General features: G+C 42.4%; 2 protein-coding genes, 2 long non-coding RNA genes, 1 other non-coding gene and 1 pseudogene across 17 annotated transcripts in view; 2 read left to right on the top strand and 4 right to left on the bottom strand.

The window, feature by feature from the left end:
* The first annotated feature begins 4,447 nt into the window (after positions 1-4,447).
* LOC103665418 lies at positions 4,448-5,254 on the top strand (annotated as a pseudogene).
* Positions 5,255-9,153: 3,899 nt separating this feature from the next.
* Positions 9,154-149,807, bottom strand: SCD5 (stearoyl-CoA desaturase 5). Its single transcript, XM_040625307.1, has 5 exons — positions 149,279-149,807; positions 66,176-66,306; positions 46,710-46,915; positions 16,405-16,637; positions 9,154-12,477 (listed from the first exon to the last, which is right to left on the bottom strand). Exons 1-5 carry the CDS (start codon positions 149,508-149,510, stop codon positions 12,287-12,289), a joined length of 993 nt encoding a protein of 330 aa, XP_040481241.1. The 5' UTR covers positions 149,511-149,807; the 3' UTR covers positions 9,154-12,286.
* A 94-nt stretch (positions 149,808-149,901) lies between these two features.
* LOC103665360 lies at positions 149,902-150,876 on the top strand. The gene is made up of 2 exons (XR_569273.2): positions 149,902-150,227; positions 150,580-150,876. It is a non-coding gene; the product is annotated as an uncharacterized LOC103665360 (long non-coding RNA).
* Positions 150,877-164,597: 13,721 nt separating this feature from the next.
* SEC31A (SEC31 homolog A, COPII coat complex component) lies at positions 164,598-238,232 on the bottom strand. 12 transcript variants are annotated; one of them, XM_040625187.1, is made up of 28 exons: positions 238,100-238,232; positions 227,435-227,517; positions 226,422-226,545; positions 224,806-225,004; positions 223,476-223,571; positions 222,200-222,340; positions 220,508-220,650; positions 217,710-217,809; positions 214,561-214,722; positions 214,211-214,363; positions 208,211-208,444; positions 207,139-207,213; positions 205,777-205,815; positions 205,208-205,285; positions 202,529-202,604; positions 201,924-202,102; positions 195,678-195,804; positions 194,394-194,539; positions 192,959-193,132; positions 190,191-190,364; positions 186,818-186,944; positions 184,404-184,745; positions 177,108-177,146; positions 175,421-175,479; positions 174,116-174,379; positions 171,318-171,437; positions 166,290-166,361; positions 164,598-165,187 (listed from the first exon to the last, which is right to left on the bottom strand). In XM_040625187.1, exons 2-28 carry the CDS (start codon positions 227,511-227,513, stop codon positions 165,008-165,010), a joined length of 3,702 nt encoding a protein of 1,233 aa, XP_040481121.1. In that variant the 5' UTR covers positions 227,514-227,517; positions 238,100-238,232; the 3' UTR covers positions 164,598-165,007. The 12 variants fall into 12 exon arrangements, with proteins under 12 accessions (XP_040481121.1, XP_040481124.1, XP_008691510.2 ...); XM_040625190.1 differs by having other exon boundaries at positions 184,449-184,745; XM_008693288.2 differs by having other exon boundaries at positions 227,435-227,514; positions 238,100-238,200.
* Positions 167,909-168,015, bottom strand: LOC121101570. Its single transcript, XR_005833562.1, has one exon. It is a non-coding gene; the product is annotated as a U6 spliceosomal RNA (small nuclear RNA).
* Positions 238,233-242,236: 4,004 nt separating the features above from the next.
* Positions 242,237-245,900, bottom strand: part of LOC103665365 — a 6,770-nt gene continuing 3,106 nt past the window's right edge. The window contains exons 4-6 of one of the 2 annotated variants that reach the window (XR_005833469.1): positions 244,472-244,660; positions 242,938-243,009; positions 242,237-242,290 (exon numbers count right to left, since the gene is read on the bottom strand). This is a non-coding gene — a long non-coding RNA (uncharacterized LOC103665365). Of the gene's footprint in view, positions 242,291-242,937; positions 243,010-244,467; positions 244,661-245,900 lie in introns of both variants that reach the window. The other variant, XR_569277.2, reaches the window with a different exon arrangement.

Below are 245,900 nucleotides of genomic sequence, written 5' to 3'. Positions count from 1 at the left end.
GGACTGGCCAACTAAACGCGCTGAGCATCCTAGGGCAGCCACAGAGGAGAAACAATGTCTTTAAGGGAGAGAGAATCAAGCCTTGGAAAAGGCAGGATCAGGGGAAGGGGTTGCCTTGCCGGCTTCTCCCAGCCGTCTGCCCCCCGAAGTCACGGGAACTTCCCCGAGCTCGCTCCCCACCCCCTCAGCCCCCCCTCAGCCGCTCCACTTGCGAAGCAAGCGCCTTAGAACAAGTGATACAGAGTAATTTATCGGAGAGTCGGAGGGGAGGAGAGAGAGGAAAGGGAGAGGGAGAGGGAAGAGGGAGAAAGGGGAAGGGGGGTGGAAGGAGAGGGAGGGAAAGGGAAATAGGAGGAAAAGGAGGAGAAGGATGAAGAGGAGAAGGAGGAGGGAGAGAGATTGAGAGAGGAGGGGAGGGGGGAGGGGGAGGGAAGAGAGGAGAGACAGATTGAGAGAGAGAGATTGAGGGAGAGAGGAGGGGAGGGACCAGAATCTGAAACCAGGGACACTCCAGGACTACTTATAAACCTGTCTATGCCGTCCAAATTCCCCAGTTCTGCCCACCTTTCCGAGGGCGTGGTGGTCTGCAGAGTGGCCCATGGCCGGGCCCCTAGGTCTTTCTTACCACTTCCTGCCAGCTAAGTGGTCTGCTCACTTTCCCGGCTGCCTGCCGGCATTTATCTTGTGATGTTATTTCAGAGACACTCACGGCCACAGGAAATATTACTTCTGCTTCCAAGGAGTGGACAATGCTGGGCAAATTACTTTTGGCAGCGAGCAGTTAAGATAATTTTTTAATGATACAAGGCCTCAGCCAATGGTGTGTTGGAGACAGGCCTGCTGGAGTGTACCGGCAGCTGACAGATGGTTTCTCTCCTAACTTAGTTTGACTGAGTGCGACATTTGATTTGAGCTTCTATTAAAGGGAAATAATGTATTTAATTGTTTGATGATGCTTGGCTTATTTTCAGGGAAAGAATGTAACTCCTTTTGTCTATAACACTAACCCCCGCCCATGTAATATGTCCAAATTCTTAGGTGCAGGCTTAGGATTTACTAAGTTACTTATTTGTCTACAATATTTAGAAAAGTAATTATGGGGAAAATGTCCAAATGATGTTTGGAGTCAGAGGCAATATCCCTTTATCTCCCTGCAATACTCCATCCTCTGCCTTCCCCATAGTGGGAGCTAAGTAAATTCCTGCTGATTGTCAAGAAGAAAGGCAAAGTGGTCTTTGGTGCTGTTTCCTGTCAGCAAGGTGATGTGATGTGATGCTTTGATGTGATGGTTTGAAGGCAACTGTCTCCATGGAATCACTTAGAGTGCGGAATGAAGAGAAAGACGTAGTTGGGAAGAGCCTTAACTCAATCACCCCTTTAAAGATTCTCTCTCCAAAGGGCCATATGCACCCCAATGTTCATAGCAGCATTGTCCACAATAGCTAAATCGTGGAAGGAGCCGAGATGCCCTTCAACAGATGCCTGGATTAAGAAGTTGTGGTCCATATATACAATGGAATATTACTCAGCCATCAGAAAGAACGATTTCTCAACATTTGCTGCAACATGGACGGCACTGGAGGAGATTATGCTAAGTGAAATAAGTCAAGCAGAGAAAGACAATTATCATATGATTTCTCTCATCTATGGAACATAAGAACTAGGATGATCAGTAGGGGAAGAAAGGGATAAAGAAAGGGGGGCAATCAGAAGGGGGAATGAAACATGAGAGACTATGGACTCTGAGAAACAAACTGAGGGCCTCAGAAGGGAGGGGGGTGGGGGAATGGGATAGGCCGATGATGGGTAGTAAGGAGGGCACGTATTGCAGGGCGCACTGGGTGTTATATGCAAGTAATGAATCATCAAACTTTACATCAGAAACCGGGGATGTACTGTATGGTGACTAAAGTAATATAATAAAAAAACATTAAAAAATAAAAAAATAAATAAATAAATGTTTGGTAAAATTCAAAAAAAATAAAGATTCTTTCTCCATATACAGTCAGGTTCTAAGGTGTTGGGGTTCAGGACTTCAATGGATGGATTTGAGGGGACACAATTCAGCCCCTAATACCATCTTTGCCTGTTTCACTTCTTAGCATGATCTTGTTCTTGTGGCTTAGGGGCGACCCCTCAGAAGGAACATGCAGCTTTCTCAGAGTGGCTCTGTGATTGGACAGTCCTCACAAATTTAGGGGTACCTTGTACCCACCACCACATGTGCTTCTTAGAAGTTAGGGAAGACATTTTTTAAAAAAGATTTATTTGTTTATTTATTTATTTGAGAGGGAGAGAGAGAGAACAAGTGAGTGTGGGGGGAGGGGCAGAGGGAGAGGAAGACTCCCAAGCGGACTCCCCACTGAGTGTGGAGCCCTGTGCCAGGACCCTGAGATCAGGACCTGAGCAAGAATCAGGGGTTGGATGCTTAAATGACTGAGCCACCCAGGCACCCCAAATTTGGGGGAAGACTTTTAAAAGTTGGGGCATGTTTTCTTTTCCTTTTTTAGGATTTTATTTATTTATTTATTTATTTATTTATTTATTTATTTGAGAGAGAGAGCAGGAAAGGGTAGAGGGGGAGGGAGAGGGAGAGACTCTCAAGCAGACAGCACGAAGCTTAATCCCATGACCCTGAGATCATGACCTGAGCTGAAATCAAGAGTCAGACGCTTAACCAACTGAGTCGCCCAGGCACCCCTAAAGACAGAGGCATGATTTCAAAGCCTGTTTATGAAAGGAGACCTGTGCGAAATACTTTTTTTTTAATAAAGATTTTATTTATTTATTTGACAGAGAGAGAGACAGCCAGCAACAGAGGGAACACAAGCAGGAGGAGTGGGAGAGGAAGAAGCAGGCTCCCAGCAGAGGACCCTGCTGTGGGGCTCGAACCCAGGACTCCGGGATCACGCCCTGAGCCAAAGGCAGATACTTAAGGACTGAGTCACCCAGGCGCCCCTGTACCAAACACTTTTGTAAAATTTAGAATTGTCTTCTAATTTTTTTACTTTTGTAAGTTTGGATTTCTGAATCAACTGTTGCTAAAATTAGGGCTTACCTGTATTCATAAACAATGACAGCTCAGCAAACATTTTCGAGGTCTTGCTTCCATGGAAAGCTCTCTGCTGGGAGTTCACGGTACAACTGTGCCCAAGACAGGCATGGAGTGTCACATTTAACAGGACAAACAAAGGAATGGGTTACAAAGATGAGACACGGCAATGCTAAATAGGGTTTCTTTCTGGAATGCACTGCGTTGTAGCCAACCATCCATCCACCCATCCATCCATCTTTCCATTTATTCATTCAGTAATACTTACGGAGCACCTCTCATCTCTCAGGCCCTGTGGGTTGGGACAACACTTGGCGATTAAGACCAGCATGGCTTGCATGACTCTTAAATGTGAGCTGTGAATTCATTGTGCATGGTTTTTAGAGGCAGTTATAATAGATTTATAAAATTGAGCCAAGTATAGCCCAAACTAGGTGTAGTTTGGGAAAATACCTTTCTGATGAAGATTTTTTTGTCTTTTTTTTGGTCTTTCTTTTTTTCTAAAGGTGGTGTGTTGAGCAAAATTTCAGTGACTCGAGGTGTTCTTTGCAAACTGGTTTGCTGAGGTTCTATGGTATTGCCTGCAGTCTTCCAAGTCCGATGTGCTTTTGTTTGATTTCTTTTTTGATGCACTACAATCAATGGCCTAGAAATCGTAATAAAGGATCTTCTTCTCAATTAAAATAACCCATAAGTGCTATATATATGAGCCAGGAGCATTCATCTATTTAGAGCGGGAAAACCAAGTGAAATGGGGATAGGAAAAAAATAGATAAATATGCATACTTTCAAAAGAGTAATTATATTTTTACACTTCTTCAAGCTGTCCCATTTTCTCTTTTTCTCTTCTGTGGCAGTGCTGAATTTAAAGCAAATGGAAAAACAACAGACTGAATGTTACAATAAAATACATTATATCAATCAGATGAACAAGACAAGCTTGTTGGGAAGGTTTAAATGATCTCTCTGTGCACACTCAGCCTACTGCTAACAAGGGAGTGTGGAAATTTGGCAGCCAAATTATGATGGCATGTGATGGTTAGTGACCTTATTTTGAAGCATGTTATCGTTTCCAAGGTTGATAATGCTGGAATTTCCTGGACACAGCAAAACTCGATTTAAGGACATCTCTCAAATGGAAACTTAAAAACAAAACAATACAAAGCAAAAAACCAAACCAAAACAAAAAAACCCTTGTGGTTGTTGAGAAATATTTAGCCATTGCAATGGCATTCCAGGAATATCAACTACCCGCCGTGTCATCGGCCACCCTAACACTCAGGATTCTGCTTTCCCACCTATAAATATTTACTTTGCTTCAACAGAGGCAATTTTTTAAGTTATACTGTGGCCTGCAGTCTCTTCCTTTTTTTTTTTTTTTTCCTTTCTTGCTTTTATAGGGATACAACATTGGGATGGCTTGCAGCCACATGTTTTGCTTGGGTAGAGCAGAATCTAGCTTTTTCTAAGCTTGCTTGCTATTGTCTTGGATCGAAGAAGGGACCTAAGCAATCATTTGTTCCAGGTGTGACATATTGTAGATGAAGAGGAGGAAGTTTTGCACATTTTTCCTTAGGCTGTTTGTCTACCAACAAAGTAACAATCTAACCATCCCTGGGTTGTGTAGATGTAGGCCAAGGAGCTAAATAATGTACACAAAACCACATCAAATGGCCTGTCTAGAGAGCCGCCCTTGCCGCCACTAGGTACAAGATGGAGACTTTGTACCTAGTCCCGTTCTTAGTGCTCAAATGCCCAACCTGACGCAGAAGAAGCTGCCTGGGGGCACATGGCATCCGCCATGATGGCGTATGCGCTGGTGGTGGGGCCTTGTGTCCTCATCACTGGAGGAATAATTTAGGATGTTATTGTTGAACCTCCATGTGTTGGCTTTAATGAATATGGACATTAGAGACCAGCAGCTTTCTTGGCCCACAGAGTAGCTGGACAATATATTAGGGAAGGATCCGCATCCGGCTTCCTATTTACAATGGGAGGTTTAGGTTTCAGAATCCTGGACCAATCAAATGTACCAAACATTCCAAAACTCAATAGATTTCTTCTTCTATTCATTGGATTTGTCTGTGTCCTGTGGAGTATTTCATGGCTAGAGTATTCATGAGAATGGAACTGCCGGGCAGTCTGATGGGTTCAAATGCTTTTTCAGAAGAAATCAGTGGATATTGGATTTGGTCCTGTTAATGGAGTTTTAAAGGCTGCCCCAAGCCTGTGATGTGAAATACGGAAAAGCATAAAAGCAGCAGAAAAGAAGCATCTAGAGAAAACATAGGGGCATGTTGATGCTTGAACCAGAATGTCTTCCTGATATCAAAGAGACAAGCTTATCACTATTTTTTCCTGCTGGCCTAAGCTGATGTACCAACGATGTTAAGTGGCATTTTCGTCTTAGTTTTTCATGTCTTAGAGAATATGTACTCAATTTCTACAACTATAATATTAAAAAAGTGATTATTTTTTACAGCTTCCTTAACATTTCTTGGAGATGACATTTCTGACTTTGAAAAATTAATGTAAAATCAGGAAGTGAGATCCTGTAAGCTGAGAACTCTGGACAGATGATCAGCTCTACTGATGGTGCTTTGCCTTTAAAGAGAATGTGTGACAGTACATTATCTCAGATAGATATGCAAGACTGTTTCCTGCACAAGATGTATGAAAGAAGCAGAAATAAATAGCTTTTTTAATTAAAAAAAAATAGCCTGCCCGTTTCAGTGTCTTGAAACTGATCCAGGCCCCTTCAAATAGACTATAAAGGTGATTGGAAAGAGTCCAATGTATCATTGCTTAAAAATTTCCCACATAGGTCTTCACTTTTAAAATAGTGATCTGAGGGGCGCCTGGGTGGCTTAGTCGGTTAAGCATCTGCCTTCGGCTCAGGTCATGATCTCAGGGTCCTGGGATTGAGCCCCACATTGTAGGGCTCCCTGCTCAGTGGGGAGTCTGCTTGTCCCTCTCCCTCTGCCCTTCCCCCTGCTCATGCTCTCTCTTTCTTTCGCTCAAATAAATAAATAAAATCTTAAAAATAAAATATAAAATAAAATAAAATAGTGATCTGAAACCATAAAGGGCAAAAGATGCACTTTGAGATCGTTTTTCACCTTGGTCGGCTGTGGTGTAACCATGTACGTGTTCTTCCTAATGAGCTGATTTGCGTGCGTTGCAAACAGCTCAGTCCAGCAGGACCTGTAGAGAACAGTGCAAATACAGGCACATCTAAATTCAGAGAACGGACTTGCTGCATTCCCCGGGCAGCAACTGCGGGACCAGGAGAGAAGTCAAGTGGGTCTTCCGGATCCCTCCACCTCCGGTGTGAGAAGCCTGTGCGCTGGCCCTGGACAGGCATCATCTACACTGGTAAGTCGCTCTTCCTTTGAGACGCTGCATATCCCAGTTAGCCAGTTCATCCTCACTCAAAGATCGATCGCAGTGATCACAACGGGTATGAGATAGGGGGTCCCCAGCCCCCACCCCCAAACATGACCTTGTCATACAGCCTGGGAAAAGGAGTCCCCTCTACAATCGGCCCTGCTGCTCTATGGTCTGTACACTGTGAGCACCGGCATTTAAGAAATCTGCTAAGAAACAGACCACCTGCCCCGCTCCAGCGGGACCCAGCTACGTTGTCCGTCGACGGCACAGAGTTTGGCGGCTCTACCCAAGCAGCTGGGGCTCCTATCAGAAAAGCGACTTTGGAGATTTCTCTCAGTGATATGAAAGGTAGCCTTGCAGAGGACTGAAAATGGGAAGGATGGGGACATGGATTTCGTAAATTCTGAGTTGCAGGGATTTGAACCGGTGGTCAAAGGCCAACTCATCTTTTTTGCTTAGTAACTGTAGATTTAGGAGCTGTAAGGAAGGGTACTTTCTCAGGGCAGACGTTCCCCCGCCATAGCCAGCTGGGGCTGCTGTCTGCGGGTCTCTTCCTCTAGAATTCCTGGGAAGTCGAGGCAGCCTGGGGCTGGTTGCTCTTCCAGGTGCCCAGGCAATGGTGTCCTAAGGGGACAAAAGCAAGGGAGAAGGCTGTCACAGAGCCACAGCAGCTGCTGGAACAGGGGCTTGCTGCCTGGCTGGCCTGCGGAGGGGGTGGGGGTGGGCAGAGGCAACACTTTCCTTCCTCTTGCTTCTGACCTGCAAATTTAGAAGCCAGGAACATTCCAGGGTGGGGGGGAGGGGATGGTTTTGAACTCTGCCACCCTTGGGGAGAACAGGAGAGGAGTTTCCCGGTCATTTATAGCACTTCCTTGACGTCGAGGAAAGGGAAGGAAAGGATTGTGATGAATACTGTAAACTAAAAATGGGGGGGGGGAAGGATTATAAAGGTTAGGATACTTCTTTCCTTCCTTGTTTTTCACCTGAGCGGCCGCTGAGAACTCAGCCGGCTTCGTGTCTTGTGTAATTGAGGACAGGAGTGAAACGGATAAATGAACATCACAGATAATCCCCGAAGCTCATTCTCATCCATGAGCTTCAGCCTTGTCCCTCTCCCAGTCTTGTCTCCCGGCTTCTGAGGAGACAAATGAACTGTGGGAGGCATGGGGACTCTGCCAGTGGGGCCAAGGTTCAGAGGAATGCTCAGGGGGCTGGACAAAGGCTCTGCCAGGGTGTGGGGCTTCTCCACACAGGGGGGAACGACTCCTACCGGGAGACCTGGGCAGGACAACCCAATCCAGTTGGGGTCCTTTACGGAAGGGCTCGCTGAGGCTTCAGGAAATAGAGCCATTGTAGGGGAGAAGGAACTTTCCCTTCAGCCTCTGAGGGTCAGGCTGGGCCTGAGAATTCCTCTGGCAGAAGACAGATTAGCTGGGGAGACGTATACAGAGTTTATTATTATATGCTCATGGGAGCCTTCACGGGAAAGTGAAGCCCCCAAAAGTGGTTGGGCCCAAGTACTTATATACCAGATTGGACGAAGAGTATTAATTGTGAAAAAGTACCATCAACATCGGGGAAGCTAAAGGGAGATAAGGGTTACTTGCAAACCCTTGTTAGCACTGATTCTCCTGCTGCCTTCTCCCTGTCTCTCGTAATAAGGATGTTTCTTTCCCCCGGTTCACAGAGGGTAGCTCTCGCATGGGAGTTTCATCTCCTGCTTTTATGAAGAAAAATGGAGGTCAGAGGGTCCTTCTTGGATCTGCGGTTTTCAAGTGCCTTTCTTTCTTTCTTCCTCCCTCCTCCCCCCTCCTTCCTTCCTTCCTTTCTTTCTTTCTTTTTTTCTTTTTCTTTCTTTCCTTTCTTTCAGTAACCTCTGTACCCAACATGGGGCTCAAACTCACAACCCTGAGATCAAGAGTCATGTGCTTTACCGACTGAGCCAGCCAGGTGCTCCTCAAGTGCCTTTAACTGGAAATAATCTTATGTCAAACTGGCATTTTGGGCATATTCTGCTACCCTTCACCATCCAGCTAGTTACTCACAAAACCGAAACTAGAAGTTGGTCCTCTTCACTTCCAGTCTGTGGTTATTTGACTACATCTCAGTCACTGTCTTGTGTCTGGGACTTGCTACTCACCCTCAACTAATGTCTCGTGGGGATCTACGATGTACCAGGCCTGTTCTCGAGGCCTCCAGATTTATCTGAGCACATAAGCGTTACTGTTCCTACTTTGTGGGTGAGGACGTGGAGGAGCAGGGAGGATCAGTAGATTAATAAATGGCACTTTCACAGGTCAGCCTACAAATACGTGCTAGGTAACACAGCAAAGTTAGATCACGGGTTCGAGTTCGAAATCTTGCCATTTGTGACAACATGGATGGACCTAGAAGGTATTATGCTAAGTAAGTCAGACAGAGAAAGACAAATACCATATGATCTCTCTTACATGTACAATCTTAAAAAAACCCATGAACTCATACATACAGAGAACAGACTGGTGGGCTGTGGGCATGGGCGAAACGGTGAAGTCGGTCAAAGGATACAGACTTCCAGTTATAAAATAAATGTCGTGGGGATGTAATGTCCAGCATCGTGACTATAGTTAGTAATACTGGTTAATAATACTGTATTTCATATTTGAAAGTCACTAAGAGAGTATACCTTAAAAGTTCTGATCATAAGAAAACAAATTTCTCACTGCATATGGTGACAGATGTTAACAAGACTTTTTATTGCGGTAATCATCTTACTGTATATACAGACTGAGCCAGCCAGGTGCCCCTTTTTTGCAATATATGCAAATATCAAATCATTATATTGTACACCTGAAACTAATATAATGTATGTCAATTATACCTCAACTTTAAAAAGGGAGGAGAATTCAACCTCAGGTCTTGAACTCAAGTTCAAGTCCAGTGCTGTTTCTACTACTCCACTAGGCCAGAGCTTTTGCAGTACTTCCTTTCATTAAACTGTTTTCCATGGATTATGTTTATTTTTATTGTTTCATTATAGTTTGGGAATGAATGAAACAGATGCTTTTTTTTTTTTTTACCAAGAACATTCCTTTCAGCCTCACTGTGTTGTCCCACTCAGACTCAATTATTTCCCCTCAATTTTGACCTCCCAGATCCCAGAAAGGATGGGCACGAACTTGAGAGGTGTTTCAAATCTGCAGTCGGCCATGTTCCTGTCCCTGTTTTTGCTGGTGACTATTAGGGCTCCATGGGACCTTAGCCAGAGTCTGGTTTTATCCTCTCTCTTTGCAGATGAGAAACCAGATCCAGAAAGACTGGTTTTCCCAAGGCCACACAACCAGCCGGGAGCACACTTGGGTTGGCTCTGGCGTATCTGGCCAGCTCCCTAACACGCATAGGAGATGCTCTGGGAGCCACTTCCCCTTGGCTCCCCTCACCTGGATGCAAGGTGGATGTGTCTGAAATAAGCCTTGTAGGACACAGGAGATTAAGGACAGGGCATCCCCTTACTTTAAACTGATCCTCTCAAAAAAATGTAGCAACCTCTCCAGGGCCACTTTGGATAGTCTTGGGAGATACGTCCCAGGGTTACTTTCTTCCCTTAGATGCTGCTGAGACTGCGGGGAATGTTAACATGGAAGACTCTAGAGTGATCTAACCTCTTTCCACTCCTTCAACAAAATCATCCCAATTCTCATTCATGGGCACTGCTGCAGATAAATACATGGCTCTTGGATTCAGAAGAGTGAGGTTCTGGATTTATTTGGACTAGATGCGGAATATCCTCCTTTCGTGAGAAGGCTTCAAATAGTTTTTTCCGAATATAGCCTTTCCTATTAATGGGAAAGCAATAAGATTGGTACATTTAAGGGTCAAAGAGTCATGGAAATATTCCCAATTGGAAATATTCCCAATCATTTTAGGTCATGTTGATACAAACTCAACTCGGAATACAGTTACACCCCACCAATACTCCATCAAGGTCTCAGCAACGCATGGCCACAGTATGAAGCAGCTGGTAGATGCCGCAGTCATACCCAGAGGGTCCAATGGCTGGAATCCCACTCAATGGCAGGCAGGCCAAGAAGTCTGTATCTAATGGCAGGGGCACAGGTGCTTCGAGACAAAGGCAGGGCAGAGAGGGAGGCAGCACAAGGGAGAAGTTGAAAGGCAGGACTGGAGGGGGAGCTGAGCCCATCTCCTGTGCCTCTGTCTCTCCTAGTGGGGCCCGCTGGGGCTCGGGGAAGGAAGGTGTCCTTCATGCTCTTTTGGGTGACAGGTAGGAGTAGAGGTGCCCATTCGTCAGCTGAAAGCAGCACAGGTGACCATATTGGTGAGTGAGAAGTGGGGAATGACACCGCTGGGGGTTCTGCATTCCACATAAAACTAGCCAGTTTTCCCTCTGGCCTAGGGCTGATGGGATACAGGAGGTCTGGTCTTAGGGGCATTGTTAGTCCAGCGAGTCAATCAAATGGAAATCATATGGTCGTCATGGAGCATCACGTGCCCTTGAGAGAACATCCTCCGAACAACATTTAAGTACCTGGTCAAGAACACCAACGAATTCATAATCATTTATTGTAAATCACTCATAGTTTATACATTATTAATGGCAAAATAACACTGTTAAACACCTGCCGGATGAAGAACTTCATTATGACGATTTCCTACTGGTATCACTTCTTTTTTCAAAAATTTTCAATTCCTACTTCTTTCCTGAAAAGATCTGTCTTCGAAGTGCTCCAACATCTTTCTTTTGCTCTAACAGCTAACACAAAGGGCACGCTGTCCCATTAATTCAACATGCTCTTTACAAGGCAACTTAACACACGAAAATTTTTTTAATCCAGAAGCTACATAATGATCACTTTCTATTTTGCTGCAAAGTCAATGAAGGCTGCATGCAGGGGCAACATTAGCAGACACTGAGTTCTAGATAACTCGGTTATTAAGATCTGATGGCCTGGTGTGGAAAATTAATATGCTTATTTAGCAGGAGTCACGAAAGTACATGCATCAGTGGCTGGGATCAATTAGAATATAAATTAGGTGTCTAAACATTTAAATGAGAGCTTAATTGGAGCTTAATTTTATGCTTGGCACATCTGAGTTACACACCTTTAAAATGACAATAGCGAAGACACAAAATCAAGCACCTCGATAGGCACTGATTTATAGGGTGGGCTGGGCGTCATCGGACCACAAACGAGCTGGGGAGCGGACAGATCTCTTCTGAAGCAAAGACAGTGGAGCATTAATAAGCTGTAAATAGGGCCAAAAAAAAAAAAAAGAGAGAGAGAGAGAGCCATTTCCTGTATTGTCATTTTTTTAAAGTGTTCAATTCTCTGTTTTAAACAACAACACAACATGCACACAGGCGTGCACACGCAGTAATTACAAAGCAGAAACATTCTTTAGTTACTTAGACCCTCTCTTTTGTCTTCTACCCTGTCTCTCTGCTCCTTCAGATAATGGGTTTAAAGACAGTGCTGGGTTAACCGGTAGAAAAAGAAGACCAATACTCTCCTGAATCACACCGAGAGAATATTAAGCTTCCTTCATCCTGTCAGGGTCAACATCACGTACAAGCACGTAACCATATGTGTTTCACGGACTGTAGCTACAGCGACTAAATCACGTGTTCACACCCTAATGTTAAATCATAGTTATGTTGACGTTAAAAATTTTTTTTCGTTGATAGCTGACGTTATTTTGAGACAAACAGAAAGTTCCCAAACCACACAGATTCTGTTCCCTCCCTACCCTCTACCCCCTCCCACATCCAATGAACAAGAGAACTATAGTAATGAGAACCATGAACTAAGGTGTCAATGGCAGACATGTTGGATGGTGGTTCCACGTTCAAGTGCTGCCATCTCCAGTCTTGGCTTTCCGGGCCTCGATCATCAGCTTGGTTGCCCGTTTGCGGTCAGTGGCCAGCCCCAGCCAACACATGAGGTCAATGAACCAAGTGGTTGGGTTGAAATTTAAGCCAAATTCACTTGCGGAGTAGTCAAAGGGAAAGGTGTGGTGGTAGTTGTGGAAGCCTTCACCTGGAAGACAAAGTGGGCATTGAAAGAACCCATCTCCACCTCTCTGCACAGATTTATTCCACCACCCCCCCTCATTTATTGAGGGTCTACCATGTGCAAGACACTATGTCAGGCTCTGTGGGGAGCAGAAGACTTGGTGTCTGCCCTTAGGAAGAATTTACTTAGTCGACTAGAGTAACTAGGAACAGAAAAATAACAAGAAAGTTAATCAGCATAGAGTCACGAGATTAATCTCTCCATATGAATTGTAGATATGCTACCATGATTTCAGAGCTGTACTTTGTAAATGAAATGCTAAATGGCTGATAACAGGTCCTCATTTTGGTGTTTGTTGATAAAAGGAAAATAGCCTCTGTGGGCTGGGGAATTAAAGGAAGGCTCTTCGGGAGAGCCGGGAAGACTCAAACGGGCATCGCTGAGATGGGTAAGCAAATGGAGGAGGGGAGCTTTACATGTTCCAAATCAGCCTGCATATTATTCCATCCCTCCCGGTGAACAGCTTTTCCTCCCTTACTTTTTTTTTTTTTTAATTAAAGTGTTTGAGGAGGGATCTCAGGGCTTCTTTCATTTGACTTTTTAAAATAGCTTTATTGAGATATAATTCACCATATAATTCATCCATTTGAAGTGCAATTCAATGGCTTTTAGTATTCTCACAGAGTTATGCATCCATCACCACAGTGAATTTTATAACTTTTTTTTAAAAAAGATTTTATTTATTTATTCGACAGAGATAGAGGCAGCCAGCGAGAGAGGGAACACAAGCAGGGGGAGTGGGAGAGGAAGAAGCAGGCTCATAGAGGAGGAGCCTGATGTGGGGCTCGATCCCAGAACGCCGGGATCACGCCCTGAGCCGAAGGCAGACGCTTAACCGCTGTGCCACGCAGGCGCCCCAACATTTTCATTACCTAAAAGAAAGCGCCACACTCCCGAGCTGCCATCCCCCAGCCGTTCCCCCATGCCTCCAGCCCTGCTCTCCTTCTCTGTCATGGTTCATTTTACGTGTTGACCTGCCTGGCCAGAGCTTGCCAGATGAAACATTGCTACGAGGCGTGTCTGTGCGCGTGTCTCCAGCGGAGATGAGCATTTGAACCAGTGACTCAGTAAAGCAGATTACCCTCCCCGGTGGGGGAGGGCATCACTCAGTCTGTGAAGAGCCTGAACAGAACAAACGGTGGAGGGAGAGGAATTCGCCCCTTTTTTTCTGACTCATTGACTGAACTGGAACATCTCTCTCATCTTCTCCGGCCCTCAGACTGGGATTTACATCATCTGTTCCCCTGGTTCCCAGGCCTCCGGACTCTGATTTAATTATACCGCTGGCTTTCCTGGGTCTCCAGCTTGCAGAGAGCAGACTGTGGGATTTCTCAGCTCCCATAATCCTGTGAGCCAGCTCCTCATAATAAATCTCCCCGCTTCCCTGACCCTTCCCCTTCCCCCTCTCTCTATATCTACACACATGTGTATATACGGATATCTACATATATACACACACAGAAATAGGATTATCTATTTATAGCCTACAAATATATACATATGTATATTTTTTTATTTCTATAGATATCCTACTGTTTAGGATATATATCCCCCATATATATGGGGATTTATTATGAGGAACATATAATATGTATATATTACAGTATATACAACAACCGTATGGTGTATGTATGTAATAGCGTTACATACGTAAAGGTAGATATATGTGTATATATATGCGTAGTGTGTATGTGTGTGTATACATATATACGTGTGTGTATATATATGTATGTGTATATATATACTGATTCCATTTCCTAGAGAACCTAATGCAATCTCTATAGACTTGTCTATTCTGAACATTTCATATAAATGAAATCATACAATATGTGACTTTGTGACTGGCATCTTTCACTTAACATAATGTTTTCAAGTTTGTAGCAGGTATCAGTACTTCATTTATTTTTATTGCCAAATACTATTTCATTGTATGGACGTACCCTTTGTATTTATCCATTCATCAACTGATGGACATTTGGATGATTTCCACTTTTTGGCTATTATGAATGATATTGCTATGAATGGTCATATACAAGTTTTTGTGTGGACATATGTTTTTATTTCTCTTCTGTATAAATCTGGGAGTGGAGTTGCTGGATCATATGGTAACTCTTTTTAACCATTTGAGGAATTGCCAGATTCCTCCTTTACTTCTTTTTTTTTTAAGATTTATTTATTTATTTGGGAAAGAGAGAGAGAGCACGGGCAGGGAGGGAGAGAGAACCCTGGATGTACTCCCCATCTACCACACGGTCAGATGTAACAGGAGCCTTCCCAGGACCTTAATGAAGAAAACTAACTAGGAGCCCACTGTTGACCTGGGCGGACTGAAAACTGATACCCCACTCTTCAGGGCCTGTGCCATGGCCACAGTCCTTGGGTTTTCTGGCCCACTGTTCCTACGTAAGATGTAAGTCCATCTTGTCCCCCCTTTATCTTCTGAAGAGCTGCAGTGGGGGAGCCACATCCAGTGTTGACTCTGAGAGCAGACAGGAGAGGGCACATGGGTCACTCAGTCTGTTAAGCGCAACTCTTGATTTGGGGTCAGCTCATGATCTCAGGGTCATGGGATCGAGCACTGCATTGGGCTTGGTGCTCAGCACGGAGTCTGCTGGAGATTCTCTCTCTTCCTCTCCCTCTGTTCCTCCCCCAGCTCACTCTCTTTCTCTTCCTCTCTCTCTCTCAAAATAAATAGAAAAAAAAAAAGGTGAAGGGTGTGGAGGAGGAAGTAGTAGAAGCATCAGAAACTCTTTTCAAGACACTTTTCTCTCTGCTTAGCCAGTGTTCCCATAGCTGAATTTGGTGTTTATTCCACCTTGGATTGCTCTTGTCCACACAAGATCCCTGGGGTCTTAGTAAGCACGTGACCTAACAATGTGGTGGCCGAAACTCCTTGCTAGGGGTGCAGAGGCCGTGTTACTTAACTGTAGGACCTTCCTTTGCTGGTGTGATCTCCATGCTCAAGGCTCAGCTTACCAAGAAGCCCTGGTTGCCTCCATAAGCCTATGGCTAAGGTTTATTATTACTTACTGCGTGCCAGCCACAGTGACGGCTTTAATGGGTATTAACACCTATAATCCCCACATCTCTGAGCTAGGTGCTATAATTATCCCCATTTTAAAATCAAGGATGTCAATGTAGAGAAGGGACAAGCAACTTGCTTAAGATCACAAAGCTAGGAATAAAAACAACATTACTGAGGCTTCTTTCATGCTAAGCACTGCTGCAAAGACTATGAATTAGCTCACCTAACCCTCCCATGACCCCAGGAGCAGTAAATGCTACTATCATCTTCGCTTGACAGAGGAAGACGCAAGGTGTGGAGGAACCAGATAACCTGCCCGGAGAGTAAGTGGAGGAACCAAAATTCAACCAGACTCGTCAGAATCCAGAGGCCTTGCTCTTAACCATCTTGTGGCACCGTGAGATGCCACACTCTTGTTTCTTCCCATCTCTCTGTTTGAAGGCCTTTTTTCTTATGGTCAGTCAAATGATTGGACAGCCGAGGCTAGAATGGTCAAGGCAGTTTGAAAGAAAAGTCAGCTGCTATGCCTCCTTTAGGAACATTTCCATAGTAAAAATAAATAGCTACTAATTATTGATCACTTACTGTATGACAGACATTGTCCTAAGCCACGTACATATAGTAGCTTACTTAATCTCCATGACATCTCTATGAAGTAGGCATCACGATTCCCATTTCACAGATGAGAAAACTCTAAATCGGAGAGATTAGGTGACTTGTCCAAGAGCCAGGATTCTAACACCAAAGCCCAAGTTCATCCCACCTGACTCCCTTCCACTCCCTCTCGTTACAGATTCCAGGAAACCATTGGAAAGCCAAGAAAGTCCGAGCTGCTGTACTTCCCGTTGGCTCTCCCCACTACTCACCGATGGCACCCAGAGTGACGAGTGGGTTCTGCCGAGGGCTGATGTGCTTGTCGTAGGGCCGGTTTCCGTACATGTGGGCAGCACTGTTGACCAGCCAGGTGATGTTGAGGGAGATGGTATAGCGGAGGATGGAAGCCAAGAAGTAGGAATTCCAGAGACTCTCCCCCCAGACGCACCAGGGCACCAGCGTGGGGATCGTGAAGCACATGAGCAGCACGGTGACCTTATAGTACCTGGAAGGCAGGACAGCAGCTAGCGTGGGCCCCTGTTGACAGTGCAGGGACAGGCTGAGCAAGCTACAGGAAAAGGCGGGAAACGTGCCAGTCGGCTCCTTCAATTCTTTCTGTAGAGGGAACACCCTGTTGCATGTCACTCTGAGCAGGGGTCACAAACCCATGTACCTACAAGGGCTAGGCAGAGAATCCAAAGTGGATTTAGGTTGGGTAGAATGTTCTGGGAGGTGGTAGGGCCTGTAGCATACTTCCAAAAAATTTCAATAGCCAACAATCCATGTAGTGCTGGTGAGACCCATGTATCTCGGAGCTACATTTCTCCTACAGGTCACCAGTTTGACAGTTCATCCCTACTTCTTTCACCTGTCAATCAACTGGATAATCAGATTTCCTCCAATGATTTCAAGAAACATGCATTTCTTGAATAATTTCCAGACACACAATTCCTTGCTAGCTTAGCTTGGTACAAAGGTAAACAATCCAATCCCCTCTCAAAAATGTTCTCTGTTCATTGGAGATTCCATTCCAAGCCAGCATAAACAAATAAACAATAAGGCTAGTCACAAGCATGGCCACGTAAAAAGTCATCTTTACAAAGAAACCATCAGTAGTTTGACTGTATCCCAGTGACTTGAAAATGGGTGCTGATGGGTTCACCTGTTGCCCAATAAAAAACAAATTTTATGGGAACTGACACTATGTGCAGCTAGCAATCTGCAAAACACACTTACATACATGATTTGCACATGGAATCATGTAAGTGGAAAGAGGGTGCTTGGGAGGCCAGATGAGTGGGCTGTAGCTAGAGGGGCAAAGACAACAGACAATGAAGGGACTGGTGCTCTTACATTGGGCTCCCTGGAGTCACATGCAGAAGGCTTTTGGAGACGCTTTAAAAAAAAAAAAAGATTTTATTTATTTATTTGAGAGAGAGAGCATGGGTGGGGGCAGAGGGATAAACAGACTCCCTGCTGAGTGGGGAGCCCAGTGCGGGGCTCCATCCCAGGATCTCGAGATCATGACCTGAGCCGAAGGAGACGCTTAACCGGCTGAGCCACCCTGGAGCCCCAAGACTGCTCTTGAGAGATACTTGAAGGAAGGGAGGCAGGTTGGCCCGAGGCAGAAGCTCACCTACAATGGGTTTTGGCTGATCCAAAGGGAACCTGTGGGGCTGGATGTCCCTTTAAAGTTGTCCCAAACTGATAGGTGTCCCCGCATCATCGAGCCTTTGGCCTCGAGGTGCACCCTGGGAGGGGTGAACCCTGGGACAGAGCAGTTCCATGTGGGCAAGAACAGCAGCTGCAGGCCGGGAGCATCAGCTGAGGAGGGGATCTGGGAGAAGCACGCAGGTACTGGCCAAGGCGCTGGGAATTGGTGGCGAATGTGTGAAGGGGGGGGGTTCTGAAGGGAAAATGGAAGAGGTGCCCAGAGCCGTGGGTCTGCTGCTGCTCCTTGTGTGCCCCTAGGAGGTGGAAATGAGGCAGCTGTACATTGCCAACAGAAGGCGTTTTGCAACTTAAGAAGTTTCTTCCCTTCCTCCACTCTCTGGGTCACAGTCCAGTACCTTTGACAAGAGCCTGTCCTGGGACACCTGGGTGGCTCAGTTGGTCAAGCGTCTGCCTTCAGCTTAGGTTATGATCTTGGGGTCCTGGAATTGAGCCCCCGTTCGGGCTCCTGACTCCCCCTCTCCCACTCATGGTCTCTCTCTCTCTCTCTCAAAATAAGGAAATAAATAAAATCTTAAAAAAAAAAGAAAAGAAAAGAGCCTCTCCTAGTTCTGATCTGAGCCATTGTCTTGGCCCCTCATTTTGCTCCTGGAAAGAAGAAGGAGAAAGAAAACACACGTTGAGGGGTTCCTCTACGATGGGCACCAGGCTAAGCATCTCACAGGCCTTCTCTCACTTACTCCTCCCAGCAGTCTTGGGATAGACAGTGAGGACCCCAGGGCTTAGGGAGGTGCCATGGTTCCCTCAGGAAGAGGCCAGGCCCTTGCTCTGGCTCTCGGCTCTGTCCCAAACCTCCGGAATTTGCAGCTCACAAGACTCCGCTTCCACTCACGCCCTGCCCCTGCCTATTTCATCCAAACTTCTTAGGGAAGCCACCTGCCAGCCTGGGCTCTGGCTCTAATGGCTCTGCTGTGGAGGGAGAGCCCCAGCAAAGGAGCTTCCCAAGTGGGAGGAGAAAAAAGGCTGGGCTTCACCCCCTAGCATCACCCCTGTCTGGCCAAATGTCCTCTTCCTCAAAGAAAGACACTCTTTAGAAATCACTGCAATAAAGCATTAGCATATTTAATTATAGGGCTATTCTCTGATTGCTCTTCCTGTATTCTGCTAGGATTCCTCGTTGTGTGTTCATTGGAATGAATGGAAGAGGAAGAGATTTTTAGGGGCCACAGAGGGTCTGTATGGGGCTGCCAGTGGCATGGGCCGTGATGCTGATTTCTGCGTCCAAAATTCTCCCCAGCCATCAAACGGACTCGACATATCCTCCCGTTTGCTGAGGACCCTTCCTCTTCTGCCTATTCGCTTCCAGCAGCTTAACAACAGTCACTGGCCTTTTTGCTTCGGAGCAAGTGTGGAGATGGCTCCCTGGCTTCCTTGCTTAATGACACTCAAATCTGAACCCCTAGCCAAAGGCCCACCAGCAAGTCCATGAGGCCTCCAGCTCCTAGTCCTTCCTCATCTGAGGGATTTCCTTTCTTTAGCTGCGGTAGGGAGGAGGTGCAGAGGGGCCACTGACCTCGCTCTGTGTTGTCGCTAAATGGTTTTTTTATGTTGTAAAGCGTCATAGAACAGTAAACTACCCAACTCCGCCACTTCCTAGCTGTGTTATCTTGAGTGAATGGTTTAATCGCACTGAGTCCCAGGTTTCTCTTCTGTAAAATGTGGTATTAACAAATTTATTGGGTCCCTACTATGTATATGCCAGTAGTATCATGTTACTAGAGATACAAAGCGAACAAATCAGACAAAAATCCCTGCTCTTGGGGAACAGGGGTATTCTGGTAGGAAGATTTGATAAATATGAATATCATGTATATACTACACAAAAATTTATATATATGTATATTCTAGTAGGAAGAAAGCTAATAAACAATATAGAGAGCATGTTAGTGGTAAATAGTAAGATGATTATAATAAAGCAGAAAAAGAGAATATGAAGTCAAGGGCAGGTGCTGAAATTTAAAATACGGTGTCTAAGGAAGGACTTAGTGATATTATAGCTTTTGAGTAAAGACATGAAAGAAGTGAGAAGTTAGTCGTGTGGCTAAATGGGGCAGAAGTTACCAGGCAGAGCAAACCACAAGCACAAAGACCCCACAGCAGGAGTGTTCCCGGCATATCCAGGGACGAGCAGGGCAGTTGAGGCTGAAGCAGGTGAACAAAGGGAGAATGTAGGAGATGAGAGAAAAATGATGGGTCGAGTCACAGAACATCTGGTGGGTCATCATAAGGGTTTCAACTTTACTCTGAGTGAGATGGAGCCTTGGGCATGTTTGCCTCAAAGGAGTGGGGTGATCTGACTTACATCTTAGCAGGGTCGCCCTGAGTGTTGTGTGGAGAATGGACTGTGGGGGAAGGGGTAGAAGCAGGGGGAGCAATTAGGACACTGCTACAAAATCTGGGCACGAGAGGACGTTGGCTTGGACCAGGACGGGGGTGGTGGGTGTGAGAAAGGGTCAAGTTCTGAATAGATTTTGGAAAATAGAGTGACAGGACTTGTTACCACACCAGCTTGTGGAGAGAAAGGAGTCAAGGATGACACTAAGGATAGAGACGTCATTCGCTGACATGAAGAAGGCTGGAGGGGGAGCTGTTTCGAGCAGCACATGAGGAACTCAAACTTAGACATGTCAGGGGGGAAATGCCCACTACACATTCAAGGGGCAATGTCAAGGCCTTGACGTACAGGTCTAGAAATTAGAGGTGCTCTAGAGAGAAGTTTGATGGGAACAGAAATTTGGAACTCATCAACATATTACTGTACGACACTCACATACGTACATTTTTTCATCTGAGTTCCATAATAGTCCTATGAGGTACTTACTATAACCTCACTTTGTGGGACCTTTCTGGAGTTCCAGAGAGGTCATGGGACTTCCTCAAGGCCATATTGGTTGTACAAAGCATAGGCAGGCTTAAAATACAGTGCATATAACCTGCTACTTCCTTGGCTTACCAAGAACAGGGCACAGGGGGTAGGCGAACTTACCCAGAAGTAAACCAGGCTGGGGCGTGTGACCTAGCCATTGCTCTAAGAGTTGCACATATCCGAATAAAAATATTCTCACCTCAAGGTCGGAATGCTACACTCCAGCTGGACTGAACTTCCCATTCCTCAGGCATCACCTTCTGTCTCCTGTGTCTATGTCCTTGGCCTGGCTTACTTGACGTTTCCAAATATCAGTCTACATATCACCTCCTCCGGGGGGATTGCCTCTGTCCAGCAGGGCAGGCCCTGTCCAGTGTTCCTGCTGCACGTTGTACTGCTCAGCTCTCATACTTGTTGGCTTAGTGGGTGGCCTCAACCCTGACTGCACATTCGAATCAACTAGGTGAACAGTTAAAAATGACTGATGTGGGGAACCCACTGAAGACTGGCTCAATCGAATCGGAACTTCTGTTCTGGGCGCTGATATTTTTAAAGCCTCTCCATGGCAGACATTGAAGGTAGCCTCCCTATAATCCTCCCCCATCCTCTCTTTCTTGCTGGGATGCTCTGAGTTTGTTCAGATATCCAGCTGTTCTCTCTGCAAACACATCTTTCAGGGAATGTGGACTCTATCCATGATGTGAGTCCTGTTTGGTTTGAAGCAATCAACGGTGATCTCATTCACTTTCCCAATAATTAATTAAGGAATTGGTCAATAGTGGTCAATAAGATATGAAGGGAAAATGGGTATAATTTTTAAAAAGGGAAAGAACAAATTTTGGTAAAGATGTAGAGAAATTGGAACCTTCATGCATTGCTGCTGGGAATGTCAAATGGTGCTGCTGTTACCAAAAACAGTTTCTTAAAAGGTTAAACATCAAATTATCATATGACCCGGCAATTCAACTCCTAGGCATATGTTCAGAAGAATGGAAAGCAGGGACTTGAACATATATTTGTATGCCAATGTTAATAGAAGCGTTATCCACAGTAGCCCTTGGGTGGAAACAGCCCAAGTGCCCATTAACAGATGAATGGATAAACAATATTGTGTGTGCATGTGTATATATATACATATATATAATATGTATATGTGTGTCTATATGTGTGTGTGTGTATATAATGGAATATTATTCTACCATAAGAAGGAGCACAATTTTTATATATGCTATAACATGCATGGATGGACCTTGGAAACATGCTTAATGAAATAAAGCAGACGCAGAGGGCAAATATTGTTTATAATTCCACTTACATGAGGTACCTAGAATAGGCAAATTCATGAAGACAGAAGGTAGGACAGTTGTTCCTAGGAGCTGGAGGGAAACCCCTGTTTAATGGGTATAGAGCTTTTGTTGGGAATGATGAAAAAGGTTTAGGTATAGATATTGGTGATAGTTATACAACATTGTGATGTACTTAAAGCCGCAGAATTGCACACTTACGGTTAAAGTGATAAATACTCTGTGGTGTATATTTTGCCACAATAAAAAAGAGTGAGATAAGGGAATGTTTTCTCGACCACAGAAAGTCCACACGGGCAGAGGTGGCTTCTCTTTTTTCACAGTGACCCCAGGACCTGCTATGGCCATCTGTGACCGTGAAGGAAGAAGACTGAGAAACAAAACGGACTCCTTAGGTTGACAGAGCAGAAAGATGAAAGTGTCCTTGAATGAGCTACAGAGCGAACCAACCCCAGAGCGGCTTTATCACTGGCATCTTACTCTGGGATGAGCCAGTTGCGTCAGGACCTTCTGGGGAGGAGCTGAGCGCTATCTAGTACACTGTGCTGGATGCTGACGTGCCATCCGGACCCCCTCTCAGGGGACAGTCACTGACGGTGCTGCTTCCGCTGGAGGGAGCTGCCCTGTGCTAGGTCATTCCCTCTCTTAACAGCCCCATCCAGGGACTAACCTTACGTAAGGGAAGTAGTCCATTGCCCAGGCCTGGTCCCACTGCCTCATCCCTCAATGACTCTGAAGAGTCACCCCAACTTCAGAACCCACCGTATGATGGGGCTGAGGCCTTTGATGGGACCGATGAGGACCCAGCTTCTTCCCTCGCCCACTCCTGTTTCCATCACTTCTTCCGTAGGCGTTGACCCTAAGGACCCTCTCTGGTCCACTTCTTACAACATAGTATCAGCCTTAGAGCCAGCTTCCAGGGTAACCTGTCCTGTGACATGGATATATTGCTGGGCCGAAAGGGTCCAGCGGAAAGCCACTCTCCAGAGCCTAGCACAGGGGCTCGCACAGAGCAGGCACTCCTACTTATTTGTGGAACAATTAAGTGAATGATTCTTTGGTTAATAAATGACAAGCTCTGGGCTTCTCAGGAAAATAAAAACACTACAGTGACTCAGTAGGGCACAGAGCATGAGAGATAAAATGCCAACGTTTCCAAAAAACACAAACCACACAATAAATGTGCCGCCTGCTTTTAGGTTCCTCATGAGATGCTTATCTCTTGGATTGGTGCCAACACAGGATTGTGAATGTGAAACCAACAACTTGATTAAAGACATTTGTGTGCATCAGGCCCCAAACTCCAGCTTCCAACAAATTTCACTGTGAGGCTTCATAGCTCTGGTTCAGAAGAATAATTTCTGAGCATGATCTTCTAGGTCATTCTCTGAGCTGCCAAATATGGCAAAACGTTGGCAATATTTAACAGCCACTCTAACAGGTTTGGTCTTGGTTTGGAATGTGAGTGCCTCCCTCTCTGTCTTCCTGTGGATACTCAGACCCTGAGATAGGAGAAGACTCCTAGAATCATCAAGGGAGAAAAAGAAAAGGGTTGGTATGAATCCAAGAATGACCCAAGGAACAGTAGTTCTCCTCCACAGATTTGAAACCAGAGACCCACAGTTTGATCTGAAACCCGAGAGCCAAAGCACTCAAGCTCTGGAACAGCCTTCTATTGCTCTAAAGTGACAGCTTACAAGAAAAGACCTGCCCCAGATATTGGAAATCTTCCCATTCCCACCACCAGTTCCACAGTGGGAAGATGTTTTTCAGCATTTAGCTCAAGAGAAGAGGTCCATTTACACAATCAAATGCCATCACACACCATGATGCCCCAATCCAAGCAAGTTTCAGTGATAGAAAATGATCAAAGAGATGGGCCCTCATCTTGCAACTTTGTCAACGTTTCGAAGACTAACTTTATTCCAGTAAACTGGATCACAATAAAGAGAACTAAAACATTAAAAAGAGACTCGAGACTTGGGGGCACCCAGGTGGCTCAGTTGGTTGGGCGTCTGACTCTTGGTTTCGACTCAGGTCATGATCTCATGGGTCGTGGGATGGAGCCCACATAGGGCTCCGTGCTGGGTGGGGAGTCTGCTTGAGGATGCTTTCCCTCTGCCCCTCCCTCCACTCTCATGCACATGGGAGCACTCTCTCTGTCTCAAAATAAATAATACATTAAAAAAAAAAATAGACTCGAGACCAGAAATTTGCTCTATGGAGAAGAAAGGATTCAGGATTTCTTCCTTTTTTCTCTCCCTACCTCCCAAATCTAAGTGTGCTAAGCATCTTCAAACTCTTTTTTTCTTCAGATGAACAAGAAATTGCTGTTCTCTGCCTACAAGCATTTCCTATTGCTTGACTAACCCTAAGCACAGCAGTCCAGAGCCAGTGGTGTGTGAGCTCTCCAGAGGGAGAACTATGAAAGCGTGAAGGACGGGGAAATAATCTGCCCACTGCTGACTTCGGAGGGGGCTAACCTGAGGATGTGAAAAGAAGTAAACACCACTGTGGGTGAGAGAGAAATTGCAGCCCCACAAATGGATCCTAATGACGAGCGATGAGCTGTCACTGGCATCTTGATTAAACACGTTTGGTTTTGTGATTTCACTTAACGCCTAGCCAGAAATTTGCATCTTGTAGAGAACCAGGCAAAATCAACTGGATGCTTACTAAACATTCATTTAGAGGACAGATAATATGGTCTGGCAGTTTGTAAATGGAATGGAAGGAACTCTCTCTCCCAGCTCCTATGTCCCCTCTGGCATCGCCCAGGAGGTGAAAGATGTGATTCCTCTGGATGCAGATCTGACGATGGAGGCCCCCTGATGGGGAAGCTCTTTGGAATGCTTCAGAAAATCTTCCAGACTCTTCGAATTGTTTGAAAATGGGCTCTGCTGCTGTGCTCTCGATTTTGCCTCTCTGGTGTTGCAGTGGCTTTAAGTGAGAGAGCTCATGATTACCGCATTTGAAGTGTACCCTAAAAGTCTTGATCATTGCAGATTTGGCTTTGACCCTCAATTAGTCTTGACATCACTTCCCCTGTGCTACTTCATGATAAGCATTCCTGTAGAAGAAAATCTTTTAATTGGACTAACTAGTTGCATAATCGTCATCTTCTTATGCCTCTCCTCCCCAAAGGAGGAAGCAGAGATGGGGAACGACCACTCCACGAAAACATCTTTGGAAATTTGCGAGGCAGTGGGGGAAAGACATATTTTTATCTTCTGTCTGCCTTCAGCTGTATTTGCTTTGAGGTCTGCATGTGGAGGTTAGCTGCATTCATCCCCTTGAATTTAATGTGTCTTCATACAAACAGCTTGCATCCATTCACCGAGCAGCAGTTTAAAAGATAAACACAATCATTTCAGAATTTCAACACAAAGAATTATTTGTACCTCACCAACAATGAAGTGCTTAAGGAGAAGACCCAGGCGTGCTGATTGCTAAGACTGAGTAAGGAGGGTTAAAAGGCTTTTTTGCCTTTTTCAAAGCTTTATACTTAGATGGCAAGTTTTTTGTGGGCAGGATTTGCCTTGATCCAAGTCCCATCACCCGCAGGTCCTTGAACACAAAGCACTCGTTAACACAGGAGGTGCCCAGTACGCAGCTCGACTGTTGACCTGTGCCACAAGGAGCGAGGGCCACGATCCATCTGTCTTTGGCAAAAGCAATGGAATCAGTTCACTCTCCTAGTGGTTGGATCCTGAGAGCTTCTCTAGTTGCCTCAACACAAGTTTGAGTTGATTAGACCGCTGTTCTCTTCTCTCTCTGGGGCTCTTTGTCTCTGCCTTTGTCTTTCTCTGTCCTTCCTCCCTCCCACTCACCTCGCTCCCTTCCTGATTAGTTATCATCAATTGCTCTTGATAAGAAATAGGAACACAGACTAATTCCTGATGGTATATAGAATAGGATGACTAATATGAAGAATTAAAACCACTTACAAAACAATTTTTTAAACAAAGTTGCTGCATTTCCAGTTTCTCTCACCCTTAAAACTACATTCCATTTTCATCCTTGCTACCTGAGATTAAGTGAGCATTGCACGAAAACACATGACCACTTTTTAAAATCTGGGACCTATGAAATTGTATGCCAACTCTTTTGTGTATTTCCATTTTTTGGGGTTCAAAGTCCACAGCTTTCGTCAAATTCTCAAAGAGATTTTCGATTCCCAAGGCCCCAAACATTTGATGTTGTTGTGGAACTTTGATTTTCTTTGTTTGCTTTAGGATTTGGCCTAGGATTTAGGTAAGAAAATGTAATCAATTTAAGGAAGGGTCAATTTAAAGAACTTAAAGGGGTGCCTGGGTGGCTAAGCTTCTGTGGCTCAGGTCATGATCTCAGGGTCCTGGGATCAGCTCCGTGTCGGACCTGCGTCACCCCATGATGGGCCCCCACGTGGGCTGAGAGTCTGCTTGTCCTTCTCCTCCCTCACCTGTCCCCCCGCTTGTGCCCGTGCCCTCTCTCTCTCTCTCAAATAAATATCTTTAAAAAAATAAAATAAAATAAAGAATTTAAAGAATAGTACTTTTAAAAATGGGATTGCCCTATCTTTTTTGGCAGTAAAATGTTAAGAAGGATTACAGTGATACTAGATATAAGTAAGTGTGTGTGTGTGTGTGTGTGTGTGTGTGCACTCCCCTGATCATTCTAGCTTATGTATATGTGGACCTTTTGCAGAAAGGACAGTCACCAGCTGACAGAGTTCAACTCTCCACCCCACCCAAGGGAGCAAGTTTAATACCAAACTCCAATCAATGATAAGCTGGTCACAGGCAGCCAGTGTCTGTGCAGGAAAGGAACCAACGGAGTCGCTTCAGCCCCCTTCATGCCCAATATCACCAGCTGCAGCTGAATTGATGAGGTAGGCCAACCATTTTGTTGAGAATGAATAGGCTGATAAAAACACGGCTTCTTCATATCATACATGAAAGCCATGACCCTTGAGCACAACACAAGCTTTCTAGCACATTTCCTAAACTCAAGCTGCACCATCCTTCCAAACTTCCTCAGGCCTTCAAAACTTGGCTCAAATTGATTTCTGCTAGAAAGCCTATCCTGATAAACCCCCTTTCAACTATGGTTATTGCATTATTCAACATCCCATCAGTACAACTGTGCTATAAAGACTCAAGAAGACAATCATTTTAGATAGTTGAGTTGTCTGACTAGCTGACAGTATAATGTTCAATTACACCAACTTAAAAAAAATTGTATGTGGAAATCATTACCCATTTTTCTGCCTTCTTAATCAGTTTATGGAACAAAACTTGACCTTCCTTGATGGTGATGTCTTATCCTGGGTTCCCCAGAAGGCAGGGCTTAAGACAAAGGCTTATATGCTACTATTTTATAAAAGGAGTTCCGTCCAAGAGAAACAGAATGTGGGAGGCAGGGAGGGTGGGGGAGCTGACAGGAGTGTGTGTCACTGAGCCGGCCGCTGCTTGGTATGTCAGCCTGCTGGGACCATCTTCCAAAAGACCATATGGATGACTGAGCCTCAGAACAGTCCCTCTGGGAGGAGGATGCGGGAAGAATGTGTCTATCAGAAACCCGCTCCCATTGCTGCCCCCCCCCCCACAAACTTCTGGATTATGAACGTGGCTGGAAACCACATTTCAGGCATGCTTAGTTAGCATTTGACAAACTCTAGTGAGTTCATAAACCAGAGGTCCATTACAGGCTTCAACTATTTTTATCTCTAATCACCCCCAAAGAGTTTGTAATTAAGATGAGAGAAATGAATTTTCACTGGTAAAATCAGTGGTTGAAATACGTGCATTGGCTAGAAATACCCTAGGTACTTCTCAGCAGCCTATATTCCTCAGAGCGAAAGCTTTGCTCCGTCCTGCGCCCAACCACTGACAGAATCATGTTGCTGGATTCTGACAAGAAGGTGATACTACTGCTCGGTGCCTTCCCTGCGAGGAGCTCACTGACAGGTCCCAAAGGGCAGGAGGCGACATTTCATCAAGCTTCCAGAGCTTCCTGTGGCTGTTTTTGTCCCTAACTGATAACTGCAGCAGAATCTGGTCTGAGGCAGGATTCTGCTGCAGGGAGAGCCATTTCCTTCCTCCTCCTCTCACACCCGGGGTGGCCAAGGTCAGTGCCCACAGACACGGCCGGAAGTGGTCTGTTGCACGATCTACGTTTCTGTAGTCCTCTCGCCATACCTTTAAGGGTCAGAGGCACCACGAGTCCTGGATAAGATCACGGCTGGTGTGAGGAGACACTGCACGAGTGGGCAGTGTGCTCACGGAGCTTCCTTGCCTCGCGCTGGGAGGCTGCTGAGCCCTACTGTGAATGGAGCTACGCCACGGCTGGTGGGCGTGTCCAGGAGCCGCTCACTTAAGCACCTGAGGGTGTGACAGCCTCATACACAAATTAGCACCCCAAAAGCTGGTTCTCTGCTGTGGGTTGTCCAGCACTCCCCATAAACTGGATAGTAAACACACTCCTCAGTCTGAAAGATATCTTTGGGGGTCCTAGGTGTTCCGTTAGTCTCAGGAAATAGAAAGATGAATGGGACATAGTCACAGTCCTCAAGGAACTTATGGTCTAATGAGAGAGAGATACAAGTGGATCATTTTAATACAACGTGATAAGCAGCAACGTGAGATATGCCCACGAGTCTATGGACCTGATGAGAAGGGGCGCTTCACTCACTCTAGGACAACGAATCTCCAACTCTGGTCTCGGGACGTTTTTATGTATTTTAAATATTATTGAGAGCTCCAAAGAACTTTTGTTTATGTGGGGTACATTTATCAATGTTTATTTTAGGGGAAATTAAAACTGAGAAATGTTTCATCAATTTGTTAAATGTTCAATGTTAATGATATAAAATTACATATAATATAAAACAGTATCTATAATATACAAATGCATTTGTTAATATTATAAAAGATGTGGAATTGATTGATTCATTAAAATAATAATAAACCTATTACATGTTAACATAAATAACATTTTTTTGGGAAAAATAACTATATTTTCCAAAACAAAAAAAAGTTTTAGTGTGAAGATGGTGTCATTTACCATAATTGCACATCTCTAATGTCTGGCTTAATAGAAGCAGCTGGATTGACACATCTGCTTCTGCAGTGATTCTGTTGCAATATATTGTTTTGGTGGAAGTCTATGAAGACTGTGCCTCATGCAGATGTGCAGTTAGAAAAGGGAGGACCTCACAGACCTCCTGAAAGGGGCTTAGGGCACCCCCACCCAGAGAGTCCTTGAACTGATGATCTCAGCTTCCTGGATGTGAGTCTTGAAGAATGAGGAAGAGCTGTCTAGGTGAACAAGAAAATTCTAGATCAGGGCTTCTTCAACTGTGCATCCGAATCACTTGGGGTCTGGGGTGGGGCTTGAATCTTGCATTTCTGATAAGCTTCCAGGTGATACTGACCGGCTGGTCCCAGAACCACACTTTGAGTAGCAAGGACCTAGGCCAGAGAAGAGGAGCAGCAAAGGCGGTGTCACAGGGCGGCCTGAAGTGTGAGGGGAATGGCATGGCTTCTAGAGAGTGAAGTACAAGGCGGGAAGTACCAGGACAGAAGGTAAGCAAGCCAGGGAGATAACAGACAGCCGTCACTTTTTGCAAGGGGAAGTCATGAAAAGGTTTTAAGCAGGAGGCGACTCTGGCCCACACGTAAGTAAGCATCATTTCTTATTCTGAATAACTCAGAACTGCAATAAATATGAAACATACACGCAAAGGAAGTGGGCAATAGGATGAAGTGGAGGAAGAAGAAAGATAATATTCCCGATACAACATAGCTTACTAGAAAAAGCACGTGTCTTGTTTGGACTTGGACAGAGCTTGCTTAAACTCCTGCTTTGCCATTTACAAAATGTTACTGAGTCAGCTTCTCGAAGGCTGAGATTCCATCACGTGTAAAGATCAGAGAGATCCGAGTTGCACGCACAGAGAATGGTCTGCTACCTTGTGAGTACTCACTGTACTGAAATCCATACGATAAAGGATGTTATAGAGATAATAAAAAATAACAACTAGAAGCGATTATTGTTATTCTAAGACTAGATACAGGCTTGAAACAAGACACCCAAGCTTATTAGAATTTTGTATTTTCAAGAGCAAAAAGATTCTGAGTGAGAACATGAGGGGAATCACCTAAACGTAAATGGTTTGCCTATTTGCACGCCGGGTAGCGTGAGCTCAGGCTATGCACAGCGATGGAGGGGGCAGGCCGGCAACTGCGGGAGAAGGACCTCAGGTCCCATGATTGTCATCCTTTCTGGCAAGACAACTGGGACCCAAATTTTCAATACGAAATTTGAATGGCTTAAGTTGTAGTCTCCCCGCCCCCCTTTCTCTTGACCTGGTAGTACTTGGTTCAGATAATAATGAGCACGAGCACAAAGAGCACAGAGAAAAAGAGTCATGTTTGCATTTTAAACAGAGCCATCCCAGTTTCAAAAATCTGTGTGTGAGCACCCGCATGAGAAGGACTTCCTTCATTTCTATTCCTCTTTTTCTCTGGAAGCCTTTGGCCTTGAAGATCCAGAAATCCCCTCGTCACCACCTGTGATTCTGAGACTCTCCATAGCTCATTCTTGCCCTGAAACATCAGTTATTAAGTTCCAGGTGGTGCATTGCTTTCTCAATCCCCTGAAACAGATATTGGCTCTCCGATTGTAAATGAACGTTTTCATTATCCTAAACATCAGGTTCTTAGTTGGACAGAATTTGAAAGGCTGTTCATTTATCTTGAAATACATGTAGATATATGGGGTTTGTCTAAATCTCTTGATAGTTAGGACATCTGAGTAATTGTTTTTCTTTATTTTAAAATGATAGACAAGATAAGAGTAGGTTTATAAGAGAACGCCAAGTGTCAGAAGAGATAGCACACTTCAGCTGAGTCAATGAGCGTGTTTTGACAAATCACATTATCTCAGCACTAAGAGGCTTTGTATCTGTGTGACAGAATTGTTTTGTTTTATATGAAAATAGGCAGTGTGAGGAGAGATAAAAGTGACTTGGACAGGGAGACAGTTCAAAGCTGATTTCTGACAAGGATTTCCTCAGCCAGTGCACTGACCGTAATTTCTTTGATTTTTCTTTAACCAGGAATTCATCCTTTTTAATCTTCGTAATTTCAGTATTTTAGACTAAGAATTTGACTCTTAGAACATCCTTTGCATCAAGGTATGCTCCCCAGGAAGGGAGTATTCACCTATGCTCCTGTTTGTTCATTCATTCATTTATTTTTTAATTTTCTGAACCCGTGGAAGCATTTCTTTGAGAAAATCAAGGAGGGAGGAAGGTGAGTCTTTAATCTCTAAGGCTGATTAAGTCAGCTGTCTTGCTGGGGCTTCTCCGTTGGAGCCCTCTGCCTCTGGGCAACCACTTCCATGACATCCTTTCCAGGTGTGGTGTCCCGTGGTGCCTGCGAAAATTCTGGGCACCTTGACAGTTCCTGCTGTTCACCTGGGGTATCTAGGGAGGGGAGATGAGGTGTCTGCGTATCTACTCCCTGTCCCTCTCACTGGGATAAAAACTCGGCGATGCCTGTCAACAATAACCACAAAAATTGCAGAATGTCAAGGAATAAACTGAACACAAAACATCTGAGATCTGTATTTAGAAAACTAGGAGCACTGACTGAAGGATGTAAAAGAAGTTGTAACAAAGGGATAGACTCTATCCCGGGGGAGAATGAGAGTGTCAGAGAAGGCCGTGAACCATCACTTCATGTGGACCTCAAGGACCTCCTTCTACCCTTCTCTCTTTTACTGTGCTTTCCCTCAACTGCTTTCAGGTACGGATTTGGAGGCCTCTGGCTATTTTGTAAGTATGTGTTTTTCTTACCTGTTTTTTTTTTTTCTTTTTAGAGAGAGAGCACGAGCAAGGGTGGAAGAGGGCGAGAGGCAGAGGAAGAGGGAGAGTGGGAGGGAGAGAATCTTTTTTTTTTTTTTAAGATTTTATTTATTTGAGAGAGGGAAAGCGTGTGCAAGCGGGGTGGAGAGGCAGAGGGAGAAGCAGACTCTCCACTGAGCAGGGAGCCCTACGCAGGGCTCAATCCCAAGACCCTGGGATCATGACCTGAGCCGAAGGCAGATGCTTAACCCACTGAGCCACCCAGGTGCCCCGAGAGAGAGAGAGAGAGTTTCTTAAGCAGACTCTGTGCTAAGCGTGGAGCCTGACTCAGGGCTCAGTCTCACGACCTTGAGATCATGACCTGAATCGAAATCAAGAGTCAGACGCTTAACTGACTGGGACACTCAGGCACCCCTCTTTTCTTTCTTTTTTTTTTTTAAAGATTTTTTAAAATTTATTTACTTGACAGAGAGAGAGAGACAGCCAGCGAGAGAGGGAACACAAGCAGGGGGAGTGGGAGAGGAAGAAGCAGGCTCCTAGCGGAGGAGCCTGATGCGGGGCTCAATCCCAGGACTCTGGGATCACGCCCAGAGCAGAAGGCAGACGCTTAACGACTGAGCCACCTGGGCGCCCTGGCACCCCTCTTTTCTTTCCAATTAAATGATATGATTAATAAAAGCCAGGACTATCCCTTTCCGTCCTTTATATCTTCCTATCGCTTAATACAGAAATGCCTCTGCTTACAACTTTTCCATTTAAGGAAGTTCGCAGTACAAACAAAGCAGGGTGGAAAAGGGCATCAACTCTGCCCGCCACCAGCACGGTATTAGCAGCCACAAGCAATCATTGTGCCGCATTGTTCCTTAGTCAGGGGGATGTCAGCTGGATTTGTGCTCAGTTCTGAGCTCTCTTATGAACATCAGTAACATCATCAGTCTGAAAAGTGTAAAGGCAGTGAGTATATTTAAAATGCTGCAAAAAAGACACACGATTATGATGGAAACAAAAGTAGAAATAATTTTTCAAAACTCGAAGTGGTGAGCGAGTGCCTACTGTTGCAGGCTTCTCCTGGCAAGCTGAAAGAATCCTCAAGGCCAAAGACCAAATCACGATCAAAAAGGAAGGAAGGGGGATTGGTGAAATGAAAAAGGCAACTTTGGGGGGTTATGGCTGCATGTTAGCAGCAATGAACGGTATCCCTTGGCCTAAACTCTGTTAATCCTGCTGAAGTCCAGGAGTTATGGGTGCACTTAAGCCTAAGCCTGGTGAAGAGGTAGGTAAGGGTGGCTCCCCAGGGTCAAAGTTGCTGGGGTCAGGGCCCATCCAAATCAGCAAATCTCATCTGGTGGCCAATGAGTGTGCTGTAGCCACAGGAGGTCCACACTTGGGGGGAAAGGTTGAATAGAATGTAAGGAAGAGAAGAGTACTCCTGGTTTAAAGCTCTGAAGGGCCCACTTTATGTAGATGCATCTGGAAACTGGTAACTTAAACTTCTCTTAGTCACTTTGAACTTAGGAAAAAAATGGACACATGAGCAGGGTTTTAGAACTCAGGTCTTCATAAATGAGATAGCTTCCATATAGAGCTTTACGTGTGGTTAATTACACAAATATTTATTGCACATCTCCTCTGTGATGGACACTTTTACACACATGAACTAATTTATTCACTCAATAATTCTGTAAGATAGATATCACCACTATCACCATTTTATGGCTATGGAAATGAAATCTGGAGAATGCCAAAGTAGTCTCTTTGGATTCCAAGATGCTGTTTCACCTCTCCATACATAGCTGCCTCTTTGTATCAGCCAAATGAATAAATGAATAAATAACCCGATGCTAATATGGATTATAATTCTACCTACGCTTCACACAGTTAAAAAAAAAAAAGGCTTGATTTTTGGGGCGCCTGGGTAGCACAGTCGTTAATCGTCTGCCTTTGGCTCAGGGCATGATCCGGGTGTTTCGGGATCGAGTCCCACATCGGGCTTCTCCGCTGGGAGCCTGCTTCTTCCTCTCCCACTACCCTGCTGTGTTTCCTCTCTTGCTGGCTGTCTCTCTGTCACAGAAATAAATAAAATCTTAAAAAAAAAAGGCTTGATTTTTGAATGCACAACTATTACTTTATATAATGTCACCAATACATATGTAGTGTGTGTGTGTGTGTGTGTGTATGTGTGTGTGTATAATGCCACCAGTGTTACTTGATATAATACCACCAAGTCCACTGCTGTGGTTCTCTCTTCTGACCTTTAAAATATGTCCAGGGGCACAGAAGGGGCATTCAGCAAGCGGTTTCAGTGAGTACATAACAAAGTCAAACAGGACTCCCAGGAAGGGTTACTCTTCAATATGTATCTTCGATGCAATTTACAAAACATCTTGTAACACAGCCTCCTTGTTGAGGGCCCTTCCTTGTCTCTGGAAATCCTTTGTACTGATACAGAGTAGAGAAAACGGCTGAGAATCCGAAACACGGTTGTTTGGCAAGGGTGTAATTTCTCCAGGGCTCCCGTGCAAATTGTGGCTCTAACAAAACCTCATCTCTCTCAACCTAATTATTCCGTGACACATTCAGGATGATATAACATGGTGAAATGAAGACTGAGGAATTAGAATAAATTGTATCCAAGGAAAATCTCCCTCAGAGCTCTGACATGACAACCTGCACATGAATAATCTAAATACTCATTTTGGGTAATAGAACAGCCATCAACAAATTTGTTACTTAAGACAATATTTTCACTTCAGCTGTCAACTGACAAGGGGTCCCCATAATATATTGCCATTTGCATTTTGCATCAGTAACAAAGAAAATGTACTTGAATTTCACAAATATGTATGAATCATACTTTCAATTTTAAAAAGGGACTCAGCCTCATCAAAAATTTTCACAAAATAGCTGTCACAAGGATTTTAACGTCGTAAATCATTTCATGGCAAGAACTACAAGTTGGACAGTAAGTAATGGATTTGTTTCCAGTTAACCAATTTATTCCATACTTTAAATATATGCATTTGTGCCTTCAGATGCCTGTCGTTTAAACAACTCCTCCCATATTACTCTCTTTCCAGCTTAGCAGTAGCTGGATTCTTTAGAAAGAGCCTTCCGTGAAGCAAACCAGCACTAAAATGACTATTACTACTTATCGAGTAGTATATCCCAGCTCAGAGCACCAGGGAGACTAGGAACAAGAAATATGTAAATGCTCCATGTATTAATTTGCTTGTCTAGACACCAGATTCATTTGTGGCTGTTCTACCTTCCTATTCCATGAGAGGTAGGAAAGTGGGCTTTGGCATCTCACTTTGTTAGATCTTTTTCTTCAACAAAAATGGAGGAAGGAGATGAAGAGTTGGTATCTTTGTCCTTGGCTAGTGGGGGTTTTGGAGTTGTGAGGAAAATAACTGTATGTCCCTTTTAAAACGCAAATGGCAAAAAAAAAAAACAAAAAAAAAACCCATATGAACACATATTTAGCCTCGCTAATAAGCAAAGATCTACAAATTCATTATGCTATGAGTATCACAAGTTGAGAAATTTGCATATTATTTGACTCAGCTATTCTCATTTTAGCCAAAGGAAAATATCATAGCTATGATCAAAAATTTATGTATACAGTTATTCATCTTGGCATTGTTTTAATGATAAAAAAAGGTGAAAATCCTTCATTATTCATCAGAAATAATGATCCATCCTCACAATGAAATATTAAGCAGGGACTAAAACTGGAAAGATTCCACAGGATTCCATTGGGCAAAAACTGCAGGTCCTATGAAATAGGATGTAGAGTTCTGCTTCCACTTGGGATGTAAAAAGTTACAAGAGAACATCGTTTCCATCAGGACAATGAGAAAAGATGGGCAATATACAAAATAATTACTTCTCTTTAGCCCGCCAGAGACATGAGGTCACAAGGCAACTAAGTGATTGAATTCCAAAGAGTGGTAGGCCATTCATGAACTGCTTCACTTGACAGACCATAAGGGAAAGATGTGGCCACAATATTAGTAGATGGGAAGAAATCAGCTAAAAATTTAATGAATCCTTAAAGGCCAAGTGTGGCTAATACATCCGTTTGGAAGAGCTTAGAGCCTCAGACACAAGGGAGTTTGCACTCACCCTCCAGTTCTTTACTACAGACATGCACTGGGTGTTCACAAGAAAGTCAGAGGCAAAGGAGGAGATTGGAGAGAGCCCCCCTCCACCACATAGACATGCAGGTGGTGACCAGCTGCCACCAAAAGGCAAACACAAAGCCTTGACTTCTTCCCCAGAGACTTCTCTTGCAGAGCCAAAGTCTTAAGCCACTGGGGGAGGGCAGAAAACCTTCTGCCTCTAGGACCAGGCAAAAGTCCAATGCTTCTGTGAGAATAAGAGAAAAAAAACCTGCTCATCTCTGAGGAGGGAGTAGGAAACTCTCATCCCACCCACAGACATAGGCAGAGCCACTGTTACTGAGGGAGAGGTGGAAGCAAAACCCTTCTGTGCCCTGGTTTGTGCCCAGTATTCAGCACTGCTCCATAGCAGAGATCTCCTACTGTTGGGGGAGAGGCAAGATGCTCCAGAAGCCTTAACCCCAAGGTTCAGGCACACAGGGCTTGCCTCAGACTGATACAGAGCCAGGACAACAAAGAAATCCCAAACCCCTACTACAAGACATGCATAGAGAAGCAAGTAATAGAAGTCCCCCCTACTTGGGATATGGGCCAGAGCATAGAGAGAGATGTCCTCTGTGGTATAGGTATACAGGGACAGCTGAAAGCTGAGTGTAAAGCATTAATACTTAGAAATCCTCTTTGTACTCAAGGGTCTACTCCAAGCATATGATAACAACAGCTATGTACTGAAGTCTGTGGTACACTAAACCCAAATCTAATTTAACTCCTGATTGACTGACTCAACCTTCACCCTCTACCACCCTCCCCACTGCCCCACTAATGTCCTGAAAGAAGAATAGGTGTGGCCATTGACAAGCACGAATTATATTTACCTTAGTTTTTCTGTTCTTCTAGACATGTCCTGCATATGTTAAAAATTACAAAGCACATAAAAATGTAAGAAAAAACACATTGTCAAGAGATAAACCAATTAATAGAACCAGACTCAAAGATAATTCAGCTGTTGCAACTATCAGGGACTTTACTATAATTAACATGTTAAAGAGATCTAATGGAAAAGGTGGGCAATATGCATGAACAGATGAGAGATATCATCAGAGAGATAGAAGGTATAAAAGTGTCAAATGCAAACGCTGTACTTAAAAAATAGCGTCAGAGATATAGAATTCCTTTGATGGGTTCATGGGCAGATAAAACATAAGGAAAGAATTAGTGAACTTGAAGATATGTTAATGAAATTATTCAAATGGAAATATAAGTTAAAAAGGAGTGATTTAAATAGAACAGCACCTCCAAGAGCTGTGGGAAAATATCAAATGGTATAACACAGGTGTCATTGAAGTTCCTGAAGAAGAGAGAAGGAAAACAAGGCCAAAAATAGTTTGAAGAGCCAATGACCAAGAATTTCCCAAAATTAATGAAAGACAACAAGTCTTGGTTCCAAGAAGCCCAAAGAATCTCGAGCAGGATAACTGCTTCCTCACAAGACAAACAAACAAAAACTAAACAAAACAAAAATCGCTAGACACATCCAGAGTCAAACTGCTGAAAAGCAAAGATAAAGAAGAAATCTTGAAGGTAGTGAGAAAAAAGAAACATTACATGCAGAGGAATAATAAGAAGAATCACAGAAGACTTCTCAGAGACTACATAGAGCCTAAGACAAGCGATTTACATCTTTTAAATCTGTAAGAAAAAGACTTGTCAATCCAGAATTTTATGTCCAGTAAAAATACCTTTCAATAATGAAGATAAAAAAAGACCTTCAGACAAACAAAAGCTGAGACTTTATTGTCAAAAGGCCTGTGATACAAGAACTGTTAAAGGCAGTTCTTCAGGCAGAAAGATGGTATCAAATGGAAATTGGTACATACACACATAGAAAACAAAGCGAAATAAAGAAGACAATATTAAATATAGTTCTTCTTATTTTAATCACTTTTATTTATTTTTTTTAAAGATTTTATTTATTTGAGAGAGACCATGAGTTGGGGGGGTGGAATAGCAGAGGGAGAGGACAAGCAGACTCCACTCTGAGTGTGGAGCCTGATGCAGGGATCAATCCCAGGACCCTGAAATCATGACCTGAGCCAAAATCAAGAGTTGGACGCTTAACCGACTGAGCCACCTAGGTGCCCCTGTTATTTTAATTAGTCTTAAATAGTATGCAGGGTATGAATAAAGTTTGGTAAAAAGAAAGCAGAGCACGATTCATTAAATATAGAAGGATATACAACCAAATTTTAACTTATTTTTTTTCTAAGTGGAAGGATTACAGATTATTTTATCCTTTATAAAGTTTATTTGCATTTGCTAAATTTTCTGCAATGAACTTTTATTACATTTTGTACTAAAAGTAGAATTTTATTTGTATGTTCTGTCTTACATATTTTTTAAAGATGATGTGTGGATCCCAAGAGCTGTGAGGTTAGAAAAATTTTATAAGGTAATTGTTGGAGGAAATAACTAGAAAATAAATTTTCTGTTACGAAAAGTTTTCTCCACTTTTCTGCCCTTCTGGGAAAAAAAGAGACAATGAAAAGGCAAAAAAGGGTTTCTTCTTTGATGGCATAAGCCACTGGTAATACATCTAACTTTTAAGAGCATAAATATTAAATAAAAACATTTTATAGGAATTATTGCTGCTCTCTCTACTGGATGAAGCCTTGGAACTGGAGCCACATGCATGACTGAAGGGCTCTTTATTCCAAGAAAATATTAGAAGATAAATCTCTATGTGGTCTAGAAAGACAGCCAGGAATTGATAATATCTCAGTATTATTGAAAATTTATACTTGTACCAAAATGTCTTTTATAAAATTTAATCTTGCTTTGACTTCTATATAATTATTTAATTTTTACTTTAAATTTAGCTAAGATTTATTAAATTTTACATTAAAATTTAGCTAAGATTTCTCTCAGCTTTGGTAGTAAAGTAGTATTTTGCTAGAGAAAGAACAATTTAGTGCAAACATCTGCTATTCTTTTTTGATGGTTAATTGAGGCCACAGGGAGTCAGAATAGTTAGAATTCAAACCCAGAATCCAGATACCATCATCTACGTGATAGTTATTGAAAAGATCAGAGATAATGAGTGAAAAGACACAAAGTAAGTATATAATAGGCAGCTAACAAACAGCAGCTATTATTGGCTACTGAAGTGTATTGAAGCTATATGAAGAGGCCTTCACTGCCATCAACAATGAAGCTAAGATAACATTTACAAAGAGCAGTTCCAGAATCCATTGACACCTGTTAATTAATATGTCTGACATGCTAGTCAGTGAAGTATTGAGATTCTAGACATTTGAGAAACTGTCTCCTCATCTTGCCAGGGGAATTTCACATAGAAATGAAATGGTCAATGTGGGGAAAGAAAAAGGACTGTTAATGCTGTTGATACACTTTTATGCACCCAGAGGGGGGTGGTGAGAGGGAGGAAGAGAGAGAGAGAGTCAAACTGGCAAAGGCTTACAAAGTTCTCATAGGAAAAGTACCTCTTACAGAGGCAAACAAATAACATTTTGACTTGGAAATTTTTAAAAAGTCAAAACGAGCTATTGAGTTATATCCAACACTGGTTTCTCCCTTGCCCGAATTTTTAACCACTAAAATAGGGAAATGCTGGTGTCGATGCTGCAAACTCAATATTGAATCATCTCTTTCTTGTATTCCAGAGTACAAGTCAGCTCTCTGGTTATGGCAATCAGTCGCTTTAGAAAGGCCAAATGTTTAAGAAGAGTAAAGGGTGTTCTACCTCTTCCACTAGCTTTTAACAAAAGAAATCTAATTAAACATAGTTCACACTTCTTTTGCTAATTTCATCAGATCCTTGGAACTTAAAGATTCAGAATTTTAACTTCTGATAAGTAGAGCTGGATGCAGGGATCACTATTCAAAGAAAAATTTCATCCTCAAAACTTTTACAGCGCCAGGATAAGATGCAAAGATTTGATGTGAGGGCAGAATGGGAGAGAAGACTCCAGGGCTCAGGCTGTTAACCAAAGATAGACTGCCCCTCAGAAATGGAAGACAAGATTCAAGGAGAGGGAATATTTACATACACAGGGAACATATGGGAAAACTAAATCAGAGCAAGATGGTGACATGAGGACAAAAAAATCCTCATTCCCCCCGCCCCTGGAAAAGAAGAAAAAGTCTGCCTGAGCAGTTGGCTAAATGGCTTTTATTCTCTAATAAAACTGTGCAAAAGGAGGAACATCATAGCTTGGACAACACGGTGTGACTAATGAGGGAGTATATCCCCATGCAGAGAAGGGCACAAAGGAAGGAACAAAGCCCCCTGGCAGGTAAAGATACAATGACCGTGGGAACAGAAAGAGGCAAATAGACAAGAGGGAGTGAACCCAAACTGATTCATGGCACAGGGACTGAGTAAGAAGAGAGATGGAAAGGGGAGCAGAAAATGTCTGTCTGTGGAGAGAGAGGCCCAGTCAGGCAGAGAGCAGATGCATGGTGGGGCTCCCTCTCTCACATTCCCAAACCTAAATAGAGAGATCTCTAGAAAGAGGGAGCAAGCGTCCTCCAGAATCTGGTTCTCCTGTTGACTGTCCCATCCCCAGTACCCAGAACAATTCCTGGTATGTAGTGAGTGCTCAAAATACAGTCACTGGATGAAAAGTGACATATGCAGAAAAGGGAAGGAAGCGGAATCCGCTGAGAAATGCCACATGCGCCTGGCTTGCATTATTAAGGCGTGAGTTGGCAGGCAGTATATCAAAGAGCTGGGCTCTGCATGTAGCCTAAACAAGTGATGCCTACCCTGGGGCCAGTTTGGTTTTGCTGTTGCAGGACCATCAAGGACCCAAGTGAATCAGGCAAAGGTTAAACCAAGGGTAATTGATGAGCAAGGAAGTAGCAGAGGGTGGTTGTTCTTAAAAGGCACTGTCGCCTCGTCTGTCCCCAGATCTCACCCACAAGTCTAGATGTTTGAATATCTCATCAACCAGGGTCTCTCATTTGGGGATTATTTCCGTAGAGTTTTCCACAAAATACAACTAACCAACCAAGGCCTTGAATGTACTTAGCCACTCAAAGTTACTATTATCTAGACAAGAATTGTTCTATTAACTTAGCAACAAATAGGGTAGGTCTCCAAGGAAAATGGACTCAGAATAGAGAGGACTTCCTGGAAGCCCCACATGGAACCCTAATCAAACAGTGATGGATTTGTTCAGCAGAGGTGGGGTCACGTTAGTTGTAAATTCCCAGATGATTCATCCCACTCCCTAGGGGATCCCCTACATGGAAGATGAGGGGGCGAGATGGAGAAATGAGGATGAGTCAATTGTAGACCTGTCTGACTGCTCGCCCTGGCTATTTGATGTCACCAACACAGAAATACATGTGGGGTTTAGACATAGGATTGACATAAAGTCATAAAAAAGAGGGTATTGCTGAGACATATGATGTTCAACATTGAAGAAAAAAATAGACTAATGATAACAGACCAGGAGAAAAACAGAAGTGAAGTAGGCCTCAAATAGATTCTAGCCATTCAAGTGTCAATCTTATTGGAATGGCAAAATTTATACATTTTCATACCTTCCCAGGGCACTAAAACAGAAGTGTTTCACTCTTCTAGATCATCCCATCCATTTTCTTTCAGCTTATCTCATCACCATGGCAATGAGGCAAGGACCTTGTCTTCATATGTTTGGACTAGACTAGCATCCTTGTTAATTACTTCAAAAATGCACATGGCAGTGTCTGCATGCTATTTCTAAGGAAATTTCTTGTCTAATAAGGGAATCAATGGGATAAGCCAAGCATTAGGAGGAACAACCTCTGGATTTTATCCTCACTCTGCCATCTCAGAAAAATGAGGTGAGATTTCAGTTTCTGCTCACAAAATGGTGGCAGAAAGGCTACTCACTTGCTTTATAATGAAAACATCAGACTGAGTAACTTGTGATGGCCAGTCATTTTGTTTACGTAATTAACTATGAGAGAGACTGCTAATTGCTTACCCCATATCAATTCACACTTTCTTTCATAGGAACAAAACCGGGATTTTATGCAAGGGTGGAATGCATCAACCAAGAGACTACATTTTCCAGTTTCCCTTGAATGCAGACACAGTTAATGAGAAGTGTGTGGATAAGCCGTGTGTGTCTCCTGGGAAAGCTCTTTATAGGTGACTGACTCAAGTGAGCAGTGTTAGCCCCCACCCTCACCCCCAACTTCCTTTTGGTTGGAGCTCTAGTGATCACCTTGGACCTTAAAATGAAAGAATGAAAGTCATACGCTAAGGTTGATGGAGAAGAAGATAAAAGAATCCAGTGACCCTTGTGATGCTGTCATAACCTGGGCCTTCACAATACTTTTATATGTAAGGGAAAGAAACTTCTATTCTGCTTAAGCCAAAGGCAACTCTTAACTGACAGACCCACTGCCAACCTTATGAGTGGTCCCCTTCTAGGCTCACCCAAACATTTGCAGGACTCAGACCAAGAGCAGAGATGGAGGCCCCTACCCTGTGATCTGCCCATTTCTCTTTCCACCCCTAGGTCTGTCCTCTCTCTGTGCACAGCCACGCTCATGCTTCCAAGCTCATCGTCAGGCTAACAGTGCGTCTTGACCACTCTTCAGGAGGACAGAGCCCTGGAGAGGCTGGTGTAGGTTCTAGAAGTAGGCTCAGAGTCATCTGGGCAGGAATTCCAGGTTCCCAGGACCCCAAGGCATGGTCTACAAGTGAGAGAAGATTCCAGGTGGTATGTGCCTTTGCCCTGTGATCTCCTTACCCCATGGGGTAAAGCATAGCCCTTGTAGGATAGGACCTAGGGAAGGGCTCAGCCACCAAAGTCTAAATATGATACTATTAGCTTCTCTCCCTCTTGCCTCCTACCACCTTCCTTTTTGTCATTCACAACTTGACAGTAGAGTAAAACTTGAAGTAGTCCAGTTAACTAACTTGTTATAACAGACTTGGTAAAATTATCTTTTAGAGGAAAAATCTAGAACTATAGCTTGAATTGTGTTGTTTTCCTGTTATCTTTAATGCCACTGTCTTCTCTCTTTTATTATACTGTATAGTGGAAATTTGATCAAGTCTGGATCTCTGGCAAGCCACACCCAGCATGGAGCCCAACATGGGGCCCGAACTCATGACCCAGAGATCAAGACCTGAGCTGAGATCAAGAGTCAGACACTTAACTGACTGAACCACCCAGGAACCCCTGGCAAGTTTTTCTTTGGTAAGTTGTCATGAGGAAGGCTAAGCCCAAGTTTATCAACCCGCTGCAATATTCATGCTGGATCAGCACTAACATTAGTGGATCAGCTGCAAACCTAGGGCACCGAAACTGGAACAGGGCCTGACGCCCTCAGAGAACCACACAGCAGCAGGTGGAGATTCCGGCTAGGAGAGGAGCTCTATAAGGTGTGCCACTGAAGTGACCAGGACTGGGTCCCTATTACTCTTAGAGTACCCCACTCAGCTGAGGGTGACAAGGACTGAGACCTCATGTGGCAGTGCTGCCAATGACAGGGTCCACCCCTACCTCAAATCACACCCCAAGGGCAAGGACTCAATCTTTAAGGAATCTGTGGCCTCCACATGGCCTGACTGGCAGGACCAGTAAAGCTGGTTTCATGAACATGAAAATACCCAAACTGTTGCACTATGTCTGTGTATTCGGGAAGCTCTCCCCTTTAGTGATTCCTGCAGTGATTTTAAGCCTTATTTTCGATTATGGATCTCTATGTTCTCTAGGCTGGGTAATTACCAAAGAACATGAGTACTCACCCACACTTCAGAGAACTGCTGTAACCCTTTCAAACAGCAAGGTATAATCAAAAGAACATGGAGCAAAGAATTTGAGATGTAGGTGGGCGCCACAGAGTAAATGTTTGTGTCCCCCCAAAATTCGTATGTTGAAACCTAATCCCCAATGCAATGGTATTAGGAGGTGGGGCCTTTGGGAGGTGATTAGGCTATGAAGGTGGAGGCCTCACAAATGGGATTAGTGCCCTTACAAAGGAGACCCCAGAGAGCTCCTTTCTCTTTTCTTCCCTGTTTAGGAACAGCAAGAAGATGGCTGTTTATGAACCAGGGAGAAAGCTCTCACCAGACACCAAATCTGTGGCACCTTGATCTTGGACTTCCCAGCCTCCAAAACTGTGAGAAATAAATGTTTGCTGTCTATGCTACCTAGTCTATGGTATTTTTGTGATAGTGCCCCGAAAGACCAAGACAGTGCTTCTATCTCCAACTTTCTATCTACATTTTGTTTATTCATTTTCCCATAGGAAAAATGGAAGACATGCTCTAAAGTTCAATGGCTCTACGTAGTTCTATGTAGTGACAGATATATTAAATACCCTTTCCCTCATCTTCATCTCCTTGTCATCTTTCAGGTCTTGGCTTAGAAGTCAGCTCCTTCCATAGGCCTTCCCTCACCGTCACCAGCCTGCATTGTGTCCCCATGGTGCCCTGTACTACACCATTATAGCACTACTCTCACTAGGGTATAATTGTTTATAAATTTATCTGTGGGTTCCCTGCTGGTCTGCAAATCGGGGGTGGGGGTGGCGGTACAGAAACCAATCTTTAAGGTTGTATCTTCAGCACCAATTCTTAGCAGGAGCTTAATAATATATAAGGAATGATGATGTGAGTGGATGGTTTATGATAGCTACAACCCCTTTTGGTCGCTGGGCTGGTGATGAACGATGTTCTCAGGTAACTATTCAGGGAACATGCTGAAATTGTCTTTGTTCTTCTGCCTGCATTTAGAAATAGTCTTCAGACATGTGTACCACCAGTATACACCTAATGAATCAGATTTTTTTTTTTAAGGAAGAAGATGAAAAAAAAGTCTTCTACTTTTATGATGAGAGAAACCCAGACTATTATACTCAGCTCAGTTCTCATTAATAAAATAGAAGATCTTTTGCCTTCTCATCTGAGCTCTTCAAATTAATCTAAGGCCTGATTGTCCCAAAGCATTACTAATTATATAGCAACATCATTTATCTCACAGAATTGGAAATGACATACATATTCAGTTGCAGAGAGATGGTTAAATAGAGTGTGACGCTAACTAGTGAACTCACACAGCCTTCAACAATGGTGCCTCCAAGATAATCTGAAGTTAAAAGACAAGACATAAAATTACATATGCAGTATGACTGTCATCATGCAAAATGTATCAAATATATGGATAAAACGTGGAAAGATATGTTACAGATTACAAATAATGGCTGTGTTTTTGTGTCAGGACTATGAATTAGTTTCACCCTACTTTTCTGAATTTTGCAGATTTTCTTTAATGACTTAATATTTTATGCTCATGGTGAAAAATCAAAATGAACAAATCATTTAATTGTTAATCGAAAACACCTTGTTATTTTCTGCTATAAAACTACTGGTGTGTCCACCTGAAAGAGCTGTGTTGAGACCCTCAAGGACCCTCGGGAGAAACCAACAGAAGCAGGGGATGGAAACATACTGAATCCTCTGGCCTGTGTTATAATAATAATAATCGCTGATCTAAGCTCTTAACTATGTGCCAAGCATTTCCCACACATTTTCCTTCATTATGTCCTCATAAGAACTGTAGGAGACAGTGATCAAGAGTGGTCAGATCTTTTTCTAGCACAAGGAGGAGTCACAGAGTTTGATCCTAGGCGGTCTGTCTCCACGTCCGCCATTTTGTCACTATGCGCTGCTGCCCACTCCAATGTAAGGAGAGAGGTCGAGGGGAACGCGAGCACAATTCTAAGCCATACTTTCTTTCATGAAAGAATCATTTGTGTCACACAAAGGTGCAACCTCCATTTCTATATTCAGGAGTTTCTATTCAGATAAGTCCTCAAATGACTCCTGCTTGTCAGTGGAGATGGTCTCTGGTAACCACTTTTTTACCATATTATCTCGAGGCTCTAACCAGAGTGCATTCCATAAATTATCTCTCTTTGCACATAAATCCATTACTTTGGAGCAAAAAGCCCATTTATAAATGTTCTCGTAGTGGCCCACTTTGCAGATCCAGACCAACATGGATACAGTCTATGCCAGGTTCCTGGTGAAAAGGTGAAAAACAGCCAGTTTCTATTTGCCAGCACAATTACAGGCAATTTTCTCCATGTGCCTACTGAAAGCAGATCTACCCTGCAAATGCTGACTGACTGACTATGCTCAGTTGACACCGTTAGTGAGCACAAGCATTTTGGGGCTCTCTGTTAACATTTACATGGTCACATTTTCTCTGCACAGAAACCTACTGGTGTAACCTTTCAGGAGGCAGGGGAAGGGAGCCGTCACTGCAAGAGAATTCCAGAACAGAGCAGGATACCTGGAAAGAGTCCAAAGCTGTCAGAGTCAAGTTTCGCTAAAATAAAGCAAGTCCTCCCTGCCCTCCCCGCCACCACAGGGAAACATGGGTGGGGGATGGGGAACTACAGAAACAGATACCATGAATTCAGTCATGCGGATTATTCTGAGGGAAATGACAATAGGCTTAAAGGAAATCCATTTCAATTTAAAATTACAATTCAACACAAATGTGTAAACAGGGAGGACTTAATGAGCAAAAGGAAATGAATAAACAGAGGTAAATCCTAACACGAAGGGTAAGTGTTATGAGGAGAACTACTTGGGGGTATTATTGCACCCCATTGCGCTCAGTCTCTCGATCCTGTCCTGCAAGGGACAACTCTGCGGTGTCTCTTCACTTACTTTCTCTGGAATCGGACCACAGGATCAGCCAGCAGGTCAGTGAAGTCAAGCTTGCTCCCCTTCTCGATGACATCTCTATGTTTGCGAACAAACAGCCACCCGATATGGGAGAAGAAGAAACCCCGGCGGGCATTGTGAGGGTCAGCATCGGTCTCTGAGTACTTGTGGTGGACTCGGTGGTCCCTGGCCCACTCAAAGATGTCATTCTGCAGAGAGAACACAGATCCCGAGTGAAGAGACAAAGCACCCTTCTTGAAAGCTTCTCAGGCTCCCCCTGGACCACACCCCTCACCATCCTCACCACTGACTTCCGCTTTGCTCCCACAATCAACCCACAATGTCTTCATCTCAAGTTCGATCCCTGGGGTTGGTCTGGGGTGGTTTCCATGAAAACAAGAGGAAATCCTTCCTTAGAAGGAATCTTAGCTTGTGTTTGGGATGTGCCCGCTGCGGGAGGTTCAGGCGTATTGAATGAACGAGAGGGGGAACCTGAAAGTTCTGGTGGAGGCTACGGAAGTCTCCTGGGAGATCATTCATGTCAAGAAAAGAAGGATCCAGTCTCAAGATGAAGTCTTGGTTGTCAGAGGAGAGGGGCAACCTTGAGTATGAAAGAAGAATATGAAAGAAGAGTATGGTGCTTGGCCTGAATCTCTCTGGCCTCTCTCTCATTCTTCAATGGCCTTCATGTCCCACTTACAGAGAGCAGGAAGCCAGTTAAGTAAAAACCCAAAGAGTTACTTCACCAAATCTCTGCAAAATATCAAGACACAAATAACACTGTTTGAGGACTGCTCTAACAGTGTGTCACAGGGAGGGAGGGGAGGTCACTTTGGCTCCCTGAGGAATCCAATGTACTTGGCCTGGCCCTAGAAGCAGAAATGCCTCACAGACAGGCGGTGCTTACTGGAATCCCAAGAGAGACTCTGGTGCCCGAGGAAGGAGAAGCATTGTCTAGCAGATTCTGCCAAACCCACAAACGTAGTGGGGCTCAGGTACACAGGGAGGATGCATCCTATTGACCCTTTCATGTTCGGAGACAAAGGGAGGGTGTCAAGGAACTGGAGGTCCTGGATGAGCTATATCAAGGACAAGAACCTATGGCATTTAGGCCGATAGTATTACTGAAACCTTATCTACAGTCATGGGCCAGTGAGATCTCTAGACTTTCAGTTTAGACTCAGTTTTGTTTTTCTCTGATAATGCTTTCAAAACCTTGAACAGGCAAACTACACTGGGAAGTAGTGCTTTTGATAGGAGAAGTCGTCTGAAAATAGAAATAAATTTATATAGTGCATAAGCCCTTTTTTAAAAAAAGGTCATAATGTTTTATACTATACTCTTTAGGCCTTGGTCATGTTTTCACTAGCAATCTGCCAGTTCCCAGATATTGGCTTCATCCTGCTGATGAGAAGAGAGGGAATAGTTTTATTCTCAAGATTCTAACCATTTCTTTAATCAAAAGGGAGTTCATTGAGTCTTTGGTTTCTCGGGCTCATCCAATGCACCCGGAAGCCTTGTTTCTCCAAGAGCGCCTCTGAAAACTTCTCAATTTGCTTCACCCTTGATATAATAGGACAGAGAGAGGGGAGGTAGACAAACCTTCAGAGTTATGTGCTCAGCTTTGAATACAAAAAGAGAAAAGAGGTTCTTAGGAGTCTGTGCAAGGCAAAAATTATAGCCTGGCTTACTGAGATAAGAAAGAGGTCTTTAGATTTTACCAGAGTATTTAAACACAGTGGTTGGAAAGAGCGAAAGTATTTATTACTTATAATCACAGAATCTGGAGTTAGAAAGGAATTTCAAGCATCAGTCAAGACCACTGCAGCCCAAGGAATAATTTATTCCTTCTGCATTTGCGTGCTGCCATGTCCGCATGAACACAGGAAGAAAGGGGGCTACTCTGTTCCCAGTTCACAGATGGCAAAACTAAGGCTTAGCAGACTTTTATTCGAGTTCGTCGGGCGGGTCACAACAGTAATGGAAAACAGACAGCCCTCCTCCAGTTCTTAGTTCACTCGCTTTTCAACAACATATTGCCCTCCGTCTCCAAATTTAAAGTCCGAGGGTCTTTACAGAGAACTCTCATTTTCCTTGTTGAAAGGTTATATTGGTTCTTTATCACAAGCAGTTTTATAAAAACTCTAAGCAGAGCAGCATTGTTCTCACGTAATTCAGCACACGACAACCACAACAAAAGCATGATGATGGAGACAGGTCGGGACAGAGATGTTTGTTTGCTTTAATCCCTCTTACCTGGATACCTTCCCAAGAGAAGCCGCTCGGACTGCAACAGTGGGTTGAAGTGAGAGTTTGGGCCACTTTCCAAATAATCGAGCATGTAATCGAGCCCCAGATACTTTAAGATAAATTTTTAAAAATCTTCCGTTATTGTTCTGTTTTTGTTTTTAACACTACAGCTGAGTCCAATGAAAAAGTGACACAAAGAATGAGATATAAGCCAAGAAAAGGGCAGAAGAGAGCGAGATTCACACGCTCACCCAAGGGCCTTTTCCTTCCTACTTATCTGCATTTTGCGTCTATCCTGGAGTGATTGAGAGCGGGAGCCAACCGGCGAAAGGCATTTGTCTTTGATGAAAAGCTGTGTGTACCTAGGGTGTGTCTGGTACAGTCAATACGTGTGCAAGGACGAGTGGAGGGCTGATGAAGAGGGCGAGGTGGCTTAGCAAACCTCAGGAGGTGGGGAGTGAGAGGAAACAGCCCCAGTGATCTCCAGCTAATCTCTTTCCCCCCCAGTGTTTACAAAGTACTGACTCCTGCTGTCTGGAACTGTGTGCACCACTCCATCATCCTCGCTTCATGGGAAAGTAAAACAAAATTGAGGCACAGAGAGATGGCAAACTTCCATCAATGAACGGACTCTCATGAATGTGTATTCTGTCTGTTCTGTGCCCTGTGTGCACGGTTTGGAAGGGGCATGATATTAAACTCAGCAGCAATTTCTGAAACCTAAATACTTACACGCTCTCACAAATCAGTTGACAAATGATTCCATTTGCGACTCAGAGTTTATACCTAACAGTTCTGGGAGATCACAATCATAACACACAACCCCATTACCTTCAAAAGTGGACACTCATTTTTATTGAGTTTATTGATCATTCCTGGAAAAGAATTTTTTTCAAGATTTTATTTATTTATTTAAGATAGCGAGAGAGAGAACAGGGGAGCAGAGGGAGAGGGAGAAGCAGACTCCCTGTGAAGTAGGGAATCCGATGTGGGGCTCAATCCTGGGAGCCCGGGATTATGACTTGAACCAAAGGCAGATGCTTAACCGACTGAGCCCCCCAGGTGCTCCCCTGGCAAAGAACTGAAGTGATGAAAAGTACTACATTATTTCTAAGAGCCCGGAGTATAACTGAGGCACAGGCGGCTTGGGGGTGCGTCACAGGAGAGGAACAGACAGAGGAAGAGACCAAATCAGGAGTATATAGCTCACGTGGTAGGTTTTATTATCTGAGGAGCCAGACTGTGCCCTACTCTGTGCTGTCCAAGAGCAATATAACGCAAGCGCATATGTAATGAAAACTTTCCTGGTAGCCACATTAAAAAAAAGTGAGAAGAAATAAGTAAAATTAATTTTAATCATATATTTTACTTAGTATACCCAAAATATCATTTCAATATATTATTAGCATAAAATTATTCATGAGATTTTTTTTTAGAGATTTTATTTATTTATTCGACAGAGATAGAGACAGACAGCGAGAGAGGGAACACAAGCAGGGGGAGTTGGGAGAGGAAGAAGCAGGCTCATAGCAGAGGAGCCTGATGTGGGGCTCGATCCCAGAGCACCGGGATCACGCCCTGAGCCGAAGGCAGACGCTTAACGACTGAGCCACCCAGGTGCCCCAATTCATGAGATATTTTATGTTATTTTTGGTACCAAGTCTTTGAAAGTGTGTGTGTCTTTGACACTTCTAGCAGACATCAATTCAGACTAGCCACGTTTCAAGTGCTCAGTAGCCACGTGTGATTAGTGGCTACCATATTGAACAGTGCAGGTCCAGCTCATGGCTTGTCCGCTTTTCTATATTGTGTTATTAAAAGTTTAAAAAACCTCAGTGTTAAAAAAATAATGAAAAATTTACAAAAAATTCAGCTTTGCTTACTGGTGAGAGTGTGAAATTGTCACAAACCATGTGAAGGGCAATGGCTTGGTTGCAAATATCAAAAGCATTAAAATTGTGCCTATCTTTCAATGTAGTGATCCCTTTTCTAGAATTTATCTTAAGGAAATCATCATGGTTGTGTGCGAAGATATAACCACAAAGATGCTCACTGAAGTGAAAACTGGAAAAACCCTGAATTTCCACATAACAGGATTTCATGGAGTATTTTGTGATATATTAATTGAATACTATTCGTGTGTGTGTGTGTGTGTGTGTGACAGAAAGTTGCTGGAGAGAAATAGTAAGAAAAAAGTCTTAGGGTTACCTCAGGGGAGTGAGACTGGGAGGTAGGAGATGAGGAGAACTACTTTTACATTTTACCTTATACTCGGAAGCTTTTCACAAAAGCATCTGTTGGTTTTGAATTAAAAACCAATTAACAAAAGGATATTGTAGTATAGACATGGAGAGATGAAAGGGAAAGCAGTTCAGTGAAAAGTGGTTTTCAAAAATAATTATAATTTTAATAAAAATGTGTGTGTACGCCTAGGAAAAATATAGGAAGTATGTAAGCCAACCTGTTTAGAGTGGGTCTTTCCAGGAAGTAGGATGGTGAGTGATTTTTAAAATTTTTTCATTTGCTAAATTTTTATAACAAACAAGTTCGTCTTTTGTCGTATGGGGCAAACAGATTTTTTAAAACATTTCTATCCTCCTGAGTCAAAACCACGCAGCTTCTGCCATCCACCCCATGTCCCGCGTGGCAGCAGAAACTCCACGGAAGTGTACGATTTGCCTAGTACTCCAGTCAGTTCCACATCTTTCCATCGCTCTTCTTCATTCTTATTAGCCCCCGTCAACCAATCACACCGCGATCAGTGCGACAGTGCCCTTGCCGAAAGGCACCCTGTGTCTTGTACGTTTAATACTTCACTCTGCATCATAGATCACATCCCCAAACAGGGTCCCTGCTGAGACTGTGGAAATTGAAATTGATCGTGCGGTGATTTTTCTCCATAAGCACAGCCTTTGAGTATTATCTGGGACTTGAGCGAAGGTAATCAATCGCAGAAGCTCCACTGAAACGGATCATGAGGCAACCCTTCATCAGAACTGCTTCTCCCCAACTTCCTTTTATGTTCCAAATAAATTCCTGAACCCCGTCCTCTAAGCTGGCAATAGGGGAACCTGTCTTTTGAGGCCCACATCATTTCCACTGCTTAGCAAGATAAAGGCTAAATGTAAACAGCATTTAGCTTGTCCTACTCAACAGATCTGAGGCCAGAGCCATTGCTGGGCTTTCCCCAGCCTGGCTGCATGCACTTCTGTGCACCTCTGACCAGACACCACTGTGGTCGTACTGTCCCCTAGTTCAGCTGCTTAACGTTCCCAAAGGGGCAATCTATCCGGTGGCCTCAAAACATAGCCAAAGGGGATTCCACTGGTGTTCATAATACATCTTTGTTTCCAGTCAGGAGTGAAAAACAAACTGGGACCACATGTCAGCTCCAACAGGCAGGTTTTAGAGTAGAATGTGTGTGTGTGTGTGTGTGTGTGTGTGTGTGTGTGTGTGTGTGAATGAATGGCATCTTGTCTGGAAAAAGAGTCATTCTATCAAGGGGGTCAAAGAAGAGAAGACACTGCTGCCTCTACTCTTTAGGGACCATAAAGCTCATTTGAAACAGACTTTATCTCAGTCTCTGGGGTCTGAATTTAATCTCCTCCAGTGCAGATGCCAACATTGTACTTTTTAAACAGTGAAGAACATTCAGTGCTTTCCCCATTGTTGATACTGGGTCAGCACTGATATCCCTCCAGATAACACTGACAATCTGCTAGAAAAGCCAAGAAAGTCCCAAGAAGGGCCTGGCAGAAGTCTATAGCACCTGGTAAATTGTAGCTTCCAGAAGACAAGTTCCCACTTGCTGCCTAGCCTTCCTGTGGCCCTCAGCCTGGGGAGGTGTTATAAGCTGGGCGATCGTTAAAAGCCAACTTTAGTGATTTAAAAAGTACTGACAAAACTTAAAGATTGCAAAGAAGGAAAGGGGCGTTCTATATTTTCTTTTATAACTGCATTGTTTAGATCTCTTACAACGAGGAACACATTTTAAAAATGGCTTTGGTAGTCTTCTTGGTAGACAAGTTGGCCTCCTGTGAATCTTTTCAATTTGGCTTTTGGAGGTATTTTCAGTCGGTGATGTCTAGTCTCCTGAGCTGTATCTCCTTCACTCAGTGAGCCAAGATTTCAGGGAAGAAAAGGCCTAGAAAAGCATGACAGCCCAGCAGCGAAGGGCACACCTTGTTCCCAGATCTTTCTTTTTAAATATCACTCCCCTTGAAAAGGAGTCAAGACTGATGAAATGGCAGATGTCGAGACCAGGGCAGGAAAAGAACAAAAGGAATGTGGGATATTTTGTTGTACCAGAAAGTAAAGAATTGCTCAAAGAATGATGGGGATGTGTCAGAAAGGACGTGGGAGCCCATCTGTAGTGCCTCTCACTGAACAAACTGGGGTAATTCGATAATAATTTGGGGCATTAAGATGAGTAACAGTAATGGATTAAAAATGATGTAATAAATAAGAGTCATTGAGTCCATAATAAATAAATAAATAAATAAATAAATAAATAAATAAATAAATAGAAGAAATGATGGAATGAGAAAATAACTGTTTCGCAGGTGCCATGGCAATAATTGATTCCAGCAAGAGTCGCCTGTGTATGCTGAAACTATTGGGTAAAAGGTTGATGAAGGAAAAATATTTACATAGGCTCATAAGACCTCAGTATAAATTAGTTATTAATTACAAAAGGAAAAGTGGTCATCTTACAGGAGAAACTGGGTAAACACCACCTTAACTAAGTGATCAAAGTTCATACCACCCATAATGGTATAATGACAAAGTGATATCATGTGCCTCTTAGTTGATGTTCAGGACACAAGATCATTAATGTAGCATTCGCAACAAAAATGCACAGAATATAGGTGGGAGAAAACATGAGCAAAGCAAAATGGGGAGCATTCCACAAAATAACTGGCCTGTGCATTTCAAAAATGTCAAAGTCATAAAACCAAGGGAAGACCGAGGAACTATTCCAGATGGAAGGAGACCAAAGGGGCATCACAACCCATTTTAAGGCAGGATCCTGAATTGGTTCTTGGGCTAGGATCCTGGATATAGCATTTAGTCAGCATTAAATCCCCTAACTTTGGTCCATGTTCTATGTTGTTACAACATGTCTTTGCTATTAGGAACTACATAGTGAAGTATTTAGGGATGAAAAGGCGTGATGTTTTTTAACTTACTCTCAAATGATTCAGAAAAACACACATATGGGAAGAGAAAGAATAATAAAGCAAATGAGGCCATATGTCAACAATTAGTGCATCTGGATGAAGGGAATATGGGATTCCTCATGGTATTTTTTTTTTAAGATTTTATTTATTTATTTGACAGAGATAGAGACAGCCAGTGAGAGAGGGAACACAAGCAGGGGGAGTGGGAGAGGAAGAAGCAGGCTCATAGCAGAGGAGCCTGATGGGGGCTCGATCCCATAACGCCGGCATCACACCCTGAGCCGAAGGCAGACGCTTAACGACTGAGCCACCCAGGCGCCCCTCCTCATGGTATTTTTGCAAGTGTTTTGTAAGTTCAAAATTATTTCAAAATAAAGAGTTAAAATTAAAAAGAAAAATGTCAAGGGCATCTTTTTTAAAAAATCTCAGATTTTCTCCTTCTACTCCATTTCTACCCCACCACTCTTGCTCAGGCTTTCGTCAGTCTACCTGACTCCTTTCCCCCGTGCAATACATTTGATACACTGCAACCCTCCTCCCCGTATTCATACTCCCCAAATACCTATCCTCTTACTTATTATCCAACAACCTCCCCATACTACTTTTCTCATCAAGTCTAAACATTTCCTCTTCTTGACAATCAAAGAGCTTCAACTGGTCTGACCATCCTTATCTTTCCCACTTTGTTTATTCTTTAATTTGACAATAATTTACTGACTGTTGGTATGCGCCAGGCGATAAGGAACAGGACAACCAAGGCTCTGTCCTCAAGGAATATATATTGTATAGAGAAGACAAACATAGAGTTAATAGAGTCAACATAAATAAAATCATTCCAGGCTGAGATTAGTGCTATGAAGCAAATACACATGGGGGATAATAAGGGGACAGTGAGCAAAGACTTTCCAATCAGGTAATCCACTGTCTGGAAAGAAGGGTGGGGGAGATGGCGCGGAGGAGGGAGGTGGGGAGAAGGGAGCTATGTGGAGCAGAGGGAAGGACTGGGTACAGTCCAGGAACTAGTAGACCAGTGTGTTGGGTATGTGGAGGTAGGCAAGAGTTAAGTCTGAGAAATACTGTGGTGTAATAAAGAATGTATCTGGGGACATGTGGGGGGCTCAGTCGGTTAAGCATCTGCCTTCAGCTAGGGTCTTGGTCCCAGGGTCCTGGGATTGAGTCCCACATCGGACTCCTTACTCAGTGGGGAGCCTGCTTCTCCCTCTGCCTGCCACTCCCCCTGCTTGTGCTCTCTCTCTGACAAATGGATAAATACAAATCTTTTTAAAAAAATAAAATAAAAAGGAATGTATCTGGTCTTTGTCCCTTGTGGTTCCTGGCAGAGAGCTTCAAAAACCCTTGGAATTTCCTGAGTGATGAAGAGTTTCTTTATTATGCTAGTGGTGTAACTGTGGTAGGCCCCCAGATAGCTTCAGGATTAGGCTGGTCACCAAAAAGAACCATCACGTGACTAGAGGGTTGGCACTTTGCGAGGGGATGGGACCTGGAGGCTGAGTTCGGTCCTGGGGCCAGGGATTCAATCAACCACGCCCATGTAATGAAACTCCAGTATGAACTCTGGACACAGGCTTGGAGGAACTTTTTGGCTGACCAAGGCGCTGATATGCAGGGCAGGTAGCACACCTTGCTTCCACCGGGAGAGGGTACAGCCGCTCTGCCTGAGGGATCCTCAAGCCTCGCCCTAGGTGTCTCTTCTGTTTGGTTGGTCCAGATATCCTTCATAATTAAAACTCTAATAGTAAGTACACTTCCTTGAGTTCTGAATTGTTCTAGTGAATTCTCGAACCTGAGGGAATTGTGGGAATTTGTAGCCAGTCGGTCAGAGGTAAGAGGGGCCTGGAGACCCTACTTGCAGCTGGTACCTGAAGTGGAGGCAGTCATGTGGAAGGCTGAGGCTCAACCTTGTGGGATGTGACGCCAGCTCAGGTGGTGAGTGTCACAACTCTAGTGAAGGGTGCTGGGGTGCAAGCAGAGCGTTTCCCTGATCACTCAGGGCCTTTGAGGCCATAATAACGGGGCTGGATTTCATTCCAAATGCAATGCTAAGCCACAGAAAGATTCTTTTTTTCTCGCTAGAGAGTGGTTTAATTTTCTTTTTTTTTTATTATAATGATTTTTTATTATATTATGTTAGTCACCAGAGAGTGGTTTAATTTTCAATAAGTTCTGTCAGGCTGCAGTAGGGTGAGGGGCGGGTGTTGAAGGAGGAAGACCAGTTGATGAGGCAAGAAATGGTGGCTTGGACCGCAGGGTAGCACAGATGAGAAGCGAGCAGATGCAAGACACTATCTAGCAAGTGGAACTTGAAGAGGTTGGCTAAGAGACTGGAGTGAGGGATGATTAGGGAAATGGAGAAATCCTGAATGATGCCCAGATTTCTGGCCTCATGAGGGGGAGATGGTAGAGTCACCACTTTGGTTTTGGGCACATTGATTCCGGGAGGCCTGAGAGACATCCAGTGAGAGATGCCATGCAGGTCGCTGGGTTTACAACATGCACCAGCATTTTACAGTCAGTTTCCTTCCTTAATCAGAACTATTTTGGACGATGCAGGGACCCCAGACAATATGCCATGAGTATTCCTCTCTCTCCACCTTCGCTCATGTGTTTCCCCTACTTTCCCCCTTCTTCCTGGCCTTCACAAATCCTTCTCACCTTTCAAGGCCTGGCTCAAATCTCCCCTTCTGCATTAGGTTTCATCCTAGTACCACAGCCCATATTCATATTTCTGCAGCCTTAAGAGTCAGTATAAAGCTCTTGAGCAATTTAACCTCCCATTGTCTAGTAAGAGTTTCCCTTTATTATACAGACGTCTAGCCAGCCCTATCAGGTTGTAAACTCCTTATGACAAGGGCCATTTCTGATATATCTCTTATATTCCTCACAAGCACATAGAGGTTTACGCACCTTTAAATTAAAAAGGAATTAACTAGATATTTATACAAACAGCCATAGAAGAGTCAACAGAAAAAGACGAAGATAATCAAATGTGTCTGCCTTCTAAAAGAGTTTTTATTTTTATTTTTATTTATTTATTTTTTTAAGATTTTATTTTATTTATTCGACAGGATAGAGACAACCAGCAAGAGAGGGAACACAAGCAGGGGGAGTGGGAGAGGAAGAAGCAGGCTCATAGCAGAAGAGCCTGATGTGGGGCTCGATCCCATAACGCCGGGATCACGCCCTGAGCTGAAGGCAGACGCTTAACCGCTGTGCCACCCAGGCGCCCCTCTAAAAGAGTTTTTAAAGGCAAGGCTAGAAATTTCCTCTAGCATATGAAACTATAAATTTCACTATTAATTAAAATTGTTGATTCAATGGCTCTTGTAGCATTGTATCTTTGGAGCTTTAATAAAGCATGTAACACAGCATCCCTGAAACACTCCTGTGACAAGAGCTCTGACTGGTGCTAGTAGGAACTATGACAGGATGATTGAAAGCCTGAACTTTGATAAACAAGGACCAGAGATGAAAAACAGCTCCATATCTAATGAAAGGAAGGGGGCAGGGACGAGAGCTAATGGAAGGCCCCAGTGGATCTGTGAGCTCTAGTTTTATTTAGCACCTTCGTTAATGACTGGGAGCAAGGCATACACATTATGTTAATAACGTTTTTTGGTTGTTACCAAATTAGGAGGTGCTGCAGACATCATTGAGGACAGAGAAATAACACAGATGGATCTAAAGAGGTTGGAAATATGAATAGAAATTATCACAATGAGATTTGATTTAGGAAAAATGCAAATGAAGGCAGCTGGGAGAGAAATCATCCAAAATGCAAAATAATCAGTGGGCTGGGAAACCTAGAAAGCAACAACGTGGAGTGTCTGGCAGGAGAGCAGTGAGAATGAAGAGTAAAGAGTGACAACTCAGTGCTCACTCAGCCCAAACTGAGCTAGGTCACGGGTCCAGGAAGAAATAGCTCGTCAAGGACTTGCACTGCGACTTGGACACCTCTACACAGTTTTGGAGACAATGTGGGGAAATAAACAAAAATCAGCTCAGACATTTGAGTCTTAGTTTCTTCAGTTATTAGACAAGGGATTAGACTCTGCTTCCGAGGGTCCCTGGCGCCAACCCTCTGGCGGGTTCTAAGAGAGGAAGCGAGCGCTGGCAGAGAAGGGGCGTGGCTACCGAGGGGCCCGGGCTGAGTGCCCCCTCCTGAGATCTTCCCTGTGAAAAGCAGGCAGAATGAGACACTTAGCTTGAAGACGTATTTCTGAAGAGATTCCGTTTTGACAGGCCTGAATGTGGAATTCATCATAAAGAAGTGTTGGGGCGCCTGGGTGGCTCAGTCGGTTAAGCGGCTGCCTTCGGCTCAAGTCATGACCTCAGGGTCCTGGGATGGAGCCCTCATCCGGCTCCCCGCTCAATGGGGAGCCTGCTTCCCCCTCTCCCTCTGCCCTTCATCCAACTTGTGCTCAGGATCGCACTCTCTCTCTCAAATGAATACATAAAATCTTCAAAAAAAAAAAAGTGTTAAGTTCTTCCAATAGAGATGTGGAGCCAAATGACCATATAAAATCTGATAGCTCCACGTTTACAAAAATACCCTCTACTTTACCAAGTTCTTCTTTGAAGAAAAATTCTCTGTGTGCCTTTAAAATACTTGTTTGTAAAGACTGGATCACCTTGCAGTGCTTAGGAAGACCCCGTGGTAGAGGGCGAGGTCTGCATGAAGTCTCTGCTCTGTTGGGGTTCGGGTACCCCTAGAGGCAGACGGGGCCCCTGGATTGGCGCTCGTCCATAGGAGGATGCCCTTTGCTCAGGCCAGCTCAGGCGAGCACATTTTCATTCCCTCGAGGTGCGTTTCCGCGGGTGGTTCCACTCATCTCCCCAGCTGTCACTGACCTAGAGCCCCAACAAGGAAGGAAGGGAGGCGTCTTAGCAGAGGAGCCATTTTCACCTCCACCTTGCAAGGTCCATTTTGACTGCTAGGAAATCCTGCCAGGTGAGCACGAAAGCGCCGAGCCTCCTGTGGCCGCCTCAGGAGTTTCTGTCTCTCCCCTCCCCGTCGGGCCCTCGGAGGGTGGGAGCACCTGCCACTAGCGAGGAGTGACAGAGCAGCCGGTATACGCCACGAAGGCTCTGAAGACTCCGTAAATCACCGTCATCGTGAACACAGAAGTTGCCCAAAGACCACAGAGCTTTCGTCCTTCCCACGTGACTTCCAGACCTGCCCGTGAAGGAGCCGACTTGAGGCACGGTGTGCGAGCATCTTCCAAACGCACGCCCAGAAGCTTCTCAGGGCCTCGGGGAGAGGATGGCTCTCGCGACCGCCTGTTTACACTGGAAGGAATCCAAGAACAGCTACCCAACTTGAAAGGAGGAAGGCGAACCTGTTTCTCAGGAGCAGAAGGAAGGCTGTACATCGGAAGCTTCGGCTGGCGGTGAGGAAAGGTGGCAAACACCGCGACGGGGTCTCTGCAGAGAGCCGCCTGGGGCTGAGGATGCTCCAGGCTGCACTAAGTGTTCCGAGCTTGCTTCTCCTATCCAATCGCCACCAGTTCCGCGGCCGAGGCCCTGAGCTGCCGGCAAGACGTGCAAGGCTCTCTCCTTGACACGCGCACCCACACACACCCAGCCTTGGGGGCTGGGCTGCGATCCTGAGTTGGGCCCATCTCCAGGGTCTCGGGACTGTGTCAGTGAGACCTAGGAGGCCAGGTTGCTCCCCCGCCTGAAATTCCGCAGTGCTTTGCCAGGGCGTAGAGAACAATACCAAACTCCTGCTGCCCCTGACAGTGCCCTGCACCGAGTGGCTAATCTCTTCTATTGCCATCCCCCACACCCACGTGGACCACCGCACAGGCCACCTTTCTCTTCCTTGAACGCACCATACTTGTTCCCGTCTTTACTTCGGCTCCTCCTTCCATCTGGATTGCTCTTCCCCTACCAGTTCTCTCCCTCAGCTCTCAGCTCTCAGGTCAGCTCCTGGGGGAGGGCGTCTCTCACCAGCCTGTCTAAAGCAGCCACCTCCCTCCCCGCTGTCCCATGACTGGGTTAAATGCTTCATTCTTTTCTCTCTCTGAATAACTTTGTTTATTCATTTGCTTACTTGTTGATTTGCTTTTTCTGCCGCTGAAATACAGACTTTATGAAGACAGGGACCTGTCTGTCGTGTTTTTCAGTGCCTGCAACAGTGCTTAGCCCCTCTATTTGCTGAATGAAAGGGTAAATAGACACTTTGATCCTGGGAGAGGGATCGGAGCATCGCAGTAAGAGGGTGACCTCTGGAGTCAAGCTGCCTGTACCTAAATTCCCCTTCTGTCACTTCTGTCTGTATGTCCTTGGACAGGTTACAGAGCCTCTTTTCTTTCCACTGTCTCAACTATCAAATGAGGAAGATAACAGTCTCTACCTTTTAGGGGTAGTGTCAGAAGACTAAAAGCCCTATTTCCTCAGCTCCTTTTACCCAGTACATCATGTCCAGCTCTCAACAAAAAATTACAAAGTATGCTAAAAGGCAAAAAATACCACCTAAAAAAGAAAAAGCAAGCATCAGAACTCGATGCAGATACGGCAGAGATGTTGGAATTATCAGACTGAAATTCTAGAACAACTATGATTAATACACTAAGAGCCTTAAAAGAAAAAGTGGACGATAACAGATGGACAATATAAACAGAAATGGAAACTCTAAGAAAAGATGAAAGAAAAATGCTGGAAGTCAGAAAAGTGGTAGCAAATGAATAATGCCTTTGGTGGGCTTGCCAGTAGACTGGACGTGGCTAAGGAAAGAATCAGTGAGCCTGAAGATATATAAACAGCAACTTCCCAAACCGAAATGCAGAAGAAAAGACGGAATGGAGGGGCGCCTTGGTGGCTCAGTCGTTCAGCGTCTGCCTTCGGCTCAGGTCATGATCCTAGCGTTCTGGGATCGAGCCCTGCATCGGGCTCCCTGCTCAGCAGGAAGCCTGCTTCTCACTCTCCCACTCCCCCTGCTTGTGTTCCCTCTCTCGCTGCCTCTCTCTCTGTCGAATAAATAAATAAAATCTTAAAAAAAAAAAAAGATGGAACAGAATATGTAGGAACCATAGGACAGTTATAACAGGTGTAACAAATGTGTAATTCAAATACCAGAAGGAGAAGAAATAAAGAGAGAGAGAGAGAAAAGAAGGAACAAACAGCAGCAGAAATATTTGAAGTAATGAGGGCTGAAAATTTTCCAAAATTAATGACAGACACCAAACCATAGATCCTGAAAGCTTAGAGAGAACCAAGTAGGATAAATAGCAAAAAAATCTCTACTTAGGCATATCTTATTCAAACTGCAGAGAATCAAAGGCAAAGAGAAAATAATGAAAGAAGCCAAAGGGGGAAAAACACCTTCTCGATAGAGGAACAAGGATAAGAATCACACTAGATGTCTCTTAAGAAACACAAAAAGTAAGAAGAAAGTGAAGTAAATTATTTAATATGTTGAAAGAAAACCCTTGAAACCTAGAATTCTATACCCAACAAAGTTATTTACCAAAAGTAAAAGAGAAATAAAGACTTTCTCAGACAGGGGCCCCTGGGTGGCTCAGTCGGTTAATCATCTGCGTTCAGCTTGGGTCATCATGATCCCAGTCATGATCCCAGAGGCCTGGGATCGAGCCCTGCATGGGGCTTTCTGTCCAGCGGGGAGCCTGCTTCTCTCTCTCCCTCTGCCCTTCCTCCCCTCTCACGCTCTCTCTCACTCAAATAAATAAATAAAATCTTTAAAAAAACACTTTCTCAGACAAACGGAAATTGAGGGAATTTGTCACCAGTAGAGCTGCCTTGCAAGAAATGATAGCACTTCTTTAGAGAGAAGGGAAATGGGAATGGTTAGAGACCAGGTCTACATAAAGAAAGAGCATTAGAGAATGAATAAATGAAAGTAAAATAAAATCTTCAATTTTTAAAATACTTTTTAAAAAAAGACTTTATTTATTTTAGGGAGAGAGTGCAGGCACAGGCAGGCAGGGGGTGGGGGTGAGGGGCAGAGGCAGAGAATCTCAAGCAGACTTTGCATGGAGCAGGGAGCCCAAGGCAGGGCTCCATCTCACGACCCTGAGATCATGACCTGAGCCAAGACTAGAATTGGACACTTAACTGATTGAGCCACCCAGGTGCCCCCTTCAATTTTTCTTATTCTTAATCGATCTAACAGATAGCAGTTTGTTCAAAATCACAATAGCAATAATGTATTTGGTGATTATAGCTTAATGACAGCAATGAAATAGGGGACAGGAAGGAGGAATTGGGAATGCTCTGTTATAAGGTTGCTGCACTAACGGGTGCTATAATGTCATTTGAAAGTGGATTTGGATTAGTTCTAAATGTATACTGCAAACTCTAGGGCAACCACTACACAACTGTAAAAAGAAGTATAGTTGATATGCTAAAAGGGAAGAGAAAATAGAACTGTGTGAAATGTGCAGTTAAAACCAGGGAAGATGAAAAAAAGGTACAAAGGGCAATGAATAGCAAACAAACAGGGTAGGTGGTAATCCAACTATATCAGTAATCACTTTGAGTATGAATAGTTCAAATACACCAATTAAAAGACAGGATGTCACAGTGGATTAAAAAAACAAGAGCCAACTATAAGTTGTTCACAGATCACACAAGAACATCCATGGGTGAGTCGAAAGGATCCCCACGGCCTGAGAGTCAGGAGACAGGTTTCAGTCTGGTCTGTCCACTGAGTAGCCGTGTGACCTTTCACAGGTCACTGACATTCTCTGCGCCTCTCTTTACCCTTCTCTTTACCTTTTATTGCAAAATAAGAGGATTTAGACTAAATCCCTTCACCTCCCTTCAGTTCAAAATCCAAAGCCTCTGTACCAGGATCTGATGAGAAATGTGGGCAGGCAGACAGGAGGCTGCAGCATCTAACAGCTGCTTTGGCCTGAGTTCGTGAGAGACCCAGCTGCAGCCAGAAGGGGTATGAGTGTGAGAGCACAAATCCAAAGTCCGGCTACCTCTTGTGAGAACTGAACTCCTGGAGACCACTGGATGGCAGGAATAGCTCACCAAGGTCCATATTTGGCTAGGAGAAAATTGTTTGCAAGCCACACTTAGGTTGACTTGTTTCGTACTGATCAGGAAGGAGAATGCGCCAGAGAGGAACTCAGGGGGTCTCTGATGAATGTAAGGGACAGAGGATTATCATAGGTCCTTGTCTAGCATTCCTGGCCATCTTCATCTTTTCAGACTGAAAAGCCTCCACCTTTCCCACTATTACCCCTGCCCCATGTACACACACCCTCTGCAGAAGAAAGAGAAGAGGGAATTTCAAATGTTTAAGCCCCAATGTTAAGAAAAAGATTGTTCGTGAAGGTCTCATTTGCAGCTTCTAGCAAAATCCCTGCTCATCTCTAAATACAGACAACCATAGCATGACTTGTCCATTCTGGCCAAAGGCATGGCCATTCTGACCAAGGAAAGCACAGGAGAACCCTTGAAATGATCTTTAAAAACCCATGAGGCCATCAAAGGGAAACTAAGTTAATGACTCTGCATTAAATCGGGGTTACAGGTCTGTACTCTAGATGGACAGATCACAGCACATTTTTACTTTCCCAGGTTGTTCTCTCCCCGGGGTTAAGTGGTGTAGATTGACTGTATTCTTTCCCACTGACACAGTTATGCACGTGTGGAAGCTGGCCGGATGCTGATTTAACAGATACCTCCCACCTAGGTCTAAGTGACATTGTTATAAACCCCAGACCCACGCAGTACTGACATTTCCACTGGGAAACTGTAAGAATTCTAATATTCCACTAGATGGAAGGCTGGATGAAGGCAAGGATCATGATTGTGTTTGATAATCATTATACCCACTGTAGCTAGCTCAGTGCCTGGCATATAGTAGGTGCTCAATAAACATTTGTTAAATAAGTGAAAAAAATATCCACCACAAATGTGGGCCTGAAAGAAGTAGGCATCGTTCAAATTTGATGATTTCTAAAAATACTTTCTGAAACTATTCATTCATTTCTCATTTCTTTAACAAGCTATCATTGAGTGCCTTTGACATGACAGGCCCTAAAACACAGAAATGAATGTGACAGTATGCCAATTCTCATAAAGACAATGGGGAACAATTTTCACTGAGTACAACTATAAGCTGGGCACTTTTTATTCGTTATTTCATCCTTCCAACAACCCTGTGAGGGAAATATCATTTATTTCCCCCGCCTTTGCATATAAGGGAAGAGAGACTTGCACAAGGACCTGTATCTAGCCAATGGCAGAGCCAAGAATTTATTCTAGAACCTGGGTACTTCCCTCTGCAATGTACTTTCTCCCCAAAGGAAAGTTAAAATCACGATATGATGTTCTGTTATGTGATGTTAGGCTAAGGAAACTTAGGTTGTCAAAAATTGAGTTGTAAATAAATAGTTTCCTTGGGAAAAGAGAAATAAGAATTTTATGTTCTCAATTTCAGTTATTTATGTTGGAAAAAAAATTTTAATAATAGAGGTGCTTTGTAACCACATCATGAGAGTGTAATTGAAGGCTAGAAATAATAAATTGCTCAAACAAAACAAATGAAAATTACCAACGTAAGTCCTAAATAGCATCTAAGACCCAAGTCAGTGAGTTTCTAAATTATCATTATCATAACTGATTGTTATGATAAACAAAGCACAACACTGAACTAAGATGATTGAAGTCAAAATAAAGTGTGGTTCAGGTTCAGTTCCCATTGCCAATGGTGAAGAAAAGAACATAAAACCGAGAAGCTGCCAATTACTCCTTTATGCACAATAGCTTTTCCCCTAGGACCCTGGTACTAATTCCCAGCTGTGCTTGAATTATAACCAGTAGATATCCATAATATGAATTGTGTTCCCTGACTGATCTATTGTGTTATATCCTACATGCTTTATGAAGGCTTGAACTGTGGGAGGGAAATGGGGAAATGAATCCTTACACATGAGAGTGACTTGGAGAAATGCTCAGGGTCAGATTGTCTTGTAGGGATGGGAGGCCCACTGTGGAGGTGGCCACATGGCTTGCACGTTTGAGGGGCACAGATAGGCTCCTGGGTTGCCTGTTTCCCTGGACTCTACAGCAGTTTGGGGAATCACCATCTCTTCCCGATGGGTGAAAATGCATGGGGCCTGGAATCATCTGCATTCATGTATTGGCAGAAGCGTCGAAAGCACATTGTTCCCTACCTGGATCAGATGAGAAAATGGGGAAACAGAAATCCATATCAACTCCAAATCCAGCAGCTCCGAAAGTGCCCAAGCTGGTGGGGAGAGTTCTACTACTAGAATTGTCCTAAAGGATATGGGCCAATCCTAGTGCAGTGATGACCCTCTGTTACATTTTTATAGTTCCCCGCAATTTAAACGATTTCGTAACAACTATGGGAGTGAGGTCATATTTGGATTTTCACAGATGAAGAAACTGGAGATGAGTAAGTGATTCACAGCCAGCAACCATCGGAGTAAGCCTCACATCCTGTCTGCCAGCACCATCTTCAGTAGACCTCTACCACAAACTTAGGGTGAGCCCAGGGATATGGTTTCTAGGAGCAATGGCTTTAGAGTCAGACTGACTTGCATTTGCCTTTCCTGGATGCTCCATATGATTTTAGCCATATAATTTGTCAAGTTGTTTCACTTCATTAAACCTTAGGTCCTCATCTGGAAAAGGAGGACACACACAACACCTAGCTCATGGGGTTACTGTGAGGGTCAAATGCAATATGCAGAGAGCATGTTCAGCACAGAACTTGGCCCTGATTAGAGCCGGACAGATGTTGAGGGTTCTTGGGCATGGGCTGTGGGTGGAGGTATCTCTTTCCTCCTCTGTGGTTTAGTGTTCTTAGGGGTACAAAGCCCCTGGAGGACATTTCTACCATATCTAAAGCTACAAGGAGATACAAACTTGGGTCAGACAGGGAATGCTTGGCGACCTGAGCCCTGAGGCTGAAATGGGGGCAGAGGAATAAACGCTCCACAGGGAGTAGGCCTGTGCCTTCTCCCACAGTGCCGTCTGTGCTGGGTCCCTAAGGCAGAGAGAACCCTCCATCCCCACCTGGAAAGCCATGGAGTTGGCAGCAGCCAGAAATATCCTCAGAGGCAGCTTGGCCTTGTAGGACCTGTGGCTCCACAAGCGATGGGCCCCAGCTGTCACGCCCAGAGCAGTCAGGAGGAAGCAGAAGTAGGCTGCAAGACACAAGCAGGGAGAATGTCAGCAAACGTCACCAAGCTTCTACACATCCCCCAGGCTTTTTTCTCTTCTGCATGGGGACCCACGGGAAATGGCGTGAGGAGGAGAATCTGCAGTGTGAAGGAAGAATTGATAACTTGGGGAAATGCAGCCTTTTTATTGATTTGTAGCTTTCCAGTACCAGGCAGATGGTGGAGAGAACGTTCCTCAAGGAACTTTGACCTCTGAACATCATTTTTTCTCTATCAAACAAATCTTTTATTTGCTAATGTTCCTTGACAGTCTTGATGCAAAATCATAATCACATTAGTGTGTATTTGTAATTCAGTCTTACATGCCCACTCTCCGCAGAGCTGAGATTGATCTCTGTGTTGCCTTGAAACTTCCATGCCAGGAAGGGTGTTATATGAAGACCATATTTCTAATGGCAGTGCCATTATCATGGTGCCACAGGCCTTGGTTTGAATGAAATCAGGCCAGACCTAAAAGCAGTGAAGTCTGACTCAGGACCAGTAAGAATGAGAACAAAACTGACGGCAGGGACAGCTGAGATTTGCCTTCCAAAGATCTCCACTTATACCACCACTGTGACCTGGAATGGCAAAGATGGCCAGATGGGGAATTGTTTGAAAGCCAGCCTAAGTGGAGTTTATTATCTGCCACCCACTTAAATATATTATCTTTAAGCCTCACAACACATAGTATTGTCTCGCTTTACAGTTGAGAAACTGGATCTCTGAGAGTTAAATCCTGCATATAAACCCAAGTTGGCCTAGTTCCACAGTCTCTGCCAAGGGACCCTGTGCTGCCCCCACGTGGTGGCAGTGGATTGCTCTTTGTATGGAGACTTGGGAGAGGTTCTAAAAGCATGGTGTAAAGGAGACACACAAGACCCCCCAAAAATCACAATTCCTGAGATTATTACAACCACTCTAGTGCCTTTATAGCAGAATGCCCACACAATGCTAAATGTCTTCCTTGGATTCCCTTGTTAAAAACACATCAAACAATCCTGTAGGGTTTATGTTATTACTAGCCCCATTTTATAGATGAGAAAACCAAGGCTTAAAGAAGTTAACTAATTTCCCAATGTCACAAAGCTAGGCAGTGACTTTGCTAAGAGTCAAACCCTAGTCTGTCTGAACCAAGAACTGAGCTCCGAACCTCTACACCCCACTATGCCTCTGGGAGACACCAGGTAAGTTTTATCTTTACTTCTCTACACCCCACCGTCATCCTTAATATTGGACCCTAATCTAAATTTAAAAGTGAGACACTTCCTTACTTGGGGGGAGAACTCTAAACCAAGCTATAAGTGGGGAGGATCAGGCAGGTTATCCTGCACAATTGCTTCCAGCACTTGGCACATACGGGGCCCTTCATAAAGAGCTGGCAAAGAATAAGTGATCAGCTGTGAGTACATCCCTGAACAATTGTGAATGGTACCAGGACAGGATGAGTTTTTAGAGAGTTCTTTAGAAGAGTTACTAGGGTAACTCCAGTGTCAATATATATATTTAAAGGTAGAACCATATTCCAGCTCCCAAAAGTCAAGTCTGACTGATCTTGATCTCAATCCATATTTATATGGGTCTAAAAGCAAGACTTGCCCTTGGCACTAAGATTAATGAGTCTCTGAATACATGTGGTTTTCATGAACTTGACAAATCATTCCTTACTTGAAAGGTTAAAAACAAAAAAACAATTTGCCCGTAAATCACAGAAAGTAACAGTATATAAAAAGCTTTGGTCTCCTTTGTTATTATAATTTAACCTTGGTCATGAATCTATGAAATGGACAGCTATTTTTCATATCATCCCTGGCCTTCATGTCTCTACCTATAATTTTTCCCCAAGCGTCAGGCAGTTGGGGAACAAGTAAAATCTGTAATGGAAAAATTCAGTGCGACCCTATTTCTCCAGTGCATTAAGACATTGGACCTTGGCTGCAATAACGTGAATTCCAAGACTCCATGAAAAACATTGCGCAAAAAAGAATCTGTTCAGTGTACGGTTCCCAGACAGGGCTTTATCACAGACGATGGCATTGTCTTGTCCTATTTGGGATCTCCAGTATTTCAGGGATCACTTACGTGGTTGGTCTGCCCTGGGCAGTAGTGGCCATTGGTTTTGCATGGTCCTTCTTCTGGCAACAGGAATGTGGCCATGTAACCTAGGCCTGGCCTAACATAGTACCCCTGGGAGTAAACACCTGACCCAACCTTTCTCTCCCTTCTGGCTCAAAGACTAAAGGTCACATACCAAAGTGTGATTGCAATAGTAAAGAATGAGGCCAAGAAAGTGAGACATGAAGATGGTGGAGATGATAACAAGAGCTAGGAGGAGAGCTGCCTGCCCTGGTCCACTGGTTGCAGCCCCCCGAATTCTACAGTTCTTTTGATCCTGTGAGCCTCCCAGTATTTCTCCTAGTTATGTGAGCCAACAAATCCCCTTTTCTTGCTGAAGCTAGTTTGCTCTGGATTTCTGATACTAAAATTCTGCAGAACCTCTAAGGAAGGAAGCAACCTTCTGGCCATAGCCCAAATGAGGACAAACTACAAAAACCCTGGCCTGAATATGAGGCTGTTCTATTAATAGGACTCAGTTTTCCAATTTTGATAGGGCTAATTTAAGAGGCTTTTAACCTCTCTTCTATGATCTTTGTGGAGATTAATATCCAAACTGATTTTCAGATGGATGTTGGCTAGTTGGCTCTGAATAGTGAACTATTCAGATACAGAATTGATACCTTTGGGGGAAGAAGGAGGAAAAAGCAGTGTTAATAACTTTATCAAATAGCTTATACTTTACAGAGAAGGGAGCTAGATCAATAGAAATCAGAATCATAAAATTGCAGAATAGTAAGCAACAAACACATATATTGGTCTAGCCACAAATAAGAGTCACCAATTACAGTTAGCTCAACCCCAAAAGAAAGGCATTAGAAAGGTGCTAAATAGCCTACATATCTCATGGAAGGATTGCAGGACAGTTTTGGTACAGAGCCTCCAAGATGGCCCCAGTGCTCCTTGCCTCCTGGTATTCATGGCCTTGTGTAATTTCTTCCCCTTTAGTAACTTGCTTCTAGTCAAAGAATATAGTGATGTTGAGGGAATGCCAGTTTCACGAATAGGTTACAAAAGATTATGACTTCTGTTTTGCTGGCAGATTCTCTCTTGTGTTGGCTTTGATGAAGTACGCTGCCATATTGAGATGGCCCGTGTAGTAGGAAAGCGAGGGTGGCCTCTAGCCAACAGCTACTGAAGAAATAAGACTTCAGTCCAATAATCCTCAAGCAACTGAGTCCTGCCAACAACAGTGTAACTGAGCTTGGAAACAGATCCTTCCCCAGTTAAGCTTTCAGATAAGACAGCAGCCTGGGCCAACACACTGTTGCCTTGTGAGAGATCCTGGAGCAGAGGACCCAGCTCCAGCACTACCTGGATTCCTGCTTCACAAAAACTGTGAGGAAATAAATGTATGTTGCCTTAAGCTGCTAAATGTTGGGTTAATTTGTTCTGCGGCAATGGTTAACAAATGCAAGACTTCAGAAGGAACTTTACCTCAAGGGAAGGAAGGTATAGTTTAAATCTGGTTTCAGAACAGTTTGCTAGGGGCTGGCAGGGCAGAGAGGGGAGTAGGAAATGACTGCTAGTGGGTACAGGGATTTGGTGTGAAGGGTGATAAAAATGTTCTGAAACTTATTTTGGCAATGGTTGCACAATTCCATGAATATACTAAAAACCAATGAATTATATACTTCAAATAGATGAATTGTATGTTATGAGTTTATAACTCAATAAAGCAATCATTAAAAAAACTATTACTGAATTCCTTTTAGACTTTGTTATTATGTATATTTTCTCAATGTAAAATAAAATAGACATGTCACAAAACAGAATAGAACAAAACAAACAAAAAGCAACCATTTGCCTAGGATGCCACCAAAGGCATCATCACCCCTGGACACTTGGCACCACCAGACACTCATGTCATACTGTGGTTCCTTAAATCCTCCACAGCTGCCAAGAAGAGTCTCTATTTAACCCTTCACCTATGCCTGAATCTATCAAGACTCAAGATTCCAAGGCAAAAGCACCTGTTTGTCCGTGCATGGATCACAAGCCCAGCTCTAGCTGCCAGCAACAAAAGAGGAAGAATCCACAGTCCCTTTAATTTTCATGATGGAAGACAGAGCTTCCCTCTATCCTGAGTCCTCAATCGGAGCAATGTTTAGAGAATTATTGTAGTGACCCCCTCTGGACCACACAACCAGAGAACAGTCCCGGAGAGATGTTAAGAACCAAACATTAAAACTCCCTTAATTCTGGACCTGATCAGAGAGAGAGATGGACAGCTCCCTTTGAGACCCAACTGTGAGCACTAGACAGAAGAAGCAATTGGCAGAATTCTTTAACTGTGGGTACTAGCTATTTCCCTCTATCACTAGAGTGAAAGCTACTAAATAATAATAATAGCTACTATTGACCAAGAGCTCTCTATGTGCCAGGCCCTGTTCTAAACAATTTATACAGGAGTGCCTGGGTGGCTCAGTAGGTTAAGCATCTGACTCATGATTTTGGCTCAGGTCATGATCGCACAGGTCATGATCTCTTGAGTCATGGGATTGAGCCCTGCGTACAGTTCCACGCTCAGCGGAAAGTCTGCCTGAGATTCTCTCTCTCCCTCTTCCCCTCCCCCTGTTCATGTTCTCTCTCTCTCTTAAATAAATAAATAAATCTTAAAAAATAAACAATTTATACATAGTAACTCTTTGAATACTCACCTCGAGTCTAGGGGTAGGTAATATGATCTCCATTTTATAGACAAAGGCAATTAGAAATTGACGCAGCCAGGTTGCAGTCTAAGCCAGGAAGAGCTCACATTCAACACCTCTGCGGGCTGCTTGACCTCTCAGGGTTGCCTTAATTGTAATGAGAGGAGAGGAGCCTGAATGTCCTTTTAGTCAGCTTAAAACATAAACTGAAAGTCAAGACCCTTGTTTTGTGTTTTGCCTTCATCAACTGGCAAGTTCACTCCCAAAAATGCCCTCACCATCATTCTGCATCCTATTCTGCCTCAGCTTGCCTTGGGAGCACCAGACAACCCAAGGATTCATGAGACAGTTTATTGAGCTCCTATTATAGACCATGCACTGAGCTTGGAACTGGGTCCACAAGGTGACCACACAAACATGGGCCTCTGACTCCTTAAGTTGATAGGAGTTTGAAACATAAATTATTAACCACCTAATTATAAATTACAGCAAGTGCTGCAGAGGAGACAAACAGCATAATATACGAGAGATTAAAAAGGGGATAATTTAGGGGCATCTGGCTGGCTCAGTTGGAAGAGCATGCAACTCTTGATCTCAGGGTCATGAGTTCAAACCCCACACTTGATGTAGAAATTATTTAAAAATAAATAAATAAAAGGGGAATAATTTAGTTTGGGGGACTGGAGAAGAGTTTGCAGCAGAGTGAGAATTAAGCTAACCCCTAAAGGATGAGGAGGAGGCCAGATTCAGGCAGAGCGACCCACATGTGCAAAGACCTGGGCTAGAGAAGGGGATCTGATAAGAAGTCTGTCTCTGACCACCTCACACCCACTCAGAGGGCTACTAGAACAAAACAAAAATAAAAGGAAAATAAAAAGTGTTGGCATAGATGTGGAGAAATTGGAGCCCTTGTGCATTGCTAGTGGGAATGAAAAATGATGCAGTCACCATGGCAATGTCGGGTGCTTCCTCAAAAAGTTAAACACAGAATTACCATGTGATCCAGCAATTCCGCTTCTGGGTATAGCCCCAAAGAACTGAAAGCAGGGACTCAAGCAGATACTCGTTCACCCATGTTCATAGCAGCATTATTCACAATAGCCAAAGGGTGAAAACACCCCAATGTCCACGAACACATGGATGGATAAACAAAATGTGGTGTACATATAATGGAGTCTTATTTGACCATAAGTGAAATAGAATTCTGACCCACGCTACAGAACATGGATGAACTTTGAAAACATTATGCTAGGTGAAATCAACCAGACACAAAAGGACAAATATTGCATAATACCACTCGCATGAGGTACCTAGAAGAAGCAAATTCAGAGAGACAGGAAGTAGAATAGCAGTTACCAGAAGTTGGAGGTAAGGGGGAATGAGGAGTTGTTCAATGGGTACAGAGTTTCACTTTGGGATGGTGAAAAAGTTCTGGAGATGGATAGTGGTGGCAGTTGCACAACATTGGGAATGTAGGTGAACCCACACAACTGCACACTTAAAAATGGTTAAAATAATAGATTTTGGGGGCGCCTGGGTGGCACAGCGGTTGGGCATCTGCCTTCGGCTCAGGGCGTGATCCTGGCGTTCTGGGATCGGGCCCCACATCAGGCTCCTCCGCTGGGAGCCTACTTCTTCCTCTCCCACTCCCCCTGCTTGTGTTCCCTCTCTTGCTGCTGTCTCTGTCTCTGTCGAATAAATAAATAGAATCTTTAAAAAAAATAAATTTTGTTATGTATATTTTACCACAATTTTTAAAAAGTGTGTGTTTTAAGCCCAGGGTGAGAAGGGAAAGGGAGGTCAAAAAGAGGTTCAAGAGGCTTAAACGTAGGGCCAAACAGGTGTTGGAGGTGCACGGAGGTGACTGGATGCTGTGCTGAGGGCCAAGGGAAGCTATTAAAGGGCTTGAAGCATGGAAGTATTTAGAAAATGCATGGAAAGTAGAGAGGCAAAAACGGTCACCATCCCAGATCAATCCCTGTTAATATTTTGCTATATAATTCCTTCTACTACTTCTTAAAACAATCTTCCTTTGGCCACCTTCAAATATTTTGCATACAGAAGATCATTACAACCCCTATTATAGCAGTGATCAGATGAAAAGATCGATATTTGGGCACAGAGTGCAAAAGGAAGTTCATTCCCTTGATTTCTTAAACCAATCCATGATAAAATTCCTCTTTAAAAAACAAATGGGATGCCTGGCTGGCTCAGTCGCTTAAGCATCTGTCTTCAGCTCAGGTCATGATTCCAGGGTCCTGGGATCGAGCCCTTTGTAGGGAGAGCAGGGAGCCCTCTCCCTCTCCCTCTCCCTCTCCCTCTCCCTCGGTCTCTCCCCCTGCTTGTGAGCTCCCTCTCTGTCAAATAAATTTAAAAAATATTTTTAAATAAATAAACAGGGGCGCCTGGGTGGCACAGCGGTTAAGCTTCTGCCTTCGGCTCAGGGCGTGATCCCGGTAAATAAATAAATAAATAAACAAACAAACAAATGCACAGCCCTGCCTAACAGAGTGTCAGAGGGGGCTGGAGAAGGGCGTCTACTCACGCAGAATGTCTGCCATGGACCATCACTTCACCAGTATACCCAATGCTATTGTTTTACTCCTATGAGGTTCCCGTCATAACCCCAGTTTTACAGAGGTACAAAACTGAGGTCCAGAGCATTAAGTAAATGTCTTGGGATCTCAGGACAGAGCTAGCACCCAAACACTACATCAGTCCAGCCCCAGGCCCTTTCTCCTGATGCAGCGGTTCTCAGCCCTGCCTGTGCATTGCAGTCAGATGCTGGGGCCCACAGAACCGAATGAATCTCAGATGAGGGCCAGGAAAGCTGGCATCTCCCTCCACAGGTGATTCTGATGCACAACCAGGGCTGAGAAACCCCTGCCCTATGAGGCATCCCTTCTCTAAGAGACCATCTGGTCCCATCCCCTCAATTTACAAATGGAGCAAGCGAGATCCAGAGAGCGTTATGCACGCTCTCCAACCCACCCAGGGCCTGACCATCTCTGGAGCCCCTGGCTCCTGAGGGGCCGGGGGGCCTTCTGGGTCTCAAAAATGCTAAGTAACTCTCTCAGGGGTGGGAGAGACCAGGCTGCCCTTTCATGTGAACTCCCCTCCCATGTCATGTGCACATTCCCCTCCCAGAGGCTCCATTTGATGGTGCGAGCTGTCCCCCCAGGCCCTGGACAGTGCAGACTTTGGTATTTAGGCACTCGGCTGGGAGTCAGGGTGAGTAGCAGGGCTCCTGCCGCAGAAACCTGCTGGGAGATGGGATAAGCACCCACAAACTCGTCTTTCACCATGGGGAGGAGAGAGGTTGCAATCAGAGCAAACAAGCAGGGTAAGGGCTCCTGGGGACAGGGCAAACTGGGGGAGGGGCGGGAGCTGCAACGTGAGAAGATGCTGCGCTCTCTCCTGCGTTGCCCGCCAGCGAGACTGCTTTGAAAGTCAGTTGGGGGCTCTGGCCTGCAAAGGACTTTCTCCTCTCCAGTCCTTCCTAGAGGCAGAAGACAGTTAAGGAAAGGCCAACAGACCCATAGATAGAGAGACACAGATGGAGATACATATACACGTATTTGTATATGGTTGGCAACACAGCATGATGGTTAGAGGGAACCTGGGATTGAATCCCTGGTCTGTCACTTCTTTGTGTGACAATGTCTAAACCTTGGTTTCTCCATCCATAAAGTGGGGGAAATAATACCTGCTTTACAGCAAACATGTTATAAAGATTGAAAGAGGAAAGCACGCAAAATGCAACTGTGCCCAGGGAGCACTGAGCACTGGTTCATATTATTGCCCTGTTAGGAAGGCCACTCCCCTGCCTCTGACAATGTTCCCTTCCCTGATAACCCCCTCTGAAGACACCTACCTTTCTCATGGCTCTACTGTGGTTCTCCAGGGGGTAGGTGATTTTGTGTCCTCCTCACTCTCAAGGGACATTTAGCAAAGTCTTTAGACATTATTAGTTGTCACAACCCAAAACTGGAAGGGTGCCCGTGGCATCTAGTGGGTAGAGCCAGAGGGGCTGCTAAGCTTCCTAAGTGCCAGGCTCTCCCTCCAACAAAAATTGTCATTAGCAAAATGTCAAGCGCCCCAAAGTAGAGAATCCTGCTCTATTCTGAGCAGAGTTCTCAAAAGCTTTCTTTTCATTCTCCCAATGTGACTACACCTGTCCTTGCTTCTTTACACCTGTCTGGTTTCGTTGGAAGCTGTAGGAGCAATTTATCTCTGAAACTATTTAATAAATAGGCTGAACACAAAGGACTAGGATGAAAGATCAATAGTATTTTAGGTCACTGCTTCTCCAACTTTAATGAGCTCTTCCCATCCCCAGGGGATCACATTTAAATGCAGATGCTAGGCCCCACTGCCAGAGATCCTGGTTCATGAGTCTGGGAAGGGTTTGTGGGTGGTGCTGATGCTGCTGGTCTAGGTCCCGGAGTGTTTAGCTGACCAGCCCTGGGAGAGACGCCCTGATACAGGGCTGCCCGTGACAGGGCAAGGCCCTCCATGGCCACTCATCTCATGAAATGATGTTACAAAGAATTTCAACTAGACTTTATTTCCTCCCTTTAAAGGTTTGGGTTTACACGGTTCGAGATTCTGAGGCAATTTCCTCCCAGGTAGTATTTCAAACAATTCCCTTGAAAACGAATACTTTTACAGGGTCTTGCAGGCTGAAAAGCAATCTTACAACCTGCTAACTTCTATTATACTTACAACCACCACCAGCCCCTCTCTGCAAACCCCACCTCCCTCCACTCAACCAGCTTCTCTCGTGCTGCACATGGGCTGCGAGAAGATATGTTCTCTCTTCCCATGTTATGAATCTTTAAGCAACTGCCGGCACTTCGAGGAAGGTTTACAGAAAGGAATGGAATAAGAGAGAGAAAATATATTTCATGCATTTTACTGTACTGCCTATTTTCCTCAAGTGTCCTTCCTGCCTCCGGCAAGGTCACCGCAAGTACTCTAAAGTTCTGAGCCAATGCTAAATTTTCCTGGTTGGTTTACAGCTCCTATGAAAGAATGACAAAGCAGATCACAAAGAAAGAAAATTATAATGTAACTCATGACTACTCTACTCCTGCACCACACTATGTGTAATATTTTTAAAAAAGAAGCAAGAATTCAGGTCTTTTCTAGAACTTCATTCCATAGATACAGGGCTCACTTGAGGCCCTCAGGCTGGGCCAGGCATCCGTGTTGGATGCTCTCTTGCCCTGTGTTTTTCAATATGGCAACCATCACATTGTAATATATAAGGAATTATTGACCCAGTGCCATCTTCTCTTCTAAAACATCCTCTCCAGGAGAGAGGAAATCATGTCCATCTTTGCCTGTGTTCCCGCTGGTAACTGTGCAACTAACTTAGCCAGAGGAAAATACACAACCATGCTGATTGGTCTCACTTTAAAATGCATGACCACAAGCTTCATCTGGATGTCCTACTACCCAGCAAGCATTATATTTCCCTGGTCCACAAGTGCTCTCTCTCCCCTAGACGTCAGTTTCATACCTACTTCAATCCCCTCACCCCCTTATCTCCCTGCCCCCTCATCTGATAACTTTGTTTCTGGTTTCACTGAGAACGGCAGGCTCAAGCTCTGCCACCCCTACACACCCTCCAGCATCCGGGCCCGTGTGCCCCAGATTTCTCCATCACTGCAGAGGCCAGTGCACGCTCCCCTTAAGGCTGGCCCTCCCTATGCATCTTATCCACCCATCCTACGCCACTGTTCTACAACTCCCCCTCCTCTCTGTGTCCTCAGTACCCACCAGCCTATAACCACACCGTTATGTCTCTCATGTGAAAAACATTAAAAAACAGCGCGTCTGGATGGCTCAGTCAGTTAAGCGTCTGCCTTCAACTCAGGTCATGATCCCAGGGTCCTGGGATGGAGCCCCAAGTCAGGCTCCCTGCTCAGCGGGGAGTCTGCTTCTCCCTCTGCACCCCCCCCCACTTCGTGTGCACGAGTGGGCATGCTCCCACTCTTCTTCACCACCCCCTGCAAAAATAAATAAATAAATAAATAAGGCTTTAAAAACAAATTTAAAAACTTCTCTCGAGCCCACTTTTCCACCTAGATCCTAACCATTTCCCTGTCCCCCTCACAGCAAAGCTTTCTGAATGCATTGTCTCTTAATAGCAGGTTCTGGTTCTTCACTTCCCATTCTCTCTTCAGCCCACTCGGTTTTTGTCCTTCACTCGTCCCCACCCCCAGCCCAAACTGCTCTTACCCCGGTCCAGACAAGACAGACTGGGTCCTTTGACTTGTGGGCAGTCTCTAGACACACGCTAAACACCCCAGCACGTGGGTGATGGGCGCACTGACGGAGCCGCTCCAGGGCTGTGGGAGCACCTGAAGGCCAGGAGGCATGGCGGGAGGGGACGCGTGGGGGCGTGAAGGCTTTGTGTATGCGAGCAGTAGCCAGTGATTTGGTTTGGCTCCTGGCTGGAAGAGGGGGGTAGGGGAGTAAAATGAGATGAGAACATCAGACAGGAGTCCGACCAGAAAGGGACTTAAGTATGATGCCGAGAGATAGGATATATTTGATCGTGATGATGGTAGGGGACCCAGAAAGAATTTCGTTCACATAACCAGATGGAGAATAGCAGACGTGAAAGTTTTGTAGAAGACAGTCTAGTGGGTGAAAGTGAAAAGGCCGTGCTGGGTATTCTCCACTTGCCACAGCAGACACCCGTCCCCTCTCCTGCTGCCCTGTGTCCTGGGAGGCTGGCCACTGATACCGCACGGGTGGGCTTTTGGGCCGGGCCAGCTGCGGCAGATGACCCGAGGGGCTTTATTTATTTATTTATTTTGAGATTTTATTTATTTACTTGACAGAGAGAGTGCGCGAGAGAGCACAAGCAGGGGGAGCACCAGAGGGAGAGGGAGAAGCAGACTCCCTGCTGAGCAAGAAGCCGGCTTGATCCAGGACCCTGAGATCATGACCTGAGCTGAAGGCAGATGCTTAACCATCAGAGCCACCCAGGCGCCCCTGCGTGAGGAGCCTTAACCTCTATACACATATCTTAGGGCCTTACACTGACAAGGCAACTGTGGGGACCCCAGGCGGTCCTGTTACACAGCCTGCTATGGGAGTGGTGGACAAAGACAGTGCCCCTCAAACAAACGTGCCCACAAATCACCTGGGGATCCTGTAAAACTGCAGATACAACTCGGGTAGGTCTGGGTGGGGCCAGAGAGTCTGCGTGTCCAACAAGCCCCAGGGCACACCCCTGCCGCTGTCCTGCGGACCATACTTTGAGTTTGCAAGGCCGAGGCAATCCCTACAGAGACTCATTTCAGACCAAGGAAACCTAGGTTCTTTCTTGGCCTAGTGATTCAGGCGAGAGGTTTTTTTCGTGACAGAAGCCCAGGATGGAAGTCTTGTCTCCCTACCCCCTGCCCTACGCTCATTCTTCCTTCCTTTCCTGCTTTCTTTCTTTTTTCAGGTACAGAGTGGGAAAAGTGTACTTAAGGCAGATTTTTAAAATTTAGAAGCTGAGACAAGGATTGCCTTCAGAGCATCGCAAAAACAGTTCTATAATATAAAAACACAAGAACCGAGCTGCTGAAAGAACCAAGGCCGAATTGAAGATCATTTGTGCCTTGTGGTCCCATCTTCACACTTCAATGTGGGAAGAGGTCTCATTAAAACAAAAATGTCCCTTGATAGGAATAAGAATTTGTTAAACAGATGGGGCACCTGGGTGGCTCAGTGGGTTAAGCATCCAGCTCTTGGTCTCAGCTCAGGTCTTGATCTCAGGCTCATGAGTTCAAGCCCTGTGTTGGGCTCCTTGCTGGGTGTGGAGCCTACTTACAAAAAAAAAAAAAAAGAATTTGTTAAACAGCATGTTAAGGGCTCTTAATCATCACAGAACGGTCCTGACCACCTTTCTCCTGAAAGAAAGTACCTAAAACAAGCTGACCGAAGTGAAAGACTGGGGGAAGGGAAAGGAAGAGTTACTTTCTTCTGTTCTTAAGAAAATGTTAAAGAGTAGTACTCTTCGGTCTCCAGTCCACTTTTGAGAATGTTTGGCATCTAGTAGGAGTGGCCACGCAGGAGTCAGAAGAGCTATATTTGGAGTTGTCAATTGCTTAACATTTTACTAAAAATGCAACAAACAAAAAACTCGAAGTTATTTTGTCTTATTATCTATCAGTATTTGTTCAGTATGACACCATAGTAAATCCTTGAGAGACTACTGCTCGAGAACACTACACAAGCTAGTGTAGACTTGGATCTTTCCACTATTCTGTGTGGCTTCCTACTTCCTTTATGTCTTCTCACTCTCTTCTTCAAAGTCTCTTCCTCTCCCTCACATGACACAAAGCTTCTTTCAGGGGAGGGGGAAATCATTTATGAGGTGTGGGAATCAGAGCCTGCTGGAACAAGTCATGGAAGATGCAGGCTCTTTTCACAAAGTGAGGGCGCACACAGGTAACTGAATTGCCCACCTGCCATTTCCTAGCTGGGGGCGTGGGGGGCATGGGCAGGGGCAGGATTCCATCCTACTCTTTCTTAGTCTCAGTTCTTTTATCTGTGAAGCAAACAAACCAACAAAATAAAACACTATCTCAAACAGCTGTGAGACAAATAAAAATGTATATAAAGCAGTTAGCAAATAGTAATATTTCAATAAACATTACTGAAAACCCCATTATTCTTCTCACTAGGCAACCCTTGCAAGGCTGAGGCTGGATGACCAGGAAACAGGGTCTTCAGGGGAAAGGAGGCCCCGCGTCCCAGCAGAGATGATTTTTCCTACCCTGGTCCTCAGCCCTCCCAAATTCTCTGAGATGAATTTAAGAAGAGCAAACTCACTCAGAGTTTATGACTCAGGATAACTCCCATCATCCATCTCTCTCCGTTGACCAATCAAAATCAAACACAACTATTGAAATTAGAATTGGCTATAATTGAGCACAACGAGAATAATTTACTATGCTATGGGTATACTGAATTTACTTTTTCATTAAATATTTGGTTCTGATTTTCTCTTGGGCAGTAAGTGTGTGTGAGAGAGAGAGGGAGGGAGGAAGGTGTGCATACATACATTTTACTATAGCTATGTACACGCTCATTAATGTCTCTGACCACAAATGAGAAACTATAATGTCAAAAATGTTCTTTCGGGACGCCTGGGTGGCTCAGTTGGTTAAGCATCCAAGTCTTCATTTCAGCTCAGGTCCTGATCTCAGGGTGGTGAGATCAAGCCCCGAGTTGAACTCTGCATTGGGCGTGGAGTCTGCTTAAGATTCTCTCTCCCGGGGGCGCCTGGGTGGCACAGCGGTTGGGCGTCTGCCTTCAGCTCAGGGCGTGATCCCGGCGTTATGGGATCGAGCCCCACATCAGGCTCCTCCGCTGGGAGCCTGCTTCTTCCTCTCCCACTCCCCCTGCTTGTGTTCCCTCTCTCGCTGGCTGTCTCTATCTCTGTCGAATGAATAAATAAATAAAATCTTTAAAAAAAAAAAAAAGATTCTCTCTCCCCTCTCCCTCTGCCCCTTCCCCTGCTCATGCTCTCTCTCTCTCTAAAAATAAATACATAAATCTTTTGATCTTTTTAAAAAAAATATTGGTCCCTTGAAGGAAGACTAAGATTAAAATCATGACCCAAACTGATCAGTCTGGGGGAAGTGGCAAAAAAAAAAAAAAAAAAAGGATCATTTCTGCCCTGATTGTCTGAATTATCTGGGTAATTATGGGTCATCCTCTCTCTTTTTTCTAACAAGCAATTTCTCTAAGGAAATCAAGACAGCTAGTGGTTGGAGCCTGAGCCGCAGAATTTAGGCCGGAGTTAGCAGGCGCCTTCTCAGCAATGAAGCATGAAGACTGGGAGATCCGGACCCTCAGAGGGCTGAGCCCTGGAGGAGCATGTTGGGGAAAAGTTCTGGCAAGAGAAGCCCAGGGCACCACCGCTGCCTTTATGTCTGAGCCAAAAGAGCTGGTTATTGAAGTGTTAAGTCGATGGAAAGCCCCCTGGGCTGCGCTGCTTTCTGTCCCCATTTCTCCTTAAAGATCACCTCATTCTCCTCACACTCTCTTCTGACCAGAGAAAGGTCCTCCCTGGGGCTTGGCGTGAATACAGTGGATTCTGACCCAGCTTCTGCATCTAGCAACCACAGGCCAAAGACACAGATGAAAAACGCTTGGTGGTGAGGTTTACTCGGTGACCCTAAAGGGAAAAATGACAAGACCCAGTCTTTGCAAGGTTCTTTTTACCACAATAATGTGTCTGCCTTAAGTAGGAAAAAAAAAATTAAAAATTTAATAATGCAGCGTTCTATCAAGATACCAAGAAATCCCCTTTGATTGTCTGGTTAGTGACTGCACCATTGAGACAGCCTGACCTAGTTCATGAACCTTGGTTTCAAGGGTTTTCTTCACACATTTTTATTCCTGCCAAGTCACTGTAAGTTGCTGTGGATAACCCAAAGCAGATTTTTTTTTTAAGATTTATTTATTTTGGAAAGAGAGAGAGAGAGAGAGAGAGAGAAGCAGACTCCCAGCTGACAGTGCAGGGAGTCCAATGTGGGGCTCGCTCTCATGACCCTGAGATCATGACCTAAGTTGAAGGCAGACGCTTAACCAACTGAGCCCCCAGGTGCCCCCCCAGGGCAGATTTTTTTTTCTTTGCAGCACAATCCATGGCCTGGTTTTCTGATCTTCCCTGGTTTTGATGCATAAAATCCAACCTAATTTTAATAGGTTGTCTTAGCAAAATGTAATTATCCATTCATTCGTTTCTCAGGAAACATGGAGAAGCACCCTCCATGTACCACGTTTTCAGCAAGGTACTGAGTATGGTCAGGGTCAGCACCTCTCCCCCAGGAGGCTCATGTCTAAACAACTCCTCCAAATGACAGCCCTCCAGCCACAATCAGCCCACAGATTTTTAAAAAAACTGAGACAACAATTAAAAATAAACAATTTCAAAAATAAAAATCTCTATTTCTGGCTTCTCTAGAAAAATGGAAAGATGTAATGACACCAGGCCACCTCACTTTCCTGCACGGCTACTTTCTACTGGAGCCAAAGGCCCCTTCTCTCCTTAGACAGTCACCCCCACTCACCCCATGCACGTTAATGCACTCCGAATCAACCTTCTTCATTTATTGCCTGCCTGACCCCTGATCTGGATGGAGCATAACCCAGACTGACTTATCCGTGAGGTACAGTAGACACAGTGCTGAAAGCCCACAGCGCATTTCCTTCAGAAGGAAAGCAAATGAGTATAACACTGAATATGAGATCACGGGTGCCGCCTAGGTTATACTCATCTTTACACCAACGCTGTTGTAAAATGTAATTTCTAATGTTTTTACGGCAGCAGGGGCCCACATTGGCAGAAGTCATCATGCAACTCGAGACTATAGCTGGATTATATCAACCCCTTACTTGGAAAATTGGTGATCAAAGGGAAAAATCCAAGCATTTAAGATTTTCCCTGTCTTTTTAGAAAGAACTCTATAATTCATTTCTGGTTGAGGAGGGAAAGCTCTTCTTTTTGGAAAAGTGCCAGGTAACAAATGGGGCTTTGGGGGAAAATCACCCTCTGCCATCTCCCATTGTCCAGTTCCTGGGTGCCTGTCTCCACCCTCCCCTTAGGGCCTGGGCGCTCACTCCTCCACCTGCCGGCACTGCTGGTGTCTGAAAGCTCATAGCTGAGTCTCTCCCCGGCACTGTCATCATGGAAGGAAGCTGCCTGGCCCACGGTGTCGCCCCTTCCTGGTGGCAGCCTGTGTCCAATGCTTGGGTCACAAAGGAACACAAAGGCCTAGCCTTTTGCCTCAATTTGTGATCTCCTCGAAGAGCCGTGCAGGTCCAGAGTCGCCTGCAGTGGCGGCTGAGGCCTCCGTTGCAGCAGCGGTGCAGCTCGGTTTCTCTCTCCTCCCGGTCCTGAGGCTCCTAGTCTCTCGCGGGTGTTACCAAGCACGGTCCCTGACTAGCCAGCGCACAAATCTGCCTCCCAGAATCCGCTTCCCAGAGAACACAAATGAAGAGCCCGATGAACAATGGATTCCAGCAAGAATCATCGATGGATGCTGCTGTGGGTTGAACTGTCCCCCCAAATTCTTATGTTGAAGTCCTGACCCCCCCCCACCAGCACCCCAGAATGTGACTTTTTGAAGATAGGATCTTTATAGACAGAATCAACTTAAAAGGAATTCAGTAGGGTGGGCCCTAATCCTATAAGAAGAGGAGATTTGCACAGGCACACATAGAGGGGAGAAGATGTGAAGCGCTATGGGGAGACAGCCATCTACAAGCCAAGGCGAGAGCGGCCTGGAACAGAGCCTGCCCTTACTGCCCTGCCAACACCCTGATTTCAGGCTGCTACCATCCAGAGCTGTGAGACTAACACATTCCTGCTAGCTAAGCCCCCAGTCTGCGTTTGCAGCCCCTGCGAACTAATACAGATTCTGGAATCATTCGGTCAAAGGATTGCTGGGAAACAAGATATCCCCATGGTGTCAAAGCAGTACCCTCCAGATTGCTTACGAACTGTGAAGGGGAAAATCGCATCTTATCACGGAGGAATCTGGCACTTTACCAAGAGATGAAACTTGGCGTCGGGAGCCGTGGAAGAACTTGCCACCAGGTGCTTTCTGATGTGATGAATGTGAAGCACACACAGCATCACCCTTGAGGCCTTCTCAGCAAATACGCTGACCTTGAAATATGCTCTGAGAACCAACTCCCAGTTTACAAGAAACAGGAGAGAAAGGGAAACAATCAGACCATCCAAAATGTGAAACATTCTATCAAAAGCAGAACTGGTCTCTTCAAAAAGTCAGTGTCAAAGGTGGAGGGTCTGTTCTGAAGACAGTGAGCACAGGCAACATTCAACTGCAAGGAGCTCGACTGGATCCTGGTCCCCAAAAAATCTATTATAAAAGACATTTTAAGGAAAACTGGAGAAATTTGAATATAAACCAGATAACAGATTATTACTAAATTATGATCATGTCCTTATTTTTAGGGGATGGGTATGGAATTATTTAGGGATAAAGGACCATAACATCTGCAACTTACTTTTAAATGGCTGAGAAAAAAATTACAGCTAGATTAAACAAATATGGTAAAATGTTAATAACCGCTGAGTCGAGCAGTAGACATGCAGGTGTTCACTGTAGTATTCTTTAAAATCTGGGAGCCCTGGGTGGCTCAGTTGGTTGGGTGTCTGCTTTCAGCTCGGTCCATGATTTCAGGGTCCTGGGATCGAGCCCCACGTCGGGCTCCCTTCTCCCTGGGGAGTCTGCTTCTTCCTCCCCCTCTGTCCTTCCCTGCCCACCTCCTTGGCTCAGGGTCTCTCTCTCTCTCAAATAATAAATACAATCATTTAAAAAAAAATCCTCTGTGTTTGGGCATGTTCATATTAAGCGTTTGGGGAAAACAAATGTCACTGAGAGTCAATACACAAGTGCTAAATCTCATCTTCTTCTACATCACATGTTAATACACCGACCAAACTTCAGAATCAGAATGCAGAGGACAAGCACGAGAATACGTGGGTGAACGCTTGTTTTGTGCTGGCTTTATGATACTAAAGTAATTATGGTTAAATATGCATGTACTTCTCCTCGCTGCCTACAAAATGTAGGCCCTACAATAAGTGGGAAAGATAAAGTCAGACCGAAAAAACAGTATAAAAAAATATACACGTGGCTATGTTTAGCTCTTCTCTGATCCTTTCTGCATATGTCTCCTCATCCGTAAAATGGAGAGAACGAAACAAATCTGGAAGGACTGTTTCTGGGGTTAAAGATGAGGAATGTCAAGTGCCTGACACACGGTACACAGGGGATCAATATCCTTCCAACACGGTCACTGTGTCCCGGAGGCAACAGGAAGAGAAGCCAGACTTTCTGGCTCTGGAGGCTGCCTCCAGCCTGGCCCGAGCTGACCACCTCTGGGAGAAATCATACAGGGCATTTTTTTTTAAGATTTTATTTATTTATTTGACAGAGAGAGAGAGAGCACGCACAAGTGGGGGGCGGAAGAGAGAGGGACAGAGGGAGAAGCAGGCTCCCCACTGAGCAAGGAGCCCAATGTGGGATTTGATCCCAGGATCGCGGGATCATGACCCAAGCTGAAGGCAGACGCTTAACCGACTGAGCCACCCAGGCGCCCCCATACAGGGCATGTTTATCTAGTGAGCACAATAAAGGTAACCACTTTCCCACACAGAGAAAACAGCGGACACATCTCGTTTCATATTTCAGACGTTGCCTCCGTATTTAGGATAATAATCAGGAAGAATTCAAGAGCCGTTTCTTGAAGGCCTAACACAACAAGTCAGAGCAGCTCCACACTAAGAAGGCCAAAGTTTTCCTGTAACCTGTGTCAAGACCTTGGAATATTTTATTGCTTGAAATAAATAACTCCCCTGAGCTTTACAAATAAATAGATGTTTCTATTTCACATGCAGGGTAGACGATGTTAGGAGGCTTTCCTCAGAGCTGAAGGGGCTCAAGGGGCAAAGGCTTTTGACGTTTAGAATAAAACCCTATATGTGAATTCAGTTCAAACCCCAGGAAGGCTATCACTCCTGTCAGCCAGCATAAACTTTCTGAGGTAAATTCTGAGTTTTATTTTCATTTCGTCATCAACTCCTCCCTGTACCTCAACGGCACCTCTTTGTCTCTCCAAACAAACAGAAATGACAGCTTGGCATGGTGGCATAGGCACATTTTCCCCCCATTTGTTACTGTGACAGCTTTAGCTCATCCATGAAAATTCTACGACACGATATTAATGGAAAGAAAGCCCTGGAAAAAGGCATTTGATTTTGGCCCAAACCTAAGGGGAGTAGCAGTTCAAGTGACAAGGAGAGTCACAGAAAAGAAGTGAAGAAAAGCTTCTGAGGCCTCTAAGCTTCTGAGGCCCCGGAGGCCCCACATCAGTAAAGTGGAGACAGACTCCTTCCGGAAGGCTCTTCAGAGACACGAGCAACTACTTTCTGCTACCAGCACGTTTGTTACGAAAAAAACAAAACAAACTAACTTGGATTTTTATCGCAAGGCTAAGAGGTTTTCTCAACTGGGCAAACAAGTTACCTGGACCCCAAGATTGAAAGACAAGTCACTGGGGCGCCTGGGGGGCTCAGTCAAGCGTCCAACTCTTGATTTCGGCTCAGGTCACGATCTCAGAGTCATGAGATCCAGCCTCGCATTGGGCTTCGCGCTCAGTGGGGAGTCTGCTTGAGATTCTCTCCCTCCCCCCCCCTCTTTCCTTCCCCCCAGCTTGTGCTAGTTCTCGCTCTCTTTCTCTCAAATAAATAAATAAATCTTTAAAAAAAAGAAAAAGAAAGAAAAGATGAGTTAGTACTTGGCTTGTTAAGGAGGCAGCTTTTTGGTTGTTTTTAATAGAGACTTGCAGTAAGATACCTTACACACTGTAACCTAGAAAATACACAAATAGAACACATACAATTTTCATAAAACCATCCTTAATCCCTACTCTGTGCAGTGCACTGATACTTTCTATTTTATTACTACTTAATGTCAGTCACAATCCAGACTAAAGTGTTTCACACCCACTAAGAGTCCGCAGTCTGAAACAGGCTGGGTTGAACGAAGCCCAGGCTTCTCAGCACATTCCCGTCACACACACAACCCTCCTCATCCTGTTCCTTTCCCCAGGAGCTGCTGCAAATCAAGCCTGACCGGCCAGGAAAAAGGGGCAGCTTTTCTTTTCCCTCCGTGTTTGTAAGGTTCTGAAGGGCACCCAGCATTGCTACAGGGTGGAGGCTATCCCTTCTCTTATGGAGCGGGGTCGATTTTTCTTCACAGTCATCACAGGATAACACAGGGGTGTGTTAGGGTCACCCCAGCTCACATCTGGAGGCTCTCGGGTTCACATCCAAGGGGAGAGATTTCCCCATCAGACAGACCCCTCAGATTCTGAACTCCTCATCCTTGGATTCAAGCGAAGCCCCAAGCTCCACTATGAGGCGTGGGGATTCGAGTACAACAATGGCATGCAGTGGACAAGGCCAAGTGCTGCCCCATTGTCAAAGGTACAGCCTACAATATTCTGGAATATTCCACAAAGGGATGCCCTCCACGTAGAGCACTGTGAGAATGGCACCCTTGGAGCTGCGTACCCTGACCCACTGGCCCAAGGTTTGAATATATTTCAAATGCTCTGAGGCATTCGTCCTCACTGTCTTTCAGGGCACAGGCCTCACCCCTGGGTTATGGTCTCTCCCAAATCAGGAGTTATGGACGACCCATGCACCCCCAGCCTCTGTGAACAGTTTTCCTTTCATCTCCCAGAGACAGGGGCTGCTCCAGGCTTTGGTTCCCTTTTGATTCTTTTGAGAAGTAGTGTTTTTTTCCTGTCTGCCCCTTGGACATCCCCAGGGACAGCCAATCGAAACCATTCTGGTTTTACAGGTAAATCCCTTACCAACCAGTGTTTCCCTGTGTCTGGGAAGGTCCCGCTTCCCTGACTCCCCTCTTAAGCTTTGCAGTGAGCCAAACTATCTATGTCCTTTGTCTCCTCTGCATCTTTCCCATCTTCAGCTAGTCCAGTAGAATAGGGCAGGTAAGAATCATCATCCCAGGGGCACCTGGCTGGCTCGGTGGGTAGAGCATGGGACTCTTGATCTCTGGGTCATAAGTCCAAGCCCCACGTTGGGCATAGAGATTAAAAAAAAAAAAAAAAAAGAATCCTCATTCTGATTTTACTTATACAGGTCTTGTTTTGCCGACCTGTCCTCCCCTCCTTTAATGAACATATTTAATTCCCAACAATTCTTCCCTGGCATTGCAGGTCCCCCCAACCCCCAAGACACTAATTAAGGGTCTCCTCTTCCTGCAGATAATCATCAGGCGGCCTGGCTGAGCAGCTGTTCTCAAGCTAGGCGGCACATCTGAATCACCTAGAGAGCTTTCAAAAGTCCCTGGAGCCCAGGCTACACCCAGACCAGTTAAATCAGAACCTAGGGGTGGGGACCAGCTGTGATAGTTTTATTTATTTATTTTTTAAAGATTTATTTACTTTAGAGAGAGAGAGAAGGAGAGAGAGGGAGAGTACATGCGTGGGGGGAGGGGCAGAGGGAGAGAATCTTCAGGCAGACTCCCCACTGAGCAGGGCGCCATCCCACCACCCATGAGATCACGACCTGAGCCAAAACCAAGAGTCAGACACTCAACTGACCGAGCTACCCAGGCGCCCCCCAGCTGTGATATTTTTAAAGCTCCCCAAGTGATTACAAAGTGTAGGCAAGGTTGGAACCACTGTTTGTTTTTCCTACTTAGAATGCATGTTTCCATATTCAACACACTTCTCTAACCAGTTGAACAGAAGGTCCAGCTTCCAGAGGGAAGGTTATTTCCGTCCCTATTGTCCAAAAAGGTCACTTGCAAAGGTCACATCTCTAGCCAAGACAACACATTTTTGAGAAACAGTCTTTTAAATCAAAATAAAGCCAATTATTTCCTAGCACAACACAAATGTGAGGGTGCCAAAGGGGACCTAGCTTGCCCACCAGTGCTGGAAGCTCTGGCCCAGGCAAGAAATACTGAGAGGTATTTCATCCCTGCGAGTGAGACCCTTAGGGTCCCAGGCTTAAACAGAAAGGGAGATGAAGAGCGACTAGCGGTAGTGAGTCCCTCTGTCTGGAGGAGTCAGGAGGCTGCAGAGAGGATGTGGTTTCTGACCTGGGTTTTTGAAAATGAATGGGAATTTCCCAGACAGAGGGGAGGGAAAAAGGCATAGACGTGCTTGAAGAAGGGCCAACGGAGCCCTAGCTCTGTCGCCCAGACCTCACCAATCCACCCTGTAAGTGGAAAAACCAGCTCTGAGCTTCCAAAAGCTGAAACTGCAACACTGAAATTAAAGAACCCAAGCCACCAATGGCTATCCATCCCAAAGGAGGGACAAGTGGCCGAGTCTGTGATGATGAACAGGTTGCTGCTCAGAAGCCAGAGGGATTCGCTTGAGGCTGGAAGGGTGAGACTGGGTTTCCTGGAAGAGAGGAGGAGCTGTACTTCAGGGGGAGGGGAGAATTAAGAAGGCCATTTTGGGGAGCACAGAGGTTTGGCGGAGTTGGAGGTTGGGCAGGTGGCTATTGAACCCCAGGCTAGGATTACAGAGGGTCTGGGGCAGGCACCTTTCCCTGTATCTACGCCCCGTCGGAGGATAACCTGCCCTGTGAGCTCCCAGAGAGCAGCTGTCGGCTCTGATGTCCCCCCACCTCCATAGCACCAGCACACAGCTGTGCAGCTGAGTAAAGAAAACCTCGTCAATGGAATCATAAACATTCTTGGAATCAGTGCAAGTGAGAAGGGCGGAAGGGATATGTTTAAGAGAGAGAATTTTAAATATACCACCATCTTCTTCTACATGAAGAGCTAAGGCTCTGGAAATACTTCTTCTAAGGAAGTTTCCCCAAAGCAATGCTCACCCTATCCAGATGGTTCACCGCTTTCCAAGCCTTTCATTTCATTTTCATTTTCAGCTCTGTGATTGCTATGCAGGGGATCCGCCAAGCCTGCCATTCGTGAGTGCGAACCCTGGGACCAGGTGTGGAGGACACCGCAGTGTTCTCCTGGGACACGTCTCTGGCTGACCAGCTGCTTGTAGCTGCCGGCAGCAATTCTTTTGCCTCCGTTAGGAATCCAAGGTGCAGGACACAGCTGCTGGGCCGAGGCCTGGCGTGGCTCCAGCCTGGCTAGGACACCTCTGAGGAACCTGCAGGGCCTGACAGCCCAGAGCAGTCTCCAGCTCCCCCCTCCTTCCCCGTGCTAATCCAGAGGTAGCTTTCTCAAAGGCTTTGGGCCTCAGGGCCATGGGACCTGCAGGGAGCCGCTCCAGGACAGGGCTTGGAGCTGCGAGGCCCGAGCAGCTGTCAGCACAGCTGCAGCCACTGAAAGCACAGAACGCGTCGGGGGGCACAGGGTCCTGGGCCCGCAGTCACATCCCAGCTCTGGCCTTGCGGCCGAGAAGTGGAAACCTTATTTTCAGAGCTCATCTGCTTCCCATGCAGAGCTTTCCGGGTGCTTGAGGGCAGCTCAGTTCCATGAGGGCTGGACTCCAGGGCGTGGAGCCCCGGAAGGGGGGGGGGGCTGCACTCTCTATCCACTGAGACAGAGTGAGCTGGAGAGACCTCTCATCTCACAGATAGAAGGCCCCCAAGCAAGCCAACCTACTTCTCACCCCCTTCCCTCCCCTCCCCTGGTAGCAAAATGGCTGCAATCCCCACCTTCTCCTCGTGTATACCGGGCCACCTTTGACTTTGGAAAAGGCATCTGTCCTCACCCTGGATCAGACCGAAGTGCCCCCAGCTTTTGCTTCTTACAAACTCTACAGTTCCAACCATAAATGCTGTCAATTAGGGTCTCTCTCCCTCCTCTCCTCGCTTACCTTCCTCATCTCCATCTTGGCTCAAAGGAACTCTTCTCAGGAGGAAGATTCTTTTCCCTCCTTTCCTATTACTTCCCAAGACACCTGCTGATTGAATTTGTGGAGCCACTCGTCCACATGGATTTCTGTGCCTCCTACATGTTCGACATTGATGGCCCAGCCTGCCCGCTGGCTTGAGTCCCCACCCGGCTGAAACTTCATGGTCAGACCCTGCAGAAACTGAAGCCCCTGGCTCGGTTCTGGGGCAGCATCTTCCACAGGTTACTGCTAGCCCTGCAAGCTGGCCCACAGGCCCTGGGTGTCCCCACTCCAGGCCAAGTCAGCAAGTGCAAGGACCCCAGGGACAGAGCTCAGAGAGAGGAATGGAACTCTAGTCGCTGGGAAAGGGCGAACTTCCGGATCCTCTTCCTCAGCGGCTCTCAGTGTGGTTCCTGAATAAGAAGCAGGGGCTGCAGCCTCCAGGACTTATTAGAAATGCTGTATTCATCACCACCAGTCTAGGAAAGAGATGGGGCAGTGATTCCCATACATCCGCATGAACGACGATGACGATGATGGTGATGACAATGGCCAACATGGGTTAAGCACAGTAGTGCACCAGCCACTGTTCTAAGGATTTTAGTAAAACACTTAATCATCACAGGACCCCTCTGAGGAGTTAAGGACTACGAATATTCTTGCAATTTTACTAATGAGAAAACTGAGAACATAGGATTGTGCGACTTGGAGCAATCACAGAGTAAATGACAGAATGACAGGTCAGGCTCTACACACACACACACACGCACACACCCTTCACCTCACTCCTCACTTGGCTTTGGTGTCCTCCTTCCAGAGCATGGGCAAGCTTGGCCTGGCTGCCTGTCACGAGGCAGTACAGCTCAGTGGCCGAGAACCTGCACTTAGGCCAGTCACTGGGGTCTGAAGCTTGAGCCTACCATTCCGTGAGCTTGGACAAGTAACAGGCTTTCCGTGACTGTTTCCTCGGCTGTAGAATGCAGACATCTGCACCCACCTACCACCTGCGGCGGTTGTAAAGATTAAATAAGTTACTCTACCTAAGCCTGACCATAGCACACACCCCATAAAGGTCACCCTATTATTTTGAAGGCCTCTCATTTGTAGAGGGAGGAAAAAAGGAAGAAAAACATAAGAAGGAGAAGAGAGGGGGGGAAAGAATTTGGGAAGAGCAGCCTGAGGATCCCGTGACAACTCAGGTCAAACCTCATCCGGGTCCCTGCCCCTTCTCCCCGCTGCAGGAGCAGCACGCGCTACTGAGCACTTTGCGCGCACCCGCGGGAGGAAATGTGAGCCTGCATTCTGGAAATCAGATGGTGCTGACCCAGGCCCATCACCTGTGACTTAGAGAACTGGCTGACCTAAGCAGAATTCCGTGTCAAAGCACAGCGAGTCTCCGATGTTCGCTGCAGCACAGCAGGAAGCACGGAGCGACGGCGACACTCAGTGCCCGGCCTGCACAGGCGAAGGACAACAGCCAACAAGGCCGCGAGTCCACAAAATGACCAGTCTGTGTCTAAACCCTTAAAAACATGGAGCTACTTAGAGGAAATGCACGACTCTGTTTTATTAGGATTATTGTCACTCTTAGAGGTGGATAAGATCTCAAAAATAACCACCAGAGGATGCCAAGCTCGTGGGGCCAGAGGGATGGGGCCCGGAGGTAAAGGAAGCCTGTGAGGCTGAAATGTACGGACTTAATTAAGGGGGGAGATTCTTCCGAGTGGAGAAAGGAGCCAACGCTTTGCCTCCTTCCTCTCTCCCGTACTGGCCTCCTTCTCTTCCAGAAATGCCCACCTGATCCAAGCACCAGGTCCAAGTAGAGAAAGCTCTGGCGTCCGATGAGCCTAGAAGCTAGCTAATCTGACGTGATTTTCTCCTACAGTCACTCAAGGCTCCTGGCGATGATCACACATTCCCTCTGCATAGCCGGCGGGGAATCTGTGCAGCAAGGAGATGCAGCTTCTATGCTATTCCAGCCCATGTTTAAGATCCAAGCAGCGTCAGGGGCGCCTGGGTGGCTCAGTCGGTTAAGCGTCTGCCTTCGGCTCAGGGTGTGATCCCAGCGTTCTGGGATCGAGCCCCACATCAGGCTCCCTGCTCAGCGGGGAGCCTGCTTCTCCCTTTGCCTGCTGCTCCCCCTGCTTGTGTGCTCTCTCTCTCTGTGTGACAAATAAAGAAATAAAATCTTTATTTATTTATTTATTTATTTATTTATTTAAACGCTGGGATCACACCCTGAGCCGAAGGCAGACGCTTAATGCCTGCGCCACCCAGGCGCCCCAATAAATATAATATTTTTTTTTAAAAATCTGGGCAGCTATGAGAAACCACATGATGAAGAACTAAGAGTTTATCATGTTTCTGTCCTTGATAAGTTATATATTAAATTACATATTTATATTAAACGTTAATTATATAGAAAGCAGCCTTTACAATTGTGTTTTGAGAAAGACAAACATACGCGTCAAAGCAACAGAAAAATCAAATTCACGTCCCACCCTGCCATGTAGCAAAAGTGAATAATCTCTTTTTAATTTTATTGTTGCTCGGGCTTTTTTTTTATACACAATTAGAGCTTAGCTATTTTTCAGTTAGCATTATTTTACATCCACATTTCTATTTGTTTTCATAATACACAAAAGTAACATTCTTAATAATAATACTGTATTTCCTTTTATACCGTAGTATGCTCTTATTTCACCAGTTTTGGGTATTTTTTCCCTATTTTTCTTTTTGTCTGCTTCCTTCCCCCCCCCCAACTATTTTTCTTCTTTTGAGTTATTTATTCAGAATACAGTCCCAAGCATATGTTTACCAGGCCCAAGGATGTGATATTTCATGGCTCATTACACTTTGCCATGTTGCTTTCCAGAAATATTGTACTAATTTATGTTACTATGAGAATACAGCTTTCTCAAAAGCCTTGCCAGATTTTGATTTTGTAATTATAATTTGCTTTTACCAGTTTAACTGGCATTGCATGACTTTGTGCTTTAAGTTCCTGTAATTACTACGGAGGCTGAATCCTTTTCCACGGGTTTGTTTTCTATTTGCATTGTCTCTTGTGTGAAGGACATGCTCAGATTTTTTTGACCGTGAATGCAGTAGAAATAGAATTGCCCTTGTGGATTTGGTTTCATTTGCTAGAGATTCTGGATGTTCATTTTTTCCATCCATCCTATTTATCACAAACAAGTGCCCCCCTAAGTCACTTTGATTCAAGAAAGTTTTGCTCAGTCCACGCAGGTCCCAGTCAGGCAGAAGATCATCAATTCAGCCCAGGTTCCTGGCGCCCTATTTACTGCTAGCTGCACACCGTAATCCCCTCATAAATTTTCCTGAAGGCAGCCTGATTTTTAAGTCCCCAGCTCCCTAACGAACTCGGTTCCCGATTTGTCAAATATACCCAGCAATTATTCAATGTTGTATCATATACTACTAGAGAAAAAAATCAGGGAAACTGGGGCATCTGGGTGCCTTAGTCGGTTGAGCGGCTGCCTTTGGCTGGGGTCGTGGGATCAAGCCCCGCATGGAGCCCTGTACTGGGCTTCCTGCTCAGCAGGGATCCTGCTCCTGCCGCTCCCCCTGCTTGTGCTCTCTCATGCACTCTCTCTCTCTCTCAAATAAATAAATAAAATCTTTTTTTAAAAATCAGGGAAACTATTTTCCTGTTTGCCTTTCTGGGCATCTCTGATTGATATGGTGCCTTCATGGTAGGGTATCATTTACATATTGTGACCGTGAAGCATTTTATGACACGGGATCAGATTCTGGAAAGAGAAGGAAGAACCTAAGTCAAGATGGTATCTATGGCATCCTGGAGTAGGATGGCAAGGGAGGAAAACCAGGTCATGGACAAGAAAAGATTAAATTAAATCAAAACAAACTTAAGTATTTGAAATATGTTATAGAATGGACATTAGGCCAATTTAATTGGTTCAAAGGATATCTGCTATTTAGAAATATATTTACCTTTGGCGGGCATCACACAAAATTGCAAAACAACAACATTTAAGAACTGTACAAGAAATGCTAAACATTGCACAAATTATTTGATAAAAAGTGTCCAAAGATATTTATTTATCTTTTAAAAAAGTTACTGTTGCCCATCACTTGGCTTTTTTTTTTTTTTTTTTTTTTTGCCTATAAGTCTAAGAAGGATCCCAAGTTGGGAAAGAAGGCATCCCAGCACATCTCCTCCCTCATTCAATTCTTTCTCACCACAAGTTTACATTATGTAGCCACTCACTCATGCCTTCTGCCACTCCCTACCCTCTTCCCACTCCCTCAACCTGGCTAACTCCTGGCTACAACTCCGGGTCTCTGGAGAGGAACCTGGAAGATGGTAGAGAAGCTACTCCTTAGAGCTACATAGCTAACTAGTGGGGAGAAGGGGCATTTCTCCCTTGTAGTAGACACAACTACATTGTAGTGCCCAGTTGTAAGTGCCAAAGAGTTGCCATCATCATCGTCATCATCATCATTATTATTATTGTTTATTGAGCACTTAGAATACACCATGACCTAAGATAAGCACTTAAATGCCTTATTTCATTTAATCTTCACCCACACTATTATCCCATTTTACCGATGAGGCAAAGTGACGTTTAAAAACCCGGCCAAGATCACCCAGCTGGTGATAACAGACAAGACTGACACTATAACATCTGGCTTCTCACCAGATGGGTGAATGTTTTGATGATTTGTAATAAATTGTAACTTTTGCAAAAAGTGTACTATTTTTAACTATTAAAAAAAAAAAAGACCCACACAGTTTAATTTCATCCCTTCTGGTTAAGATTTGGCTATTCCTAGGAGGCCAAATGCAAAAAGCCCCAAACTATGCTTTCCCAGGCAAACAGCAGCAAGCACCTTACCATCTTCTGTTCTTTTCTAATAGTCCCACATGCGAGTCATGTTCCTCTCAATACCGGTAAGATAACTGAGACCAAGCAAGGGCCTGAGGTGGGGGATGTGCCCAGGAGGAGGGGGAGGCAGGGAGGGGAATGGGAGGGGGAGGAAGAGGAGGAAGGTAGCGACATCAGCCTGGAAATCAAGAGGCGTGGGTTTTGGCCCAACATCTACCACTAACTCATCTCCCTGGACCAGAAGTTCCTCACGGGCAAAGGAAGCCCACTGGTGACATGGGCTCTAACGGCCCCTTCAGCTTTAAATGTCTAACAACTTAAGAAGCCTGGTGGTGTCAGCACACTGGGGCCACAGGTGTAGACACAACACCCCCTACTGGCAGCCTCTCAGCAGTGAGGCCGCGGTCACTGGCTCAGCGCTCCTTCCTGCGGGCCCTCTGCTGGGGAGCCCAACTGTGGGACTGTGCCTGGAAGGCAGCAAAGGGGGCAGCAATGCAGGCACGCTCCCAATTAGCCCAGCTCTGCTCTGAAGTGTCTATGGTCACGTGTTTGCTGAAAGAAATGTGCTTCAGATTCAGAAGGGCAAAGGTTTTAAAGAGGACAGGAGGATTACAGAATAATTTAGGAGGGACTCAGATGGTAGGGATCAAGGGCAGCAGTCAGAGCTCAAGCTTAGCCTTTTTGGTAATGAAAAGCCACGATTTAAAAAGTGCTTTTTTTTTTAAGCATGGAATATTCTCCTAAAGGCAGGCATATATCTATTCTCTGAAAGTGAAAAGTAAATTGTATAGATTTTGTGTGTTTGTTTAAAATATAAGGCCAGTAAACATTCTGTGCTCCCCCCAAGGGTGCTTAGCAGCTTCGACAATCTGCTGTGTGAGTCAGCTCACCTCTGCGGCTGAACACCAGCCCCGAGCACTTCATTGCTCAGCAAAGTGACCTGTCCTTCCAAAGTCATCAGCCTCTGCTCCCTTCCTCCTGGGGCATCTGATGGGAAACACAGGCCCTTTCAACTTAGACTCTAGATAAACATACATCAAGCATTCACATTGCAAGGCTTTAGAAATGGTTTTAAAAATGAAAATCCTGAGCTTTGAATCTGCGTCCCATAGCAGAGCGATGGAGCTGACAGTCACCTGGGTCCCCCGGCTTCTCCCACTCACCTCTCCCAGAAACCTCACCCCCGAGGATGGACTTGTCTGCCAGTATCCCACACCTCTCCCAGGACTCATCTTCCCTGTGAGCACATCATACGAAAGGAAGGATGTGGGTGGGAAGTGTGTCCAGGGGGCAGGTGGGGGAAGAGGAATCCAATCTATGGTAAAGTCTCTTCACAATAAGCTCCAGAAGGTCTCACCCCCCAATTCACACAGAGATATTGTCTGCTCCTATCTTCATGAATGGAAGAACCAGTCTGGCTTGCTCTCTACTATAAGGGCTCCTAGTTGCCAGCCTGTAGTCCATCCCACCCCCCAATACCCCCCCAAAGCTCCCCTTGGTTGGCTCTGCTTTCTTCCCCTGGCTCTTATCTTCTGGATCTTTTCTCTTCCCTTTCGTTCTACCCTTCCAGATATAAGCCCATCAAACCAACACGGACTCATTTTAATCCCCCCCCTAACCCTCCACTCCACACCTGCTCGAGTTAGCAGAGGCAGAAATCCCTGTAGTGAACTGGGGAGAACCAAAGGTGTAACTGTTTAATGGCAGAGTCTCTTTTTCCCCCACCTGTTCAGTCTCGGCTGGTCTTGTGGTTTTGCTCTGGCCAACAAAATGTAGGACAGTGATTCTGTGTGATTTCCAGAGCCAAGGCTCAAGAGGCCTTATAGCTTCTGCTTCGGTCTCTTGAAATGTTGCCCAGATCACCATAAAAGGAAGCTGGTTTAGCCTTCCAGACAAGGAGAAGCCATGAGAACAAGGACTGAGGCACCCAGCCCACAGTCAGCACTAAGTGCCAGCCATGCGAGTGATGGCTGACCTCCAGCCCAGGGCAGCCGCAGGAGCATGCCCCAGTGAGACCAGCAGAGGAGTGACGCAGCCCACCCACAGAACCACGGGAGATGATCTGTCAGTGTTGTTTTAAGCCACTCGGTTTCACGGTGTTAAATAGCACCAGACAACTGAAATGCACACTTTAACCTTTGTCTCTATTGTTTATGGAGATTCCTTCTGCTTCTATTTTGGCTCAGGCACCAATATGATAGATATCAGATACCCACATGAATCTGGAACAAGCCTCCTTCTACAGAATTCACAAAGGAAATATTGAGACCTGGCTCCTTCCCTCTTGGATGCCTCGTCCAGATTAAAGATATGAAAAGGGGTCAGAGGGTGGTGTGGTGGGGAGAGACAGGTAAAGCGCTTCTTTTGAGAAGAGCTGTTAATGAGCTGTGAATGTTCCCTGAACACCCCAAGGAAAGAGGGGTTATCACTGTACCTCCTTCATCTCAAGCCCAGAGAAGCAGGCTTATGGGGGCCACTTAGAATATTTTGAAATACGTTCAGGAAACAGCACCCATTATGGGTCCCAGCTTTGCACTTTGACATCCACAGTGGGCTGTGACCGTAGGGTGGAGGGGTACGGGGGACTGGTCTGCTTTTGTGGGGTTTCTCAGTCAAGCTGTGTCCTGTGGACCAAATGTGGTCACTCAGAAGAGAGAGCTGGCACGTGGTCAGCGTAGGTGCTATCTCGTAGGCCCACCTAGAGGAGCAGAGAGACCCCAGCAGCAAGAAGCTGGAAGTGGGCATTGGATTGCTAGGGTCTTAGGAAGAAATGCGGAGGGACCTCCTCGAATAAAGATGCATCTTCATATGCCCCCGGGAAGTGTAGGAGAGGGATGGCCAATAATGCGAGCTTCTGAAGAACCCATCACAACACTCAACAAGGGAAAGGGTCCACATGAAACACTAGCCAGGCTCAGAGGGTGGTAAACCCACCTTGCTGACTCCCTTGTCCCTAACTTGCTTCCTTGCCACCCTGTCCTTGGCGCTCAGAAACTAGCCAGCAAACTGAGAGCAGCGGACAGGAGAAAATATAAGGCAGAGACGCCAGAGAGGCCACCAGCTACCCACCAATCCTTCCCACGGCAGCCCCTCAGCCCGATGCACACTTCAGATGGGGAAGGTAGGGGGACTGACGATAAATCAGGTTCAAAGGTTTGGTCCTCATCTTGGGCTGGACATTCTGGTTTCTGACTTGAGACAGAGTTCAACTTAGAACAACACAACGTACTATTTCCTAAGAATGAAAAGTCAGAAGCCTGCTGAGCTTTCACATCAACCTTCCCCCATTAAATAAAATTTAACAGGGCAATGGAGGGGAGGGGAAAAGTAATATTCTGATCACATCGCTAATTGTATTCATCAGACATGCTAATTATACTTATTTTGTTTATTTGCCATTTCTAGGGAATACAGTTTCCAAGAGACAAAAAAGTTCTCTTTGTGCAGTTCTCTTTGCCCCAGTTACCCATATTTCTCTTGGCTCACATTATCCTTCTCATACAAACTAGGTGGGCTTATAACTTATCTCATGATGTGATCTATTTATCCAGGTCCACAAAGTCCCCAGTGGCTCCTTGGTTAGGACCAAGCAGCCACGGAGGCTATAAACTTGGAAATAGTTCCCTCCGGGTGCTTCAGGCCTTGTCCAGCCTCATACCAGGACCGTGGGAAGAGGTCAGCAGAGGTGTCTGTTGGCTTATGGCCAGTCCCCCTTGTCTGGAATGCAGGACCTCATTTGGCTGCTGGCCTAAAAGCTTTCAAAGACTGAAATCTGTAGGTGAGTTTTTAGACTTTGTGCCGGGAAGTTGAAATCCAGTAGAGACGATGGGTTGGCAAAACCCCTATCTGAACTTCCAGCAAGTAAATTTTTATAAATAAAAGATGCAATCAATTATTTAGCATAACCAAACATGCTTGAAAAATTTAGGTATCACTTGCTAGTTCTCAAGAAATTAATGCATAATCATAGAGATGCATAATGAATGGCCCATTGGATACCATCTTAGAAGGGAGCCCGGCTGGGTGGAGAGGGAAAGGAATCCCATTTCAATCAATTATTTGCAGAGGAAGCACTGCATTTATTCATGTAGTGTAACAGAGCTCAGGTGGGAAAGTAGCATCAATTTCTTTGCTCACAGATGCATGAGTCAACGAGGACATGTCCTGATGAAGAAAATGGCGCTGGGCTCTCTTTATGGCCGTGGAACAGATGGTGCTTAGTGCCACGGAAGTGTCACGGAAGTTTAAACCATGCTCTGTGCTGGGAATCACCACCCCCACGAGAAATCTTGTGGGCTGTCCTACAAAAGTTGTCACAGTGTGGATGTTGAAGATTTTGCCAAGGTTCAGGGGCACAGCCTTCAGCCTCAGTGGCCCTGACTCTGATCCAGTGACCCCATTTCTCACAACCCATTTCTTGGGGGCAGATTCGCGTTATCCAGCCTCACAGCCGAAACCAGAGAGACCGTTTACTAATTCACGAGGATACTCAAAGCCCACATACGCAATGCATTCTTTCCCTGCCGGCAGACCTCTGTGGAGAGCCCAATCCTAAGCATGGGCTTGTGGGGTGAGCACAACACCGGAAGCAGGGGAGACATGAATGGAATGTTCAGGCACCTGGCTGAAGCAGCCTGCTGTGTCCATCTCACAAGAGAGGAGGTCCAGCCAAGGGTTTTCAAACTTCATGTCTCGGTGCCCATTAGATTTGTGAAAGCATTTCGTGAGCCACTCCCAGACACCATTTAAAAAAAATAAAACAATAAAACATGACTATCAGAGAGTACCGCACGTAACTGAGACAGATAAGAGGCAGTTCGGGGCAGGGCTAAGAGGACAGACACTAAATGCAGGCTACATAGGATCACACACCAGTCAGACAACCCTAGGCGAGTCACTAAATCTATGCTTCCGTTTGTTTGCAGAATGGGAATGGTAATATTGCCTCCCTCCTAAGGGTACTGTGAAAATCAAATGGCTTAATGCTTACAGAGGACACAGAGAGCTATGCCTGGCTGAGAGTGCTATGTGAGTTTTCATTATTAGTAAGAATTGCCCTGGGAAACTACTGCCCACCAGCTGAGAGACCAGAATCGAGTTCCTATGACAATTGGAGTCAGGCATGCTGAGCAGTACATGAGAGAAATGGGGGGACTGAGTGGCTTCCATTGTATTTGAATTAGAAAATTACGGAAGCAATACCAATGGCAGGAAAATGAGAACCAGGGGAAATTATCCAAAAAGGATATCCCAGACGACCAGACGAGAGCTCTCTGAAGCTGAGGAGTACTTTTCAGTGAATTAAGATGAAAGTGCTTTTGTTGCATCGAGATGCCATACATAACTCTTTCCTGGAGAGAGCTCTCATTCTCTGATGTACACTCGGCCTTTTTTCTTTCTGTTGGGCTTTCATCTGAGACCAAGATGACATATTTTGGTCCACTAGAATGGATCATCAAGCTCAAATTTAAACTTGAATTTCCTCTCTTCAGGTCAATCAAAATTCGCATCTCCGTTTTCAAGAGTATCGGCTCTACCAATTGATTATCCCAGTCTGTACAAGTCCTTCCTTCATGTATTCTTTCATGTTCCACAGGAATCTGGACAAACAAAAAGGTGACTGAGAAGGAAGGGGCCAGAGACTGGAATATATTCAAGAAGAAAACATATCTTTGAAGCAGCTATGACACCACAAACGGGGAAGAGTTAATAATATCCAAGTAGAAGTAAGAATAGTTATCATAATTGCCATAGATTGGAGTACCTCCTATGCGCCAGGCACCATGCTAAGCACTTCATCGTTGTTAATCATATTTTCACAATGACTCCGCAAGGTCAGTGATGCTATTTACAGCTTCAGGGAAGGAGAAGTTCGAGGACCGCCTGAGGCTCACTGCTGGCGCCCTCGAGAGCAGCATTCAGACATGGACTCCCGGACTCAGGGCTTTCACTCACCCGCTGCAGCCAGGGTTTCAGAGCTAGGCCCTCCGGGTCCACGTTTCAGCTCTACCACTTACAAGCTAGTTGACTTCTCCAAACCTCGCTTAATGTCCTCTTACATAAAATGGCGGTGATCACACTAGCTTCCTCCCAGGATTTCGTGAAAATTAAATGAGATGTTTATTCAAGTATTTAACATCGTGGCTGGCACACAGTAAATGTTCAAATAGATGCCAATTATCATTATTGTTATGCCAGCCCTTGCAAGGCTGCCTGTAATTGCAAACATTAAATATGGATGATCAGTGGACCAGGCCAGCCAACAATGTGCCATTTGGCCAACTGCCTTTGGACCCCGCTCTCTATTAAAGGCATTTCCCACAGCACCTCATTCCTGCCACTGGCGCCAGGAAGAAACAAGACAGCACTGAGGGGAAACTCGTGGAGCAGCAGGGGAAACCGAGGAAAGCAACACCCATCGGAAAGGTTTTGGTTCAGGCCTATGGAATCAGGGAGAGAGAAAGGAAGAGCTGCTGTTTGAGACCACCGCAGAGCTAGTCTCCTAAAGAACAAATTCAATAAACTGTGGAAGGCAGGAAGATTACCGCTGGGGGAAAACAAATTACTTGGGGATTTGAGTGGAAGCTTTTGCTCATGTTACTGTGTGAAGGAGCAGTCCCACAGAAGAAGTAAAGGATTAGGGTTGGGAAGAATTTAATGAGTTTCTTGAGCCCATTTTAACCTAAAAGAGAAGGATTTAATTTCCAAAGTGTTAAATGGGAAGCAGAATTTAGACAGAATCAACCTAGGGGAAGAGAAAAGATGAGAAAGACCCATTCACTTTCCAGAAACCAAAAGGAAAACACTTGCCTGTGGGAGAATTGCCCAAGCTCAGATTTAAAGGCTAATTTGACTCAGCAAGTGCAGGGCGTGGAGAGGGATGGAGGTAAGAGGGCACAAAGATGAACCATCATTATTTCTACTATTTTGGACCTTTGGCGGGGCGGGGGGCGGGGGTTGGTGGTGAAAATCAGCTAGCTGAGGACATCAGACTCAGATGTGTTCATTTCTGCTTTGCCAGGCCAAGGATGCCAGGATTTTAAATTTAAGTTTAAATCATCAATAGACAACGACATCTATTTTTAACACCTGCCTGGCTGAGAATTAATACATCCACTACATTCCCTGGGGTATATGAGCAAAAAAGTCGCGAAGCGTGTTTATTATCCCAGCACTGTGGTACTGAAAAATATGTTATTGCATCTGCAGACGGTTGGATATAATATATTCTATGAACCCTGCCACAGAGGGTCCCAAACAACCCTAAGACCCAAGAAACAGTACAAGTGAATTTACAGAGGTTAGTGGAGGAAGAAAACAAAACAGGAAGAAACAAAGAATTCAGTGTGCTAACTTTATCCTGAGACTGCAGAGTAGGCTGAGTAGTGGGCTGCTGGTCCGGTGTTCAGTGAACAACACTATTCAGTGACAGAGGGCAGAAGGAAGGGACAGCAGTGACTTCTGTCATTATCAGCCCCATCAGCAATAAATATTCACTATAGTGTGTATGTCATTGAAGGACACTGTTCTCAAGAAGCTCACGGTCCATCTGAAGAAACAAAACATGTACAGAAACAGAAAAGCAGGGGCACCTGGGTGGCTCAGTTGGTTAAGCGTCTGCCTTCGGCTCAGGTTATGATCTCAGGGTCCTGGGATCAAGTCCCGCATGGGGCTCCCTGCTCAGCAGGGAGCCTGCTTCTCCCCACATCCCCGCCATTCCCTGTTTCTATGCGCGTGCTCTCTCTCTCTCAAATAAATAAATAAAATCTTAAATAAAAAAAAAGAAACAGAAAAGCAAATAACAATTCTTAGAAACTGCTGAGTATCTTCATATTACAAAACCAGATATCCACCTTGCTGGGCACAAGCCTCATGGTGATGCTAGACTGGGGAAAAGCCCCAAATGCCAACAGGATACAATATCATTCGAAGTCATCCGACTGTGCCACAGACCTGTGTCTAAAGGAGAATGGCGATGTTACGGTAGGAGGAACCACTGCCCTCGAACTCATTAAACAGTGGCCTGATGTGCTGTTTCAAATTGTCCATTTTAGCCTCATGCTGATTTGGGAGTTATTCATTGAAAATGACTTTAGGCTTTAGCTCCTAAGCATATGTTATGCTTATTTAGGCAGGCGACAAGTAGAATGGCTTCAGAGTAAGGGCTCCAGAATCAGACTTCCTGGGTTCAAATCCCAGTTCTACACTAATTCGTTCCGTGAGTGTGGCAAGTGACTTCTCCCAGCCTTGGCTTCCTTGCCTGTCAGTGGACTCACGATAGGATTTGCCTCATATAGTCACAGGATTACAGAAAACAGTCCATAAGGTAACACAGCTCAGTGGACGGCACACAGTCAGCCCACAAAAACGTCTGCTTTCATTGCTATGATCAGCCGAGGCGGCAGAGAGCCCTATATCGGTGTGGGATGCCCGCCCCCCCACCACGGGCTCCCACAGTGATGCCTCTGAGACCCACCTCCCCATTCTCTGTGTTTATTTATTTATTTATTCATTTATTAGATTTTATTTATTTGTTAGTCAGAGAGAGAGCATGCACGCACAAGCAGGGGAGAGGCAGGCAGAGGGAGAAGCAGGCTCCCCGCTGAACGGGACTCGGTCTCAGGGCCCTGGGATCATGACCTGAACCAAAGGCAGACACTTCACCGACAGAGCCACCCAGGCGTCCCTCCACTCTCTGTGTAAAGGCAGGTCGAAGGCAAGCGACAGGAAGAGGCATGTGACAGTCTGATGGAGTCACACATGGGAAAATATTCTATCCAATATGTCTGCTTAAAAATTACTGGTTCATACACACAAAAGGTGATAAAAAGAAATTTGAAACGGAAGCAAACAAGCACACTTTACGAAGATCAAGAATGTGATGGGCACAATGGGTGAGAATGTTCACTGAAGCCAATAAAATTACTTCCAGAAAAATGTTCTTAAAGAGCCAGGGAAGTCATGAAAAGCCCCGAGTCTCAGAGAATACAGCTTTATTTCTGCCCGCTTCCAGAGAGCTGCTTGTAGCAAAGAAGCTGTGAAATCAAAAGGCTGTTAATTAAGCCTGTTTGCAGGCGAGGAGGAGGAAGCTCTGATAACGAGGTCTGGGGGCTGGACAGGCGGGGAGGTTCCGAAGCCCACGGCACACGCGGCGCGGATCCCACGCTTAAGCTCTAGCGCTGTCATCTGCCAGGGCCCTGTGGTAGGAGCTCCTCTGAGGCTCTGCAGCGAATGCCAAAGCAGACGCGCGCGCCCGAGTTCCCAGCTGTGGTAACACATGCCGGGGCGGCAGGCACATACTCACTCATCCCTGCCACCGTTTGTCTCCTGCGCCGGGCTTCAAACTTCATGAGATCGGGGGCAGGTCTGTTTTTGTTTTCCGTTGTATCTCAGCTGCTTAGCGAAGAGCAGTGTAAGCATAGCATTAAGCATATAAGAAGCCTGCAGTAAATATCCGTGGCATAAAGGCGTAAGCAGGTGGACAAATGCGTAAGGGACCCAACGCTTGCATCCTACTCTTCATGGGGATGTTTACTTTGAGCCCGATTATTGGTATTGCTTTCAATATTTCCATTATATCTCACAACATCTTTGGGTCTCACAGGACTGAGAAAAGCCAGATCCTATGTGCGCCTGTCAGGGAGGTAACTTGTCTCTACATGCAATTTTCAAGTTACGAACGTCTGTCTCAGAGTACAAGGGTTAACCAAGAAAACCTTTTGAATTTCTGCTTTCTAAAAGGAAACCAACTGGATTAGCCTAAAAGTATCTTTCAAAACCATTTAGGGGCGCCTGGGTGGCTCAGTCAGTTAAGTGGCTGCCTTCGGCTCAGGTCATGATCCCAGGGTCCTGGGATCAAGCACCACGTCAGGCTTCCCGCTCAGCAGGGAGTCTGCTTCTCCCTCTCCCTCTGCCCCTCTCCCCATTCTGCTCATGCTCTCTCTCTCTTTCAAGTAAATAAATAAAATCTTTAAAAAAACATTTAATAGGTCAAAATCTCATTTAAACAATCTCATTAGCAAATGATAACTGTTTATGCTTTTTATTATAATGAGGTTTCTTGTTAATGGAAAAACCATAATAAAACATGTGTGTCTATGTGTGTCTATGTCCGTGTACATAGACACACATAGATAGGTATACATACACAAACACGAGTATGCATATTTCCCGTTTCCTGGGGTTAGTCACACCCAGGAAAACCCGGCCTGCCCGCCCATTCAGCTATAACCAGGCCCCGTAATTCATCTGCTGGTAGCTACTTTTATTGCTTACATAGTGTTTTCCATGGGGATGGCAAATACACAGACAGTGTGACCCCATGTCCCTGCTGTAAGTCTATGTTAAACATTGCTAATCCAAGATGGCACTTTCTCTCTGAGTCTAGACACTGCCGCTGAATTGTTTTCAATACGGTATCCTAGCCAGCCGCTAAAAATCAATTAATGTTGGAATACAAGATGAAATATCTTTGTCTCCTTGGCCTACAAGTATACATTCTAAAGCACTTAAAAAGGCGTTCATATCAAGGACACACACAAGGTTTCACCAAATAATACTAGCCCTTATTTGTGTAATGTATTCTGATTTTCTATTCTATTTCATTTCTTAAAATGCTGTTTGCAACCTACTGATTTTGTAATCTATATAAAAACTTTGCTATAAAGGACTACCTTCGTGAATTCCAAATTCTAAGGTCACGGCAAACACCAGGAGGAGGCTGTGTCAGCTTTCTCAGTTGGACAGAGCACTGGACTAACATAACCACACGCTTACACCCCACTGAGCCCTGGTAGTTCTGAGGCTCTGAGCCATTGGTGAATGCCTAACTTTACATGGTCATCTCAATGGGGGATGGGACAGGAGGCAAATCCCCTGACTCTTTCAGAAAGAATAATTTAGAATACTCATTGTGCCACAGTGGGTCAGAAAATCACTCATACCACATGAAAGACAATACTACCTGGGAGAAAGCTCATTATTGATTGCGTGGTTCCCATAAATACCATCCAAACTATTTTCAGTTTGCCGAAATCACATGTTCTCTCATGACTGTGTTCCCTCTGAGTGGCTAATGCCCACTTACTTCTCTAGATTGGAAAATGTCTTCACTTGAGAACCATTCTTCTTTTGTAAACCACAAGTTGGAGGAACCGCTGAAAGTAGGACAATGACAAAATCCTGGACTGTGGATTTCATTCAGCAAGAGATATGGCTCTGTTAGAGACCCGTTCTAAAGCAAAAGAAATCCCCATAATTATGTGGGCATCCTTACCACAGGTCTGAAGTATTTAATCTTAATTAAGTGTAATTTTAAACCCAGAGAATTTGTTCATGGATGGGAATTGGCAGTTCTATAAAGATTAGAAGAAACAGAAGGCGGAATGCAGGCAACATCACTAAGACTGACTTTGACTTCTTTCTTTCTTTCTTTCTTTCTTTCTTTCTTTCTTTCTTTTTTAAAGATTTTACTTATTTATTTGACAGAGAGAGATAGCCAGCGAGAGAGGGAACACAAGCAGGGGGAGTGGGAGAGGAAGAAGCAAGCTCCCAGCGGAGAAGCTTGATGTGGGGCTCGATCCCATAATGCTGGGATCATGCCCTGAGCTGAAGGCAGATGCTTAACGACTGCGCCACCCAGGCACCCCATGACTTTGACTTTAAAATATGTATGTCATTGTGCAGAAGTCAGGCAGACTCTTGCAACTCCAAGATGGTGCCTGTGGCTCCCAGCAAGGCTGGAGGGGCATGGAGGTGGAAGAGGTGGGAAGGAGAAAGCCTTTTAAAAGCAGCCAGCTGAAATGTTCAAACCAAGAAAGGCATGATTTTATTTCTGCTCCTAGGTTCAGATGATTTGAAGCCCTGCATCCACCAAAAGCTATCACTATAATTCAAAAATAATTGGAGCAAATGGCCGCTTAGCACAGGAAAAAGACAGGGCTGAGGAGATGGAATCTCCTGGGCTTTGAGTTGTTCTGGGAAGCAAGAGCTTTACCTTAAATCCCAACTGAATAAAAACTGCCTCCTCTCTTCACCATAAGGGGACTGGGAGACGCCTACACATTTGCTGCCCTTTGATCTTCCCAGTCCCTAAGATTCATTCAACACCGAATATTCACCCTGTGAGCACTCCCACATCTCTCTCTCTCTCTCTCTCTCTCTCTCTCACACACCAGCACAGAGCCGCCTGTCTTCCTTTTCCTCCCTAAACACACCTGTTCCAATGTTGCAAACCGATATGATTGAACCTTACCCCCAACTACTGAATCACATTTACTCAAAGACCATGTCAATTTGCCCTAATGACAAAAGGGAAGTCATCCCCACTACTATCAAAATGTCTCTTTCACTTATTCCCTGCTTCTCACGTGGAGGAAAGCTCGTCTCCTAGTTTCACGGGATTTAGAAGGGAAAAATGGACGAAGGCAGAAGGACTTACGTGGAAAAATCAGAATAGAAGGAGAGAGAAGGAGGAGGAGCAGGAGGAGGAGGGAGAGAATGAAAAAGAATTTGGGGGGAGAGAAATGTGCAGTTATTAAAAATAAATCACAAGGCTCTGCTTTTCGCTTTCTGAATTCTGATGTCATAGAACAAGGGCTGAATCTTCCGAGCTCAAATGCAAGGACTAGGAATGAGAAAGGTGAGATCTCGGGTCCTTTCAGCAAAATTTTGGGTAATTCCATGCGAATGCCTGGTGACTTGGCTGCTGCTGGAGCAGCGTGCTGAGTGTCCATGGAGGGAGAGGGGCTCCTCCCGGGCCCCACTGCAGACCCACTTTCCCAGAAGGTGGGACTGGAGCAGCCCACACTCCTCCCACAATGGGGAGAGACCCTGCTCAGTGCTTCTACCGCCAACTTCCATTCAGGCCAACTTCACACTTTTGGAGTGGAGTCAGCAATGGAGATCGTTTCAGCTCCACTTCTATTTTCAGGTTCCCTCCTACATAGAAGGTAGCATCAACTAGGCTCTGAGATGTAATTTAGAAGTGGGGTTGGTAGGAAGAGGGGAACCCCTTGTCAATCTACAAACCCGAAGAGCCCGTGATGAAGATTTTATTTTTAGCACTGAGCTGTGAGGCTGACCTATATTTCACTTCTTATATTGATGGAAATGACAAGCCCCGAAGGCCAGGACACAGAAGTGAGCAGATGCCCTTCGAAGACTTTGCAGAGAGGAGCTGTAGGGGTAAGACACACAAACCCTACCATGGACAGAGACTGGGACAAAAACAGAAGGATCTGGAGTGTCTGAGTGAGGGGTGCACTCAGGTAGACTGGAGGGAAAGAACGAGATCTCAGCTTTGATTTCACAGCTTGGAAATTAGTCCAAAGACAGACTGAACCATGCAGCTCACAAGAAAAATTGGGGTGGGGGAGGAGGGTTGCACAGCTTAAAGGCCCAAGAAAGGATAAAACTAGTAGATGTAGAGAGAATTAAGAAAGGTGAAAGAGAGGTAAAGGAGTGGTCAGAGGACAGGGAGAGGGGTCACTGAATTTCCAGATTTCAGTAGGAGAACCAGTCCAACACATCAGAGTGCCTTAGTCAAACAGGCAGAAAAAAAGGCAATATTATACAATGTGATTGAAAAGGACTGCTTAACACCATCAGACATGCTTTTCTAAAAATGTGTCATCTCTACTATTATTTTATTCCGTATTTTATTTCTCCTACTCATTTTTCAAACCTAACCCTCTAAATCATATTTGTCTGGCCAGCCTTACGATGACAAGTCTTCAAATGCGTAATATGATGTTAAGCCTAATTTTATGCCTGAGACACTGAAGGTTGGCACAGCTACATTATTTTTTTGTCAAATCTTCACATTTTAATCTGCCATCCAGTCAGTCGACTGGAAACAGAGAAATCACATTGGCTTATGAGAGATTTCAGACCCTGTTTCACCAATTTTTTTTCCTATTAACCTGTCATGTAAATGTAAAGCTGTATAATGATTGAAGCCCCATGGCTCAGTGAGGAGAGGCTCCAGGAGGAAGGGCCAGGGCTGGATTCCTCCCCTGGGAGCTCCGCAGGCACTTCACACTAAACACACGTAACATGGAGTCCAGTGTCCTTCGATGCTCGCTTCTGGAATCCTTGGTCAATGGCACCACCATCCATCTGGTCATGTGGCAGCGGAGGCCATGGCAGTGGTGGTGGTGGGTCATCCAGATGCCCTCCCCTGCCCCCCCGGCTCACTCAGGAGTGGTGCAGCATCGTGATGAAGACAGCAGGTGACAGAGCCAGAATACTAACCCAAGTCCCAGTTTGTCTCTTGCTGGCCATGAGAGTGCCCATGGGCCAAGTACTGAGCCTCCCTGTGCATCACCTTCCTCATCGGTAAGGTTGTTGTGGGAGTAACTGAGTTAAAATATGTCATACATTTAGAGCCATACCTTGCACATATTAAGCACTTGGTGTTGACTAGGACTTCCGCCCCCAACCACTCAGTATGCATGACCTGTCAAGTTCAAAAGCCTCGCCATCCCCACACTCTTTCCTACTCGAAGCCCTTACCACATTTCGCCTGGACTCACACAACACCTTCCTCCTGGTCTCTCATCTGTACTTGTCTGTACTCTTGCCCCCTCAAGCCACCCTCCACAGAACCACCACACTGATCTTTCTACAACATGAAATCAAACATTTCACTGTCGTTCTCCAAACCCTTCAGTGGCACCTTGCCTTCCACGGGGAGGAAATCCAAATTTCTTAATGTGTCATGTGAGACACCTTCCCCATCCTACCCCTCCTCACTTTCTCTCCCACTGTCTTGCCTTTCACCCCAGTTGCATTGAGCTAATGCACACCCCAATCTTGATGTCTCAAGCCTCCACACCTTTGTCTGTGTGATTCCTCTGTGGAGAAGTCCTTTAGGTCCTAGTCATCATTTCCTTTAGACAGCCTTTCCAGAACCCAACCCTGGGCAAGCTCCTCATTCTGGATTCCCAGAGTCTGGTGCATTTCTTCTGCTCTACGTCCACCAAGTCATACTGCAGTGCTCTGGAACTTGAGGGCGGGGACTCATCCCAAGCACCTTTATACCTGCAGCATGACCGTCCAAACCCAAACTGGTTATTATGATGTGTGACAGTTAGGAGCATGGACTCTGGAGCCAGACTGCTGGGCATACATCCTGGCACCATCATGTACTGGCTACATGACCTTGATCAAGTCACTTACTTTGTAGAACCTCTTCTGGAAAATGATGATGAGTTAGTGTCTCCTTCACGGAGATATTGTGAACACTGAACACAATTAACATATAGTCCTTAGCCTGGTACCTGGCACAGACTAAGCACACATGTAAACTTCAGGGCAGCAAAGTTCTGACAAATAAAAAATACCAATAAGATGCAAATTAAAAAAAAAGATATGGCCACCAGCTTCAAACACTTTTGCAGTGCTGAACTCATTAATGGATATGGCAAGAAAATCTTGGATATGATGTTCATTTGACTGCTTCTGAGACTTCAAAAAACAACAGAACATAGTAAACAAGAGAAAATAGTTGAGTCAGCAGGTGGGGTCCTTGAGTTCCATTTCCAAGAGACTGGTTCATGACAGCAGCCCTGTGACGAGCAAGTGGAGACATTCTGGAGGATTCTGAAGGATGACAGTGATGCCAGAGCAAGCTGCTTACCCGCTGCAGAAGCCAGACAGTAGTTGGGGGGAGGGTGATCAACAGAACTCTGGCCCCTCTTGTAGTCTCTACAGGACATCAGCTCCTCAGAGTTAAGCTTTGCCAAAGCTCTTTCTAACAACAGGTTATTGATCCGCACTTTACCCAGAGGATCTGCTTAACTAATCTCTGTTTCCACGACTTCCTTGACCCTCAGCCCCAGCAGTCAGCTGCTACTGATGGTAATCGGAGATGATTCTCTGCCCTTCATGTCAGGAATTTAAGCGAAAACCCTCACGGCTCATTAAAACACTAAATCCCCTTGCAAATCCTGCCAAACACCACCATGAACACATACTGAATGCTTTTTTAAACTGACCTCCTCACAAATCTAACACTTGTCCGGCAGAGCATATCTGAGGTTCCACCACTTTCAGTAATGAGAATCCTCTAGAAAGAAGAGCCGGGAAAGGGGGACACACATATGTTGACCAATTCTCTGAAGGAGCTGAGGGCCAGTCAGTCACAATTAAACATCTGAGATGCGCAGTGACCATACAAACGCCGCTTTCAACACCACCAGGGAGAGGACCTCACAGACAGTGATGGCGCCACAGGTCAGCGGTGGGAACAGGCCTCAGGGGCTCCTGATCTGAAAGCCCTCAGAGTTACTGACCCACTGTGTTCATGTGCTGGGCGGCCACACCAGTACCACAGACTGGGGGGCTTCACCAACAGAAACTTATTGCCTCACAGCTCTGGAGGCTAGACGCCCAAAGTCAAGGTGTTGGCAGGATTGGTTCTGCTGAGGACGCCGAGGGACATGGTGTTCCATGCCTCTCCCCTAGCTTCTGGTGGTTTGCCAGCAGTCATTGCTGTTCGTGAGCTTGTAGAAACATCCTCCTCGATCTCTGCCTTCATCCTCAATGGCATTCTCCCTGTGTGTGTGTGTGTCTATGTCCAAATTTCCTCCCTTTATAAGGACACCCATTCTACTTGAGGAGGGCCCACCACAATGACTTCATTTCAATTTGATTACCTTCTAAAGACCCCATCTCAAATGCAATCACATTCTGAGGCACGGGGGGTCAGAAGTTCGACATAGAAATTTATGGGGAAACGATTCAACCCATAATACCCACTCTCTCCAGAGACCACTCTGTAACACCAGTAAACCAACCTTGGATCAGTGTGACAGGATTTGGGTGTTGATGCCAGGGACACTTCTTGCTGGGTGGGCCCTCTTTGCTGGTTTCTGTCAGCATTCGAGTAAACGCAAGGGGAAGAACAGCACTTGCCGAACCCGAAGCCCCACTGGGAGGGAGTCCTGGTGGGCACAGAACACACAGAATAGCCCACGCCTGGTTTCAGCTGCCCACAGCTACAAAGATGCCTCCCCGGCGAAACACAAGCACATCACCTCATCATCACGAGGCGCACATGGATGTCTGCATTCATTCTGCAGCCTGACCTGACCCTCGCTCCCGATTGCCAGCTCCAACGGCTGCTTAATGAGACTGCCATTCACCTCTCACTTCCTGACAGCACAGGACTCTCAGCGATGGCCCCATCAGAACTCTGCTCTTTTTCTCGATGCTTTCCTTGAACCTGTCTTTCACAGCTTAGCTTAATTCTGCTTGTTTTTTGAGTAAGTTCTTAACTAGAATACAGCTCTGTGAGAGGGGAATTTAGTCCATTCTGTTCCCTCCTGCATTCCTGGTACCCACAGTAGCACCTGGTGAGAAGGAGGGTCTCGACACAGGAAATCCAAATGTTGGAATGAACAGTCTTTCCCCCACTAGATGGAGTTTTTCGAAGACAGGGAGAGAGCCTTATGCACTGCTTTTTTCCTAGAATTCCTGCCTCATGTGGGGGTCCCTCCATAACAATGAATCCGTGTAGATGCTTCCCACATACAGGTTCTGCCTCACCTCAAAATGCACTGTGACATCCAATATGACTTGTACTTCTTCCCCAAACTCCCCCTCAACATCCAGCTCAAGACTATCTCTGGTGAAGACACCCCTGTCCTTCCTCCTCTCCAGAACCGACCACTCCTTCCTGTGAGCCCCTCACTCTACTTCGTACGTGTTTCTATCCTGGAGCCTATAATCACACTTGTCTTTTCCTGCTGGGCTGTGAGCTACTTAAGGGCGAGGTTTCTCCTCTTTCTGATTAACATAGGGCGTGGTGAGCACCATTTTTTTTAAAGGTATAAACTCCTTTCCTACCGACCCTGACTCCAACCTTACACTTTCCTCTGCCTCCTTGGCTACATCCTGTAGTTAGAATCTATTCCTTCTCCGTATCTCTGGAGTCCATCCATTCGATCCATGCATCCACTCAGCCCTTCGTTTTCCATTCCCGCAAGCTCCATCCTAAGCCCTGAAGCAGTTTCCTACCCAATCTTTCTGCCCCTTTCTTCCCTCCTTCAAACCATCCTATACAGGGCTCCCAGATTAAGAATCCCCCAGCATGACTTTGCAAACAACAGCCCCGTTGCTCTAAAACCTTTGACAATCCTTCACTGCCTACATGAGAAGGTCCACACTCTTCCATGCCCTTCAGAATCCTGACAGCTTGAGCCCCTGACTCTCCCTTGTCAATCCTGAGTTTCCACTCTCCTCAGATAAGTCTGCTCTTTTTCCTGAACAACCACCCACCTTCACTCCTGTCTCAGTACTTCTCCCGCCACTCTCCTCGCTCTTGTTTTGAAGCTCCTCCCTGTGACCCTGGCCCTGGCCTGCATTCAAACCCAGTTCAAGCCCCCCCCCCGCCCCCATCCCCGAGCCTCTCCCTGCTCCCCTCAGCCCTGGAAGGAAACTTGCTCTTTTGAGTTCCTATGGAGCTCATCGTCTGCACCCGTGATCTGAAGCACGTGCCACCTTGCAGTATTTATTCTTGCCAGGCCAACGCCCATCATCCCACTCACACCATAAGTCTCTCAAGGGCAAGACCTTGGCCTGGTTTCCTTTTTTTTTTTTTTTAAGATTGTATTTATTTATTTATTCGACAGAGAGAGAGACTGCCAGCGAGAGAGAGAACACAAGCAGGGGGAGTGGGAGAGGAAGAAGCAGGCTCCCAGCGGAGGAGCCTGATGTGGGGCTCGATCCCATAACGCCGGGATCACGCCCTGAGCCGAAGGCAGACGCTTAACGACTGCGCCACCCAGGCGCCCCTGGTTTCATTCCTTTTCCTAATTTCAACACCTAACACGGTGCCCGAAGCACAGCACCCACACAGTAAGAGTGTGGATGAGAGGAAACAACTGGCCATCCGGAAGAGCAGAAACATTAGGCTTTATTTGCGGCAGATCTACCACAGGACATGTAAGCAATCGACAGCCATCAAGACAGGCATGCCTTTCACCAGCGTGATGGATGCTTTTGGTTGAATTCAATGCTAGGTAAATATTTTTCCTATAAATATTTTATCAAACGAATAAATTATAGATTGGCAAGTGTCCTCTGGTTATCAAAGCCTGGAAGCAGGAAGGAAGCTGCCACTTCCATTCCAACCAAAAAACAAAAAACAAAACAAAAAAAAACCCCACAAAACCCAAACAAAAACAAAACTGCTGCCCCCATCCCCATAAAGATCATGAGAAGAGGTGACTGCTGACATCCCCTCCTGGTGACTTGAGGCCTGACGCTCAGGAGAATCTTCCTGAGGCCCTAATAGCTAACCCAAATTTTGTGTTCTCCCTTCTAAGATGAGTCTGATTTATTCTGCCCTGGGTCCCCTCCCTCCAAATGACACCAAGATTCTGTCCACACAGAGGGGAGAACACTTTATAGTAACTGACAGAGTCCGCTGAGATGTTGCCATGGAAACACAATGGTGATTTCAGGAAAACCATCTGTTTTTAAATTGTTCTATAGACTTGCTCTAACTTCTTCTACAGATCATGTAGCTCAGGGCTCCTGGAGCCTTCTCTCGCACAAAACCTTTCTGCCGCCTCCTTCTTTCCTCTCTTTCAGATTTCAAACCTCACCCAGCAACCCCGCACCTTTGGGGCTGAATTGATGAACCAGCTCCAGTCTCCTAACATATATAACGAAGTGAAGCCAGAGCCAGCAGCTCCACACTAGCTGGGAATGAATGTTGTCATGGCAACAGGAGGCAGCTGCCCTGGATGGGAGAGTTGGTGGGCTTACGGAAGGGTCAGCATTTCTAATCGGTTTTTCTTCTGCACGTCAGAAGAAACATTGTTTACTTGAAGTTTTCCTTTCGCTAATTTGGAAGGAAAAAATATATCGTGATTTTAACAAAAACTACATAGCTTAGAGGCAGAATTTGTTGTTAGAAGGTTCAAGAGAAACCACAGAGGCAGCACAAGATTCTGGGTGGACACAATTCCCTTCCACCCCATCTTACCTTCCTCCATAACTCTCTTGAGAGGTGACCCATAGCCCTACAACCTTGGCCCCTTCTCTTTTGGGTTGATTTTGAGTCACAGTCATCATAAGACCGGGAGGGCACTGTCTTCTCCAGAGAATTACACTACACCACAGAAGCCCAAAGACACTGCTCTTGTAAGAACAGTTGTGATAAACAATGTCTTTGGCTGTTATGGGCTGAATTGTGTCCCCATCCAAAAAGTGTGTATGTTGAAGCCCTAACCCCAGTACTTTGGAATATGACCATATTTGGAGATAGGGCCTTTAAAGTGGTGATCAAGTGAAATGAGGCTGCTGTGGCAGGCCTTAATACGATCTGACTGGTGTTCTTATAAGAAGAGGGAATTTGAACACACAGAGAGACACCGGGGGGTCCATGTGCATAGAAGGATGACCATGTGAAGAGGCAGCAAGAGGGGGACCATCTGTAAGCCAAAGACAGAGGCCTCAGGAGAAACCAACGCTGCTGGCACACTGATCTTGGACTTCCAGCCTCCAGGACTTGAAGGAAATCAATTTCTGTCGTTTAAGCCACCCAGACTGTGGTATTTTGTTGTAAAAGCTCTAGCAAATGCATTGCCCTTGTTTCCTCAGCTGCTCCTACAGCAACGGCATAATACTAAGGATGGCTAAATACAACTTTTGTCTTCAGAGGGGTTATGTCTTCTTGATATCCACTTTGATATTAATATAACAACCTTTACTGATTAAGGTTTGCATGATGTATCTTTTTCCATCCTCTGACTTTTAATCTATTTGTCTTTACAGTTAAAGAGTTTCTTTTGCCAGCATGTAGCTGGGTTTTGCTTTTTAAACAATCTGACAATCTCTGCCTCTTCACTGAGGTATTTAGAATTATGCTCTCTGAACTAACATAATAATAAAAAAAATAATTATGCTCTCCGATAGGTCACTAACCACATGTGGGTATTTTAATTTAAATTAATTAAATTTTAATAAAATTTAAAATTCAGTTCATGAGCCATATTTCAAGTGCTCAGCAGCCACACGTGACTAGGTATTAGAGAGCACAGATAAGGAACATTCCAGCATCACAAGAAGGACTTTCGGACAGCCTGCTTTAGACCATTTATCTTTGGTGCTATTATTAATACGGTTGATTAAATCTGCCATTTTGCTATTTATTTTCTACTTATCCAACTGCTTTTTTAAAAAAGATTGTATTTATTTATTTGAGAGAGAGAACACAAGTGGGAGGGAAGGGCAGAGGGAGAGGGAGAAGCAGACTCCCCGCTGAGCAGGGAGCCCAATGCGGGGCTGGATCCCAGGACCCTGAGGTCATGACCTGAGCTGAAGGCAGACGCTTAACTGACTGAGACACCCAGGCACCCCCAACTGCTTTTTGTTCTCTCATCAATCCTTTTCTGCTCGCTTTGAATTAATTGAACACTTTTCCTGATTCCATTGTATCTCCTTTGATGGCTTATTAGTAATAACTCTTGCTTTTTTTCTATTAGTGTTCATGGTATACATCTTTAACTTATCGTCATCTACCTGCAAGTAATATTAACCACCTCACATAGAAGAATCTTAAAACAGTTTATTGTATTGCCTCTTCTTGGTCTTTGTGCAATTACTTCTACATATATTTAAAAACCCCAGAAACATTGCAATTATTTTTTCTTTCAACAGTCATTATCTTTTAAAAATGTTTTTAAGATACGAAAAAAAGCTTTTGAATTTATCCATATATTTACCATATCTGGTGTTGTATGCCTTTGCGTTGACCAAGATTTCACACTGGTAGATTATCCATCTAACTGAAGAAGTTCCATTAACATTTCTTGTAGTGCAGGTCTGTGGGCAATAAATTCTCTTGGTTTTTATACATCCATAAAAGTATTTTATCCTCATGTGTGAAAGATATTTTTTCTGGACGTAGCATTCTCAATTGATAGTTCTTTTTTTCTTTCAGCACGTTAAAGATGCTTCACTGCCTTTGGTCTTGCATTGCTTCCAACAAGAAGTTTGCTGTCCTTCTTGTCTCTGTTCCTAGGTGGGTGATATGTTGTCACTGGATACTTTCAAGATTTTCTCATTATTATGGTTTTTTAAATTTTCACTTTGATGTTTATGTAGGCATTTTTTTTCATATTTTTTGAGCTTGTGTTGAACTTGAATCAATGGATTTTTCACTTTGATCAAATTTGAAATTTTGGCTAGTATTTCTCCAAATATTTTTCTTTTCCATTCCCACTTTATGGATTCCAATTACACTTATAGGTCACTTGAAGTTGTCTCACAGCTCATTGATGCTGGCATTTTTTTCTTCTTTCTTTCTTTCAGTTTATTTTCTCTGTGTGCTTTATTTTGAATAGTTTCTGTTGCTATGTCTTCAGATTCACTAACCTTTTCTTCTGCAGTGTCTACTCTGTCATAAATCTCACCTAATGTATTTTTCATCTCAGATATTGTTTTTTTCACCTCTAGAAATTTGAGTCTTTTAAAAATATCTTCCATGTCTCTACATTTCATGCTCAATCTTTCCTCTACCTTCTTTAACATGTGTGATAAAGTTTTAGTGTTCTTGTCCACTAATTCTATCGTAAGTGTCATTTGGGGTCTGTTCCTTTTCATTACCTTTTCTCCTGGTTATGGGTTTTATTTTCCTTCTTCCTGAATGCCTTATAATTTTTTATTGGATATCAGACATTTCAAATATTGCCTGTTGCATGCTAGATATTTTTGTGTTCCTATAAATATTCTTGAGTTATTTGGAAACAGTTTGGTCCTTTTGAGGCTTCCTTTTTCATGTGGGCTATTTTGCTTTTTTTTTTTTTAAGATTCATTTATTTATGTATTTATTTGACAGAGAAAGAGCACAGTAGGCAGAGTGGCATGCAGAGGGAGAGCGAGAAGCAGGCTTCCTGCTGAGCAGAGAGCCCGATGCAGGGCTCAGTCCCAAAACACTGGGATCATGACCAGAGCCGAAGGCAGATGCTTAACTGACTGAGCCACCCAGGGGCCCCTGGGCTATTTTACTTTTAATTGTGCTGAAATACACGTAACATAAAATTTGCCATCTTAATAACAGTTCAGTAGTGTTACGTACACTCACACTGTTGTGCAACCAATCTCCAGAACTCTTTTCATTTTGCAAAACTGAGATTCTATATCTGAAGTCTTACTTTTCTTTTCTTTTCTTTTTTTTTTTTTAAGCTTTGGTAGGCGAACTAGAGTAGCCTCTTTTTAGGCTAGGGCTAATTTTACCCCACTAGTGAGGCAATATCTCTAAGCAATCTACCCAATGACCCATGAATTATGTGGCTTCCCGCTGCGGCTGGTGGAAACACAAACTGTTCCCAGCTCTAGGTGAGCTCTGGGGTTTGTTCCTTCTGCTCCTTTTGGGTCATCTTTCTCTGACCTCAGGTAGTTTCCTCACATGCCTGCACTGATCAGTTCTTAGTTAGAACACTTAGAGAGGACTTCCTGACATCTCCAGAGCCCTCTCTCCCTCTGCAAAACTCTCTTCTCTCTGGTACTCTTCTCTGCGGACTATGGCCACATTGGCCTCCCTGAGTTCCTAGCATCGTATCCTCAACTCAAGGAGGTGGCTAGGCTTTACCTGGGTTCCCACTCCCTGCTCTGCAGCCTGAAAATTCTCTGTAGCAGTAAACCACAGCAAGCGTAGGGCTCACCTGATTTGTGTATTTTTCTCAGGGATCTCTGTCCTGTGCTTCCTGATGCCCCATTGCTGAAATCTTCCTTTTCATATATTTTGTCTGGTTTTGCAGTTGTTTCAGTCAGGAGGGTAAATCCAATACCCATTACTCCATCTTGACTGGAGGCAGAAGTCTTACTTACTCTCCAGAGGATTTTCTGGGTAGAGTGTTTCTACATATTTTTGTCTTGTATCTGGTTTTCTCTCTTTTTTCCTTACCTCTTTTTGTTCTTGTAAAGTCTTGTAAAGTCTTTGATACATTATCTTTCCCTCTTTGTTCTTTGGTGGTTACTAAAAACTAACAACACATGGAAGGGAGTATCACTCTGAAATCCCATATCACAAGATGATAGAATTTACCAAAAGGATTGTTAGCAGCAGTAATCAGGCTGTCAGCTCCATAGGCGTGGCTACAGAGGACGCTCTAGTTCCATGGTTACCCACAGCAGGCTGCATAAACATTCTCCCATAGGTCCACTTTTGGAAAGGAAAAACAATTCTAGTGTATTATATGATTCAAGTACAAACCTTACAAGAAAAAAAAAAGCCCTGTATTTTAAAGATTAGACCTTTCTCACTTATTTGGCTAACTGAGACTAACCAAAAATTGCTCCTATATAAAAATAATGACTAGCGAGGGGGCGCCTGGGTGGCTCAGTCAGTTGAGCATCTGACTCTTGATTTCAGCTCAGGTCATGATCTCAGGGTCCTGGGATCGAGCCCCATGTCAGGCTCCACACTCAGCACGAAGTCTGCTTATCCCTCTGTTCCTCCCCCTGCTCACATGTTCTCTGTCTCTAAAATAAATAAATAAAATCTTTAAAAAAAATAACTAGTGAATACATACCATTACATTATGGACACTCATTACATGCGAGATACTCTTCTAAGTACTTTATGGATTATAATTTAATACAACAATCCCATAAAATAAATAGTATAACTGTCATTCTCACTCGCACATAAGAAAATGAAACTTAGGACTGGCCAAGGGATATGTACTCGTTTATGTAGACCTGTGAATCTAAAAATCTGTTTGACACTAAAGCTCATTCCAAATGGCAATGATGTTGCAAATTGGAAACACTGTTGCCTGACAGAGGAAAATTAACTTTGGCCTAAAATAACCATTAGAATACCAATTCAAATAAGGAGTGATATTCACTCTTAGATAAAAAAGAAAACTCTGACCAATAATTAGGAAGAATAAGGTAATAAAAAACAAGGGGTCATCTTTTATAAAGCTCTGGTTGGTGGTTTTGACATTGTAAATCCGAGCAGTAGCTATGTGAATTATCTGTAATGAAATGCATTTCTATGAAGACACTGTGATAATCCGGAGGGAACAGGATCAGTGTCCTGGCTCAGAGAAGCAGTTCATAGGAATCTGGTTCGGTGCGAGAATAAAGGTACACATGGAAGAAGAATGAATGGTGGAGTGAGGGCTTTGGAAAAATGAAGTCATCTTTTGATAAGATGAGTCCTTTTTTTAAATGAGTTTTGCTCCTAGCTCTTCCAGGGCAATGATTTTTCCTTGGAAAAGAGGTCAAGCAAGATTAATGAGAGGAGAGCCTATGATGTGGAGGCAGAGCTGAACATGTGCTGGACGGAGGTGGAAGTCTCAGATCCTCACCCCAGCTATGAATCAACTTGCTGGCTAATAATGGTCCATGTTTAAACCTCATTAGGCCTTTTTTTTTAATTTATTTATAGTAAGGCCCTTTCTTCATAGAAAGTCTCATGCAGAAGCTCAATCCATGAAACAGAGAAGAAAACCAGGCTGTATGATGGAAGCTGGAAGTTGAGGGCTGGGGTCTCGCTCTCCCTGCTCACCACACCCCCTCTGGATCCTGCTTGGTTTCAAAGAGCCCACGGGCTCCCCTCACGCACACTAGACCGATTCAGTCTACAGTGAGCATCCCTGGGTTCCAGTCCTAACAACCACCCTGAGACTGTCAAGGAAATGTCTTCTGGTCCTCAGTTTGATTAACTGTAAAGCAGAGCTGGAAGAATCTCTAAGATCCCTTCTGGCTCCAACACTGTCTCTTAATAGGAATGTGATGGTTAATAAATTAATAAAATGCCATTGCATTGCAGCAGACTATTAAGGGAAAAGGATATTAAGCAAGTAGGCAGTGTTTTCCAAGGCCCATAAATATTTCACTACTTTATAGAAGATCAGATTTTTTTTCAGAATGAAATAAAATCAATAGAATTTAAAAGTCTGTGAGCCCTAATTTGCATTTCAGTATCCCACTGGGTAAAACCTGAAATGTGCACCAATTCAACCCATTTCAGTGCATTTTTTTTTTTTTGGTAGAGGATTTCCTGTGCTGGGAAATCACTTGAAAATACTGCAAAAGTGATTAAAAATAGTCAGAAATAATTGACTCTGGTTATATAAGCAAACATCCTTGTTCTTAGGACATATACATGGAAGTATTTAACGAAGGGGCCCAATGTCTCTAACTTACTCTTGAATGGTTTAAAACATATGTATTTATGCATATGTATTATGGGGGCGGGGGGGGAGACAAAATGTAAACATGGCTCATCTGGGCAAAGGGCAAACTTATGAGAGTTCTAGTATGATTCTTGCAACTTTACGTAAGTTTGAAATTATATAATAGCAATAAATAAGTAAATAATAAAAGTTCCAGAAGGAAAATGCTCAAAACAATACCTAACTGAAAACACACTTCTTTCCCTCTGACGCCCTTATTGTAAACTTCCTGTTGTATCCAAATATAAAAGAGAATATGTGTGACATTTTCCTCCACATGATTTTCTCTTCCCCTGTCCCCTTTCCTCCTCTCCTACTCCGTTGGAGAAAGAGTGCCTGAAAGCCCTACAGGCTGAAGACTTGCAGCTGAGAGTCTGCTTAACCTCCCCTCTGCTGCTGCTCTCACTACATTTCCAGAGTATAGTAAGAAAACTACTGAATTTCTAAAGAGCTCACCCACCCATTTTGATCACAGAAAGCAATCCACCTGTATTTTAACCCCAGTCCTCCTTTTTCAGTAAAATATTTGGTAAGTATACACAAGGATGAGAACAAATATGGGAATCACGAATATTCTTTCAGGGAAAAGGTAGTTTAGCCAACATGGTTGCTGCTCACTTGGCTCTCACTGTTCGCATGGGTGCCTGTGGCTTACTGCAAATGCCTCCAGTCCTCCACCCGACAGCTCTTTCCGGTGCAGAAAGCTGAACAGATGTGCTGGGTATTGGTGCCCCTGAAAGCACCCTTCAGTCAACAATGGACAGAGTTTTTGGAGGATAAATACCCTCCACTTCCTCTCCCTCTCGAGAATGTTCTAATCTACGCAATCTCCCAGATGTCTCCAGAGAGACTGAACCCCAGTCGCCCACAGCGGTAGCGAATTTATTAACATATCCTGGGTTAACTCCTTTCTCGTTCCTATCTTGCTTATCTCTCCTCCTGGGGTTCTCTTCCCAAATGAACTACTTGCACTCAAATCCTTCCTTCAGGCTCTGCTTCTGGGGGAGCACACTGCAAAGGCAGGTGACAGTCCAAGATGGAAAGAAAAGAAACTAAGTTTCACTAAGGAATAAGAGAGGTATAGCTATGTGTTGGATGCTATGGCCGTTATCTTCTTTGACTGTCACAGCGACCCCACAAGAAAAATATAATGACCCTATTTTTGTGGCTATGGGACCAGTGGTTCAGAAAAGTACACATTTTGTTCCAAATCACATAGGTTGGGGAGGCTGGAGAGGAGCTAGCTTTCAAACCTATACCCATCAGACTGCAAGACACCATTCCGGCCTCGACATCATGCTTCCCGAATCTCTTTATTAACTGGCAGTCCACTACTGACCAGCTTCCCCCCACAAATCCCACAAAAAGCTTTGAGTTCATTCTTCCTGGAGTCTGAGTAAATCAATAAATAAGAAAAAGAAGAAGAAAAGCCGCATCTGAGGAGTTCAGTCCCACACATGTGTTGCGTTGCATGATGACCACCACATCCTGCCACATCCTGCAATGTTCCTACCTTCAGGAAGCTTCCAGTCCAAGGAGGCAGACGTGCCCATGATAAACAGCAGCCATCTGAGGAGTTAAAAGATAAGGCACAGGTATGTGCTCAGGAAGGTTAGTTAGCCCAACTGGGGTTTCAGGAAAGTTTCCTAGGAAGGTGAAGCCCAGCCCGAGTCTTGAAGAATGCAAGAATTATCCAAGGACACAATCAAAAGATATTCTAATGGTAAAATCAGCAGAATATAGTGACCAAAGGTGAAAGTTGAGGGAAGGGAAGGAGTCTAGGATGATTCCCAGAGTTTTTGGCTTGAGTGTCCAGGTGGCTGGTGATGCCATTAACCAAGACTGAGAATACAGGAGAGAGAACAGCCTGGAAGATGCTGAGGCCTTTTCTGTTCATGTATCACCATAGCGGACAGCAGCAGGCACCCCTTGGGCCCGCCAAGCAAGCTTTCCCACAGTCCTTTGGTTACACAGCACAGTTTCTTAGCCATAGGAGTCGGCTCTTCACCCAAGCCTGACCAACTGTTGCACCCCACGCCTTTGTTGATAATGCCTGAGCAGTTCCCTCACCAGTCTCAGTTAGCTTTGACTATTTAACAGACCACCCTCCCCAAAACTCAGCATCTCACAGCAACAACAATGTATCATTTCTCACAATTCTGGGGACTGTCTGGGTGGGTCTTCTGGTCCAGGATGGTCTAGGATGGCGTCACTCATGTCTGGGGCCTCAGCTGGGATGGCTAGGTCTCTCTCTCTCTATCTGATCTCTCATTTTCTGACAGGCTAGACCCTGCTTCCTCACATGGAGGCAAAGAGGTTCCCAATCACGAGAGCCTAATTCCAACACATTAGCACTTCTCAAATCTCTACTTGTGTCATATTTCCCATTGGCCAAAGCAAGTCACATGGCCATGGCCAGATTCACGAGGTAGAGAAATAGACTCATCTCTCCGTGGGATGAGTGCAACATGTTGTGGCCAATTTTTTTTTTTTCATTCTACCACATGACCCTAAAATGGTAATCAGAGCCCTTCCCCGGGAATGAAACATAAATTCTGAGAGAATGATTTCACTCTCTGCTCAGGCTGATGCGCTGAGAAGATGCAAGCTGGGGCCATCTTTCCCACCACACAGAGAGTACCTGTCTGCAGGATGAAATCAAGCAGAAACAACCAAAGCTGAGAGATGTTAGGGGGCTTGGTGGCCTCAAGGCTGAGTTCTAGGGTCTCAAGTCGTGGTTTCTGAAACTTTTCCATCTTTCCTGTGAGACTTTCCCAGCTACTTGAGCTAATACATGCCTTTTCGCTAAACTTGATTTGTTTTGTTTTCTGTTACTTACCATGGAAACAGTCTAATTCAACCACCTTCCTTCAGTTGCTTCTGATGAAGGCAGGTGCCTTCCCCCACCCTTTTTCCCCAAGGCTGTTCGCCTGAGGCAAGCCCTTCCTGACACCATCTCAGGGCTCCTGAAACTCATCTTGGAGCACTCGTCAAATGAGGCCCAGGGAAGGCAGACAGGAGGTCTAGATGCAGATTTCATAAAAACAGTCACTTTGCAGATCTTGGCTTCAGACCGTAAAGTTGAATGCTTGCATAACTCTTGGACAGAGCAGGGCACATGAGGGGCCAGATGGTTAATCTCTCCTCCTCCCTGATGGCAAACCCCATACCATGCAAGGCAGCCCTGTGTAAGCAAGCCACTCTGGAGTTATCATCGAAATCCAGTAACGCTGGGCAACGTGTCCTGCTCTGCGGGCAGCCTGGCCTCTGTCATGTAGCCCTAAGGGGTTGATGTGCACTTTCTGGTTTTGGAGCAGTGAGTGGGTGATGGCAGTGAGTGAGTAAGGGCAGGAGCACGAAGGCCAGCTATCCCAAATTCTCTGACCTCAGGGCATTTGCTGGGCCTCCTTTGTGAGGTCTGTTCAATTTTGTCAGAAGAGTCGAAACAACTCCCTCAGGGCAGGATGTCTCAAAGGCACCTTCCACCCAGGTGGAAAATATCATCTTCACACTTCAGAACTCAAGTCTCCAGGCCCAAGCTCTTCCTTCTCCTGTGTTTCTCTTCTCAGTTCATGGCAAGATCATCCTCCCTAAACTGAGAACCTCAGACCCATCCTCGTTTCTTCTATCACTCCTAGACAGGCGGGACGAACAGGACTCAACAGTGACCAGTAGAGAGATGAAGAGTGCTGGAGCCAATCTGTCCTGTTTAACCCTAGGCAACTTTTTCAATGTCTCTGGGTCTCCGTTTCCTTATCTGTAAAATAGGGCTGATAAATACTAACCAACATCAAAGGCATTTTGTAAGGGTTAATGAGTTAACATGTAAAACACTTCAAACAGTCTCCAGTACATGGCAGGTGTTCAATAAAAGGGAGCTGTGATTTTGAAGTCTTTCCTCTTCTCCACTCTCATTACCATTGTAATTCCTCTGGCTCCACTGATGTCCTACTCGGACTATGGAACCAGATTTGTAGGTCAGTCGGGGTCAGCAGGAAACATATGGTGCACTTGAAAGGGGTGACTAAGAAGACAAAGGTGTGGGCCAGGAAAGCCAACAAGGGTGCTGAAGCACTGTAAGGACTAGCAAGGCGGGAAGCCATTGCAGCGTAATCACCAAGGGCATGGGCTACGTAGCCCAGGAGAGGAGCTGCCTGATGGGGGCTGTAGCCTTACACAAGGGGCCACGGCCTCAGCCATCCTGCAGTCCAGCAGAGAGGGAACTACAGGAATAAATACCCTGACCTCCCTTCCTTCCCTCTGGGTCTTTGAAATTGCACAAACGTAGCCAGAAGCCCAAGGGCAAGGGAACGGCTGCTGCTGCTGCAGTTTATCCAAGTCAGTCCCCAGGGCTGAAAGGAGGGTGGGGAAGGATGGAGAATGGATCTAGAGGGACAAAACAGAAGATATTCAGCACAACTCCTAGCTAGCCTTCCTTCTTCCTCTTCCCACCCGTTGTAGTCTATACCTATCTTTTTAATCTGATCATATGTTTCCGCTGCTAAGGCTTCTTCAGTTGTTCTCATTCTTCATGGCGTCAATGATCCCATTCTTAAGATCAGATCCAAACTCTTTAGCATGATGTGCTCTTCATGGTCTCACCCCTGCCTTCTTTTCTGGTTTCACTTTACACCAGCCCCCTTCCCTGGAACCAGACCAAACCACTCACCACTGCCTAAACACACACAAGCCTTCACACCTCCATGCCTCTCCTCATGCCATTCCTCATATCTGGAATGCTGGTCTCTCCTTCACGAATCCATCCCTCAGGGGCTCCCTGTGCCTTTCCTGGAAACGATGTGTTGAACATGCCTCTAGAGACTGCCCATGTTGGTCTTGCTCACTGCTCTATCCTCAGGACTTAGCACAGAGTTTGCCCCAAAGTCGACACTCAGTAAGTACCTACTGAAAGGCTTCTTGGAATGCGCCATCCATGAATGCATCGTTCATTCCCTCTTTGGGTTTTCCGCAGCACCTTAGCAGGTCACTCAACTATAGCACTTCCTACCTTTGATTATAGACATTCGTGTGTCTCTCTCTCTCCTCAGGTAGTTATCCTCTCACGGGCAAGGACCTATCTTGACTGCCTCTTAGTTCCCAGGTCCTATCATGAACAAAGTTGGTTGAATTAAGAAATGAATGAATGACAAAGCTGGGTGTTGGGTGTAAGGATTCATTCATTCAGCAAATAGTTACTGAACACCTACTGTGTGCTAGGCCTGTTCTAGAACTCCATAGTGAGCAGGAAGGAAAAATCCTTGCCCTCATGGAGCCTACATTCTTAAGGGTGGAGGTAGGAGGACAAACAATAAACAAAATAAGTGTATGTTCACTGGTAAAAAGTGCTAGGGAGAAAGATAAAGCAATGATGGGAAATAAGGGGCACAAGGGTGCAGACTGGGGTACAATTTTAAATACAGTGATTACAACAGTTTCCTGCTGTTGCCACAAAATAGTGGTTTAAAACAACACAAATTTATTATCTTGTAGTTCTGTAGGTTAGAGTCCAACATGGTCTCACTAAGTTACAGTCAGCATGCTGGTAGGACGGTGTCCCTCCTGGCAGCTCTAGCAGAGAATCATTCTCTTGCCTTTTCCAGCTTCTAGAGGTTGCCCACAGTCCTTCCTCCATCTTAAAAGCCAGCACCAGTAGGTTGAGTCCTTCTCACATCGAACCTGTCTCTGACTCTCCTGTGTCTCACTTATAAGGACCTGTATGACCACACTGGACCCACCCACACAATCCAGGATAGTCTCCTCATCTCAAGACCCTCGACTTAACCATATCTGCAAAGTGCCATTGGCTCTGTAAGGGAACATATTCACAGATCCTGGGGATTAGGAAGTGGACATGGTGGGGGATGGGGGTGGGGGCATCTTTCTGCCTACTTTCATGGTCTTCAGAAAAACCTCACTGAGAAGGTGACAGTTGAGTCAAAACTTCAAAGTGGGAAAGAAGCAAGCCTTGTCGCTACCTGGAAGAGGAGTGTCCCACACAGAGGAAACAGGCTCCACGAGGGTTGCACCTAGTGTGCCTATAAGATGGCAGCAAGGCCGGTGGGATGAGGCAGAACAGAGCCCCAAGAGACACAGGCGGGGGGGGGGGCATCGGGTAGGACCAGCGCAGGGACTGAGCGAGATGGCAGCAATAGGAGGGTTTCCAGCATAGAAGAGACAGGATCAGAGTTATGTTGTAACAGGACCACCTGGATGTTATGTCAAGAACAGACTGAAAGGGGCAAGGGCGGCGACAGGGAGATCTTGCAGGAGAATCATCCAGGGTGCCCTGGACCAGGGTAGTGGCAAGAAAGGTGTTTGCTCTATTATTCTACTCACTTTTCTATATGATGGAGATGTTCATAATGATAAAAAGATGCGCGGAAAGGACCTGGATTTTTGAAGGCATATTCAGCTCAACTGCATTCCTTCGTGGGGAACCACATTGTAATGGCCTTGGGGAGGCCAGAACATTTTGCATTTTCAAAGATTTCCAGATAAAAGCCGATATTGCTCTGCTTTTGGCAAACTCCAATTGGTTCTTCAGTTCTTGACTGAGAAAGTTACCCCAACGTCAGCCCCCTCCACCCCCTCTGACACCCCCATTACATGGGGTGCTCCTACTCTGTGCTCCACAGCACCCTGTAGGTTCCTCTTCGTAGCATTTATACCTCTTGGTACAAATCGTTGGAGGTTTTATGCTCCAGGAGGGCAGGGACTGTGTCTATCTTATTCATTGCCTCTCATGGTACCTGCATCTAGTAAGTGCTTGGTAAATATTTGTATTATGAATGAATGACTGTAACACTTTCCAAAGACGAATAAATGAAGTAGCCAGTTTCAGGAAATGTCATAGATTTACCTGAAAAAAAGACTTCACAGAGAGGGCAACATTTTGGATCTCACAGCACTGTAATACATGGTGCAGGGAGCACTGTCGTTTTTCATTTCTGACGGGGTGGGCCCTGGCCAGCACCCCCCGACACAGGACTTCACACTCTCTATGCCAGCTTCAGGGGAGACAATAGAGGCTTTCTGAGCTGCTCCCTCGCTCTGCACTCGGCAAAGGCATGTGTTCTCCCTGCCTGGGTCCTTAGTGTCCGGAACTAGACTTCAGGTCCCTAAAGAGCTGCATACAATCCTCTTTTCATTGCAACAAGGATTGCATTGTCCAGCACTGCACCACCCCTGTCCCCGTTTCTTCTCTCTCTGTTTTACACCTCCTCCCAGGGCATCTTGCCCTTCCTTCTCTCCTGGATACAAGGACAGGCTCCCAGTGGCTCACATTAGTCACTTCCCTACTCCAAACAGCTTGAGCATTCAAGTTCTTCTCCAAGTGAAAGACAGGATGGGATTGGGTTGGCTTTGGCTGAGCACCAATTAAACTGAATACCTAGACCTCATTTTCCTCCGACACGTAGGTGCTCCAGCACCACAAACATTAGCAAGAATACAAATATCTGTGTGTGTGATGGAAGATTACTCAGCCATGACAAGGAAGAAAATCCTGCTGTTTGAGACAACTTGGATGGACCTTGATGGCACGATGCTACACAGCTCAGAAAAACAGACAGTGAAGTGGTAGTTACCGGGGGCTGTGGGGTAGGGGGGAATGGGGAGATATTGGTCAGAGGGCACAGACCTCCAGTTATAACATTAGTAAGTTCTGGAGATCTAATGTATCGTATAGTGATTATAATCAATAATACTGTATCGATATACTTGGAAGCTGCTGAGAGTGGATCTTCAGTGTTCTCGCCAGAAAAAAGAAATGGCAACTAGGTAACAGGATGGAAGTGTTAGCTAATGCTATGGAGAGAATAGTTCTGCAATGTAAAAATGTATCAAATCAACACTTGAACTTATACAATATTATGTATCAGTTCTATCTCAGTAAAGCTGGGGGAAAATATCAATGTGTCTAAAGCAGAGTTTCTCAGCCTTCGTGCTGACATTTCCGACTTGGTAACTCTTTGATGGGGGGACTGCCCTGTAATTGTAGTACCCCATTTCCACCTACTAGATGCTAGCGGCGGCCTCCCCCGTGGCTGTGACATCCGACAATGTCTCTAGACATTGCTAGAGGCCCCCCTGTGAGGGAGGTCACACTGATTGAGAACCATTGGTCTACAACCTTAAAAATGCAGAAAAACGAACCTGATGGAAATCCACGTAGAATTTTATTCTGAGGGAACAACTGGGGCCGTACGTGAAGTTGTTGATGAAGAGGAACACCTTCAACAAGCGAATCACCTAAATTTCCAACAGTGAGAGTTAAGTACGGCCACACTTTGGAATATCACATGCCATTCAGAACATTCTGTGATCCACGTAAGGACATGAAATATGTCTGCAGCATGTCCACGAGTGAAAAAGCTGACACAAAACAGGATTATGGTGTAGCTGCAGCAAGTGAGACTACAGTTCTGCCTTGAGAAAAGGGTCTGGAAGGATACAGTCCAAAATGTTGCAGTAGGCATCTCTAAAATGACACAGGAGACACAGGAGATTTTTTTCTTTTGCATGTTTGTCTTTTCTAGGCTGTCTAGAATGAACAACTGTTACTTAATTTATAAGATGGAAAATAAAAGTCTTCAGAACGAAGGAGAGTAGTCTCAGGAACTCCCTCCACCCTTTGCTTCTCCCAGCAGATAAAAGAAATGTCTTGCCTGAGGAAACTGTTAGCTAGACCCAGTCTTCTTACCCCGCTTCTCTCCTATCCTGCCCACTTCTCTACCCACTCTGTCCTCCCAGGATTCCAATTAAAAGTGAGGACATCAGCGTTGAGAAGAGAAGAATTTGCTGTTCAACCATAAGTACAGTTTTAGAGGTGGCAAGTGCGGGGGGGGGGGTGTCTCTAAACCCATGTCCCGACTACCCCCGGTACAGCCTGGCTGCCTGGGCTCTCCATGGGCCAGCTCTCCGCAGCAGCCAACATTTCCTTTGGCACATTCCAAATTCTCTAGGCCAAAGAGTTTGGGCCCTTGGCTCCTTCCTTCCCTCCTACAGCCTGCTTCTCGACTGCCAATTAGCACCTGAGGCTCAGCCAGCCTGGGCAGGCAGAAGAGATGAGAGACAAAGCCATTGCTTCTGCCTCCTGCCAGCACTGCCAGTAAACTGACTGCTGGGAAAGGGGTGGCAAGCACTGGCTGGGGTGAGTTTGTGGCCATCGCCCAAATTTACTGGACCGCAGTCATCTGTTTTTCCTCCCACATGGCTTCTCTTGCCTGTCCACCTTGTGTCCCTCGGGCCAGGCTGGGAGCTGCCTGGAGGGATGCATTCTGGGTAGGCTGGGGCTGTGGAAGCTCAGGTGTCTGCCTTAGCTGCTCTGAGGCCCTGCAGAGGAAAGCACCTCCAAAGAGGTAGGTGTGGGTATGTGTGTGCTGAGGGCACATAAAGGAAAGTAGGGGGGCAGGAACATCTAGTCAACCATATTGACTTGGGTTGGTCCTCAGCAACTGGGCCCTGGCTCTCCTGCAGATTTCATGACCATTAGTTCTGGCCAGAGACCTATCGGATGAGCAGAGGTCTGGAGGGTCCTCCTTTTAAGCCCTACGTGCCAGGCACTGTCTTGGAACCCGTCTCAGAGCACCTTGACCAATAAGCCTCCCGACGGCACTCCGGAGTCAGGAAGGTGATCACCACCATATAGATGAAGAACTGAGATGGGGGGACTCCAAGTTGCTGGTCCCACAGCTGGGAAGGGAAAGGTCTGAGAGAGTTCCAGTTTTCTCCTCCTCAGCTGCTCGCCCTTCCTGCCCCTGAAATGTGTGTTCTCCCCCAAATGGAACAAAGTACCTTTCAAAAGCAACAAATATCCCATCCAATCACGACAAGTTCTGTGATAAGAAAGTGAGACCTCAGCGCTAAGGCCCACAGTCCTGGCAGTTCCCTGGGAAACAGGCCTCGAATTCCATTAGTGATATCAGAGAGTGCCGAGCACATCCACGGGGTCTGTGATTTCTAAACAGAGGCATGACCAGTGCAAGGACGCAAGGCCTCCCACTCAGATGGGTCCCATGCTGGATTAAATACTTAGCCATCACCAACTTAAAATTTTTAATACGTGTTGAATGTGGGCCCTTGTATTTTCATTTTGCACAGGGCCCTGTAAATTACGTAGCTGGTCCTGCTTCTGGGAAAGCTTCCTGGTCACCTCTCCCATCTTCCCCACCCCCAAACTCAGTGCTTCATGCAGGCTCGACTCCACAGCCACAGTGAGGGATGCTTTCCCAGCAAGTGTCTGAAACCAAACTGAACCAAAATAAACAAAAGCCCCAAATCCATGCAATTAGCCAATAACATCTCCTCACCAAGACAAAGCCCTTCCCCCTTCCCCACCAAAGCTGACACTGCCCCCTTGAGACCTCTTTCCTCTCCCAAGGTCTTACTATCATTTTTGTGCGACTCACAAGTAAAATTACCAGGGGTTCTTTTCTCCTCTGTATTTTCTTGCATAAATTTGCACCTGTTTCTGTTGCTATTGTCATCGTCGGGTGTTCTGTTTTCCCATTTTTTGTCCTCTCACCCTTGCTCACACTGCACATGCAATCATAAGGAATATTCCAGGCAGGTCAAGAATCTCTCCGCAGCCCCATCCCCAATTCTCTTTTTTAAAATCTGATAGTTTTAAGATCCTAAAATGGCTCCAGCCAATTTTTACTAACATACGTCACCCCAGGGACTGGCCAGAAGAGGATGGTCAAATATTAGCATTGGCAGATGTCCTTTGGAATGTCCCTAGGAGAGCTACATGCTCTGGGAGCTCTTTTGGCAAGTGGTCCATAATCTGTGAGATGGCCAAGATATCCACAGGAAGGAGAAGATATGAAGAGAGTCTGCAGCTTCAATGACCCTTTGAAATGCTCATCACAAGGACAAGTTCTCCTCAAAGGAAGGTGAAATATAACTGAGCATTTCTGTGCAGATGGTACCTATAACAACCAGAGGAATGAACGCAGGTTAGTTCTCTTTGGTGTCTTGGTGCGGTAGGCAGAGTAACGGCTTCCCGGTGAATATGTTACATGACATAGTGAGGGGAAGTAAGGTTGCAGACGGAATTAAGGTTGCTAATCAGGTGGCTTTGATGATGATGAGACTATCCTGGATTATCCGAGTGGGTCCAATGTAAGCACAAGGGTCCCCCAAAGTGGAAGAGAAGCAGGTCAGGGTGCTTCTATGTGAGAAGGACTCGAGCACTTGGGTCAAGGATAGAGGCTGGCTTTGCAGATGGAGTAAGGGGCCATGAGCCAAGGCATGCAGTCAGCCTCTAGAAGCTGGAAAAGGCAAGGAAACAGATTCTGCCCCACAGCCTTCAGAAAGGAATGCAGCTCTGCGGACACCTTGATTTTACCCCCAGTGAGACCTGCATCAGGCCTCTAATCCATAGAACTGTAAGATAATGCACTTGTGTCGCGGTAAGTCATCAACTTTGCGATAATTTGTTCCAGCAGCCATAGAGAACTAATACACTGGGTCCCAAGGATTCTTATCACCAGAGCGTTGTGAACAAGCAGAGCTAAGCAGAGGCAGGGAGAGGCCCTCGGGAGGCCCCATCACTGCTCCCCTCCCGATGAGGACACCATGGGAAAATTGTGGATTAAGTAAAAAGATGAAGAGCACCCTTCACTTTCTGTCCTTGGGTTGGCCCACAACCCAGTGGATCCCTCATATGGGAGGGACTCCATTAAGACCTAGCCCATAAAGACCTACTAAACCCAGAAGCTCCCAAGCTTTCCCTTCATCCTATCAAAGCTTAATGATGCTCTGCATTTTAAAAAGCACAGAAGTGATTATATTGACTACAGATACACTAAGGGATAGTGGATGATAATATATAATACTCATTTATTGTTTACCCTTTTAGGAAATGCTAGCATGTTTCATGTGGCTCATTCTAGACCAGAAGCACTTATCCTTTTTAAAGTCATAGGCTCCACTGGGAATCCAATGGAAGAAAGAGACCAACATGCACAAAATCTATTTCAGGGGCTCATGAAGCCCCTGAAGCATCCAGCCCCAGCCCAGACCCCCTGCTCCAACTGCTAGGACAGCTGAGGAAGGTAATCGGAAGGCCACTTAAGGCCGGTGTCCTCAAAATCTCTTCTCACCGTTGGCTACCTACCTCCTGCCTACACATTAGGCAGACCCCAGACCTACAAAACTCCTGAATCATTTATAAGTACCCGTACATCTTTCCCACTGGTCTAAGAGACCTTAGGGGTGACAGACCAGAAGCCAGTGGTGGGAATAAGATGAGAGAAGAGTAAAGAGTTGGGGAAAGGAACAAGAAGAAATAACCAGGGGGTGGTTTTTCTAACAAGCCACAGCCACTCTTGTAGACATCGAGGCACAAAATCAACACGCCCCGTTAAATAGTACCTGATTACCACCAGAGTGGGGGTGGCTGAGCCCAGGCCAAGGGGAGGGATCAACACCCATATCCCTGTCACCGTCACCACGAGGACAAATCACCACCAGCAGGGGTGCACCTGTGGGCAATGCTATCCCGACCCATACCCACTCTAGAGCCGTGCACAAGTCTGGTGCCCAAGTCACTGCGGTGTAGGAAGTCACTGCCTCTCAAGATGGTGTCCCCTGGGGGTGTCCAGCAGGGCTCGGCTGTCACATGGACCTCCGTGAAAGTCCCGACCACCCCCTACCAACTCTGCGATCTTGGGCAGATGAGTCCTCCCCACATTTTGTGTCCTCAAATACAAAATACAGATGATACCAGTCCACGTCCACAGTCTCATCAACCTTAGGGTCAGATGTGCTTCAAAATTCAGAATTTTTCAGATTTTAGAAAAGTAATAGAGTACAAAGATATAGAATGGCTCTGTCATCAAACACATGAGTACACACATGAGTATCAACAGTCAGACTAAATAGTTCAGATTTTGTCACCAAATGAATTCATTAGTTGCGAAATAACGGGGCACCCGGGTGGCTCAGTCGGTTAAGTGTCTGCCTTCGGCTCAGGTCATGACCCCAGGGTCCTGGGATCCAGTCCTGCGTTCGGCTCTCTGCTCAGTAAGAAGTATGCTTCTCCCTCTCTGTGCACGCTCTCTCTCTCTCTCAAGTAAATAAATAAAATCTTTTAAAAAACAAATTAGTTGTGAAATAATTTCATTTTCAAAATTGTATTGTTGTTCCTCAGAACGGCTGTTAAGACATGGCACCCTACGACTACTTCCCAGGGTTATCATCGGGTGAACCGAAGGAGTGAGAGCGCCCCCTGCTACAGCCACACCCCACACCCCAGGCCCACTTCTGTTCTGGCAATTCTAACTGGCCTAGGTCTGTCTCCCTCTCTAGGTCACCAGCATCTTGTGGGTAGGAATGACCGCCTGCTCACCTGTGTATTCCTAGTACCTGGCCTACCCTAGGCACATGTCCCCACGGGTGTGCAAAGTGGAATTTAATTAGACATCTAAATCCCTCAGTCTGCCTGTCTCCAAGCAGGTGCAGAAAAGGGCATCGCAGAAGTAAACTCGAGCACAGATGAAAACACCAGTGTACGTATCCAGCATCCCTGCAAGGCTGCCTGGAGAACCTCTTTCGCACTTCAAAATACTTTTTTTTTCAAAAACTCAATTAATAGCCACTAGGAATGGCCCTGGCCGGGGAGACTCAGGAGATCAGCTCTTTAGCTAAAATTTATTTCATTTGAGTCCAAAATCTTCCCTCCAACCTTTAGACTGGAGGAGCCCCTGGCAGCCCCGGGAGGCCTGGGAAGCCAGCTTGGGCCTCTGCTTCCCCAGAGGCCGCTGCCACACATCAGGGGAAGTCTGGGCACAGGGCCAAGCAGAGCTTTGCCTTTCTTCCCTTTGAAGACTCCCGTCTTTAGAAGCAGGCCTGGCTGAGTTTGGAAGGAAGGCTCGCTGCCTCTTTGCACTGGTGTCACTGAATGAAAGAAACCCAGGGCCCCCCCCATGGAAGGCTGCATGAGCCCTGAGATCTCAACAAATGCCAGCTACGGCCTGAGAAGCACTCACACGAAAAGAAAAAGGGATTTGGAAAGTGCATCTCCTTTCCAAGAGAGGGGAAGGGGACAATTGAACAGCAGGAGGAACTGAAATATCCACTTGGATTATTGTCCTCTGTTGTCCTCGGTGAGGGTGGTCACTGGCTCTTGTGGGCCCCCCTGCCCGCCCCCTGCTGCCAGGCCAGTTAGACCACCTATGTCATGCAGCCTTGTCGATAGGATGCCAGTTAGGATTAACCCCCGGCCCCTCAGGTGCGCTGTTAACATCTAGAGCCAGGGCTTCCCACTCTTAGCATTTGTTGGTGGGTCAGAAATGTTTGTAAAGGGCCTCGTATCTCAGGGGCAGAGGAGCCTGGGTCCGGGATGTGCCCTACAATGCGTCTTGCCCCAGAACAGCTGCACTGTGTCTCCAACCCCATGGAGCAGGAGCACGACGGACCTGAGAAGTGTGTGCTCTTCTGGAAACGAGGATGATGGTGAAGCCACTGACCTCCAGAGGTGAAAGGGGCCTGAGAGCAAGTGGCGCTCCAGAGGATGTCAAATGAACAGCTGTACTAGATCCAGACCTATCTTTACAGCGGACTTCCAGCCCCCGTGTGCTAGTTGGTTCTGGGAGTGATGGCGGGCTAGTCCATGGGGTGGAGATGGGGGTGTGGGGCACTGACGCTGGGTCACTGAACTTACACCATGCCCACGAAGGGAGGCTTGGGGCGCTCTCCCCTGCAGGTGAAGTGTCTGCGTAGGGCTGACGGAGGCTTTATCCGGAGGTTTTTTTGTTTTGTTTTGTTTTTGCCTCTTCCAAATAGCTTCCCCCCAGGCATCTAATGCAGGATCCAGCACCGGTCCTCACTCCCACCCCCACCCCCACCAAGCCTTCCAGATCCGATATCCTGTCCTCCTTCTCTGCTTTCCTCCCTGCAGAGAAACCCCACTCTGGCACACTGTCAGACCCGTGTTAGAAAATATGTGCAGAAAGCAAGTCACAGGAACGTGTGGATTCCTAAGGGGAGGCACCTGCAAGCTATTCACATTCCTAAAAGGCTGCCTCTTATCAACCTAAGGAATCTCAGGCTGGTGGAATTCCAAGCAATACAAGAGGGAACCATACGACAAATCTGAGGCAGGGGAATGTGATGTTAAACTGCTGGGGACACAGCATCACTCCCAGGCCACCTGCCCCTGGGACCACACCTCCAACCCACAGGGTAGAAGAGCCGCCTGCGGTGCCCGTTAAATGCAGATCCCTGGGCCCCGCTCCCAGAGGTTCTGGTTCCGTAGGTCTAGGTAAACCCCCCTGCACATTCCTCTAGCAACCCCAAAGCAGACAGCTCACAGACCACATGGTGAGGTACGGACAGGCCCATTACCTCTGCGTGCTTCTCGCTTCCTACCACTTCCTGTTCGGAAAATAACCACTCCAAGCTGTTTTCCCCCAGAGAGCTGAAGGCAGTAGGTAGGGGAAGAGTGGCCCCCTTCATTTTCCATGTGGACTATGTAACCAGAAGTACCCCAACTAATACTCAATACTCGCGTATTTACAGATACAAGTGTCCGAAATTTGGGTCTCCAGGGTGGCTCAGTCGGTTGAGCATCTGCCTTCTGCTCAGGTCATGATCCCAGGGTCCTGGGATCGAGTTCTGCACTGGGCTCCTTGCTCAGCCGGGAGACTGCTTCTCCCTCTGCCTGCCGCTCCCCCTGGTTGTGCTCTCTCTCTCTGACAAATACATAAAATCTTTAAAAACAACACACACAGAAGTGTCTGGAATTTGCTTCAACCTAGTCCAAAGGAAAAAAAGAAAGCTATAAGAGACATTACTAGGAGACCTAATGACATCTGTCTATCCACTGTGGATGAGATAATGTCAAGGTTAAATTCCTAGTTTTGGTAACTGTCTTGTGGTTATTTTCTTATTCCTAGGAAATACATGCTGAAGTATTTAGGGCTAAAAGGGCACAGGGTCTCCAAAGTGTTCTCAAACAGCTCAGAAAAATAACACACACATATATGTGTAGACATAAGCATGCGGAATATGATGAAGCAAGTGGGACAAGATGTAAATTGTTGAGTCTGGGTAGAGTATAAGGGAGTCCCCGCACTCTTCTTAGAACGATTCCGTGTGTCTGACATTATACTATCAAAGTACAAAGTTATTAGGGGAAAAAATCCCAGGCCAGTAGGGGGTGTCAGTGAGTGGACTCCATTCTCATTACCTGCGTATGTACTTGAAATTTGCGGTCATGAAGACAGTTCCCTGTACCAAGCCCCAGGTCTGGCTTGAGATGCACTGACCCTGCACAAGCCGGGGAGCTTCACCCCATTTACAGCCTCATGGGCAATGACGTGTGAGCCGGGAGGGCCACCTGAATTTGGGGTGCTGCCCTGTGCATCCCAACCCCCAACACCGAAAGGAAAAAACTGTACAATCTGACTTTTGCAAGGTAATTTTTTTCTGATGGCACAATTCATATCAATATTTTAGGAGAGAAATCTTACATAGAAGCAATTATACACCAGAAAATAAAAATCACCTTTCAGACACACATGGCCCTTATCCTAGAGGAGTTTTTATTGGGGCAAGTGAGTTACTTCAGACTCCGGAGTTTACACTGGGCTTTAACACCTTTCCTTAAATGGTTTTGGGGATATAAATTTAAGCCAGAATGACAGATAGATTTTTTTTTAAAGTTCTCATTCAAGTAGAATAGAATTAGGAACAAGAAGCCAGAGATTGTATGGATCATATGATATATAACAAGACGATGTGTACGCAGAGCTAATATTAAAACTCTTTGACCAGGGCACCGACCAACCAAAAGCAATGAGAACAGATTTAGATGCGAGCCCTGCAGCTGGGCCGTGCATCGACCTGTAAGCTCCTGGGTTGTTGGGAATTCCAGGAGCACCGCGGAAGGCACCAGTACTCAGTCTGGTATACACTTAGTGAATACCAGCTCTTTACGCGAAGGAATATTAGGTCTAATAACTGTGGTTCATTCCAATCCTCGTGGGAGCTATGCCAAATTTAGGTTCATATCTAGTCTATACTCAGAGGGTAGTGACTTCACTCTTCCCAGAGCTCCAGATGGAGTCAAGACCCTGCAGTAATTTGAGTATAGCTCAAAAATGTTAATGACTCACCGACTTTTCAAGAGCTGCTGAGCCAAACACAATGGATTTGGGGGTGGGAGATGGAGAGGGGAGACATGTGGGCATTGTTCACACTTGCTAATAAATATCTCCTTTTGCTTATAGAGACTTCAGGGCAAAACAAATGCTTTCGGGGACACTGAAGTGAGTCACAGGCTGAGAATAGAAATGAGTTGCGTTGTAACCATCTGCAAAAGCTTCTCACGAACACGTCCATTAGAGGAGTGGGTGACAAACTACTCCACGAAACAGTTAAAGTTTAGAAATTCATTTGTGATTTTATGCATGGCATTTTTAAAGAAGAAAGGGTATGTTCCATTATCTTCCCATGCTGAGAGAACATGAAGTTGGTTACTGTACTGGGAAAAATCACAGCTGTTCCTTTGAGTTATAAAAGGTACGAGGGTAGAGACCTGGTCTTTGTTTTGTCTTGTTTAATTTAGTTTTGTTTTTTTACACAGTGCCTAGTTCAAGACCATAAGTGACTAACTGCTTGCTTGATAACTGCTTTTTGGTGGTGAGGTAGAGACTGCTGAGGAGATGACCTTGCCCGTTTAGGTCACAGGTATTTTATTTTTCCGGTAGCAATTATTGTATTTAATATAAGACAGCTGTCTTTTCCTGGCAGGTGAACATGATGGCAGACCTTATCCGGTATGTACTTATTTTTCCTGTACGGGTGCCTGCGGCAGGGTGTTCAGCCCCTGGGCGGGGGTTATGCCCTTCCCAGTACTAGTGTGTGCCAGTCGCGGGTTGCGTTGATAAGCCATGGTCTCTTCAGGGAACCAAGCTAGAGCTCACGCAGTCAAAATGCAAGTGTATGACGATAGGAGGAAAATAAATTCAAACCTCAGTTCTAAACTTTTTACTTGTCTCATTTCATTTCTAAGTCCATTGGTATTGGGGTTTTCCCCCCATTTTAAGGGCAATCTCAGGAAACGTCCACAATCGCACAAGACCTTGCCTTCCCCTCAGTGTCACGCACGTGTGTGGAGAGGAATGACCAGCCTCTGTGGCATCCAACAGCCACCGCAGGCCATCGATGAAGCTCTTAGCTCAAGTAGGCACTTGACACGCAGTGTCTGACTGGAAGTTTGTACACAATGGCCACAGGACAATCCCGCTCTAGACAGTTTCCCCATGTCTGCACTCTGAAGCACCGTTTTCCAAATCTCTAGCCAAAGGCTATGGCTTTGTTTCCTTGATCCCCTAGTTAGCGATTTCCCCCTGAGGGTAATGGTTTGGGTTCTCTCTAGGTTGTTTGTGCAAATAAAAGGTACCTGCTAGGTGAGGGCAAGTGGACTTTTAAACGCCCTTTTAAGTAAAATTCGAAGCAAGGGAACAGAAATCTGGACAAGACTCCATCACCGAGATTCTGTGTCACCTGAAAGATGAAGAAAATGGCCAACCAAGTAAACTATCTGTCTGGACAGGTGTGTCACCGTGGAAAACCTTGGTTAAAAAACATTCTAAGTCACTCCTTTTCCATCTTCTTTTTAATTCAGTTCTCCCACAGGGGATTTAGCAAACCTCTCTCACCCCACCTCAGCCCATAAAAATCCAGCAGAGCAACAGAGAGTTCCGTAAGCTCCGCAGTGAGGTCAGGGTGGCTCACGGGGTGGACACGCATGCGCAGGGGCATGGAGATTTCTGGGGACTGAGACAGGCTTCTCGCTCCACAATCCTTCCCCCAAAATCACAGGGCAAGCTCTCTAACAGGGGAAAACACATTATTTTAAAGTTAAAGAATAAAACTGGGACTCCTGCGTGGCTCAGTCAGTTGAACGTCTGCCTTACGCTCAGGTCATGATCCCCGGTCCTGGGATCCAGTCCCCCATCGGGCTCCTTGCTCAGCGGGGAGCCTGCATCTCCCTCTGCCTGCTGCTTCCCCTGTTTTGTGCACTCTCTCTCTCTCTGACAAATATATAAGCAAAATCTTAAAAAAAAAAAAAAAGAATAAAATTTTATCTTCCCTTAGAAAGAAAGGCCACACAGTGATTAAACTCATTCATTCATTCATTCATTCATTCATTCATTCATTCATTCATTCCCCTAACCATTCACCCAACACTGGGATGTTGAGCAGAGGCTGTGGGTCAGGCCCTGAGGAGGCAGGAGCACCACAGGAGAGTCAGAGCCTCATGGAACACACAAACTTGCACGACTCACTCTAATGACAGCAGGATTTGAGAAAAGTGCGGGTGATGGAAAGTAGAGGGGGAGAGTATGCTACAATATGAAACCAGAGCCTTTTCGGGGAATGGAGGTGACACCAAAGAGGGAAAGTCATGACAGGGAGTGAAGGAAGGCCCTGGGGTAGAGGTGTTGGCTGTCCGAGCTGCCAAGCCATCTTCTTCCTCTGAGCAGAGCCTGGGTTTTGTTTGCCTTTTAACCCCTACTCCTTCCACCCCTACCACGTGAGGCTGAGTGGCCAACCTTGATCAATCCTTTGCCAATGACCTGGGACATAATCCTGCAAGTGAAACTTCGGGAGACATAAACTGTGAGGCACCCAGGAAAGATTTTCTATCTGATGACACATCAGGAAGGGACATCCTCTTTCTTCTTCTGTAGGACACTGCTGTGACTGCCTTGTGCTGCCTGGCACTGTGGCAGCCATCTTGTAACCACGAGGAAAACTAAATTTGACAGGGCCCCCATGGCAGAAATAAAACCTGCTCTTTGATGACAGGAGTGCCCTACCTCAGAAGTGCCCTACCTTGGGATTTGTTATCAGTTGAAATTAGAAAATTTCCTTATCATTTAAGCCACTTAAAGTTGAGTTTTGAACTATCCGTGGCCAAAAGCATCCTAACTGATAGGATTTACTTCATAATTTTGTGGAAGACAGCCCTCCCCTGAGGCCTCCTCACCGTTACCAGTTCATCTGTTAAATAGACAAGCTGAATTCCCAAGGGCCATGCACAGAGCCTTCCTGTTATTTTTCCCCAGCTCTATTCAGGAAAATAAAATTAATTTTCTAGCCCATGAATTAAACATTGCTGCTGCCGGCTGAAAGATTTTAGCAACAGCCTTTTGTTGGCAAGAGAAGCAGGATCCCGACATGTTCTAAAATAAGCTACAAGAAGGCAGAAGGGGAGGAGGGGAGGCAAAGGGGAGGAGGCCATTAAAAGGAAGAAGGAAGGATTGCCAAATCCCACTCATGTCCCGCTTCTCTGAACCGTCAGCCTGTGGCTGGACTTAAGGGAGTGCTTCTCTAACTTTAGCATGCAGATGAATCACCGGGCGATCTTATTAAAATGCAGGTCCTGACTCGATAGGTCCAGGGTGGGGTCTGGACGATAGGTCCAGGGTGGGGTCTGGACGTCTTTATTTCTAACAAGCTCCCAGGTGATGCTGATGCTGCTGGTCTACAGACCGCAGCCTCCCGGGATCCGCAGAGCCCTCTAACCCATCCTAGCAAGTGCAGAAATGGGAGGCAGGATGTCGGAAGCAGGACTCACCAGACCTGAAATGAGGGCTAGTGGGAACCAGCTATTTAAACCCGGGCTCAAGGGAGGAAGTGAGATAAGGACAAGCCCCCGACACGTATGTACCTTTTAGGAACCAGGAGGAGTAGAGAACAGGGGCAAAAGCCTGAAGGAGATGCCCTGCCCCACTGGCCACCTGCTCCAGGTGTGTGCCCCAGGGTCTCTCCTGGAAAACTTCAGACTCACTCATCCCACCGGCAAGTGTCTGGTCTAAAAATTGTGCTCCAGACCATTTCATCATAACAGGAATTGTTGGTGTGTGTGATGGGCTGAGAGGAGAAGGTGAGAGTCAGGCAGAGGCGGAAGGGCAGCCTTCCCACAAGCCCGATCTCCTGGCCCTGCTGCTCCAGGCCCTGAAGAATCTTCCTCACCCTGGGTCTGGCCCTTGACCACGTTCAGCCTCCCAGAACCATCAGGGCCTGGAACTACCCTCTTCTCTTTGTCTTCCCTCCCCTCAGAGCTCTGCCCCCACTCTTGCCTGTGGCCACAATACCGTTTTCCCCAAATCCCTGGGCGGGCCAGCCAGCCGCGGGCTTCCTGCTGGTGCGCCTGGCTCTCCAACTGGCCTCTAAGTGCCATGAAGTCCAGGATCGCACTGGCGCCTGGCAGGGAATGGGTAAGTAATAAATAGTATTGAACAAGGGAATTAAACAATGGCTCTCAGCCCAGTTGTGCATCAGAAATATCTGGATGGTAAAAAATAACAACAACAACAAAAACACACAAAAAACCCAAAACAAACAAACAAACAAAAAAAGAAGAAATAGAAGAAGAAACCAGGGCATCACTCCTAGAGATTCCAATTCAGTAGGTCTAGGTGAGGGCTGAGGCTTCCAAAAATTGTAAAGGATCCCCAAGGGATTCTGATGTGCAGCCAGTTTTGACAATCACTGGAATGGAAAAAATGAGTGAATTCATGGATGGGTGAATACGTGACTGCATGTGCAACTGGGAGGACCTCCCTCCTGGCCACTCACGCACATGATGAACAAAGGATGGGCATTCACGAGCGAGGACAGCCGGTACCTGCTGCTGGGGCCACCATCCTATTGCCAAAGGAAATAAAATCAGAGCGACCGCCTTGACCCCGGGACTAGCGCTTTCTGACAGAGCGGGCGGGGCTGGAACAAGGCTCAGCCTCCTAGGGATGAGCTCAACAGAGGGAAGGAGAGAAGGGAAGCGCTACGGGAAAGTGTACCACACTTTCCCTGTGCTGGCTTCTAGGCCAAGTTTTTTTTTTTTTTTTTTCCAAATTCCAGTATAGTTAACATACAGTCATATCAGCCTCAGGCGTACAACATAGTGATTCACCATTTCCAAACATCATCCTGCACTCATCACAGGTCAGGCCAAGTTCTTTATTGTTTCATTTCACTCCAGCTACAACCTGATGTCCTACTGTTGTACTACTGATTATCGTCATTGTGCACTTGGGGACACTAACGTTAGCAGGGCGGGTGATCTGACCAAGGCTGAACGTGGGGGGAGGGGGAATGACTGGGTTTTGGTCCCAGACCCTCACTCCAAAGCCTATCCTCTTAACCTCAGGGCTAAGAAACGGTGTGCGTCCCAACAGCGACAGGTAGACCGCATGCCAGAAACTGCAGCATGTCCAAATAAACACTCAGTGAGAATAATGTCACCCAAAGACATTGTTGTGTTTTACAAAATCTTAAAGGAACCACCACAGCTGTTCACCTTTTGTAAATCGATCAATGGCTCTTCTGTGCAATTATTATAATTTTATGCCATCCACAAAGCTAGATAAGGCAAGAACAAAATGTTACAGCAAGGTCATGGTGGAACATTCGGATTTAAAGTCTGTCCCTTCTATTTGAGCCACAAGTGCTCCAAGCCCCAGACAGACAATGGAGCCAGTGCCGGTTTTGTGACCCAGGCCCCCGTCGTGGGAGGGAATGCCAGTCAATAGCACCGAGGGTCTACTCTCTGGCAGGCACTTTCACAGGCATCCCATTTCTTCACACAACTTTCAGCTCAAGGCTCCTGCCCCCCTTTCATGGATGGGGAAGCCGAGGCTCGCACGCTGGAAGGGGACATGTATGAAGTTGAACCGGGGGGCGGTACCGGGCTTCCAGCCCAGGTTTCTACTCTGCAGCACTGCTCATTTCAAGACCACAGTAGAGTCTGCAGTGACCTTGACCAGTTTTAGAAAAAACTGAGTTAATAATGTGAACCTCAAACCTCTATTTATGCTCGTTGGGACTATGAAGCCAGCAACAGCGTACTCTATTCTCCGGTTTCGCTGCCCTCCAGCCTCGGGCACGGAGGCTCTTAGGGCCTGCCCACTTATTAAAAATACAGGAGTTGCAACAATGGACTGGGAATTACAGGGTTTAGAAGGAAGATTCGTTTTTGTTTTTTGGTTTTTTAGTAGTTTAATTGAGCATTAAAGTGGGGTTGTTTGTATGTTTGTTTTAAAACGTGACTCAAGACAGGGATGGGGAAAAAACCAAGTCACAACTATGACCCTAAGAGATTTAGAGAAATAAGTGGGCCCTGTTTCTACAGCAATTGTAACGGGCTCAAAAAACCCCAAAGAAAACACTAAAGACCAGGTGAATTGTCAGCTAAACAAAAAGATTCTTGTCTACAAAGGAGTGACCTTTTAGAGGAAAATGGGAGGAAAATGGAATCAAAGAGAAGGGAATGGTCGGGAGCAAGGGGTGGGGGGTAAGGGGAGGAAGGACTAGGAGGGATTTGTATTCATTTGTCTTTGGAAACTTTGAGAAAGAACCTTTGTTTCCAAAACCAAAGCAATCTTTTCCATGCAAGAGAAGCAACAAAGCCAAGTTCTGTGCCAGCTCTGTAGAGTTCCTGTGCTGCGAGAGGGCCTTTTCCCCTTCGACTGAAGAAAAAGAGCCCGTATCAGGACCAATAATGATGGCAGCTAATAATCATAGAACACCGGCCAAGGGCCAGGTACTGTGCTGTGATTTACACATAATCTCAGATTTAGCTCTCACCGCATTGCGAGCAAGAAGTATAAATACACCCATTTGACAGGCAAGAAAGGTGACGTTTAGAGACGTTCATTTGTCCAAGGTCATGTAGAAGATAGGTGGGAGAGCAGGGATTCACGTTCAGATACGTCTCTCCTGAGCCACGCTCACCCTAGAAAACCTGGAGGCAAGGCAGAAGTCCGAGGCCAACACCTTCTTGGGGCTCCTCAACAACTTTAGGGACTTGATAGAAAAAGAAGCACAACCCAAAGACAAAGACATCAAGCCCATCCCAAGTCGTGGAGGCAGGTGACTGGTTGCCTGACAGAAGACAGCTCCTCTTGGGCAACTCTCAGAATTACATAGAGCTTGATTGGTGGACCAGCACTCTCCAGACCCCAGCCTCTCCGGGTGCTCCTCTCCCCCAGGCTGCTTTAATCCCCTCCTCCTCTCAGCTTCCTCCCCAGAAGCTAAACCCCACTCAGGAGAGTTCAGCAAGGGCACCAGGGAATTCCTGTCTGGCCTCAACAATGGCCATGTCTGCGCCCAGGCAGGATGGAGGAAGGGAGCAGGGCAAATGACTGCTTCTCATGCCTCATACTTCCACTGAAGTTGTCCCAAGAAGAAAAAAAGCCATGACGTCACCACAGGACACATTTAGGGGACTCAGATGACACTTAGAAACCAGAAAAGTCCCTGACATTTCTGGAAACCAATATCCAGAATGCCTGGAGACAGGCAAGGCCAAGCTCACTGGAAAGGAGCCCAGGACTCTTAACTGCCATTACTCAGTCCTCTGTTCCACTCATCCTGGGATTCAGGGCATGCGAGAACTGTGCCTTTGGCCCCAAACTCTTAACGCAGGCACTTTTGTGAGCTCCGGCCTTCAGGTGAAGATTTTTCTTCCAGTTGGAGTTTGCATTCTGTCCTTGAAACTCATAAACTCATCCCTCGGGACCTGTGGTAACCGAGAGCGTTCTGTTCTGACAGGCTGCCCACTCAGAAAAGTGCAAGTATAAGAAGGGAAAGCAACCAGCCCTGGCCCCAACGAGAGTCATAAAAAGGTGGGGGACTAGGCAGTGGAGGAGGGTGTACTGAACAACTTGATGGATCTTTCATGGATGACATCTTACCGCTCCACAAATTACTCGCCACACGCTGCACACCTAACACAGCCTCTGCTGGGCGCACTGCACCGATGCCTGTTTCCAGGGCAACGTCACCCGGGGTGCAGGGTGGCAAGCAAGGGACGAGCTAAGCCTATTTTCTTGACAACTTACATCCCCGAAGTGGATGAGCAGCCCATTAGTGCATGAACTCGGCCCTAAAGCTAGACAGGACCAGCGGCAGAGGTGGTGAAACAGGGTGTCCAGTGGGGGAAATTTGTGGGTCAGGGCCCCAGGGCTCCCACTGAAAATACCCTTATAGATCCTAGCGTTGAGCGCAACTGATCTCAGCTAATCTCAGTCTCTTCCTTCTCTCACAAGATGTCCATCAGATAAGATTCATTTGATTAGAATGTATCTAGGGGCACCTGGGTGGCTCAGTCTTTAAGCCTCTGCCTTCAGCTCAGGTCATGATCCCAGAGTTCTGGGATGGAGCCCCGCATCGAGCCCCGCATCGGCTCCCTGCTCAGGGGGAAGCCTGCTTCTCCCTCTCCCACTCCCCCTGCTTGTGTTCCCTCTCTCACTGCCTCTCTGTCAAATAAATAAATAAAATCTTGAAAAAAAAGAAAAAAAAGAATGTACCTAAGCTGAAATTCTAGACTTTGAAACTACAACAGCTACCACTTTTTCTTTTCTTTTTTCTTTTCTTTTCTTTCTTTTTCTTTCTTCCTTCCTCTCTCTCTCTCTCTCTCTCTCTCTCGTTCTTTCTTTCTTTCTTCCTCTCTCTCTCTCTCTCTCTCTCTCTCTGTCTTTTCCTTAGTGATACAATGAAGCGCAGGTAGGGAGAAAATCAAGATTCAGAGAACAGAGCCGATGAAAGGCAGCTAAGGCAGAAGTCTATGCGGGGAGATACAGAATGGGGTTTGGCAGCATCACCCACAAAGGGAAACCAGAGCAGTGTGTGGGCTTCTCTGGGGAAGCTGAAGGCGTCTGGGGCTGAGGGAGGTGTCCTCTGGTCAAGGTCTTTCAGAAACAAAGATTCTGTCTTCACCACAGAGAACAGCCTGGAAAGGGCAGAGGCAACTTGGCAAGCCTGGAGAGGAGGCCTTGTGCTGTGGCTCCTGGCGGGGTGCCAGGGTCAGCAGGGTTTGGGGGCTATAAGGACTGGAGCCTGTGGGTCCCGCGGAGCTCCAGACAAACACAGAAATGTTTTAAGTGCCCACTTCTCCCTGAGTTCTCTCTGACACTGGCATTATTAAGGCTAAGCCCCAATTCCCTGGAGGCAGGCGGGCGCTGAAGTCCAACGGCACAGTTCCAGCCCTGGAAAGGGAGGGAGGAGCTCCATGAAGTCTCAGGGGCTGTAAGGGCTTTCATGTGGGGGTATGTCCATGAAGCAATGGCTGAACATCCTACAATCTAGTCTTTTGGAGATAAGGGAAGGAAGATAGAGAATTAAACCAATACATAATCACAAAAATCATGGTGAAAAGGACACAGAATTGAGGAGGTGCACTCAATGGGGGAGGCATGAGCAGGGGGCTGCCAAGAGCTTTTAGGGGGCTTAGAAAGGCTTCAGGAGCTGGCGCCTGGCTGGCTCAGTCCAAGGAGGAGCAAGTGACTCTTGATAGAGGGGTCCTGAGTTCCAGCTCCTGGGGCTGCCCGAGGAGCTAACTCGAAGGGGAAAAAAGGTTCAATGGATCCCCAAAGACTCCTGATCCTCTCACCATCCATCAACTCCCCGGCCCCTCTCTCAGCCGCACCCCCTAAGAGTTACGGGGCTCTGGATGGATTTGCTTCCAACAGCAGGGGCTGCAGGGTTTCAAGGGAAGGCTCGCAGCCTAAGTGGCCTAGGCGTTTGAAGCTGGCACTATACCAAATAAGCTTTGAGGAAAGAAGTCTTCTTATTTTCTTCCTTTGCCCCTCCGGAAATAAAAGTCGGTTGTGTTTCTCCTGCCCTCCCCCCCTTGGAGATCCCCAAACCCGGAGCTGAAAGGGCTCCTTGGATTACCTCATCAAATTCTCAGCCCAGGATATCAATGCCTGCGCCCTCTGTCCCCGCTACCGCCCCTGATGTGACTGAAGCCAAAACCAGTTACTGGGACCAGGGGGACCTGCGAGGTGGTTCAGAGGCTAGCGACTTGAATCGCGTAGGGCAGGCACTGAGCCCCTGGGGCGCAGGAAATGGCGGAGGGGGTGGGTGCGGTGGTCCACTCCTGGGCTCCTTCCCCCGCCAGCAAGGATGGGGGTGCTAGGAAGGAGGGTGGTGGGAGAGCCACAGGTGCGGCGACAGACCCGCACTGGCCAGAGAAGGACAAGGCCTGGAGGAGGCTCCGCACGGCCACAGTTACAGCTTTGTGCTGGGCGGGCTGAGCAATCTCGCCGAGGGCTCGGTTTGCTCGCCAAGAAACTTCTGGGACCGCGAAAGCGCAACTGGGCATAGCAGATCACGGAGGGGGCAGGGGCAGGGGCCTGTGGGGGCAGGAGGGAAACGGGTTTCTTCCATCTAATCCGCGAAAATCAAGACTGTTTCTGTGCCGGGTCTCTCCACCCTCCTCCACTCCCTTTCTTGTTCTTAACTCAGCCCCAAGGTCCGTGGCCAGCGGAAGAGACCGCGAACCTGAAAGGCGGCAGATGGGAGGGCGCCTGGGACCCGCACGGGCGACACAACCATCCCGCCTGTCTTCCCTCCCGCGAAGCCCAGTTCAGCCAGTGCCCAGCGTGTCCCCTGGCGCTCCTCTGCGCACGGCGGTGCAGCCGCAGGACTCCGGGTCCCTCCCGCTCTCCATCCAGGAGCCGGCAAAGGCGCCTACTCTGCCAGACCGCGGGGGAGGCAGAAGTAGCAAATACCTGCACAGAAATACCAGCCCGTCCCAAAGGCCCGACAGCCGCAGGTCAAGGCGGCGGGGCGCGTGGGAGAAGCGACGGGCGAGCGCAGCGGCGGCGGGCGGCCGGCGACCCCGCGCGTCCCGGCGCGGCCTCGCCACGGTGCCCGGGGCACAGGGGGCGCCGGCGGAACTTACCCCAGAGCAGAGTGAGCGGCTTGGCCGTGGGGATGAGCGCCAGGGAGTACACGGCCCCCAAGTGGAGCAGGCTCATCAGGACGACGTTTCTCCAGACGATGTTCTGCCGCTGCCCGTGCGCGCCGGGTCTCTGCTGGCCGCCGCCGTCCTCCGAGCCTTCGACCCTCGCACGGATCTCCTCCTTGGCGTTGCGGAAGGGGACCTGCCCCCCGTCGGCGGCCGGGCCTGGCATGGCTGGGAGAGGTGGGCGCCCGCGGCGGCGGCGGCGGCGGCGGCGGCAGCGGCGGCGGCTGCAGGCAGGAGCTCAGCAGGCGCGGAGCTCTCCCGTGGGGGCGGGGGCTTCTGCCTTTTGTTGGGGGGGGGGGTCTCTGCACTCCCGTCCCCGCCTTCCCGGCCCTTCTCTGGTTCCTTCTCTCTTCTTCGGGCTTTCAGCGTGGACTAAGGATGCAAATCGCGGCGTCCCGCATCTGTTGCTGGCGAATCACCCAAGCGGCTGCCAGGGCCAAACTCGGCTGCGAGGAAGAGGAGGCGAGCGTCCGGGGCGGGAGGGGCGCGGAGTGGGGGGAGGGCTTGAGGAAAGGGAGCGGGAGGGAGCACCCGGAGGGAGCCGAGGAAGGAAGACCTGCATAGCTACAGCCAATCAGGATCGCCCGTGGGGCTCTTAAAGAGGAAGGCGCCCTCCCGGCCTCCGCTGCCCGGGCTTCCCGGAGCCTGACGCGCGAGCCCGCCGGACAGGCGGTTGGCCCCGCCGCCCGCGGGTGGGGGCAGGGGGCTCCCCCGACAGGGAGCTCACAGCACTTTGGTCGTTTCTCTGTGCTTCTCCAGTTCCAAAAAATACCTTTCCCTTTTGAAATGACTTCTGTTTTTCTTTTGAAGCCACAGGCCACTCGCGTTGGCGAATGTAAAATAGCTGTCTGGAGTGGCAACACCGGTTAAGGCCATATCCGAGGTGAGAATCAGAAGTCCACGCGTCTGCCGGTTCGCACGGTGGAGGGATGCAGCCGTAGCAAGACGCACAGTAGGTGCTCAGTTAGTGCCTATTAGATGACACATAACATGAGTTAGCAGCCAACAGCGCCCTGCCCATCGCGCAGCCCCGCATCCGCGCAGCCCAGCATCCGCGCACGGCCTAGTCTGGGCTAACCAGCGCCCTTCCGGACTGTCTCCTTAGTCCTGGGTGGATGGAATACCGTCAAGTCAGCACCATTGGGAAGGGGGCTTTAGAAGAATCACCCAGAACTTTCAAAGTAAAATTAACCCGTGAAAAATTTGCGTCTGTCTGTTCATTCTTCTCTTTGCAGATGATTTAGAGCTGCTTCGGAGGGAACCCTAACTGTACGGAAATGCTGAGAGGGGTGAGCTGGTCACGTCCCAAACAGGTGTGGCTGCACCTACAGGCTGGTAGCAGAAGAAAAAGGCCTCAGAACCAGAAGTCCGAGTTCTAGTTCTCAGTCAGTGTGACCCAACTCTGGTCTCCAGACACAAATTTCCCTACGGCACAGAAATAATTTGTACTCTTTCTCCCAACTTGCAAATGCTATGAATGTGAGTTTGAAGGAGTACTATTATGTTGACAAATAAAGCTGATTTTTGGATTACCCATTGTTAGGAATCCTTTCCAAGATTCTGGGAAAGGGCAAAAAATTACAAAGAACTGCATGAAAGGGCCATATGTGAGCAACTTATTGTTAGCTGACTTGAACCAGTCCAATCAGTCAGATTAAAATAATGGCTGATTTAAAACGGAAGCAAGGTATGTGGCTGCGGAATTAGGGCCACTGAGGAAGCGTTATGGTGGCGCTTCAGATGGAGCTGAAATTATAGAATGAAAGGAAATTTGCCTGGTGACCAGCCAGGTAAATGTTGGCACTGGATAATGACTAGTGAGACAATAGAACATGAAACTAAAGGGTATCGATTTCACTGGACTAGTTCTTTGGCCAAAAATCTCTGGGTTATTGTAATGACTCCCCCCACACTCACTCTAACCATTCAGTCGTTTGTTTGGGATTTATTGGGCACCTTCTATGTGCCAGGACTAGTGGACACTGGGGATACAAGGATGAATAAGGTATGGTCCCTGCCCTAAAGGAGCTCCTCATCTGGGAGGGAAGGCAGATCGAACAAATATAACCTCTTGGCTCTGACCTTGGAAGAGCAGGAAGGTCCAGTCCATTATGAGAAAAAAATTTTATTATACATCAAGCATACATACCAAGAGTCCAGGGGAGACAGCAAAACAGTTCTTTACTTGACCCCTGGGTACATTATCTGTTGGATAAGCCATTCTGTCTTGAATCTATCTTGAATGAACATCTTCCTTTCTTCCCTCTAATGAGTCAGACTGGGTTGGACCAATCATTTCAACAGGTTGAACTAAGGATGGAGAAGGGGAGGTCTGTATGTGTTGCAGGTGGGGGCAAGTGCTCTTTAGGTCTTCCAGATCCTGCCTACAAAAAGATGATTGAAGGAAAATGGTTCTTCCAGATCCAATCTCAGAGTGAAACCTCTACAGATACACTCTTGCTGATAACAACTGTCCCCTGTAGCATATTATGCCATCAGGGCTACTGTCTCTTTTCCTATCTAAGGTCTTTGTAAAAGACTTTAGTATATTTTCTTAGCTTCTGGTCAAAACCCCAGAAGTGGATGAGTGTTCCTCTCACCACTTAATGGGGGCAAATGGGATAGTAAACCTTATCCTGTCAAACAAATAATTACCAAAAATGTGCTAAGAGCCCTAATAGTGGTATGTACAAGATAAAATGGAGGTACAAAGGAAGGAATAGTGGCAGGGGGGAGGGCTAATATCTGAGTAGGATTTTTTAACTTGATGTTTTACAGGTTTTTTTTTTTAAATTTGTGGTAAAATATGCATAAATCTTAACCATTTTTAAATGTTCAGTTTAGTAGTGTTAAATATATAATAAATAATAAAATAAATATATAAATCTCCAGACCTTTTCAACTTGCAGAACTGAAATTCTATGCACATTAAACAATAACCCCCCATTTTCCCCTCTCCTTAGCCCAGCAACCATCATTGTACTTTCTTTCTCTATGAGTTTGAATACTCTAGATACCTCAGATAAGTGGAATCATATGGTGTTTGTCTTTTTGTATGACTGGCTTATTTCACTTAGAACAATGTCTTCAAGGTTCATCCATGTTGTAGCATGTGTCAGAATTTCCTTCCTTTTCAAGGCCAAATAATATCCCATTGTATGTATATACCATATTTTGCTTACCCATTAATCCGACAATGGACATTTGGGTTGTTTCCACCTTTTAGCTATTGTGAATAATGCTATTATGAACATAGGGGTACAGCTATCTCTTTGAAACTGCTTTCAATTCTTTTGGATCTATACCCAGAAGTAGTATTGATGGATTTTATGTAATTTTATTTTTAATTTTGGGGGGAACTCCATACTATTTCCCATAGCAGCAACAGCACCATTTACATGACCACCAACAATGTGCAAGAGTTCCAGTTTCTCCACATCCTTACTAATGCTTGTTATTTTTGTTGGGAAGTTTTTGTTTTGTTTTTTGGATTTTTTTTTTTTTTTTAGATCACAGCCATCCAAGTGGATGTGAGGTGGTATTTCATTGTGGTTTTGATTTGCGTTTCCCTAATAGTCAGTGATGTTGAGCGTCTTTCCATAGTCTTCTTGGCCATTTGTATGTCATCTTTGGAGAAGCATCTGTTCTAGTCCTTTTCCCATTTTTTAATCGGGTTTTTTTGTTGTTGTGCAGTTACAACAGTTCTTTATATACTCTGGATATTGACCCCTTATTAGATAAATGGCTTGGAAATATCTTCTCCCATTCCAAATGTCGCCTTTTGATTGTGTCCTCTGATGCTTAGAAGTTTTAAATTTTGATGTGGTCTAATTTACCCATTTTTACTTTGTTACCTATGCTCTTGGTACCACATCTAAGAAATAATTATGAAATCCAATGTCATGAAGCTTTCCACCTGTTTTCTTTGAAGACTTATTTAATTCTAGTTCTTAAGTTTAGGTCTTTGATTCATCTGGAGTTAGTTTTTGTATCTAGTGTAAGATGAGGGTTTAACTTCATTCTTTTGCACGTAGATATTCAGTTTTCCAAACACCATTTGTTAAAGAGACTCTCCTTTCTCTATTGAACGGTCTTGGCACCCTTATTGGAGAGCATTTGACCATACAGTAGAGGGTTTATTTCTGGATTCTCTATTCTATCCCATTGGTCTGTAAGTCTGTCTCTATGCCAGTGCCACATTGTTTTTTTTTTTTTTTAAAGATTTAATTTATTTATTCAACAGACATAGAGACAGCCAGCGAGAGAGGGAACACAAGCAGGGGGAGTGGGAGAGGAAGAAGCAGGCTCATAGCAGAAGAGCCTGATGTGGGGCTCGATCCCAGATCGCCGGGATCACGCCCTGAGCCGAAGGCAGATGCTCAACCGCTGTGCCACCCAGGCGCCCCTGCCACATTGTTTTGATTACTGTAGCTTTGTAATACATTTTGAAATCAAGAAGTATAAGACCTCCAACTTTGTTCTTTTCTTTTTCAAGATTATTTTGGCCATTTGGGATCCATTGAAATCCCATATGAATTTAGGATAGATTTTTCTATTTCTGCAAAAAATTTCGCTGGGATTTTGACAGAGATTGCAATTTATCTGAAGATCGTTTTGGTTGACATCGTGACAATATTAAGTCTCCAATCCATACACATGGGATGTCTTTCTATGTGTCTTCTGTAATTTTTCTTAGCAACATTTTGTAGTTTTCAGTGTACAAGTCTTTTGTCTCCTTGGTTTTTTGCCAAGTGAGGATTTTCAAGGAGTACTAATAGAGATATAATGCACACCACAAACTCAAGCCACATGTATAAATTGAAATTTTCCAGTAGCCACATTAAAAAAGTAGAAAAAGCAGGGGCACCTGGGTGGCACAGCGGTTAAGCGTCTGCCTTCGGCTCAGGGCGTGATCCTAGCGTTCTGGGATCGAGCCCCACATCAGGCTCCTCCGCTATGAGCCTGCTTCTTCCTCTCCCACTCCCCCTGCTTGTGTTCCCTCTCTCGCTGGCTGTCTCTATCTCTGTCAAATAAATAAATAAAATCTTTAAAAAAAAAAAGTAGAAAAAGCAAATTTTAAGAGTTTCTTTAAGCCAATCTATCCAAAATATTATTTTTTCAATGTGTAATCAGTATAAAACTATTAAGACTTTAACAATTTTTTTTCCACGCTGTACCTTCAAAATCCATTGTTTATAGTTAGAGCAGAGCACATCTTAAAATTCAGGTTAGCCACATATCAAGTGCTTAATAGCCACGTGTGGCTCCTGGCTACCATATTGGAGAGCACGGTTTTGAAGGATGACTAGTTTATTAGACAAATAAATGGCAGAGGACATTCTAGGCAGAGAAAGTAGTGCAAGTGAAAGCTTTTGCATTTGGCATTTAGGGAGATGTCTGGAATATCTGAAGTGAAAGTAGGGAAACAGTGGGAGATGAAGCTGAAATGTCATGCAGTGGGCAGCACAGGAAGGTAGGTGGGTCTCAGGAATGTCATGCAGAAAGAGCTATGTGGTAGGTGAGGGGGGCCCTGGAAAGGTTTTATGCAGCATAATAATCTGATCAAATTCGCATTACAGAAAGACCACTCTAGAGGAGGTGTGGAAAATGACTGGATTGGAGGTAGAGAGAGAGAAGACTGAAGGCAAGAGGACCGGTTAGGCACTATTTTAGGAGTCTGATCAAGTGAGGAGGATCTGAAGTAAGGCACAGGCACAGATTCTGGAGAAGAGGTAATGGAGAGGAGGAATAAATCCAAAGAAACTAAAATGGAAGAACCAATAGAAGTTCATGCTTGATTGAGCATGAAAGAGGAGAAAAAAAATACACGGTTCTTTTTGGCTCTCTGAATTTGGTTTTCAAGTGAAAGACAGTGTCATTTATTGAGATACTAAATCTGTGCTTATTAGCATTTTTGTAAAGTAGGGATAATAATATGTACTTTATAGCATTCTTGTGGTAACTAGGGATTAGCACAGAGTCTGGCATGTAGTAAGGAGCCCATAAATATTAATCATCATCATTGTTGTCATAATCATTCTAATCATCATTTTGGAGACTGGGACCGAAGAAGCAAGAGCAAATTAAAAAAAGAAAAAGAAGTCCTGTTTTGTAAGACATCCAGGTAGGTCTGTTCAGTAGGTTGTTGAATATATAGGCCTGGAGCCCAGCAAAGATCTAGGCTGGAGAACAATTTCGTCGTAGTTCAGTATAGTAAAATCCATGGCAGTAGAAGTCTGTCCTGGGAAGGTAGAAAAAGACTCCGGGCAGAATTCTAGTGAGCTACTGTTCATGAGAATGGCACAGAAAGAGAAGCCCCTGGTGTTGGACTGAGATGAAAGAGGTAGGAGAATCAGCAAAATGTGGGAGAGGATCCACAAAACCGAATGTTACAGAAAAGCTACGGAGAAGGGAGAATGAGGAGCCCTTTACACACAAAGGTCATTGCTGACCCTTGCCAAGGCCTTTTCAGTGAGTTATGGGAACAGAACTTACACAGAAATTTAAGAATAAGGAAGAGGCAAGCATAGCACATATACGTAAATCAATTTTCCAAGAAGCTTAATAGTGAAGAGAAGAAGGATGGAGAAGCAAAATTGAGTGTGTGTCTGAGTGTTCAGATAAGAGGAATTTGAGCACTTTTGTGGCTAGTGGAAAAATAATGAAAGGTCAAAGGTCAAAAGTCAAAACACAGGAAGGGGTTGCTTGATGGAGCTATTTTCCTAGGGCTGGGGAGAGGGCGAGGCAGGATGGGATCAGGTGATCAGATGGTTGCACTTTGAGCAGAGGGACAGCTTGTTCTTGGACACTGGAAGGAAATGAAGATGAGGGCAGATAAAGCTTCTAGAGTCAGTAAAGTGAGGGAGGGTGCCATTGATAGCCTATTTCTTCTAAAGGGAAGGTCAGATCATCTGCTGCGTAAGCAGAGTGGGAATTTGGTAGACAACTGGAGAAAAGTGATGAAGGCTTCCAGAGCTGTGGAGCGGAATGAAAGAGCAAGCTGACCAAGGACGCTTAAGAGGTTGGCAAGCCAAATTAAGGGCCCAACTAAGAGTGGATGCTCTGAGCTTATAATGGCTTCAGTCTGCACAGGTATGGTTACACTGCCTCACTCAGCAGTCTGATGGAGTATCCAAATTGAAGTAGGGAGGGGGATGTGATGGGAGGACAGGAGAGTCAGGTAATTGAGGTGCTGGTAGGAGAGAAGTTTGTGCGGAGTCCAGGATGGGGAAAGGAGATGATCAGAGGGAAGCTAAGAACTCATACGCAGTAGAGGAATTGAAGGCACCAAGGTTTTGAAAGAAGTTGAAGAGCAGATTTCTGTTTGTTAGGGGATGCAGATAAAGGAAATAATGGTCACTGTGCTCCGAGAGTGGGATTTAGGACTCAAGACCTATAGTGGTAGAAGAGTTACCAATGATCCATTCCAAGGTGAGGCCACGGGATTATAGAAGTGGCTGTCATTGAAAATGGAGGGCAAAGGTACACTGGTGCTCAGGGGGTTGAGGTCTACTGGACCGGACCTTCCCGGGAGTTTGAAATCACACAGGGTGGTGTCCAGATTTAGCTGAAGAAGATAGTGAGCCAGGCTCCCAGTGGTTTGGGGGAGGCTTCCCACACAAGACCAAGTAACAGCTCTCAATTGTCAATGAACACTTACAAGATCATGTGGGTATTTCATTATTTTTTGGTCACCCTAGACAGATGGACTCGATGCAGTTACGAAACCTGCCTGACCTGGAAGCCAGGGTGCATTTGGGGATCCCAGCCTGGGAAAAGCAGCATAACTGGGTGGATAGGTTGGAGGGATTCAGATCTTCCAAGAACAAATTGTAGCTGCAGCAGGGAACTGTGAAATAAAACCAGCAGCTCTGCTTTATCAGAGGTAATCATTTAAGGCAACTCCCCTGGCACCAGGAAGGGCTGTGCCCTGCAGCTCTGTGGAATTAAAGCAGGAGGGAGGGGAGATTGCCTTTTGGATGAGATGCATGGACTACAATTTCAAATGTAAACAATCTTTGGGCCTAGGTGTGAGAAAACCACTCACAGCCTTTAGATTAATTTCAGGGGAGCATAAAGTTGGGAAGTTAGCCTCCAAGATTACTAGAAGATTGGTTTCGAGAGATAGCAACACTATGGGCTTAATAGAAAATTAGTCTTCTTAGCTTCCTCTATTCACAGAAGGATCAGCTTCCCCTTTTCCGTATTATATGGATTGGAAAAATTTCTCATTGAGATTTTATAGCAGTGGATGGGGGCGGGGACCTGTTCCTATAAAATAAATGATTCTGTTACTCTGGATGTGAAGGGAGTGAGGGGGTTTAACAAAAACCCTAGCCTTATTACTTAAGACTTCCCACATTTCCTGACCACTCTTAATAGAGTGCTACAATTTGGCAGCAGTAAACTGCGCATGGGAGATGGCCAGATTTGAAGGCCTTTACTTCCTAATTCTTAGATTAAGAGCATCTACTTAGGGGCGCCTGGGTGGCACAGCAGTTAAGCGTCTGCCTTCGGCTCAGGGCGTGATCCAGGCGTTATGGGATCGAGCCCCACATCAGGCTCCTCCACTGTGAGCCTGCTTCTTCCTCTCTCACTCCCCCTGCTTGTGTTCCCTCTCTCGCTGGCTGTCTCTATCTCTGTCGAATAAATAAATAAAATCTTTATAAAAAAAAAAAGAGCATCTACTTAATGAAAAATGCACTGGAGTACTGAAACCTACCCAAATCTGTCTCTTCTGCTGCCCTTTGCATCTTTCCAAGATATCTTTAGTTTGAATCGCATAGCATTCTTTCATTCAATATCTATTTATTGAGCCTCTTCTAGAAGCCAAGCATAAGCTCAGCTCCATCGACAGAGGAGTATATGGCTATGCTCATGGAACTCAAGGTCCAGTAGGGAAGCCAGATAGCAATCAAATACTCACTACAAGAAGAATATACCACAAACTCTAGCAAATGCTATGGAGGGATCACTAATCATCTTTCAAGACCCAGTCATGGCAAGTTAACATTTGTGAATACCTACACCACCTCCCCCTTTGACCAATATCTGGCTAAAAACAAGGTACACAAACCAAAGCTAAACTCCTCCCCAGTGTCTCTCTCCCTGCTCGAAATCCCAGCTCTCTTAGGGGGCGCCTGGGTGGCACAGCGGTTAAGCGTCTGCCTTCGGCTCAGGGTGTGATCCCGGCGTTCCGGGATCGAGCCCCACATCAGGCTCCTCTGCTATGAGCCTGCTTCTTCCTCTCCCACTCCCCCTGCTTGTGTTCCCTCTCTCGCTGGCTGTCTCTGTCTCTGTCGAATAAATAAATAAATAAAAATCTTAAAAAAAAAAAAAAGAAATCCCAGCTCTCTGAAATAAATGAACAATCCCTATTATTGCGACAGAAGAAAGACAGTATTGACAAGATTTTCACCCACATCTCTTCCAGCTCTCCAGTTCCCCTTCCTCCACAAACAGCCGCCCCATTTTCTTTTAGGATCCTTATTTTGGTTTCCAAGGACAGATAAACGTAGAGAAGCTCTTATTTACTTCTCAGCATTAGCTGCGTGATTGTTCCTGTTTCAGGGACCTCTTTCTCTCCCTGCTGTGTCAGTTACCACAGGCTGCTCTTAAAAGGCAGAGGCCCCTGTTGTTCTCAGGCAGGGAGGGGGCATTTGTAAATAGAGTTCAGGAATGTCAAAAGGGTGACCCAGATTTGCAGCACCAGAGAAAAAACTAGTTCATTTTTGAGTATCCTATGTAATCAAATGTGGCCCAGTCTTGATGTGGGGAACAGGTGTGTAGTATGGTTAATTTCATGGAAATATAGATCATTACAGAGGGGAACGCAGTACTTAAGGCCAAGCAAATGTATTTATTCCAAGTCCTCAAATTAGGAAACTATTTTTTTTTTTTTTGGATGCCTCTCTACTTATTTCCAACCAAGGAAAGTGCCGCATTGATCTTTCTCCAGATTAGCAGTGGAATTAATTCTACAAAAGGAAAAAAAAAGATATCCAAATACAGATAGGCCTGAGTTGTTTCTGTCACCCTTCTTCAAAGCTTTGGTGCTTATCCAAATATTTTCCATTCTTTTTGAAGAGTTGTAGTTAATACACAAAGATGCTGTGGGAAAGGTAGATGGATAACAGACTTCCAGAGCTGGAAGTGAAATTAGAGATCATCTAGTCCTACTCCCTCATTTTATAAATGGGGACACGGAGGCAGAAAGCGGTGGCATTTGGCTGACAATAAGTGGCAGTTAAGACACTGAAACTGCTTCTTTTTTTTTTTTTTTAAGATTTTATTTACTTATTTGACAGACAGAGAGACAGCCAGTGAGAGAGGGAACACAAGCAGGGGGAGTGGGAGAGGGAGAAGCAGGCTCCCAGGGAGGAGCCTGACGTGGGGCTCAATCCCAGGACTCTGGGATCACGCCCTGAGCCGAAGGCAGATGCTGAACGACTGAGCCACCCAGGTGCCCCGGAAACTGCTTCTTAACTCTCAGACAGATGCCATGCAACTTTTTACTGTGATCCCCCAGGGCTTCCCTCTGGTAGGTTAGAGGTTGTCTTAGCCTACTCTCTCCCCCCTCTTCTCTCAATTGCACCTTCCTTTTGTGGGAACTGTTCCATGGGGTTCTGGTGGGGCTTCAAATCACTGTGCTCATACTAGGGTGGGCACACTATGTGGGCCAGCCAATTCTGGCATCCTCTCTCGCTGGGCACAGAACTCAGGTAGTGGGCATGAGACCCACACGGACGCAACTGGAGTTGACTTTGTGAGCAGTAACTGGGTATTGGGAGGGGTTTCCTCTCCTCTTGGTGTAGCACAAGCAGTGGAGATATAGGCTTTGGGCTGCCAGGGGCTATCTTCCCCAGCACGTAAAGAGAACCTGCCATAAAAGTAGCCAATGCACAACGCTCAGTAAGTTTATCAATTTATCATAACCACATCCTCGTTTGTGGGAAATGCAGGTCTCTGCAGACTAATGGGAGGGAAAAGCACAAAATCCGAAAGCAGAATGCGTTTTTGTTGCAGCCGCAGTTACTTCAGGAAAAATGTGGTTTTGTGGAAGCAATGCGCTCACTAGGCTGAGATCTGGATCTGGATCCAGCTTCTACTGCTCACCAGATGCACCGGGCACTGGAATGAATAACTCAGCTCCCTGGGCTGACGTGAGGTCTGAGAGGGAGCGAAGTATCCAGCTCAAGGAAAGGTGGGGTCCCTTTAGGGTGTCCAAGCAGCACCTCCCAGGAGAGAACTCTCTGTGGACTCGATTTCTGCCTGTTAAAACTGACTCGTTCTCTCCCGAAGACTCCTTTGGGCAAAAAAGGGTCAGGAAAGTCATTGATTACTTGGAGATACAGCCAGAGGGAAAGGAAGTTACTTTGAGGTCACTTTTAGGAGATAGTTGCTTTCCTTCTTTACTACTGAAGTCTGTTTTGATATAAAATTCCACCACACACATTCTTGTCCTCCTAGAGTGGGGAGTTCCTTTACGGGACAAAGTGCAAGATGAGTGATTTCTCATCATTAACCAAATCACACTTACTGGCCAGCCTTAATGGTTCCCTTGAATTATATATTATACTCACTGCCCTTTTACATATTAGAAAAAAAGGTCTGGAGCTCTCCTCTTATCAAATTTGAATCCATTCCGTTCCTATGATAGGTTCCCTACTGGTTCATTTTACATTGCCTACCTGGAAACACACATCTGTTTGGACATGAAGTCTTCCTACTGAACTGCATGAAGCCCTTTACAAATACCTACTGAAGTAAAGAAACCAAATTAATAACAACACTAAAATGCTACATTCTAGAGCTGGGAAGTGTAAGTGCCCTTAAAGGTATAAAAGAGATAATGGTAGATGTTTGACACACACATTTCATTAGGATTTACTTCACATAGACTAAAAATCCAACAAACTTGTATTTTTTTGAAATAGAAAGCTTTCCTCTATTTCACAAGGCTTCTGAAGCCATTCCCCCCTCTGACCCCATGTTTGCACAGCGTGAACCCACTGATATACAAAAGGCGGTTTTAGAAAGGTCATGGACTAGGAAATTATAAGGCACAGCAATAGAAGCAGGAACAGGTCTACCTGATGTCAGCCAAAAATTGAATTCAAATTCAACAGGGAGTGCAGCTCCATTAAAATAAAGACCTCAGCCATTACTGAGTAATGATGTTTATACAGAGTCATTCTAGGTGTTTCAACAACATTAACATTGTTTGCTAAATAAATACTTTAGCAAATCTCCGGAAACATGAATCCAGAATGCAAAAAACATGTACCACAGTTCTACCAAAGTCCATTTCTAGGGCGCCTGGGTGGCTTGGTTGGTTGGGCTCAGGTCATGATCTCAGGGCTGTGGTATCCGACTCAGGTCCTGTGTGGGGTTTCCGCTCTGGAAGGGAGTCTGCTGGAGATTCTTTCTCTCTCTCCCTCTGCCCCTCCCCCACCCATGCTCTCTCTCTCTCTCTCTCAAATAAATAAATAAATAAATAAGTCTTAAAAAAAAGTCTATTTTCTCTTGCTGGATTTTATTAGCTTTTCCAAGATCTACACCAACCACCTTAAACCCGCACATCCCATTCCCCGCCCCGAGTGGGTCAACAGCTGGAAATGAAAGAATGGTACAATCTGACTCCCATGGGGCATGGATGCACACTGTGCAGCCTGGCCTCAGGGACTAGTACAGTGACAAAGCACTGACGCTACGGAAATGTGCACGAACATGGAGCGTACCAGAAAAAGTGGAAATACAGAGCTAACGTGACTGCTTTTTCTTTGTAATCTAGTTTGGTGCAAAGATTTGGCATACTTATCCTAAGACCAAATAATTAAGATTTTCTGTGCATGACAGTCCCTCTTACTGACGGAGTCATTTGAGATGCTATCTGGGACATCCTCGGCATGTGATGGACACCCACAGATCTGTCAGGGGTTCTACTTGGGAATGATGGCACCACAGCCGTGGAATAACAAAGTAAAGAGGGGCGCACGCACCCTTATGCACATATGCGTACACAGACGTGCGTACACTACTTGCTGAATCTTCACGACAGTTCCAAATGAAGTCTCCGCCACAGCACAGGGGTCAACAGCTGCCCTGCAGTCACTCTTAGGCGAACCCGTATCTGGCTCAGCAGACAAACGGTTATCAGAAAAGTGTCAACCAGTCACCATCCCTCCCTTTACCTTTTTAGGCAGGTGTGAATCAGGGTACATCTGGTTGCCAGAAACTCTACTGTATCTTTCTGTCCTCTAGGATACATGGGAGTTTTCTGAATCCAAAGGAATAGATAGGCTCATTGGGCTCTCAACAGTCAAGTGTAGAGCAGTTGTTCCCAACTTCTTCCTGCTGCCACACTATCCAAATGCACCACTACCTCCATCAGCTATGTATCCCGTTACATATAAAGATTTTCACATGGGCCCTAAGAATACATCCATCCCACCCAGCACAAAGGGCTGTATGAAGAATGGAGAAGAGCAGGTGCAATATAAAAAAGCACCTTCCAGAGATCTGATACATCTCCTGGCTGACACCCAGCCCCACTTACCAGGTTCCCTCACATCCCTTTCCTTGTTTAAAAATTAAGTAGGTTAAAGAAATAAAAAGCACACAACGTATGGGCAAAACCGAACAAATCTGGGATTCAAAAGAATGACTCGTCACTATGCATGAAGTAATGGCAAGGGTACAGCTGTGAGTTTCCCAAACTAAACAGATTCAGCACATCTTCGTGTAAGAATAACTTTATCCAGAGGTGCCTAAATTGTGCAGGTATACAATGCAATGTCTTTGGAGTTGAAAACATTAAAAACAGGCTTGTTTACAAAACTAAGAAATTTTTTCTCTACTTTTATGAAAAGAAATTTTTTTGAAAGTGTTCTGCTTTTCTTCAAGAAAACAAACTATGCTCTTTCCATAATCTCCTTTTATCTTCACACTTCAGAGACAACACAATATTTTGGGTTCAGCTCCTCTTACCACCATCCATTTATGTGGAACTTCATGGAAAAATGTCTCCACAGTGGGGGAAAACTATCACAATGCTGTACTGAAAAAGGAAAGATAATGGCTGCTCAGATGTCAGTGACAAATTGTTTTTTTACACTCACACTTGTTAAATCTTTGCGGTTGGCCCGGGCTCTACTGCTAACTACTCGTTTCTCATCTTTTGGGAATTTGTTTTTTTGTAAAATGCTGCCAATTATGCCATTATCATATCAGGGTAAACATAAAACAAATCCTAACTATAAGGGCAATAAATGAAAAAAACTGCTAGAGGCCAGCCTGCTGTTCCAATGGGGTCTTGGGCTGACCCCACAGGTGAGAGTCAGGTCCCAACGGTCAGGTACTCTGTTGCCACTCACTTCAGTGAGTCACAGAACTGACAAAGGCGACTACACGCCCATCAGGAGACTGAAGGTAGGGTGCTGAGAGATCTCTAGTCCTGAGGTTCCAATGTTCACACATGCGATCACGGTCCTCCTTTTTTTAGTTATAAAACTATTCTGAGCTAAACACTGAATGATTAATTTTTAAAAGAGGGGTTTTATTTGGCAAGTAAGGAATCCCAGCAAAAGAAAATGAGAGGTTCTTTCAAACTACTGCACTCAGTCTGACCAACTACTCTTTCTCGAACTACTCTAATTCCTTGAAACAGCAACTCCATGGTAGTTACAATGTTTATTGACATTGTAACTACCTACTTATGGAAAATTACATAATGTAACAATGAAGAATTATTAGTATCTAATTTTCAAGATTCTATGGGAACCATTATCTTTTTTTTTACCACACTGTTTGTTCTTAAGACAAATTATAATAAAATCACTTGACAGAAAAACTGGCTGAAAAATGTCTGCCTTTGATTCAGGAGGCTGATAGAAATTAAAGGTTTCCTTCTAAATTTAAACCTCAGAGCTCTGGCTGACTTTTAAAAAGTAGATGAACAAATTTCTAAATGTAAAATGGAGATAATTCAGTCTTAAAACTCAAACAGAATATTGAAAACATTTATTAATACAAAAAAGTCCAATGCATTCCATAGAACGAAAATGCTCAGTCTTTTCCAATAGATATTTAAAGCTAGTGATCCCCCTCTTCACTAATCTTTTGCTAAAATCTATGTAGCAACCTCTAGATTTAGTTATTTGCTCAGGACCTGAGTGAAGCCAAAGACACAAAAAATAGGGATTAAACTAAACTGTGAGCAGCTGTTTTAAAAAAAGACTACATACACGTAAAATAGGATTACACACTTTAATCTGATTGACATACAGGAAGTGGGGAGGACATGAAAGAAACTTAGTTTTAGCTCTGCTTTATGCATAACCAGATGCTCCTTTTCCAAAAAGTACACTGAGGTTTTAAAAACCACATTTGATCAGAATATTTCAGGAAAACACACCATGTGTAATCCAGGAAATACACTATTTGCAGAATAAGAAAATCATCATGGGCAATAAAAGATTAAAACAAAAGAAAGCACCTGGGTTTTGAGCAGTTCTAAGGTGAGTATATCTGCAGAAATAGTGTAAATGCTCTTGACTGGCTGCTATGGAGACATGCTAATGAGGATTGGTCCGTATCTTAACATTTTCTAAAATATGTTTCTTTGGAAAAATGGCAATATGGGCTGGGAGTAAAGATGTCCTTTTAGACACCCAGCTTATTGGCCTGGGTGAGAACGACTTTGAGAACTGGCATGAAAGCTGAGGTCTCGCTGAAGTTGCTGGTGCTAACTATGTGGGTGTGGATGCTCAATCCTTCTGAGTAGTTTCGCGATTCAATGCTCCTTGCAATGTTGTGTAAACCATTGATGATTGTGGGTGAAAGCTGAAATAAAGGTAGAATCAAGAGAAAAAATTAATTAAGGAAGAATTTCCCATAAATTCTGATATTTAAAAGGAGATTGAAACAAATATTATAAAGAAGCAAATAAACCATTTAGCTTTTCTAGAAATAGTTTTTTTGGACCAAGCAACTCTTCAAGTTATAAAGTAGAACCACGACAAAATGATTTATGTAAGGAAATTATTATGAATTAGGAACATGTATGAGTCAGTTAATTTTTTTTATAGAAGCCAGCTTTCCTCCCCCAAGCTGAAATGCTAATGTCTTTCTCCACTTAAGAGCGTTAATTCTTCAAATATTTTAGATATAGCCTCACACCTTTTAAAACTTTTCCCACGCATATGAAGGAATTTAAAGGTTCTTAATCATGCTATCTTAAAGTAAGGACCCAGTTTATTCTAAAACCGTGTCTACAGTAGAGAACTTACTTGCAGTCTCCTGCATTCATAGGGCAACAGCCATCACCATGTACTCAATCTATCAGTTCTTGACTGCTTTTTGTAACCTTACCATCTCTTAAAACCACAAAATCTACAGTTGTTTTTTTTTTTTTTTTTTTTTTACCATGTCATTACTTGGATTATATGCCCATGCTTTTGAGGGAAGAATTTACTTTGGATCAGTCCATGCACTACACTACTTCCACTGTTACATCAACTTTCTTTGGTTTGGTTCTCATGACATGAGTGGTTATTTTTATCTGATGGGAATGATGTGAAGAATGGAGAAGAGGAATACTGAAATGCAAAAAATACAGCCATATATAAAATGAATACAAGGCCAGTTACCTTAGGGCTGATACAAGCCAGATTATATTTCTACAATCTTCTACTCTACAAGAAGAGTTAAAATTGCACCCCTATCTCACAGACACACACACAAACACACACACCCTCTCTCTCTCCCCTATTCCCTCATCCCCAATAAATGACATTTAAGATTCAGTTAGAGAAAGCCCATTCTATAACTGTCAACATAATTTTCCCCCCAAATATATTACATACGAGTGCTGATGAGATGCATATTTACTAGCAACTAGAAATAAATGATTATCATGAATCCTTCTTTTTCCCCACAAACTTACTGTCTGTTCCCTAAGTTTATCATACAGAAACTCCAAGCGTTTGCTGGCATCATCTAGCTTCCTCTTGGTTTGCTGTAGGAGAGGAAAAAACAGACGTGTTATATTTGAATATTTAACTTTTATCCAAAGACCTTGCCCTATCTCATTTCACTAACCCTTACACTCCTGATGCTGAACAGCTTCATTTTATAACGAAACGGAGGCAACTATGACTCAGAAACTTGAACAGACCATTAGGACAGAGTTCAGTAACCCATTAACGGGGGAAGGGTAGGAGGATAAGGGGCTTCCTTTTGGAGTGCAAACTGGAGTAGTGGTTGGATTTCACGTGGACTGTCAGCTCTGACAAGGTGTGTGCATGTATAACTGCACTGTCCACAAGCAACAGGAAGGGCCACCTGGAGGCAGCAGTGGGTCACTATATTACAGAAAAGAAGATCTAAGGACAGCTGCTGCAAATTATGGGTGCTAGCATCAAACAGAGGTGAACTGGAATCTTACTGTAACCCTTCAGAAATATTACTCATATACTTAGTCACATTTGGTATGTTTAATCCTGCTTCTTTCTGAGTTTTCTTTCTTTCTCTCCTTCCCTTCCCTTCTCCTTCCTTTTTTCCTTCCATCTTTCCTCCCTCCCTCCCTCCCTCCCTTCCTTCCTTCCTTCCTTCCTTCCCTCTTTCTTTTTTGGTAGGCTCCATGCCCAGCATGGAGCCCAATGTGGGGCGTGAACTTATGACCCCAAGATCAAGACCTGAGCTGAAATAAAAAGTCAGATGCTTAACTGACTAAGCCACCCAGGTGCCCCTCCTTCTGAGCTTTTAAAACACCAAGAAAAAAAAAAAGAAAGAAAATTACCTTCTCGTGGCTTAAGATTACTAAGAGGGAGGTAGTAAAATGAGTTCTTAAATCAAGGAGTCCTCCCACGTCCCAATCTTCGTACTAGAAGTATAGTGAGAGAAAACTACTCTAAAACTAAAGGTTTCAATTACAATGTGATTAACCCAATGATGTACACTATGCAACAGCCTTAGAAGTGACATAGTTCTTCAATATTTATTGAGTGCCTACTATGCACCACGCTTATGTCTCAGGGACCTCAAATTCTCTTGGGTGGGTAAAAGAAACTAAATAAACAATATGTTGTATATGAGATGGTGATGAATGCCAGGAAGAAAGAGTTAACAGAATGAGAGGCTAGAAGGGCTGGGAGTATGAGGTGGTACACAAAGGCCGGATAGCTACTGGGACATTTGAACAGAAGCCTAGAACAAGCGTGGAGTGAGTAATGCAGTTATGTGGGGGAAGATTCCAGGCAGAAGGAGCAGCACATACAAAGCTGTTGATGCTCACATGCTCTTGGTATGCCGGAGGAAGGAATGTCAATGTGTCAGAAGAGGAGAAAGGAAAAGCTCTGAATTTTTCCCCACTGAGTATGATATTAGCTGTGGCTTTTTCATATAAGGCCTTTATTATGCTGAGGTATGTTCCCTCTACACCTACTTTGTTGATGGTTTTTATCAGGAATGGATTTTGTACTTTGTCGAATGCTTTTTCTGCATCTATTGAAATGACCATGTAGGTTTTTCTCCTTTCTCTGGTGGATGTGATGCATCACGTTGACTGGTCTGTGAATATTCACAAATTCGCAAGCCATCCTTGTGCGGCGATCATGCCAATCTTTTCTATACTGGTCCAATTTTAGCACATGTGCTGTTGAAGTGAGCAACGATCGATCTATGGATACTGAGCCAGCCTTGCATCCCGGCAATAAATCCCACTTGATTGTGGTGAACGAGTTTTTTGCTTTTTGGAGAATGATTTTTTAAAAAAAGATTTATTTATTTATTTGAGAGAGAGAGAGAGAGAGAGAGAGAGAGAACATGAGTGGGGGAGGGGCAGAAAGACAAGGAGAGAAAATCTCAAGCAGACTCTGCACTGAGCACAGAGCCTGATGTGGGGGCTCTTGACCCCGAGATCATGACCTGAGATGAAACCAAGAGTCGGAAGCTCAACTGACTGAGCCACCCAGGTGCCCTTGTGAATGATTTTTTAAATGGATCAACATACCAACAGCATTTTTCACAGAACTAGAACAAATAATCCTAAAACCGGTATGGAATCACAAAAGACCCCAAATAGCCAAAGCAATCTTGAAAAAGAACAGCAAAGCTGAAGCTGTCATAATTCTGGACTTCAAGTTATATTACAAAGCTGTAGTAATCAAGACAGTATGATACTGGCACAAAAAAAGACACATAGATCAATGAAACAGAACAGAAAATCCAGAAATAAACTCACAATTATATGGTCAATTAATCTTTGACAAAGGAGACAAGAATACTTTTTCAACAAATGGTGTTAGGAAAACTGGACAGCTTACATGCAAAAGAATGAAACCGGACCACTTCCTCACAGCATACACAAAAATAAACTCAAAATGGATTAAAGACCTAAATATAAGACAGGAAAGCATAAAAATCCTAGAAGAGAGCACAGGCAGTAATTTCTGTGACATCAGCCACAGCAACATTTTTCTAGAGATGTCTCCTCAGGCAAGGGAAATAAAAACAAAAATAAGCTACTGGGAATGCATCAGAATAAAAAGCTTCTGCACAGCAAAGGAAACAACAACACTAAAAGCAACATACTAAACGGGAGAAGATATTTGCAAATGACATATCCAATAAAGGGTTAGTATCCAAAATATATAAAGAACTGATATAACTCAACACCCCTCCGCAAAAATAATCCAATTAAAAAATGGGCAGAAGACATGAATGACATTTCTCCAAAGAAGACATAGAGGTGGTCAGCAGACACATGAGAAGATGCTCAGTATCACTCATCATCAGGGAAACACAAATCAAAACTATGAAATATCACCTTGTATTACACTGGTCAGAATGGCTAAAATCAACAACACAAGAAACAACACAGTGTTGGTGAGGATGTAGAGAAAGGAGAACCCTCTTGCACTACTAGTAGGAATGCAAACTGGTGAGGCCACGCTGGAAAACAGTATGGAGGTTCCTCAAAAAGCTAAAAATAGAACTACCTTATGATGCAGCAAGTGCAAGAGCACTACTGAGTATCTACCCCCAAAATACAAAAACACTAATTCAAAGGGATACATGTACCCCTATGTTTCCTGCAGCAATATTTACAATAGGCAAACTATGGACGCAATCCAAGTGTCCACTGACAGATGAATGGATAAAGAAGATGTGGTGCATTACACAACAGAATATCATTCAGTCATAAAAAGAATGAAATCTTGCCATTTGCAATAATATGGATGGAGCTCGAGAGTATAATGCTAAATAAAATAACTCATTCAGAGAAAGACAAATATACGATTTCACTCATGTGGAATTTAAGAAACAGAATAAACTACCAAAGGAAAAAAAGAGAGAGAGAGAGACAAACTAAGGAACACACGCTAAACTACAGAGAACAATATGGTGGTCCCCAGAAGGGAGGTAGAGGGGATGGGTGAAACAGGTGATGGGGATTAACGAGTGCACTTGTCATGACGAGCACTCAGCATGTACAAAATTGTTGAAGCACTACATTATATACCTGGAATGAATTAAAAAAAAAAAAAAAGAAGAGAGAGAAAGAGATGAAGCTATCAAGGGTAACATTATAAACTAAGTCATGCTGCAAAATTACTTTGTGTTGTCTGGACATAACTAAAGTGAAAAGACTATTACAGCCACATTGTAAAAATGATTCCAGCTATTGATTAACAGGATTTGTGTGGAGGGGAACCCTGATAGTCCCTGCTCAAAGCTAATCTCATCTAGCTATTGGCAGGAGCCCTACCCCAGGGGCAGAGTCAGCTGGACAGGACAGGATATTAGGACTCTTTCCCCTAACTAGTTACAGGAATTACAGGAACAGTTAGTCTTTTTGGTTCTCTTCTGCCCAGGGCTCCTGTGGACCCAGAAGGAAGATGATATGCTGACCCAGAGGGGCTTAAACTCAACAATTTATTGAGCCGGGCTGTGTACTACGTGTCTTCTCAACCTCTCTATACTGACTCACGCTTGAAGGAGGGCAGGAGCTTTCGTTCATTTTTATTAGGACTCTTCTATTTTCAAATGACTGTGTCCTATTTAGAGGTGTTCACAGGGGACAGTGTATGCGAGGCTATCTGCTTCATCTGCTCTCTGTTGCTCACTCTGTGTTTCCATCACTTTCAGAATGCTAGGCACGATGGTTTATGCTAACCTTTTCCTGCTTCTGCTTTCCTGACACACTTAGTACAGGGAATAGCCTTCTAAAAGACCAGAAGAAAGCTGCACATATTAATACTCAATGTTTGATGAAACAAATTCCAGAAGCTGTTTTTCAAGCAGACAAGTGGCCAGTGGCTAAATAAACATATTCAATGTTTGTTGGTAGAAACTGAGATTTCATCTAAAACAAGACCAGCTTTGTTGGATTTTTGTTGTTGCCAATACACAGGCCTCCTCTAAATAAACTAAGTAAAATCAGTTGCTTTAACTATGAATATGACTCTAGACTCTAAAACGATTATTTATAAGATATTTGCAAAGTTACATATAAGATTATGTATCTACTTTTAAAAGCTTTGATCTAAGCTCAGGAAGCAAGCCCAAACCTGACTTTCTTACGCACCACCATTCTGTCCTATTTATGTGCCGCACATGAGGTTTGCTGCTGACAGGCAGTGCAGTATAGTGAATGACAGCATAAATCCTGGACCCAAACTGGGTCTGAATTCTGGCTCTGACCTTAGATGTTACTTAACTGCTTTTTGCTTACTTTAGTTGCCTGTAAAGTAAAGATGACAAATTTACCTACCAGGGGGTGGTTGTGAGGATTAAATATTTATATATAAAAGAAATGAAATACATTTTTATATATAAAGCAAACCATATAAGTGCTGGTTTTACTACTGTACAAACTTCTACAGTATATCTTGTGAGACTTCATGAAATTACAGAAGAGCTCCATAAGTGATTATTTTAAATAAGCAAAACATGAGAAAAAAATACGTACAGGATCTGTGGCTGAAGAGAGGCAGCGCTGAATAAGATCCTCAAATGTGGTCTTTAGAATGAGGTGCTCATCTGGAATAGGTTTCTTGGTAATTTTTTCTGTTGGCAAAGACTGCACATGCTGGAAGAAATAATACCATAAAATGATCAGAAATGACCAGAAACTACCTATACAAAAAAGCCCTGAAACTCTGTGATAAAGACAAACCAACTAACTACCTTGTAGATAGGCTGTTAAAAAGCAAATGACAAATGAACATGTGAAAGCCCTTGGGATATGTAAAAACGAAAATCAGATATTCAGTAGAAGGTACAGGCTTCTACAGCTTTGATTTTCAAAAAGAGAACTGGATATAAAGAATTTGGTCAATGATGGAACATATGTTGATCACTATTGCATGTGTCTAGTGGGAAGCAGACAGCAGAGCTATGCCAGTAGGAAACAGAAAGAACAAGGCATTTACAAAGTTGGCGAGTTAGAGTGGCTGCTTGCTCTGCATGTTGGCTCATTTGTTTATCCTGGCATTCTTCTATTCTTTGGTTTACTCTAGAAGGTTGGTAACTGCTCTATCATCAAGCTGCAAGATTTTTTTTTTTTTAAAGATTTTATTTATTTGAGAGAGAGCGAGCGTGTGTGTGTGCGAGAGCAAGGACAAGCAGGGGGAGGAGCAGAGGTAGAGGGACAATCAGGCTCCCCCCTGAGCAGGGAGCCCCATGTGGAGCTCGATCCCAGGACCTGGGATCATGACCTGAACCGAAGGCAGATGCTTAACTAAGCCACCCAGGAGCCCCAAGATTAAGTCAAAAGCTGAGATAGAAGAGACCTTGATGTTACTGAATGTAAAGATAGAAAAACAAAGAAGGAGTGTTTGTTTTTAAAGTTCTGATTTATTAGTTCATTTATTCAAAAATATTAGGCAGTTAGGTGCCAGGCACTGACTATGTATTTGTGAGTCAATTCAGAAATGAACTCAGCATTCTGGCAATTTATTAGGCTACAAGAAGAAAAAGAAAGTTTTAAAGTGTCATAAAAAAAAGTTTACAAATATATATCTTAATGAAAGATGTTACTTGAAAAAAAAGGAAAAATAAAATGCCATCAATACATGTAACATAGTAACTGTACTGCTACTTAATTGCAAATAAGTTATCTTCAATGGATAATGGATAATATAACTAGAATTTAACTGAGAGGAAAGTTCTCTCCAGGAAATTATATCAGAAGGACGAGTAGGACTTAACTAGTCGAATGAGAAAGGAACAGCATTCCAGGTAGAGGAAGAACGTGTACAAAGGAAGGATCATGATACAGGGGACTAAAAGGAGGCCAGTGTAGCTGGACCAGAGAGACAGCAAGGAGGAGTATGAAGCTGAGGGCTTCCAGACAAGGTGAAATATTTTGGTCTCCATCCTGAGAGCAGTGTTTTAAACAAAGAGGAGACAGGACCAGACAGCTGGATCAAAGGCGGACCAATCAGAAGTTCCTGCACTGCTGAAAACTGGGGATGAAGGCAGCATAGACCAGACTGGAAGGGATTTGAGAGAGATTTTAAAAACAGCATTAGCAAGATTTAGGGATAGATCTGAAAGAGGGATTAAAGGAAAAGCGTATAAGGATGATTCCCAGGTTTTTGACTAGATGAAATAGGAACGATTATGGTGCCATTGACTGAAACAGGAAACACCAAGTTCTGAAGACCAGATTTGAGAGGAAGACTATGAATAAGGCTTCAGAAATGCTGAGTGTGAGGTGCCTCAGAGACATCCAGGTACGCAGGTAGCTGGAAATAAGGGCCTGGCTGAACACATACATCTTGCGCAGCATTCCCTTCTGATGGTAACTGAGGTTCTGGTCTAGATGCGTACAGCATGAGCACCCGAGGCCTAAACAAAAGTGAAGAGCTGGGTAGCTTCCTAAACTAGTATAGACTTGTAATCATAAAAAAAAAAAAAAAAAAATTAACATTTTTATAATTTATAGTCCTGTGGAAAGCAGTTCTCCCACCTCTATCAAAAGACTGGTTTTTATAATGGAACTTTTAATATTTAGAAGTTCCTTAGGCAGAACTCTCTTAATAGTAAAGCATACCCTTGTGATAGAGATACATCTTTATAAATTTGACTTCAGTGAGTCAAAGACAAAAACAGAACTAGTTTTACAGTTTGGGCAGGGATTTGTTTCATCTTCTTATGTTAACTTTGACCTAAGCCCTTCACTTTTCATGAGCAGATCAAAATGTTTATCTTTGTATGTCTAAGTCAGTTATATGTGATTTTTCATCGTCTAGACCCCTGCTAACTAGCTGTTTGTATGTGAAAAACCAAGTACAAATTTATATCTCCATCTGAAGGTAGGCTGTATATTATTAGCTCTTACACATATACAAGAAAAGATATAATTCATTACATTTTTATTTTATATTTTAAAGGGACAAAACTTGGAAATTTGGAAATAGCTTCTGCTTAGCAAGCTTGGCTGAAAATACGGATTCAACTGATCTTAAATTATGGCTACTGATTAGGTCAAATGAAATACCGCAATTGTCAAGTTAGTGTAAACATCCACTAGCAAATATATGAGCCTCTTCTAGAAAGTTTATGGCCATGAAATTGAAAAATAATATCCATGCATGATCAATCTTAAAAAAGGGGTTACTATTTTTTATTTAGGTTGCCTTAACTGAAACCAAATTTAGATGTTCATTAATAAAGGTATAAACATCAAAGTGAACATATTAAAAAAAAAATGAACTGAAACAGAGCTATCTCCCCATTCCGCTTACGCAGATTTACGGTTACCTGGATGGTATTTCCAATAGGAGCCCCTGGGGCGCCTTCAATATTGGGCTTGGAGAAAGATGGTGGCATGCCTGGTTGACCGAGGGGTTGCTGTATGCCATGGAAGGTCTGGCCACCTGCAAGATGTGGCTGTGGAAATGAAGCTTGGCTTGACAGGGGTACAGGAGCTGAAGGTTGTTGCGGCAGCATTTGTGACTGGGGGTCACCCAAAGGGTTCATGATTGGTGATGTGATGGGAACAGGAGGCATAAAGTTTTCAGGCACCTTTTAAAAGACAGAAATAAAAGACACAAGCATACGAAAAATATTATCATTTACTCACCTTTAAATAAGGTTGACATTTTTTTAAAAAATAGAATACTCTTTTTCAAATGAAATTTTATGCAGAATTCTAGAGTAAAACATAAAAGTAGAGCTAATCTGGCTAACAAGGGTAGAGAGCTCAAAACTGGACCTCTCAGTTTCCCCTTTGTCTTCCACACTTCCTCTCATACGGGGAGCCAAAACACCATGTTTTGTAAGAGGATGTCAGTCTACAGAATTATATCAAGCAATAATGGAATCAGATATGCCAAATGTGTGTTCGTATTTAATGTGATCAGAATGTAATACTCCTTTTCCTAGATCACTAAGTAGATATTACCTGTCAATTCAATTATATTAAAAGTAGTAGATTAAATTTCTAATTATTACTAACACAAATTGTGGGGTTTTTTGCCCATTTAGTACCTCCCAATTTTATTGTTATGACCTCTCATTACTATATTTAAGAAAAGGAAATCACCAGAAGTTAAAAAAAAGTAGAAATGTTTGGGAAGAAAGAAGGAGAGAAGAATCTTATCTTGTGCTCCAACAGCTCTCAACAGTTACTGACAGTTAAACAGCGCTCAGCTACAAGGTTATTTCTTCATTCACATTACATGTGATACATAAAACAGTCCAAAATATAATTACCAAATTCATGACTACTGTTGGAAACCAAAGACCAAAGTACCCCCCAAAAGAAAAAAAATCACTGGAAAATTTTGTTTCCTACTCTCTGAAAGAGACCTGTTGGGGATTTACATCTTGTCGTCTAATGGGAGTTAAATTCACACCACCATATTGTGTGTGCGTGTGTTTTGTTTTTTTAAAACTTTCTTTCCTTCCCTTCATGGAATAGAAGATGCAAGCTGAAATACACTTTAAACCTATCAGTCAGTAAGCTTTGCTTTTAAAAGGATCAGTGAAGGGTGGTATGTTCCAGATGGTTTTATGATTAATAGAACATCTGCAGGCAACTGGATGGACATCTTTTTCTAGTACCTTCTTCTTCTTAGGTACTCTGTTCAAAGCTGGAGGATCATTCCAACCATTCTGAGGACCTATAACAGATAATAAAGGGCATTTTCCTTTAGAATTCTGAAAAGAAGAAAACTCAACTGTATCCATCTTACAATACCTTTAATTCTGCTTTAATCCCAAGGATAACTCACAAGTTCTACCAGCTGAGCTTTGGGGATCACTCTACAGCCCCAGATTCTCAAACTAATTCCCTCAAATATTCACAAGGCCTTCGTTTACCAGGCAAGATAACTTGATATTATTTCCATTTAAAGTGAAAGAGCTGTACTAAATTTAGGACAGTGAAGTCTTTATATCTATATTGATGTATAAACCTTCAAAGATCAGTTAGAAATTCTCTCTTAAGAAAAAATAAATCACCTGAGTCTGCTAAAAAATAAAAAATAAATAAATAATAAAAACCCCCTCACTGTTGCTATATTCAACATGCAGAAAAGAATAAAAGTAACAATCTCCTATTTCCCAAAAGAGCAATTCAATATAAGCAATTCAACATAAGCAAATCATCCATATGGTAGAAACACTATTAAAAAAGGGTCTCAACTATACAACACTACAATTTTATCATCTTTGCCTTGGGAATTATTTATAAAGTAGAAAGCATTTAAGTATCTGTGGTAAGATTTTTTTAATGCCACAAAAAAAATTCCGGGTTGGCAGCAAACAGAAAATTGAACTACTGTCAACTTTAGAAAATTTCCCCTAAAAAACCCCCAAAAACCTTCATCTCAAAGTGAAAAACAGACATCAGTAGCAGAATTTATTAAGTACTTTAATGCCAGTATCTTTTAGGAAAGCATGCTAGAAATAAAGATAGGATAATTTTAAATTAAAAATGTAATGATTTTACATTTCATTGATTTTTTGTGTATGTTTATCGTTAAAGCAAAAAAATTACTCCCCTTTCAACAAATTAGACATTCTTTCAGAATTTTACCTTTTACTTGTTTTATTGATATCCATGATATTAAATCACAACAAAATTGCTTAGGAGACCAAAGAACCTGAGATCCATACATAATGCCACAAATTTTTTTAAAAAACAAGATCTTCTAACCAGCAAGTACTCATTTGCCTTGTTTTTCTTAAGTTTACTTATTTATTTTTTTTAGTAATCTCTATACCCAACATGTGGCTCAAACTCACGACCCTGAGATCAAGAGTCATGTGTTCTTCTGAGCCAGCCAGGCATCCTTCGTTTGCCTTGATTTTAAAAATGGAATTAATTTTCTACAAGTTTACTGGGAGACAGAATGCCAAATGAGCCTTAAAACACTCAAGAGCTAATCACAAAATATTAAACTACATGCTGCTATCTGCTTAACAAATTCTTTAAGTTCTGGGCATACACAGAGAATCATTCAAATCTCTCTCATCACCTTCTAATCTTACTCCTATCTTGATACAGTCATTGTTTTTATGATTATATAAAATAGACGACTTTAATGATTTAAAGCTACTGTGTCACCATGTTAATTCAATCAGTTCTAAGATTTGATTTGATTAGGACATCAAATTAAAAAATGATACTGATCAGATTTTCAATACCATCAACTTTGAGGTTCACATGCATTATTGTGAATGGTCATTCATTAATTGTATTCAATGATTGAAAAATTTCCAAAGATACATTTTATAACCAATTCACCTTCCAACATAGGTGCCTGGTCTTGCATGAATTGATTTTCTGTAGACAAAATGTAAACGTCACTTTAACGGCATTAGCATCAAAAACATTCTAAACTCTATTTCTCATTTTGTAATTGCTTCTCCCTCCATCAACCCAAAAAAGAACAAACTAATTTTATAAGGGAAAAAACCCTTCTTTTTAATCAAGTCACGTGAAATGTCTTCTAATTAAGAAAATAATCATTTTTGGGTAAATCAAATTCATTTAGGTTGTGTCAGATCCAATTAACTCTTAAACCTCACTTTTTTCTCTTACTGTGCTGTTTCTTTTAAGAAAAAATTTTGTTCCTGCCTATTTAAAATAATACTTCTCTGTTTGCATGGATTTTTTCCTACTATTTGATCAATAACATCACTGGGGGGGGCATTTATTATTATTTAAAGCTGTCAATCAAAATCAGCTGAGGATCTTAGAAAAATAGATTCTAATTCACTGCGTAGGGAAGGGCCTGAGATTCTATTGTTCCGGCTAGCTCCCAAGTAATGCCAATGCTCCTTGCTGGTCAAAGCCCTCTTTTAGTAGGGATTTAAAGAAAAATGGGAGGCTTTCTACACTGTCCTGCAAACTTCAGCACTGTACTTGTTAAAGATAAGAACATCAGACAATCTTAGCAAGGTAGTGCCAGATTTGGGAGGCCTCATCCTGATGAAACTGTAATTTCATGTAATTCATGGCACTACATGAATATAAGCATAAATGACAACAGGCCCAGTAAATATGTAACCATCTTATATGGTCTTTTCTGTAAAAATATGTGGATTTGCAGACTGTTTAGCACAGGCCTTCCAGAAACCACTACTTAAGAGAACTAAAGTTTCTGGCAGTGGACAAGAGGAAAAAAGGCTGAAATCTAACACAGCGATGCCAAAATGATCTGATGTTCAGGGTTAGGCCAGGCCCAGCCTCAAATCAAAAGTTTGCAGTGGAGGTAAATTATACGCACATGTAACTTACAGAAATTCAAGCCAACTTCTTCATCAAGAGCTTAACTAAAGAAAGAACTGATCAGGGATTTCCTATTTTTTATAAGTGATTTGCTATTTTTGCCCTACCTGATGATTTTACAACCTAATTCCCCCTGCAAGATCTAACGTCACAGCACTACCGTCAGTAAAGCCCTGGGAGTCACTGTGTGCGCATTATTATAGAGGACGGACCTGATGCACAACTGCTGATGTACTCTCTAGCATAAGACTTCCACTTCTGGGCGGAGGAAGCCTGTATATTACAAAGCTGAAGTACCAGAAATACCTTGGTCTTGACCCTTTTCTTCAGAAAGTAGTTTCAACAACATGCCTTCCTCTCCTGCCCCATGAGAGGCAGGAGGAGATGACAGCAGTTTCCCCTCTAACTTCTCATGGCAGTGACTCAAGGCCTGGGTATTAAAGCCTGGGAGGGTACCCTAAGATTCCACAAACTATAAGCACTCAAAAGTTTATGGAGCAACTTCATAGGACCCTTTGGTAAAATGACTCCAAATTTATAATGAAATCAAATCAAATTCAAAACTACGAATGACACTTCAACAAAATTAGAAACAAGAAGACTCACAACAGGAATGGATAGCAATGGGCTAGCTCACATAACTTGAGTGAGGGTGCAGATGTCTTGTTGAGTAGAAAGTAATAGCTGTACAATAATCGAAGTTCTCCCTCGAAATATATGTCTAACTGACTCTTGCCAACTTCAAACCATGCAATATATTTGCCATATGTTTTATTTCAGCCCAGGTAATCCTTGTTCAAATCTCTTATCAATATAGTGCAGTTTTGTCTCAGCTGTAACTCTAACCCTTTTCAATCTTTTTGCTTTTACATCTTTAAATTGTTTAAATATGACTTTTTAAAAACACAATTAAACTGACCTCTATAAATACATTTTAAGAGCCACATTAGATAAAGCAAGCTCCATGAACAACATAAATATCTCTAGGAAACAGTATTATAGACGTGCAAAACTGATACTCTTGGTCAACATTTTAAAAAATCAACACGGCATAGTCACTTAGAAAAATCAATACAGCATAGTCTAATCTTGGACATAATTCTCTCATAAAACTATAAAGAAAGATAATCTTTTTTACTCTTTCAAAAAACTATAAAATGATGATAAATCTCTTACCCTTTTTAAAACATGACATGACTCTAAAGGGCATGAAAAAATGGTTCAGGGTGTAATGTTAGGAAAACACGTAAAAGGGGTGGCCTGGGCAACTCAGTTAAATGTGCGACTCTTGATTTTGGCTCAGGTCATGATCTCAGGGCGATGAGATCGAGCCCCACATTGAAATCCACACTGGGCATGGAGTCTGCTTAAGATTCTCTCTCTCCTTCTCCCTCTGCCCCTCCCGACCCCGGCTTTTGCTCTCTCACACTCTCCCTCTCTCTCAAAAAAAAACCCCAACAACTGTAAGATGTAAAATGGTATGTGTGTGTATTATGATCTCAATTCTTAAAAAACACAAGCACACAATGAGATACTACTTCGTACCCATTAGAATGGCTAGAATCAAAAAAACAGAAAACAGTAAGTGTTGGTATAGATGTGGAAAACAGTATGATGGTTCCCCCCAAAAATTAAATACTGAATTTGATCCAGCAATTCCATTTCTGGGTATATACCCCAAAGAACTGAAAGCAAAGACTTGAACAGATATTTGTATACCCATGTTCAAGTAGCATTATTCACAATAGCTAAAATGCCCACGTGCAGATAAATGGATAAACAAAATGTCGTATATACATACAGTGAAATATTATTCAGCTTTAAAGAGGAAAGAAGTTCCGATACATGCTACAACATGGATGAATCTTGGAGAGAGTGAAATAAGCCAGTCACAAAAGAAGAAATATTGTGATTCTACTTATATGAGATACCTAGAGTGTCAAATTCACAGAGACAGTAGAACAGTGGTTACCAGGGGCTGGGGGAAATAGGGAGTTATTTAATGGGTACATAGTTTCAGTGTGGGATGACAAAAACGTTCTAGAGAAAGATAGTAGTGATAGTTTTTCAGCAATGTGAATGTACTTAATATCACTGAACTATATACTTAAAAATGGTTAAAATGGTAAGTTTTATGATAGTATATTTTACCACATTAAAAATATTTTTATTATATGCATATAGACATATATATATAGGTATGTATGCATGTGTATGAAGGGAATAAGTTGAGCCTATATTAGTGCTTATATTTGGGTGGTAGAATTACAGAAAATTTAAATTTTATTCTTTATACTATTTGGAGTCTTCAAAAATCCTACAGTGAAAAATAAATAAAAATCAAGGAAAAATTAATTTAAAAACTGACTATGGCATGGTATTGGAGGCCCTCAGTGTAGGGATTAGTTCTCCACGGTGTCTTTGGGGAAGGAAGGGGGAACAACTTGGTCTCACATACAGGAGTGGAGTTGCATCCCACTTCTCACTGAGAACCTTCTTAGGTATTCTTGCAGAAGAAAAATGTGGGATGTATACTTTGGCTAAGATACTTCTCAGTGGATTCATGGAAAAATATTAGTGGTATGAAGACTTGGCTAGAAGACAGTTTGAGACAGAGATAACAGAGCATCCTTCTTAACCATGTACCTCCCCCTTCCCCTATAAGCCTAGCACATTACATTAAAAACAAAAGGGTTGGGGCTCCTGGGTGCACAGCAAGTTAAGTGTCAGACTTGGTTTTGGCTCAGGTCATGATCTCATGGTGGTCATGGGATCAAGCCCCACAACGGGCTCCATGCTCAGTGCAGTCTGCTTCAGATTCTTTCTCCTTTTCCTCTCTCCCTCCCTGCTCACACGTTCTCTCTGTCTCTAAGAAATAAATAAAATCTTTAAAAAACAAAAGGGTCACAGAATTAAAAATTAAAGTTTAGAAAGACATGAATCCTTGAGGTCATTTTCCAATGACACAAGATAAAACAGAATTATACAAAGAAAAGTAGTAAGAGAGGTTATCTTGTTTCTTTCATTTACTTAAAAGGTTAAACCAGATACTTAAAATGATTTGAGTAAGGAATGTTTATGAAAATTAAAAAAAATTTTTTTTCAGGATAGCTTTGTGAAAAGATGTAACACTATGCCCCTTCAAAACTATTTTACGTGACAAAGCACAAGACTATATACCTAACTAAAATCTTCCATTGCTTAACAAAATCAGTAATGTTCACTCAAAGACAGTTTCATGACAGCTTGAAGGTCACTTTATCAGAAAACAATTTTTTGAGTAAAATTCTAAGGTCTTCATATCTGAAAGTGCCCTCCCTTAGTAATAACCATATATTAAATCAGGAGGGTGGCAAAGTGACGGGCAGTATCCTAATTATCCTAGAGAGTAAAACAGAGAAAACTTCCTGTTTTGTGTGTGTTGCCAGCACTGAGAGGACACTGTCCTACCCTAAAGCAGGCTGTTGTTACTTTACATCTAAACTGAGAGAGGACTGTTTTCTTGCCTCTGATTCTGCCATGCTGTCCACATTCTATTTTGTAGGACCACCACCTCCAGATTAACCTCCCTGAAGTACCACCTTGACTATGCCTTTCAGCAGTTCAGAACCCCTTCGCAAGAATCTTTCTTCTTACTGTATGAATTATAAACTTGCCCAGGCATTTAAGGATTTCCAAAACTTGGCTCAAATATAAATTTTATGTTCCAACTTATAACAAAGCTATGTGCTGTTCACTAGAAACATACTGTCCTTTTCTGCCTCCCTACCTCTGCCGGGAATAATTCTGATTATAGACCAAACAAGTACTCATTAAGAATTTACTGAATCAATGTTCTGATTATTGCAACATTAGTTTCTCTGAGCCTCAGGCATATAATTTCGTGGTTCACTAATAGTTACAGGCCTTGCAAATCCTAATGTCTGTCAAGAATTATCCACTGGACAAATGCAATTTCTAAGTCCTATAGAGAACCATGATATGATCTAAGACACATAAGGAAAACAATAAAATTTTCAGTCACAATTATTTGTATACCATAAACAAAATTTTTAGAAAATAAAAAATAAAATACGGTAAAGCTATAACAATTAATACAGAGGACTATTAACATGCAAGAGGGTAACAAAGCAGCTGGCTCAGTACATGCTGAATACTGAAAAATGTTTGCTTCTTCTTCCTATTAGTCACTGTTTCTCAGCCAGGTTAGAACATTCTGTTACTTTGAATATAAGCAAAGACTATCTCAAGGCCAAATACACTTGCTTAAGGAGAAAAAAAATACCCATGCAAATATTTAACTTAGATGATGAAGTAACAAATGCCTAAAACAGCGTCGTTGTATGATTTTTGTACTTCCAACATGGATCTCTAACTACTTCTATCACTTATGTCAGGACTAGACCATCTGGTAAAGAATGAACTCAGGCTCTGAAGACTGAGGGACCTGGGTTTGTATCTCAACTTACAAACTTTCACCATGCAACCATGAGTTTAAGGCCTAGGAAACCAAGTTTTCTCATGCCAATTAAAAAAATACATATATTCCTGTTTCTCATGGCTCTGAGAATTAAATAAGAAAATAGATGGCAAATGAAGGTATATGTCCAATGTATGTTCAGTAAATGATAATTCACCTCCCTATTTCCTTGCACCACTTTTAAGCGGGGATTTTCTGGAACCCCAATCTTTCGATCAAGAACTTTTGGATCAGTATGGATACTGTCTTCACTCACTGAGGTTTTAGAAGGTAATTTTTTGAACTCTATAATTGAATTTCAGCACTCCTCTCTAAAATATCAACCTATGTAACTATTTATATTAAAAGTTACAGAAATTTTATTTGTGCAGTAAAAGGTGATACAGATATTGTGTGTGTGTGTGTGTGTGCGTGTGTGATTTCTGGTACTTTGGACTTGATTTTATATATTAGAGAAGAGAGGAGATAGGTATATAATTCTGGATCCATAAGACTTTGTTAGAAAAGAATAATTCATCAATAGATCGTATTTTATGAAAAGTGTTTCCAGTAATTACAGCTACCATTTAAAAGAAAAAATACATATATTGGACTCCCCAGGGGCAAGTTCAGTATTAGGAGCAAAGCAAGACTCATTCATCTCTTTGCCCCTCTAATTCAAAAACATCAGTTGTAATCTAAAAGGGAAACTATTTTCAAATACCAATAGGCACAGAGCTCTAATTCTGAGTCACATTTTGTGTAATCACAGCAAATTTTATAGTCACTATCCCCAAATGTTTTAATGTATTAATGCATTCAATCTTTGTCATAAGCTTATGAGTAGGTACTATTATTATTCTGAGAAAACAGGCTTGAAGAAGTTTAAGTAACTTATCCAAGTTACATAACTAGAAAGTAGTGAAGCTGGGATGCAAACCCAGGAAGTCAAATTTCAAAGCCTGCACTCTTAACCAACATGGTTAGTGGTTCTTAACCCTGACTCATTGGTCCCTTTTTATAACACATGATTTTGAGGCCCCTATTACTACCCAAATAAAAATCAGATAATATAACCTATCCATAAAGAATTAATGTAATGCACTAATTGTAATATGAGATAAATAAGAATTTATAAAACATTTATTTCACCATAAAAATAATTTAGAATTATGGTTTTAATTAGAAAATTTTAGGCATGACTACACTATTAGACCATCTATCTATCTGTCTGTCTAATCCTTGAAATTCCCAAAATGTCTAAGGGTGGTATTGCCCTAATGAAGAAACGCTACACTACTGTCCACTGACTTTCTACTGTCTTCGAGATCCTCTCTGTCAGAATTGTGCTCTCTCACTTTTTTCCTTCAGATAAGCATACCGAGATCCCTCATTTGTATAAATGAACATTATAAAATTATGTATAATCTCATTAATACACTATACTGTTTAATCTCCATGAACGAGTTTAAGGCACAAATAATTTTAAAAATTGAAAACTTCTCAGTAAGAACAGAACAAAGTTTTGCTCTAAAGAAATAAGTGTCAATTAAATCTAGTTTCAACCACCACTTATCTTGCCAATTAATTTCTTACCACTTATTTTAAGTTCAACGGCTGATTATACACTCTTACCCTTTTGAAGTTTGAAGTTCTCCTCATTTAGCAACTAAAGTTCATTATGGGACAATCACACTTTTAGAAATAGTTTTAGAATTTGTTATAAAAACTCAACTAACACCTCACATTACTCAGTTTACAAAGAGGCAGACATAATTCCCCTCCATCCACCCAGCTGTTCATGAAAAAATAAAGGAGGGAGCCAAACCAAATCCCTTTCAAGCGCAGACCTGTTCTTTGCGACGCAGGCAGCTCGCTGGCAGCAGGCAGTGTACCTGTTGTTCCAGGAGGCAGTGCATAAGCTGAAGATGATGGTGGAGCTCCTGGTCCGCCATGCTGGAAGGATGCTCCAGAGGAAGGGGGAGGAGGGAAAGAAGCAGCAGAGCTGGAGGTAGGTGGAGAGGCCTGGTGCTGTGATGCATACAGCTGAGACTGCCCAGAATAGGAAGAAGCAGGAGATACGTAAGGGGTGTTAGGGTAAGCGTTTGAAGCAGAAGGAGCAACAGGCTGCTGAGGTCGATACATTGTTGACCCCCCTGTTCCGAAGGAATACTGCTGGGCTGGTTGATAAGCTACACCAAGGAGAAGAAACAGAAATTTTAATTAGTTATAAGTTTATTCAGATAGCAATTAAAAAAACCAAAATTATTTCATTCTACGGAAATTATTTTCATCATAATTCTTATAATAATGAGCTACAACTAAATATTAACACTTCTACGTTATGCTCTTGATACCTTGGATACCCTTAAATAATACTAAAAGTCATTGGATCCAATATTTGAAATTTGCCATCTCCAGACTGCTGTTGGCTATGAAAATCTTAGTGGGGCGCCTGGGTAGCTGAGTCGGTTGAGCATCTATCTGCCTTTGGCTCAGGTCATGATCTCAAGGTCCTGGGATGGGGTCCTGCGTTGGGCACCCTGCTCAGTGGGGAGGCTTCTACCACTTACTCTGCCCCTCCCCCTCAACTCGTCCTTTCTCTCTCGCTTCACTCTTAAATAAGTAGATAAGATCTTAAAAAAAAAAACAACTTTGAATCATCAGACCCAAGAACTGCAAAAGACTGACCCTTTTCTGAGACTTCCTGGCCCTCGGAAAAGACTGCAGTGACAGCTATGAGCCACTAGATGGAACCATGCAGGAATTACATGTTCAAAGCACTTCCCCTTAGAGTAAATTACAGGGACTTTCGTGGTGGCTCAACATCTCTCCCACTCTAAAAATTGTAGGGTGAGCACTATTGTTATGAATCAAATACCTTCTCCAACATCTGGTGATATCATCAGCTACTCAAACTGTGATTTTGAGCATAGATCCAGATTAATAGCCAACTCTCTATGGTCCCTGACAAAACAATTACTATACAATATTTTATATACTGTGCAGTTGGTTAACATTTTGATGCAAAGATCTGAGCCCAGATTAGAAAATACTATCACATTCTTCATGACCAAAGGAAGCTATGGACTTCTACAGAATGAATCTACTAGAGGGGCGCCTGGGTGGCGCAGTCATTAAGCGTCTGCCCTCAGCTCAGGGCGTGATCCCGGCGTTATGGGATCGAGTCCCATATTAGGCTCCTCCGCTATGAGCCTGCTTCTTCCTCTCCCACTCCCCCTGCTTGTGTTCCCTCTCTCGCTGGCTGTCTCTATCTCTGTCAAATAAATAAATAAATAAAATCTTAAAAAAAAAAAGAAAATCTACTAGAACTGTACTTATTTTACTCTGAAGAGAGCACAAGTGAAAAGCTGTGTCAAATCTGTATGCATGTTAAGAACATCCATTTTCGCACAGAACATGCTTATTAGGATTATTTCTTACTAGGCAGTGGCCTTTTGCTTTTGTAATAGTTGTTTAGTCATATAACTTTCCCCTTGGAGATTTTTATTTTTTTGCTCAATTAAATTTTAAAATCGTGGTGATATTTTCTAAGTGCAAATGCTTTCTAAAAAACAAAAGCCAATGGTAGGTACATGTCATTATTATACATCTGTCAAAATTCATAGTATGTTCAACACTAACAGTGTACCCTAAAGTAAACTATGGGCTTTGGGTGATAATGATGTGTCACTGTAGGTTCATTAACTATAACAAATGTTATCACTGGGGTGCAGGTTATTGATAGCGGAGGAGCTTGTGCATGGGGGCAGAGGGGATATTGGAACCTTCTGTACTATGTGCTATCTAAAACTGCTCTAAAATAAAGTCTATTTCTTAAAAAGATGATATAAATGGAAAACAACAAAAACAAATGTCCCTTGGAACCATTTTTCCAAAACTGGTTTGTGTCATCTTGCTTAAAGGAAAAGAACATGCAACCAAATCATTCCAAAAATTCTGTTGTTTTTTTTATACCCAAATCATGGGACAATTCACCGTGCTTAGTAATTGCTCAGGAACAGGAGCCAACTGTTCTGAATTGACTGATACAGGAGCTGTTTCCTGGCATGTTGATTCAGGATGCTTCCTAGGGAAACCAAGTTTCTCTCTCTCAAGTCCTACACTGAATGGTTCTTTCTTTACTTGTTAGAAGTGATTCGATCATGGGTTTGGAGCTCTAAAGCGAGTGCTTTCAACATTAGAATAAGACATTAGAATAAGACATGCGGCTGCGCAAGGACTTCAGGGTCACACTACTTACGCTGTGGCTGTGGATAAGGTGGTACCTGGGTGTGCATATGACCTGGAGATGTGGGAAGCTGAGCGGTGGCAGCATTTGGATTAACATTCCCATGCATTATGAAACCTGGAGGTGGAGGATTTTCTCCCTAGGGAATGAGAATATGATAAAAAGGAGGAGGATTACATTTGGAACCAAGAATCTTACCCAGATGGATTTATAATCTCTGAAATGGAATTGTGTTTATCTTTCTAAAAAAAAAAACACAGAACTTTGTTATATAAGAAACACTGCATTTTGCACATTCTATCTTCTTTAGAACACATCCTCTGAGCAACACGTCGTAAGTGATTTAAAGATTAAACAGGTCCAAAGTAATAAATGCAATGAATGGCAACAGATGCTAATAACTTAATAAAATAGTGTCAGTGATACTCATAATAAGTCACCAGGATTTTCCATCTCTACTAAATTCCATCCACTACTCCACACTTTGGAAATATAAGCGTATGTGCCACAAGGGAACTTTCGCTTCACTTCAATTTCTGCAATGCTCAAAAAACAAAGGAGAAAGAAAAAAGAAAATCTTCAGTGAAATCAGATTTAAACCACTGTTAGAACTTTAGTTGGTATTTTTCTAGCTGAGGTCAATTCAGAACTGCAAAAGAAGGAGAGGAATAAGAAAATAAACGAATTGTCCTAAAAATTGCCTCTTGCATCCTAAAGCATTAGAACGCAATAAGCAGGCAGACAGATGGGGGGGCTTAAGAAAAAAGGGGGGATAGAAAATATTTAACTATATATATTTAGGTGAGCGGAATTCTGCTCAAAGATGAATAATGAAGGATATACCTGTGTGTCAGAGGGAGAGGCTGCAGGTGGATGGCTGGGAAGGGCGGTAGGAGTTTTGTTACTCCAGGTAGTGACAGTAGGGGCAATTCTAACCTGAATTAAACAAAGAAATACCAATCACAGAAAATAAAAAATAAAAATGTTAAAAGAAGAAAAAAAAAACCCAAAAGGCATTAATAGCCAGACGCAAAGCAAAAAATAAGAGCAGCAAGATACTAGATGTTAGTCAAGCAATTGCTTTCAAGGTAGCTGGGATTCCAAAGAAAAACACATTCACAACAAAACAGGGGGAGGGAGACAGGAGAAAAATCACTACGAAAACCTAAATCAAAGCATAAAAACAATGCCATTCAAGTGTCAAGAATAGGGGGAAAAGGCTAGTTCCTGTAAGTAGGTAAGGGAAGAAGACACTGGGGGGAAAAAGGTAATTGAGTAAAAAAGTGATTTTGAAGCATTAATAGTATTCATGCTACTATCAGATCTGTAAACATATTGCTATAAGCTTCTCTTTCTGGATTTTATTAGAGTCACAAAAATCATATTAGTCCCATATGAGGCTTAGACACATACAATCAGAGACTATTAGAGACCATCCAGTCTAATCCCCACCTTTTACCATTGAGAAAACCAACACCCAGAGAAATGAAGGGGCTTGCTGAGGTCCATACAACTAGCTGGCGACATTGCTAGGACTGAATCAGGCCTCCTGATTCCCAGGCCAGTGTTTACTATACTACACTATGTTGCTTACCCTGGAGTCCTAAGATTTTCAAAAAAATTTTTAAGCCATCAAAATCTTTTTTGTCATGTTAACCTTCATAGAAACTCTTCATTCAGCATAAGACAAGCTTTAATCAAGAAAATCACTGCTTAATTTATTACTGATTTTGTTTTTCTTAATGCATGAGACTGCTAGGTCAAAGTATAACAAAAGTCTTCCAGTGTTTTTACATCTTCCCAGAAAGACAGATAAACCCAAGGACGTAAAGAGTAAATATTCTCTTTTCCCAATGTAGATAGAGGGTGTCTCACTTCAGTACGCTGAGAGACAACGTGATTGAACTAAAGGTGCTTGGGAGTTTCAACACCAAGCTGGCCATTGACTAGTCACATAATGCTAAGAAATTCAAGCTCTAAGTCTTAAATCTCTGGCTTGTCACTTGACCTCTCTGCCTCTCAGTTTTTCTAGCCATTGCCTGCTTTGCCCTACCTATGTCATAGACTTTCTAAAACTAGTGCAATCTCCAGAAGAGTAGGAAACTTCATCTGTTTTGTTTACCAATATACCTGTCATATAAACAGGTAAAATAAAGACAGGCACTCATAGTAAAGCTCTCAATAAATAATTGTCAAATAAAGGAAAAAACAAAACAGTTAAAATCAAATGCGATCTATTCTGATTAAGTATTAATCAAAAGTATAGGAGACAAAAAACACACAAATTGATCTTTTAATTTTCCATGATTTTATATTTACTTTTTCTGCAATGAAATTAAAAAAAGGCCTTGTCAACTCTACCAGTAATCTGTTGTATTTAATTTGATTAATTCATTTTTTAAATAATCTTTTGTATTTTAAAATGGGCAGAGTTCCTGCTTACTTTGTTATCAGTGAAGACCATTTATTACTTATGAAAATGTACTTTTCCTTCAAGAACGTGAAGGCTATCTGCAGGTCCAGAAATATAGTTTCTACACGAAATAGTAAAAGACAGTAAGATGCCACATTTTATGCCACTAAACGTTTGGGAATTTTAGTTTAATTACTTAATTAAAAAATATTTAATCATCTTCATAATCCCCATGACCTACAACTTCATACACCTTTGGTCATTCTCTAATATCCAAGTTGTCCAAAAAAAAGTGTATTCTAGGGGAGGCTGGCTCAGTCGGTTAAACATCCGCCTTTGGTTCAGGTCATGATCCTGATGTCCTGGGATCGAACCCGTATCGGGCCCCCTGCTTAGGAGGGAGTCTGCTTCTCCGTCCCCCTTCCCTCCATGATGCTCGCTCCCTCTCTCTCTCAAATAAATAAAATCTTAAAAAAAAAAGTGTACTCTGAATACTCTTTATTGTGCTGCTACAGAAGATAGAGTAAACCTATAATAATGATTCAGAATAAAATACTCAAAAAAGAGTACTTTTTCTAAGAATATTTTACAATACTAACCAAGTCACCCAAAAAATTGTTCCTACTACTTTACTTACAGTTTGTTGGATGAATCAAATTGTAGCAGTTTCAAGAACACATGTACATGTGTAAGGGAAGTTTGAGCGGTGAGAAATAAGAAGAAATCTCCCCAGAGAGCTTAAATTAATTTATATTTAAAAGATAATCTGTTTGACCAGATTAAAGTGACAATTAAAAAAAAAATACAGACCATAAATACCACTTCCTAGAATATAAAAAGAAGAACTATTAAAATAATATGTTGTCTAGTTTTATCATAGCAGATTAAGGTTTCTTACCCAATAAACTAAAACCACCAATTTGAATAGAAATATATAAATGTTCCTACTTAATCTGGTACTGTATCACTCACATGTGGATAATATTGTTGAGCTGGAACTCTGGGCATCTGTGTGTGGCCAGCCATTGGTCCAGGCCTGCCCTTGGGCAGCTGCTGCCTCTCATAAGGAATTTTAGGTGATTCCTGTCCTGGTACAGGCTGTCCTTGTGCTCTACAAAGTCTGTCACGAAGCTGCACAATATTTGGCTATAATAAGCAATGGAAGAAAACAAAGCAATTGTTAGAATTCACCCAACTATATGACAGCATGTTGCTTTTCTTCAAGTAAGCTTGATCGGTCATATGCTCCTTGTTTATATACTGTGTCCTATATAACAGACCCTGGCACATGAGGGTTTCACATCATGGTTTCTGATACTCAAGACTGATACCAAAGGTCCATGATACATAGTGTACTTATAATTTAACTGAGACAGGGATTTTTAATTATGCCCACCGCATAGTAATATGTAAGATCAATGTCACTTATCATCTCTGGTCTTTTGTATTTTCTTGTAGTTGAGTAACGCTCACATATCATAAAAGTAGTTAAAAAAAATACAACTTTGGGGGCGCCTGGGTGGCACAGTCGTTAAGCGTCTGCCTTTGGCTCAGGGCGTGATCCCAGCGTTCTGGGATCGAGCCCCACATCAGGCTCCGCCGCTGGGAGCCTGCTTCTTCCTCTCCCACTCCCCCTGCTTGTGTTCCCTCTCTCGCTGTCTGTCTCTATCTCTGTCAAATAAATAAATAAAATCTTAAAAAAAAAATACAACTTTGTTTCTTTATAGGGAAAAAAGGTCCCCCAAAAGAATCAACTACTAAAGACGGTGATGGAAGAAAATGGTGATCTGAAAAGGAGAGGAAAATTAAAAAAAAAAAAAAAAAAGATGTTGGAAGTAAGTTAAAAGAGTAAGATGTCACACTCACGACAGCTTATACAGAACTATAATTATATAGATCTATAAGTGTGAGTTGACCACAAACATGTTCTAGGTATTAACAAACAACAACAAAAAAGTAATGTTAAATATTTCAGCAAGAACTGATTTTAATATCTTTAAAAATCATACATTTCTATAAATTTGTTAAGGGTTTAAAGCTGTCATTTAAACTTTAAGCTATACTTTATTGCCAATTAGGGAGGAAGATTAGATACTATAATGATATCACAAAGTCTCAGGACATATTCCCCAGAAAATACTAAGGGTCTACAGAGATACATAGAAGACAGCAACTTTGAAATTGTTTATTTTTACATAAAGAACGTTCTTCAAAAGTCCAAAGAAAACACGAAGAATAATGTGTAGAAATGTATGTGGTTATAAACGGTATTGAAAATAAAGAGTTTAATACTAAGGCTAGAAGAGCTAAAGGTTTTAGATTAAGTTACTCTTAAAATAAAGGGTCTTATAACTCAATATAATAACAGGGTCTTATTAAGTAAAAAGGCATAAAACTATTATGCCAAAGTCATCATAAAGTCTATGTTTCTATTCTACCTAATATTCTCATAAACAATTTAGAAAGATATGACATATAAATGTGTTCAAAACCAACTAGTCATATCTCCATAATCCTGGAACTAAGATAAAAGTATTTTTACTCAATGAAATTACTCAAGGAAATTTATCAATAATTCCCTAGGACAGACAAAATACTGAAAACACTTAACTAAAACAAATCCATTAAAAACAAAATAAAGTTTATAATAAAAAGTATAGAAATAAGAAAATATCATCAAGGCTCAAAATTCAGCTCTGTCAGACACACAATACGGATATCAACATCCTACTTGTGGAAAACTGTCCTCAAATCCCACCCTACTTTCCACCCATGCTCCATTATTAAATTTAGGTTGTCCTCTTCCGTGCTTCCACAGCCCTACTACCTCTATCACATCATGTATCACTTTTGGAATCATATGTTTACTTGTCTATATTCAGTTTGAGTTTGGAAACTCCTTCAGGAAAAGAATCCTGGTGATCGTGTCCATCACTATATAGTCAGTCACTTACTGAATTCCACTGCATTGAAAAAGCCCATTTTAACAGACACCAAATAAAAACACTAAATTAGATATGTAATTCTCTCTGCTCTGAGTACTTTAAAAATATACTTGTCCTAGGGTGCCTGGGTGGCTCCGTTGGTTAAGCATCTAACTCTTGATTTCAGCTCAAGTCATGATCTCAGCATTGTGGGCTGGAGCCCGATGTTGGGCTCCACACTGGGCATGGAGCCTGCTTAGGATTCTCTCTCTACTTCTCCCTATGCCCGTCCCCACTCCCTACTCCCCCCGCCCCCAAATACACAGACACACACATACACACACACACACACGTTCCCAGAAAATATCAGACTGGAATGGTATATAAAATGAACTTCTTCACTAATATCTTTGTCTGGGGTGGCATTTTAAAAGCACAACCCCATTTGTTTGGTTAAGTATTAAATATTTATGGCTTTTCAACATGGAAGATTCCTACAAAGAACCTTGTACGAAGAATCAGCATTTGGCTTAAGAAACAAAAAGTTGGTCCTCTCCCCATTTATTTTCCTCAAATACTATGCCCCTCAGTACAAAGGGATCTATCATACTACAAGAGTATCCTATCTCTCTGATACAGTCTGGCTACACCTTAAATGATCCTTGAATAATTGTCAGTAACATTCACCTATAGTCAGATGATAGAAATTCAACTGCTCTAAAACATTCTACCTACCAATATGCTTAATACTGAGTCCTACCTACTGGACTCACCTTATTCACATATTAAAAGAAGAAAATGGTCAATTCTAATTACCTGGTTGGTGTTTTCAGGAAGAAAAGCCAAGGCTGCAGCAATACTGCCTTGGGCTGCCAATAAATTGGCATACTGACTCATCTTCTCAGCCAAAAGAACTCCTACAGTATTGGTGTCCATGGCTTGGGTGAGTTGTACAGCTTTTCTCAGGATGACAACTTTCTCAATAAGATCCTAAATGAGAAAAAGAAGGGAGAAAGAAGGAAAACCACACAAAGATACCAAGAGGTGTATGAAAGAAAGCAGGAAAAGATAAAGAGTTATGAAGGTTTCTAAAACCTACTAAAAGTACATCTTATTATCCTCTTTCTTAAAAACATCTGCAACAGCTGACCACAATTTAGGTAAACTGAAAAAGTAAGGAGGAAGAAGGTCTCTTATTCATGGATAAGGCATAGGTTACCACCTTTTTCTAAATATCCTTAAACTGCCAGATACTTGTCTTGTGAGCTCAAGTAGACAAATATTCAAAGTGAAAGTGACAGGCAGATACCCAAAGGCAGAAGCTGGGTTCCAGCAGGTATAAAATGAATTATGACTAAAAACATCATACTGGCTACACTATGAAAACAGTACTACATGAGGTGACCTCCGATGAGCTTACTATTTCAACCTAAAGTTTCTCATGTTGCTCTTTGATACCAATTATTTCAACAACAGGGAGCCTAAAGTAAAGCACAAGAATATCCCACCTATCTACCCTTCAAAGGTACACAGATCCAGAAGTATGAAGCAAGTGTGCTTTTTCTCAGAAGCACTTAGAAGGAAAGCCTTGATTTCCTACCAGATTTTCAATTTCAACAGAGTGATCTTTAAAGTAACAACTCTATTGAGAAAATCTCTTTCCACAGAGAAAAAGAAATATACTTGAATAAGTATTATGAGACTCTGCTGGTTAAATGCTTGGAAAAAAAGATCTAAATATATAGTTACTCAGTGGCTGAGAAGAGTCCCCATATTTTTTACTCCCCCTCTTGCCCAGGTTGTAGTGCTATATGGGATTCCATTTACTTCTTACTTTCATTTTCTCTGAACTATGAGTATCTTAATCTATTCTCTATTGGTACTGGGGATGCCTCCCATTTCTTGCCCACAGCGAGAGAGAAGCATGAGGAAAAAGAAGTAAAGTAAACTCAAGAAGTAAACTCTAGGGCTGTTTTCATGCTATTGCCATCTGCTTCCCCCAATAAACTATCAAAGTATAACCTTGATTTCATAAACAGTTGTGATTCCCATTTTACCTATTCCATCATTTCATACTTTGTCCCTCCAACTATGGCTACAAAGATACATAAATTATCCAGCAAAGGAACTTCTAAAATATAGATAACTAAGGTGAAAGCAATGACCTATTGTAACAAATCAATTTCTAAAATATAAGTAGGGTGAGAGACAACACAAGAAAGGAAGCACCTTTTGTTTCAAAGATACCAACCTGAAGGGACAAAGGATTGCTTCCATCTTGAGCTTTAGTCCAACATGCAACTAGTTTCTCTACATTCCCTGCACAAATATAGCAGAGACATGCTTGAGTCTGCAGAAGGCTATCACCTTCACTTTCAAGCCTGGTTCCCAAAAGATCTAAAGATCAAGAGGAAAACAAAGTAAGATTATACTCAAAGCAATCTGTATGTGAAGTTGTAAGTATGCCAATAATATTTCCAGAAGTATGAATTAAACTTTAGAACCAATGAGTAGTAGATAGAAACAAAATCACTGTTATCTAAATGTTCAGTAAATATTTATGTTAAAAGAATGGAAGTGTGTGACTAATTGTATATAATAAATGGCTTGACAAGATTCTATATACCTAGCTACAGAATGAATTTCCATTAGTTATATTAAAAAATAATAAATGGGAACAATATTTGAAGGGAAAAATTCCAATGAATATTTAACTCCATTTCATCATATCTGATGTTTGTGTAAGTAGTAGACTAAAATACGGCACATTCGGAATGAACATCAATGGTAGGTAGGACTACTATAAATTATTTATGATAATAAAGTTAAAACCGTATAACTTTCATATTCTCATGCTTTCAAGGTAGCAAATGGTTAGTTGTTCTTATGCCAGCAGCCTAAAGCTTCTGTTCTTACAAATAAGAAGTATCATTCCTTAGCCACCCATCTAGTCATGGCCTTTGATGGTAATTTGTAATTTCCATTCAAATGCTATAATTACTAATTTTATCAAGCTAATATTTTATTTTTTTATTTTTAAAGATTTTATTTATTTGACAGAGAGAGAGAGAACAAGCAGGGGGAGAAGCAGAGGCTGAGGAAGATGGAGACTCCCCACTGAGCAGGGAGCCCAATGTAGGGCTCAATCCCAGGACCCCAGCAACATGACCCGAGCAGAAGGCAGGCGCTTCAATGACTGAGCCACCCAGGTCCCCTATCAAGCTAATATTTATTAAGTGAGAGCTGATTATTTGCAATTTTACAAATAATAGACTAAGGCTTAGAAAGTAATCTTTCCTAGGTCATCCAGTCAGTAAGTGGCAGAGGCAAGATTCCACGTCTGGTCCGCCTGAAACCAAAATCATTAAAAATAATGACTAGGTATGGAGAAATAATGTAGTTAATAATTCTGAGAAAAGCATTCAAATGAGAAATTCCTTTTCTTATTGAGTGATTAGCTGGTTTGCAAAAATTTTTAATAATATCTGTCAGTAATTTTATTTAATAAATATAAATATAAGGCTCATTTTCTTACCACAAAGGGCTGAAAACTCATCTGGTTTAGCATAAGTCAACACTGCTGCTAAAGCCTCTCTCCAATTTTTAAGGTCACAAGACTCAACAATTTCTTTCCAGTTCTTCATCACCACTGCAGTAATTAGCTTAAGAAAGGAAAATAAAGCGAGAATTAAAAGCCTTTGGTATATTAGTAAAAATTAACTTTGGCTAACCAATCATATCATTCAAAACTACTATTCAAAGTATTTCATGCAGAATAAAGCAGCAGCAAAGTGAAGTATATCCTTGAACCAACTGACATAAAAGATGGTTATTATTTTTCTTAAAAAAAAATCAAACGAACATATTTTGTAAATAGGCTGGGAAGGAAAAGTATAGGGTTAATATTTAACAGGAAAACATGACCTGGTTTGATGGATCAGGAAAAACCTTCTGAGTACATGTGAGATATGAAGTCAGAATTAACTTCATCAAGAAGAAAACAGGTCAGGAAACAGGAAGACAACAAAAGAGTAGGAGGACCCTAGGCTTACCTTGTCCTATGACTATAACTAGATAATTATCCAATTATCCTAAATACCCTAGAAGTTGAAAATGAGTCAAGGAACACACACACATGGATATAAAATATAATAACCCATATAAACAATGGGAGGAGAGGAGAAAAGAATGAGCTCAAACTTTAACATCTTCATGTAAACTGCTATATGCAGAAGAGGCTATATACAAACCTAATGGTAATGACAGATCAAAAACCACTAATAAACATGCAAGGAATAAAGAGAAAGAAATTCAAATACATCACTAAAAAAGAAATCAGCAAAATGTGAAAGAAAGACAAGAAAGAATCAGAGAAAATCTCCAGGAACAACCAAGTAATAAAAGAGCAATAAATATGTATCGATCAATAATTACTTGAATATAAATGGACTAAACACCTCAATTAAAAGACAAAGGGTGTCAGAATGGATAAAAAAACAAGACCCATCTATATGCTGCTTACAAGAGACTCATTTTAGACCTAACGACACCTGCAGATTGAAAGTGAGGGAGTGGAGAAACATTTGTTAAGCAAACGGACATCAAAGAAAGTCGGAATAGCAATACTTAAATCAGACAGACTAGACTTTAAAACAAAGATTGTAACAAGAGACAAAGGAGGACACTATATAATAATAAAGAGGACAATCCAACAAGATGATAAAACAATTGTAAATATTTATGCACCCAACATGGGAGCGCCCAAATATATAAAACACTTAATAACAAACTTAAAAGAACTCATTGACAATAACACAAAAACAGTAGGGGACTTTAATAACTCACTTACATCAATGGACAGATCTAAACAGAAAATCAACAAGGAAACAAAGGCTTTGAATGACACACTGGATCAGATGGACTTAACAGATATATTCAGAACATTCCATCCTAAAACAGCAGAATACACATTCTTTTCAAGTGCACATGGAATGTTCTCCAGAACAGGTCATATATTAGGTCACAAAACAGGCCTCAACAAACATAAAAAGAATGAAGTAATACTATGCAACTTTTCTGACCACAATGTTATTAAACTGGAAATCAGCCAAAAGAAAAAAATCTGGAAAGATCATAAATACATGCGGGTTAAATAACATGCTACTGAACAATGAATGGGTCAACCAGGAAATAAAAAAAGAAATAAAAAAAGTATATGGAAACAAATGAAAATGAAAACACAATGGTGCAAAACCTCTGGGATGCAGCAAAGTGGTTCCAAGAGGGAAGGATATAGCAATACGGGCCTAACTCAAGAAGCAAGAAAAATCTCAAGCAACCTAACCTTACACCTAAAGAAGCTAGCAAAAGAACAACAAACGAAGCCCAAAGCCAGCAGAGGGAAGGAAATAATAAAGATTAGAGCAGAAATAAATGATACAGAAAATTAAAAAAGCAATAAAACAGACGAATGAAACCAGGAGCTGGTTCTTTGAAAAAATTAATAAAACTGATAAAGCTCTAGCCAGATTTATCAAAAAGAAAAGAGAAGGACCCAAATAAGTAAAATCACAAATGAGAGAAGAGAAGTAACAACCAACACCACAGAAATACAAACAATTATAAGAGAATATTATGAAAAACTATTATGCCAACAAATTGGACAACCTAGAAGAAATAGGTAAACTCCTAGAAACATAAATTACCAAAACTGAAACAGGAAGAAATAGAAAATAGAAAATTTGAACAGACCAATAACCAGCAATGAAATTGATTCAGTAATCAAAAAACTCCCAAAGAACAAAAGTCCAGGACCAGATGGCTTCACAGACAAATTCTACCAAACATTTAAAGAGTTAATACCTATTCTTCTCAAACTACTCCAAAAAATAGAAAAGAAAACTTCCAAATTCATTCTATGAGGTCAGCATTACCCTGATACCAAAACCAGATAAAGACACCACAAAAGGGGCGCCTGGGTGGCTCAGTCGGCTGGGCGTCTGCCTTTGGCTCGAGTGGTGATCTCGGAGTCCTGGGACGAGCCCCACATTGGGCTCCCTGCTCAGCAGGAAGTCTGCTTCTCCCTCTCCCTCTGCTCATCCCCCTGCTCATGCTCTCCCGCCTCTCTCTCTCAAATAAATAAAATCTTAAAAAAAAAAAGACATCACAAAAAAGAACTATAGGGGCACCTGGGTGGCTCAGTTTAGCATCCGGCTCTGGTTTTGGCTCAGGCTGTGATCTCAGGGTTGTGAGATCAAGCCCATGTAGGGCTCTATGTTTCGCATGGAGTCTGCTTGTCCCTCTTCCTTTGCTCCTCCCCCCCTCCCTGCTTGCACTCTCTGTCTCAAATAAATGATAAATAAAATCTTAAAAAAAAAAAAAGAACTACAGGCCAGTATCTCTGATGAACACAGACGCAAAAATCTTCAACAGAATACTAGCAAACTGAATCCAACAATACATTAAAAAAATCATTCATCACGATCAAGTAGGATTTATTCCTGATTACAAGGGTGGCTCAATATTCGCAAATCAATGTGATACATCATATCAATAAGAGAAAGGATAAGAACCATATGATCCTTTCAACAGATTCAGGAAAAAACATTTGATAAGGTACATCCATTCATGATAAAAACCCTCAATAGTGTAGGTTTAGAAGGAACACACCTCAACATAATAAAGGCCACATATGAAAACGCACACATAAAATCATCCTAAATGGGGAAAAACTGAGAACTTTTTTCCTCTATGGTCAGGAACAAGATAGGGATGTCCACTCTCACCACTTTTAATTCAATATAGTACTGGAAGTCCTAGCCTCAGCAATCAGACAACAAAAAGAAATAAAAGCCATTCAAATTTGGCAAGCCAGAAGTCAAACTTTCACTATATGCAGATGACATGATACTCTATTATGTAGAAAACCCAAAGACTCCACCAAAGAATTGCTAGAACTGACATAGGAATTTAGTAAAGCCACAGGATACAAAAATCAATGTACAGAAATATGTTGCACTTCTATACACCAATAATGAGGTAGTAGAAAGAGAAATTAAGGGATCAATTCCATTCACAACTGCACCAAAAATAGTAAGATACCTAGGAATAAACCTAACCAAAGAGGTAAAAGACTCATACTCTGAAAACTATAAAACACTGATGAAAGAAATTGAAGATAACCAAAGAAATGGAAAGATATTCTATGCTCATGGACTGGAAGAACAAATATTGTTAAAATGTCTATACTACCCAAAGCAATCTATACGTTTAATGTAATCACTATCAAAATACCAACAGCATTTTCCACAGCGCTAGAACAATAATCAGTGTAGAACCACAAAAGACCCCGAAGAGCCAAAGAAATCTTGAAAAAGAAAAGCAAAGCTGGAGGCATCACAATTATGGAATTCAAGGTATATTACAATGCTGTAGTCATCAAGACAGTATGGTACTGGCATGAAAACAGATACATAGATCAACAGAACAGAAAACTCAGAAATGAATCTACAACTATATGGTCAACTAATCTTCAACAAAGCAGAAAGAATATCCAATGGAAAAAAGACAGTCTCTTCAACAAATCGCGTTGGGAAAATTGGACAACAACATTCAAAAGAATGAAACTGGATCACTTTTTTACACCATACACAAAAACAGATTCACAATGGATGAAAGGCCTAAATATAAGACAGGAAACCATAAAAATCCTAAAGGAGAACACAGGTCGTAACCTCTTTGACATCAGCTGTAGCAACTTCTTTTTAGATATGTCTCCTGAGGCAAGGGAAACAAAAGCATAAATAAACTATCGGGACTACATCAAAATAAAAACCGTCTGCACAGCGAAGGGCAACCAACAAAACTAAAAGTCAACCTATGGAATGGGGGAAGATACTTGCAAATGACATATTTGATAAAGGGTTAGTATCCAAAATATATAAAGAATTTATAAAATTCAACACCCAAAAAATAATCCAGTTAAAAAATGCCAGAAGACATGAATAGACATTTTTCCAAAGAAGACATACAGATGGCCAACACACACATGAAAAGATGCTCAACATCACTCATCATCAGGGCAATAAAAATCAAAATTACAATGAGATACCATCTCATACCTGTCAGAATTACCAAAACTAACAGCACAGGAAACAACAGATGTTGGCAATGATGCAGAGAAAGGGGAACCCTCTTATACTGTTGGTGGGAATGCAACTGCTGCAGCCAGTGTGGAAAACACCATGGTGGTTCCTCAGAAAGTTAAAAACAGAACTACCCTATGATCCAGCAATTCCACTATGAGGTATTTACTCAAAGGATACAAAAATACTGCTTTGAAGGGATACAAGCACCCCAATGTTTAAAGCAGCATTATCAACAATAGCCAAATTATGGAACGAGCCCAAATGTCCACTGCCTGCTGAATGGATAAAGAAGTGGTATATATAGACAATGGAATATTACTCAGCCATAAAAAAGAATGCCATCTTGCCATGTGCAATGATGTGGATGGAGCTAAAGAGCATTATGTTAAGCAAAATAAGTCAGTCAGAGAAAGACAAATACCATATGATTTCACTCATATGTGGAATTTAAGAAACAAAATAGGCAAAGGGGAAAAAAAAGAGAGAGGGGCAAACCAAGAAAGCGACTCTTAACTATAGAGAACAAACTGATGGTTACCGGAATGAAGGTGGATGGAAGGAATGGGTGAACTAGGTGATGGGGATTAAGGAGTGCACTTGCTGTGATGAGCACCGGGTGCTGTATGGAAGTGCTGAATCACTTATATTGTATACCTGAAACCTATATTACAATGTATATAAACTGGAATTTAAATTAAAACAAAAAAAAAAAAAGAAAGAAAGAAAAGAAAAAAACAACATTCCAGGGCAAGGGAACAGGAGGTGCAAAGTCCCAAGGGAGAAAGGCACATAGAGTGTGTGAGAAACCGAAAGGCAACTGGTGTGGCTGAAAGATAACGGGGAGGGAGTGGCACGAGATAAGGCAGGGGAGACTGACAGCAACCAGTGCTGACAGGGCTAAACACTGAGACAACTTTATGGAAAGAAATTTAATAGCATTAAGCAGGGGCTTAAAAATGTTCAGACTCTCTGCACCAAAAATTCTTTTCATAGGACTTACAGCCTCATTAAACAATTAGAAATCATACAAAATTCTTAGGTACAACAAAGATGTTTATCACTATCTTATCTGTATTAGGAAAAATATTAGAAACTGCCTGAACACCCCAAAAATGAGAGAAGTAATATATCCTTATAACAACACATTATAGAGCAATTAAAAATTTTTGTAAGAATATTTAATGATATAGTAAACCATTTACAACGTAAGTGGCAATATAGATAAGCAAAACCACACACACACACACACACACACACACACACATATATATGGTACTGATTCTGTTTTTAAAAAATTCTACAAATACACAGAAAGAGGTACAAAAGGGTATGTACCAATTTGATGGAAGAATGAGAATTTTAAAATTAACATTTTTATCTTTAAATTTTCCTATATTTTAACTTTTCTACAATAAAAAACCGAAAAGCACTTTTCGTTAAAAAAGTTATATACACAAAATACAAAAAATAAAAATAATAACTGCCAAACTATCAACAATAACTATTTCTAGTTCAAGGAATTATGAATGGGTTTTTTGTTCTTTACTGTTTTCTGCATTTTAGTTATCTTTAATAAGAGTATAAGTTTTTATAATCAGATATGTGTTATAGTTTATATTTTTAAGATAACATACCCTGGTAATTTTGCTTTGGGATTTTGCAAAGTACTTTTTCTGCGTTTGAGCCAAGAGTTCTTGTCCACCTGCTATGGCCAATATAATGGCATCAGCCATGCGGTTATCATGTAAACAAAGGTCAACAGCACTCTCAAAGTTACCCGTCAGCAAAGCCTGAGTAATTAAACCATCAATATCTGCAATGAGGAAACAATACACCCAGGTTAAATAAAGTTTTTGCTACAAGAAAACATTTTATACCTATCAATTTTTACATGTACACACAAAGGAGAAAACAATGCTAATTTCTGAATATGACTGGTGGATTAATTTCTAACACAAGTTTTTGAGGTCTATGGAAATATACTGACATGCATGTAAGTAAATCAGGTAAAATAACACATTTTTCAGATTGTTTATACTGGAATAATAGAGATTGTTATACAGTTTTTTATCACATAGATGTCAGAATATACCACTATCTCCAAGAGACTAATTACATATACTAAATAACTGAGTTCTTCTTTTCAACCCTCTACCACTTGTAACAAAACATTTGTAATCTAAACTTAGGGACTATCTGCTTTCAAATAGTTAAAAGTCAAAATGAAATAGGTATTTACCGCCGCTGATGGAGATGTTAAATGTTCCTCCTGCTGATGGTAGAAATTCAGATTCTTGTTTTCCCTCTTTAATGCACTAAAGAGATGGGAAGGCAGCAATTTAGCCAGGATGAAACTGGAATAATTCACTGGCAAACAAGATCTATATATAATTATTCACCTACTGACTAGATGACAGGCCAAGTTATTCCAGAAAAGTTCTCAGATCTAAGACTTTCCTAAGTATTAATTCCCATTATACAATCATAAATAAAATAAAAGGTCATCAAGAATAATGTTAAAAAAAAAAGGATACGTATCTATTAAGGATACATATCTATTACTGGTAGCTCAGAAATTACTGAAGAATCTTTGTTTTCTTAGATACTTCAAATAAGAATAGCTTGAAAAATGCAAAATATACGTTTTTTATTTTACCGTATTACGATTTTAAAACAACCCTGCTGCTATACATCTAAAATTTTCTACATGTCTAAAAATCTCTGCCCAATCATTAGGTTTAGTTATAAGAAGGTCTTTTTATTTTAACCGAATCAGTCATGAAAAAAAAATTACCTGGTGCCCTTGTACAAATGCTATATAAAAGACTATACGAATACACTCAAATTCAATTACAGATTTTGTATTCCCTTAAATTAGTCATACCTGCAGTAGCAGGTTGGTCTGGTAAAAAGATACACAGTTCTGTTATAAACTTCTGAGACTACCTGTAAGACTACCTGTAAGAAATTCTATATTTTCTTTCTTTAGAAGAAAAGAAACATAAGGAAGGCATACTGCTGGCAAATAGTTTAAATGCTTTCTATGTATAAAAATTCACAAGAAGACAAAAATAAAATATATCAGAGATTATAGAGAAATTTTTAAAGAAAAACATAGCTGTCTTTCATGAGATAAAATACCTATCTTCTGTGCTTGTGTTACCTACACATCTGAATGTAAGTGCTTAGTATTCAAAGTCAGGGGCATTTCTGGATTGGGGAATTTTAGTGCAGGGTAACAGCATAGCATCATCTGTAAATAATGCTCAATTAGTTAATACTATTACAGGAGAATAATCATAACCTTAATTCTTTCCCTAACTAAAGAGAAGCATTTTAGAACTTTTATAATTCAGAAAGATTTTAGAATTTAAGTTATTCACATTAATAAGTAAATCAGATACTGATCTGATTATATTCACTAACTTACTAAAAAACCCTTTTTTTAAAACTCAGATTTTTCAAATTTGCCTTCTAAGAAACAATTAATAAACCTTATTCATGGACTTCTGAAATATAAGGCTGAAAAAAACAGTTTATTACACGTTGAGTATTTTCGATGATAAACTATCATGCCTGATAAACAAATGGCATCATCAAGGTAAAGGGGAGGATTCTACCTCCCTAAACAAAATCTTTCAAATACTCTGAAAGTACATATTGGTGACTACCATTTTGTTAAGTACATATTATTCTGATCTATTTTTTTAAAAAGATTTTATTTATTTATTTGACAGAGATAGAGACAGCCAGTGAGAGGGAACACAAGCAGGGGGAGTGGGAGAGGAAGAAGCAGCCTCATAGCAGAGAAGCCTGATGTGGGGCTTGATCCCGTAACGCCGGCATCACGCCCTGAGCCAAAGGCAGACGCTTAACCGCTGTGCCACCCAGGCGCCCCCATATTATTCGGATCTATTAATTCATAAGTGTATTTCCAAATGGTCCTCTACTTGATAATACATAGTTAATCTCGTTGTACATAGATGAAAGTATATTTCTTCAATGTATCCTACAATTCTGTATAGGTATTACCAAAATTGGTTCAAATTATAATTTTACAAAGATTTTATTCATATTCTTTATTCTCAGGTTAAATAAATGTTACATCTACTTCTAGGGAAAGTGTTTTTTAATAATTATCTTATAAAAGCCTAATTTACTGATGAATTATTCTTATAACTTAGCTAAGGATTGTAAGAAACATTCTATAGTCAGGGTATCTCCATATCAGAAAGAACAATGAAAAAGTCAAAGATGAGATGAGAAACAAGAACTTGTTGATTAATTTTCCAAGATCGAATATAATTAGAAAGCAAGAAAAGTACAGAATTATTTAGTAATGGTTAAAAAAACCCCAGAAAAACAAAAGGAAAAAAATTAATGATACAACTCTGTGTTCAAGGACTCTTTTTAACTGGTTATAAAAATTGTCAACTACAACTCACGACACGTTTATCATGACAATCAGTAAATCATGACAGTTTATTTAGTGAAAAATTCTATACATGGATTCAAAGTTCAAGACTACTCTAGAAGCCTCTGCCACTGACAGCAGGCCCTAAACATTAATGTGTTAAGAAAAAACATTAACTTTACATGCAATGTATTGTGGATTTCTGAGTAAGATCTCTTTTCATTTTGACATGCTGATATCCACCTGACCAAATTAAGTCAATCTCATGTCAACTGTTAATTTTAAAACATATAATCCAGAAGCTAGCTCAAAGAACTAAAGATTTCATAGATGATACTTCTGTCAAGCAAGTAAATAGACTCCTACCCCCAAAATCTCTAAGAAAACAATATATTTCAACTGTACTTTGGAACAAGTAGTCAAGCAAATTTTCCATATTTCAATGTGAGATAAACAAATATCACATATTTTCCCAGTGTAATTAAAGATGAAAGAAATAAGTACCTCTCCCAAGAGCTGCTCTTCAGCAGCAGGGCTCTCCTCCCCATCACTCTGTGCTACTTGGTCAGAGTCTTTAAGAGCCTTTGGTACACAAAACAATTACAAGGGAAGTTGAAGAATGTAGCATTAAAAGAATATTAGTGATTAAGAAAGACAAAAGACCCAACCAACAACATTCAGAGCTAGTTTAATCATAAGAAGCAACACTAAGTAAATTGATTTAAGAAGTACTATCAGAGGAAAAGCAAAGAGCATTACTGCTAAGACCTTCCCTTTTTTCCTATCAAATGTCCCCCAGGAACAAAGATCTTAACCTTAAGTATCTGAGCAGTCATTGATATTGTTTTTCCTCTTTTGCAAAATTCAAATAATACCAAGAGAAAGGAATTCCTTCTACCAGCTAAACTTATACTATTTTAAAATAAGAATTCACTTATTACAATATCTACAATCAGCATTTATTTTTATACTATAAAGCAATAAAACAGACACATTTCTTAAATTACATTTCTTTCTGTGTTATGACCTAAACCAAATTTTTGGAAGGTAGCTATTTTTAAAGGCCTTCTTACCACATTGGGTCCATCCACTTTGTTCAAGGCCAAAGCAATCTGAAATAAAAACAACAACTCACCTACTACATGGAATTCTATTTCAAGGCATATAGCACATGCTCACCTCTTTCTCCATTTTCATTGGCAAAAATCCACCAAAGTTCAGATCAGGAATGGTGTGTTTCAGGAAAGAATAAAATCTGCTATTCAATCACAAACCTAACCTCAAAACAAGCATGTTTTCTTCTACTTTCTTTTAAGTAACTATAATTAATTTTTAAAAATTTCTTCAAGTACTCACTACTGAAGAACTGCTGTTAGAAGTATTTTGACAATCAGATTCTATTTCATTTTTACTATTAGGTATTTGGTAAAACTTTCATATTAATCCCTTACAAACCTATAAAAGTTATAGCACCAAGAAGTTTAGACCAATGATAAAATTAAATATAAAAAAATCTAAAGGAATGAGCAAAGACACACAGCCAATAAGCAGTGGGGCTGTGATGTGACATCTTCAATGTGCTCGGCACTGCTCAGAGTGCACAGTATCTAAGCTGTACCATGTACGGCAACCTGCAACGCTACAGAAAACTTGAGTCACTTTCAAAGAACAAAGGGCTAATACAAATTACACAAAGAATCTAAAATAATTCCTTCAAGGTTTCCAAAGTCAGAGTGTCTTTCGTGCTGGTCATATCAAACTGTGGAATGAGTAATAATGAAGTCCCTCTTTGAGAAGAAAACTGGAACTGGAATACGACTCTCTTTTTAAAAGGGAATCTTCTTGTAAGTTAAAATATTAAGTGACTCAGTTGGACTTTTGTTTATTCAGGTTCAGTATAATAAATTGTCCTGGTTCCAAAATATTTACTAGCTATTTGTCAGCTGGCCAAACTCATAGAGAATTTGGAAATGTGGGCTAAAGGCATGAACGGTGAGGGTAGAAAATAGTGGTAATCTTAGAACCAGTACTCTCTTTTTCATCACTTAAGCTGTAGTGAACATGGGTGGTCTTTAAGTTTCCTCATTTTCTTTTCCTCCAGGGCCATTGCTACACACCCTCTTAAAATCTGTTATTTCCAGTGTTTGAAGTTGATAGCCTCTTATCTTTCAAGGCCCAATTCTACCTGATATGACACAGCTGTTTAAATCAAGTTTGAAGTCAAGGTGGTTCTGGCAGCTTTTAAATCCAGGTCCAAGGTGGAATTACACATTTAATAATATGTATTTGGAACTCTGGCAACCAAACACAAATTCTTGTTAAATATTTACTGAATGATTTGAGATTATCTGTATAGAAGTTTATAAAAAGAACACTTATTCTACATAAATACTTTACTTGTATAAGCACAGCCTTTAACTTTCCCAGAAATTTACCTTCTTTCCTAGGTCTTCTTTTCTGTATCCTAGAAGTTCAAGGTATTTTCCCCGAGAATCATCCTCAAAGTTTACCTTTAAAGAAGACATAATCTTAAAATAAAGACCTGCCTTTAAATTTTTAATTACTTGATCAAATTCCAAGTAGAATTATTAAAAATTATCAAAAATAAAGTCTACTAAAGTCTACTGTCACCAACTAAAGCTTTCTGTATCTACTATGTAGAAGGCTCACAGTAGAAAGAGTCCCCAAAATAGTTTTAATAGGTCACTTTTTAAAATAGTAAGTATACTAGTAATTAATTATCCTTGTTGAATAAAGCTTACTTTTATCTTATTTTTTAAGTAAACTCCATGCCTACTGTGGGGCTTGAACTCATGACCCTGAAATCAAGAGTTGAATGATCTACTGACGGAGCCAGCCAGGCACCCCAAAGCTTTTCTGTAAATACAAGCTAACTCATGTCCAATGGTTATATGCATGCAAAACACAACAATCTGTGGAACACTCAATGTCCTACAATTCTTTCCCAAAATTAATAATTACAAAATATAAAATTCTGTAATTTTAGAATTTAACCTTCTTGTATAGGGTTATAAGATCTCTTTGGAAAACGCAGTATCAAGAAACAGACATTCCAGTGGAGGCAAAATGACCAACCAGAAAACTCTATTTCCTATTGTCATAAATGCAACTCAGTAAAAGGAATGAGAAATGCCTCCAAACCCTCTCCCCTATAACTCTTCCCTCTTTTCCCATTTCCTTAACTGGATCTACTACAGAGTTTAATATTCTGTTTTTATTACACTAAGCTCTATGTTATAATTTAAATACAACTATTATGCTGTTTTTCACTTATTAAAAAAGTACTTCATATTAGGCTCTTCGAAGCAGAGAGGGAAGAACTCTTGACATAAAAATATGGTCACGGGCTCTTCCTAAGGTTTCTTTAATGTCATCATGAAGCTCTTGAAATCAGAACCTTGCAATAATTTCTTTAATAAGAACACACTGAGAATATAAGAACAGTTAAATTTACAGATAATGAAATTGTTTTAATCTCAACTTTACCTTCAAAAAGGACCATACGTTTTTTTCAAACTCAGTCTGAGAAGCATCAATTTTTTTCTGACAATAACTGACAAATCCTTGTGACTGCACGACTTGCTGAAGTTGGTCCGATCGGCTGAGGAATTCCTGCTCTGTTACAACCTGACTGATGAACACATGGTGCTGCTGCTGCTGCTCAGCTCCCTGCTGGGCCTGTGTTTTGACATTCTCAAAGGTAACCAGTTTGCCTCCAAACTATAAAAGAAAAAATGACCAAAGTCAGTTTGAATAACAAGGATGAGGCCAAAAAGTGTGCTTACTGAAAAACCTAATGGAAAGAGCTATGGCCTTAATAGGTATCACTTTGGATAAAATTAGCTGATAGGGTCTCCCGTACTCCACCATCTGACCCCAGCCTTCAATTACTATTCTTCTTCGTACCACCTACCTTCTAGATAAAATGCACTATTTCCGTGCCCCCCCCGTTTCTCACCTACTTGTTTTTACTAACTGCCACATACTCAATGTTGCTTCTCTTCAAGGCCCGGGCAAATGCCACCTCTTCCACCTCAGACGCCCTCAATGTATTATAGATCTCTTTTGATTCAACTACTAGCTCATATGTATTTGCCTCAGCTTCTGTTCTTGGCTGTAAGTTTTAAAGGGTGGCAGAATATGCCCCTACAATATATGCCATTTGGTATAATGACTATTTTGAGCTAAGGACTACTTGTAAAACAGCAGGAAAGAAGGGCACCCTGACCTCTTTTCTTCCTGAAAGCTGGAGATGAAACTCCCCTGTGAGAGCTGCCCTCTCTATACCAGGGACAAAGAAACATTCTTATCACCAGAGGGGAGAGAAATCTGTACAAACAGACCTTGTTAAATAACAATTTACCTCCCTTTAGTCTCTCTAAATATTTTAGTTACTTTTCCACGACTGCCATTCTTTGTTCAACCTAGTATATAAGCACTTAGATTTCGCCACTTGTTTGTGTTTTCATTTCCCAATGGGGGCCCAGGTATACATAAAGATCTGTATGCTTTTCTCCTGTTAATTTGTCTTATATCAATTTAATTCTCAGATCCAGGTGAAAACCCTAGGAGGGCAGATGCAAAGTTCTACCTCCCCTATACTCACAAGGACTGCGGTTCTTTTTTTTTTTTTTTTTTTTAAAGATTTTTATTTATTTATTCGACAGAGATAGAGACAGCCAGCGAGAGAGAGAACACAAGCAGGGGCAGTGGGAGAGGAAGAAGCAGGCTCATAGCGGAGGAGCCTGATGTGGGGCTCGATCCCATCACGCCGGGATCACGCCCTGAGCCGAAGGCAGACGCTTTAACCGCTGTGCCACCCAGGCGCCCCTAGGACTGCGGTTCTGTATGTACTTTATTCTTATATCTCCTACAGTATCCAATATCTGCCTTGTATACAGCAAGTAAACAGTTACTATCTGAATAATATATTTATACAAATAGATATAGGTAAAGAAGGAAACACAGGACCAAATCTGGTTCTTTACACTCAGCAATTTTTGTATAAGGATTATTGTTTTTATGTAAATTGAAATACCAACAAAACATAAACCACTATTCTTAAGGAATTTAACATTCAAATAAAACTGGATATAACAGGCACTTGTAAGTTCTAAATGATATGTGGATAACATCACACATGATACGAACTTCACAGAAGGGCAAAACTGCTGCGTTTCCCCCACATTTTTGGGAAGTTGGTGAAAACTGAACCCCCCAGAAGCAAGACCTAAACTGGGTTTCACAAGAGATCAGGCTTATTCATTTCTTGGTTCTGTGTAATAATATTATAATATTACACAATTACAATAATGTAAGTGCTATGTTAACTAATTGAATGTAAATTAAAAAATATATAAAAATAGGGGCGCCTGGGTGGCACAGCGGTTAGGCGTCTGCCTTCGGCTCAGGGCGTGATCCCGGCGTTATGGGATCAAGCCCCACATCAGGCTCCTCTGCTATGAGCCTGCTCCTTCCTCTCCCACTCCCCCTGCTTGTGTTCCCTCTCTCGCTGGCTGTCTCTCTCTCTGTCAACTAAATAAATAAAATCTTTAAAAAAATAAAAAAATAAAAAATAAAAAATATATAAAAATAAAAAAAGAAAGGAGCATAAAAAAATAACGTAAGTGCTGCTCGTCAGTCCTCATTTTTTCAAACTAACCAAAACAAATACAGAAAACTTTAATATTGGTACCGAACACAATAAAAATATTTTTAAAGTCTTAACAATATAAAAATAGTGTAATTTACAAAAATTGGCAGAAATAAAAATTTGGAAAAGAAAAAAAATTGGAAAAACTGGGAGGAAGTACATAAACGCACTAATTTAATATTGCATAGAAGAGTTTTGAGTAGTACCATATGAAGCTGATATATCATAACATGGATGTTTAGGTAAATTATTTACATTTATAAAGATATCCACAAGAACAACACAAACTTCTAAAAACTTCACTGGTAACCGAAAGATATTTGAGAGGGACACTGCCATTCTACCCCTCATGTCCACAGAGAGGGCATTTTCCTTGCACTCTGTAAGAGGAACTAGCAGAGGAGGAACACTTCCAGCCCTTCTCTGTCCTTCACACTGTCCTGGGAGTGGACTGACTGACGTTTTTCAGGAAAGAACCACAGCACGCTCACATCAGCTCTTCAGGGCATCTTTTTATAGTTGTCTTCCCACCCAGAGAAATAGTCCATATGGATAAGCTGCCTGCACCTTCAAGGAAAGTCCTATAGTACCTAAACTTGCCTGTAACTAGGTTAGTAAGGTGGCCTAATACAGGGGTAAAGCTAAAAACATGTTTATTAAATCAGATCCTGGGGCTATAGAGGCAAGCAGAACAGCCCAGCTCTCAGAGATTTCTATGTTCTAGTTTGTTACAAGGCCCACTATAGTTGCACATCTAAACTGTAGCCTCCAATCTAGCTTATGGCAGCACTAAAGCTGATATTTTGATTTTCCATCTCTTACTTGGTTACTTATTGTCTTTATAATACTCCAACACTAGTAAGCGGAGGAGGGAGAATGGGGAGGGGGAAGACGTTCCCTTCTCATTCCTAAGGTAAATACATAGTGAACACCTTCTATTTGTCAGCGACCATTCTAGGCACTGAAAACATACCTGCGAACCAGATAGTCAGTCCTCAAGAAGCTTATATTTGGGGGGATCTTTTCTGTACATTCTGGTTTTCTTTTAAACCTTGTACACACACAATTCTATAATAATTGTTTTAGTTACTTATGCAAGGATGGAAATAACTGGATGAATGGTTAGTATTCAATAAAAAAAAGTAGAAAATCATAAAGGAAAAGACTCCAAGGCAGCAGTACAGACAGACAGTAGAGAAAACTAAACAGGAGGGATGAGAAGATTAATTAATTAAATCCAAAGGATGGATTTATTAGTGACATAATCAAAGGTCTATTTTAGGAAGATTAATCTAGGGATGTAGTATAGATTGGAGGGAGAATAGACAAGCTATAGACAGGCAATCATGTAACAGTTCAGTGTGAAAAGATGAAGAATCAGGCAGAGTAACGGCAAAGTAAAAGGAAGAATTAAATCCAAGAGATTTCTAAAGAGCAATATCTGGACCTGAGGAATGAATATAAGAGTTCAAAAGAAAAGTTCTGAGCCTGACTAATAGAAGAATGATAGCAAGAACTCAGCAGTAACTGCAGAGGAGATCATTCATTCAGTTTTGACAAAGGTGAATATATATAATTCTACAATGTGTGTAAATTCTATAACAATGATGGGGAAGCTGAATAATATAAGCGTTTTTTTCATTTTTATTTTTTTAAGTAATCTCTACTCCCAATGTGGGGCTTAAACTCATGACCTCGAGATCAAGAGTCGCATGCTCTACTGACTCAGCCAGTCAGGCACCCCAAATAATATAAGTTTAGTATCCTACTTTTAGGCATTATTACCAAGAGGCTCACTCTCATCATTATATACAGTAGGCATCGGATTAGACTGACAGTAGAATAGCTAAAATCTTTGTAAGTGTAAAATTAGACAAGTTATTAATTTCTCTGTGCCTTTCTATCTACAATATAGGGGTAATAGTAGTAGCTATTTTATAAGCAGTTGTGAGAATTTAATGAGTTACTATATGCAAAATGCTTAGAACAGTAGCTGGCACATAGTAAATAAATATACTTTAGCTATTAAAAAATACACTTTAGCTATTAATATTATTAGTAATGAAGTTTTGTTGTACCTGTAGTTTGTATGAAGAAAGCAACCCAACACTGAACAAATGGACTATTCTATGCAAGACTTAAAAAACAGTAGTGAAGTAAGAATATTTACGAAAGGACTTTATTTCTTCTTTCTGGTCTATAGGGATAACCAGACTCGTCTAAGCTGAAGTTTGAGGACATTAATATGGCAATGATACAGACACAATACCAAAAGCACAGGCAACAAAAGCAAAAATAGACAAATGAGGCTTCTGTGCAGCAAAGGAAACAATCAACAGAGAAAAAAAGCTACAGAATGGGAGAAAAATATTTGCAAATCATTTATCTGGTAAAGAGTTAACATTCAGAATATATAAAGAACTCCTACACCTCAATAATAAAAAATCCCAAACAATCTGATTTAAAAAATGGGGAAAAGACTTGAATAGACATTTCTCCAAAGATGACACACAAACGGCCAACAGATACATGAAAAGATGCTCCACATCACTAATCATTAGGAAAATGCAAATCAAACCATAATGAGATATCATTTCATATCCATTAGGATGACTGTTATCTAAACAACCAGAAAATAACACGTGTTACTGAGGATGTAGAGAAATTAGAACCGTGTGCACTGTTGATGGGAATGTAAAATGGTGCAGCCACTATGGGAAACTGTGTGGAGGTTCCTCAAAAAATTAAAAATAGAATTACCTTAAGATCCAGCAATCCCACTTCTGGGTATATTCCCAAAAGAGTTGAAAATAGGATCTCAAAGACATAAATGCACACAAATGTTCTTTGCAGCATTATTCACACTAGCAAGAGGTGGAAACAACCTTAATGTCCATTGATAGGTTAATGGATAAAGAAAATGTAGACTATTATTCAGCCTTTTAAAAGTAGGAAATCTTGTCATACACGGCAACATGGATGAACCTTGAGGACCTTATGCTATGTGAACAAGACAATCAACAAAAAGACAGATACTGCATGATTCCATTTATATGAGATATCTAAAGTTGTCAAACTCACAGAAACAGAAAGTAGAATGTGATTACCAGGGGCTAGGAAAGGGAAAAATGAGCAGTTGTTGTTCAATTGGAAAACAGTTTCAGTTTTGCAAGATAAAAAAGTTCTGGAGATCTGTTGCACAACAAATGTATATAGTTAACACACCGTACTGTACATTTAAAAAGGGTTAAAATGGTAAATTTTATGCTACATGTTTTTTTACCATAAAAAAGAAAAGAAATTGGCAATTAAAAAAAAGTTAGAAGGAAGGAATAAAGAGAAGGAAGGAGGATACACAGAAAAAGAAAAAAAAGATTGAAGGAAGGAGAGACAGAGAAGGAAGTTAAGGTTAATAAGGAGATGGACACCACAGAGTATATCCTTAGTTTTTGATGTAATACTGTATGGTAACTAACAAGACATAATAAAAAATTATTATAAAAAAAAGAAATAAAACTACTTTGTTTTGTCTCAAAAAAAAACCAATAAGGGGATGGACAGTGTGAAGGTTGCACAGCAATGTAAATGTACTTAATGCCACCGAACTGTATATTTCTAAATGGTTAAAATGGTAAATTTTATGTTATTTATATTTTACCACAATTTAAAGTAAAAAAGAAAAACAGAAGATCCAATTTTTCCTGAGAAACCATTCTGAATGATGAAAAACCTACAGACACATCTCAATCTTCTTCCGTCTGAGTGATCTTATTAGAACGCTTTACTACAAGAAGTCCTTTGTGCTTATGGACCATAAAAACAAATCCACCTACTGAAAAGGAAGCACCAACAGGCCTTCGGATCCACTTGGGTGGCTTCTTCAGAGGCAACACTATATTATGCTGAGCAGTCTGCTGAGGAATTTGTAATGGAGGAAGGGGCTGTCCTGTGCCAAAGGGATCAAGATTCCCAAAAGATGATGAAAGCTAAAAAATATAATAACATGAGAATTTGTAATTTATACAAGATTATGTTACATGTTTCAAGTCATACCCATGAAATATTTTTATCACAATTATCCAATTAATCAGTAGCACTGATTAGTAAAGTCATTTTCAAAATAATTAAACAATAAGATATTTTTACAAGTGTTATGATTGAAAATTTTAACACTTCCTATTACCTTGTCAACTTGTTTCTGCCTTAAGCCATCTGCGCTCCCACCCATGATAGAATAAACACTGATACGACCATCAAAGGAAGCCGCTGATAAGACAGCAGGATTTCTGGGACACCACTGAATATCAAAACACCACTGTGTGTTGGTGGGAAGTTCATATAACACCTAGAAAACAACAACAACAAAAGTCAGAAAACAGTGTAGCCACTTTACAGCCAAAACACCCGAATTAATATGATCAACATGTGCAGCTTAATTAAACAATTACTTTTAGAAAGTATGTTGAGCCAGGAAAAACAACTGTAAAAATTCGTTTAAAGTATAAAAGGAGTCCACTATGGTGATCTATTATAATAAAAATGAATGCTTCTTCAAAATATTGACCAGATTCAGAATAAGTACATACAAAAACTAAGGTTTTTCTGTGTTTATTAAAGTGGTAGTAGCAGGTGCATCTGAAAGACCAGAACAAATTAGAGTCAGCTTGTTAAAACTCTAAAAGACAATGGTCTCTGCCCAACTATTTTTGCTTGCCAAGATCCAAACAACCATATTTAGGCTACTTGAAGACCACATTTAAAAAATAAGCTCAAGAAGGAAGAATTCACTGAGAAATTTGGTTTTGAGTCAAACAAAACCATGTATACATCATTTGTTTTACTGCAGAATGGAAACAGATTCACCATAAACAGTTTAGAGGGAAAAGAATATGGAAAAACTATTAAAAAATGGTTGGTATAAAACCTTTACAATGTAATAATTATTGTTAACTCAAAGTTAGTGTGATCGTAACTGATGCTCATAGGAGCATAGGTTTTCTTTTCTTTTCTTTTTTTTTTTTTTTAAGATTTTATTTATTTGAGAGAGAAAGAAAGGGCACGAGCACAAGCAGGGGGAAGGGCAGAGGAAGAGGAGGAAGCAGAGTCTCCGCTGAGCAAGGAGCCTGACAGACTAGGGGCTGAATGCCAGGGTCCTGGGATCACCACCTGAAGGCAGATGCTTAACTGACTGAGCCACCCAGACACCTCGGTTTTATGGTTTTTAAGAAGTCAAATTATCTTAACTTTGACCTTGTGGGATATTTTAAATGTTTTATTTTATAAGAAAACAGAATTAAGTGAAAAGGTACTTAGCCTACTTATCTTTAAGGCTTAAACTGGTTGATAAGACTCATTATTCACATTACTTAAACCACTGTTCTATTCCTAATTTGCACTCGAATAAAAAAATCTACTAAACTTTTTAGTTGCAGCGTGTACTAAAAGTTTATTCCTTCAAAGTTCAAGCACACACAATTAATCATATGCAAAATTCATTTTATCAAATCATATAACTCAGAAAATTAGAACAGTTAATTTCCATGATTTTGAACTCACTTGGGAAGGCACAGTATAAAATGCAAGATTTTACTGTTTTTTTGTTTTGTTTTTTAAAGATTTTATTTATTTATTTGACAGAGAGAGAGAGGCAGCGAGAGAGGGAACACAAGCAGGGGGAGTGGGAGAGGGAGAAGCAGGCTTCCTGCTGAGCAGGGAGCCCGATGCCAGCTCGATCCCAGAATGCTGGGATCATGACCGGAGCCGAAGGCAGTCGCTTAACGACTGAGCCACCCAGGCGCCTTGCAAGATTTTACTGTTTGGTCTACAAACATATGAGGCAAAACTTACCACTTTAATTTTTTTCTCCTGTCTCCCCTAACTTGAATATTTCTATATTCTTCTAGATACCACTGCATCTGAAAACTTTAAACTACAAATCAAATAACAAAAGTGCTGGTTTCTATTTTAATATTATAGGGTTAAAACCTATTGCAGAGGGGTGCCTGGGTGGCTCAGATGGTTAAATGTCTGGCTTTGGCTCAGGTCTTGATCCCAGGGTCCTGGGATCCAGCCCCTCGTCTGTGAGGCTCCTTTCTCAGCCGGGAGTCTGCTTCTTCCTCTCCTTCTATCCCTCCTCCCACTGGTGCACGAGCTTGCTCTCGCTCCCTCTCTAATAAATATATAAAATCTTAAAAAAATAAAATAAAAAATAAAAACTTTAGGGGCGCCTGGGTGGCACAGCGGTTAAGCGTCTGCCTTCGGCTCAGGGCGTGATCCCGGCGTTATGGGATCAAGCCCCACATCAGGCTCCTCTGCTATGAGCCTGCTCCTTCCTCTCCCACTCCCCCTGCTTGTGTTCCCTCTCTTGCTGGCTGTCTCTATCCTGTCAAATAAATAAATAAAATCTTTAAAAAAAAAAAAAAACAAAAAAACTTTAAAACACAAAAATCTATGGTCTCTTGCCCAATACTGAAAAAGAGGGAAACCATTCATTCAACTAAGAAAAATAATTTTTAAAATATTTAAGAGATTTTTTTAGCCCATTAATTTAATCCAAAGCAATTAAAAGCAGTTAGGTTATATTTATATCGAAGAAGAGGTAAAATTTCCCACATCTAAATTTCTGTGGGTAGAACATATGACAAATATTGTAAAGTATATTCCTCCTGTATAGTTCAGAAGGGAAATTAAAAACATATATTTAGGGGCGCCTGGGTGGCTCAGTCGTTAAGCGTCTGCCTTCGGCTCAGGGCGTGATCCCGGAGTTCTGGGATCGAGCCCCATGTCAGGCTCTTCTGCTGGGAGCCTGCTTTTTCCTCTCCCACTCCCCCTGCTTGTGTTCCCTCTCTCGCTGGCTATGTCTTTCTCTCTCAAATAAATAAATAAATAAAATCTTTAAAAAAAAATAAAAAAATAAAAATAACATATATTTACTGATTCCCAAACATCAGAGAGAATCTTCAGAAATGGTAAAGCAGGAAAAAGACCCAAACCTTGAACACTCCTGCTTTAAAGACACTGATTTCCAGAGATCACATGTTAAATAAATCAAACCAAGTATCTGAGTGTAGGGAAACACCTTTTATTAGAAATGGGGGATAGGGAATGATTACTAATTTCAAATATACTATTTCAATGGCTGATTTTCTTGGATGAAACAGGTGAGCTTAAATAATATTCTTGATAAAATCTCTCCTAGATTAACATTTCACACATACCTCTATCTCCATGTCCTTAATTGTATTAATGCACTAAAGAATCCATATGGAAAATTTCTTATTCAGCTAGAGATAAAATATAGCTATAAGTCCGAGAAATATTTCCTCCTCGTACCTCTCCTGTATTTGGGTTGGAGCAGAGAATCTTAGCATCTTTTCCGCAACTTAGCAACAATTCAGGATCTGCCATGCTCCAAGCAATTGCCAAGATCCCCCTATAAAAAACACAAAGTGAAGAAAAAAATTTTTTTAAAGATTTTATTTATTCATTTGAGACAGAGAGATACAGAGAGAGAGCATGAGCAGGGGGAGGGGGAGAGGGAGAAGCAGACTCCCCACTGAGCCAGGAGCCAGATGTGGGGCTCGATCCCAGGACCCTGGGATCAGTACCTGAGCCTAAGGCAGATGCCTAACCATCTGAGCCACCCAGGCGCCCCAAAGTGAAGAAATTTTTAATCTTCAGAAAACAAAGTCTCCAAATGATTCCTGTCTAGGCTCTGAAGACACATGCTGCTAACAGAAGTATAATTTCATACAATATTTACAGAAAGCAATTTAGGAATTTGCATGCTCTTTGATCATTTTGAAGATATTCAATATTCTCTCAGAATCAGGAAAACACAGTATAGGAAAAGCACCCAAATTGCTTAAGACTGCCTTTGTTTCCAATATTTTATTTTTAAAAGGTTAAAATCTTTGTGAAAATTGTAAGGACAGTATGATGTACAGCCTTATACTCTTCACTTTGACTCACTGGTTTGGCCACATTTACTTTATGTGCTTTTCTCTCTCTCTCCATATATACACTGACCATTTGAGAGTTAATTACAGATATTATGACATGTCACCCCTACACTTATCTCTGAGGATAAAAACATTCTTCTGCATAACCATACATAATACAATCACATACTGAAAATATTTATTATTTATATGCAATATTTTAAAATATATAGTCCAGATTCAAATTTCCGCAATTGCATCAATAATATACTTTCTAACTGCCCCCCTTTAGAATCCAATCACGCATGTCAAGAATTTCAAGCATGTCAAGAGTGCCTTTTGAAGAAATTTGTACATATTTAATATCACATTTTAAAGAACATTTAGGTTCTTAACTAAGTATTAAAGACAAAAAAAAGCACAGAATTATAGAGCAGGAAAGGACCTTAAATATCATCTAATCCAACTCTTGCATATATTATTAGAAGGAGAGAATTGAGAAATCAGAGAGTTGATTTGCTCCTGCAACTCAGTGTGGTCTTCTGTCTTGCTAAATTATGATCACACCTAAAATTGGCAGTAGAATATAGTGTTAAGAGCACGGATTCTGGGATCAAAATGTTTAGATCAGAAGTCAGCACTTGACTAGTTATGTGACCTAGGCCAAGTTTACCTTGCTGAGCTTCAATTTCCATTTTGTAAAATGAGTTAATAGTATCTACACCATAGGCTTGTTATGAAGATTAACTGATTTAAAATTTAAAGTGCTTGTACACTTTACATGTTATACAAATGTTAGTTGTCCTCCCACTATAATGTAAACTCCCTGAGGGCAGGGAGTTTTATCTGTTATATCACCGAATCTTAGCACAGTGCTTGGTAAGAGCATGTGTTCAAGAAGTATGTGTTGAACGAATGAACAAAACCTTATCTAACATGGGAAAAATATTAAAACTTATCAGAATTATCCCTTCTTTACTAAAAAGCTGACAGAAGCATAAAATCTAAATAGGATTACATATTTACTGGACTCTCTTCTCCTTTGTAAGAAGCTAAAGGAGAGGTCACAAACTTCAAGACTTCTTAGTGTGCAAATCCACTACCCAGTGGGAAAATGGGATTTAAAGCTTTAGTCTATATATCCCTAAATAAGAAAGAAAGCCCAAAAGTACTGAGAAAATGTTATAACATTAAAAGGGATTTGTTTCTTGTTTAAACTGTTGAACAAATACATATGAACTCCCTGGGTACCTGAATATCAATGTTAGGAAATATGCCAGATTACAATTAAATTTAATGCTATCAAACCTAACATGAGAACATTTGCATATCTTTTTATTTTTTAAATTTTAAATAAAAAAAATTTTTTTAAGTAATTTCTACACCCAACGTGGGGCTCGAACTCACAACCCCGGAGACCAGAGTTGCACGCTCTATGGACTGAGCCAACCAGGCACCCCACTCCTATCTTTTTAGAGAATCTGCACGTTTATTACAATTAAAAGCAGGGGCACCAGCATGGCACAGTTGGTTAAGTGTCCAACTCTTGGTTTCGGCTCAGGTTGTGGTCTCAGGACTGTGAGATCCAGCCCCGAGTCGGAGTCTGTGCTGTCTACTTGAGATTCTCTCCCTCTCCCTCTGCCCCTCCTGCTCGTGCTCTCGCTCTTGTGCTCCCTCTCTCTCTCAAAAATAAATAAATCTAAAAAAAGTAATAGAAAATAAATTAAATTAAAAGCAGAATAATCCACCTAATTTCTCAAAAATGCTTTTAAATTAAAACAGAAACTTAGAAATAAAACAAACTTTTTAACTGTTTCTTGTCATTGAATGTTATGGAAGACTCTTCATCAGTATTATGACCCTAATAAAGATAATGGGAAATATCCAAACTGGATGTCAAGAAAGTTGTACTAAAGTGTTGTGACATACTGGAATTTCAATCTATCACTTATAACGTGAAAATCCTTTATCACATTTTTGTATTGTTATGATATGAATTGGCTACCCTTTTTGGGAACAGAAAATCAGATGACTATTGCTTCAAATAAAAACCATTTACACTAACTTTTACAAGATAGAGACAAAAGAGATTCCTTAACTTAAAAATAATTATCTGATAATTCAAAATAATAAATTAAATGTGTTTTTGAAAATAAACAAATCAAGTTCCTTAGAAGAGCAGCATGATACCTGGCATGGTTTTCCAAGACGCGGAGTGGAGAGGAAGCAAAGCGAAGATCCCACATCTGGACCACCGGTAATCTGTCATCCTCAGAGGCAAGGACCATCTGAGTCGCAACATCAGGATGCCACGCCAACCCAGAGCAATGCATCTGCAGATAATTAAGGCTCACAATGTATCAATCCTATTACTTTATGAAGAGCCAAAGTAGCTTGAGGAACATGCCTTTGTTGAAACAAATAGTAGAAAACATCAGTTCAGGCTTAGTTTATTAAAAAACAACAACAAAAAATAAAACCTAAAACTATTACATTTTGAATCCTGACAGCTATCTCCACGGCCTGCATTTGGAGCCTTCAAGCTATGATGTCTCTTTAAAACCATTAAATTTTATTGAACAGCCTTAAACAGTACTCTTAAAAGTAAAAAGTTTAAATGTTTTCAGTTCATCCAGCTATTTGATACACAGCACCATTCTGGATTAGAATAATTCTATACCAAAAATGAGTTTACTTGTCAAAATTGTAACTAGGGGAAAAATTTTATATAAATTTAAATAAATTCTAATACTTTCAGAAAAATGAAAACAGATTAAAGAATATAATAACGGGGCGCCTGGGTGGCTCAGTTAAATGTCTGATTCGGTTTCAGCTCAGGTCATGATCTCAGGGTCTTGGGATCACCCCCACATCAGGCTCCACACTCAGTGGGGAGTCTGCTTCTCCTGTCTCTCTCCCTCTGCCCTTCCCCCTGAAGCGTGCTCTCTTCTCTCTCAAATAAACAAATTAAAAAAAAAAAGGTAACAAAAAAATTCCACACTTTTCCTCTATTTTGTCAAAAAAATCAAGACAAAACATCTACAGCAACAGCTACCATTTAAATTTTCACATGGAATAAATTAACAGTATTACTAGGAATTACCTGGACATTCAGATCCTCCTAAATGTTCCAGAAGATAACGGAAATACTTAATGTATGCTTTATTCAATTGAAACTTGTTTTAAAATTCCTAATTCATTGAAAAACTATATCCTGAAAAAATATTTTTTTAAATAGTTTTTTGTGGTTATTGTTAAATTATATATGTATTTTCTGATTCAGGCAAACTTGTTTTTGAAAATGTCGAACTAAACAATATAATTAAAAACAAACTAACAAAATAAGGCCCTTAATTATGTCTATATTATTTTATAGCACATTATGACATAGTATTAAAGAATTTATAAGGTCAAAAATTTAATGTGTTATACAGCTACATCTACTGGGCAAAAGGGAGACTATTAGCTCTCACTTTAGCACTACCTAATCAGAAGAGGTAAACCTAGGAGTTTGGAAACTACAAGTTCACAGTCACACAATTACGAGCTGGAAAAATTTGTACATTCTAGAGAAAGCTAAAGATAAAAAGTTGCTATAATGCTTTGAAACATATAGTAAAGTAAAAACAACTAGTATATCATGCAATAAGGTATTTAATTAATGATCTCTCTCTTCATCGTTAACAATATCCAACATGGTTTATTAGAAATTTTATTATCTTCCCCAAAGAAAAACCTCATTGCAACATGATTGGTCCATGAAAAGACAGGTTGTGACTTTACAAACATCTGATTTGTTGTCAACACTGACAAACAATATAGAAATACCTACAGCAGAAACACAGCATGTTCCTGTATATGACAAATCAATCACATACTTACCCTGTTACTATGGTCACTAACTTTGATGATAGGTTCATTTTTTCTAAGATCCCATACAGTGGCCCGGCCACTGGGACTGGCTGATGCTAAAATATGCTGAACTTGTCTGTTCCACGCAATGCAGCTGATATCTTCTGGGGGCTAAAAGGAAGAAACTACTAAAAACCATTTCTCAGTTACAATTAAATTTAAGTACAAAATCTAATCCTTCTTTTAAAAAAATGAATAATTAAAATATGATCTATTCACTCCACAAATTTTTTTTATATTCTTAAGTTCTCAATAAATATAATACAATTTAAAGCTCAGGTATATGCCAATTCAAGTATTTTACCTTGTTTAATATTGTCTCATTCACCAGGCATTTATTAAGCTCCTGCTATAAATCAAGCACTTTTTCTTAATTTCCAACTGCCACAAGGTAGGTAATGAACTACAAAGTAGACACTGATCAGTATGATGGACAACTAGGCAGAGCAAAAGTTACAGCCCAGGGGTGCCTGGGTGACTCTGTGGGTTAAGTGTTTGACTCTTGATTTCAGCTCAGGTCATGATCTCAGGGTTCTGAGATTGAGCCCCACGTCAGGCTCCACACTCAGTGGGGAGTCTGCTTGGGATTCTCTCTGTCCCTTGCCCTCTGCCCCTCGCCCCCATGTGCTCTCTCTCTCTTTTTCTCTCTCAAATAAATAAAATCTTTAAAAAATAAATAAATAAAAATAAATGATAGATCATATGCTATTATTATACTACTTCTAAAATGGCCAGAATGTTGGGACCCATTATAATGGCTACTCAACTTGAATAGTCTATATAACATAAACTTCAAGGAGGCAAGTGGAAGATTATTCTTTCTTAACTTATAGAAATACATCGGAAAGGGGTTGATTTGTTTTTTTTTTAATTAAGTTTCCTTTCTAGTCTACGATTTTTATTCTAAGGTTAGATATCATCAAAATACTATACAACATAAAATACTATACTATATAAAAAACTGTATCTAAAAAAATTACCAAAGACTTGTCTATTTTATTCATTACTGTATGTCTAGTATATCAAGCTATGTCTGGTGGTAGGCACTGAATAAATATTTGCTGTTGAAGGACTCACTGATACTTTGAAGAACACATTTACTAATACTTCGCTATACTGAAGGAAAATTAGCAACATCTAAACACTGATTTTAAACAAATATATTTTGTGTAAAAAAAAAATGAAATAATTAAGTGTTGAAGAACCAATTTTGGTTCTTTTGATTACATCAAAATCAATGCAATACCTGTGTTTTGGCTCCTGGTGTCATTGGAGTTGCAAAGTTGTTGAGATCCCAAATGTAGATTTCAGATTCATTAGCACCAGAGGCTACCAGATTAGTCTGCAATAAGAAATAATTAATAATGAAATAGCATTTATGAATAATTAAGAGAACTCTGAATAACTGTTCAGAGATAGAAAGCTCTATCAGTTTTAGGGTATATAACTTTTCTATTTAATTAAAAAAGCAAAACTCATGAATTCCTAAATGCTATGCATAATAATCTGAAACTGTAATAGTTTTTCAGAGAAGCATATTATAAAATTCTATTTCACTACAAAGACAGTATGTCTACTGACATTATTAATACAAGAGATTAAAAAAATAATTATATGGATAAATTCTTAAACAATCATACAACCATATGGGGATTATCATTTGTGCAGGAAGGGGATCTGATTGTGAGACAGAGACAAAAATAGGCAAAACCAATCACTGCTTTCGGACAAATAAATGAATCCTAAAATAATGGCATCTATCTCCAGATACCTCAAAGGCAGCTTCTGGAGCCAGACCAATACAGGGCTGGTAAAATCTCTTGTCTTAAATCCTCATGTCTTTCTAGTTCATTTACATTCAATTTTGTTCTGGGTGGCAGTATTTCTAGGTTACCTCTACTGCATACCTTTAGGGTCCAAAAGACCCTAAAACTGTGACAGGAAGTACAGGAAGATAATGGGTTTCATATATTGGCTTTCATCCTTTATTATTCACTCTCATAAATTCTTCTCTGATCAACTGACATGTAACTATGAAAACAGAGGAATTCTATTGTTGTAGCCACCTATAATACAAGACACTAACCAACAAGCAGCAGCTGTTTAATTAACAAAGGAACTACTTAATCTAAAGAGTAGGCACCATAAACTATAGAAATGAAGTGTAGGTTGATGTATCTCTATACCCTAAGTATTTATTTATAATACAAGAAAAATAACTATTTTAAACTTTCTTAAGATAATACTCATGTTTTGGTTGCTATGCTCTAATATCCTATTAACTCAAGATCTTTGCTAACCTATACATTTATATAACTGATATTCAGTAATGTTTATGATGGCAAAAGTAGACTGACTGATTCTTCATTGCCTGATCCCCTCCATGGAGTTATTATCATTTAGCTTGATCCTAACTCTGAACTCTCCATTCTTCAAAAAAATACACTCACTCATCAACCTGCATGGGGCCACATTTTTAGCTTCAATTCCAAAACAGAGGCATAGCAGATTCATATGCTTATTTCAAATAAGCAATATGTATCTCAAGAATTATGAATAAACGTTAAAAGTCTAACCTGGAAAATATTCACATCCAAGGCTCTTACTGGGCCAGTATGCTTGTCATTTTGGGCAATCACAACTTCCTTGTCTCCAGCTATAATTTTAGAAGGATCATAAAGAATAATATTTCCATTTTCACCACCTGCAATCAGAACTCCAGAGACATTCCCTTTGGGATCCATCTTATGAGGCCCCCAAATCAACTTGTGGTACCTTTAAGAGAAAATGAGTAAATAACTGGTTTTTTAAGTCAAATAGATATAGAAAAGCATTTCAAATTATATATTTAATTCCATACGTTTTCATAAATAATCTAAAAACATTGCTTCTCCTCTAATCCTGGTAACCTTGCATGACTTGGTGAAATGGCATTTTAGTTTTTATTTATATTCATACATGCATGTTTGATTTTATAATCCTGAAGAGTAAGAACTTTCCCTTTATTACCTTATTAAGGTAATATATTACCTTATTAAGAGGTAATTATTACCTTTATTACCTTATTAAGAGATACTATAGTGTCAAAAAGTATACTTGATTTTTATGTCAAAAGATATGGGCTTAAGAATGGTTTTACCATTTAGAAACCGTGAGACCCTGGTCAAGTTACTGAATCTTCCTAAGCTGCTTTTGGTTCATCTGTAAGACAGAGCTCTAATCAACCACTTTCCTTGATATTATTTGACTACAGAAGTACTCACTGACAAGTGGTCTGTTAAGTAGTAGAGCTGTTAAAGGAGGTTTATAAAATTTTCTAAGAAAAGTAATGTATTCCAACAGTGGAAAAGTGACATCAAAATTATGTCTGTTATGACAAGTATACCCACTGGTGGAGAATAAAGATTATGGTTTGGCTAGGAGATAAAATATGGAGCTGGCATGGAGGTATACAATGACACAAACGTTGGTGAGTAGGAAAACTGATAGACAAAAGGTATTTGAGGTTCCCATCACAGTGGGAGAGCTCTGAAAAATATGAGCGGTCCCATGAGACTCCATGATTTGACCTATGTGCTATTAGCTAGAGTACAATCTCTTCACCAAAATCTGCCAAGCTACTGAGACAATAAAGCATATTTTACTACTCAAATCAAAATGTCCTTTTTCTGCATTATGACAGGATGTTAAGTACTTGGAAAGATGACCCAAATACCTACTGTATCAGAAATCATGTCAGCAAAAATCTCTGTGAAATACATTTCAAAATATAGATAAGGACAATGAAAAAAATAACCTACCATTCAGAGATTATTTTCAACACCTTAATATTCATCCAACTACTCCTTTTTTAAGCCGTATCTATACTTTTTTTGGTAAACAGGTGAGAAAAAGGAGATAAAAGACAGTATGTCTACTATATCATGAGAAAAAAAAAACTACTAGAAAATTGAGCTTCTCCTTCCTATTCTTCACATGTCAGTTGGCAATAAAAAAGGTAATAGAATATTCAGACCCTTCTTTTACTTTCATAGAAATTCACTCGTATACGTTTTCCCAAAATATTTCATGTCATTGATGGTATTCCTTGCAGTTTCTAATAATAACATATTTATAGACAAACTAGGCATCAACCACAACATAATAACCACAACCATAAATAATGTGAATTTAAGATTCATCAATCTCATACCTGTGAGAAGAGGAGAAAGTGGCACAGGACTTCATATCCAAGGATGGATCAGAAAGGTCTAATTCAAATATCTCAAGGGAAGCACTGGTACTAAACGTTGCATCCAATTGTTGAGCAGATGTTCCTACGGAAAATACATTTATGGTAACTACAATGCAAAAATAAAAGACTCAGAGAAAACCACACAGAACAAATTAAACGCATGTTTTCCAATGATTTCACTCACGAATGCTGCATTAGTGACTAACATCTCAGGATACATGCCATTGAACAGACGCTTAAATTACTATAACAATAAGATTCTGACACAAGGCTCAGAGATGACGTTTGTAGGAGTGGATAGTGCAGATAACTTTTTAAACCTGTAGATATTTAAAAAGCTCTCCGTAAAAACAGTCTCTTAATTTACTATACCTGCTTATAGTCACAAATGATGTAACCCTCTTTTTATATAAAAATGCTAGAATCAAAATTGTTCTTCATTCAAACTGATATTTATTAACTTTTTTTTAACATGTTATCTATTGTGCTTAATACTGGAGGAATAAAGATGAAACATAATTCTTATGAATTGAGGAAGACACTACAAATGTATGATTTTTAAAAAAGATTTTATTTATTTGAGAGAGGGAGAGAGAAAGAGAGAGAGAGTGTGTGCATGAGTGGGGAGAGGGGCAGAGAGAGAGAGAGAGAGAAGCAGACCCCCTCCGAGCAGGGAGCCCCATATGGGGCTCAATCCCCATGACCTGAGCCAAAGACAGGCACTTGACTGACTGAGCCATCCAGGCGAGCCTATCATGATTAATGCTATGATGAACAAGGTGCTAAAGGGAACACAGAAGAAGGTCATTAAATTCAACTGAAAGGGAGGATGGAGTTATCTAATTAGGGAAGGAGAGGCTTTCCAGAAGAGATGAAGCTTGAAATGAGTTTTAAAGGACAGGTATGAATAAGCCAAATGTGGAAAAGAAGAAATTAGGTGACTAATACTATCTTCTCTCTGTTGAACTTACCTGTAGCTAGATAAATGGGATGATTCTGGGCAGGGCTCCAGGCCTGCATGGCCGTACGGTCTACTTCCTTTAACTTCATCCTGCTAAAGAGAATATTTTACATAGAAATATACTGAACACGTAACATAGAACATAAACATTTTTTACACAGAAATACACTGAACCAACCACTACTTCATTAGAATGTCCAAATGCCAATAAATCAAACTGCTTTAGGTATTGTTTGCTGGGAACATTCAATAATAGAAAGAAGAAAAACTTGTTAAATTATTTTGAGACAAATATAGGGCTTTTCTAATTGTTTACAAATTATTGTCCTTCCACTGAAAAATCAGTCTGAAAAAAAAAATTAAAACCAAAAAACAATACAGGGTCGTACCTGAGGGATTAACCTTCCTACACAATATACTTCTCAGGTGAGGATGTGGGACAGTGTATCAGAGTAAGAGAAAGCACACAATAAATAAGGTACATCTTCCTGGAGCAGGATTACTAAGTGATTAAGAGCAGTTTTAAAAATTAATTTTAAAGGTAAATTACAGAGAAGAACATAGTAAGCCTACAGATTTTAAAGATAAATTTAGCAGAAATTTTAAGAAGCTGGTCACTCCAAGCTACAATTCCTCATACCACTAGTTCATATATTCTCCGTTAAAGTTACTTCGATAGAAAAATTCAGCAAGTACTGTGCTGTACCTTAAAAAAAAAAAAAAAAAAACTTTGTTACTGTACATAATACAGTCACATGGCACAGTATTCCACTGTAAGATGTACCAGAACACCTGAGTTGTTTTTAATCTTTGGCTATTTTTAAAAACAATGCTCCAATAAATAGCCATATGTACATGTTATTTCATTCATAGGTCAGGAGAGCTATAAATTTCCAGAAGTAAAACTGCTGGGTTAAAAACAAATTCAATTTTAATTCTGATGGTTATTGCCAAGTTGCCCTCCACGATAACTGTACCTTTTCACACCCCTACAGCCTTACCAGGGAAACACTTTTAGGTTTTTGCCAATGACAGGTGAAAAATGTTTACGCTGAGTAGTTACAATTTGCATCTCTCATCCCATAATAATGTTGAGCATCTTTTTTTATATGGTTATGGGGCATCCATATTTCCTTCTCTGTCACTTTTTCTATTTTACTTGCCTATTTTTTTTATTGGGTTGTCAGACTTTACTTTTTTTTAGTTATGGGTTTTTGCATTTTTTTTTTTACCTTTCACAAGATTTTGATTTTTTAAAAAATAGATTTTATTTATCAGAGCAGTTTCAGGTTCATAGAACAATTGAGTGAAAACTATAGAATTCTCACATACCTTCCCCCACTCCACTCGCCTCTCCCCCAGCCTCTCCCACCATAAACTGTCCTGCACCGCAGGTCTATTTGTTGCAGTCCAACCTATGCTGACACATCATTAACAAGCAAAGTCCATGGCTTACTTTAGGGTTCACTCTTTGGGTTTTCTATGGGTTTTGACAAACGAATAATGACACATACCCACCCACCCAAATCCACCCATCCACAGTTAAAGAATCATTCAGAAGTTTTTCTGCCCTAAAAATTCTGTGCTCCACCACTTTATCCCTCTTCTCCTCCATCCCTCCCTCCTCCTCCCTCCTGGCAACCACTGATCTCTTTGCTCTCTCCATAGTTTTGCCTTTTCCAGAATGTTATTTAGTTATAATTATACAGTACATAACCTTTTCAGATTGGCTTCTTTCACTTAACAACAGGTATTTAAAATTCCTCCCTGTCTTTTTGTGACTTGATAGCTCATTTCTTTTTAGCACTGAAAACTATTCCACTGTATGGATGTACCATGCTTTAATAGCTAAATTTATCACTTTTAAAAAAATGGTTCCTGAATTTTGATTAGGTAGAAAGGCCTTGTCTGCATGACAAGGTTATGAAGAAATTCACCCATATTTTTCTTCTAAGCAAATTCATTTGTGGCTTTTTCTATTCATTTGAATTTTGACTCAGGACCTGGAATACATACTGGTATACAATGTACGTTCATAGTTTTTTCTTTTCTTTCTTTTTTTTTTTAAAGATTTTATTTATTTATTTGACAGAGCTAGAGACAGCCAGCGAGAGAGGGAACACAAGCAGGGGGAGTGGGAGAGGAAGAAGCAGGCTCACAGCAGAGGAGCCTGATGTGGGACTCGATCCCGGACCACCGGGATCACGCCCTGAGCCGAAGGCAGACGCTTAACCGCTGTGCCACCCAGGCGCCCCCATAGTTTTTTCTTATTACAATGAAACCATTTACTAAAAAGTTTTTTCCTACAATTTTAAGATACCACTTTTATCATGTTCTAAGTTCCTATATTTAGGTTTATTTCTGGGTTTACTATTTATGTTTATATTCCTATAGGTATTAGGATGTAGTTTAGGATCTACATGCCTATATATATTTAGGTTTATTTCTGGATTTCCATTCCTTATGTCCATTTATTTACATGCTAGACATTACACTTTTTTTTTTTAAGTTTATTTATTTACTTAAGCATTCTCTATACCAAATGTGAGGCCTGAACTCACGATCCTGGGATCATTCCAATTTTAGTATATGTACTGCCGAAGCGAGCACAACCCTGAGATCAGGAGCGGCATGCTCTACGATTGAGCCAGCCAGGCGCCCCAAGTACTCTACTGTTTTAAATACTTAGGCTTCAGAGGAGTATGATTCCCATAACCCCTAGCCGTTGCTTCTCTCCCACACTATTTTCCTTGCTATCACTGTTTATTACATAAACTTTAGAATAGTTTTTGTCTAATTCCAGAAAAGAGAATGTTAATATTTTTATTGAATCTGCATCAAATTACTACATTGAGAAACTGATACAATGTTGAGCCTTTCCAATGAGAACATGCTGTCTTTTAAGCCTTTTTTATCTTTCAGTATTACTTTAAATTTTTTGACATATTGGGTTTATTCCTAAGTATTTTATCTTTTGGTTTGTTTGTAAATGTGGCTCACTCCCACCCCATACCCATTACATAGACTGTCTTCCTGGTATTGTTATACAAAGGCTAACCGTATTTGTACTACCATATTAAACAGTAGTGGTAACAGTGAAATTTCTTGTCTTGTTCCTTTTTTTAGTGGGAAAGCCTACTATATCACCATGGGACATGACTTTAGGTTTTGAAACACACACATGCACATATATAAATGTATATAACGTAAGGAAATAGTCATCGATTACTGTTTTTTGAGTGCTATTTATAAAGACTGGGTATTGAATTTTCATCAGGTAATCAGAATGGCCACAGATTCTTCTTCTTAGGTCTATCAATAAAACAGATTATACTAATAGATTTCCTAATATGGACCATCTTTTTCTACCCTGAATAAACTTCTCATGATGTATTATTCTACTAAGGTGCTGCTAGATTCCATTTGTTTAACAGAGTTTTGTGTCTGGAGTTGTAAGTAAGATTGCATCTATACGTTTCTTCTTTTATGCAATCTTTGTTAGGTTTTATATCCATTTTATACTCGCTTGTAGAAGTTTTCTTTTTTTTTTTTTAGATTTTATTTATTCATTTGATAGAGCGGAGGGGAGAGGCAGAGGGAGAAGCAGACTCCCCATTGAGCAGGGAGCCCAACATGGGGCTTGATCCCAGGACCCTGAGATCATGACTGGGCCGAAGGCAGACGCTTAACCATCTGAGCCACCCAAGTGCCCCCAAAATGTAGACGTTTTCCATCTTTTTCTACGCTTTGAAACAGCTTCAACAGCAGTACTGAAATTATTGGTTCTTCAAAGATTTAGCAGAATTCTCTCATGAAGCATCCGGGCCAGATGCTTTTTGGGGAGGAGTTGCTCCTCTGCTAATTTTCTCTATTTTTCTATAGAAATTGATCTACTTGAATTTTCTTTATTCAAGGTCATTTTTTGTATATTATGTTTTCCTATGATAATCCTTCAATTTTTTTTACAGATTTTCTCATTTTTTAAGACTTGAACAACACTCATGACTCTTTAAACTTTTGCTATTTATGCTATTCTTTATCTATTACATATATTTGTTTTGTTTCCCCTTACCCTTCTCTTTAATAATTGATTAGCTTAACTAGTGATTTGTCTATTTTCAAACAGCCAATTTATTAGTTCTGCTTTGTTTTCTAATTCATTCATTTCTTTTATTTTTATTAATTCCTTCCTTCTACCTTCTTTTCGTTTACTTGGAACTTTTTCTAACCTTTTGAGTTAATTGCTTAACCCACTCATTTTTATTATTTATTCTTTATCGACATAAGTATTTAAAGTTTTGACTATCCTCTGAGCACTGCTTTAGCTAGATTCCATATATTTCTAGTGTTCTCATCACTATGGTCATCTATATATTCTACAATTTTCATTTGTATTCTCCACTGACCCAAGAGTTGTTTGAACTTAATATGCAAGTGCACTGTGATTTTTCTATACTACTTCTCCTTTCTAAAATGTATTGAAGTTTTCTTTGTGGGCTATAGAGAAGTTTTTGTAAATGAGATCTAAAAGGAAAGGGTACACTGTTTTCAGGGTCAAGTTCAATATATATTAATCAAAACTACCCTATCGACTAAACTGCTTAGGTCATCTACAGTCCTACCTTTTTCCATTTAATCTGCCCTGGATCAAGATTACTGAATCAAAAGTCACTTACTACTAATGCATTTATGCCTATTTTTCCTGGTACCTCCTGAAAGTTGCTTTATGAAAGTTACTTTTTATTTAATACACAGTCACTTGGTTGACACATCTTCATAATGTTAAATGTTCACTGTCAAATACACATTTTAACTTTGTAAAGTATTCTTCTTCATCTTAAGTAAGCCTTTGGTCCTGAATTCTACTTTGTCTCATATTAAGACCATTACCCTAGCTTACTTTTTAATGTGTCTCTATGTATCTATTTTTGCCCTTTTCAACTTTTGAACCATGTTGTGTTCACTGGCTGCCTTAAATACAGCAAAATAAATAAATAAATAAATAAATAAATAAATAAATAAAATCAGATTTTGCCTGGTCATCTGATTTGAAAAATTTTTAATAGATTTTAATAAGGCCATATAAAATCTACTGATATAAAATTTTCTCCTGATTTGACAAATATGGTTGCTCTTACTTCTATATTATTTTGCTATTTTGTTTGGTTTTATAAGAAAAACTTTCCCTGTTGTCCCTATTTGTGTATTTATAAATTTTCTGATAATCAGGATGACTTCTATTTTTGTTCTAATATCTATTTCTAGTTCTATCTTTATAATTTAAAATAATTTTATTTGTACCATTAATCCTCTATTTCTTTACACAGTAATTACTATAAGCACTAATGAAATTAGTTTACATAATCTTACTGCCCTTCTTGTACTACACAGTTATAATCAATAGTATTATCTTTCTCAGTGTTTACCTTTGTACTGTTGAATATGTTTATACTTCTACCAACTGATTTGTCAGCTTTAAAGGATGTCCTTTGACTCCCAGCTATTACAGATGAGGGGATCCATTAACTTATTTTACCTCCAATTTTTTTCCTACTTCCTACTTCTCTTAATTTTTTAGTTTTAGAACCAATTCCTACATTATCAGATATTTGACATATACATTTTATTCTTTCTTCCTTATTCCCACTTTCATTTTAGTCTCAGCTCTATAGTTAAATATATTTAATGATCTCCAAAAGTACTTTTGCCAGCTTTCTTACTCATCTCTAGAGTTGAAGTTCATGCTCCAGCAGTTTCCTTAAGAGCGCCCTACACAATATGCCCTATGCCTTACATGTTCAAATTGTTTATACTTGAAGAGCATTTTACAGAAAATAAAAATGAAGCCCCAGAAAGATTAAATAATTTGTAAGTGCTAGCAAAGGGTAGAGCCAAGATTTGAACTCAGAAGTCTACTTCCAGAGTCCAAGCTCTTACTTGTTACCCCAACAAATTCAGGTATTCAATTTTAATCATAGAAAACATACTAACATTTAGAAGAAATAATGACAAAGCAACCAGGATGCATGAGGACATTAAGAGAAGAAATGAGGGCGCCTGGGTGGTTCAGATGGTTAAGCATCTGCCTTCGGCTCAAGTCGTGATCCCAGAATGGAGTCTTGCCCACAGGGAGTCTGCTTCTCCCTCTCCCTCTGCCCCTCCTCTCTGCTCATGCTCTCTCTCTCTAATAAATAAATAAAATCTTAAAAAGAGAGAGAGAGAGGAAGAAACGTATTTTAGAAACTGTGCTAGGTTAGGCAAAAGTGGATTAAGGAGGCTGAATCGTGTGGTTAAAAGCAGTAGGGCCTCTGGAGTCAGTGCTCGATCTGAATATTGGCTCTGCTACTTAACGATACCTTGAACATACTGTTTAACCTCCCTGAGCCCCATCTGTAAAAAGAGGATAAGAGTGACGACCTCATGGTTGTTGTGAAATTTAAATGAGATAATGTAGTTTATATAGGGCCAAACACAGTCCCAGCACATAGGTTAGTATGGGTTTTAATATGCTAACTTTTTAAAATTATTACAATCATGAGATTAATCAAGAAAACTATATATCTAGTTTCCAAAGACTATTCTGAAAAAAAAGGGGAAAAAAATCTCAATTTTCTAAGTGAAAAAGAGGCCTATTTTCTATAAATGAAATGCTCTCTTCCTCTCAGCCAATCGTTTTTAATAGTAAGTTCAAGTCCCAGCTCCTTCGTGAAAAGTACCCTAATGATTCAATCGACAATAATCTAAATAATCTCTTAACTGTACCACTTCAAGCGTTTTATAATAAAGTGTCTTATTCTATCTTAACAAAACTTTATAACATTCTATTAGTACATACTGCTACATATTTTTCCATTGCCTTTTATACCAAATATTTTATATGTCATCTTGTCTCACTAACTAGACAAATAATGTGTTTTTTCAATCAAATATTACAACTTTTACCCTTTTTGGAATCCAAATTGCTTAGTACTGGGTGAGGTACATAAAAAGTTTTGCTTGTTTGATTTTGAATGTTTATATTTAAGGAAATACAAAAAGACTGATAAGCTAGAAAGATTACTTTTAGGTAAAACATTTAATTTTTAAATTCTTAAGTGTTTAAAGGAAAAAATAACTTTAATAACTTTAACTTTTCTTACTTAAAAAATAGGGGAAAATATCGTTAGAGGAAAGAGGTTTTAGAAGATGCTTTAGAATAATTTCTAGGGGCACCTGGGTGGCTCAGCCGTTAAGCGTCTGCCTTCCGCTCAGGTCATGATCCCAGCTTTCTGGGACTGAGCCCTGCATCAGGTTCCCTGCTCAGTGAGAAGCCTGCTTCTCCCTCTCCCACTCCCCCTGCTTGTGTTCCCTCTCTCGCTTCTCGCTCTCTGTCAAATAAATACAATCTTAAAAAATAATAATAATAATTTCTAAAAGTGAAAACAAAACAGCTACATGTATTTAAAAAACCCAAGTGAACATAACTCAGTAATCTAAGAGCAAAGGACAACAAGGGTTACCTAATTCATGAACACTTAGTTAATATGTAACATTTACTGAAAGAGAAAGAGATAAATTCACAAGTACATAAAAAGGGTTAAGTGGGAATTCAAAACATTTATAAAAGTCTATTTCTTGTCCCTAGCAATGTTCCACTAGATGCAGTTGCACTTATTAACTTGTACTGAACACAAGGTTTTAATACCAACTGTTTTTTTTTTAAAAAAAATCACTACAACAATGGCCTAGAACTACCTTTTGTGGTCTGAATCTAATTAAAGAGTACTATAATCTCATCCGCTGCAATCATTCTCAAAACACTAAGAATACCATGGAAATACCGCCAGCGTATTTCCTTCTCTTAGAAATGATCATTTAGTTGTAACTAATTTTCTTGAAAATCTGAAGAATGCTTAGATTAAACCATGTGTACTTCCCAAGTGAGACATGCTTTAAAAGCTTTGTGTAATTTTTTTTCAATGTCACATGTGATTTGAATTCACACTATGCAGACTTATTTCATTCAAGACTATTTTACACAGAATAAAATCATTCTGACAATGCAAAAAGAAAATTGTGGGGACAATGGCTTGTTCACATATGTCATCTACAAGAAAATATCTATGGCACAACAATTTAGGATATGGTGTCTGGAGCCATACCCTCAGTTTAAATTCCAACTCTACCTTGTCCTAGCTCTCACATGCTCTAAAAGGCATGTAACTTTACCTATGTGTGTCTTGGCTACCCACTTGATAAAATAAGTATAATAAAAATATGGATAAGAAGGGCTGTTGTGAGGGGCGCCTTAGTGGCTCGCACGGTTGAGCGTCTGCCTTGGGCTCAGGTCATGATCCCAGGGTCCTGGGATCAAGCCCCGTGTCAGGCTCCCTCCTCACTACTTCTCCCTCTCCCTCTGTGTGTGCTCATGCTCTATCACTCTCTCTCTCTCTAGCTCTCACTCTTTCTCAAATAAATAAATAAAATCTTAAAAAAAAAAGAAAAGAAGGGTTGTGACAATTAAATGAAGCATTACACAGAGAGCTTAGAACAGTGCCTGGCACATAGTAAATACATGCTTGTAAATGTCAGCTATTGCAAAAGCCACAATCTAAAATGTTTATCCCAATGAATCTTCAAGAACACATCTACTGAAGGGGTATGTGGGTGGCTCAGTTGGTTGAGCATCCGACTCTTGGTTTTGGCTCTGGTCTTGATGTCTTGAGATCGAGCCCCACATAAGGCTCCATGCTGAGTGGGGAGTCTGCTTGGGATTCTCTCTCTCCCGCTTTCTCTGCCCCTCCCCCATTGCTCTCTCTTTCCTCTCTTTTTTGCTCTCTAATAAATAAATCTTTAAAAAAAAAGAATACATCTACTGAAGAAAATTTATGTTCCAGACCAGAACTCATTTTTTCATCCAAGTTTCTCCCCACAACATGCATGTAGTTAAATGCATGCAATTAAGTGGAAGCTTTTTTCTTTCTGCTCATTTTCTAATTGGTAATTCTGTAAAGCAGTACTTAAACCTAACAGTACTACCGTCTAAAAAATACCAAACTTACACTGCTACATATAGAGATGACTCATACCTCAGAAAGTAAAAAGTGGAAGTTAATAGAATTGGAAACTCTTACTCTCAAACAATCTCTAGCTGGCACTGCGTTTGGTAAAAATCCATCTTGTGTGGGCAAATATCTTATTATGGATGGGTACATTTGTTCTACAGGATTTATTTAGTGTTATCAATGTTCTAGGCTCATCTCATTCAACCAAAACCAAATCAAAGAACTAACTATGCATTGAACTAAATGCTGTCATACTTATCTAGAATCTAATAAAACTTTTTGAGCTGAAATTAACCTATCTAAGAATGACAACATTTCTAAAAACACTGTAAAAATTTAATAATATCACCCGACAAGAATTTTAAACTTGGGATCTGTAAACCTCATGAAATTATATAGAAAATTCTGTGTGTGTATGTGTGTGTGTATTTTTCTAGGAAGGTGATCCAATGCTTTCATCAGATCCTAAAAAGGGAGTGGAATTCCAAAAAATCATAAGAATCACTGCTCTTTACAGTTACAAATTTCTTTTTGTTCTAAAGTTATTAGTTTCAAAAAGAACCTGCTTATATAAAATTAAGAAGTATAATTCTAAATCCATTCCAATCTCACATTTCCCAAATAACTTTGGATGTGTGTAACATTAATTCACAACTACAAAAACGACTTGAGTTATCCAAAAGTTCTTCGAGCTTACTATCCTTTCCCAGAGCTGTTTAAGAGACAGTAAGAAACAAAGAGCACAGAAGAACCACTAAAAAACGGTAAGTAAACTTTAGCCAACCCCATGTATGTACAGAAAACACAGGACGGTAGTATAGAAGAGCGAGGCTCTAATTATCGATTGAATACAGTTACAAGCGGTGACAAAGACAGTCAAATTTCAGTATTCTATAGTTAGAAAAGACAGTTTTGGAGAAAGGATTTATCACAGACCATCACTGCAACTTCATAAAGACCTACATAAAATTAGTCGCTTGCACTCACAGAAAAGTTCATAATGCCCATAAGCCCACGTACTATTTTGATTCGTTTTACACGTACCCTGTAATTTAATCTCTCACTAGAATAACTTATTAGCAAAAACATACAACACTTAATGAGATTTCTTTCAAGGTATAGGCTGAGATTGGCGTTGAAATAATCCAATCCCGGTTCAATGACACTAGCCTTCAGTTAAAAACCTATGAACCTTTAAACCTGGCAAAGGTTCAAATACAAACAAAAAATCATCACCAAACTAAAGTCAACCAAAGTGATCCCGAGGTTTGCTTCCTTTGCTCGCCCTTGGGGCCCGCACCTCTTTGTGCCCAAGGGTGTGAGGGTCTTCTAACCTCAGACCCCAGTTACCGGCACTGGCACGACACCCAGTCGCAAGCCTCAGGGGAGCTCCTGCTCGGCAGTGGAGACGTTGGCGGATGTGGATCTGCGCGATCCCCGAAGCAGCCGTGACGCCAGGCGTTGTCCCGACGGGCCCGAAAGGAAGAGCAGGGGCGCGCCGCCACCACAGACCGGGCCGCAGGCTGACGGGAACCAGCGGAGACAGATGCCGCGGTCCCAGCTTTCGCCTGTGCTCTACCTCAAGACCCGAGGGCCGGCGAGGAAGACAGAGGGGGAAGAGGCGGACACACCTGGCGGGGACCCTCAGCGACCGGTTCCTGTGTTAGCGCGACGCCCGTCGGACTCTCCCAGCATTCGCCGCCGCCCCTCCTCCCGCCCCAGGGCCACCTCCACGTTCCGCTCCAACGTGGCAGCCGCAGCCCCTCCCAGCCGGCTGGCCGATGCTTCCGGGAGCGACGCCTCGCCCGGCCCACTCCGGCGCGCTGCCCGTCACGGCACTTCCGGGAGCTGTGGCAGGCGGAGTCCCCGGCGCGGGGCCCACGGTGAGACCGGCGGAGACCCGCAAGCCTGTGGGGTTGGGGACCCGTTCTGAAGGGCAGCATGCGGGGCGAGGACGCGATGACCTGAGTACTCGGAAAAAAAAAGTCCTGCTGGGTGTAGCTCTGTTAGAAGAACGGCCGAGGTCCCCAGGAACGCCACGTAGCGTTAGTCCTGTGAGACGTGGGCAGCCCCGGCGACACTGCCACCACGGGACAAATCATGTGAAAATCGGGCTATAAGGCCCTAATTGGAGTAACTTATTTGTGAACGGGTTTTTAAAATTGCATAGTTGGATCTAGGGTGTTGCGTTTTAAGAACTTCTTTAAAACCAAATGGTCTGGTCAGAGTCTGTTGTGGGGAGGCCTGGGTGGCTCTGTGGGTTAAGGCCTCAGCTCATGATCCCTGGGATCAAGCCGGCATTGGGTTCTCAGCTCAGCTGGGAGTCTGCTTCTCCCTCTGCCTGTGCTCTCTTAAATGAATAAATAAAATACTTTTAAAAATAAAGTCTGTTATGGACATATTTGTTATTCCAAAGCAGCATAGTGGAGTCAAGTAGTCCAGTAAGCATCATATGGTACTACTTGAGATCTACTAAGTTTGCCCTTAGCCACTGGAACTTTACTAGCTCCACCAGACCCTGGTATCTAGTGTATTGCCTGGATGTCGTTTTTAGTTTAGGAGTCGTTTCGCAGCAAAGTAAAACCAGAGGAAAAGCACTTAGTAAACGATCAGAACCTGGACCAAACCCAGGTCTCCTAACTAGAGTTCTCTTTCCATTACATTGATCAGTCAACAGTCTTAAGCCTTCTCTAAAGCACCTTCAATTTTAAGTACTAGAGATACGATTTTTGAACCCCCACTACACTCTTTTGAACACGCTTTTAATTTGAAAAGCCAAGTTTATTTTCCTAGGACAGAAATAGACTAAACGGATTACTTAGGTTTCAGTAGTTAATGTCTAGTGTTCTACAAAGCCATTTTTACCTACAGCTGTGTTTACCTAGAAGCGCCAATAACAATCGGGCTTATTAAAAGTGGGCCCATCATTTTAGTCAACAGGTAACACCGAACTCCCTACTACCCCAACCCCCAGACCCCCTGCTACCTGGAATTGTACGTTGGTATGGAGAAAGGGTTCATTTGAACTTTACCAAAACTCGATTCAAGCAGTGGTTATTCTTTGGTTATCATTTAATGTACACATTCCTATTGCGTAAGTCAAACTACAAAGCTCCCTGCTCCCCACCCCCTTTTGTCGGCTGTGAGGTAAAAAAGGTATTTCATGAAGTCAGTCTCATGACTGGAACATATTGTCAATGGTGGTTCTCCTGCTACATGGGCAAAGTTGAGTAGTTGCTACAGAGACCATAGTCTGCAAAGCCTAAAGTATTTATTGTATGGCTCTTTACAAGCAAAGTTTGCTACTCCCTTTTCTATTAGAAAGGATTTTACCTACAAATGGATTAACACTCAAGAAGTATGAGACATACTGTATTGTAAATTTATTTAAAAGCCTTGACATAGAAGCATACAAAAGCAGTATGAAAAATTATAACGTGATCATAAATGTAAAGTATATTTGTTTCTAGACCTAATCTATTTATATTTGGTTAAATATAAAGAGTTCTTAGCTTGTTTTAAATGCAGGGAGTTCTCACGTGGACTATGCAAGCTGAAACTCAAAGCAATTTTAATCTGAGATTAACAATCTTGTTCTGTAACCTTAAAATTTGTCAAAACATCATAAATTCTCTTGATGTTGGTTATAAATATAAAAATATTTAAAACACAAACACTGAGGGGCGCCTGGGTGGCACAGCGGTTAAGAGTCTGCCTTCGGCTCAGGGCGTGATCCCGGCGTTATGGGATCGAGCCCCACATCAGGCTCCCCCAATATGAGCCTGTTTCTTCCTCTCCCACTCCCCCTGCTTGTGTTCCCTCTCTTGCTGGCTGTCTCTATCTCTGTCAAATAAATAAATAAAATCTTTAAAAAAATAAAAATAAAACACAAACACTGAAAATTACAGCATTTTATTTATCGGAAAGTCTCAAGAGTAGTTTGAATAGTGGTTGCTTTCTCGTAATTTACAATACGGGGCATCTTTTCTACACCTTGGCAAATTGTCATACTCCTGAGTTTGGATCTGCTTCTAAAATTTTATTCTTTACGCAATGTCATGAAATATCTGAGAGTTCCTTTAACGTGGTTTTTCACCTGCATCACTTCTTCTGAAACGTATTCATCCTTTACAACACACAACTGCTTTTCCTCCTTTATAACTATGTTCACCTTCACTAAATTGTTCTGGATGAGTATCTAGAATGGCAGCAGTGTCAACATTCCCACGCTCATCTGCATCTTCTAGAACTCCATTTACATTATAGCCAAATCCTAAGAAGTTTTTACAGAGTAGTCTTGTACTTTGCAAAGCAAGGACTGCCTGTGATTCTTGGAATGGTGCGAATTTCACAGTAGCATCCTTATCTGAGCTTGCAGCTTCACCAGACAGCAGAACATCAATGAATTCATACAGACTTTGGAAACGATGAAACCAACCTTTATTAGCAGTAAAATGTTCTTTTTCAGTCTCCTTGTAGTTACCATTTTCCTTCACTGTAGCAACTACCCTCAACCCTATGGCCTGAATGCTAGCCAAACTGATTGGGATTTGTTTCTTATTACAGTCCTCAGTCCAAAGTAGAAGTAAACACTCCATTTCAACCATACGCAGCTTTCTGTTCCTAGCACAATTTAAACTAAAAAAATGAAGTAACTTTACCTAAAAATTCTTGTTTTACTGAACTTTTAAAAGATGGTTCGTACTACAGGTTGATGTCAGCCTAGGTCTCATCTTGTCTTCACTATGCTGTCACCACTTTCAAATCTTCTAATGACGTCCAATTTCACTTCCAGTGTTACCACTTTTTGTTTCTTTGCTGCCCTGTCATCTCTGTTGACCAATTCCCTCTTTTGATGATCCATTTTTGTAAAATGTCGGAGGCGTTATCACTGGGAAACAAGTAAGCAACACAACTACATGCTTTACTCTGTGAACTACATGTTCAGTGATCAATCACCAACAGACTTTTGAAAGAAGTGATATAAGTGGTTACTGACCATCTTTTATATGCATAATCATTTGTGGAATAAAGAGCTACCATCAAAGCTTATGCAACAATTTGGTCTCTCGTGGTAACTGAAATTTCAACCATGTTGTAGGGGAATCGATGTTATTTAACTAAACTGATCTTCACATATATTGGAACGATGCAAAGTAAGGACTACCTGTATCTAAAAAGAAAAACTTGTATTAGTTCACAAAATAGTCAACTTTCAACCCAATTTAACTATTAGCCATACATAACCACAGATCAAAATAAAAACTGAAGGTTTTCTCAAAGGGATGTTAGTTCCAGACTGAATTACTCATTGGAGCTGGAAAAATGTTTGGAGACAATGTAATACAAAATTCTTCATATTAGGATTTGCAGACAGTCCAAAGACATCCTTTTGAGAATTTAGGCCCTCCCTCCTCATTTCAATAATCTTGAGGTCTGCAAAAGAGTAAAGTTCTGGACAAATCTGTTGTCCAGACTGTAAAACTTTACAATCATCACAAGGCACAAGACTGTATGTGTTTACAACTTATTCCATACCAGCCAGCGAGCACTTGCTTACTCCTGTAACAGTAGCATCCATCCCATTAATGTTTTAGTTTTATTTTTGAATGTTCTTATTTTGTACATGTTTTCATTAGGGCATATAAACAAAGTTTATATCGGGGTGCCTGGGTGGCGCAGTCATTGTTAAGCGTCTACCTTCGGCTCGGGGCGTGATCCCGGTGTTCTGGGATCGAGCCCCACATCAGGCGCCTCCGCTGTGAGCCTGCTTCTTCCTCTCCCACTCCCCCTGCTTGTGTTCCCTCTCTCTCTGGCTGTCTCTGTCAAATAAATAAATAAAATCTTAAAAAAACAAAACAAAACAAAACAAAAACAAACAAAAAAAACCAAACCAAAGTTTATATCAACTTTTATGTTTGTAGAAATTTATGAAATAGAAAATGTATGTAAATCAACTTTGATTTGCAAGTATTTGCAAAAATTTTTCTCCTTTAAATATAAAGGAGAAACATTTGAAACACCCCCAGGCAACATGCCCACGGATAGATTAATCTGGTATTAGATTTGAGATTTCCAGCTTTTGACTACCTACCTATCTACTATTCTTGAATAAAGCTTAAGTTAGAAGATGGTCATTCATTGGCATATCAAAGAGTCATTTATAGAACATCCAAAAGCTCAGAAATTTAAACCCTGGAATATATGATCTCTAAGAATTTCAGGGGTTGAATTACATTATTAGTTTTGAGAAAAGATGATCATCAAGGCTAAAAGTCCTGACCCTGGCCACCCAATTGCCAATCCGGAATCAAATCTATTGATTTAGAAAATTGTATTATCTTTCAAAGGTGAAATAAGGAAAAAAAATTTGAGTATGATACCCATATTATACTCAAATATCCATTGTTTGCTGATAATCTGATTTTCTGTTCTTTCATCAAAATTAACAAATTAATAAACCTCTTACCTTGTTCATCACATTTTTTATCAGATAAATCTGACAAAATGATGTTGAGAAAAACACCCTTCAATTTCATTCCTAAAAGGGAAAATATTAATAAGTACAACATAAACTATATCTTATCTATACTTTTTCTCCCTCTATGATTTTCTTTTTCCATTATGTCCTCATCCACATACATTAATCACAACAAATCATGATGTGAACAGCAGTGGAAAAAGTTTAATCATTGGACATTTCTATTTTTTTTCCGATTTTCAACTTAAACCATAATCGTAAGATTTTCATGGTTTAGCCCTTTTTAAAGAACACGTAATAAATGCACCTTTCTATAAATTTTAATTCTCATAAACAGATAAGACCTCCAATTTTACTATGATTAGAAAAAAACCTCATACCAAAGATAATTTCAATTGTATTATTTATCTACTTTACATAGATTACCTCATGATAACTTAGAAACGTATTCTCAACATTAAGCTTGACATGGAAAGGATAATCATAGCTTAATATAAATACATTCCAAAACTGGTTATATCTTGTTTTATACATAATGCTTTTAGTTATTTGACAAGGTTTGCAATCATCAGAAGCACATACGCTTTAAAGGAAAAGGCGGAGAGTTGTCACTCCTAATGAAGAACTTTTAAGCAGTGATAAAGGGAGAAGGCTCAAAAGGTTACAAATCTTGGGCACTAATTAGAATTCTGCCAATTATGGGCATTCTGACTGCGTGGCAAAGTCTGTATTTTGCTCATTAAGAGGGACAGAAGACCATGGGGGGAGGGGAGCAACAGAAAGAAAAGTATGGGGTGCCTCTCTGACTCTTGATCTCAGCTCAGGTCTTGATCTCAGGGTCATGAGTTCAAGCCCTGTGTTGGGCTCTACGCTGGGTGTGGAGTCTACTTAAAAAAAAAAAGAAAAAGAAAAAAGTATACTTACTATATTGGATAAAGCTTTTGAGGAAAAGGACAAATTGCTTTAAAGCTGCTGCATATTTATACCTTCATTCCATCCTATGTCAAATATTTATGTAAGTGCCATTAAGTAATTGGACTACATTCCTTGAAAAACTGGAAACAGAAATTTCAACCTTTCCAAGTCAGTCTGCACCCCAAGCAAAATACCAGGGGTACTTATATCTACGTCTACTTCAGCCTCTCTAACCATCTCCACCTAGGAAGAATTGGGAAAAGGGAAATGGGCCCAAGAAAAATATATATGATCAAGGTAGAGTATTCTAACTATAAAATGAGCTTTCTTATACACTCCTTAGAAAATTTCCAAAAGGAGTGTAGCATCACTTATGGAATTTATATATTCACAGGCAAGAAACTGTGCACCTTAGAAAAGAGCACTTATTTGGATACATAGACTCTCATACTTCTAATGATCTGACCAGAGGGTCAAATATCAAACTCCTGATTCAATAAATTGAAGCAGTTAAAGAAAAAAGAGTCAAGTATGGTGGTCTACCTCCAAGAGGATCCCCAACAATCCCCCACCCTTGGTATTCAGACCCTTATTTGTGCCCACCTACATGTTGTCTTGGCATTTCTCTCTTGGATCATTCCCTCTGGTGGAAGCCAGCTGTCATGTTGTGGGGATACTCAGGCAGCCTTTGTTCACATGGTGAAGAACTGAAGTCTTTAGCCAACAGCCATCAAGGAACTGAGGCTTGCCAAATCAGTCTGGAAAACTGATGTCTCTCCACTTCGCCCTCCTCCCACTGTAAGATAAACATCTGTTGTTGTAAACTACTAAGTTTTGGGTAATTTTTACATAACAATAAATAATACGGAGGGCCACAATCTATATTCAAAAAGTAAAAAGTAGGGGTGCCTGAGTGACTCAGTCGGGCGGCCAACTCTTGATTTAGGCTTGGGTCATGATCGTGGGGTCCTAGGACAGAGCCCTGCATTTGGCTCCTAGCAAAGCTCTTCCTCTCCCTCTGCCCCACCCGCCCCCCTGCCACTTGCTCTCATGCTTTCTCTCCTGAAAATAAATAAATTTTTATTTTTATTTATTTTTTTTTTTAAAGATTTTATTTATTCATTCGACAGGATAGAGACAGCCAGCGAGAGAAGGAACACAAGCAGGGGGAGTGGGAGAGGAAGAAGCAGACTCCCAGCGGAGGAGCCTCATGTGGGGCTTGATCCCACAACGCTGGGATCACGCCCTGAGCCGAAGGCAGTCGCCCAACCGCTGTGCCACCCAGGCGCCCCAATAAATAAATTTTTAAAAAGATTTTATATATTTATTAGAGAGAGCACGCACATGAAGAGTGAGAGAGAGAGCGAGAGAGAGAGAACAGGAGCAGGGGCAGGGGAGAGGGAGAAACAGACTTCCCACTGAGCAGGGAGCCAGATGTGGGGCTCAATCCCAGGACCCTGGGATCATGACCTGAGCTGAAGGCAGACACTTAACTGACTGAGCCACCCAGGCGCCCCTAAATAAATCAATCTTAAAAAAAAAAAAAGGTAAAATGTACAACTTATGAACTAAGTGAAAAGATCTGAAATTTTGGGGAAAGGATCAGATTCAGAACAGTTTTTTATAGTTGGTCACCAATAATTTCAAAACCCCAGGGCTTTCTGAACTGAAAGGATGAAAAATTCAGCAAGAATGCCAGTTACTAGAAATACATTTTCATATATGAGGGTAATAAGAGTTCTAGTAGAACTAGCTAAGCATCTGACAAAAGGGTAGATGTTCAACAAGGAAGATAGCGGTCCTGGAAAGCAAAAAGTCTACTTGCTTTCGAGGTACCTAGGTGGTTCAGTTCATTAAGCCTTTGCCTCCAACTCAGGTCACGATCTTGGTCCCAGGCTCGAGCTCCACCTCTGGGCTCCCTGCTCAGCAGGAAGTCTGCTTCTCCTTCTGCAGCATCGGGCGGGGGAGGGTGATGGGCTCAGCTTCTCTTTCTACACCCAAGCAGCATCCTCTAGCAGCACGACACCCCCCCCCCC

Source organism: Ursus maritimus, unplaced genomic scaffold (assembly GCF_017311325.1).
Source record: "Ursus maritimus isolate PB19 unplaced genomic scaffold, ASM1731132v1 scaffold_8, whole genome shotgun sequence".
Taxonomy (NCBI): Eukaryota; Metazoa; Chordata; class Mammalia; order Carnivora; family Ursidae; genus Ursus; species Ursus maritimus.
Note: the sequence above shows the minus strand (reverse complement) of the source record. Positions and strands in the feature narration are given on the sequence as shown.

What these genes read in the sequence shown, in the direction of transcription:
- SCD5 (XM_040625307.1), bottom strand. Translation starts at nt 149,510, where the DNA reads ATGCCAGGCCCGGCCGCCGACGGGGGGCAGGTCCCCTTCCGCAACGCC. An exon ending in CCAACTCCATGGCTTTCCAG is followed by an intron (nt 46,916 to 66,175) that starts GTGGGGATGGAG and finishes TTCTCTCTGCAG; the next exon opens with AATGACATCTTTGAGTGGGC. An exon ending in CGTCACTCTGGGTGCCATCG is followed by an intron (nt 12,478 to 16,404) that starts GTGAGTAGTGGG and finishes TTTGTCTTCCAG; the next exon opens with GTGAAGGCTTCCACAACTAC.
- SEC31A (XM_040625187.1), bottom strand. Translation starts at nt 227,513, where the DNA reads ATGAAGTTAAAGGAAGTAGACCGTACGGCCATGCAGGCCTGGAGCCCT. An exon ending in ACGTATGGTCCTTTTTGAAG is followed by an intron (nt 207,214 to 208,210) that starts GTAAAGTTGAGA and finishes TCTTCTTTAAAG; the next exon opens with GTAAACTTTGAGGATGATTC. An exon ending in AAGAAGACCTAGGAAAGAAG is followed by an intron (nt 205,816 to 207,138) that starts GTAAATTTCTGG and finishes TTTTTATTTCAG; the next exon opens with ATTGCTTTGGCCTTGAACAA.